Source organism: Mus musculus, chromosome 11 (assembly GCF_000001635.26).
Source record: "Mus musculus strain C57BL/6J chromosome 11, GRCm38.p6 C57BL/6J".
In the NCBI taxonomy this organism is placed as follows: Eukaryota; Metazoa; Chordata; class Mammalia; order Rodentia; family Muridae; genus Mus; species Mus musculus.
Genome location: NC_000077.6, coordinates 117976704 through 118260126, shown reverse-complemented (window position 1 = coordinate 118260126; position 283423 = coordinate 117976704). Strand labels below are relative to the sequence as shown.

Genomic DNA, 283423 nt, shown 5'->3' with positions numbered 1-283423 from the left:
GATTACGCAGTGTAAAGTCTCCTCCAGGGGCACGTAGTCCACTGCCTCTTAGGCAGTCATGATCCCCCATCTACTGTCCTGACTTCTGGCAGCGTGTGTTGCTGTCAGTGATGGCAAGTCCTTTTCTTCCTTAGAAGCCATTAGGAACAGGTCATGGGTGGAATGAGTTCTTGGTGGCGTACTGACATAAATAATTGAAGCTTTCCTAAAAGTAGTCATTTTGTTGGGTCAAATCAAATCAGTTTGAACTTTGTGCTTGGCAGTAGACATGTTTTAGGCCCATTTGCAGAGGGCCACCTCCCTGGTGTTTCTGTTCTTGCTCACCTGCCTGTTAGGGGCTGTTTCCATCCAACATCCTGTGTGGCTGCGTCTGTATGTGTGCAGGAATCCCCGTACTCTTCCACTTCCTCTTCAGGGGTCCCCAGATATTGCCAAGATCTTGGTGCAATAAAGTAATGCATTTTTTTTTTGTGATACCTTTCTGTGTCTGCCTTGTCTCTTCGTTTTTAAGAAGGCGCGTGGCCAGGCCGCAGCCCCAGGTCAGGCGGATGCTTCCATGCTGCTCTTGGGTGACCGTCCACAGCTGAGACGGGAGCGCCACCGCTCGAGCCCAGGCAGGAAGGGCCATCTTGGACAAAGAGATCTATTTAAGTTTATCCCAAAGCTGTATTTGTGTAGATTTAAGAGTGAAGACACTCACTGGTTCGGTAAACCTTGGGAGTGGTTGTAAGTGAATAGTGGAGAGCACAAACAAAGCAGCGTCCACCAGGGCTCTGTTGTGCATTGGAAGTGACGTCATTCCAACACTGCTCTCTTGTGAGATTATGTGGCAGTAGGGCGGGATGAGGATTTGGATCTGAGTGCGACCCTATGGCACCGGCGGAGAATGTTGTTACCAACTGATGTGGGACACTACAGAGACGTAAGCAAGGACTGATGACAGACTATCGAACAGCTCCACTGGAGTCCTGCTGTGGGGCCCAGTTAACTTACTGTGTTTCTCTACAGAACATGAGAGACTCACAGGCAGCCACACCACAGGCATGGGTGATGACTTCCCACCCTTCTGGCAACCCTCTACAGTGTATAGACAGCCATAACTCCCAAGCAAAATTCCAGCCGCCTGGGAGGAGCAGCAGGGAGTGAGGGAGTAGACGAGGGTCCAGCGAGTCCTCCCAACACTTCCTTCTGTGCAGACCCCAGCTCTCAGCTGTAAGTTGCCCCAGCTCTTGACAGCGACTTATGTTCCAGCGATAGTGTTGTGCAATGCCATATGGCTCAATAGCGTAGGCCCACCTGACCAAGTGGCCCAGTGTTGGGGGCCTGGTGAGAAGATACTTGTGTGTTGTGTGGACTGGGGTTTCTTCATTGGCACAGGACTTTGTCACGTGTGCATGGAAATGGCTGTACTCAATTTCCATCCCAGCCTCACTGGTTTGGCCCATCAGAGAATCTGTCCTGAAAGTTGGGGTCAGACGTGTCCCTCCCAGAGTGCCTATGAGCAGGAAGGTCCCAGTTAGGAAAGTCACCCTCTGAACTCATGGCTCAGGTCTGAACAGGTACTGAGCAGAAGTGGCTTCTTGTTTAGTGACTTCGCTCCAAGTGCCACTCAGGTGTCCATCTTGACATGGTACCCCTGTACCCCCTTCTTTAGGAGCTTCTAGAAGCTTCTGGTCTACCAGACACAGGGAATTTGGTCTTTGGCTTAGGCTTCTCAGCTGTTTAGCCAGACAAGATGAGAGAGAAAAGTAATTGTGCGTGAGATGAGGCCACTGTTGGCCACAAACCGGAGGAGCACACAGTACCTGCCCTCAGCAACCACACTGCCCACCCAGGTGCGGTCAGCAGCCCGACCCTGCGGGGTCACCGTGGTGACGGTGCCAAGGACACCCTTTTATTGCCACTTTTCCAAACCCCAGTGTCCCTGGTACAAATGAGAATCCAAGCGGATGACTTGCTGGCAGCAGAGGATCCCACAGACAGGGCTGAGGGCTCTCTTGTAGGATGAGTGCTTTCAGGACACAGAACCACAGGGATGGAGAAAGGTGTGGCCTTGGGAGGGCAATGTGAGAGTGCTGACATGGGGTCAGCCTGGGCTCCTAGGAGAAACCTAGGCAGAGATAAAGGTGACCTAGGTAGGTGGGACTGGCTAACCTGGTCTGACTGGCCTCTTAGACTCCTGTGCTGACCTGGAAAGGGGTGGAGTGTGGAGGATACAAGTAAGGGTGACGGGGCCTGCGGAGGGCCAAGAAGGCTTCCAGTCCAGAGCTCACGTTATATCCATTACCTCTCTTGTGACAAAGAGCCAACAAAAGCAACTTAAGGAAGGTATTGTGGCTCACTGTTTGAGCTTACAGTCAGCCCAGCCTGACAGGAAAATCATGATGGCTAGAGTATGAGGCAGCTGATCCTATTGCCTCTCCACTCTGGAGGCAGAGATAAGCACAGGTGCTCGACTTGCTTCCTTTTATGCAATCCCAGGCCTCAGCCTAGGGAATGGCGCCACCCAGAGTGGATCTTCCCACCTCAATAAACCCAACTAGAAACTTCATCACTGGCCTGTGCAGAGATGTGGCTCCTAGGTGACCTTAGATTCTTGTCAAGCTGGCACAGTTGACTGGGTGAACCAATGCTGTAGACACTGCTCTCCATCCTCTCTCGAAGCCTGCTGTGGCCTGCAGCCACAGGAACAGGTACCTCTCTGGGCTGATTTGGACGCCCAGTTTGTCTTCCATTCAGATGGACGTGCTCCCTTGTCCTGCCTGCTTCCTGGGTCTGGCTGTGTCTCCACTACGTTCCCTGTCATAGCGCATCACACTCACCCTGCACACAGCTTTCTTGCTTCAGCTTCTGGCTGTCTGCTTTCCCTTTCCGTTGCCCTCGGCACTCCATTCATGGCCCCATTCAGTTCCCATGGATGATACGTGTTTGCCTCAGGCTTCTGAGGATCACCTGTCATTGCTCCTGCCTAGGGTTTCTCTCATCCACCACTCAGAGTGAGAGAGGGGGCATTCAAGCATGCATTTCACACAGGTCAAGTGGCTCTTTGGGGGGACACCCTGCTTGCAGGTTTTTGGGCTGCCCCTTTGATCTGTTTGCTCCTGTAGTTGGCCACAGTCCCTGACTTCAGCCAGGAGCTCCTCCCATATGTGCTTACATCTGCACACATCTGCCACGAACACCTGATCTAACTGCCTACTGCATGAAGTGCCTTCCCTCTACCAGACCTCCTGGAATGCTCTCATTCCCCTGACTTGCTGTCCTAACCAGCTCTCCAATTTCTCTGTCTCCCAAATCAGGAACCCCTAGCCTGAAGAGTGGGACAGACAAGTAGGTGCCTGTGAGAGAGTTCAGTCAGATGATGTACCCTTGCTCCTAGCCAAGACATCCCTGAGGCCCCAGTGACCTTGGAGATCCTATCTGGGAGGTCCATCTCTACCAGGTGCCTTAGGTCGGGGACCCGCTTCTTCCTAGCTGACCAACTGGAGGCAGGCACAACCGGAGTTGTGTGGCTCAATGCTTTGTCAAGGACAGCTGCTTGCCTGGTTCCAGCTTTGTCATGGTCAAGGTCAAGGTCAGATTTGACCGAGGTTTTCTTTGTTTTCTCTGTGGAGCCCAGGAACTTGCCCTGTGGACCAGGCTGGCCCAGGAACTCAGAGATCCTCCACCTGCCTCTGCCTCCCTAGTGCTAGGTTATAGGCATGTACCACCACCGCCCGGCTGGGCTGAGGTTTTCAATCATGACTTGCTATCGGAAGAAGGACAGGAGTCCAGATCCAGGGGTTACAGAGTCTCACAGGAGTCAGCGCCACAATTACATCGCCTGTGTTCTGCTCCCCTAAAAGGCTGGGGTGAAGCCACAGGACTGTGGCTCTGGGATATCATTGTCCCCCTAGGTCTTGTATGCTTATTGACTGTGCTTTCCCCCATCCTTAGGAGGACAGTCTCTGCAGCCAGTAGAAACATCGTGTGTATGAGAAGCCAGGCTCTGGGTGTCAGCATGGCTTCTATGACCTGGTGTCTCTTAAGGACGTCTAGCTACATAACAAATACTGGCAAAATATTGGCATAACAATACTGTGAAATGCATGATATTTTTCTTTCTTTCTTTCTTTCTTTCTTTCTTTCTTTCTTTCTTTCTTTCTCTCTCTCTCTCTCTCTCTCTCTCTCCCTCCCTCCCTCCCTCCCTCCCTCCCTCCCTCCCTCCCTCCCTTCCTTCCTTCCTTCTTTTGTTTTGTTTTGTTTTGTTTTTGTTTTTCGAGACAGGGTTTCTCTGTGTAGCCCTGGCTGTCCTGGAACTCACTCTGTAGACCAGGCTAGCCTCGAACTCAGAAATCTGCCTGCCTCTGCCTCCCGAGTGCTAGGATTAAAGGTGTGCACTACCACGCCTGGCTTGCATGATATTTTCTTAGCTATACATCTTTGTTTTTGTTTGTTTATTTATTTGAGATAGGGTTACCCTGGCTGGCTTGGAACTCAGAGGCCAGAAGTAGGTATCAGATTCCCCCAGAAATGGAGTTACCAGGAGTTGTGAGCCTCCATAAACGTGCTAGGGATTAAACCCAGATCCTCTGCAAGAGTAGCCAGTGCTCTTAGCTGCTACGCTATCTCTCCAGCCTCTTTTTTTTTTTTTTTTTCTTTTCTTTTTCAAGACAGGGTTTCTCTGTATAGCCCTGGCTGTCCTGGAACTCACTCTGTAGACCAGGCTGGCCTCAGAAATCTGCTTGCCTCTGCCTCCTGAGTGCTGGGATTAAAGGTGTGCACCACCACTGCTCGTCTCTCTCCAGCCTCTTAAGGCTGTATTGTCAAATGAATCTAAACCTTAATCACCCCCTGCCAAGAGTGGACATTGTTAAACTATACCTTACATGATTTAGTTTTCATTTTTAAATGAAACATATTTTGCGGGGTGCACATATAAAGGTCGGAGGACCAAGTGTGAGAGTCAGTTCTCTCCTATCATAGTTCTGGGGATGGAACTCAGAGCCATCTCATGTGATCCTTTTGTTTTTATGCTATCAGAAGCAACCCCTCTAAGTATATCCCCCCATGTACACTTTGACGTATTATTCTGATGTTTTCTGTCATATGTGGTTATAGCTAAATAGTTCCCACTGTCAGGGACCAGGGTCCCACTGTAGCCAGAGCTGAGCTGGTAATAATTGTTGAGCTAGGGAACTGGGAGAGCTAGTGTGAGAAGCAAAGCATGACTGGGACCCTTGTTTACACTGCTCAGGAGGCAGGCAGCCCCTTCCCCAGCATGCACGTGCGCACACACACACAGAGCCAGGGCTCAAACTCCTCCTTCGCCCATTTGGCTTTCCTGTGCCTTCTGAACGCCCCACCCGCCCCTTTGTCTTTTTCCTACTTGAAAATATTTTGGTGAAGTCGAGCTGGAACCAGAGCGGTAATTCCTTTATTTGAAGTGAACGCCCCAACGTGGCACATGGCCAGCTGCCTTCTGGGTGGCACAGGAACAGTTTGGTGGCAGCTGGATACAATCAAGTTCCATTACAAACACATTTTAAGTGCCATTTACACGCACAAGAAACTGCACGCTTTAGCAAAATAAAATCTGGGGATCTTCAAAGCAAGACAATCCCCCATCTGAGCCTATGCAGCCTTCTCTTTAGTAAGCACCATCTTCAGAGCCTCCGAGGTCTCCAAGGCCCACAGCAGGCAAGTGCAGGCCACAGTGGCTCCTGACTGAGCGCTGGGGTCTCTAGACCTGAATCAAAGGCGTGACCACACAGTCCCTCTTGGTGGGAGGAGCCTGTTCTGCCTCAGCTCATTTGCTTCCTCTTTTGAGTCACAGGGATCATGGAGCATCCTGACAAGGCCAGACACCGCACTTGTTCATCTGAGCATGAAGCAGGTGTCTCCATCTATTTTTCAGGCCTTGCTAATCCTCTCCCAAACCTCTGGCAGTCTACCTTGGGCTGCTGCCCAGTAGGCATTGGTTGGTCAGACTGTGTGAACACAGCCATCTGGCTTCCTTGGCTGGCCTCCACTGGCACTTGCACTTACAGGCATATACCTCCACAGGCACGCACATAATTTAAAAGATGTATGTATTCTCTTGTGTGCATTATGAGTATGCCCATGGGAGTTCATGTACCACGTGTGTACAGGAACCCGTGTCAGTCACGGGAACTAGAGTTACGGGCAGTTAAGAAGAGCCCAGTGTGGATGCTGGGCTTGACCCCTCTGGATGGAAGAGCAGCAAGTGCTCTTAATCACTCAGCCAGGTTTCCAGCTCCCAAATAAATTGTAAAACAACAGAAACACACAGGGAGCATGACCAAAAGTGGGTGCCTTAAAACAATAGGAACATATTCTCAGGTTCTGGAAGGCAGGTGTGGGCCTGCAGGGCTGTGCTCCCTCCACAGCGGCCTGGGGAGGATCCTTCCTGCCTCTTCCAGTTGTTCCAGGTGTGGGCTGGCATCCCTCCAGCCACTGTGCCTCTTCACATGCTTCTCTTGGCTGCCTCTGTCCCACAGTCCCACAGGACTAGAGTCCATTCTAATGACCCTCTCTTGATCACATCTACAAGGACATTGTTTCCAAATATGGTCGTGTTCTCAGGCAATGGGGTTTGGAGAGAGACACAACTCAAGCTGTGACCACATAGAAAGGCTCTACTAGGGAACTCACAGGGCAGGGTTTACCAGACCCTCTGCTGATGTCCAGCTGTGTCCCCATCATGAGCCTAGAAAGCGCCTACGTGGAATGACTGGATACACAAGGACAACCAAATGTGACTGAGCATTCTATTAACGAATGTCTGAACGCTGTTCCGTTTTTTAATTAATCTTTATTTTTATGTATGTGAGTACACTGTCATGGTGTCTTCAGACACACCAGAAGAGGGCATCGGATCCCATTACAGATGGTTGTGAGCTACCATGTGGTTGCTGGGAGTTGAACTCAGGACCTTCGGAACAGCAGTCAGTGCTCTTACCCACTGAGCCATCTCTCCAGCACCCTCAATGTTCTGTTTTTATTGTTTCCACTTCCTACAGCTGAGGAATCATCTTGTATCAGCCTCAATTTTTTTTAAACGAAAACATGATAAAGCCACTTAGTGTTCTTACTCTTTAAAAAAAATCATGTTTATTTATTTAATGTGCATATATGTGCATCTGAGTGTATGTCTGTACACCAGTGCATACAGGTGTCAAAGGAGGGTGTCAGATCCCCTGAATCTGGAGTACCATGCAGCTGTGGTTGCCTGCTGTGGGTGCTGGGAGCTGAGTCTGGTTCCTCTTCATGAGCAGCAAGTGCTCTTGACCACTAAGCCATCCCTTTAAAACTCTTGATCTTAGGGTTTCACTGCTGTGAACAGACACCACGACCAAGGCAACTGTTAAAAGGACAACATCTAATTGGGGCTGGCTTACAGGTTCAGAGGTTCAGTCCATTATCATCAAGGCAGGAATATGGCAGCATCTAGGCCAGCATAGTCCAGGAGGAGCTGAGAGTTCTACATCTTCATCTGAAGGCTGCTAGCAGAATACTGACTTCCTGGCAGCTAGGATGAAAATCGTAAAGCCCACATCCACAGTGATACACCTACTTAACACCTCCTAACAGTGCCACTCCCTGGGCCGAGCATATACAAACCATCCCACTCTTTCTTATTCCAGGGTGGTTGCTAGTGTTCGTGTGGAAGTCAGAGGACAGCTTGGGAGTTGTTTCTTCCCTTCCGTCCCCGGGGTCCCTGGGATAGAAGTTGGGTGGGCAGAATGGGCAGCTGGCACCTTTACCCACTGGGCCATTCGATTGACTCTGTCCTTAAAGCCTTTCCGGTGCAGGTGCAAAGCAACCACTGTGTATTCCACCTGTCCCCTGTGATTGTCTCAGATGCTTAATATCACAAAGGTCTTCTGGGTTATTCTTGTTAAAAAAAATTATTTCTCAACTCTAATTTTCGAAATTATAATGGAAGGCAGGGATAATTATCAGTTGGTAGCTTCGAACCTTCAGGTATGAATATTTAACCTGGAGTCCGCAGAAACCAGGGAAGTAAAAGGAGGTAATTGTGGGGTGGAGGGGGAAGGGAGAAATAGGGTACTCGTGGGGTACTTGTGGCATGAAGGGGAAATCGAAAAATGGGGTTCTAGTTAGGGGTGTTAGGGAAATGAATAGAGAAGGAAGGAGGAGGGTAGCCTAATAGTGAAGACTGATAGGACAACTACTATTAACTGCCTAACAATACATGTATGTCAGTGTACAAATAGTTTCAATGAAAACTTCCCATCTGGGCTGACAATTCTCCCCCCAAGAGCCACAGACCAACAAAAACGCCGACATCAGGCATGAGAACCTGTCTCTTGAGTTGTCAAGGTTGTCCAAACGACTCCCAGAACATGATAGGCAATTACTCTTAGTTAGCTCTCCTCCAAAATAGTCCCTATTGCTGAAGAAACCATGTCCTTCAGACACGGGGCCCAGAGGCCCAAGAGCTGGTACTGACTTCAGATCACCTTGGGAATTAGCTTTCATGGTATCAGAAGGCGCCATGCAAGCTTCCAAAGGACGCGAGGAAGCAACAGACCTGCCTACCTATGACACCTGTGAGCCCAGCATGGCGGCTAAACTAGGGGTGTGGTGGTCACACGCATACGTTGGTGGTGACCAAAAGCTCTCTAGTTAGATGTGCGACAGGAGGGGAATCCTGCCTGATACTGCAAACCAGTTACCCAATGCTTGTGAAGTCATGCATCTTAGAGGAGAGCCTGTAGCCATCACTTTACTAAACCAGTAGCATCCCTAACTACAGTCTAAATAGTTGTCCTTACCCCACAGATCAGTGCATCTCTCCCTCCTAAGCAAGGAAATGGTTTTTGCATCAGGTGGAGACTATTTCAGAAAACCACCACTAATCAAGGTGCAGAGTTGTGTAGCCCGGTCCCACCTGCTACATCTATACCACAACTCTTGCATGTAAGGCTCAGGGAAGAGCTGGTGCAAAGATTGTAGAGCCAGAATATTGGGAAGGTTGCTGTGAGACTGTGTCTCCTACAAAAGTCAGAATTAAATCCACAAGACCTCACCACCATCACTGTCTAAACACGGCCCAATCAAGGGCAACACCAATAGACCTGCTAACACGGGAGCAGGAAGGCACAGATGGACTCAACCCTAGCCAAAGAAAGCCAAAAGTGGGAGGAGTCATCTTCCTGGCGAAGAGCACACTATCTGGTTATCCAATACCGAATGGTCAGCCGTGAAAACTTCATACAAGTAGCTTTATATAGACAGAGCAGGTTGTGTTCATATATCTAGGAACACACACAGACACTTAACAAAAAGATCACGGAGTTCAAGGAGAGCAATGGGGAAACACATGAGTGGGTTTGGAGGGAGGAAAGGGAGATAGAAAATGATGTAATAATATTCTTGTCTCAAAAGAAGGTTTTTAAAGAGTGACATTCCCAGAGTGGGCTCTGTGGCTCAGGATGTATACAGAAACAATGGAAACAATGGTCAAGTGAGATGGGTAAATTTTGTTTTATGAGACAGGGTCTCTATAGCCCTTGCTGTCCTGGAACTTACTATGTAGACCAGGCTGACCTCAAACTCACAGAGATCTTTCAGCCTCTGCCTCTGCCTCTGCCTCTGCCTCTGCCTCTGCCTCTGCCTCTGCCTCTGCCTCTGCCTCTGCCTCTGCCTCTGCCTCTGCCTCTTGTGTGCTGAACTTAAAGGTGTGTGCCACCCCCCCCCAACCTACCCCTATTCCCACCCCCAGCAAGATGCATAAATTCCTTAATATAATGTTTTTGGCTGCTTCTGCTTCTGCTTCTTCTTCTTCTTCTTCTTCTTCTTCTTCTTCTTCTTCTTCTTCTTCTTCTTCTTCTTCTCTTTCTCCTCCTCCTCCTCCTCCTTCTTCTCCTCCTCTTCCTCTTCCTCCTTCTCCTCTTTCTCCTCCTCCTCCTCCTTCTTCTCCTCCTCCTCTTCCTCCTTCTCCTCTTTCTCCTCCTCCTCCTCTTCCTCCTCCTCATCCATTTCCTCCTCCCCCCACACACAAAATGTTAACATCTTTAAAGAAAAAATAAGTCCCACTTTCTCCACCTCCCCTTTCATTTCTGTCAATTTTCCTCATATATCTTTCTCAGAAAATATGCATATACCCACTGCAGCATGTCTGCCACAGGACACAGGTATAAGGTGGCACACTGGGGAATTTAAATTTATTTAAGTTGTACAGAGATTTTGAGCAATTACAGACTAAGGCTGTTGGCCATGGGGGAGAAAGGATTGCTGCAGCCCATCCAGCGAAGAGAAGGACCCACAAGGAAAGACCTGACTCTCCTTCCTCCCCATGTGGTTGGCCTGGCCCCTTCATGCCCTGCAGAAGCCCAGAGATTCCCACAACCCTCTACAGGCAGTGATTTGCAGAGAGAGGGAGCTGTGGGGGTAGAAGGCTGGTTCTGGGGCTGCATGGGGGATTTCAAGTCTTTGTTTCAATCAGGAAGACCCGTCCCAAAACTTCCCAGTGTCTCTTTTGCTGTATTTGTAGGTTTTTGTTTTGTTTTGTTTTGTTTTGTTTTTGAGGTGGAGTTTCACTATATTGTCCTCCTGCCTCAGTTTCCTGGGACGCTAGACTAACAACAGGTATGCCACAGGCAAGCACCACTACCCCAGGCCTTTCTGGGGTAAGAAGGGTTTGTGCATGCTGTGGTGGAGGACATCCTGGACAGGGACCTACCACCCAGAGATGCCCCAGCCCATATAAGACCCTCTGAGTCTGGGAATTAGTTTTCTCCTTTCCCCTGGTCTCTGGGATGCAATCTAGGGTCTCTCACATTGCTAGGCAAGTGCTCTGTCATTGAGCTGCAATGCACTCCCTGCTGGTCACTTGGCTAGAGTTCACAGGACAGGGTGTTCCCTAAGGGCCTTTTCAGATCATTGGTTGGTGCTTCCACTGATTAATTCTGCAGAGACCTCCTACCGCATAAATGCTCTCACCTCCACAGAAGCAGCCCCTGGCCACAACTGCAAAGGGGGATCAACCGGTCCTCCCGAAGAAAGCAGCAGAGCCTGTAAATTGAGGCTACTAATTTGGAAGTTATGTCCTCCTGTGCAACTTGGCGCCGGTAGGAAGTATAAGTAACGAACACAGATGAGTTTAGGTAATTTCCTCCTCGACGTGTTGGTGTCCGAGGCGGATACAGCTAGGGCCACCTTACCCTTCGGGTTATACCCGTGACCTTGAGTATGTTTAACCAGCCGAGTGGCTGGACGCTGGCCCTGGCTAGTAAACCACGCCCGCGGCCTACGCACGCTTGTGAAACTTGAAACCCGAAACTGCCCTGCCCCGAGGAGAGGGGGCGGTACCTAAGGAGAGAGGGCGTGACTTGGGGGCGGAGTCATAGATAGGCAGAGCCTAGGTGCCGCGCTTGCGTAAACGCAAACTAAAGAGGTCCTCAAGGGGACGGGGCCTAGAGGGCGTTCACGCACGCGCGTTTTGGCTGTGGGCGGGACCTTGTGCCGGGGGCGGTGCCTCGGGCGGCGCGTGCGCAGGCGCGTGCTGGGCAGTGCGGGCGCGGTGCGGGGGGCGGGGCTCCGCGGCTCGGAGCTGGCCTGTGGCGAGCTGGTGTCTGGCAGGACGCGGGCTGCGGGAGGTCAGTGGCGGTCGCGGGCCGGAGCCGGTCGCCAGCACCATGGAGGACGATGACAGCTATGGTGAGTGGGGCCGGTCCGCTGCCCCTTCGTGAGCTTCCGCCTGCGCCGGTGTCCCTGGGACGGGACGCGGAGCGCCGGGTGGCGGCAGTGCGAGGGCCCGGGGGTGACTGCCCAGACGCTCGAGGGCCTGAGGGTCGCCGGGGCTGAGGGTCGCCTGGACCTTTGGGTCGCCGTGAACTGAGAGTCACCCGGGCCTGAGGGTCGCTGGGAACTGAGTGTCACTCGAGCCTGAGGGTTGCCGGGGCTGTGGGTCACCCAGGCCTGGAGGGTCACGGCAGGGGTCGCCCGAACCTGAGGGCGCCGACGGAGACGGGTGTAAAACCGGGAATTGCTTTCGGGCTCCAGGACCGAGGTTACTCGGGCCTGGGGGTCGCTGGGGCTGAGGTTTGCGAGTCTAGGGGCCCCGGAAGGGGAGTCGCCGGGGTTAGAGGGTCTCCGCGGCGGGGGTTAACCGGAGCGCTGAGGGTCATGAGGATGCTGAGGAGCCCCGGGGTGCCGAGGGGAGTCAGGGCCAGGTGACCGGGGTCGTAGTCTTTAAGACGAGTCGCCTGCTGCTTGTCACCGGGGTGGCAGACGCCGCGAGCGGCCGCGGGACTAACACGCCCGGCCGGCCTGTGTTCCCTAGTAGTTTCCGGCTCTCAGGGGTGTTAGAAGTTATGTGCCCCATCCAGCTCTTTGTTCTGAGATGAACACAAGTGGCCTGACCGGGGCCTCTGAGCCGGGGACGTCGGTCAGGTTCGTGCTACCGTCGCATTGTGAATTAGCTCCTGGTCCCCTGGTCTGTCAGTCAGGGCCTGACCACACCGGGCAAGGGGATCAAGTTTGAGCTGTTGCCTGAAGGTAGCCGGGTAATGACACCAGTCCACATCCTCCACCAGGGCAGAAGCGATTTAGACTCTCCTGGCTAACCTTGCTGCTTGTTGGCGAACAGCCAGGGCTCTGGTCCCTCCGAGGGTGTGCAGTCTCTGGAGTTGTAGAAGGTTATTTGAAATGCTTTACGTGGTTGTTAGCATTGTTTCCAGGAGGAATGGAAGAAGGAATGGCAGGTAGGGCGAGTGGTGACCTTTTACTGGTTTGGCAGGGAAGTATGGCTCAGGAACTTAACAAGCTTATACGGCTTAGTGGAGCCAAACTCCGGTGTGTTGCCTCACAGGTAACTTTGCCTCCTCACACTCTGGTGAGGAATATTAAAGTACCAAGAGGGAAGAGTGTTAGGGCTTTGCAGGGGAGCCCTTAGAGAACCCTGACCCGGTGAAGCCATGAGGATTATGGCTAACAACTCCCAGAGCTTCAGATGTGTGAACACTGACTGTTTCCTTGAATGTTAGAGGTCTGTGCCTTCCTGTTCAGTGGAAGAAGCCGGCTTTTGCTACCTTCCAGGTAAACATGGTGTGTGCCTTCCTTTGTGATAGAAAAGCAGTCACCTGCAGGCAGGCCCCGAGGGATTGCTCGGCCCCCTTGGACCCTCAGGGTTTTTTTCTTCGGTTGGAAACCTTCACTGGCTTTCCCCACTGCTCTTTTCTCTCCCCCTTGTCCTTTGTTGTCCCCTGGGTGCCAGGGTTCTGCCAAGCTTTGTTCTTACCCTCCCCTGGTTATTGCCCGCTGGGTGAGGCAAGAGCTGCTGTTCTGGTTGGTTTAATAGTGACTTCTTTGACTCAGGCATGACTTGTACTAGGGAAGGAAAAATGGAAGGCTTTGGTTCCTGTTACTGCCAGGAATAGAGGGACTCAAACCCAAATTTACTCTGTAGATCTGGAGGTGAGAGTCCAAATTAGGTCACACTGGGCTGATACCAAGATTTTGTTAGGGTAGTGTTCCTGCCAGAGACTGGAGGGAAAAGTCGGCCTCCTTTCCTTTCCTAGCTCCAGAGGATGCTTCGCTTCCCTTGGAATCCATCCTTAAAGCCAGTGGATAGCATCTCTCCACTTTGTCTAATTGCTGCCCTTTCACAGGACACTTGTGTGTCACACCTACCTAGATAACTCAGGATAAGGATCGTAGTAGCCATCCACAAACCCAGCTTCCCTTTTGCCATGTGAGTAAACACTTTTAAAGACTTGAGGATTGTGATGTTCACATCTTTAACTTTTTAAAATTTTATTTATTTATTTATTTATTTATTTATTGCGCGTGGAGGTTATGAGACAGGAGTGGGTTCTCTGCTTCCACTCTGCCAGTCCTGGGATGAAACTTAGGTTGCTAGACTTAACACCAAGCGCTTTTGAACCCACTGGGACATCTCATCATCCCAGATGTGGGCATTCGTGCAAGCTTTCAAGAGAGCGGCATGGGAGGATGAAAAGGAAGCTCATTGCCCCCTTTATACACTTTTACGTCTTTTTACTTGGGAGGATCTAGAGGGGTTAAATACAAGAGAACTCCTCGAGTATCATATAGTATAAAATGGCCATGTGGAGACTGAGACCAGCTTTCCTTCTCTTTCTCCCTCTCTCCTTCCCTCTTTCCTTCTTTCCTTCCTTCCCTTCTTCTCCTTGTCTCCTCTCTTCTCCCCCTTCTCTTGATCTCCTCTTTCCATTTTGAGTTAGGGGAGCATCTCCCTATGATTCCATGGGTCTGGCCTCAAACTGGTAGGTTTAAGTGATCTTCCTGCCTCGGCCTTCTGAGTAGCTGGCACTGTGTTGATTCTGTGTCTGACTGAGCCTCCCAGTTTGAGTATCAGACTATAGAGAGAATGTACTTGTTCCAGTCTCCACATGTTAAGAGGACACGTGTGCTGGGGATTTGTGAAGCACGCAGGCATGCTCAGAGCGTCCAGTATTTTCTTCCAGATGAACTTCATAAGCTGTAATATTTGGTTTTTAAAATAATAAGGAACTGTTTCTTGTGGCTTTGAAATTTTTACATACGAACATTTTAGCCAGGTTTGTTCAGAATTTGCTCCTGTCTGCCTGCCTTTGTGTTGGCCTTGGACCTTTATCACTGTTCTGTGGGGAAATACATTTGTATCACAGAACTATCAGTTCGGTATTAAAAATAAGATCTTTGGCGCACAGCTCATGTATAGCTTGCTGAAGCAGAACACATGTCTTGGAGGTTTGCTATTCAACTAAAGGGACTTTCAGAAGCAAACAGTGAGGCCTGCCTCCTCTGCAGGCCTCTTTAGTATTTACCAGGCAGAGATCATGTGATAACTACACCTATGCAGGCTGTGGCTTTGCTGGCTCTAGAAAGAACTCTGATGGCACTGTGGTGTTCTGCCAGACATTACTGTCAGCTTATATGATCAACTGTTTGTTCAGAAAGAAAAAAAAAAGTGTAAACTTAGATCTTGTATATATCTTGTTTAGGACACAGACACTGGGCCTGACTGGAATCGAGGTAGGGTCCTATGTAATACTGCACAGGGTTGTGAACACAGATCCATGCGAGGGCCTCCTCAGAGTGGATCTTCATGGCTGGGGCTCATTCCTAGATTCATTTGTTAACTTTTTTTTTTTTTAATTGAGACAAGGTGTCAGGTAGGCTGTGCTTGCCACAAACTCAATATGTCACTTAGGATACCCTTGGACTCCTGATGTTCCTGCTACCGTGTCCTAAGTGCTGGGTTACAGATGTGCACCATACCCAGTTAACCTCTTCTCTAAGGATCATGTCCATCCAAATTTAATTTTGTTTTTATTTTATGAGTGTTTTGTCTTCAGGTACGGTCAGATCCCCTGGAACTGGAGTTACCGAGGGTTATAAGCTGCCACGTGTGTGCTAAGAATCAGACCTGGGGTCCCCAGAAGAACAGCCAGTGCTCTTGCTCTTCACCACTGAGCTAGCTCTTCAGCTATCTTTTTTTTTTGAAATCAGTTTTACTCTATAGCTCTGGCTAGCCTAGAACTTGCTACGTAGACCAGGCTGGCCTTGAAATACAAATTCTATCTGTCTCTGCTTCTCCAGCATTGAGATTAAAGGTGTGTACCACCATGCCTGTCTTCCCCACATAAAAATTTTTAAAAAGTACCCTCGGAATGTACCCTTCCTCATAGCAAAGGCGTTCTGGACACCTTGTTTCTGCTCCTTTTCGATGACATAGGCAAACTGAATTGATCGTTAGGTTTAGGAAAGCTTTCAAGTGAACTGGAAAGTTCTCTCACAGAAAAGACCTGCCAGAGCTCCTGTACCCACCTTGCTCCTGAAATGCTTGTGACGTAACCTTCACATTGAGCTCCTGGATCCTGTGCAAGCAAAGTAGAAGCAGTTTTAATTAGATTATCAGTATTTAAGAAGGGTTGAGAAAATCTAGGTTTCAGTTTCTTGGTAAACTGTGAGCAGTGAGGTACGACACACAGGAAAATAGTTGATTTGCATAGCATGTGGGGACTACTGAAGCCCAGCTGCACGCTTGGTGTCGTCTCATGAGGGAAGTGTACGGAGGATTCTCAGGGCCAGGGTGGTGAGATAAAAACAGACGTAGCACCCAAGGCCTTCAGGACCACCTCTCATCTGTCTCCTGTCAAAATGGTCACTGAAAACTGCCAGGATCTGACCTGGTTTCTGTGCATGGTTAGGTGTGGTAGCCGAAGCACTGGAGTACCCCAGGAGAAGAACTCTGTGGTCTGTGGACACAGAGCTGTCCTGAATTGTGGTTACTGTGGGAGTCTTGCCACAGACAACACATGGGTGAGAAGGGCAGGTGTAGAGGATGCAGGTGGTAGTCTGTTGGTGACAGCAGGGCCTCTGGCCAGTTGCAACCTAATTTTATGAACCCATAAAATTATTATTATTATTTAGGGCTCTTGCAGGTACTTTAGAGAATGGACTAAAAAGAGAATTGTCTCTGGTTTTGGTGAGAAAGGGTTGTTGAGTAGAAATAATCACTATTCACAACACAATGGAATCCATGTGTTGTACTACAGCCAGAAGGAGGGTCTATATCAGAGAGAGGACAAACTGTGTGCACAGTGAGCCACAGGGATCCAGGTGTATGGGTATCAAGAAGACTGAAAAAGTAATATATATATATATATATATATATATATATTTGGTTTTTCCAAGACAGGGTTTCTCTGTGTAGCCCTGGCTGTCCTGGAACTCACTTTGTAGACCAGGCTGGCCTCGAACTCAGAAATCTGCCTGCCTCTGCCTCCCGAGTGCTGGAATTAAAGGCATGCACCACTACACCCGGCATAATTTATATTTTTTAAATTTAGTTTTGAATGTGTTAGTGTTTTGCCTGAGTGTGTTTATGTGTACCACATGAGAGCCTCGTGTACCTGGAGGCTAGAAAGAGCATTGTGGCCTCTGGAACTGGAGTGACAGAGGACTGTGAGTCAACATGTGATTGCTGGGAAATCAAACCCAGGTCCTCTACAAAAGCAGCAAGTGCTCTCAACCACCGAGCCATCTCTCCAGTCTCAACAATAGTTTTCAAGTTGGGACTTTAAAGTTTTAAAGGTCAGCTTTAAGAGAGACAGGATTAGTGATCCTGACAGAATGCTGATGTTTCAAGCACAGCATTCATGATTCTCAGCACCGGTTGGTCTCCCAGTCTCTGCCCACGCAGGTGATGGGCTCTCTCTCCGTTGAGGCTTCTTCTTTACTGATCAGTGTATGTCCTACTTCCCAGTTCTTGGCTTTGAGAGCAAGGGTCATTTCTACACAGCACATCCTACACAAGAGAGGACTGACTTGGGGATCTTGTTTCTTCTCGACTTCTTACCTCAAGCCTTGTAACCTGATTTCCTGTGCCCTGGGTTGTTCACAGGGGGTTGGCCTCTTGCCAGAATTGGGAACTCTCTGAATTGAGACTGTATGGGTTTTGCCAGGATCTTAGCTAATTCGGGATTACTCCATACTCCTCTTTCGATAAGCTTTGAGGAGTGACAGGGCCATCCAAGGTGACTTCCCAGTAGTGATGATTTTGCATCGGAGCCCTGGCAGGATGAGCCCCTTCTATGGCTGCTTTTCAGGACCAGAGTGGAATTCCTGCTACCATCACTGGGAGCAGCTCTTGCTGGAGCTGTTTCTCATTGGCTTAAGACTTTTCTTTCTTCCCACGAGAGGGAAGAAATGGACCTTAGAACGTTGATTTGGGAGTGAGCGGGTGGAGATGGGGTCTTCATGGCTTGCCTTTGCTCTCTTCAGAGAGCAAAGTGTATGCAGTGTTCTGGACAAGACAGGGAGAATGGCACTTGGAAGAGAGCTGCTTTTTAAATTTTTGGGCATCTCGAGCAGGCTGTGGGGCCTAGGGTCACATACAGGCTGTAGCCTAGCAGTCACGGAGATCGAGTTTGCTTTCCTTCTCCATCCCCAGCAGGAGTGCGGGCTCTCTTGGGCATATTTAACATATAGAGAGCCACTTCTCTTTGTTCTTCTGTGATCTGGATGACTTTGATTGTTTTCACATTTAGTTACACACTTAATGACTCGGCTTGAAAAGAACACACTTATGGAACTGAGGGCTGCCTTAGAGGCATATGCTTGCCATAGTTATATCCTAGGTGATGTTAGCATGTTGGGGACTAGGTACAAGTACACATAAGTGCAAAGAAGCCTGGTGGGAGGGTTAGCAGCTAAGAGCTTTTCAATAGGAACTGATGTCCTGGTCATCAAAGGATACCTCAGTAAATCTGTTGGTTCCTAGACAGATTGGAAATCTTTGTCTTGCATACCTGTTTATCATGGGCTGGCTATAGGATGGTGGTGCCTTAACCGCGATGAACCCTTTTAATGGCCTCTGTCAAATCAACTGATTTACGCAGTTTGCTCATTCTGATATTTTAAGCATAGAGAAAGTAGGTGTCAGTTTTGATGAGAGCTTGAGTCAGATTTTGGTCAATTTTAGTTGCATTGAACCTGTCACTGATTTCACTCCTAAAATTAAAAGTTTTCTGCTTTATGTTATTCTGTAAAAAAGTTAAGGATCTTTCCTTTAGAGCAGTGGTTCTCAACCTGTGGGTCACAACCCTTTTGTGATTTGACCAATCCTTTCATGGAATTATTCCATTCATCTTTTTTGTTCATCAGAAAACACAGATATTTATATTACAGTTCATAACAGTAGCAAAATTACAGTTATGAAGTAGCAACAAGAATAATTTCTTTTAAAAGATTTATTTATTTATGATATATAAGTGCACAGTAGCTGTCTTCAGACACACCAGAAGAGGGCATCAGCTCTCATTACAGATGGTTGTGAGCCACTATGTGGTTGCTGGGATTTGAACTCAGAAAGTCTGGAAAAACAGTCAGTGCTCTAACTGCTGAGCCATCTCTTAAGCTCCACGAGAACAATTTTATGTTTGGGGGCTACCACAACACAAGTTGAGACCTGCTCTAGAGGAAACACTGCAGGCTGAATGGGCAGTTAGTCTGGCTTGTGCTGACAGACGCCCTGTGTGGGTTTGCAGGCACTGCGCTCTCCTTTCTGAATGTTGCATGTGTCAGAGGAGACCCTTTGGTTAGACAGAGTTTTGTCTTCTCTGTTCGAAGCACCCATGACCAGTATGATACTTAGCTCTCTGGTATAAACCAGATGGTTGCCTTTCTGTCTCAAGGGTACAGAACCAGATTAGAGGTCACTTAGAGGTAGGGCATCCCTGACCAGCACGCTCAGAGGCTGGAGAACCTGAGCTGAAGGTCCTTGCTGACAGATCTCTGCCTGTGCCCCTGACCAGGCTACCTGCCACACCCAGGTCCCAAGATGAAAGTCCTTCAGAGTGGGCTTCCAAAGGAAAGCTCTTGCCTGAACCTGTCTGTACTTCATCCCCAGCCACGGCCTGGTTGTCTGTCTAATTATTGTTGCTTAGTTTCAGTTGCAATAATAGAGGCCTGGAGGAGGTGGAGAAACATTTAGAAATATTCAAGAAGTGAATCCCACATCCTTTCAAACGGCTGCTGATGGGGTTTTTGCTTCTTTTGCCCCAGGAGTTGGGGGTGGGGTGGAGATTTTACTAGGTTATTGTTCAGGGAGGGTGATGCCAGTTTTTCTGCTATCGTTGACTGGGACTTGTAGCATGGGTTGGGACAGCACCTTTTTGCTTGCTGTGCACTAGAATGTACCTACCCCTTTTTCTTAGGGGTGGTCTGTAAGGCCCCGTTGTCCTTGGTGCTGTTGCTGTGAAGGATGCCCTGAGAACCTTTCCTGGCGACATCACTGGCCTAGTTTCCAGGAGCTAGTCCCAACTACTTTCTCGACCAGCAAGTAGCAGTCACTGCTCTGCATCATATAGCATAGGTGTCAGGAGAGGTTTGGACTTCAGAGGACATGGACATGAAGGCAGGCCATGAAGGAGCATGCCAGAGTAGCTGTGCAGGCAGCGCAATGGGGAGGGGAACCGTCATGGAGGAGCTGGTGCTGGGACTGCTTTGGGGAGGTCAGGGGGGTTAGGTTAAGTCAGTGAACGTAGCAAGTGCACTGCAGATAGAGGGAGAGCTAGGCCAGGAGGCTGAAGCTGTCTGTGTCGTGGCCTTGGCAAGGGTGGAGGGAGGAGGCCTAAGTGGCTAAGAAGCACTCTGTGTAGTGGACATACTGCAGGAGTCTTTGGGACTTTAGAGAGATGAGTGGAGCTGAGACTGAGTACGTGATGGGAGGTGATGCCAGGAGCTGACTGAGAAAAGGGCCAACAGTGGTATCTTGGCACAGGCTTGCTGAAGGGCTGGAGAGAGCAGAGGTCGGAAAGGAGGCTGAGGAAAAGGCACATCACTCTTCAAGCAGGTAGAGAGAGAGTAAGCGTGAGGGAAAGGGCACCCGGAGCATGCTCAGTAAGCGGGAGGTGGAGCAGAAAGGAAAACATGTTCTGCTTTTAATTCGTAGTCCGGGTGGCCTTGAAGCCCCTCTGTAGCCTCAGCCTCTATGTCCTAAGTGCTAGAATTACAGGGGAGTACCACTCCACCTGGTCTATGTGGTACAGGGATGGAACCTTGGGCTTTGTGTACGCCAGGCAAGCACTAGCAACTGAGCCACAGCCCCCACCCATAATAGAATTAAAAATACTCACTTGCTAGTTATTCCAGGCCGGTCTTGAGTTAGTTAAACAGTGTCCCTTTGTGCTGGGCAGTGACCCTCCTGTAGGAGTGGGCTCAGATTTCATGTCTCCTCCTGTGCCCTGTGTGCGGCAGCTGCAGACTGCATGTGCTTTAGGGATCTGTTCAGCATAAGTTACTCCCTTTTGAGTGCTGAGACCCTGAAACATAATCTCCAACAGCCCTGACGACTGCAAGTAGGAGCACATGTTGAGTTTTAGTGAATTCTGGTGGTTTCAGCCCTGAGCAGACACCCTTGTCATCTAAAGTCATCATGGTAGCTCACGCCTCTCCGTCCTGGAGTCCCTCACACACACGAACAACTTTCCTTTTGTCGTTCTTCATTGACCATCCCAGGTATTCAGGCTTGAAACCATGAGATCCTCATTATCTCTCTCTCTCTCTCCCTCCCTCTCTCTTTCTCTCTCTCTCTCTCTCTCTCTCTCTCTCTCTCTTTCTTTCTTCCTTTCTCTTTTCCTCTCTCCCCTTTTCTCTCTTTCTCTGTCTTTCTCTCCCCCCCGCCCCTTTCTGGTGTCATCTTCAGGGTGAAGTCCTTTGAGTTAGACTGGTCTCTCACTGGTCTGGAGCTCACCGAGTAGGCTAGGCTGGCCGGCCAGTAAGCCCGAGATTTGCCTGCCTCTGCCTCTCAGCACTTGGGATTACAACAAGTGCATATTCCCAGAATTTTTATGTGGGGTCTGTGGATCAAACTGAGGCTCTCATGCTTCAAGACAAGCACTCATGACAGAACTGTTTCCAACCCCCTCTCTCAGTTTTTGTTCATTTGTTTTGTTTTTTTGTTTTTTGAGACAGGGTTTCTCTGTGTAGCCCTGGCTGTCCTGGAACTCACTCTGTAGACCACACTGGCCTTGAACTCACAGAGATCCACCTGCCTCTGCCTCCTGAAAATTAATATATTATTGTTATTATCTATGTATGGTGTTTTGTGTACATGTGTGTGCAGGCCAGAAGGAGACAGATCTCCTGGCCGTTTATCCAGGTCCTTTGAGATAGACTGGTCTCTCACTGGAGTTACAGATGGCTGTGCAGGTGCTGAACCCAGGTGCTTTAGAAGCCAGTGCTCTTGCTATCCACTTGTATAGTCAACTTAAACAAGCAGATCCCTCTTCTCTGCCTAGAGTACTTGTTTTGAGAACTTAACAACACAGGTTCTACTTTCATAAAGCTCACAGCAGAGGCGTTTGGTGAGTCGGATGTTTTCGGGACTATTGGAGTGCTGTGATGGCAGCAGGGCAAAACTGGGACCTAAGCTCTAGGTTAAGGTGGAACATCCCAATCAGGGGTCACCCTGTTGAGTTGCTTCCACCTTGGTAAACTGCTAGCACTTTGCACTTGCTGTTTAACCCCTACTGTGAGGGATGGGTTGTTGTCAGTGAAGAGAGGGCCCCCCTCCTCCTCTATTTCCTTCTCCTCCATTTCCTTCTCCTCCCCACTCTTCCTCCTCCTCCTTCCCACCTTTCTTCCTCTTCCCAGAGCTCCCCCTGCTTCCCCTCTCTCCCCCCCTGCCAGCTCTCCTTTCCCTCCTGGCATCCTCAGGACCTTGCTTTCTCCAACTTGAGCTGCTCTTCCAGCAGATTAGCTATGTCCTCGGCTCCTTCTTATTGCCCCCACCCATTAGTACACATCTTATGCATTGTCCTATGCTATACATACTTGTTATCCACATTTTAAACTTTTTATCTTTACCTCATAGCTGGACATAGTTCCACGTCTCTGCGTGGCCTGTGTTGCAGGTTACTGAATCATTTATATTGAAAGAGTTGTTGAGACTCTTAGGGTTGTGGTGTTTCTGGGGATCCTGGGTAAAAGTAGTTTCTGTCTCTTAAGCTTGCTGGGTGGTAGTAATTTGGTCAAGCCCGTGTCCTCTCAGGGCCTCTGGCAAACAGCTTGGCTGGTAGCACCAGGGTCATGCAGCCTGGTCTTTGATTCCCTGGAGTCCAGACACTCCAGGTTGGTGGTTGTGCAGCCAGAACATAGGAGAGATGCAGCTGCCTAGGTCTGCATTGGTGAGCCTGCCTCTAGCATGTCTGAATGCACTGTCTCACAGCCACCTAGAGCCTCGTCAAGGCTGAAGACAAAGGCTCCCCATTCAGTGGAGGAACAGAACAGAGCCAGGTCTGTGTCCCTGACTGATGGCTCTCCAGAGGAGGAGCAGGTTTCGGTCAGGGTGGTCCACAGGCCAGAGAGCTCAAGCATTGCAGGTTAAGAGTGAACGTGGGGCTCAGGTTCAGGACCTACGGAAGAATGCTGACTGTCTTTGAGGGAAGGGCACCTGGCATCCTAAGTGCAGGCTGTGGGTCTCAGGAGCACATCTAGGTGCCTTGGAAACGCTGATGGCATCCTGTTCTGATGCCTCCTGGTGGACTGCTGCTCTGGTGAAGATGACTACCAGACAACTGGACTGAGTGGGCGGAGCTTCGGAGACCCTCTGGTGCTGTAACAGCTACCTTCTGCTACATGATTTCCTTTTTCTGTGGTTTCTAACCACCACCCAGATATTTACAGGTTCTCTCTCTGCTCAGATTTCAGTCACAAAGAGTGGAGGAGGTGTGATTCCTCGAGGATTGATGGCTACGCTTAGGCTGGGGAGGTTTTATAAGGACTCTGGCCTCCCATCCCAGTCTCTTCCTCCAGAGGAAGCAGCGCTTTAGGAGTGTACTACAGGGCAGCAGGAAGGCTCCTCTGTGTCTGGGATGTCTCACAGAGGCCCAGGGGTTCCTGCTGCAGTGACTTCTGACCCTGTTAGTCCCACTCAATAGACAGGACTTCCTCTCTTGTTATCTGATTCAACCTACATGCTTACCAAGGCTCTGTACATTGGCTCTAAGTTTGTTGACTGAATCCTGGATTTCTGATTCAACATAGGAGCTAAAGTCATAGGATTGGTCATAGCAGTTGTTAATCCCACTTGGAAGCAGAGCCCTTGTAGCTCATGTGGCTTGCTTTCCTGTTCTGTAGGTTTGTGGCCTGTTTGGAGGTCTGGTTCCTGATGTAGCTGCTATGGAGTAAACATTTGAACCTGTCACTGTTGGACTGTTTGGAAAGTGAGGAGACATTTTATGCCTTTGATTATTTTTTTCTTTTCTTTTCTTTCTTTCTTTTTTTTTTTTTTGTTTTTGTTTTTGTTTTTGTTTTTGTTTTTGTTTTTCGAGACCGGGTTTCTCTGTGTAGCCCTGGCTGTCCTGGAACTCACTCTGTAGACCAGGCTGGCCTCGAACTCAGAAATCCCCCTGCCTCTCCCTCCCGAGTGCTGGGATTAAAGGCATGCACCACCACACCCGGCTGATTTTTTCCTTTTCTTTTTTTCTTTTTCTTTCTCTTTCTCTTTCTCTTTCTCTTTCTCTTTTTCTTTTTCTTTTTCTTTTTCTTTTTCTTTTTCTTTTTCTTCTTCTTCTTCTTTTACAGGCTCTAACACTGTAGCCTTTGCTTGGCCTGAAAGTTGCAATGTAGACCAGGGATGGTCTTGAACTCACAGAGATCTGACTTCCTTTGCCTTCTGAGTGCTGAGATTAAAGGTGTGTGTCCCTAGATCACTTTGTGTCTTTGATATTTCAGTACAATTTATTTTTAAAATGGACATTTGCTTGGAAAGATATAATTATTCTATACTATAAAGATGAGGGTACCAATATATTATTTTAAAGGGGCTAATGTAACCTATAGGAAGATGAATTAATTAAGGAAACATCAAGTGTTTAATCCCTTAAGGATTAAAAATTGATAGTTGAGTTTTTTTGTGTTTGATTTTTAAAACCGGAAGAACACAGCTAGGGAGACAGACCTCTGGTGGAATACTACTTTACCTTGGGGGTCTTTAGGATATATAGAAAGAAAAAGAAGACACTCCATGAGTTAGCTTCTTGCTGCTGCTGTCAAAAGTGATGACAGTGACCTGCCACCTTATGGCTTTGGAGGTAGAAGTCTAGTCAAATGGGATGAAATAGCAGCCAGTGGGCTGGAGAGGTGGCTCAGTGGTTAAGAGCACTGGCTGCTCTTCCAGAGGTCCTGAGTTCAATTCCCAGCAACCACATGGTGGCTCACAACCATCTGTAATGGGATCTGATGCCCTTTTCTGGTGTGTCTGAAGACAGCTATAGTGTACTCATATAAATAAAAATAAATAAATCTTTTTTAAAAGGAAGGAAGGAAGGAAGGAAGGAAGGAAGGAAGGAAGGAAGGAAGGAAGAGCGAGCCGTCCAGCATGTCCCAGTGTTTGCTCCTCCAAGAGGCCAGTAGCTTGTAAAAGGCTGCAGCACTCTGGCTCTTAGCCCCTCCTCCCCACTTCAGAGCCTGCAGTGGCCAGTGGAATCTCCCTCACATCCCACAATGACATGACAGTGAAGAGACTCTTCTTCGTCTCTTCCCCTTTTATGAGACTTGTGTCCACCTAGATGACTGGAGGTCACTTCGCTCTCCTGTGAGCAATGTCAAGTCTCCCGCTGCCTTTGTGGGCTCCGGGGATTAGGATGCAGGCACCCGTGGGGCTTATTCTGTCTGCCTATATGTCCTGGTGTTTTTGTCCTGGGTGTCACCTGAGGACAGGAAGCACCACAGGGACACTGAGTGTTGTTGGGACTGATCTTGTCTAATTTCTAGTTAGACATGTCTCCTTTTAGAAACACGCTCCCAGTTCAAGAGGAAGGGCAGCTGTGATCCTTACAGCCTGCACTCTGCTCTCGGCTCATCAGAGTACAGGGTCAGAGGCTGTGTTGTTGCTGCTGCTTCCAGAATACAGTTAGTTCTCTTACGTTTTCAGGTAGCGGAAGCGTGTCTGAACAATGGGCTTGATAGGAAAGGAGTTCCTTCTTCTGGAAGGAACTATTGGTAGGACATTGTTTGCTGATTGTTTCCTCAGATGTCTGTCCCCACATCACGTGGGCACATTGGAAAGTAGGCAGGGCAGTGCTGTTGGTCTTTCATGGGTTGTGTTAAAGGCTCACTGGGTTTAATTTATGCTCTGAATATATTTTTTTAAAAAAGAATCATTTATTTATTTTATGTATATGAGTACACTGTCGCTGTCTTCAGACACACCAGAAGAGGGCATCAGATCCCATTACAGATGGTTGTGAGCCACCATGTGGTTGCTGGGAATTGAACTCAGGACCTCTGGAAGAGCAGTCAGTGCTCTTAACCACTGGAGCCATCTCTCCAGCCCCACTCTGAATAGATTTAAGGCCAAGTTTCTGGCTAGATACTATTGTCCTTCCTTTTCTGGCCACGTGTTAGCCTTCCATTTTCTTAAGTATACAAACTTATGTGCATAGCATTGTACTAAGGGGAGTTTAAACATGTGCCTTTGAAAGGTTTGTAACAAACCTTCAGAAGTCAACAGAGAAAAATGTGGTTTACAGCAGTGTGGTTCTGAAAGGGCATTAGTCGGTTTGAGTGAGTCACAGTGATTTTAGTTTCTTGTGTTATCATATTTCTAGGTTAGCTGATTTCCACACTAAAACAGGTCAGGAAGGGCAGAAGGAAAAGGAGCAGATCCCAGGAGAACTTGTCTCCCTCGAAGAAAACAGTGATCTCAGTAGTTTGGATTCAAAAGTAGGAGGTGCTCAGACATTCTGAGATCTATACCTGGAATGGCCATCCAAGGTTAGCTCAGGTAACGCTGGAAAGTGTTAGGCCTGCCTGCCCTGCATTCTGCAGCATGTGTTGCTTCGTGGAAAGCAATCCATTGTGGAAATGACCATATCCACTCATACTCATGTCATGCGTTCCAACGTTCCTCTTCTTTAAAATATACTAGGGTGTGGCATTGCACACTTTACTCCCAGCACGTGGGAAGCAGAAGCAGGTGCATCTCTGTGAGTTCAAGGCCAGCTTGTTCTTTAATCTATAATGTGAATTCTGGGACAGCCAAGGGCTATATCACAGAGTTTCTCTGTCTTGAAAAACAAACAAAACACCACACACACACACACATACATGTCAATCAGAGTATATCACTCATAAAAACAAAAATTAGCCAGGTGTGGCGGCACATGCTTTTAATCCCAGCATGTGGGAAACAGGATTGTGGATGTCCCTGAGTTCCAGAACAGTCTAGTATATATGGCAAGTTGCAGGACAATCATGGCTGCATAGAGAGAACCTGCCTCGAAAAACAAAATCAGGGGAGGGGAGCCGTGTAGGTGCTGCAGAGTCAGCTCAATGATCAAAAGCACATACTGCTTTTGCAGAGGACCCAAGTTTGGTGCCCAGTACCTACATCTGGCAGGTCACAACTCCCTGTAACTCCAGCTCTAGTGGGCACCATAGCTTCTTCTGGCCTCCTTGGGCACCTATGCTCATGTATACATAGCCATACACAAGTATACTCATACACATAATTAAAAATAAAATAAATATATATTTTTTTAAAAACCAATTCATCCTGGCTTTCCAATCTACTCATATCTAATGAACCAAGTTACCACAGGCTGAGACCTAGGAATGACTGAACACACAAATACACATGGATATAAATACATGTGTATAGTTACTTATTTTTAAGACTTGAAATTTTGGGGACTCTGAAGGTAGACCACCCAGCCCTCAGAGTATTCTCTGCAAGGTCCTGTGGCAAGCTGCACGGGCTGGTGATGGTGTGGGCTGGCCAGCAGGGTAGTTGCCTTCACTGCTCACATAATGCATTGAATGAAGGCAGGAGGGCTTTTGTACCCATCGAGGTTGCACAGGGCGGATGTTGCACGATGCTGGCTGCTCTTCTCCAGCTGTAAACTCTCCAGTCTGATTTCTGTGGTTTTGCTCTGGGCCATTCAAAATTCCCCGTAGAGAGCTTTAAGTTTTCAGAGGTTCTTAAGAAGAGATTCAGCAGATCAAAGAAGTAAAAAAATACCCAAGCCTGGCTGCCTTTACTCCATTATTACAATTACCAAGTTTAACTGCCTACCTCCTTTAGCTTCCTGAGTGGCTCTGTGTGGTTTTCTGTTTGGTCTCTTTGAAGAGATAGCCTCCCCATATGTGACTGCCGTTTCTGGGCAGCCCCTGCATCAGTGCCAGCTATGCTAGGCAAGGACCTTGTCTGTCCAGCAGAGGGCACGTGCCCCCAGTACCTCTCTACTTGTCCTACCGGGTAAGGGAAGGACTTAATACTGGTGCCAGACCCAGGAGACCCTCAGAAGATTGAGGCCAGGTAGTTGGCCCCGGGGGTCTTCTGGGGGCCCTTTGTCTTTCTGTGGGGTTAGTCACATGGTAGGCCTTACTCGGCAACAGTTGTGCCCTTTTACTTTCTTTTCTGTAACACTTGGGGAAGTTTTGAAAAGTTATTATAGAAATAGCCAAACATAAGCAAAAATAGAAGTGTGTGACCTCTGCAGCTGTCTCAGTTTGCATTGTGTATGTCACCTTTTAGGTTTTCTCTTGTGCACATTCCTACCTGTTCACTCGCTTCTTTTCTAGAAAATATGGACTTTTTTGTGACTTGCTCTTTAAATAAATACATATTGTTTATATGTATTGTGTAATAAACTTGTGTTCTTTGGAAGAACAGTGCTCTTAACCTGAGTCTATGCCCCAGCACCCCTTTTTAAATATAATATTTATTTGTTATAAGAATTACCTTGATGTAGCTCTTAAAAATATTTTTTTTAAATCTCAGTGTTGGTGGGGATTAACTTTGTTCTATAAATCTCGCATTGTGTCTGTATCAGTCAAAATTATAGCTTTTCTTTCCCAAGTTGTATGTGTCTGTGTGATGTGTCTGTGTGAATGCAAGAACATGTGTGTGTGTGTGATGTGTATGTGTGAGTGCAAGAGTGTGCGTGTGTATGTGATGTGTATGTGTGAATGCAAAAGTATGTGTGATGTGTGTAAATGAAAGAGTGTGTGTGTGTGATGGGTGTGTGAATGCAAGAGTGTGTGTATGTGATATGTATGTGAATGCAAGTGTTTGTGTGTGTGTGTGTGTGTATGTGTGTGTGTGTGTGTGTGTGTGGAGGTCAGAGGTTGATGTTTGATGTCTTTCCTTCTTTTTTCTCTACCTCTGTTGTTGTTGTTGTTATGAGACAGGGTCTCTCACTCTGTGGCCCTAGCTGGCTTTGGAACTTGTTATTTAAATGAGATATGAGAATGGCATCAAAGAGTTCCATCTGCCTCAGGCTTCCAAGTGCTGGGCTTGACATTATCAGCCACCATTCCCAGTTTCACCTCATCTTTCGAGACAGGGTCTTTCACTGAACCTGGCCAGCCAGTCTAACCCAAACAGTGAACTCCAGGAGTCAGCTGTCCCCTCCCAGCGCTCCATACTGCTGTGCTGGCTTTTACATCCTAACCCAGGTCCTCGTACTTGAGCGGCAAGCATGTTGCTGACTGAGCCATTTCCCTAGCCGTACCAGGTCATTTTTCAGTTCACTCGCCAAACATATCTCTTAGACACCTTGTTACTGGAACCCTTTCCCTGAGGTGACTTAATCAAAGGTCTACCTCCTCCTTATAGGGCACAGGTGATAAACCAAAGCACAAATCCACCAAAATTCAACCTAGAGAGCCTATGAGTTTACAGAGCAAACATTCATGACCCATAAGTGGCCACAGCACTCAGAAAGTCTTACCCAGTGTGGACAACCTCCCCATGCCTACCTAGGGAGTCCTCCCTTTAGTTAATGGCCTTCCCTCAGTGAGGGAACATCAGTGTCTGCAAGCCAATCTTGGTGTCTCTTGTAAGGAGTCACAGATGCTAAGGTGAAGGTGAAAGCTCTTCTGCTCAGAGGACCGTGCTTCATGGGCTTCAGACTGGAAGTGTTTAGAGAGGCTGACCTCTAGTCCGAGAAAAGAACAGGATTTGAGCAACCAGGGAAACAAGAGGATGAAGAAAAGACAAATGCACAAGCACAGAAAAGCTGGGCTCCCTGATGGAAAAGCCTATCTCTATAGATGCTCAGCGTATTTATAATACACAGTTGAGCAAGGAGGTGGGGCTATTGTGTACAGCTGAACAGGGAGCCAGGTTTAGCTAGGCAGGAAGAGACTTTAGGCTATGAACATCTGGAGAGGAGAGCACTACAGTGGACATTTTGTTGGACAACAGTTGGACACACTGTCAACATTTGCACTTGGACTGGGAGAGAAGACTTTGCCATTTCATATGACCAGCTCACACCAACTACACACACATCCACTCAGAACTTGAAACACTCAGGGTTTCTGGGTTCCCCATGACAAAGAAAGCCTGCTGATTCCATAGAGGGAATGTTTCCACAGCAGCATATGGAGTTGTTGAGTTCACATGGGAGTTTCTTAATAGTTAAAACCACGGTGACATGATGTCTGTCTGCCTTTCTATCCTGTGACTAGTCCTCGTCTGCGTTTTGCGGGTTTGTTGAGCCTGTGGTTGAATTTTCCTACTTTCTCAGCATTCTTATATCCCGTTGTGACTGACAAGGCATCTTTTGTAGAGGCCTCTATGCCCCCAGATAAGTTAAAGACTTTTGAAAGTGAATCTACTAAAATAATTCTTTTATGTTTGGTAAGGAAAACATGGCCTGTTTAGATACAGCCAGTTGAGAGAAGCTCGGGTAGCCGGGATTGTAGCCTAGTGGTAGAGCACTTGCCTGATACACATGGAGACCTGGGTATCATCTTCAGCTTCATGAAAATAAATGACATCTTTGTGGTAGTTATGTGTCCATGACAGTTATGACACAACTCAGCATAGCTTCTGATGGCCACTTGACTTTTCCTTTCCTTATACCTAAGGAATATAGGATCCCCTCCTATCATTGGAAAGCCGTGTCCACCTACAGATCACACACAGTTACCACTCAGGCATTACTCTTTAAAAGTGTGTGTGTGTGTGTGTGTGTGTGTGTTTATGTGTATGGTTCTGGGGATAGAACCTGGGGTCTCAAGCATGCCAGGCAATTGCTGTTAACACAGCTCTGCCCCAGCCCTAGAGGGGTTCTTTCTAAAACTCATTTGAGAACAGCTCTATTATTTAGGGGATTATTTAGTGTTAGAACTGCCAGGTAGATGGATGATCTGCTTTGGAACTAAGTTTTTAATTATAGGTTATTCTGAGAGTGATTTGTGTCCCTGATGAATTGGATGGCAATAATTATATTTAAGTAATTATACTAATTTAAAATGTGGAGAAATTGGTCCTTTAATAACTGCAGTATGGCAGATTATCATTATGTAATGTTTTCTGTTCTAATTGTTATTACTGCTTAATTGATGTGATTTGTTAGATTTCCCAACGTCAGTCTGTAAGCTCTGTGGTGCTTAGCTAGGAGTGCTAGTAGCCATCCGACCCCTCATTTGGGGTCCATCAGCTTCATTGTCATGTTCTTGATGGCTCCTAGTGTCCTCTGTTTCAAATACATAGTTAAAGCTCTAGGAAGCAGAATGCGGTGACACATACCTCTAGTTCCAGCACTAGAGAGGTCAAGGCAGGAGGATCTTGAGTATGAGGCCAGCCTGAGCTACATAGTAAAACTGGGTTTCAAACAAAGAGGGCATGGGTTATGGCTCAGTGGCAGAACACTTGTCTATCATGCGTAAGGCCCTGCCTGGGTCCTCACTTCAGCACTCAAACACTAGGATACTTCCCTTCATAGCAAGAGAGAACAAGAGTTCCCTCCCAAGTTCTGAATTTCCTGGAAACCTAGAACAAGGACTCAGACAATGGCAATCAAACCATCAGCCCTAAAAACAAGAAGCAAAAACCATCAGCCTTTTGATTGTGAGGAAGGGAAAACTCATTCCGCCTAGTTTCAGGCATTTGGGAAATAAGCTGTACATTTGCAAATTTCTTCCTGCTTTTCCCCAAGAGATAATCTTTGCTCAGTGGGTAAACATGCTAGCTGCTGAGACCCACCACTGAGTTCAGTCCTCAGAACCCAAGTGGTGGAATGAGAAAAGAATGTTCCCCAAGTTGTCTTCTGATCTGTGCATGGTCACCATGACATGCACTTAGTCACACTCGGATACACACGCATGTACACACATGCACACACAAATGCACACAAAGTTTTTCCAATGTGATGTAGGGTGAAGTAGGCTCCTGCAGCCGTTCCTGGATGGACACGGAGAAGTGAAGAAGCAAGATGGCAGAGTTCAGCTGTCACCCCTGTTCTTTATGTACCCCGATAGAATCACATTTTTTGACATTTTTGTAGATGTTTAAGTGGCTTGCCAACGAGTGCTAAAATGCTCTAGAGCCACGTGCTAGAGCACAGCACTGATGAGACAATACATGGACAGTGCTTGTTGCTTTGGCCAACTGTTGTGTTTCCGATGGTCTTCTAACCTGGGGAGGATATTCTTGGAGCTAGAAGGCTTTTGTTCCTGCTCTCTGCTGTTTATTTTAAACAAGCATTTAAACCTCAGCCTAAGTAGAATGTTGGAGAACTTTGTGAGTAGTCATTTAAATAATAGATTTAGAGGTGTTTAATTTTTATTCTTGAACCAACCGTGACTCTCATCTCTGTTTAACGTCTATGACCAGTGTCAAGGAGCTGTTGGCCTTCTTGACCTCAGTGGAACTGACAGGAGCTCTGGGTCACAGGCACAGCTCCACTGGCCCTCTGCTTGCCAGCTGACTAGGAGGATGGGTGGGGTGCATCATTTTGTAACACTGATCTTGTGGTTTTACAACGAAGGGGCTGTGTGATTAGACTGAAGAAAGGGGAGGAAACAAGAAGGAGATGTGTGCTGCTCGAGTCGGAAGCGGCACAACAGAGACCCCACCCACCCACTCACCCATCCTGCTTTGAGCTGCCAGCAAACCACGGTTCATAAATGAACTTAAATTTTGCACTATGTTTGGCTTTTTGGTAAAAGCTAAAAATTTTGTCTTAAAACTCTTAATTGAATTTGGTTTAGACATGCAGAGAAAAATAAGTAATTTAATAATCTCCCAATCCCCCTTTTTACATCCTGTGGTTTCCAGCTGGAAAGATCATTGAAGGAGCTAGAAACTATACTTTTAAAATGCACAGCAAGTGCCAGGCAGTGGAGGCGCATGTCTTTAATCCCAGCACTTGGGAGGCAGAGGCAGGTAGATTTCTGAGTTCGAGGCCAGCCTGGTTTACAGAGTGAGTTCCAGGACAGCCAGGGCTACACAGAGAAACCCTGTCTCACACCCCCCCCCCCAAATAAGCACAGCAGGTCTTACAATGGAGTACTTTAATCTAGCTGCAGAGCAGATTTTCCTGCGTCCTGATCATAAGCATCCCTGTAGCATCTGCCGTGTTGAAGCATCTGCTCATTCCCTGGTGGGAAGGTCAGCACTTACATACACACCGAGCTGATGGTACAGCTTGCTGGGTGCCACCTAAGCCACAGCCGCTGTTCAGAAGACATGTTTAGTGGAGAACAGTGCTTGTAGGTCATAAAATCAGAGTGTGTAGAGGGGAACTCAGAAGTCTGCCCCAGCACTCTGTTTCCTTTGTGTGGTCACAGTTGACAGATAGCTGAGAGAGGCTCTGGAGTCAACTTTGAAAGATGGTAGGATCTGGAAAAGCAGAAAACACCGATCAGAGCACTAGACGCTGTCGTTTAGGAAGATGAACCACACGGAGACATTGAGTGCTCACGGCAGCACCAGTCAGAAGAGCCAAAGTCACATAGCCTGGATGTCCCTCAGCAGGTCAGAGGGAAGCCGAGAGAGGTGGTCCATCTAGTGAACATTACTGAGCCCTTAAAGGGGTGAATGACTCTAGAGTAGCTGAGCCTTGACAACTGGGTACAAAAGGCCACGTTACATGGCAGGCCCAGACAGACAGAAAGGGCAGTTGGTGGTTTCCATAGCTGGGGTGGCAGGAGTGTGCATGGGGCTTTCTTTTAGGGGAATTTGATGTTGGGGACCAAACCTGGTCCTCTGTAGGAGCAGCTGGTGTGCTAAGGGCTGAGCCATCCCCAGTCCTTCAGTTTTAAATGTTACTCCCAGGGTGCTCAACACTGATACAGTTCTTAGGTTAAGGTCATTTTCAAAACACTGTTAAATCTTTGCATAAGGGTACAGTATTCATTTCAGAATTCCTCCCCCTCTCCAAATACAATAGGAGGTGACCAGAACCACATAGTCTCTGTCTGTCCTCTAAAGCCTTTCCTAGAAGTACTGATTACATCAGTTTGACATTTCCTTGGTTTTCTTTGAAAATATCAGGTTTGGTGTCTGTCTGTCTGTTTGTGTTCACCTCCTGGACACCTTCTCTACCCAGCTGCAGTATCTCCTGCCTGCCCCCCACCCCCAGGCAGCAGGCAGTTCTTCTGGGTGATCCTATGGCCTTTCTTCTCAGGACTGACTGTACTGGGGACTTTTGTGTTCTGACTTCCCTCCTGACTTGTCCTGGAAGCACCATGCCACCCTTTGCTGTGGGATCACCTTTAGCAGCTGAAAACCCTGTCTTTGCAGTGTTGCCTGTCAGTGGTGTTCTCAGAACTCTTCTAGAAGTTCCTCAGCAAAGGCCGTGTGGGAGGTGTGCTCAAGTTTCCAGGTTAGAAAATGCCTTTGAGACTCTGTGGTTGTTTTGTATTTAGTAAGAATTCTTCTCTTTTGAAGGTGTGTGTGTGTGTGTGTGTGTGTGTGTGTGTGTGTGTGTGTGTGTGTGTGTGTGATGTTCAGGAGGCTTTTTATGCTGTGTTTTTGTTTGTTAATATGTAATAACATACCACAATTTAGAAACCTCGGCTGTCCTTTTGATGGGCATTTAGAGCTTCCAGTGTTGTTGTGACTGCTCCGTGACTGTTCCCACTCCTGTCTGGGTGTGCGTGTGACACTGCGTCCCGGCAGTGTTTGGGCACACAGATCCCTTTGCCTCCGCTCATACACCGGTGCCATCACCTGTTAAGAGTTTTCTCTGGAGAGAGATGTCTGAGCTCCATGTTCTGTGCCAGCACTGTGACGCCCTGAACCCCTAAGTCACTGAGTAACAGCTGTGGGTGACGGCTTGCAGTAGCACTGAGCCTGGAGTTCACTGAGGGAACTGACTCTTCAGTGTGCTGAGTCCTTCTATGGGAGTCCTCTCAGCTTCTTTACAAAGTCTTTCAATAAAATTTTAGATCTTTTTCTTTGTAAAAGTTTTTCTCATTGTGGTAAGTTCGGTTCTGGGCACTTGAGTTGGCTAGTGTGTGGATTTATAGTGAGCAGTCTCATTAATCTCTGTAGTGAGTCTAACAGTTCATGGCTAGATTCTCTCGCCTTGTGTGGACACTGAAACAACTGCCCCAGGCCTCACACTGGGCAGATAAATAGAACTCCTGTTCTATTTAATTGGCTGCTACATGAGAACTTAATCCTTTCAGGGATTTCTGCTAGAGGAAAATTAGGGTAGAAAATTAAGTCATTGATGGTGTGCAGCCTCCATTTTTTAAAAGAAAGATTTATTTATTTATTTATTTATTTATTTATTTATTCACGTCTATGGGTGTTTTGCCTGCATGTGCATTACACGAGGGCCTCAGATCCAATGGGACTACAGGAGGTGCTGGGAGTTGAACTCAGGAACTCAGAAGAGCATCCAGTACTCTTAGCCACTGAGCCATCTCTCTAGTCTCCATTTTCTTTAGTCTTAAATAAAGAGAAAGTTTGTTCCAGTATCCTACAATAATATATATACATATACATCTATATGTATATTATACATATATTATACATACATATGTATATATACACACAAACTTTATTTTAGTAATAAACCCTGGGTTTTGGCTTTCCAAGAGATTTTTCTCAAGAATAGACAGACATTCAGCTTTTTAAATACTTTTCCACCTATACATATGTGATATATCAAAAAAATATATAGTTAAACTGGTGAGATAGTCTGGTGTACCCTTTTTTGTGTGACAGATATATATATATACACACACACATATATGCTTTATACATATGCAAAATACTGTAATAATTTTTATATTGGTTACATGTTGAAGTGCTGTTTCAGCTATATTTGGTTAAATAAAGTATAATCTTAAAATTAATATAGCCTATCATCTGCTTTCCCTTCCTCCCTCCTTCTTCCCTCTTCTTCCTTTTCTTGCTTCACAAACCTTCTCTACATAGCCCAGGTCCTCAAATTCAGGACACTCCTACCTTAGCTAGAATTACAGGCATGGACCACATACCTGTGAAGAATAAAAATATGTTTTCTAGATGAGAAAATTCTCATCTGGAGAGAGCAGGTGACTTCTGTCCAGCCCAGGCCCAGGCAGCTGGCTCCTGGGAGTTTTGGATCCTGGTGACATTTCTACAGATGTTGATGACAGTTAACTATCCATTCAGAGAGAAATTTAGATCCATTTGTTGTTTTATATTTTAATCAACTGCAGATGAATGAGTTTAGATTAAAGACAGACAGACAGACAGACAGACATAAATTTGGTGATAATTTTAGTTTTATTGGGAACACTAACTCCTAAGTCACCCTCCTTTAAACCCAGAAGTCATAAAGACTAGTTTGACAGACTAGACTATAGATAGATGAACTTTGTGGAGCAAAAGCCCTGACGAAGAAAGTTAAGAGTGGCAGTGGAGTAGCACATAGATCCAGAGGATCACTGTCCGGGCTCCATGTAGAGCATCTACCACCAGCAATGAGAACTCAGCCAACAGAGCATGGCGCGTGTGTGCTTGGCACCCCTGGGGTCACCCAGTGGGACGGAGAGAGAGTGGTGAGTGCCTCTTCCTGCAGGTGTTGGAGCAGCTTCACAGCTACAGCTGTTCATTCAGTGCACCCAAGAACCCTGGTCTTGGTTTCCAAATACCATCTACATTCAAAAGGTTCCACAGTCCTTGGCAAGATAGTGATGCCATGGCCTGATGTGACAAATCACGAAATGAGCCAGCCTGGAAGATCCTGTGATGGCAGAAAGCAGTGGAGTTTAGAAATGCTGAGCCACCGTGAGGACACTGGCAGTGGGATTACCACTCAGAAGCAGATGCTGAGGAGCAGGAGTCCCCCAGTGAGACACTAGTCTAGGGGTTGGAGTGCGGTTACAGGTAGCCTCACAGAAGCCCGCCTTACTCTCCTTCATCCAGTGTTCAGGGTCATCGATGCTGACAAAAAGATTGGTTGCCTCCACATACCTCTGACCCAGAGGCGACCTCATTTTACGTGTTATTCTTATCTAATCGCGTGACCTCCGTGTAGTCCGAAGCTGACAGATGGAGGCTGAGGGACTGATGAGCTGCTGCTCAGGTGTCAAGCCCTGAAACCTGGAGTGACTGCTGAGGGACCGCCGTGGGCTGAAAGTGACTGAAGAGACTTGCCAGTTAAATGTAGTGGGAACCTCTGGTGGTGTGCGCCTGTAGTCCTAGCATGTGGGTGGTAGAGGAGAGTCAGGAGTTCAAAGTCATCCTCAGTTACGTAGGGAGGTGAGGCTCATCTGCATTACAGACAGCCTGTCTTAACAAAGGATGACAAAGAACAATATTTACATTTTTAGAAATGAAATAGGTGAGGTATTCTGAGGTTTGAGCAGAAGGCATTTACATGGAAGGTGTACCATCTGAGTAAGCTCATTGCATTCACAGTTCCTGGCAGTAGTCACATAAGATGGTTCATGGAAACCTCATCGCCTCTTCTGCCCATTCAGAAATGTTCAGAGAACACTAAAGAGCTGTTTCCGTTAACTGGAACTCAGCTCTGAATACCTCACAATTCCCACGGGTCCTGGCAGCAGACGGATGGTGGAGAATGCTCTCTGTTCAAACACAGTCTCTGTGGAACGCACCCTTGGTTAGAGCCTGAGGTACAGCCTCGTGCCATGACACCTCATAGAACGTGCTGTTAGTCTGCTGCATACCACCCTCCCCACAGGGCAGCCATGTGGGTGTTTGGTGAACTCAGAGAAAATGGCCTGGAGACCATTGTCAAGGCTGGATGGAGGTTTCCTGTTGGGCTGTGAGTGGGCCCCAGATTGTTACTTCTGTGTTTTATCCACTGTGCTTGCCCTGCTTCCACAGAAGTACAGTCATCACACATTCCTATGCAGTTTCAACCAGGAGGAAGGAAGAGCAGGAAGGCATGCTGTCAGTGAGTATTGTTTATAAGACAACTCAGGCTGCTTATGCAATGTCTGCTTTATTTAATAGCAGGTTGGTTTTTTGGTTTTTTGTCTGTTTTGGACTGGCATTTCACATCTCAGAAAACTTCTTGTTGTCCATGAAGGTTTGTTTTATTGTTGCTGCTGCTGTTGTTGTTTTGTGGGTTTTTTGTTTTTGTTTTTGTTTTTTTTTGTTTTGTTTTGAGACAGGGTTTCTCTGTGTAGCCCTGGCTGTCCTGGGCTTGCTTTGTAGACCAGGCTGACCTCAAACTCACAGAGATCCACCCGTCTTTGCCCGAGTACTGGAATTAAAGGCCACCACTGCTAGCCTGTGAAGCTTTGGTAGCAAGGAGCTGCCATTTAGGAGTTTCAGAGTTTAGGCAAACTGTTCCTATGTGGTACCATGGGATGAGGTACAAGAGAGAGCATGGTGGGAGGGGTGAGGTACAGGGGGAGTATGTGGGAGGGGTGAGGTGCAGAGGAGAGCAAGGTGGGAGGGTGCTCAAAGAAGGGCCAGGGCAGATGGCTGTCACCTCCTTCACCCCTAAGCATACTTCATCTTGAATTAGAGATGATGATGGTGAGGATGAGATGACTAGAGAATGCCTATTCTGCCTCAGTCAAATAGCTCAGAGAGATCAAGTAGTCCTGCAGAAATATCTCTCTATTACTTTGCGAACTCATCCATGTATTTAAATTTCACTGGGTGGATTCTCAAGACTGAAGGCTCTGGTCTCTTAGCTAACAGATCTTGCCAGACCATCCGGCAGTGTGATGGATCAGTTTCCTGATAGGACTCCTGTTTGCCTTTTCTCCATCCCTGCTTCTTGTAGTCCACTCTCTGGAGTAGGTTCCTTGCCTGGGAAGAGAATGAGCTTTGGTGTGACTGGGCACACAGTTGTTTTCAAAGAGTGGAGTAACGAGGAGAGTGGGAGTAGGAGCCAGGCGTGCTGGCTCTTGAGGGGACTCCTGTGCTGCGCAGCTCTGTCTGAAACTGTCCTCCATCTCAGATGGGGCTTCCTCACCCCAAAGGTTATATCTTTTGAGATGGTGACTTCTGTGTAGCATTTGTTATTTCTAGGTCACCTCTAAAGTAAATGCCAGACGATGCCACCAAGTTCTTGGTTTTCTCAAAAGGCATTTTTCTTTCCTTCTCCAATTTCTCCACTATTCCCACGGGGGAATTTTTTTTTATTCTTCCTCTGAGCTTGGAGTTCTTCAGCCTCAGAACTCCGTTCTTAGCTGCTTTGTGGTCATCTGTTCCAGCTGCCACCCTGTGTCCTTCAGTAAACCCCATACTTAACACTTGGGGACAAAGTGCCAGACAGAATGGCTCATAAAGGTTCCGCAGTGTTGGCCAAATCTGAGCGGAGCATTCAGTACACACTTGACTGTAGTTACCCTGGGCAAGGGAAGGCTTGCTGGACAGAGGGATGCTGGCATAGTGGTGTAAGCCTGTGCCAGCATTGGAAGGCAGAGGTCTACATAATGAATGTGAGACAATCCAAGACTACAAAGTGAGTTCCAGTCTCAAAGCATCAAGAGGGAAGAAAAACCCTAAGGGAGAGTGAAGCTGAAAGTTGCCACATAATCACAAAATGTATTTCCTACATTAGGGTTGCACCAAACACACTTTCAAAGGTAACTTAACAGCCATGGCGAGCAACAGTGTATTCATTTAGCCAGCAGAGGGCAGCATAGACCAGTCTCCGGATACAAGCGGGTTTTTTTTTTTTTTTAAGTTTATTTTTTAAACTTTTTCGTTAATTAATTAAAGTAAATTTTTTGTTCTCTTCACTCAAAAGATATTTAAAGGTGCTACAGTAGCCACATTGAAGTGTGCTGTGAAGATTGATTCAGCATTAGCTTTATCATTCCTCCCTGTGGATCATACTGTGTGTTCTCTGCCGTGGAGGAAAGTGTCTCCCTGGCATCAGTAACATGTCAATGAAGATGCAAGATGTACATTCTAACAGCTCTGGGCTGAGGTCGACTGGGCCTTATGTCATTGCCTCCAGAGAGTCGCTTTAGCTGTGAGACTTCTCAATGCTAAGACACCACTGCACTCCAGGAGGACAGTGGGTCTTCTCTGAGAGCATTGTGGCAGGGAACCTGAGCCATACCGTGCTCACTCTGGGACACTTGATGGCACTGATACTAGATTTTCTTAACAAAGGAATAAGATCAATCTTTGTTGGTTTTACAACATTATACCTTTTCTGTGTCTTCATTTTTCCTGCAAATGTCAGTTTCCCTTCTTAGAAAAAATAAAATAAGACAAGAGATATCATGGTGACACACCCTTGTAATCCTAACACTTAGGAATTGAACTTCCTCGGTTGCAAGTTCAAAGCCAGCCTAGACAAGTAAGAACCTGAAGAAGGGGGGGTGGGGGGACGGGACAGGCAACATATAACATTGTCAAAGGCATGCATTAGGCTGTGTTTGTTTTGACAACTTGTTAATGTTGACTCTTCATTTTGATAATAAAAGTGTTATAATTCTACCTCATGCACGCTTGTTCTGGCCAGCCATGAGAACCCCATGGGTGTCCAGGTGCCAGAGAGGCTTGTCAAGGGGACAGGAGCAGGCTTTAGGGTCTCAGCAATATCTCCTCCTCTGTCCTGGAGTCTTCTTCTCTGGAAGGCACCTTTGAACACAGTGCTTGGTACACTTGACCCTGTTGGTACTGTTTTATGCTGTGGTAGAATTTGACAATTAATCAGTGACAGACATAAGACAGGAAAAAGTGACCCTTAGTGCCACTGTGCTAATTTCATTTGTAGCATATTCCATAGGCAATATTTATTTATTTTTATTTTTGGTTGTGAGCTTAGCCCTTAATGGCTGAGCCATCTCTCCAACTCATTTATTCATTTTTAAATGCTAAGTAGTGGTTTCATCAAAAATATATGTGTAATTTTACTTGGTGGGTAGACATGTGGAAAAGCTAAGCTATAACATCTGAACCAGGCAGGAAGTGCTCTAGAGTTGGAGAGTAAGCATGGTAGTGAAGCACAGAATATCATAGAAATAGTCATGTCATCCAGTGTCATGGCAAGTCAGCCATCTTTGTATGTTCTCACCTTACCCATTACTGGTGGGTGGGAGTAAAGGATTAAATATGTTTATGTGTCTGGACCCGTCAGCTAAGCAGTGTGCTGTGCTGGGGGCCATGGAGGAAGAGTAAAGCCGGTGTTCCTGCCATGGAACACAAGAGTAAGTACAGACATGACAGGTGTGCTAATTTGCCCTGCATGTCTTCCAGAACATTATGTTGTACACCTTAAATATGCACAATAAAATTTATTTTAAAAACAAAATCACAGAGGAACAGCATGACATGTGATTTGAATATGCGTATGTCTTCTTCCGCTTGGTTGGGTCTCCCTCAGCTCCTATGACGCTCCACAGTATCTGAAGCACTGTTCTGAGCCTGGTCTGCTTTTGTTATTTCAAATGTCCATGGGAACTTCCTAGCAGTTCCCATTCAGGTAAGTGCATCGTGACCTTTCTAGGAGACTCCATTTGGCACTGGCTATGGATGTGCCTAGTGTGCGAGATGCTTATATATTCCAGTGTTCTGCATAGTCCTGTTTATGTTAACTAGATGCTGTAAACTAGGGATTTTTTGGTTTTGTTTATTTTATTTTATTTTATTTTAGTTTAGTTTATTTGCTTTTGAGGCAATGTCTCAATATGCAGCCTTAATTCCTCAGAACTCACTGTGTAGACTGGGCTGGCCTTGAACTCATAGAGATCTACTTGACTCTGCCTCCTGAGTGCTGGGATTGAAGATGTGCACTACCACAGTCAGCTAGGATGCTGGAACTCTTAATATTGCCAGCTTTCAAGTTCTTAGCCCCAATTTGTAAGCTAAAGCAAGAGGAATGAATGTTCTTTCACTGATCTACGTCCTGCTTAGGTAGAGTCCTGATAAGTTGCTTAGCCTGGCCTTGAATATGCTTTGTAGCATGGGAGTTAGACTTGAATTTGTAGCCCTCTGCCTCAGCCTTTTAAGTAGTTACGATTACAGGCCTGTGCCTAGGACCCTGGATGTTGATGTTTAGCCTTTGAGACGGATGCTCTTGCTCTATAGTTCAGGTGGGCCTCTAGCTCGTGATTCCCCCACCCCAGGATCCTGAGTGTTGGGATTACTGGGGTACACCACATGCCTTGCCTAGTAAGGATGATAATTATCTAGTTACTCTTCTCTGAGTCAAACATGGTACTTTGGGACTTATAACAGGTTTCTTTATTCCTGTTTTAGTTAACAGAGTTAGTGCTGCGCTAGCTTTAGGAAGCAGAAATCAAGCAGAAGGCATTGTGACATGGTCAGGGGGGTTTGTTGCATTCCAGTTTGTAGGGCAGCTTTTCAGCTTGGGCTCACAGAAGCTAGGACTCAGGCCTGTCCCCTGGATTGCCATGAAGTCTCGTGATTAGCCCAGTAGGGCTGCTGTATGAGCTACTATGATTCTTCCTTTCTTCCTTTCTTTCTTTCTTTCTTTCTTTCTTTCTTTCTTTCTTTCTTTCTTATACATGAGCATGTTGCTGACACACCAGAAGAGGGCATCAGATCCCATTACAGATGGTTGTGAGCATCATGTGGTTGCTGGGAATTGAACTCATGACCTCTGGAAGAACAGCCAGTGCTCTTAACCACTGAACCATCTCTCTAGCCCTTGATCACTTTTTTGAGAATTATACTAAGAATGGTTTATTGAATTATGGAGGTGAGATTTGTGAAGGCCCAAAGCCAGGGACTGATGGACAGGGCTTTGAGGAGCTGTAGTCGGGGACTGGAGGACAGGGCTGTGAAGTCCTGATTTGCAGAGGATATGAATCAAAGGTACCCAAGGGATAAAGCTGTGAGATCCTGAGAAGTGGGGGTGTAAGGGTTCATGGGGGTCGAGGGAAAGGACTGGGGAGCAGAAGCTGTGGGGCCAACCTGTGGCCTGTGCTCAGAAGATGGAGTTCATATTTTTAACCTTCTCAGGCCTTGACTCTTCATGCCTCATTTGAAGTGCATCAGTAGGCCCTGGCACTACCTTAGACATAAATAGAGTAGGTATTTGAGCCTTTTATTGCTTAGCTGCCCATCTCTCATAGCAGCTTCTCAGGTCATATGGCATCTGCCCTGGTTACCCGCACCCAGGGTGGTATGTCACAAAGGAAGACAGGTGTCTCTGATCTGCCTAGAACGTGGACATTCATCTCACCCAGAACAGAAACTGCTGTCCTTGAAACAGCCCAAGGCCTCCAACAGCCCTCCAAAGGCCTCTGCCCTCTAACCCCCTCCTTATAGTCCTTCTAGCTCCCCACTGAGTCCCATACTCTTCAGACCCCCAGAGCACATGTCCAAGAGTGGCCCAGAGTCTGCCTCAGCCCACACAGGGGAAACACTATGTCCTTTTAGTCCTTGATGTCTCTGCAGTCCACATCCACTGTGCTCAGGGACCATTATTGGGGGAAATGGTAGAAAGGAAAGATTATAGGTTTGATTGTTTTTTAAAAAGATGTGTAAAACCGAAGGTAGAATTGGAGTTAAAAATAAGTTGCAGATTGCATTACATGTTTTAAATAGTCTGTTCAGTTCTACAAACCAGTAGGAAGGATGGCAGTCAGTAGGAAAACAACCCCCAAGGTGTGGACAGTAGCTCATGAACAGAAGTGCTCTCGTGCTTCTGGAAAGGCAGCCTTGATGGCAGTGAGGCCAGTGCAGAGATCAGTCCTGGGAATGTCCCCACCCGTCAGTGCAGTTCATTGTGGACCGGGCTGGACACATCAAACTCTAGGAATCCAGACACGTACTGTCCCACTGCCAGGAGATAAGAAACAGGAGTGACCTGTCCTTCCCGAGTCAAGATCATCTGGGAATCAGATCTAATGCCAGAGGTAGAGATGGGGTTTGGATCACTAGACGGGTTTTGAATGCAGCTGAGTGCATTGATACAGGATTCTTCAAGGGCAAAAGTTGAGGAAGACACTCTCCCCACAGAGGGTTTCAGGACAAGACAAGGCAGGCCACAGCAGCGAGGCACAGAGAGCAGACTTAGTGAAAGCCACCAGTACTGCCTAGATTTAACTGTCAACCCGACACAAGTACAGTCATCTGGGAAGGGAGTGAATTGAGAACTTGCTAGATCATACTGGCCTCTGGGCATGTCTGTGGGGATTCCTTGGTTGGCTGTTGATTGATGTAAGAGTTCATAGACCACTGTGAGCTCACCATTTCATGGGCTGGGCCCTAAAGCTAACTAAGACAAACTAAGTAAGCAGACGGCATGGGTATACTCATTTCTCTCAGTTTTTGACTGTGACTCACTGCTTAAAGCTCCTGCCTTGGTTGCCCTGCATTGAAGGACTGTGTCCTGGAATTTTAAGCCAAACAAACCCGTTCTCCCCAGAGTTGTATTTAACCAGGGCATTTGTCACATTAACAGAAATGAAACTAGGACACCACCCAGTGATGTCATGGTATTACTTGTATTGTTACCGACAGCTTGCTAAGGAGCCTCACAGTCCACTCCAGGAACACAGGGAAGCTTTTCTGGATCAAGCAAGTCTTCTTGTAAGAGAGTTGGGGAGAACTAGAGCTGAGTGCTGAGCATGTGCACAGGGCCCTGAGACTGGACCCTGCTTCAAAGTTACAGGCTGTGAGCAGTGAAAACACATGACACCCTTTATAGTGCCGGAGAAAATCAGGCTAGGGGATGGATCAACTGGTAAAGTGTCATATAAACATGACACTCTGAGTCCCATCCCCACTCCCCTGTAAAAGTCGGATGTGTAATTCCATTGCTGGAGGAGGTGGAGACAGGAGGGTTCCAGGGGCTTTCTGGCCAGCAAGTCTAGCTGAATGATCTCCAACTGAGAAACCCACTCCCAAAAATCAGGTGAAGAACTGGGCATGGTAGCACACACCCTTAGTGCCAGCACTTGGGAGGCAGAGGCAGGCAGATTTCTGTGAGTTCGAGGCCAGCCTAGTCTACAGAGTTAGTTCCAAGACAGCCAGAACTATGTAGAGAGATCCTGTCTCCAAGATAGATAGAGGAGAGAAAGGGGGGGGGGCAACTGAGGAAATACTTGATGCATATACCTGTGAATACACCTGTAAATACACACACTTGCAAATACACACAAAGTAAAAATGAAGTGTTTATAAACGGAATGCAAAAAGTTACTAACGTTGTAGTGTGTATACATATATGTGTGTGGCATGAAAGACACATATAATATAACGTACATTGCATGCAGAAGAAGCCAGACCAAACCCATACCACCCTCAGTGGTTGTCACTGGGCAGGATCAGATTGCCTGCTACTGTTCTCTACTTTCATCTGTGAATGTGTCTCATAAGCAGCATCAAAAATATGCAGAAAAGAACATCTTGATGTGCTGCATCAGAAACCAGGAAGGGGACACTACCCAGTGCAGTGTGCAGCTTCACTGTGGCCACCATCAGAAAGAATAGCCGGGGCTGATGTCCTCCAGAATCCTTGAGCAAGGCTGAGCAACCTGGCACAGTGTTCAGGGTGGCAGATGACCAGTTGGTAAACTCAGGCAATAGACCACTTTGAGCTTGTCTTCCTTGGGAGCAATTTACTCTAGTTTTATATTAGTGTTGCTTGTGACAATGCAGGATTAGGAATAAATGTAGATCAAACAACAGTGCCCTTTACACACAGGAACACAAATTCCCACAAAGTCCACAATGACCATTGTAATCCTGAGCGGATGAGCACTGCTGGAGGGTGTGGGCATCCACACCTGGTGTCAGCACACACTACAGGGCAGCAGCAGCAGCCCACACAGTGGATGTTGTCACACAGGAACCGAAGCACAAGTAGGAACCCAGAAGTCACATAGCTGCAACCAACTGACTGAACAAAAATACCAGTGTTGGTGCCAGAGAAACTAGGTGCTCACATATGAAAGAATGAAACCCGACCCTTCTCTCCATCATAAACAGTCAACTCCAGATGACCAAAGACCTGAATAAGAATAAAAAATACAAAACTAATAGAAAACGTAGGGCAGCACTGTAAGATGTTATAGATAACGATACTGTGGCTAGGAGCCCCAAACAAAGGCAAAAACAGACCTGTGCAATTTATCAAACTAAAAAACTTTTGAGAAAAATATGTAAGCTGTGTAGAATATAATATCCAATGTACAAGGAGCCACATAGAAGAAACCTAATTAATTTCTGCATCTTAGAACTTGGGAGGTGACGCAGGAAGATGAGAAGTGAGGTCATCTCCAGCTATGCAGGGAGTTTGAGACCAGCTTAGACTACATGAGGCTATCTAAAACAGATGTAGAGACAACGGAAGAACAGAGAGCAGGAGATTGAAATAGAGCTTGAAAGAAGCAATACAAATAGCCACAGATGCACTGGGCATGCGTTAGGCCTGTATGTAATTCTAGCACTTCACAAAGCTTAGGTAAGGGCATCGTGAGTTCAAGGCTAGTCTGGCCTATAAGGCAAGGCTCTGTCTCAAGCAACCAAAAAAACAAAAAAACCACAAAGCCTGGCAACAAAAATGACCAAAGTATTTAAAATGCTCGGTACCATTCGATCATTGGGGATGTTGATCATAGGGGATGATGCCAGAAGAAAGCCCTGAGGACACAGGTACGTAGTGTGGCATTACTGCAGATACTGTGGCGGCTCCTTAAAGACCAAGGCAGCCTTGTATATCAAGCACTTTACCTGGGAAACTATCTGGATGGCCTGGTTTATTATTACTTACTTAGGTTTTTCAAGGCAAGATTTCTCTGTGTGGCCCTGGCTGTTCTGGAACTTCCTCATAGCACAGGCTGGCCTTGAACTCAGAGATCTAACTGCCTCTATTTTCCAAGTGCTGGCATGCACCATCACACCTGGCTTCCTGATTTTTTATTATTACTGTTAGTACTATTATTTACATGTATGTATTTATTGTGCTGAGGTGAGGGGTTTGTGCATGGGAGTGTGGTGGAAGACACTTGTGGAAGTAGGGTTGTCTCCTTCCACCTTCACATGCATTCTTGGGGGTCAAACTCTACCACTGAACCATCTTGCCAACCCTACAGTTTATGATGAGAAGACTTGGCAGTTTTCCATACACATTGAAGGACAAGGAAATACATCACTCCCCTAATTTTGGAGCTAAACATTGTGTATATGGAATTATCGGGTAGACCCTCATAAGCGTGCAGTTATGTATGTGTTAAAAGTACAGAAGTCCCAAAGGGGTTGAAACCGACCTCGTGTGGACTGGGAGAGTGGTCATTGCTTTCTCATCCACGGCCTTGTGCTTGTAGCTGGGGCTGGATAGCGCACTGTGGTGGCCACTGTCTTGTCGTTGTCTGCGGATGGTGATGTGCAGCTTTCTAGCTGGGAGATGACCTGGGAAGACTGAGGAAGTGAGGCAGAAAGAAGCAGCTGCTGCATCCTTGCTTGGGTGAGGGAAAACGGGGTGGGCCCACCGCTGAGCTGGCGAGATGACTCAGTGCTGTTTAACATGCTAGAAGGTGCCTGAGCTTGACCTGGGAACTGGGTGGTGACAGAGGCTGCAGTGGGCTAATTGGTCCCTGTGCCACTAGCCCTTCCTCTGGTAGTCCAGAAGCAGTTCTGAGCTGTCCTAGTGGCTGGACTGTTTCCCCGTAGGTGTTTCCAGCTCCACCCAACCACAGCCCAGGAAACTGCTCTGGGTACTGTGCTGAGTGAGTTACCAGTTCTCCTTCGTGGCCAAGCCCTGCCAGCCTGTCCTGTCCTGAGAAGTCAAACAATGGTTCTTAAAGAAGAAGGGGAGGATGGTGAGTCCCAGCCCCAGATTGGACCCAGGTGCCCGAGGTGGCTGGGGTGGAATTCTGGGGATCTCTTTGGACCCGGGCACAGTCGGAGTATAGTTTTTATCCTGTTCCTTTCAGAAGATCTTTGAGCTGCAGTGTGCTGAGTAAATAAGATTCTAGGGTGTGTGTGTGTGTGTGTGTGTGTGTGTGTGTGTGTGTGTGTGTGTGTGTGAAGGCAAGAGAGTGAATAAATACAAGATTCTAACGATAATCACCCAGGCTTCTCCCAACCTCGGCTTTCCCTTGAGCTCTGTGTGAAACAGTAGATGTTCTTGGTAGCATGCAGCCTTCTGCTTGTTGACTATCTGAGGAGCAGATGGGCCACAGCTCTCAGAACTGTGTACCACAGTGAAGCTGGGCTGGGAAATAAAGACACCCACTGGGTTATGCAGACTAGGTTCGGCATCAACAGTTCTTGCTTTTCTTAAATGAAGTGTAGGCAAAGTAGAGGCTTCCTCTTTCTCGGCTGGGTGAAGACGAAGTCTCCTGGCCTCTGTTGCACTTCCCTCAACTGCCCTCCCACAGGTCGGGGAACAGTGGAGCTGTGATCAGGAGACTCTGGGCAGTCTCCTGCTGTGCCTGGCTTGGCTGCACTGCAGTGTTTCAGCCCTGAGGCAACAAAGGGCAAGTGTCTGTCCAGCTGCAGCCAGTGTGGGTACAAGAGTAAACCTAGGAGATGAGGCCATGCGTCAGAGGACATCTGGCTGTCCCTTTCACTTCCCTCTCCTGGCTTACTGAGCACACACTTGGCTAGAGAGCTCACCCTGGGCAAATCCCCTGAGTGAGAAGGCTGTGCCATCTGTGTTGTAGTACCTTTGCCTTCAAAGAGGGGAATGATAATAGAGGCTGCCACTATGCTGGGGTGAGCTGCCTATTGGGAGCTTTTGTTTCTGAAGGACGAGTCCACATTAGCTCAGGTATTGAGCTCCAAGGGGAACAGTTTTGAGTACAGAGGAGGACACAGAATAAAATGTTAGACTAATCAGAGTGAGACTGCATGGCCAGGCCAGTAGTGCCACATCTTCATGGTTACTGGCTGCTAGTTCCCCATCCAGCTACACACCCAGGTAGGAAGTGTGGTATAGGAGTCATTTGCCCAGAGTGTGGGTACATACCTAAATCCAGGGCTGGGGTGATAGGCCCGGGGTAGGGCCTTCAGTCAGAGCTTTAGGGCTTGAGGGATCAGCTCAGCTCTGCTTTGAATGAACAACACTGAAGGCCACTGCCTCAATTCCCAGCCCCTCCTAGTGCTTCCTACTTGTGACAAGGGAAGGAGCCTTTCGGCCACTGCTAACAAAGATTCTTAAGATGTAGCCACAGAGCAGGGTGGCATTGAGGGTGGTGTAAGGGGAAGGAAAGGAACAGGTGGAGTTTCCTGTGCATAGTCCCAGAGGTCTCCAAGGAGGGCAGTGGGTGCTTCTCATGAAGCCACCTCCCCCAGAATCGCTGTCCCAAGCTGTGCCTGCTCAGTGACGAGGACTTTGGTCAGATGTTCAGAAGGCAGGGCCTTCCGGTACACACGTCAGCCTTGCCCCTTTCACCTTCTTTTAAAACATTGTCTGTCTGTGTGCATGAATGTTTTGCCTGCATGTATGTACATGCACCACATGTGTGCCTGGTATCCTGGGATGACAGAAGAGGGTATTGGATCCCCTAGAGCTGGAATTATAAATGGTCATGAGTCACCATGAGTGCTGGGGGTCAAACTAAGTCCTCTGCTAGAGCAGCAAGTGTCTAAACTGCTGAGCTATCTCCAGCCCTTTACCTCCTTTCTTGCCTGTATCAATCCGTTGCTCTCCAGCACTGCTTGTTTATTTGCCTATGTGAGAATTACTAATATAATTAACTGGGCACTGTTTTCTTAAGTGCCATAGGCTTGCTTCTAGATTAGCTATTTGAGCTGATCTGTTTATATGTAGTCCCATTAATTTGCCACTGAGCCTTCCCTTTAGGATGGAATCAAGACTCCTTAATGTGAGCCCATATTCCTCCCCTCCACGGGATGCAGTAAGGGCGCTCCCTGGGGCTCTCTGGTCTCACTGTGCCCCAGGCCTTGACTTTTGGTGAGCCCACCATCCTTAAGGCTTTTTACCTCATTGGGAGTCATTGCCCTGCCTCTCCATTTGGGAGTTGTCATTAAGTCCTGGATCCAGCTGGCCCCTCTGCAGCATCTCAGCATGTCCTTGGCATGCACAGATGCTGTGCCAGGTTGCTGCTGCCACAGGCTTGCCCGCCTCTCCCCTCTGGCAAGGCTGGGTCTGGAGCTATTTAAGTCCCAGCTCCAAGCACAGGCTGCGCCTGTGGCAGATGCTCAGCAAATGCTCAGATAAGTGAATCTGTAGGCTTCAATAGGAGAGTAAACTGCTAAGGACCGGTCAGGGACCAGGAGTGTGAACCTGGCTGTGGGCGTTGGACCTGTGCCTCATTCATGAACTCTGAGGAGCAGTTTACCAGCAGGGAGCAGTTCAGTCCTGAGCTGTCAAGTTTTTTTTTTTTTTTTTTTAAGTTTCAAAAATATCTGAAGCTATAAAAGGTACTCCAAGGGTATATAAAATCGTATTTATAGGAAAGCACACCAAGTAGAGTTGCATATAGCATCTCCCCAGTGGAACACTAGGCTAAACAGTTCACCTTAATGTTAACGTGGCCTCTGTCCTGGCCCTGCTCAGTTGCTTGCTGCATCTCCGGTGACCTGTTTCCTGGCTTTGGACAAGCAACTTGCTATGTGTTATAAGGAAGACTTCAGGTGCTGGTGCTGTGGACAAATACCTCAGATACTTCTCAGAGTGGCATGTGCGTCCATCTGATGGAACATGTTTGACTTTGTACAAAGCACGCATCAAAGCGTGAAGCTCATGCCAACCATCTACAGTGGCAGTGTTGAAGGGCTTTGCTGTGGTTTGAGCTTCACAGACCTCCCTGCTGAGCACAGCAGGGTCGACAGCACACAGCAGCCATGCACATTTTTCTTCTTAGTGAAGACACCAGTAGAAGCAAGGCCTCCGACCCTGTCTCTGAAGACAGTCAGCCTGGCCCACTGCCTGAGGCTGTCTGCCACCTGCCACCCTTCTTTGGGTGGGGTATGAAAGCCAGGCTAGCTGCAGATGCCCAGGACCCACAGGCCAGTTAGAAAGGAGACTTGGGAGGCAGAGAGTGGAATTAGATTCTAAGAGTCCAGAATTGTGGGAAGAAAGGCAGGCTTGGGTCTGGGGTATCAGGAGCCCTGTTAGCTTGCAGAGTGGTCAGCAAGGACGAAGCTGAAAACTGCAGACGAGTGATCAGGGTAGCTTGGAGGCAGTATGTATGCTCCAGTGTTCAGCCAATGTTCACATGGTTCACAAAACTTGCTGAAATGGGGAGGGAGGCTGCGTACAATTTGCTGTTGGCTACATCAGAAAAGGAGAGTTAGACCTGGAGATATCTGGGCATTTCCACCTTTCATTTTCCCTCTGGACCATGCCAATCTTCCAAAGGCACCTTTACTGAACACAGTGTTCTGGTGTCTGCTCTCCCATCTGTTTCCGGCTCAGCTCTGCTTTCCTCTTAGAATGACTCTAGTGAATGTTGCTTCTGCCCGACTGCCGGGGTCTGCAGCCTCCAGGAGTTTGTGTGATTCCAGCACAGAGCCAGGAATCAGTAGCAGCTTTACAGTCAGTTGTCTGGATCCAGGAAGAGCCTTTGCAGCTACCCAGCCAATCCCTGCTCAGCTCTACAACAGCCATTGCCACGCCCCTAGCCCTAAGAGCGGGTCTCTAATCATTGAGCACCTCACAGCCTAAGTTAACCTAAGCTGGCCTGCTGCTGCTGCTGCTGCTGCGACCCTCTCCTGGCCGTGGAGGTGGTTATCAGCTACCTCTTTGTTTCTCTGCCTATGTATGGCAGGGAGTTATGGGGGCAGGAAATCAAGTCCTGCTACCCTGCAGGTGGGCTGGTGTGGAATGACCCACCCAGCACATTCCTTCCTTTCCTGGGAAAACAAGGAAGTCATATTTTGCCTTAGCCCTGTTTTCTTCACACTTTACAGAGGACTCATGGAAGCTCAACTTACAACCTCAGAGAGAGCTGTAAGTTTCTCTCCAGAGTCAGTGGCTGCTCTGACCCCCTTCTTCTTGGTGCTTGAGCCTGTTTCTCTTTCTTCCTCTGAATCAGGATTCTAAGCAGTGTGTCCATATGAAAAGCCACCGGTGCCACCACAGCAGTGTCACCAAGCAGGAGTTTCCCTAATCATGAACAGTGCTCAAGAATGTCTCTAACACAGAAGAAGGGCTCAGACTCTGGGCAAACGAGCTGGTGGCGTTTCTGCATTTTTTCCTGAGAAACCCCAGCAGGGAAGATTGCATTTCCTGTGGATCCAACTTATAGAGCAGTAGGAAGGGAGGAGTTGTAGCATGCCCCTTCCCCATGAGCCCCTTTAAATGGTGGCTGCTGATGGTGGGAGCCTCACATGTGTACACCAAGCACACACAGTGCATAAGGAGGAATGTGACAGCGCTGCCTGGTGCCATCGTGTCTCCCTGCTGGCCTCTACAGAGCACCTCACTCTCTAGTCACCATGTTCAGTACCAAAAGACTTTCAATTTTTACAATTTTGATGCTGTAGCCATTGGGAGAATTTTTACACACAAATTAAGAATCCAAATTTTCTTCAAGAAGCAGACTCAGATTTTCTGATGGAAAGACCTGTGTTTGACATGGTAGAGAAAGCTTCTGGGAGCGTGTGTGGGAAGGCAAGCCGTTGGTGCTTTTGTTCCCACTTGTAGGGTAATTGAGCTTGAGCGGTCCTTTTGTGTTTGGTTTATTGTGCTCCTACTTGAATCTGCCTTTTATATCTACCTTGGGTCTCAGAGCCACAAGACCTTGCTTCTTCCTGTCCCTCCATCCCCCATCCCAGTTCTCTTGGGCCTCTCTTGCTACATGCAGTTCCTTTCCTGCCAAGCTGCCTCCTCTGCATTGTGCAGGAGGTAGGGCCCATCTAAGAGTTGCCTGAGACCTTTGCTGAGTAGGGTAGAGGTAGAACATGCCCCCTTCACTCACCTCTACCCTGCAGTAGAAGCCAGAGGCCTGGGCCTCTGTGGGTAGCCCCAGTCTTGGCCTACTGTGAAACAGCAGTGACTGCCACAGGGCCAGAAGTTGAACTGCTCTGGACTCCACCCAGTGGCTTCAGTTGTTCCTGGGCTCTTTTCAGATTTCAGTGTTGCCACTGGGACTAAGGACAACTCTACGGAGTGGCTGTCTGGCACTCTACTGGGATGTACTACTTAGTTTTTGTCACCTTGACACAAGCTAGCTCATCAGGGAATAAAGAACCTCAACTGAGAAAGACTGGCTGATAGGCAAGTCTGTGGGACATTTTCTTGATTAATGATAGATGGTGGGAGGGCCCATGAGGGTGGTGCCATCCCTGCACATGTGGCTCTGGGGTATATAAGAAAGTAAACTCTGCACCCCTGGCAGCAAACTAGTAAGCACCATTTCCTCCATGGCCTGTGCATCCTGCCTTAAGTTCCTGATGGGCTTCCCTTCAAGATAGACTATAAACTACAGGTTGAAATAAACCTCTTTCTCCCTGAGTTACTTTTGCTCATGGTGTTTATCACAGCAATAGAAACCTAACTAAGACACGTGAGGTAGAAAAAGCCCCTCTCAGCTTTCAGACCCTTATTGAGCAAGAATAGATGGCAGTTGGTGGCTTCTTTGAAAAAGCCTCTCCAAGCCTGGAAAGATGGCTCAGCTGTTAGGAGCACTGACTGCTCTTCCAGAGGTCCTGAGTTCAATTCCCAGCAACCACATGGTGGCTCACAACTACCTTGGATCTGACGCCCTCTTTTGGTGTGTCTGAAGACAGCTACAGTGTACTCATGCATATAAAACAAATAAACCTAAAAAACAGAAGAAAAGAACAAGCACCTCATTGTTTCTGTTTTACTAAAGCATTACAAGGCATTTTATGTATAAAGAATTTCAGAATCTCCAGTACCAGGAGATGAGGGTCATGACTGGGTAGAGACTTTGTGTCCCTTGTGGCTCTGTAGTGCCTTGTGTGTAGAGAGAGCCTGAGGGTTCCACCGTGGTATTTAGATCTGTGCCTTCCCGTCAGAAGTTACCACATAAATCAAGATGGCACCCATTCACCTTGCACTTTTTTTTTTTTTTTTTTTTTTTTTTGGAGGCCATCCAAGCTATTTACATCCAAGCTAAGTTCCTCCCCTCCAATGTTTATTAGGTATAAAGAGGGAGAAGCTACTTACAAACCTGACCCCTGACCCTGGGTGATGGCTGCTGCTAAGCCCAGAGCTCACTCTTGTCCAAGGCTTCTCTGCTCCAGCAGACCGTGTGCCTGACAGGAGAGAGGGATGGGGTTAGCAGGTGAGTTTGGAGTGTTAGTATTCACTTCACTGGAGTTTTAACATCAGTCCCTGTCCTCCACTCCTCAAACTGGAAGGCCTGCAGGCCCTTCCCGTAGGCACCTCCTTGCTGCTTTTTCTTTTCTAGAGTGTTTCTCTCTTTATCTCAGCTCAGCAACAGTGGAACCAACTGTTTGAGTCAGAGTCAAAGACACCAGCTCCACTTCATCTTGCCCTCCAGACTTTTCCCATTTGGGCCACTCTTCTGCCTTTGTTCTCCCCTCCCAGCTGGGGCATTCCTTCCTTCCTGGTGACTCCTACAGCTCAAAATCAATCTTGGCTCTTGTGTAGACTCAGTTTAGACGAATGTGTGCCACTGTTGTCTGTCGTCCGGCCCATCGCCCTTCCTAGTGCACTGTGTACTGTCTGTTCTTACTGTAAGAGAAGTGGCGATGGCTGAGCTGTTTGAGGGTGGAACCCATCTCATCAGCTCTGTGTCTTTCAGGGTCACGCATAGGTCTCTGATTGATGTGTTGAATTATTAGTCTAAGAAAGGAATTTCTAAAAACTTCCATTTTCTCTGTTGGAATTCCTGTTCTGCAAGCAGGTTTTTCCCCTTTGGTTTTTTCCTGACCACCATGTCTTCATAAACTTGGTTGTACATTGATTTGTTTTAGCATCTTTTTTTCTTTAGGTATGGGAGGGACTTGGTTTGCAGCCTTTCTCCCTAACTTCTGGTCTGCTGGTTCCCTGTACTTTACTGTTTATGCCTAGAGTTGTGTTCACACAGGCTTTTGCTACCAGCTTCCTTTCACATGGGTTTCAGCTGAAGGTGACCAGTTCATGTGCAGACGATCCACTCAGCATGCACATTGTAAGTGGCCACATCTGGGAGACTCATGGCCAACATTGCACATTATGTGTATGATCGCTAGGGTATGTGGAAGGGATACATAGGTCAGGGTTCACCTGCCAGGGTCTTTCAGTCTCTTGAGTGTGTGTATACGTAAGAGTCAGCACTGTCACAGCGTGGCAGCCATCTTCCAGTAACTCACCAAAATAGAACACAGAGAGATAGAGAAAGAGAGAGAGGAGAAAGGCACTCAGTATACGCTCTCTAGGCCTTCTGGGAAACATGGCATTGTTCCTTTGGCCACATACATTCGAATCTACAAGAAGGGTGATATTGTAGACATTAAGGGAAGGGACGCTGTTCAAAAAGGAATGCCCCGTAAGTGTTACTACAGCAAAATAGGAAGAGTCCACAGTGTCGCCCAGCGTGCCATGGGCATTGTAAACAAGCGAGTTGCCCAGCATGCCATGGGCATTGTAAACAAGCGAGTCGAAGGCAAGATTCTGGCTAAGAGGATCAGTGTGTGGATTGAGCGCATCACACACTCAAAGGCAGAGGCAGCTTCCTGAGGCGGGTGAAGGAGAGCGATCAGAAGGAAAAGGAAGCCAAGGAGAAGGGCCTCTGGGTCCAGCTGAAGTGCCAACCTGCGCCACAGAGAGGAGCCTGAGCTGCCAGAGCCCATTCCATATGAACTCATGGCCTGATGTACAGAAAGAAATAAAGGACCTGGACAGGAAAAAAAAAAGATTCCGCACTGTCACCTCAACAAGAAGGATGTCACCCTTAGGACTATGACAAGAACTCCAGATATGTTCAGTGTGAGGTACCACCTGAAGGTGAACGTGTGAGAGACTACCTTGTGTGATACACACAGACCTGCAAACACTGAGCTGAGCTGCTAATATACATGGACTAGCAAGGAGGTGGCTCAGGTAATCAGGGAGTCTCCAGGAAGAAGTGGACACCACAGTGTGGGGATGAGCCTCCAAACAAGGAAACCAGGAAGCCTGTACCCATCAGATGTGGCAGAGCAGAAAGGGTAGAGTCTACAGACATGAAGAGGCAGGGAGACAGGAGACCGATTAATGCATCCAGCAGGATTCTCTGCACTCATTTCATTGAAAACTTGAAGGTTTTTGCAGCTTAAGGCAGGAATTTTGTAAGTGATTTTTTTTTTTTTCGTTTTTCGAGACAGGGTTTCTCTGTATAGCCCTGGCTGTCCTGGAACTCCCTTTGTAGACCAGGCTGTCTTGGAACTCACTCTGTAGACCAGACTGTCCTGGAACTCAGAAATCCGCCTGCTTCTGCCTCCCAAGTGCTGGGACTAAAGGCGTGCGCCACCACTGCCCGGCATGATTTTAGGATTCTTTTAAACAAGTACTACCTTCTTGTCACTAGCTGGACATGTTGTCATGCTGTTTTTAGAAGACATGGGCTGGAATGGCGAGCACGGTGTGTGAGTGCAGTCTGGAGACACTGCCATGATGATGAGGGTGTCTGTCAACATTCTGACCACATTCTCCAGCTGGGCTGGACCCTGAAACTGGAGATCACAGGTAGAGGACACCTGTGAAGAGAAGGGTGACCTCAACGGTGGTTCCCTAATGCAATGGGCTACAACGAAGAGAGGCCTGGGCTGGGGATCCCCTTTGTCATGTATCTGGAGTCATGGTTAGTAAGCAGGGTTGTTTCAGGGACTCTCGGTGATGTCTAGAGCCATTTTGGTAGTCACATCTGCTGAGAGAGGCTGGCTGTGGCACCCAGTGGGAAGAAGGTGCCTGCTCTTGCTCTTGGTTTCAGTCTCCTCCGGTTGCACCCCAGAAGCGCACAGGATGCGTCCCCAGCACTGCCACAGCTGTCACTCAGAAAGAGGAGCTCTGGCTTAGTTCAGCAACACATTCTCTGCTTTCTCTCCTTGCTCATGTGGTGCTTGTCTAAAGAGCCACCTCTTCCTTTCATAGCCTCAAGCAGTGCTGCTTGGTGTGTCAGCACTCAGTCACTTTGTAGCCCTTCGATATCAGACCTGGGCCTGTGGGATCTATGTCCTGGGTCCTGGGATCCCAGTTAGCTTGCCTGATAGGTATCCTTGTAGCTCATGCAGTCCTTGAAGAATCAGAGACACTGCTTCTGCCTAGGATGTAGCTGTGTCTCTGGTCACTAGCCATCTTGCACAGTCACCTCCAGAAGTTGTCTGCCCAGCCCTGCCCTGCTACCCAGAGCACTTAGCAAGCATGGTTCACCTCTGGTGAAGAACACCTGGGTACCAGCATACATGCACAACAGAAGATTAAAAAGACTGCAGTATCCCATGAGGAGGCGGAGAGAGGAGATTCTCTGGGGGTGGGTCTTGTAGGATGCTGCCTCCCAAGACCCTCCCAGACGGTGTGTATGGGAGAGCAGGCTGGTTGACATAGGGCTGGCACAGGGACTGAGGTTATGCCGACGCAGGTAATATGTTTGACCCCTGATCTAGTCTCTAGTTTGAGAAGACATCTTAAGTAAGGGTTACCCTCTTCCTGGAGAGAGCAACCATCCAGCTTTGCTTCTAAGGGGAAGAAGAAAGCAAGCACAGCCTATGAGCAAATGCTAGCAATGCCTCCCCTCCCCCAGGAGGCCAGGAAGAGGGTAGTAGGAGGGGCGGTGTGATTACATTCATGGAAATGAGCCTGCTAGGAGAGGAGCGGCGCACACCGAGTGTCAGCTGCTGCTGCAGCTCCGTGCATCGTCCCCATCCCCGCGGCTGGGCCAGCCTTCCCCACCAGGCTCTGCTCACTCCCGCCCGCTGTTTGGCCATTCGGCTTTTGTCTCCTCTGGACGCCTCCTCCCCTGCCCTTGTGTGCTGGCACACAAATGCTGTCCTGGCTCCAGCTCTCCCTGCACCCAGAGCTGGGAGAGCTCCGGGGAGCCTGGGCCTGTGGGATTGCTGTACAGATCCACCATGGCCTCTGACGTGGAGAACTGCGGATCAGCTGAGGCTTTGATGTTGCTGCCCAGAGCTTGACAGGACACTGGGGCCACAGGAGAGGGGACACGCCGGCCGCCGGTAAGAGCCTGGTGGATGGCGCATGGAGCGGGACTGCAGCCCCCCCTTGTTCTGCCTAGATGCAGCCTCTCCCACCCTGCACCCCAGATCCTGCAGCAGGCAGCAGGAGCTGACATGCTCCGCTGAGTCTGCATATCTGTCCTTGGGTTTCCAGCCTTTGCTCTGTCCTCTCAGGGATTTTCCACAGTGCTTCTGGATAGGTACCCAGGCATTTGTTGTTTCTTCTTGTCCTGAGACTGAAGAGCAAGCCAATAACCAATTCCCAGTTCTGGCTTTGGCTAGGTTAAAAATAGGGTAGCAGAAAGCCAAGGGCAGATTTACAGCCAGGCTCTCCCCTCTAAATCTGCCGACCACTGGGGTTTCTGCTGACTCTGGGCCTTTGGACCTTCCTGGTCAGGGGCAGCTAGCACCAAGGTTCTAGCAGTACACACAAAGACGAGCAAGGTCCTTTCCAGGTGCTAGACAGAAGGAAGGTTTAAGTGTGCAGAAAAATTCAATGTATGTAAAGAGTTGTTGTGCAAAGGATCTTTAGGAAGGAGATAAAGTGATAGAGAAGTGACTTCTGAAACCCCCCTCTCTGCTTCTGTTTGGGATGCAAGGGGGTGTGGTGGCCCAGCTGTGCAGTGTGCCAGTGACTGCAGCTGGCAGGCACCAGAATGGCACTGCTTCACCCAAAAGACTCAGTGTCCTCTGACCCCCAGAGGAGGGTGAGCTGAATGACCAGGGTTTCTGGCATAGGGAACTCTCCACCGACCCAAGAGCTAAGGCCCCAGTGCTGTCTCTCACGAGGGGTCCCAGCTTTGTCCTGCATAGAGAATGCTGGGAGCTTGGTGCTGAGGAGAAGCTGCTGTGCCTCCTGGCTGTGTCGCTCGCCCTGCCAGGTGTTCAGAAAGGGTAAGGGTCTCTCAGCTGTGAGGACAGTCCCTGCTTGTTTTAATAAAACCAGATGAAATTTGATGACTCAGTTCCTCTTACTGTGCTGAACTTTGACCTCATTTCTCTTTACTGGGCTGCTTAAATTGTAGCAAACTCAGCTTTGAGTTCTAGAATTTGTTCAATAAATTGTGTTGATTCTTTCCTCTAAATGATAGTAAAATACGTTCTTGAAGCTTTTAAAGTCACACTCGTGTGTACATGTGAGGAAACGGGGTGGGGGTGGGGCAAGGAAAAGTCAGTGAGGTCCTGGCTGGTCCTGGGCATCCTCCCCACCCCCTCCTGTCCCTGGGCAGGTGTTCATCAGAGGACCTGTCCCTGTGCCTTGAGAACAGGAGCAGTCTTCCCTCCGAATCCAAGGTCTTTAATGGATTTACTTGTAGCAGAGGCCTGGCCTGGGCGGATTTGTCTGGAAGAATGTAAACTAGAGTATATAAATCTCCACTTTGGCAGTTTGCCCACCACATCTGTGTGGAGGATCACTCGTGCTTGCTGCATGAGAATCTATCAGGCTTTCGTCCAGTGAGTTTGTGGATTTCTTTAAAACTCTTATGCTGCAGGAGGGTGGTGAGACAAAGTACTTTTTCAAGGGCCAGATCATAGTAAAAAGGACCTGAAGTGGAATCAAGAGGTTAGAATATTGCCAGTAAATTTTCTGTTTATTTTTAATTATGGCAAAATCCACATAACATAAAACTTACTATCTTCGCCATTTGCACCATTTGAAGTATACTACCGTTAAAGGTGTCGAACATATTTAAATAGTGATATCTCTCTCTCTCTCTCTCTCTCTCTCTCTCTCTCTCTCTCTCTCAGTGTGACCCAAGAACCCTTGAGTAAGGGGAACTCCACAGTGTTCATCCTGTCACTGGCCATTTCACTGAGCATCTAGAGGGTTCATCCAGGGCTGTAGTGGCATCAAAACCTCCTTCTTCATAAACCCCTGTCAGTGTATGAGATTCTAGGAAGGACTTCGAAGGCTTTGACTCAATAGGAAGGAAGTGGTATTGGTTCTCCAAAGGTGACAGATTCTGTAATGGTGTGCTGGGAATGTGGCATACTGCTGGCGGCAAGCTTGTCACTAGGTCTCTGACTGTGGCCACACCCCTTCCTGTGTCCACCTTCCCTCATCCTGGATTCTGATTGCTATCCTGAAGACTGGAAACAACTTCTGGCTTGGTGTGTGGCCTGAAGCGTCAAGCTTTGGGTTTTTCATCCTTTGCTCTTATCTGAAAGATACTTGGAAGGGAGGTTGCATCCTTAGGCCTTCTGAATGACTCAGTCCCATCGCTTGTGAATGGAGAGCTCTAAGTGAGGGAAAACACTCTCCTAGCCAGTGAAGCAGCGATCAGTAAGAACTTGGTCCTGCCTTTGAATCTACAGTTGCTTGCTTCTATGCCAGCCTCTCCTGTCCTGACACCCTTCCCTACAGTTTCTGACTTAACACAAGGTGCAAGCCCTGGGGCTCTCACTTTCCCCTCTATAATATAAGAGCCATGCTCCACTTCAGAGTGTTCTTTCTGGAAGCAGCCTGCCGGCTTATTGTTCATAGAGGGGCATACGCTGATGAGATAGCTTACCCAGGGTTCCACAGCTGGTAAGCATGGACTGTAGGTGATTGTAACCCAGCATCCCTGGCCAGTCCCAGGTGGGTACAGTATCTCATAGACATGGCCCCCATTAACATGCACTCCTAAAGTTGTTCATGGCCCCCAGGTCTCCTCTGGGACTGCTGCACATCTGTTCGGAGGCAGCAGTGGCTATAGGGTGGGTGAGCATCTGTGCTGGGTAGGCAGGAGAGGAGGAGAGTGAGCTGGATCTGCAGGTGAAGGGATGTGGCTCAGGACACTGAGCAAGCTGCCTGTCTCCTTTCCTACGTGTGAGGAACAGGGGAAGTTCCATCTTACAGAGAGGTAACAGCCGCTGCGCAACGGTGTGGCTGCAAACACCCAAGTTCTTTCTAATAGTTTAAAGTTTTTCAAAGTGTAAGTACTGGGATTTCCTGGAAGACAATCAGGAAGTTGTAATACAGGTCCCTGGAGGGGACAGACCCTGGCCTTGTTGCTAAGGTTACATTGGGCAGGTTCACAGTTGATGGGTTGGTGCCTGGCACTGTGGCCTTCAGGGCTCTTCACACTGTCTCTGTGCTCTTGGAACAAGGACAGTCAGTGTCCTCTCAGACTGCTCTGAGAGGGAAGCTTGGCTTCATCTTACCTCCTCTGCAATTCTGGGCTGTGCTAGGTTTACCTGAGGTGAGCCAGAGGTGGGGAAAAGGGTGGAAGGAGAGAGAGGAAATATCCACATGCATGCTCAGTGTTCAGGAAACTGTCCAGGTCCAGGGTAGGAAAGGGTGTCTTTGGTTTTTCAAGACAGGGTTTCTCTGTGTAGCCCTGGCTGTCTTGGAACTCACTCTGTAGACCAGGCTGGCCTCGAACTCAGAAGTCCACCTGCCTCTGCCTCCCGGGTGCTGGGATTAAAGGCGTGCACCACCACGCCCGGTTCAGGAAAGGGTGTCTTAACAGGAGGGCTGTGTTTATAGATGTGGAGGAGCCCTTAGGCCTGCCTGGAGCTCTCCCCATGGTGGTTGCACTTTGTATGTTTACCTGCTTCACAGGGAGGAGAAGATGCACTTGTCACTCTTAAATACCCACTGTAGTGCTGCATTAAACATAGACCCTCATCACTGAGAGGCTGGAGCTAGGGGGATATTGGTTAATAGTTAAGGTAGGAAAACAACAAGGCTGGCAGTGTATTCTCAAGCCAGGCAGGGCTGGTTTTTTGTTTGTTTGTTTGTTTGTTTGTTTGGTGGGGGGAGGGAGCAAGATGACCTTAGAAAGCAAGAAGGTCATCTGAGTTCCAAAGCATGGCTGGACCCCTCTGGTTCACAGCGTGCACTAGGGTTGGGTGAATGCCATGCATTTGAGCAGTGGCTGCTGAATAGAACCTGATGTCACAGGGGTTGTGTCTGCAATGGGACCTCAGGGCAGCTGTCATGGGACAGAGCAGGGGCTGCAGGCTTTAGACTGCTGCCTGCCATCCTGTGCACATTTTCTGCTCCTTGGCTTGAGAAGAAGGCACCGTCCCTTTAAGACAGTCCTCCTTTGTATGTGCTGGCTGGGCCATGTTTCAGCTCTAGGTTTCTGCCTACAGTGAAATCTGCAAGCGACATTTAAGTAAATAAATGAAAGCTTCCCTTGTGTGGCTTCTGTATTTATAACTGGGCACAATGGCCCCTTGTTGTTTGGCCACTTTAATCCCCTTCGTTAAATTGGAACCTGGGAAAGGATGGTGAGGAGACCAGTGCTGGGCTGTCCCTGCTGCCTGCCGGCTGGACGCCTTATGCATTAACCTTAGAGCATGGGTTCCTGCCCTCCGGCATAGGCACCGTGCAGCAGAAGGGCTCCTCTCACCTGGCTCCATTGTGCTCAGACTCACTAGACAACCTGCTGCCCTGCTCCGTGGCCTTTCTTTTAGAGAAAGGGGTTTAGCTGCCTCCTGGCACAGAAGCGTGGCTGTAGCACGTGGCAGTGGGGGAGGGGGAGTTGTTTGTTGTTCTGCCATCTGGCCTGTCAGAGAATGTTCTTGTGCAGTTTAGCCCTGGTTGTCCACTGGGTTTGATAGCCTTCTGAGCTGGTGCCCTCTAGGTCCAGTAGACCAGGTTACCCAGTGCCGAGTCCTTCTGTCTCTTTTTCCCATCGTGGCTCTGCTATTCATAGTATCTGTGTCATCAGCCCAGTCTGAGGAGCCTTCCCATCTCCAGCACCCTGGCGGTCATTTAGGTTCTTTGGATTAAATGAAGCAGCTATCAAGGTTTGTTTTTTCTCTGCCACAAAGGCTTTCACTAAAGATTTGGTGCTGCGTTTGGTAAGGCTTGGTGTTATGTTGGTTGAGTTTCTGTAGAGGAAAGTACTCATTAAAATGTTAGATTTCCCTCATCATAGAGCAAAATTTCAGGAGAATAAAAAGAGATTGAGATGGTTTTGGGGTCTCCTAAATTCTTAATTCTTCTTTGAACCAAAATAGAAAAAGTGTTGATTTTAGGTTAAGTATTTCAAAAGTAACTTAGAGATCATATAGTTAGTGTCAAGAGACTGGATCGAAATAAATGACAACAAATGTCACGGTATTTTTGTGTGTGTGTTTTATTTTTAACATCTTTATTAAAGCTGCAAACTGGCTAGAAGCCATGTGTGTCTGGCTGCAAGGACGCAGAGGCCTTTTCCCTGGAGGCCCTGGGTTAGTGTGTCAGACATGTGACACGTGAATATTCATGGTAACCCCATCACTCCATTCCCGGACCTGCTCCCCAAGACAGTCACAGCCGTGAGCTCCTCAGTGTGGCGCCTGGGTCTTCAGTGGCTGCCTACTGTGTCAGAGCCAGGAAGGAACCGCTGCCTTCCTCGGTAATGGACAGAGACTTCAGCTTGCCTCCTCTTCTGCTGAGGGGTTGGCTATGCCTTTTAGTTCTTTTGTTTTTACCTTGCAAGTCCTGTGATCGTGTCTACACTGTGGACTTCTCCCTGGGCTGTTCTCAGGCCCTGGCTTCCTTTGACCTGCCTCTGCAGTGGGGACCTTGCCTATTGGGTGACCCCATCCTGACTCCTCTATGATACTATTATCACCCATAACTGTTCTTCATCCTTGGTGAGCATTTTATGCTATGCAAGCAGGCTGATTCTGAAAGCCAACAAGCCTCAAGTGGTTCAGGTCAGGACTGCAAACAGTGAGTGAGCTGCACAGTGCACTGTACCCAGGCCTCTCACTCACTGCCTCCCAGGAGTTCTTTGAGATGAGATGTGTTTGTTTGTTTGTTTGTTCATTTTGCAAGAACTTGCCATTTTGTTAAGAGAAGGTGAAGTGGTGCCTTCCCATTTTCACAGTTCCCAGTGTCCCCAAGAGAGTCTTGCTGGCCTCAAGCTCAGGCTGCCCCTGCCTCGGCCTCAAGAGTGTTGGGATTATAGAGTGTGTTGCACACCCTATTCTTTTACTTGCAGTCTTTGTTCTTTGGGGTACCCTTCCTATAGTCCACAGTTTGCATGTTCCACATGCTCTCTGCCCCACCCCAGCTAGTTGTTTGCCATCCTCACGCTCCTGAGTTGGCCCTGTCCCCTATCCTAGAGTGCTCCTCTTGAAGTCACTTTAAAACATGTGGCCAGAAGACTGGTTCTCTGCTACTTGGCCATCTGGTGACTCTGACTTGTTCCCCACTTGTCTGGGGTCATTTTCATTTAGAATCTTGAAGGCCTTCACAGTGGTCACTGGAGAGTGTGGAGCTCCTCAACTGTGGCTGATGAACCCCTGACCCCCAACCCCTGTCATGCAGAGGTCTTTGCTTCTGTTGACTTCTCTGTAGGATTATAATTTTCACTGTGCGATGAGCTGATGGCTGCTCAAGTTCAGGTCTTTGTCTGCTGTCCCTTTTACTGCTCATTTTGTCCTCTAGTCCTTTTTGTGTGTTTATTTTACATGTTTGTGTGTTTAGCCTACATATATGTCAGTGTGCCGTATGCATAGTTAACAAAAGGTTGTAATCTAGCATGTGGGTACTGGGAACCAAACCTGGGTGCCTTGGAAGATCATCTTCACCTCCAAGGCATCTCTCCAGCCCTAGTCCTTTTTTGACATTTTGTATTTAGATAGGAGAATTGAAGGGGTGGAGGTTAATTTCCAAGAGTGTGATTTTTTTTTCTGTAAACCCCCCCCCCCAAGGGTCTAAGTCTTGTGAAGAGCAGTTTTTCTTGTTTTTCTTTGCTCTCTAGTATCTGTTTGCTGCAGGGTGTGTTTGTTTGGGTCTTACTCTTTTCCCTGTAGGTGTCAGTGTGAAAGAGAAGCTTGATGGGCAAGCAGAAGGCTCTGAGCTGGCAGGACGTCCCCAAGGGTTCCCATGCCGCCTGGGTCAGCTCCTCACTAGGTAGCTTGCTCACCGATGCTAGTCCACTCTCATTTCCTTGCTTAGGGATAAGTATATGTTCTCATTCTCCAGTACACAGAACCCAGTGGCTAGGCTGCAGAGATCCAGTGGCACCCAAGGGTCCCAAGAAGGCCTGTGCTCTCGTCAGCTCCTCCTGCTTCCCACTTTCTCTGTCTCTTCAGTGGTAAAGGTCAACAGTCTGAAGACAAGGCTGTTGTTTGTGTTTCCATCAGCTTTGTAGTACGGCCCTGGAATCTCGTCTTCTCTCTGCTCTGCTCAAATGAGATTCATTGATGATCTGATTAACCAGCCCTGTAAGCATCAGATCAAAATTTGATATCCTCAGCTATTTTTAAAGTGAACTTCTGCCTCCAAGTCTCAAAGCCATGCCATGTCAAAATGAGTGTGCTTTCTGGATCCTCAGTGTGTGTCCATCTGTGCTGTAAACAGAGGCACATTCCTCCTCTGTGGGTCGTTCTAGTGTGCCACCAGTGTCAGGTGTGAATGCCGCCCTGCCCCGCCCCGCCCCGCCCCGCCCCGCCCCGCCGAGGGAGGGCTCAGTGTCAAACCTTGATTCAAGAACAGAAGAAAGTTGCCTGTCCTTGTTGAGGATGTTGGTGGCCTACACCGTCCTGTGCAGGGAGGGACAGGAGCCAACACTGCCCACTAAACACCAGGCACAGTTTAGGCACCTCAGTTATAACCATTGCCCACCGTTACCTGCAGCCAAACTACTAAATGGAAAATTCCAGAAATGAACAATTCATAAGCCTTCACTTACATGCCACCTGAGTAACAGGATTAATTCTGTCCTGCTCTACCCTTCTCTGTCTGTGACCCGTTACAACGCTGTAACGCTAACAAAATCTTAACACATTTTGCTGCTGTTCTTCAGGCTGCCAAAGGTTTGGCTATGGTGTACAATTGTGCCTGGGCCAGACAGAAAAGTCATCTAATGTGCGTATAGAGACAGCCATTCTATCTGTGGGTCTAGAACTCTGCAGGGGTTCTTGGAATATGTCCCCTAAGATAAGGGGACACACTTCTGTTCCACTTTCTCCTCATGACGTTGGACAGCATGTGGCTGAGTGGGGTATTGTAGTGAGTATGTCTAGAGTCGTGGGGACTTGGGACCTGCAGGGGGATGGGGACTGGAGTCATGGGGACAGGGACACTTTGCTGATTCTAGTGTTTGTTATTCCTGTGGCCACTTGCTTCTGACAGAGTGCTCAAATAAGAAGACGGTCATGTGGGCCTGTGGCAGTGTTTGTGATAAGCATGGTTTGATGGTGAGAGCACACTATGAACATTCAAACCAAGCTGAAAAGACTCTCAATCCCAGCTCCTAGACTTAATGCTGCTTTCAGTTTGCTGTGTGTCTTTCTAGATTTTCTTCTCTGTATGCGAGGAATTCTCACTCACTTGTCTCCAAATGGCACAGAGGTACTCATGTTGCTTTGCAGCTCACCGGAGACAGCTCCTGAGGATGTAGTTCCACTTTGACCAGCAGGGAGCTGAGGCCTGTCCTTGCCCAGCTGGAAGGCAGGAGAATGGTGGGGCGGATGGTGACTAGGCCTGTCACTCTCCTCATCTGTGGTGGTTCACCTGGTGGCATCTCCCTCCTGTTCTCTGTTTGTGGCTGTCCTTGCTCAGCTGGTCTAAGAGCTGCAGGTCCTGCCGCCCGCTCTTCATAACCCTGCCCGAGTGGTTCCCAGCAGGCCATCATTTCCAAATCGGCTTCTGGCTTCTTTTGGTCACCTTTTACTTGTGAGTCTTTAGGATTTTGTTATTTTGTGGGAGGAATGCTTTTGTGACATTTCTGTCTTTGCAGTCCCCAGTGACCTGACTGCAGAAGAGCGTCAAGAACTGGAGAACATCCGGCGGAGGAAGCAGGAGCTGCTGGCTGACATCCAGGTTGGAGGGCGCTTTGGAAGCTGACTAACAGGAATGCTTGGGGTGTGGCTGAGTGCCTGTGTTACAGGGTGCGCTTATAGCTAGTGCTTGCCACAGCGCTGACCAGAGTACAGGCATTAGTGGTTCCTTTTGGTTTCCCAGAAAGTAGAGGCTCAGAACCACTCTCCCTACTGCCGTTTATCAGAGCTAAAGTGACTCTGAACTAAGCTTTCCCAGCTGACACACCACAGAAGGCAGCCTCAGGTTTGCTGGTACCTTCTGTAGGTCCTGACTCCACTACCTTCCAGCTGAGGGCATGGGATACGGCTCTAGTTTGTTTGTTTGTTTGTTTGCTTTGATTGTTAACTTCTGTTCTTCTGGTCATGGGATGGAACAACAGCACCTTCACAAGTTCCTGTGAGGCCGGACGCATGTTTGCAGGGCATGTCCCTAGAGACCAGACTATCTCTTCAAGTTTCTTTTCATAGCTGCAGGCTCTCTTGGGAGGAAGGAGCCATGCAGTGGGTTATTCTCACTTAGAGCAGTTGGATGTTGCTCTTCTAAAACCCTGTGTAAGATTCAAGGCAGAGAAAAGCATGGTCCAAACCTCACGGGACAGTAAAAGGACAAGCAGACTTGCCATTGGCGAGCTGGAATCATTCCGATCCCTGATTCTCTGGTAACTGTTAGGAACGTGGAGAAACTTTTACCCCATCCTCTCTGCCTGCACATCAGAAGAAGGCACCAGACCTCACTGTAGATGGTTGTGAGCCACCATGTGGTTGCTGGGAATTGAACTCAGGACCTTTGGAAGAGCAGCCAGTGCTCTTAACCTCTGAGCCATCTCTCCAGCCCCCACGACTACACCTTTTTAATACAGTACAAGTACAAAAAAAACAAAAACAAACCAAAACAAACAAACAAACAAAAACAAACCTTCTTCCCTAGCCCAGGAGCTGTGGGCCAAGTAGCTAACTCCACCTTGGAGGTTCACTGTCTGGGGGCCTAGTAGGTGTCCTGGAGTAGACATACTCTTCTTGCTGACCTGGTAGGTTTGTGCCTGTTTAGTTGTTCTCTTCTGTTCTGGGGTTGGCTTGGAGGGAGTTGTGTGAAGGGCTTTAGAAGTATCACTCTTGTCTGCAGCTCTCCTTCTGGTAACTCCTTCTGTTTACAGAGGCTAAAGGAAGAGATAGCAGAAGTTGCTAATGAAATTGAAAGCCTGGGATCCACAGAGGAAAGGTGAGTTTTTCTTGCGGCTGGGTAGGCCTCCTGGGGCTAGCTCCCAGTGCACCCATCCTAGCATCCTAGCTTCCCCACATGCCCTGGCACATTCAAGCAAGCTTTCTGCCTTATAGTCCCAGCAGGCACACGAACACCTTCCTGTCCTGCCTCTGAGCCCTCACTGCAAGGATCTGGACATAGGAAACTTTTTTTGAGACATAGTCTTTCTACATATCTCTGGCTGTCCTGGAACTCACTATATAGAACAGGCTGACCTTGAGCACAGAGATCCACCAGCCTCTGCCTCCCGAGTGCTGGGATTAAAGGTATGCACCAACATGCTGACCAATAGGAAACCTTTTATGAGTACAAAACTGAGCCAGAAAGTTCAAAGACACCAGAAAAATCTTAAGTCAGTGGTTCTCAGCCTTTGGGCCATGACCTCTTTGGGGGTCAAAAGACTTTTTCACAAGGGTCCCATATCAGATATCCTGCATGTCAGATATTTACAATTTATAACAGTAGCAAAATCACAGTTATGAAGAGGCAACAATACAGTTTTACGGCTGGGGTCACGGCAACATGAGGAACTTCATTGAAGGGCCGCAGCAGTAGGGAGGTTGAGGCCCACTGGCCCAAGTGCCCAGCAGTCTCGGGGATTATTGTATTCTCCTCTATGCTGTCCACTCTGTATACATTTTAAAAATTTCTATCTTACTTTTATTCAGTGGAAAAGCTTAGTGAGCACTGCTAATGTGATTTCCCAAGGCTGGTGTGCCCACCTATGTCTGCCGCAGTGTCAGCCAAGGCTGGTGTGCCCACCTATGTCTGCCGCAGTGTCAACCAAGGCTGGTGTGCCCACCTATGTCTGCCGCAGTGTCAACCAAGGCTGGTGTGCTCACCTATGTCTGGTGCAGTGTCAACCAAGGCTGGTGTGCCCACCTATGTCTGCCGCAGTGTCAGCCAAGGCTGGTGTGCCCACCTATGTCTGGTGCAGTGTCAACCAAGGCTGGTGTGCCCACCTATGTCTGGTGCAGTGTCAACCAAGGCTGGTGTGCCCACCTATGTCTGGTGCAGTGTCAGCCAAGGCTGGTGTGCCCACCTATGTCTGGTGCAGTGTCAGCCAAGGCTGGTGTGCCCACCTACGTCTGCCGCAGTGTCAACCAAGGCTGGTGTGCCCACCTATGTCTGGTGCAGTGTCAACCAAGGCTGGTGTGCCCACCTATGTCTGGTGCAGTGTCAACCAAGGCTGGTGTGCCCACCTATGTCTGGTGCAGTGTCAACCAAGGCTGGTGTGCCCACCTATGTCTGGTGCAGTGTCAAATTCATTTGTTCCTCCTTATGCTCGAGGGAGAAGAATGTAGAAACCATCCCAGTGTAAAATGATAAGACGTCAGTGACTTTGGAGGGAATTCCTAGGTCTTTTCTAACTGCCTCCCTTGATAAATGATCTGCGTTCAGTTCCCTGTGTCTGTGTTTGTCTAAGCCTAAGCCTCCCTGTCTGGCTTCATAAGGCCCTTTGGTTTGTTATTTTAAACTTGTGTGAGCAGTGCCATTAGGGATGAAGGGGCTACATCCTCCACAGAGAGCAGCCAGTTAGACACTGCCAGCCTCTGGTTGTCATTTAGAGTTACAGCTTTCTCACTTTCTATTAATTTTTTTTTAGACTTTAAAATTTTATGTATATGAATGCTTTGCCTACAAGTGCGTCTGTGCACTGAATGAATGTCTGGAGTCCATGCAAGTTCGTCTGTGTACTTACTGTGCCCATGGACGTCAAAAGAGCGCACCAGATCCTTTGGAACTAACTCTGGATGGTGTGAGCCAGAGGGTCAGGTGTTCCTAACTGCTGAGCCATCCCTGCAGCTCCTTGCCTTCTGTCTAAAAGAAACATGGAAATCAATAGTTTGAGGTCATCTAGATTTAAAACCTCTGCTCTTAGAAAAGATAACAGGCCAGGCATGGTTGTGCACACCTTTAATTCCAGCACTTACAAGGCAGAGGCAGGTGAATCTCTGTGAGTTTGAGGCCAGCCTGGTCTACACAGAGAGTTCCAGGACAGCCAGAGCTACATAGCTATACCGCATCTCAAACAACAACAACAATAATAACAAACCCATAATAAAATAAAGCAAACAAAAAAGGCTAGGGATGTGATTCAGTCCAGTAATTCCCAGAATATGTGAGGCCCCAGATTCAGCACCCAGCAGCAGCCCTCCCTCCATGACAAGTAGGTAACTGCTGAACGAATAGGCACAACACAGAGTAGGAGAAAATAGCTGCAATGTGTATCTGAGAAAGACCTTGTCCAGAATAGGCTGCAGAACATGGAGACAGCTCACATACATGGACAGAAATGCTGAGCAGACCCTTCATGCAAGAGGCGGCGTTCCCTGTGAGTGTGAACAATGTAAACCTAGTGTGCATGCAGCCTCACATACCCAGGCTAGAACCAAAGGCTGCTGGGACCTAGTGCTGAGCATGTGTCAGCATGCAAGAAAACACTTGTCAGGTCTTTAAGACATTAGATATGTGTCCAGGGCTGGTACTCAGCACACAGGCATTTACTCAGGAGAATGGAAATATGTCCACAAAAACCTTTACCAAGGGTATTTACAGCATTCTTTTTTTTTGTTTTTGTTTTTGTTTTTGTTTTTTCGAGACAGGGTTTCTCTGTGTAGCTCTGGCTGTCCTGGAACTCACTCTGTAGACCAGGCTTGCCACGAACTCAGAAATCCACCTGTCTCTGCCCCCCAAGTGCTGGGATTAAAGGCGTGCGCCACCACCACCCAGCTATTTACAGCATTCTTACTAAAATCGACTGATCTAGAACTTGCACAACTGTCCAGCAATAAGTGAATGGTAAGGAGGCTGGAACAGTTGACCATTATTCAGTAGTGTCAGAGGAGCACACTGATCCAGTGCAGTAGCATGTGCAGGCCCTACAAACATAGAATAGAGAAGACCACATGGACATACTTCTGTCATGAAGCTCTGAGACATACCATCAGGAATAGCAGTGCCTGCTGACAGGTTTCAGACAGAGACCTGACCAGAACCTAGCAGTGGGATGGGAACACCAGGCCTCGTCTGAGTGGTAGGTCCCAGGGCATGCATACGTGTCAGAACTGCGATTGCGGCACTTAGGGTGCGAACATCACACTGAGTGAAAATTATCCCTGCATTAAAAAGCAAATCAGTGCTCCTTTCCTGGCTCTAAGTGGATTGTTGTATTTTAAGAATTAATTTTATTTATTTATTTATGGCAGGCACACATACCACAGCACAACATGTGGAAGTCAGAGGACAACTGTCTGGAGCTAGTTCTGTCCTACCATGTGGGTCCAGGGGATTCAATTTAGATCATCAGCTTGGCTACAAGTTCCTTTATGCATTGAGCCACCTCAGTATCCAGGAATATATGTTTATTGCAGTAAATTGGTAAAAGACAGAAAAGCATGAAAGAAAAAAACCCCAGGTTTTCCATTATCTCCAGAGAGAACCATGATTAATATTAGAGTGTACTCTTCTCTGTGTCTTCTGGCGCCTGCACACATACTTGGAACTCAGGGTACTGTTTGCTGAGTGTCTATGCATTATCATGGTCCAGCAAACTGAAGAGGCCAGCAGTATCAGCAGCCAGACACTGAGAACACTCAGTGGTGAATTTAAGAAAAACAACTTTCTGGATACCAGGGTTTAGTTCTTGCCATGGTGTCCTGATCTGCCCATCATGAGCTAGAGAATCGGGACTGGTCTGGAGAAGTGCTGTCTAAATAGACAACAGGATACCTACCATGGTGTTGACTAAACAAGCGACACCGTCATCTGGTGAAACTTAAAACATGAAGAACCCCCTTAGAGAAACATCGAAGGGCTGACAGGCAGCTCAGCGTGGATAGGAGCCTGCCTGGCAAGCCTGTTATCGGAGTTCAATCTCTGGAACCTGTGCAAAGGTGGACATAGAGAACTGACTCCACAAGCTGTCTTTGACCTCCACACCCATGTTGTAGGTATATACACACAATATCAAGGAACAAAAATTTTCCAGGTAATAGTGACACACACCTTTAATTCCAGCACTTGAGAGGCAGAGCAGGTGGATCTCAGTGAATTTAAGGCCAACCTGGTCTACAGAGTTGAGTTTCAGGATAACCAGGACTACATAGAGAGACCTGGCCTTGAAAAACCTACATACATACATACATACATACATACATACATACATACATACATACATATTTGAAAAAGAGAACATCAAGGAAAATAGACCAACTTTCATCAGTGTTTCTGGTGCGTCTGAGCACAAAAGCCATACATACATCAGTTATTGATGGTTTTTAACCCCTGGAGTTTAAGCTGGTATTCCAGAATTGAAGATTCTGAACGGTGAGCTGTTCTAACATAGGTGGGTGCTCATGTGTGTAATCAAAAGCCTGATCTAGCGTTCTGTAACAACCCCAAACATTGTGGAAGAAGCAAAGACAGCATAGTGATATGGGACTTAAAGCTTCCTCAAGGTGACCCAGGTGACACGGCTGGTGTGCAAGGGAGACTGCCGAAGTTGGAACAGGAGCTGACCCAAAAAGCTCTGTATGATGACTATCCCAACAGTCATAGACAGAAGGCTAGACAGGTAGAGACAGGAGCTGACTCATGGAGACCTGAGAACTTTAGCTAGCTGAGTATGCCTGGCAGTTGTAAGCTACAGCACTGGATGACTTTGGGTAGGAGCTGCTTTATGAGAAATCAGTGAAGTTAGCCGGCCACCTGTGAGCACCCAGGGCCTTCAGAAGCAGCGACAGCTGACAGAGATCTGGAAGTGTACTATTGCAGTCTGGGCTCTGGGTTCTGGGCTTGCCAGAGGCAGAGGAAGCTTCAGTAAGGGACTAAACCAAGGCAAAAGATGCTGAGAGTCCTTGTCATCATCATGTGCCTTCCATTGTAGGGCCTCGCATAGGAAGCTGCCCTGCAGCTAGCTTTTTGTTTGGTTGGTTTTAGGGTTTGGGTTTTTGACTTATTTTCAAGACAGGGTTTCTCTGTGTAGCCCTGGCTGTCCTGGAACTCACTCTGTAGAGCAGGCTGTCCTGGAACTCAGAGATCTGCCTGCCTCTGCCTCCCAAGTGCTGGGATTAAAGGTGTACACCACTACCTCCCGGCTCACCCAGCAGCTTTTTCTTGTTTTTTGTTTTTTGTTTTTTGTTTTTTTTTTGGGAATATGGATAAAAGTAATATTCCTGGATTTGGGGAAAATGTGGTTAGATAACCTGAGACTTATACCAGTCCCAAATCTCAAGTCAGCCTGGCCAACCATGGTGGGCTCATATCTGTAATTTCGGAGGTGAAGGCAGGAGGATTGTTTTGAGTTTCAGGCCAGCCTGGCCTACATAGTGAGTTTTAGTCCAGCCTGAGCTACAGAGTGAACCCATGTCTCAACCTGGGAAAAAAAGGAAAATATAAAAAGAATAAGAAAAGGACTTTGTACCTTTGGGGTTTGGCCAGTGCAGATGAGGTCCTGAAGGCAGTATTGCTCAGAAACTGTAAAGTGACAGGCAGTGGGCGTGGTTTCCAAATGTCTGCCAGACTCACAGGAGGTTTAAAAAGTGTCACCTAGACTCTACCCCTAAACTTTGCTCAGTGGCCCAGAACCTGTAATTCTGTTTGATTGTGGGCCAGAAGAGTCCTGAGCCCTTCACAGGCACACTGGGTGAGCATTTGCCCTAGCAGGGCCCAGGGGCTTGTCCGGAGTGGGAGCTGGCATTCTTCATGTGTAACTCCCTCCCTCAGCTGCGTGTGAACCACACGATCTGTGCCTGCGTTTGTTTGGTTGGATGGATGCACACTTAAGAAAGCTGCTGCTTGTTTATACGGCATTTTAAAAAGCTAAAGCTAAAACGCTCCATGACCTGTCTAGATACAACATTGACCCTTCTGCCCAAAAGAAAGGAAAGCCTGTGCACATAAGGTGCGTGTGCTGGCAGCACGAGTATGTGATGAGCCCTGCATGGAGGCAGACATAGAGGGACATTGCTGAGCAATTTCAGCAATAGAAAGAAGTGTTGTGCTGATAGAGCTTGAAGACAGTGTGCTAAGCGAAAGCATCCTGGAACACAAGCCCAGCAAGTCCATGGTTCTGTGTGTGTGAGACGTCCAGAATCTGGCAGATGTGTGCACAGAAGGTAGGCCAAGAGTTCCCCAGAGTTGAAAGAGGAATGTGGGGGAACTAGAAATGGGTGTGGGGAATTTTGTTGAACTGATAAGAGTTTTCTAAAACTAGTTATGGTAATGGTTGCACAATTTGGTAAGCTTACTAAAAGCCATTCAGGTTTACATTCAAAATGGGTAGATTCTACAATATGTAGACAACAAAGTTTAAGGAAAAAAAAATTCTAAGAGAAACCATGAATCTAGAGAGAAGGAGGCAAGTGAGCCTGACCGAGGCTTCGGCTGACCTTGCCTAGCGGGCCAGATTGCTTCCTTATTCTTTTAGAGCAATCTTCCCACAGTGTCGGTGCTGCACATGAAGGCTGCGCCAGCCTCCCAGAACTTCCTGCTGCCAGAGCACTAATGGCCACACTTGTCTTTCAGGAAAAACATGCAGAGGAACAAACAGGTAGCCATGGGCAGAAAGAAATTTAACATGGATCCTAAAAAGGTAAGCAGAAAATGAAGTGACAGTGGCCGGAGTATTAAGTGGGGGTGGAGCAGTGGGGACCAGGACTCTAAGTTGCTGTTCTCTGGAGTAAGTGTCAGGTGGTTACCCTCATGCTCTTGAGTCTGGGGCTCTGATTTCTAACTTAAGTCCCCCCATCCCTATGTTCACTGGTGGGGGTTTACTGGCTCAGGCTCCAGGTCTGCACTCATTTTTCCAGCCTCCACAGGCCAGCATCACTGCTCTTTCTGACCTTTGTGCAGGGGATCCAGTTCTTAATCGAGAATGGCCTGCTGAAGAACACTTGTGAGGACATCGCCCAGTTCCTGTATAAAGGGGAGGGGCTCAACAAGACAGCCATCGGCGACTACCTTGGGGAGAGGTGAGGCCCTTAGAGCTGGGTCAGAGCCAGTGGAAGAAGTAAGCTCCCTGCTGCCTAAGTCCATGGGGTGGGTGACTGTGGTACCAGGGCAGCCAGAGCCACAATGGCGCTGAGTGGAGGGATTACCTTACTTGTCCAGGGGCGTAGAGGTGCCTTGCTTGTTTAGTTAGCAAACAGAGCCAGGCCAACAGCCTCGTGACTGTGCATGGCCAGGCTGAGAGGTCTGATGGGCTGGGACTCTGGGGATGCCATCTGCTTGGGCTCAGGATGGGTCTTGGTCAGTGTCAGGGTCCGACGTGTGCTCCTCACTCTTGTCTGTCTCCTGTAGGGATGAGTTCAGCATCCAGGTCCTGCATGCGTTTGTGGAACTGCACGAGTTCACCGACCTGAACCTCGTCCAGGCCTTGCGGTGGGTGTCGTCAACCGGGCACCGTAGGGCAGGGTGGTTGTGACTGTCCTGAAGTAGTTTTCAGGAAGGCCATGTACATGCCTGCGTGGAATAGCATTCACTAGGACTGCTTCTTGGTCTTGGGAGTGGACAGACTGATCTGTCCTTAAATACTGAAATTATTTCTACTCTTCACAATAGAAAACCCTTTCATTTCTTACCCTAAACTAGGTAGCTGTGTATTTCGTTAAAGAAAAGAAAAGGAAAGGAAAAAATCAACTATCATTTTTCCCCTTGGAGACAGGGTTTTTCTTTGTAGCTTTGGCTGTCCAGGAACTCTATACACCAGGCTGGCCACAAACTCAAGATATCCTCCTGCTTCTGCTTCCCAAGTGCACCACCACCACATGGCTCAACTTCAGCTTTTTTGTTTGTTTATTTTGTTTTGTATTCCAGACAGGGTTTCTCTGTGTATCCCTGGCTGTCCTGGAACTCACTTTGTAGACCAGGCTGGCCTCGAACTCAGAAATCCGCCTGTCTCGGCCTCCCAAGTGCTGGGATTAAAGGCATGTACCACCACTGGCTTCAGCTTCAGCTTTTAAACCAAGCTTGTTTTGTGCCCTTTAAAGCCATTTTTTTTCTGCCGTGGATATAAATCCTAAGATTTTTTTTTTTTTGAACTCTGATTTTTTAATGATGCAGTGTTGCAGAACTAACCTTGTGGCTGTGGTCCCATATGATTTACAGGGTTCCATAGTGACTGCCCTGAATGAATTCTTCCTTTAGAGTTCATTTTAAATGATTAAGATCTGTATTTCACTTTTGTGTGTTGCTCTAAAGTGGGGCTGTTCTTCTTGGCTTCTCAGTTCATTTAAGGCCACAGTGGTTACATTTGCTTCTGTTCAGTTTCTGAAGCCCCCACTTCCTTCCCCATGTGTTATTAACTGCCACACTAGCAGCAAAACTGGTCAAAACAATGCTCCTGTCTTCACCCTCAGGCAGTTCCTGTGGAGCTTCCGGCTCCCTGGAGAGGCCCAGAAGATTGACCGGATGATGGAGGCCTTTGCCCAGCGGTACTGTCAGTGCAATACTGGGGTGTTCCAGTCTACAGGTGAGGGAGGGAGCCTCTGTGTGAGTCGGGGAGGGAGAGCTAGGACAAGAGGCTGAGTCCATTCCAAGAACAGTTACTTACTGGTGTGTACAACCTGGAAAGACTGAACGTATCCAGAAGACCAGCACTACACCTGGTGTGCTTAGTGGAGGAGTGCTTGCCTCATGTGTGTGCAGCACTGGGTTCAGAATTACAAAGCATATAACTATTAAAGATGTCTTAACACTGGGCAGTGGTAGCCTTTGATCCCAGCACTCAAGAGGCAGATCTCTGAGTTTGTGGCTAGCCTGGTCTTCAGGACAAGTACCAGGACAGCTAGGGCTACACAGAGAAACTCTGTCTCAAAAGCAAATTTATGAATATAGCTAGCTAGGCTACTTAAGCAAGACCTTGCCTTAAAAAGAAAGAAATATTATGTTCTTATGAAGATATTGGCATGGGAAAATGATAAGATTAACAAAAAAGCATATATATGTGTGTGTAATGTATATACCTATCCCCTGTGTATGTATCTATCTCATACATATGCTCGGGTGATAGTGCATTATAGTGTCTGTAAAGTGATTTTATAGGCACATTTATACAGAAGAAATAAAGCAGACCAAATTATTACTAAATAGAATTGCAGTTAATTTTTTCTTTTTGATACATTGTATTGGTCTGAGATTTTGTTGTATAGCCCTAGCTGGCCTTTTATAGACCAGGCTGTACTGGAACTCACAGAAATATGCCTTTTGAGTATGGAGGCTAACGTCATGCTCCACTACTCCCAGCCGTTTTATTGTTTTCCTGTTCTTTTATATCTGAAAAATAGAATGAGTGTCTTTAGTGAGGTCATGTGCCTTGCCCCTTCCAGGAACATAAGCCTGGGAACATATGTACACTTGGCTCATCTGCTCTTCCTGCCAGTGTCTCCTGTCCTGGGTAGCTGTCTCCTCTGCTCTCACAGCCTGGTCTCCTCTTTCTAGACACCTGCTATGTCCTGTCCTTCGCAATCATAATGCTGAACACCAGCCTACACAACCCCAATGTCAAAGACAAGCCTACGGTGGAGAGATTCATCGCCATGAACCGAGGCATCAACGACGGAGGAGACCTGCCGGAGGAGCTGCTCCGGGTGAGCAGGGCCAGAGCCACTTCATGTCAGCTGGCAAAGCATGCACTCGAACGGGATCCGGATCATAGGAGAGGAGACAGAAGGATAACTTGCTGAGTGCCTGATCACTTAATTCATTTAAATATGTGAATTTCACAAAGGCCAGCTGAGAATCAGGATGGGAGGTGGCTTCTAAATCTGAAACTGAAAATTAAAGGCTCAAGTAGGCTCCAGGCTGAGAGGCCTGAGTAGGCTCCAGGCAGCTATTTCTTTTTTCCTTAATTATCCACCAGGCATCTTATTTTTGTCCCTGTGAGCTGCTAGAAAGCAGAGAATGGCCATGTTCTTTTCTAGTCTCTGTGCCTTACAGAGACTACCTGTGGACTGAGTAGAGAGGAAGGGAGGAAGGACAGGCACTTCTCGAATCAGACATGCAGTGTGGTCTTTTATCCAGAATCTCTATGAGAGCATCAAAAACGAGCCCTTTAAAATCCCCGAAGATGATGGGAATGACCTCACACACACTTTCTTCAATCCAGACCGAGAGGGCTGGCTGCTCAAGCTCGGTAAGTCCCTCCCCCAGCTGGGCCTGCAACAGAGCCTAGGAGGAAAGGCTATGTGCACACAGGGCTGGGGGGTGGGGAAGCGGGCAGGTCACAGCAGTCCACCTCCATACCATTCTGGAGCTGTTGACAAGCAGTCACCACAGAACAGACTCCTGGACACAGACTCTGCCCTTACAAACATTGTCCTTATGTATCTGGGCACTGTGTGACCAGTCCCAAGTAGGCAGCCATACTCCCTGAGGCACTTTCCAGGGACCTGGACCCTTGGGTGGGTAAGCAGCCATATCCATCTCTCTATTCCCATTCCAGATTTACCCTGGCACTCCTGCCCACCCAGTGCATCATCACTTCCCTCTGCATCTGGCTCCCACAGGCAGTGTGCATGGCAAACCTAGAGCCCTTGGCTGCAGCACAATCCACAGCACTCTTCCTCATGCTCTGGCCCCTCGCAGTCCCAATCAACCACCAACCAGTCACAGTAATGATTGTGTCATTCAAAGAGCTGCAGTGCGCTTCTCTTCCCTCTGCCAGAAGTGAGCCTGTATTGTTAAGATTTATGGTCATGCCTTGCTAGGAAGGTGACAAAGTAGCCAAATAGCAATCAGTGGGTTCTCATGCACGCACATGTCCACCTCTGTCTGCTTTATTAATCGTCAGACATAGACAGGTCACTGAGCTCTCTGCACATGAAAGTGTGGAGGCTTTTTGACCACTAGAGAGCGTGTTCCAGTACCCTTCTGCCTTGGCCTTCCCGTATCAGGAGGGCAGATGTTGTAAGAGACCCGCTCCTCTTCCATTTGGTTACTCGACCTGTGATAAGTAGTCCTCCCACTCTTGGCCATGACTGACAGCATCCAGTAGAGCTACTGACACACCCTCTGTTGCTAACTCATCCAGATAGCAGAGGATTGACATTTCCTTTAAAAGGCCCAAAACTGTGTTGTTACATGACAGTTCTCTTTAAGACCGCTTCAACGATTACAGAGCCTTGCAGTGTCTGGACGTGGCCGGTAGCAGAAGGTCTGAAGCAAAGGCTCTGAAATGGTTACCCCACAGGCAGCCTTCTGCTCCACAGTATTCTTCCCTGACCAATAAAGAGGAATGTGCTGGAAAGTTTAAAAGTGTCCGAGTTTAGGTTTACTTCCCCCTCCAGGGAAGTTTGTCTCCCTGCGAGTGCTAAGTGTTAGCTTTGACAGCTGAGATACTAAAATTAGAGCAGAGATTATCTTGGTTCTTGTACCAGGATGGCATGTAAATTCATGAGATATCCTATATTTTTAAAACTCAAGAATTTCAGCTGAGTGAAATGATGCACACCTGTAGTCCCAGACACACAGGGGACAGAGCAGGAGAATCCCTGGGGCCCAAGAAACTGAGGTGCCAGCTTTTGCTGGTAGAGCAAGACCCCAAAGAATAAAAGTTTAACAGTGTGGGACTCATTCATCGTGAGGTCGTGGCTTCATGTTTCTAACCTCTCGATAAGGTGTTTCCATGTGACACACTGAGACTCAGCCGTGTGTCTGTGTGCTGTACAGGGCAGGACTTCGTGCCATCTGTAGTTGTCTGTATATGTCCCTGTATGCACAGAACCATAAGCATGTGTATTCTTGTGTACACACATATGTACATGTATATCCATGGGTGTACATGTGTGCATCCTTGCACACATTTTGAAAAGTGTTGAGTATCTTAAGAAAGACACTTCTCTCAGAGTGCATATCATTCACTTTGCTCTGGTTTGTCAGGAGTCTGGCAAACACTGGCCTTAGAAAAATGGATTCATGACACTGTTAGCCACGTGGGGAATACCCCACGTCTTGCCACACGGCACGGGTAGTCACTTCCTGTCGGTGTCTGCAGGCTGACCTCCCTCTCCAGGCATACATAGATGGGACTGGTACGCTGCACTTTAAGATTAAAAAGTCGGGTTTGATTTCTTTGTTTTAATTTTCTTTTCTCCCTCATTTATATGTTTCCATGATTTTGGCTCTCCTTTTCCTTGCCCCAAACTCCAGGAGGTATGTAACCCTGCACCTGCTCGCTCTCTCTGCCAGGCCACTGTCATTGCTGCAGCGTTTTGTTTTTTTTTAATTTTGTTATTTTTGGTTATTTTGTTTTTTAATTGCTGGTAGTGTTAATGCTGCTTCTAACTTACTGTACAGTCCCTAGGGAACTGGCCAGGATCAGGGGTTTGGGGCAGTGTTCACAGAAGCAGTACTGCAGCTGCCCGGTCAGAGCTCTAAGAACTAACCGCGAGTAGTCAACAATGCTAGCCCAGAGCCAGCCAAGGAAGGCAGAGGGAGACGTCAGCTGTGTGCTCATGGCAATTGCTGGATTCAAATTCCCATCCGTGCATCAGCCTGATTTCTGGAGTGAGGGAGCAAAGCAGAGGGTGTTATCTTGTAACTTCCCAAAGTCACATGCTTCTGCCACCGTGGTTGACAAAGTTAGGAAAAGATTGAACAGTTGACAATATTGGGCCATTTGCCTTTCCACGAAAAAGACAAGTATTGTCTTCTAAACTCACAAGTGGATATTTTTAAAACCTCAAAACCAGAAACCCCTACCTATAGCCCTTTAATTCCATTTCTTGGGTATCAGGGAAGGACTCACAGCCTGGATCCTCTGTCTGTGTCTCCTCCGGTGTAAACCGTCCTCTGTTACAAAGAGTCATCCTCAAAACCCAGGTCGGCCTCTGCTTGCCGACGTAGCACAGCCAGAGTGGAGCAAGCAGAGCGCAAACACCGCGTGCTCCTTCAGTGCTGGGACCAGGCGGCTGGACTGCTGGGACAGTGTCGGCCCTCTGTGTAAGGGAGGCCTGAGAAGCCCTGCAGGGGAGGGGTCCTGTGAGTTCCACAGGGACTGTCCTACGCGCACATTGATCTGTCTGCTTGTCCCATGTCTGTTTTTCTTTCCACGTGGAAGTGTTCCCCGTGGGCCCGCAGCGATGCTTTGTGGTAGAGGGCTCTGTGGTGCAGCCAACCGTCCAGGGGACGTAAGGAAGCTTTGACAGACAGAACTTCCGGGCTTCGCTTTTTCTCCTCCATTCCTGCCACCTTGTTTCTTTTGGTATCTAACTCACTCTCTTCATCATTTCCTGAGTTCATTGTCACCTGGGGTAGTCCTGTGACAGAATGCATGGGAGGTCAGCATGGGTGGACCGTCCTTGTGTATCAAAGCCTGGGTGGGAAATGGTCTCCCCAAGAGACTAGAAGACAGTTACGCTCAGACTCAGAAGTGAGAAAGGATCTGCCCTAAGACACATTGCCTTCAGATTTGAACACATTTGTGTAACTCCGCCCAGCCCTCCCTGGTATCAACATGCATGTCATGTTGTTCCTATGGCTTTCCCATTCACGCCACTTAACCATGAAACTTACAGAATCCCTCACTACCATAACCACACACATGCCACAGCACATGATTGCTTGTGGCATAGTCCATCTGGGAACCTCGGTCTCAGTCATGTAGAATCATGTAGTTAACGATGGCTGCTTACATCTACTTCCCCACCCCTCTAGCTCAGACACCCAGGCAGAGAAGTCCAGGCCCTAACCTGCTCTGCTGGGTTTCCTCCTTCACAGTTCAGAGATGAGCCTGCAGGCAGATGCTGGCATTGGAAAGAGTCTCTGTAAAGATGCCTGGCCCTGCATGGCTGTCAGCAACAGGGCAGAGGAGTAGGCATGGCAGGTGTGCCACTCCCCTGCCTTCCACAGAAACTAGAGAAAAGGTGTTCTCCATAGTTGGGGCCTAGAAAAGGGGAAGTGCTAAGGAACAGGGACAGAGTGTGTGTGTGTAACTCCACGTGTGTATCAGCATGGGAAGGAAGAGGGACAGAGTATGTGTGTGAGTGTACAATGCCACATGTGTACCAGCATGGGAAGGAACAGGGACAGAGCGTGTGTGCAACGCCATGTGTGTATCAGCACGGGAAGGCCCTGGATAACTCTGAGTAGTTCATGTCAAGACAGTCTTCCTCGACCTGAGGTAAGTGGAGACCATGGGGATCCTGAGCATGATGCAAGTGAGGATGTAGCTTCCTTCAAAGTGGGCCCAGTTAAGCCCCACCACCACCCTTGTCCCCGTACCAATGCAGAACAGCATAGAGGGCCTCACGCTCGCTACTTCCTAGCATGGAGGAGTACTGAGAAAGGCTCTGAGCAGCAGCTAGTCACCACCTCCTTGATGCCAGAGCTGCCTCTAGTCACTTAGTTTTAAAGAGTCATGTGAGTCCACAGAAGGAACAGCTCCTGAGCCCCCCTCTTGGACAAGCCATTCCTTTCCTGGTGAAGGAATCCTGCTTTGATTCATACCCACAATTCTGGGACATGACTTTCAGGACACTAACTGAGGGGGCTAGAGTCAGTGTGGAACTTCACTATAGGCAGGTGGGTGATGGGAAGCCACAGGTTTGGTTTTAAAGGGCTCACAGTGCCTCACTTTCTGTATCTTTTCTCCTGTCATTTCCATGGAACCCCTGAGGTGCCCATGCCTCCTGCGTCAGGGTGCTGACCCCTCCTTTCTCCTTTCTTAGCCTGTCTTTGTCACAGGCTGTGGCTGGCTTCTCCAGCCTCAGGTACATCTCTGTCACAGGCTGTGGCTGGCTTCTCCAGCCTTGGGTACATTTGCTTTGCACCATTGTCACCCTGGGCCTCCTCCCCAGCCCGTGCTCTCATCTTGCTGTCCAGGACATCTCACGGTGTCACCCAGACACGCTTGCTCTGCTCATACCATAGACTTTCACTTTGTGAAAGATGCTTCTGTCTTGGCTGTGTCTTGTCACTGATGTAAATTTTGCCATGGTCTAAATGTTCTCCTGATACCCTGCCCCACCCGACACCCTCCCTGGGAAGAAAGCTTTGTGTGTGTAGCATGCACCTACTTAGGTGTCTTTTGTCAGGAGTGTCTCCTTTTTGCTCTCAGGTGGCAGGGTAAAGACCTGGAAGAGGCGCTGGTTCATTCTGACTGACAACTGCCTTTACTACTTTGAATACACCACGGTGAGCATCTACTGGGGCAGAATGGGCCAATCCTCCACTTCCAAACCATTCTCCCCAAACACAGCCAGAGGGGGCCCTAGGGAGACGGTCAGATCTGTCCTACTTCCGTGGGGGTTAGGGAGGAACTAAATCTCAGAGTGGAACATCCCAACAGGATGTAGAGGCTGTCCAGGAGGCTGTAGACCAGAGCCAGCACCTAGTTCTAGACACACAGGAGGCACAAGTCCCAAAACTGAGAGAGAGCCATGGACACCATGCTTGTTCAGAGCTGGAAACATGGAACTGGAGTCAGTTGCCAAAAACCTAGTGAAGGGGATAATTGTTGTGATTTGGTGAACTCAGATTTTCTGTGGTCTCAGAAATGCTGAAGGGTTTGATTCAGAACACACAGTCTCAGTGTGAGAGATGCAACAGAGGAAGAGGAGCAAGACGAAACGGAGGGAGCGGCTCATGTGAGGAAATCAGAGGGCTGGGGGTGACACTTCCTAATACCATGGAAGTTCACTAGGATAAGATCTTCCGGCAGGAGCCTGTCACTTGCAGGCGCCCTTTGTAGCTGTAGGAATAAAAAGTACACAGTAAAATGCCTCCAGGCTTCCTATGGAAGATCACTCAAAGCCACAGGTTGTTGGTCTCGGGCCATGCCTCCACACTGGTGACATGGCACCCTGGTGTTCTGACATCTTCCTGGGCACCTGCAAGCACAGTGGTGGTTCTTCTTGTATGCATGTTGGACTTTGGTCTCCAACTGGGTCAGGAAAGCTAACTTGGCTGAATCTTCACTGAGTAAAAGTCATTGATCCCACTGAGGAGCTAGAGCTGAAGGAAGCCTCCTCCATGGTAAAGGTGGAACAATCAATAAGATGATTGCCGTAAGTGTGAGGGCAGCCTGGGCTACATAGTGAACTCCAGGCTAGCCTCCTAGAGTTAGAGGTTAATTCTGTCATTCATGCTGATGATGTGCTGAGGACATGACAGCAAACTGTTTCGAGGCCCTTCCTTCTCCCCAGGACCCCACTTGTGCCACCTAAGTGCTGCAGCTGGTGTTGCTCCTCCGCATTTAATCTTCTCCAACCCTAAGGATTCTCTGACACATCAAAATCGTCAGAAGGTGCCCCCCGTTTCCTTCCCAGGGTACTGTGGACAAAGGCTCAGTAGGTTTCCCTCTAGACATGCCACCCACCCTCCCAAACCCTCCTTATTTATAGTCTAGGCAGCAAGAAGAGTTTTCCTAGCAAGGGCTAAGAAACACTGACAGAATAACCCTAGTGAACCTGTGGTGGGGGTGGGGGTGGCGGGGGTGATGAGTACAGCCAGACAGGAAGGGGCATAGCAGCTGGGTTTGCCACCTAGCTCTCTGCAGTGGGAAAGACATTGCAGCCAGTTACAGAATGGCTCTCCTGCAGCCTGCGCATGAGGTCAGCCTACTCCGCCCTTGGCCTGAAGGAAGACGCAGGCTGGTATGAGTGAAGCAGAGTTGTAAGAGGAGTTAAGTCTGCTGTGGGTGGAAAGGGTGTGAGGAAGTGAGCGGTGGGAGGCCAGGCCGGAGGGTAATCCATTCACTGGCATCTGTGAGCCAGCAGGTAGAGCCAGCCCCCAGTTCTCCTCGGGCACTGTGCAAAGTCTAGAATGTCAAACACCTGGGCCACAGAGACTCCAGGAAGATAGTGTAGAGTCACTTAAATAATGACCAGCGTGACCTAGAAGACAGAACAGGACTTCAGCTCATAAGAGACAAAGCTGTGTCTTTCTGAATCACTGTAGGGTTGTGGGGTTGTTGCTCATTCTTTAGCAAGACTGCGTAGACTTTAAGGAGTGGGACACATTAACTTATGATGCCCTCACTGCCTGCACAGAAGAGCTAACAGATGCTGGGGACAGGAGACGATTTTAGTGCCACAGCAGTTGATACCTGCAAAGTCAAAAGTTTTGATGTATTGAGGGGGTTGCTCCCCGGATGTAGAGGGTGGGGGTGGGGGATGCTGACTTCTTTCCCTTCAATCTGGAACAGAAGTGCCGAGCTTAGCAAGCCAAGTGTGCTGACAGAGGACCAGTGCTGAAGTGTACAGACGGGAGACCTGGCCAGGCATCGGGCGCTGAGCTATGCAACCGTAAACAAGATGACCAAAATGTGGGCTTGTGCTGAGGCTGCTGCCAGCCACACCAAAAAGCAGGACCAGTGCTGACATGCTTTTAAACAAGACTCATGAGATACTCAGACAGAGCCGGAACTCAGGCACACTGGCTGTAGAGCTCATGCTAAAACACCCCAAGTATGCAAGCAGTCTGGAGATACAGGGTGGACAGTGAGCCGTGCCAAGACCAGGAATGGACTCACTCCAGGACTAAGTAGCTGGGCCCTGTGGCTGTAGGACAGGCTGGGAGCATTAGGAACTTGGAAAGTGTCAAGAAGTCCGGGACAACAGGGATCAAGCAGTAGGAAGAATACTGCATCTTTCAAACTGTTAAAGCTGAACCACGTGATACTTTTCCAAACAAAATGACTGAACACTAGACTCTTTTTTAGATTTATTTATTTATTATATGTGAGTACACTGTAGCTGACTTCAGACACTCCAGAAAAGGGCATCGGGTCTCATTACAGGTAGTTGTGAGCCACCATGTGGTTACTGGGGATTTGAACTCAGGACCTTCGGAAGGGTAGTCAGTGCTCTTAACTGCTGAGCCATCTCACCAGCCCTAGACATTTTTTAATAAGGCTGCTTTAAAATGGGCTTTTATGGTAAGAGACATTTACCTTGAGGTTCCACATTTTTTTCATCTTCTGCCTCACTTTTCTCTTTTTCTGTTTTTCTTTGTACCTTTATGTATTTATGTATGTATGTATGTATGTATGTATGTATTTATTTCTATTTGTTTGTTTGTTTTGGGACAGGGTTTTTCTGTAGCCCTGGCTGTCCTGAAACCTACTCTGTAAACCAGGTTGGCCTCTAACTCATAGATCCATTTGCCTCTGCCTCCCGAGTGCTGGGATTAATGGCGTGTGCCATTATGGCCAGCTTCAACTTTTTTTCTTAGTAGGACATCTTTTATGAAAATACTACATGAAATAGCCCATCCTCACAGAGCTGACCCTGTCTGTCCACACCACATTAGCACTCTTAGCTCTTGCCGGGTGATCATCATTTGTGACCTGATTTGCAGTGGTTTTAAACTTTTCCTTGATTCCTTTCTGCATTATTTTAAGCCCTTTAAAATGAGCAGGTCATATTTTTGCAAAGATAGTGGCATTTGCTTTAAGAAATCATACAGGCCAGAGGCATCAGTGCTGACTATTTCTGTCCTTGTGGAGGGTACAGATGATTAGGGGCATAGATGAGTGGTGAGGTGCACCAGGCTCTGTTCCTGAACTTAGGAGAGAATTCTTTGCTTATTTAATTTTTTGGTGCTGGGGACAGGACCCAGCTCCTCCAACTGAGCTGCTCTTTGAGCCTCTGGACGTCCACATAGAGACACAGAATGCGAATGTGAGGCCTGTGCAGGGACCATTTCATACTTCGGACTTGAATTCAGTTGTTGGGAAGCACAGTTCTCGTGCACTGCACCTTCTGTGCAATGTGCATAGTGAGTGTCTTGGCTTACTTCAGCCACTACCAGCCTGCGGAACCCCAGGGGAGATCAGCAGAGGCCCAGGGGTCTCCCTGGGCTGGTCACAAGGGCCTTCATAGCTGGTCCTCACTCCTGGGCAGAAGATGGCGTTAGCCCTAGCTGCATATCCAGAGCACGGCTCGTGTACCTCCTGCCCCTGAGTCTAGAGAGTGAAGAAGCTATGGCTTCACGGGGGTCTGCATTAGGATGACTTGACTCAGCCCACTTCGGCATCAGAATTCTTAAGAGGTTTGGCACCGTGTGGCTTGGAAAGGAGAGTGGAGAGGAAAGAAAGGAATGGGGAAGTAGGCCAGGAATTATTGAGGAAGCCCAGTGGCTGTCCTCCCTGCTGCAGCCTGGGAGGAATACTGCAAGTCTCTGGACCAGGGGATCCCCTTAGCACTGTTAAGGGTGGGGCATTACATGTGCATAGAAGGATTAGGGGAACTGTGGGTAATGCATCGTCTTCCCTCGTAGTGGCCATTGTGAGTGGCCGATGCCCCAGAGAGGGCTGCAAGGATCTCAGGCAGACTCAGTGGTCAGCCTGACAGGAGCCTCGTGAGAAGAGAGCCTGTAACCCACAGCTTACTCAGCTTAGTCCACCACTCTGCAAATGACACAGTTGGCAGGTCCAGATGGCTAAGAAGGCAGCTGGAGGCTAAAGCCACTCACTCACAGTTGGGGAAGGGCTGCTTGCTAGTGCTCTCTGAGGCTGGCCCACTGCAGTTGGGAGCCAGGAACAGGGACACGGTGAGCCCAGGAACAGGCACACAGACATGTCCTTGAGAAGAAAGTGTGCCAGTCATAAAGCTGTAGGAAGGCTGGAAGGAAACAAGTTTCTCAGAAAGAATACAAGGCCAAAGGAAATGATACAGAAGGCTAGACGACAGCCATGAGATGCTAACAATAGCTTCAGACCATCCCCAAGTGGAAAATGTGCTTCCAGGCTTACCTTGCATAACGGCTGAAAAGAGGTTCTTACCAAGCCCCTTTCCTTCCTGAGTCTCAGTACCTGCAGGACAAAGAGAAAAGCTCCAGCCAGCAGAAAACTTAGTGTAGAATAGCTCTGAAAACTGCAGGGGCCATGTGGCCATGTGGCCATGTGGCCATGTGTCACAGTTTGCGAGGGGAGGGGGGAAATCTTTCCCCCTACATGTAGACCTAGCCAAGCTCTCAAACAGGTAAGACCTTCCTGACCATGGGGGATTTTAACAGGGTTCTCTGCCTTTTGTGCCCTCCCTCAGAATGCTGTGGAGAGCAAGCCTCAGGCGGTGCTGTAGTGGAGAGCTACAAACTTGGGGGTGATCTGTCCCCAGGCTTAGAGGCCCCACCCCACCCCACTCACCCCCTCTCTCCAAGTGTTCCCAGCCAGTCTCCCAGTCTCTTTCCTCTTCTCTTTCTCTCTCTCCTTCACAGTCCTCTCATTTTCTGCCTCTATTCTTTTCTCAACTCCCCTTCCCATGCCCCCAAATAAACTGTATTCTATACTATACCCATCATATGGTTGGTACGCCCGCTGAGGTACCCCCTCCCACTGCACTATCCCATGCTCTATAAAAGATATCATTGGCATTATAAAACACATTAATGCTATTGTGATAGAAAAGTAAGTACTAGATGTGACCCAGAGCACCCAGTTAGAAGGTGGGCTTTGAGTGGGGGAAGGAGAGCGAAGGTGAAGTAGGTTACCTGCTGCAGTTAGCTCTGAGTGGCATAGCCTGAGGAGCCCGATGGTGCTGAGGAGAGCCCAGCATTCCCTAGCTCAGTTATTGAGACATGGGCAGGAGGAGCTGTGTCTCCTGTAGGTGTCCTCTCACACTGCAGGCGCAGAGGAGCAGCTCGGATCAGGTGTCCTGAGGCCAGCACTAAAATGCTTGGCAGGAAGAGGATAACTTCCCACGGGGTTTAGGGAACTATCAGAAAGACGTATTTGTTTGTTTTTCTTTTATACAATTATAGAACTGGATTTGGTTGGTTGGTTGGTTGGTTGGTGGGATTGCTTGTTATTGTCATATTGTGCCTGTGTCACTCTAATCAGTATGCTTGAGAAGCAACAGGTTTTGACCAAGGTTAGCTGGCTGGTAGGGGTAGAAGTCTGTCCATGGTAAGGGCCCTGGCTGATGAGATGCACAGTCCCAGAGAGGGCCAGTTGAGGTGGAGGGAGGGGTGAGATCTGTCTGTCTGGACCTGAGCTCCAGCACCAATATGGATCTTGGGGCCGCTGTCCAAAGGACAGTGTTTCCCTAAGGACACACATCTGGGTGATGGGCAGTGGGCAGGAGGCAATGGGAAGTTCAGTTGCAGTTCCTCCATCAGGCACGGGCAGGAGTACCTGGGCCTAGGCTGGGAAAGGCTCCCAGAAGCTAGTGGCACAGAACCAGGAGGAGGAAAAGGAAAAGGAAAGCCTGGCAAAGACATGGAGGAGGGGGAAGGCCCTTTCTTAGGGAAAATGGGCCAAAGTGTTCCTGCTTGAGACTCGTGGGTCATTCATTGTCAGGCATACTTTGATGGCACCTGCTGAGCCCTCTGGCCTTGTTATCTGTAAAAAGCTTTGGATTTTCCAGCCACACCACACACTCATGACCCTATTGTTAGAACCCAAGCATGGCCTGAACCAACCTAGGAGCTTCAGGGAGGAGTCAGGATGGGCCTAGGGAGGAAAACAGGTGTTTCCTCCACAGAGAGTAAAGCCTTTCTCTTGCACCTGTCCCAGGACAAAGAGCCCCGCGGGATTATCCCCCTGGAGAACCTGAGTATCCGAGAAGTGGAGGACTCCAAAAAGCCGGTGAGTGTCTTGCTCCTGTGCCCAGAGTGGGGAAACAGCTGGGATTATGACCTGGAGAACCTGAGACTCAAAGCCTTCACCTTTACCACCTCCACCATCTCTTCTGATTGTCCTTACTTTGCAAGTCTGTCTGCTTCGGTGCCACATGCTGACTTTGAACCAAGATCTAGGAACTGTCTCACAGCTGTGAGCACCCATAGCTTGGTGCCAGTTTTATAATTCCGATGCACTATATGGCTTGAAAGCAGCTCACCTGCAGCCCTGCACATGCTCCTATCTGTCAGGAGCGGAGCCAGCTGGTGTCAGGCCAGCCTTTCAGCCAGCGGGCCTGGAAACATAGTTGAAGTGTTCTATTCTAAGCTGCTTTTTTCCATAGGAAGAAATCGTGTCTATGTGCCCATGTGTGCATGTGGTGAACTTCATTGTCACTCTTCATTGTCACTGTCCACCTCATTTTCTGAGTCAGGGTCTCAGGCTGGGGAGATGGGTGGGTGGGGAAAACATGAGACAAGAGCTGGCAACACAAGAACCTGAGTTCAGACCCCAGAGAAGCTGGGTGTGATCATGTGTGTCTGTGACTTCCACAAGCCACGGGCTTGCTCACCTAGTGTGCAGTAGGAAAACAGCAAGGAGGCCCATCTCAAACAAGGTAGAAGACAAGGGCTGACACTGGAACTTAGTCCTCTTCATTCCATCCCCATACAGTACACTGCATTACACACACACATGCACACATACAAGACACACACACACACACAGTGAATATGTATGTAATTTTGTTTTTTGAGACTGCAGTCCTGGCTGTCCTAGAACTCTCTCTGTAGATAAGGCTGGCTTCAAACTCATAAATCTTCGTGCCTCTGCCTCCTTGAATCTGGGATTAAAAGCATGTACCACCATGCCTTGCTTCTTTTTTTGGCTTTTTAAAAAACAAATCCTTAAAAAGAGAGTCCCTGGAAGCTTGTAGGCCGAATAGCCTGATAAACATAACAGCCAGATCAAGAGATCTGCCTCATATAAGATGGAGGGTGACTTTGCTTGTCTTCTGACCACCACACTTGTCATGGCATGTGTTTGCCCACATTTACATACATGCACACACACACACCAACAGTGTATCTTACTGGGAACTGGGTTTTTCTGCTGGCCTGGCTGGCCAGCCCTAGAGTCCCAGCAGGCTCACAGCTTCCTCCTCCCATTGTTGGCATTGCAAGTCTATGTGTATGCCACACCTGGCTTGCTATTATATATTTATTTTTATTTATATGTTTGTTTGTTTAGTTTTGGTTTTCAAGTCAGGGTTTCTCTATGTAGCCCTGGCTGTCCTAGAACTGAGTTTGTAGACCAGGATGGCCTTGAACTGAGATCTACCTGACTCAGCCTCTCGAGTGCCAGGATTAAAGGTGTGCATCACCACACTCGGTCTACGCCTGGCTTTGTCGATTCAGGATCAAACTCAGCTCCTCGGCCTTCTATAGCAAGCACTTTACTAGCTGCCTTATGTCCGGTGGTCTCAGAAAGTGCATGCTCTGAAAGTGCTCTCTGACACATCTCTCTCGAGAGTAAAGACAAAGAGTCTTTTGGGAAATGAATAACATTTTCTTTGATCAGCAGCTTCCTGAAATCTTACTGCCACTTTCTCGTGTTCTCCTCAGAACTGCTTTGAGCTTTATATCCCTGACAATAAAGACCAGGTGATTAAGGCCTGTAAGACAGAGGCGGACGGGCGAGTGGTGGAAGGGAACCACACTGTGTACCGCATCTCAGCCCCAACTCCGGAAGAGAAGGAAGACTGGATCAAATGCATCAAGTAGGTGGCTCCCTCCCAGGCAAGCCGCTTACCCACTCACCTCATGAGGTCCTCTCCGCTGCACTTCCTGTCCTGCCAGCCCTGAAAGGCTGCAGGGAGGTTCCCAGCTTGCTTCCCAGCAGGCCTTTGGATTCCTGCCTGTTGGAAAATTAGTAAGCCCTGTCTCTAGCCTAGGTACCCAGACAGTCAAAGACCCAGAGCGGGGATGAGTGCCACTCACCCCCATTGTGAGAGGCATCTCTTCCTGTGGCAGCTCAGTGTGACGAGCACTGGGCTTTATTAGACCTCTCATCCAGTGAGACCATTCTCCAGTTTGAGACACAGAAACTGAGGCCCACAGGTTTTGAGAGTTATGAAAGGTTCCAGAGCCTTGATGCAAGGCCGTAAAGCAGAGCTCCAGCCCCTCCCATATGCTGTGAGAACACAGGCGCCTGAGTGAAGGGAGCCACTTAAAGTCCACCATTAATCACAGTCCCATGGGTGAGGTTTACCTCAGGGACAGGCCTGCCCAGGGTGGCATGTAACTGGAAACAGGCTTTGCAAAGCCCATTGGTAGCTTCGTCAGCCTTGTTCCCTAGGATTCATGTGAAGCCTGGGCTGACAGGCATCTTTCTCCTATCCCCAGGAAGACAGCCATTGAGCACTCTGGCTTCTCCACCCTCTTGGCAATTATTTCTCCCAGTAATGTATACCTAATCACAGTCCTGGTACTGTGGCCGTCAGGTGTTTTCCTCAGAGAGCTTTCCTTGTTATCTGGGCTTCGATGACCTAGGAAGTGAGGAGGGCGCGCCATCAGGCCACAGGCTATCTCAGTGCTCTCAGACATGAGAGTCTGATTTAGTGTAGTATTTTGGTCAAGATTAGGCAGAAAGTAAGTAAGTTCTGGATGTGGTGACAGTGTACCAGTTGGGAAGAGTTGATGCTTGACTCTGTAAAGATGCTGATCAAAATTCCTAGAGAAAGGAAGCAGCTGGGTGGGGTGTGGACTCAGGTCACCAGTGGAGTCTTGCGGTCTTGCGGCACACTGCCCTTCTCTCTTAATTCCAAACTACAAGAGCTATTCTGAGGACTAAGTTAGAATGCCTAGGCTGATGGCTCAAACACGCTGCCTTCAGCTAGGTATCTCTCCCACGTGACAGCCATTGCACCCATCCTAATCCACAGATAGGGGCCAGGCTGGCTCTTTGCCACGAATCACATACAAGGAGGGGGCTCAGAACAGCCAGTCATCTGAGCATTAGCTGTGTGTCTGGGAAAGACCTGAGACCAGGGAACAGAGAGTACAGTGCATGTCCCGTGCCCTGCATGTCAGTTGTTAGGAGTTGATTCTTGCTAGTGGTCTAGCGTGAGAGTTGGAACTGTTGTCTCAGTGTGGTAGCTGTCTGTCTGTCTGACACTGACTCCCAGGGCTTCCCTGGACGATACCACATTCTGCATGGCCCTAGGCTGCCCGGTGTAGACTGCTGTTTCCCATGTGAACACACACTGTTTCTGTTAGTAGAATGCGCTTTGGCAAAGGCTCCTTCCCTCAATGCTCTTTCCAAAGAATTTTGGCTAGTTTTGTACATTTTGCGTCTCATTTAAGTTTTTGCTGCTATAGTCAGAAAAATGGAGTGTTCTTTAAAGTCCTTGTGGATGCTAGACCTCAGCTTCTGTGGAGGATGTGCGAATGCTGGAAGAAACCCTACATGCCCATTCCAGTGGGGTAGCCCAGAGGGTGGCAAGCCCCATACCATAGATGAGGAACTGAGATACAGCAAGGCTAAGCATGGAGTGGTAGGCTAGGCTCCGGCCTGTATGGTGACCCATGGAATGCTGTGCTCAGCATGGATATTGATGCCTCTCCTGTGCTCCAGGTTGAGATGAGAAGTGGGAAGTATATGTCAGGGTGTCGCAGAGGCCCAGACACACCTTCCCGTGGTAGCTGCTCCTTCTCGGGTTCCCAGCGGCCTGAGGAAGTCTGTCTTCACACTGGGTCCACAGAGCTCAGGCTGCAAGCAGACACTCGGAAGGCCAGGGATGCTCACTGTCAGCCATGAGTCTGCCCGACAGGTGTAGAGAGCTGTAGTTTCCAGTTCCAGAAATGTTAACAGGAGTTAATCATGGCACGGCATATTTTCATCTAGGCCCTATGAGTACTGCTGTACAAGGACAAGCACCCTACCAGAAAGGGCTGGCCACACCCAAAAGCCACGGGAGAATCACCTACCCCCGAAATGAATAACCTGACTAGCCTTGCTCCTCTGCAAACTGAGTCCTTGTGGTGGTGAGACTCAGGTTGCTCAGCAGATCTGGGGCAAAGACTATGACTACAGCTCAGACAGCACCCCCTGCCCCTCCCCCACACACAGACACACACATAAAGAAAGAGTGGGGAGGAGAAAGAGAGAAAGAAGAGAAGACTTGAAAGTATGTGCTGTGGAGGCTCCAGGTCACAGTGGCCCACCAGAAATAACCAAACCCAAGTCCTGCTTCCCTAGAAGACCAAGCGGCAGCTCTGTGACCCTACCCACAGCCACTGTCTAGTGCAGGCAAGTGCACCCTCCCTCACCAGGCTGGAGAGGCAGCAGGGCCCCAGCAGCAGCCGTAGGCTCCCAGAAGTCCCTGTGCAGTCCACGGCAGCCTCTTGAACACCATGTGTGGAATGACTTGTGGCATGTGTTACAGTACAGCACTCAGGGCTGCGGAAGACAGTCACAGCTGAGGAACACACAGTGGTTCTACTCTCAAGTGTTAAGTCGTGTTAGTGGGAAGAAGGCAGAAACCCCAGTTACTTTGTTACATGTCCCCATGTGTCACCTGAAGCTGTCCTGTAGACAGAGTGAGGGTGGGTGTTCCTGGTGAAAGCTGGCAGCACAGACTCCTGGGGTGGCACCGGCTGACCTGCCCTCATGCCTGCTCTCTCCTTCTCTGTGCTCCAGGGCTGCCATCAGCAGAGACCCTTTCTACGAGATGCTTGCAGCACGGAAAAAGAAGGTCTCCTCCACAAAGAGACACTGAGGGGGCACCAGGGCATGGCCAGCCCATGAGGCTGTGGCCCTTTCTCCTGCCTCCCCTGAGGGCGCTGTGGAGCCAAGCAGAGGAGAGCAGAGGGCTTCTCTGCCAGTTCCTGCCGTTCCGCTCCTAGAGACTTGCTTCAGCTTTTGCAGTTTTCTAAGTGGGAGAAGGGTGGGCGGCGAGGGATAGGCTGGAGACTGCGGCTGCCCTCATGGCTCTGGAGTCGCTCTCAGAGCCAGCAGCTGCCAGCAGCTGGTTCACAGCCTCAGCTCAGCAGGGCTGAGGCACCACAGGGAGCTCGCTCTTTACCTCTCAGTGTTCCTGGCCAAGGGCCTTCGCCTCTGCTCCGAGAATGCCTGTAAGGATGTACTCTGTGTACTAAGGAGAGAGGGGGAAAGGAAGAGAAGCCACGCACTATAAAGATTTATTTTTGTTTTTTTTAAAGCAAAAGTGAACGTAGCACTGTACTCTGCCCTCCTGTGCCCTGCTTCCCCTAAAAAGGGGGGCCCTGGGGCTGCGGGCACCCCAGGGGCTGCGGGCACTCCAGGGGCCGCTGCCTCATGACTGTGTGGGCAAGACGGGCAGAAGCAGGACTGCTGGCAGGGCCTAGCAGACACAGGAGGCCTCAGGGCCCCAGCAGGGCAGCAGGCAGGCAGTATGGGCAGCTCCCACCCAGTGCCTGGGGGACAGAGTGAAGGTGGTTAATCCCTTGCTGGCCCTCAGTGCCCAGGCCCACTGCTCTTTAAAGTGGAAAGTCTGCATTTTCCTAATAACCAAAACTGTGAGGAGCTCACCCATGGTGCTGGGTGGCGACTGTTTCATAGCTGGTTTTTCTTTCTCCTCCCCAAGAGCTCCACTCCTCGTTCTAGAGGAAGGAGCAGGTCTTACCTGATCCCCTTGGGGCTTCAGCCTTTTCTGCCTCAAAAGCCGCCCCTATTCTGGACTATTCTGGTGCACTCTGTGGTAGCCTCCAGGAGCAGGGGCCTTTCTCAGCAGGTTGCAGTGCAGTCAGGCAAGGGTAAGGTGGCCTTTTTGTCCCCTGCCCTCTATGGCATGGCATACCACAGCACACATGTGAGTGAACCCTGGCCTCCTAACTCAGTGAGAAGGGAGCCATGAAACGCAGCATCTCCTGCCGTTCTCTCAGGGACTCTCAAGGGCAGCTCCTGTTCCTTGGCCAGGGCTAGCATGCCAGTCTAGGCAGAGCAGGTGGCAGGCGGTGTCTTGGCACACTCCTCCACGTGGCCAAGGCCTTGGTGGCAGAATGCTGCCTCCAGGCAGGTGGAGGAGCCATGGGTCCCCGCTGGGCTGTGTGAGCTCAGCCTCTCTGATCTCAGAAGGAGGTCAACATCTCTGGAAATAGCTTTGCAGAGAAGGGTGGGTGTAGGGGGCGGCACTCGCCCCTCCTGGGGATACAGCAGGATCCGGCCTCAAGAGGCTTCAGGTGCTTGACACTCGAGTGTGAAGGTGACAGTGACTGCTAAGGGTCCAGGCTGGAAACCTGAGCCTCCTGCCGCAGAACCAGTCAATGCCTGCCCAGGTTGTGTGGGGAGTCAGGCAAGTGCAGAGCCCTCCCTTCACACCGGTTCTCACAGGTGTGTCCTGGGCAGGCCAGCACCTGGCTCAGTGTCAGTCTATTTATCAGAGGTGTAAATAATCCACACATAGTTTTTCTCCTTTTAGATTATTTTGTATTTGTTTAAAAAATATTTGTCAAAATACAAAGAAATGACTGAAACTTGTTGACAGGGTTTTTAAAAATATTATTATTATTATTATTGTTTTGTTTTTGCCTTGTAAACTAGCTCCAAGGAACTGCAGCAAATAAACTCCAAATCTGCCCACATCACTTCATGTTCTGCTCTGCTGTGGGGTCATCTCTTGTCAAGCCTGGGACTGGGGGCTGGAGCATCCCGTGGCATGGGTGTGCCCCAAACTCAGTGGGGCTGTGATTAAAACCAGGGGTTGGGTAGGGGCTATTTTCTGCCACGGATGGCATAACAAGGAAAGAGGGGCTTAACCCTTACCTCTCTTTCTGAGGAAGAAACTCAGCCTCAAGGAGCAAAAATTGTCCACGCGAGCAGCCTCCTGCAGTGTGGCACTACATATCCTTGTGAGGCAACTGAGCAGGACCAGGAAACGGAAGGTTGCTGGGCACACAGTTAATGGAGCAGAAGTTGGCCTCTGTGCTTTTCTTGCTTCCTTCTTTTTTCATTGACTGATTTTTGGAGACAGTATCTCACGTCTCTCAAGCTGGCCTTAAGCTCCTTGTGCAGCTGAAGATGGCCCTGAACATTTGGTCTGCCTCTGCCTCCCTCGAGTGCTGGGATTACAGGTATGTACCATGCCCAGTTTATGCAGTGTGCTAGGGCTTGCCCCCAAGGTTTCCTGCATGCGAGATAAGCACTCTACCAGCTGAGCTTCACCCAGGCCTGAGAATCAGCTGTTCTTAGTACATCATTGATGAACAACATAGAACAGGAGGTCAAGGAGACAACTTAGGGGCTGGGGGGTGGGTGGTTCAGTGGTTACAATCACTGGGTACTCTGAAAGTTTCAAAGGACCCGGTTTAGGTTGCCAATATCCACATGGTGGCTTACAACCACCAGTAACCCCAGTTCCAGATGTCCCAACAGCTTCTTCTGGCCTTTAGGGTCACTGTACAGACACGTGCACAGGCACACATGTAGACTAAATAACACACACACACACAAATAAAACTTTAAAAAAAGAAAACAATTCTATTTATTGCCAGAAAGAATAGAGTACTTACGTGTTTTCAAAGTGCAAGAGATACATATACTTATAAAACATTGAAAAGCACCATAGAAGACCTAAACAAAAATCTCATGTTTGGAGAGCAAAATTTAATAGTGAGATGATCCAGCGAGGAGTAGTGGTGTATACCTTTAATCCCAGTGCTAGGGAGGCAGAGGCAGGCTGATGTCTCTGAGTTCCAGGACAGCCAGGGCTACACAGGGAGACCTTGTCAAGGAAGGAGGAAGGATGTCCACAACTTGAACTTAGGAAGTTTGCTCCCTACCACATGGCAGTTAATGTTTAGAAGTATGAGATGCTGCTGTGAATTCAGCTCTTATCCCTCTAAGACTCAGGCTGAAACAGGGTCACCTGCTGCTGGTTGTAGAGGCAGGCTCAGTGAACAGTGTTTAATGTCCCAACGTTGGGTGAGAAGTAGGCTTTGCCCTGCCTGCCTTTTCTCTAGTGTTTCCTAACCTGGCTCTGAGGTTTGCTTATAAAGCATTCCTGGGGAGCTCATGGAGGTACTGGGGCTTGGAAGGCTATTTTGAAAGGTTCTAGAGTCTTTGAGAGGTGAGTCCTTGAGGAAGTAGGCCACAGAGGACCTAGTTCCTGAGACTGTCTTGTCCTCTCTCTGCCTCCTGTGTGCCATGAGGTGAGCGGCCTCCTCCACATGGTCCTGCTGCCGTGATGCTCCGCCTCACCGTATCAGGATCATCAGATCCAGGAACCGCGGATGAAACCTCTGAGGCTCTGAGCCAATGAGCAGCACTGAGGCTCTGAGCCAGTGAGCAGCATCCCTTTAGGTCCCAGGCATTCAGCTCACATCCGGGGAGAGCTCACAGAGACAGACCACTGAGCTGTGACTTCCATCAGAGCTGACAGCGTGAAGATCAAAGGTGGTGTGCACTCAGCGTCAGAACCCGTGTCCTGCCAGACAGGATGCAGGCATGGGCAGGATCAGCCCCAGCAGAGACACTGTTCTTGTCTCCTTTAATCCAGGCCTCTGCATCTTGTTCCTTGACATTTCACGACATTTACTTACCTCCCCGTGGCTTAAATTTTTGTGCATATTTGATCAAACCGAATCCGCCGATGTGTTCCACTTGGCTCTTGCTGTTTACATGGCTGTATCTCGTTCATAAGCATGAAGTCAGGATGACATACAGAACCCCTGAGCCCTGGGTTCTTGCCTTCTGCTGCTCACATTTAACCCTCTCTGCTCCGTTAGGTGGACTCAAGCCCTGTTCTGAGCCTTGGTCCTTGGCCTGAGCCGAGTCACAGCATCTTGTGCTGCAGTTGGTCAAACATGCTCTGTCCCAGAGCTCTTACCTTCTTAGAGTGGTTGCATTAGGGTTGCTCTTGCCACTCCTAACCCACTTCTTCATTCACTCATGCATTCATTCAACAAACACTGCCTGGGGCCTACTATGTCCATGAACTGAATCTGAAAGCTTGTTTACTGCTGTTCCACCTGAGGCTCCCCTGTAGCAGAAATAGAGCAACCTCAGGATAGCACTGCCACTGGGCTGGGGGCAGGGCGGGGACCACAAGACTGTAGAGTTTAGGGCAGCTGTGACAGGCAAGTATGCTCCCCTCTTCCTGAGTATTTATTACATTGAGCACTGGTGCCTGTCAGAGAGCATCCTGGAGGAGTAGATTATGGACAGAGAGCAAATAGCTACGTTTCTTTTTCGTGTTACCCATAGGCTGCGATGCACAGTGTCCTAAGCAGAAACAATGCTTTGGGAAGCTAGGTGGCACAGGCTATCTCACTACCCCCTGTGCTGTGCTGGTCACAGGAAGTGACCTCATCACTGCTGGCCAGGATAGTGCCCTGTCTCCGGACCCCTTCCTAGGCCCCAGCCAGCTGACCTTGGGCTGTGTACTCCCCCACCCCCAAACCCCGCATGGCTTGTTTGTCAGTTCTGAGCCTCTCTCCACAGCACTGTGAATGTGACCCTGAACACGACAGCTGTACTCAGCAATGCAAGCTCTCTGGGCCCAGTGGAAGGTAAATGCGAAAAGTCTGCTCTTCTCTGAAACTAGGCAGAGTGAGAGGATGCCCAGGGAGGGCCAGGCTTGGGCCCAGCTCAGGTCCCACCTGTGGTTCTGGTCTTCTTGTTAGAGAAGGAATCCCAGTCCTGGAGAAACAAAGTTGATCTTCCCAGTATCCGATGCTTAGCAACCCAGGGCCAAGTGCCATCCCTCTTAGCCTGAGTCTAAGGCTGAGACCTGTCTCAGGCTGGAGCAGGAGTGGGTATTGGGAGTACAGGAGCAGAGGCTCACTGGCCCCGTCTCCATGCCAAGTTGCCTCATCACATCAGAATGTGGCACAGACCTCTCAAGTATGTGTGTGGGAACTTGGCAGGACTAACAGGACAAGTCACAGATATGTCATTGCTTATTCTATAGTTCTGTGCATCCATGTGTGTGTGTGTGTGTGTGTGTCTGTCTGTCTGTCTGTCTGTCTGCTCATACCAAAGCTCAGCTTGTTTGGCTTTGTTTTGTTTTTGTGTGTTTGGTTCTGATTTTAGTTTTGGTTTTGTCCTTTAAGACAGTCTTACTGTGTCGCCCTTCCATGTAAACCAGGCTGACCTCAGACCTGAGCAGAACAGTCCTTCTGCCTCCTAACTCCCAAATGCCGGGACAATAAGCCTGTGCCACTATACTCAGCCTCCGGTCCCGTCTATAGGCTTTTTGCTAATTAAGAATCTCACTTTAAGGAGTCAGAAGAGAATCATCTCTGAGTTATCAAACCAGAAGGAAGCCCATTGCTAGAGAGCCTGAGGCTGGGATATACCTGTGGCCTAGCTGGTCAGGGGTAGTAAGTTAAAGGACGGAGGCAACAGCCTTAATAACTAGACACAGTCACACCCCGGCGGAGTAAGAACACAGTGCCACCAGGGTTTCCCATCCAGGTGAGTAAGAACACGGGTGATAGAGATGGAGGTAAGGGTGTTGACAGACTGCTAGCCCAAAGCTGTAAGCAGACAGCCTTGTGGGGAGAGGGCAAGAGGGAGAAGGATGGTGTGGGCTGCCAGGTGGATGCCCCATGGGAGGGTATCAGAGGGAAGAGACGGCAGGAAGTACTAAGGTGAAGACCCGCAGAGACCTGCAGCACATAGCTCTTTCCAAGGTCATATCACCCATGTATGTACAAGAAGGGCCTGACCAAGGGCAAGGCCAACCTCTCCAGGAATGGGTTCATTTCACCAAGGGCCAAAGCAGCCCAGCGTGGACAGGATTAGCATGACTAGCCAAATCCCTGGGACTTCTAATAACATAATAACACCTGGGCATGGCTTAGCTGTGGTCATACCAAACTGTGATATAAATCCACCCCCCACCCCACCCCCCGGCAGACCTCAGCGGAGTCTCAGACACACATGCCCCCATGGACTCTGTCAGAGGACAGGAGTGTAAGCACGCAGCATTCTGCCGTCAGTGAGCAGCTGGGGCCGAGCCTGGGCTCCATTCAGGTGAGCACCTGGGGCCAGGGTGCTGCAGGGGTGCCCAAGTCATTCATTTACTTTTATTTGTAGGTTTTTGTTTGTGGCAGGCTCTCACTCTTTAGCCCAGAAACTGTTGCCTGGGATTCACTGTAGCCCAGGTTAGCCTCAGACACACGGCTGTCTTCCTTCTCCAACCCTGTAAGTGCTGAAATTATAGCTTGCGCTCCCATGTCCGACCTGAGTGGTCCATATTGTAGTGCCACAGTGGGAATGTCGAATGGATGCTTAGGAGAAGTCCCACTGAGACACCTGCCTGTGCATTTTAATGAGTGAACTGTGGGAAATTAGAAGCCAGGTATTTCCCAAGCAGTCAGAAGATAACCTGATGTCAGATCCTGACAGAGTGACCTCTGAAGAGCTGCTGAGAGATGGTAGGCAAAGGATCCGAGGTTTCCCCAATCCCAGGAAGCCGCTGGCCAGGGCAGTTAGAAGCTGCATCTCAGACACTGAGCGTTGGGCTGTAAAGGAGTCGGTGTTTTAGGTTCCTGCCATTGGCTCCTTGTGGAACCATTGACTCAATAAATTCTGCATGCTTATAAGTCGGTACAGGTCCACAGAGGACAGTGAGTGCTTTTCCTCTGTTAGATGAGGCACACTGCATAATTATCTAAGCAAGGAAAATTGTGAAAAAATTGGTCTGGCTGACCAAGTCCAGGAAGGAAGTATCTTTCCAATAAAGGAGGGGTTTTTTTAAAAATTATGTTTATGTTATACGTCTGAGTGTTTTGCATGTGTAGATGTGTATACCACGTGTGCCTGGTGTCCATGGAGACCAGAAGAGGGTGTTAGATCCTCTGATGCTGGAGCTACAGACAGTTGTGAGCTGCTACATGGGTGCTGGCAATTGAATAACTCCGCAAGAGCAGCCCGTGCTCTGAACTGCTGGGCCATCTCTCCAGCCCCAGGACTTTGTTTGAAAAAAAAGTTATGTATGATGCACATGTGAATATTACCATGCAGATAAAATTGACCTAAGATTAGAGACCTAGAATGTTCTCAGACCTCCACAAACCCTTTCTCTCTTTCTTAAAAATTATTTTTTGTTATCTTATGTATATGGTTCTGTGTCTAGGTACCAAATATATGCCTGGTGTCCATGGAGACCAGAAGATAGTATCAGATCCCTTAGAAGTGGAGTTACAGATGATTGTGAGCCATCATATGGGTGCTGGGGGTTGACCCTGGATCCTCTGGAAGAGAGCCAGTGCTCAGAACCACTGAGCCATCTCTCCAGCCTCACACAAATTCTTTCTTGACTTAGGATGAGAGGAGGTTGTTTGAGAGCTTGCAATTGGAGCCCAGACAAGGCACAGGCATCCTTTCTCCTCCAACCACAAGAGAATAATTGGTACAGGCTTGACTTTCAGGAGGTGGGGTAGCGGGCTGAGATAAATGGTACCAGGTGCTAGACAATGTAACAGCTGTGGTTCCGAGAGTAGGCAAGCCCTGAGGTGATAGGCACGGAGGCATTTTTGTGAAGCCTGAGAGAGGGGTGTTCTTGACAGGATGGAGTGGGAGCATCCGGTGTCTTGTTCTATCACAGTGACTGATGTTTTCAATCTGGATCATAGAGAAAAGGTCTGGAAGCCTGGAAGCATCCTTGCTGTAGGTTTTTGTTTGAGGTCTGAGCTATGAGCTATGCAGGGACTAGCAGGGGTATCCGAGTCCTGGGAAGCAAGTGTGCTGTTAGAAGTCTAGCTATTCCAGAGGAGGCAGGCTGCTCAGCTGTCCACCATCTATCTGTCCAGGCCCAGTGGAGAGGTGCATCAGGTGTGGCCCCAGAAATATGCATCAGAACTTTTCCCCAAGACCATTTTCAAGCCCAAAATAGAGCTCCTAAATAAAGAATTGAGGAAACCCAATGAGATCACACCTCAACTCTTAACAGGAAAACAGCCTAGCCTAGAGCCTCTCATGATGTCCACACTGCTTGCCACATTAAAACTAGTGAGACATGTACAGAGCTAGGAAGGACCACACAACTGAAGGGCAAGCAAAACAGCAAACAAAAACAGACCCCATGGTAAGCTAATGATGAAATCTTATCACTTAGTGCCCAATAAAGTCACCAAGGCAATTCAGTGGGGACAGCAATGCCTTCTCAACAAGCAGCCTGGGAACCAACTGCAGGAATCCAAAATATTCCAAGATGGAGCATGGCAGTCTCCAACATAAAACTGAGACTCTCCTAAATGAAAACATAAAAGCATATACTTATGACCACACAGTCAGCAATGGCTTCTTCAAGGTGGAGTTTAGAAGATCCTGGACCACTTTTGGACATTAGTGAGTGCTGTGGTGGGGTTTTGGCCAGCCCCCTTCATGGGTTCTGGAACCTGGTGCTTCCTGTAAAGAGGACAGCCACAGCACCTTCCCAGGGAGACACACATATTTAATCCTGCTTCTACTACCTACTGTGGGCATTAACTTCAAGTGGTGCTGGAGATATGTGCAAGAGAGCCTGGTTCCAGACAAGACAGTTTCTTGCAAGCCAGTACAACACAGACATGAGTAAGAAAAGCTGCCGTCTGCCACTTCCTCGGGACAAGTTAGAACTCCTTACATGAGACTAAATAATGGATGCTGAGACCCATTCAAAACAAAACTCATTCCATGAGAAATACTGAGCAAAGAACCTTGAGACCTGTTTTTACAAGCCTGGAAGTGGAGGACAATTAAGGGGACCCTAGGTCTCTCCAACTAGTGCAGTAAAATAGGCCTGTTGAAATAACTTGCCTTGTGTTACAAGAATCGTTTGAGAAACACAATGTATATTTATGAAACCCAGGGGGATTTAGAACTAGACTAAATGGTGAGCTCAGTGCTCCCGCTCACGAGGAATGAGGAGGCTGAGACCTCGGAGGTGAAGGTCCCTGTACCAGGTCCCCTGGCAGCCTGATCCAGCCTTAGGAAGCATAGACTCTGCTGGGAAAGCTTTCCCTAGAGTTCTGTGCTGAGCTGAGAGACGCCTGCTGAGGTCAGTGTTTTTGTTTTGCTGGCTGAATTATGCAGACGTAAGTGAGATTGTTTGTGGTTACATGCCTTACTTTAGCAACAAATTATTCTAAAACTAATGACGCATGTGGCTTCCCGCTACAGTAGTTTTGCTTTCCTTCCTCCATCTCAAATTAGTGAGAGGTGTCTTTTCCCTTGAGAGCACAGGGGTCCCTCTGGGATGCTGTGGCCCTTGTTTAACCCCTCCTGCTGGGGTTCTCAGAAACCATCTTCTCTTAGTTTGCTACAATTGGCTACATTAGAAACAAGGATGTATAGCAGGGCAACAGTGTGCTACTCATGTTGGTGTTCCAGGGCTTCAGGGCCCTGCCAACCTGCCAACACTGGTTCTTTCTCCTCTTTGTCAGTCTGTCTGTCTGTCTGTCTCATGCCAAGCTCTTCTCTCACCCTCATGTTCCTGGTCCCATCACTGTAACCTTGACTTTGCTTTTGACCCTAAAGCCCATCCTCACTGTAGCATGATACAGCTTGTAGTTTCCACAGTGGGCTCATCACCACCACCCCCCATCTACAGAGTGCCTGCTACCACATCAGCATACTGGCAATACTATAAGAATGTGGTGTTGATTTAATCCCAGGTGTGGAATGTGGGCTGCTCAAACTGTCCACAGCAGCTGATTGTGATTTGCCTCATGCTCTAGTAGAGGCATGGTTTTGCCAACTGCAGATAGTTTCTGAGATTGTGTGCCCTTTGGAATTCTGGGAACTTTTTGGAGGGTATATAAATGCTAGAGTCCCAATAGGTGGGATCAGTGGTTGTTGGTCATTCAAGGGCATTGGTTGTGGTTTATTAGTAGCCATGCTCAAAGAAGAAACAAAAAGGAAAGAAATTAGATTCAGGGATCTCTATATCTCTCTTGCCTCTATCCTTCTTTCTATCCTATCTAGTAATAGGCAGTAAAATGGGGAGGGGGCTGGGGAGTGATAAAGGGTGGGAAAAAGAACCCACAAAGTAGCAAAGACCAGCTACATCAGCACTGGTTGGTGTCTCCTAGACTAGAGCCTTAAGCGTGGCTCATCCCCTCTGTACTTGTGCAACTGCTTGCTAAAATATATGTCTTAGCCCATTCTTGCTACTGTAACAAAAAAAAAAACAAAAAAACAAAAAAAAACGAGAGCCTGGATGATCAGAAATGACAGAAATGTATTGCTCACAATTATTGCCCGAGCTTTTGTCCCCACGGGCAAGAACACACTCGGGACAACCGGAATCTTCTGCGGCAAAAGCTTTATTGCTTACTTCTCAGGAAGACCCCGAACCCAGAAAATGGCGCTGCTTATATAGCCCGCAGCGTGACGTTTCAGCACCTGATGTGGCGTGACAGCTCCTGATTCGTTGCTAGCCCATCATCACCCCATTACTATGCCCCGAGATGGGCAGTGGCTAGGCGTGAGTTCACTCTTGCACTTGCGCATAAGGCTTGTTTACTAGTTAGGCGCAGTGGAAGCCAGCGCCATCTTATAATGGCGATTGCTCACGGCATGCATGGCTCTCCACAGCGATTGCTCGCGGCACGGCTCTCCACACACAATTCCACAATTCTAGAGTCTGGGGCTCAAAGATCAAGGCCAGCACTGCCGTTGCTGAGGGCTCAGTCCCCATGTTTTAGATGCCACTTTGCTGCTATGCCCTTCTGTGTTGTAAAGTCATCGAGTCCTCTACACCTTCATCTCATTTGAAAGAGTCCCCCTTACCAACCTGCTCACCTCAAAAAGAGCCCAGCTCTTTACACTATCACCCGAAGGATTACGATCCAACAAATTTTATAGAGATACCAACTTAGACCATAACAACCTGAGTGGTAGGCTGAGACAAGCACACTCTTACATACATAGAAACCCATGGTTTCTCTTCCTAGCCTGCATAGAAAGTCATGACAGTAGATTGAGAGATACCGGGACCCAAGTCAAGAAAGACTGAACAGCTCAGAAGGGGGACCAACCACAGCTGGATGGGTTCTCAGGCAGCAGCCACAGGTCCTGGGATGCCAAAGAAAGGAAGCCAGGTCTGCTGGGTCAAAAAACAGAAACTTCACAGATGGGCTCCCACTCCAGTTACATCACAGAGACAGACAGAATCCCAGGTCAGTATGAAGTGCCGCTCTAGTGCATCTTGAAGAAGAGAAAAGAGATACAAGAAATTGGGAAAAGCTGACTTTTTCTTTCTATTGATACCTTGCTGTATGTTCAGCTGGTTGCACTTCTTTGCATTGAGCGTAGTCCTTTATCACGGTTCCAGAATCAAGCTGGCTGAAGTACACAGAGCTGGGACTGGGGAGATGGCTCTGTGGGTAAAGTGCTTGCATCTCAGGCATGAGGACCTGAGTTCAGTTCCCTGGACCCCACATAAAGCCAGATACAATATTGCACATCTGCAAGGGGTGGAGGCCGAACACCTCCACCTGGAAGGAGGAAGAATGGAAGCTCGTGAGCCAGCTAGCCTGAAGCACAGCATAGCGAGTAAGAAAACATGTTGTCTCCAAGGAGATGGAAGGCTGCTGCCCTCTGACTGTCACACAAGTCCCATGGTGCATTGGCACCTACACCACCACCCCACACAGAGCATCTTTTAAAGTTCATGGGTGTGAAAGAGCTAAGGAGAACTTCATGTGGCAGGAAAGTGGACAGCTTCCTGTTCACCCTCACAGCCCTTCCCTGCCCTGCATGCCGGTGGATGGAGGGGTCCTAAACACCCGCTTGCTCTCACCCAGCACCTGTCTGTAGCAGCTGTGGTAAAGCCTCTAGTGATTGTCCTTGAGGCTCTACGTGTGCCTGTCTGTCTCTCCCCTTTAGATAGCATTAAATGGACCCAGTGTGACCTGGAGCAGAGGACCATTCATGGTGTTCTCAACAGACTGCAGTCCAACACACATTTGACCTAACTCCGCCCATCTCACCCTCAGATGTGTGCCTTGGGCCTGTACATAATCAGTTTAATTTTCCATGGCTGAGAGCTTTGTGGGGGCAAAGCATGAGCTAAGGGTATTGCCAGCCAGTTCCTACTGGTCTATGAGTCAAATCTGGTCATGTCATGTACTGTGTGGAATTCATCCTAAAATGTAGTCAAGCAAAAATAAATAAATACCAAGCATAAAAATACAAATGAATAGAATTCATTGCACTCTGCAGCCAGGCTGTTGAAATGACCATTGGCCACTGAACTGTCCTTGAACTCCAAAAGGAACTCAGTGGGGCACAGCATCAGTTTTGAAGCAGATGAGTTCTGCCCCTAGCTGTGAGGAGTCTAGGGTCTTGAGTCTCCTCAGGGCCCCCAGGCCCTTACTTCCCATCCTGCTCTTACGCAGGCTTTGTCATGCACTAAATTTACCACTTGGCCTACAAGTGTGCCCTGCTTAGATCCTGTGTGCTATCCTAAAGACATGGACATTGCTTGTGCCCAGGAGGTTTGTCAGAACCTGTAGGGTGACCTGGAATTCTGGAGGCCCTAAGTCAGAGTAAGGCCTCTGCTGGGTGTCTCCTCTGGGGCTCCTGACTGCTGATGTGGCTGTTGCTTCTGTTGCCTAAGCCCTGCATATTCATGTGCTGTTCTGTGTATGACCTCATTTCCCTTTGCGTAAAGACGCCAGTCATGTTGGATCTGGGCCCACCAACTCCAACATGACCTCATCTTAACCACCACAGTATTGATGCTAGCCATAGATAGATATGGAGATGTGGTCGCCTGCTAGCACTTCAGTCTGTGCGTGTGGAGAGGCAGGGACACAGTTAAACTAAGTTAAACACAGTTAAACACAAAGGGGTACCCTTTGTGATGTCTCATTTCTCCTAGGATGGCTGGTTGCTTCCCATTCCCTGCCTTCCTGAGGCTCATTGTCTTTGCCTGTGTCCCCATGGTTATCTGTGTCCTGTGGTCTGACAGTGCTCAATGTCAGGGTGGACAAGAATCCAGGAAGAGCTTGTAATAGATGTGAGGGCCAAGAGGAGATGGAGTTCTGCATCTCTGGATGAGCACATGGGTGGGAAATCCCATTTGGAGATCCTATAGAATAAGCAGTTATTTCTGAGAAAAGTCTATGCAGATCTATACTATATATTCTGCATAGTTATAATCAAGTTTATATTCTTGTTTGTTTGGTCGGTTTTTGTTGTTTTTTGTTTGTTTGTTTGTTTGTTTGTTTGTTTGTTTGTTTTGGGGGGGTTGCTGTTGTTGTTTTTTTGTTTTTGTTTTTTTTGTTTTTGTTTTTTGTTTTTTTGAGACAGGGTTTCTCTGTGTAGCCCTGGCCATCCTAGAACTCACTTTGTAGACCAGGCTGGCCTCGAACTCAGAAATCCGCCTGCCTCTGCCTCCCAAGTGCTAGGATTAAAGGCGTGCGCCACCACCGACCTGCACAAATTTATATTCTTGATCCTAATTAGTATTTTTAAATTTTTATCTTGACTAATATTTTTAGCCAGTTGTTTGTTTTGTTGATTTTTGTTTGTTTTCTTGTCTTTTTTTGAGACCAGGTCTTACCCCAGGCTGGCCTAAAAGTCAAGATCCAACCTGCTTCTAGCACCTGAGTCCTGGGTTTACAGACACATACCACTATGCCCAGCTTGCTAATCTTGTATTTTCTTTTAAGTGTTATTTATTTTTAAGTGTGTGTGTGTGTGTGTGTGTGTGTGTGTGTGTGTGTGTGTGTGTGAGAGAGAGAGAGAGAGAGAGAGAGAGAGAGAGAGAGAGAGAGAGAGAGAATGTACACCACGTGAGTGCAGTGCCCACAGAGGTCAGTAGAGGGCACCAGATTTCCCAGAACTGTAGTTACAGGCAGTTATGAGTTGCCTAACTGGAGTTCTAGAAACCAAACGTGGGTCCTCTGAAAGAGATGGTGTGTGCTATTAACTTCTGAGCCATTTCTTCAGTCCCATTGATCTTTCAAATGGCTGGATTCTGTTTGTTTCTGATGTGACTTGTGTTGTCCTTGTCCTTGGGATCAGGAGGGGTGGTCCATGGTTGCTGCCTCTTTAGCTGCAGCCCTGGCGTCCCTGGGGTGCAGTTGGTTAAGGTTCTGCTGTAGCACAGGTTTAACATGTGTGCTGCATCTCTCTGACTTGGGGGTGTATGAATCCACCTTTCCCAGTCAGCCGTGTGCAAACGCCAAGTTCTATTTTTACACCTCCTCAGCTCCTTTGACAGTGCCTCTCTCTCCTGCTTAGCAACAAGAAAACCAAATTTAACTTCACCTGTAAACAAGTCTGTCAGGCATTTTCCCCCACTTATAACCAACTGATTTAACTTTGTTGCTCTCAGATAAACATCAGCCCCTGTTCAGTACTAGGCACTGGCTGGTCAGGAGCACAGCTGTTCTGGTGGTTGTCTGTCCCCTCCTAAGCAGCCACGCCCTCAGGCTGGCTGTTAGGGCTATGGAAAGGGATGTAGTGGGGAGGTGGTAGTGGTCGCTCTGGTGGCATCAGGTTGTGGCACACTGGGAAGTTTGACATCTCCTCCTTTACTGGTCTCCCAGTGTTGGGCGCCATCAGAGACATGGGGGTTCATTGACTCTTATTCCTAGGTCAAGTAGCCGTGTCAGTCCACTGTGCCCTGGAAGACAGTCTTGTGTCTGCCTTCTGTGGCCTCTCTCTGAGAAGAACTTAATGAATTGTTGATCACTCGCTTGAGCAAGTAGAGGGGATCCTGCTGAATGGCCACAAAATGGCAGCAAAGCTGAAAGTCTTATTTGGCTTTTATTTGCATATCTATTATAGACGGGGTCTAAGAACTCCGATCTGCTCAGGGTAGGGAGACAGAAAGGGACAGAAAGGGACAGAAAGGAAACAAATGGGGATGGTTGTGCTGGCTCCAGCTCTCACTTGCCTATGAATAGCTGTCTTTGGTCAGAGCCAGTGGTAGATTGCCTGAGGTAGATTGGCTGCTTAGCTCAGAAGTGCAGTCCTACTTGGGCTTTCTGCAGGTGTGCATGCTACCTTAGGGTGCAGTTCCTCACACAAGGACCCCTGGGCAGGAGCATACTTAGGCAATGTGTGTCAAACCTGCACTCTACACATGATTTACTCTGTAGCATTCGGTGGTCTGGCGGCCCCTGGCTTGGACCCTCTGTGTAACCTATTTCTTCTGTTCTGCTGTTTTCCTCCACTCCCTCCACTTACCCAGCCTGTAGCTGGTTTTAGCATCTGACGCTTCTCTTTGGAGTTGAAGGATGGCAGTTGGCTCTCTTCCAGGCGTTCCCCAAGCGTGTTTTATGCTAACAAATGAGGTATAAGCATCTAACGCAGAGTCATGGGCTGGCTGCAGCGGGGCAAAGCCAGGTTTCACTGTCTTTCTGGTGCACTGCCAGGCTTACACAGTACCTTAGTTCCTGCAGAATGCACACATTCCTTGTGGGCGTTCTGGCCTTTATCAAGTTCTCAAGTAAGGGGAGTGCTGTGGCTGCCTGCGCTGCCTGCTCAAATGGTCCCCACAGTTGCACCTTCTGTACCATCAGGAGCCTTGTGCATGCTTGCTGTTGCCACAAGGACTCACAGGCCGTGAAGGAGGAGTGTGCCTAGCTGGGACCCATTCCTGCCTCACACTGGTCTAGCAAAGTCCAGAAGGAGGTAGCAAGAACTGATGGCATTTTGGGTCTCCACACCACTGAGAACTCAGAGCTCACAAGTCCAAAGTCCTCAGCAGCCTGTAGGTGTTGATTTGGCGGCTGTGTTACTTCAAGGTTCATATGTTGAAAGGTGGTGGTGTAAGGAGCTGTTTTCTGGGAGGGGTGATTAGGCCTAAGACTCTGGCCTCACAGTGGAGGACATGAAGAGAGCCGTTAGGGAGGAGGGTGAGGAGGACATCCTGCTGCCTTTGGTGCTCCCATCTCTCCCACACTACGGACAAGATGTCTGTACTTTCTGCTCCTTTCTCCTTCTGCCATGCGAGGCTCCAGGAGGAACTCTCACCAGCCACTGTTGGCTAATACGTTAGTCTTGCACTTCTTACCTCCAGAACTGTCTGGATAGTCTAAAGCCTAGAATTGGGTGTTCCCCTTTGTGAGCACTCCGGTCCCCTCAGCAGGATATTTGTCCCTTGTGTCCTTCTGGTCCTTGCTGCCATGTGAGCCAGGTCTTGTCACCTTTCAGATGTCTATGTAGATTCTTCTTAGAACAGGTTGCTTTAGAGTCCCTGAGATCAGCCACATGTTTAGAGATGATCTGCTGGGGGAACTCATAGCTAAGGCCTGTTATAATGAGTCAGATGCCCAAAGAGTGCCCAAAGAGGCAAGGAAGAGAGAAATCCACATGTGGGCCAGAAAAATTCACGCACAGCCCTCCCCGCACCTAGAAGGGGGGACCAGCTTCATCCTCAGTGAGAAGTCAAGACCATGCATGACATGAGGCAGAGACCAGTGGATCTACAGCCCTGCCACACAGAAACTGTTACTTGGACAGCTCACGTGGTCCACAGAAGCCTCCCCGTGTGCGTCCACCTGGCTGAGACTCTCCAAAATGCTTCTGTGTAGCTCATATTTCTTGTCTAGTCCCTGTACCTTCCAACATGCCACCAAAGAGAGGAAGGCAATGTGGACTGGTTTGTTCATGGGGGCTTTCTGTTCTTGGGTATGATCAGAATGTGTCCCTGGGGTTTGTGTATTGAGTGCTAGGTCCCCAGTGTGCTGTGTTGTGTTGTGTTGGTGGGCCCTTTAAGAGACAAGGGCCCTCAGACCTTTGAGATGGCTCAGCAGGCAAAGATGCTTGCCACTAAGCATGATGGCCTGCGTTTGAACCCTGGAACTCACATGGTAGGAAAGAAACAGCACCCAAAGATTATCCTCTGACCTCCACATACACACTGTGGTATGTGTACCCTTTCCACACATACACATAAATGAGAGGTCATTGGGTCTCTGGGGTGCTACCCTCAGAGGGGATTAAGTATTCCTCAGTTCTCACAGGGGTAACAGTGAGCCAGGACCCTCCCCACTCACAGCTTCCTGTTGTCACTCTGTGTGTTCACTCTCAAATGTGCTCCCCCATGATGTTACTCATAACCTTGATCTTGTGATCCTCCTGCCTCAACCTTCCAGGGGGAATAGCCTGCGCTGGCACTGTATTATCAGTGCCTCACACTGCAGAACTCTTCCTTCTAAAGAGTCCATCCTTAAGTTCCTGGTGATCTCCGTGGAAGAGACTCATAGAGGGTCTCCTATCTAGGAGGAAGGTACTCCACCTGCTGAGCATGATTTAGAAGCAGACTTTCAGAGGCTACTAGGCCACCCAAGACGTAAATCCTAAATTTGCTTCTTTCCTTGACAAACAGGAAAAGGCCAGATAGGCCTAAGAACATTAGGCAAGATACATTGTGAAATTGTGAAATGTGTTTGCTACTGTTGCTAAATCAGAGGCATCTCTGCCTTTGTGATGCAGGGGGGGTGGGGGGGTGGAGTCTCATCGGGGAGTCTGGCCTGCAGGTGGACTTGCCTGCAGGTGGACTTTTCACTATTTTGTGGGTTCTTCTCTACCCTCTTTCCCACGCTTTCAGCTCCCTAACACTAGAGAGGAGAGAATAAAGGCTAGAGGATGACTACTTCTTGCTGACTAGGGACACTGAGTTCCTTGGGGGACGTTTGATCTTCACCAGCAGGATATCTAATTTCTTCTTCTTTCTTCTTTGCACATGACTACTTAACAAACCACCAGTGGCAGCTAAGCAACAACAGCCCCACCCCTCCCGGCCCTAGCATTTATATACTCTCTCAAAAGTCCCCAGAATTCCAAAGGTCACACACACTTGCAGAAACTGCCCTGGCAAACCCATGCCCCGGCTAAAGCACACGGCGAGTAATAATAGTCAGCTTCTGTGGACAACCTGAGGCAGCTCCCTGTCCCACACCTGGCATTAAAATGAAAACACTCCTATACGATTCTGTGGTCCTCAAAGAAACCAAAATTCTCATTACACTTGCCCATTATTGTTTCTAAACCACACAGTATCCCTCCCCACCCCTCCCCCCATATGTATCTCTGGCTGCCCTCAAACTTACTCTGTAGACCAGTCTGGCCTCGAACTCAGAGATCCACCTCCCTCTGCCTCCCAAGTGTGGGTATTAAAGGCGTGTGACACCACACCCAGGTACACACAGCAGAACTGGAGAGTCCAGGCCCTGACAGCACAGTAGACTGCTTCTGGCACATGCCACTCTTTTCTCTGCCTCATGGGAAAGCCGCCCTTAGCGGGGGCTGCATCACAGAATCCAAACTGAGGATTGAGGTCTAGCGCTGCTTAGACCTGAGTCACTGAAACCACCTCATGTAGCGTGTACCGTTCCGGTATAGCAGCATCACTTGGTCTGTCTCCAAGACAGTTGGTACAGCTCCAGCACGTCCTTCTTCGGGGCTGCATAATGTTCCGTGTGTGTGTGTGTGTGTGTGTGTGTGTGCGCGCGCGTGTGTGTGTGTGTGTGTGCTGACTCTGCACACTAGTGTTCTCATGGTTATTATTACTTCAAGTGCTTCTTCCCTGTTTAAACAGAAGTTTGGGACTATATCATATATATGCACAGTATACAGAATATATGAGATAGAGGAAGGGCATGGATTTACTTTATTTTTCCTCTTTTCTTTCTTTCTTTCTTTCTTTCTTTTTTTTTTTTTTTTTTTCTGAGACAGGGTTTCTCTGTGTAGCCCTGGCTGCCCTGGAAGTCTGTAGACCAGGCTGGCCTTGAACTCAGAGATCCCCCTGCTTCTGCCTCCTCCGTAGTACTAGGCTTAAAGGTGTACACCACCACCTAGTCTTTTGCTTTTTGTTTTTTAAGATAGGGTCTCATGTAGCCCAGGGTATCCCTGAACTCACTCTGCAGCTTAGGCTAGACCCTTCTGATCCCTGATGCTCATGCTCCCACCTTGCAAGCACTGGGAATGCAGGTGACCCCAAGCCTATCTGGAGTCACTGGCCTTGTACACACGGTGTCCTCGGGAGAATCTGAGGGCCCCCGGGACTGTAGCTTGGGTCACACAGTCATACCAGGCATGCCTGCCGTCTCACCGGTCTCCAGCCTCTCAGCACAGGACTCTCAGGTGAGACAGGATGGAACCAAGCACTGTGGAGGGAAGTCAGAGGCTAGACCCTGAGTCCAGCATCACTTCCTCTGCATCTTGTTGTCCACAGCAAATCACAAGGCCAAGTTACATGCAAGGGACGTAGGCGCCCACCTCCTGTTGGAAGGCACCGCAGGTCTCGTGGTCGAGGTGCCTGCATCTTAACTTCTACTGTGGATCTCCTGCTTCTTGTTTTCCACTGGGAAGTTTGAGTCTCTTCTGCTTCTCAGACATGAGGCAGCTCCAAGTCTCTGATGTGCCAATGTTTCTTGGTGCCACCCCTCCCTGCTGTGTTCCCCAGGCCCCATTTATTCCTTGATCACATGGACACCCATGTGTGTGGGAGCCCAGGCTATCTCAGTAACGCCCAAAGCTCCATGCCCGCTGTCAGTCCTGAGGCCCTACCAGCTGCCCTGCCTTTCTCCTCCTTCCTGCTGTGTGCAGTCCCCCCACCCGTGTTCTGAAGGCTGCCCTCCAGCTACCTCCCTCCACTCCTCCTCCGGCACTCTGCCGTCTGTCCGCTGTGTATGCTAGCTTTCAGTTTGATGTTTGCTTCCTGTGAGAGCCTCTGTCACTTGCCCAGGAGCCTCAGTTTGGTGAGCTTGACATGGCAAACTCACATGGCCACGGCTAGGCAGATGTGCCCGGAGCAAAGCTGAAGGGATGGTGAAAGAGGCCAGAGCCTGTGGCGTGTAATCCATTGGTGTGTGCGTCACTCGGGATTTACTGAGCTGCGCTCCTGTGGAAACAGGAAAGAGATCTCAGTGTCACAGGGACACCACCTTCCTTGTGGTGCGTGCTGACGGAAGAGGAAGGGCGTTGCAGTGAGTCAGGCACAGCCACACGCCCAGTCATGTGTCACTGGTCCAGAAAATTACAGCAGCATAACAGCTCAGAGGATGAAGTGCTGTGGTCTTTACTCCCAGTAGGGAGCCCGGGTCTTTGCTGCTTCATTATTCTTTGTTTTGTGTGTGTGTGTGTGTGTGCACACGCATGCGTGTGCATGTGTATGTGTGCATGCACGCACATAGGTATACATGTGTGTGCATGGGTCTACATGTGTGTATATATGTGTATGCACAGTCTACATATGTGTATATGGGTATGCATGTGTGTGCATGGGTATACATGTGTGTTTGTGTGTGCATAGGTATATGTATGTGTACATAGGTATACATGGGTATGCATGGGTATACCTATGTAAGAACAACTTACAGTAGTCCATTTTCTCCACCATGTGGGTCCCAGAGATCAAATTCAGGTCATCAGGCTTAGTAGCAAGTGTCTATACCCATTGAACCACATCTCTGGTCGGTGGTCCGTTGTTACCCTTCTGAGACCATGCCTCCCATAGCCAGCTTCAAACTCACTGTGTGGTTGCGGATGACTCCTCCCTTCTGATCCCCTTTCCTCTTCCTCCCAAGGGATGGCTAGCCCTGTGGATGGGCTGCTAGGATGATGATAGTCACATACAAATAGCCCAGTGGATGGGCTGCTAGGATGATGATAGTCACGTACAGATAGCCCAGTGGATGGGCTGCTAGGATGATGATAGTCACATACAGATAGCCCAGTGGATGAGCTGCTGGGATGATGATAGTCATATACAGATAGCCCTGTGGATGGGCTGCTAGGATGATGATAGTCACATACAAATAGCCCAGTGGATGGGCTGCTGGGTGATAGTCACGTACAGATAGCCCAGTGGATGGGCTGCTGGGATGATGATAGTCACGTACAGATAGCCCAGTGGATGGGCTGCTGGGTGATAGTCACGTACAGATAGCCTAGTGGATGGGCTGCTGAGGCTAACAAGGCCAGAGCACATTTGAGTACTTTGCAAGCACTGTGTACTACACTGTCCTTAGAAATGCACTCTCAGAGAACGGCTGGTGACTGTCACCCTGACAAGCCTGCCTTCCAGCGTGTCTTCATTCATTGGTTCTTGAGGTGGCCACCTTGCCTCACATGTGGGGCACTTGTACAGCTAACACACTGGGTTGGTTAAGGAAGGAAGGGTGCTTTATCTGCCTCATGTTGGAGGGCACAGTCCACCTTGATGGGGAGGACATGAGGCAGCTGGTCACAGTGCAGCTGCAGGCAGGACGCATAGAGTGCTGGCAATCATCAGCTCAGTTTATTGAGTGCAAGCCCCCATCGCAGGGGATGGTACGGCCCACAGTCAGCATGGGTCTTCCCTTCCTTCCCTTCCTCTCCACATCTGATCTTACCCAGCAGGCTGAGCTGCAGTAGTTAAACCTCCCTAGAAACACGCTAGGAGACAGCCAGAGCTGTTTTTCCAGAATGAATCTAAGTCCAGTGAAGTTGATGTTGAAGATTGGCCACCATAGTGCCTCTCAGCAAGATCCTTGGAGAACTGGATTAGAGTCAGAGAAAGCAGCCTCTATGCTAGGCTTGGCTGCTTGCTGTGTGACCTCCATTGGATGATGACACTCTCTGAGAGCTAGCTCCCTTACAGGGGTGGGAGTGTTTAGATGCCTCCCTGGAAGGTCATTGGAAGATTATCAATTGTTCTTGTGTTTTTGAGTCAACGTGACACAAGCTAGAGTTATTTTGTAACAGGCACCCCAGACCTTAGCACAACTGACTCCATGATGCAAGGACCATTCAGGCCCTAAAACTCAGCACCGCCAAAACAAAAACAAAGACCCAATCCATCAAAGTCCTCTCTAAAAGTACTAACCTTGCTTTTTTAGCTTCTTGGTTCTACTTCTACCTAGCTGTTCTTGCTAACTGAAGAAGTCTGTCACGCAGGATGTGGTTTTTGTGCTTAAAAGTTTACCCCGCTAAAGGCTCGGGGCTACACTGAGATCTCAAACACCCAGTGTAGTCACTGGCTAGCTAATAACAACTTTCTATTGCAGTGGTCCTCAGCCTTCCTAATGGTGGACCCTTTAATACAGTTCCTCAGGCTGTGGTGACCCCCAACCATGAAATTATTTTCATTGCTACTTCATAACTGTGATTTTGCTACCATTATGAATCATAATGTAAATATCTGCTATGCAGGATATCAGATATTCGACCTCTGTGAAAGGGGGGTCGAGACCCACAGGTTGATAATCACCTTTCTATTGGCTTAAACCCGTGTCTGAGTGGTTTTCTCTGGTGGATACCCCACATCATCTCTGGAACAAGTTCTCCCAATTGAGAAATGTTTCTATAAAAATGGCTTACAGGGCTGGTGAGATGGCTCAGTGGGTAAGAGCACCCGACTGCTCTTCCGAAGGTCCAGAGTTCAAATCCCAGCAACCACATGGTGGCTCACAACCATCCGTAAAGAGATCTGACTCCCTCTTCTGGAGTGTCTGAAGACAGCTACAGTGTACTTACATATAATCAATAAATAAATCTTTTTAAAAAAATGGCTTACAGCCAAATCTGTTGAGCATTTTTTTTTGATTAATGATTAATGTGGTAGGGACCCTCGCCCTGTAGATGGTACCCACCTGGGCTGATGGTCCTGGGCTCTATAAGAAAGCAGGTTGGGCAAGCCACAAGAAGCAAGCCATTAAGCCTGGTTACTCCTCAGCCTCTACTTCAGCTCCTGCCCCAAGGCTCCTGGCTTGAACCCCTTCCCTCATTGGCAGTGCTGATAAGGTGACTTGATTGTTGAAAGCTGAAACAAACACCACCTCTGTCTGAGTTAGGGTTTCTATAGCTGTAATGAAACACTGTAACCAAAAGCCACTCGGGTCTGCTGCTCAGCCTGCCTTTTAAGGACTAAAGAGGGAAAGAAAGGCAGGCACAGCTGCTTTATCAACGGATGGCTTTGATTTTAATAGAACGTTCTCATCAATAAACAAAAAACCACCCAGGACAATGAGCCGTGGGGAACAGGGGAGCACAGGGCTCCTTCGAAGGCAGAGGGGGAGGGAGATCAGGAGGCAGAGACAAAAGAAGTTATATAAAGCAGCTCTCTGCCACCCATGGAGCTCAGCTAGTGGGGAGGAAAGGTTCTATGTTAGCCTGGCAAGGGCAGAGAAGGAGGCCCCAGAGTCCCGTCAACCTAATGGTGCGGACAAAATGGTGGTGGGGTGGGGGTCATTAATCTTACTGCAATTAGTTCTCCAGCAATGATAATGGGTCCTCCACCTCAGCTGGTAGCTAGGGCTGACCTGTGAAGGGGACACTGCAGAAGCAGGAACACAGCGCTGCCTTCCGCTAGGCCCTTCAAGGCTACTGAGCAATATGTGAAATGGAGCCGGGGTCGTGGTGGACACTGGTGTGATCACTATTCTAGCTGAACCACAGCCTGCTGTAAGCCGTTCTAATAAATCCCCTTCGTGTGTGCGTGCGTGTGTGTGTGTGTGTGTGTGTGTGTGTGTGTGTGTGTGTGCACTAATACACTAAATGTATGTGTGCACACTAATACACTAATGCAGCCATATCCAGGAATACGGACCCATAGATCCAGGTTGCCTCTGGAGGAGATGGAGGGAGGGAGGCCATTCAGTCACCTTAGCCTGACTCTAACATCTACCTCTAGCTGAGTCTCCAGGCAGAACCAAGGGCTGTCCCTAGATTAGGACAGAGCTCAGGCACTACAGCTAATGGTCATTTCATTAAGCTGAGCTTAGAACCTTCTAGATCACAAATTTTGCCAGCTGCCAATGCTTTCTCTGTACATCCCCCAACCACATCCGTCTTGCCCTGCGTTTTCTGAGCGAGACCCCCGTCCCCTGTCCCCCGTCCCCTCACCCCCGCCTGCACCTGCAGCACAAAGGGACAGTGGCTTGGCTTCCCCTCTCAGATGTCCTTCTCTCCAGCACGGGGAAGACTCCGCAGGCTTGAAACGTTGGAGGCTAGGCAGAGTCAGAATTACGGACTCCGGGTTCTCCCTTTCCTTCCAGGTTCTAGTATGGGCCCTCAGAAAATGTTAACCCCTTCCTCATGTCAAACTTGGATATTGTACCTGGGACACAGCACACACCTGTGACTACAGTACTCATGAGGCTGAGTCAGGAAGATCACGGCCGGCTGAAGTCTAGCCTGGTCTACAGGGTTCCTGGCTGGCTGGGGCTAGACAAGAAGACCCCGCCTCAAAATTTTAAAAGATGAACATGGACACTGTGATGTCAGCAGCAACTTTGATTTTTCTTCAGATACCACACGCATTAAAATATGACTTATGTCAACACGGGGCTTTGCAAGGCCATAAAGTCAACTCCCTCATTTGTGCTGCCTGGCCTTTATTACTCTTACTAAAAGCTTTAATTCTTTTATGTTTGAGACAAGGTCTCGCTATGCAGTTCATGCTGGCCTCTGACTTACTAAGTACACCAGGTTGCCCTTGAACTCCTGACCCTCCTGCCTCAGACTTCCCTGTGCTGGATGACAAGCATATACCACCACATATACCACCGTGGCTCTGCACAATTATTCATTGTTCTAAGAACTTCACTGGGGACTCAAGCCCAAACCCACACCAGTACTGACCATGTGAAGAGCATGGTGTCCCTTTGCAACCTTACACCTGAGGTTCTGTTCTGACTTCATCTTCTTGGTCCCGAGAGGGAACTAGATCTACATCTTCTGTTTTCCATGTGCAGACTTTAGTTGGACAGCACAAGGCAGGATGGGGAAGGGGCGGGCACATTCCTCTGGACCCCTTGAGGCAGGCTGTCTGTCCCTGAAGATGGAAGGGTGTGTCTGTCTCAGGTGCTTCCTCTGTCAGGGAAACAATAGGCAGAACCAGCCGGCAAGGTCGTTTATGGATCGTGAGACAGGTAGTCTCCAGGGTCCACACATTCTTGCTTTTTATAAACATAATCAGTGCTTTGGAAACAAGTTGCTGAAGCCCGCAGCCTAGGACCTCACACTGTGCCCCCCACCTCCCAGTATGCTGAAGAAACTGAGGAATGAAGACAGCTGCAGAATTAACCATCTGTCTTGCAAATCTAGCAAACCCTTGCTGACAGCCATTTCTGCCACCCGCCCTTCCAGGGAGGCCCGCCTGCTATCCGCAGGTCTAAGTTTGCGCCTGTCCGTGCTTTGCCTTGCTTGGAAGTAGATGGAGAAAGAGACGCCTCTGGCACCGAGGCTGGTCAAGATCTGAAGCTTCCCTCCCCATGCCTGCAGCCTTCCTCTACCTGTCTGCCCTGTCAGCGGCGTCCCCTGGGTCTGGCTCTGGGGCTTCCTCGCCAGTGTCTCTCAGTCAGCGTCTTTAGAAGGTCCCCAGGTCTAAATCATAGCCCTACCTTTCATAAGCGTCTTCCTGTTGCCTAGCTCTCCTCGCCTTACTCAGGCCTGGCTGTGTGACAGGTTATCCCCGTGGACAAAATAAGCCAATATAAAGTATATAAAGGCAGGTTTCTTGGGTGCAGTTTTGAAGTGGGTTCACTTATTTCATAGGAGGTAAGGGAAGTTGCTCTGCAGCCGGGGAGACAGAAAGGGGCAGGGGGTGGAGAGAGAGGGACAGAGAGAAAGAGAGAGAGAGAGAAAGAGGGAGAGAGAGAGAGAAAGGGAGGGAGGGGGAGAGAGAAAGAGAGAGAGAGAGAGAGAGAGAGAGAGAGAGAGAGAGAGAGAGAGAGAGAGAGACTGTATGAACACCTTGGATGATGGAACCACTATCCTGGTTACAAGCAGCCCTCCTTCCCATCACTAATGTCCATCTTGCCCTGTCTGTCCCTTGTCCCCTGCCCCCTCTTTGTCTGTGTTCTATCTGTGGTTCTCTCCATGGCTATGCTTCTTGTCTCTTTGCAGATACTCTTAATTTTATTTTACATGTATGGGTGTTTTGCCTGAGCATGTGTGTGTGTGTGTGTGTGTGTGTGTATGTACCATGTATGCACACCACCATCTGAGTTCCTTGCCTGTTTCCTGCCTAAACAGAGAAAGTTCTCCCTTCCCCCAGGAGAACCAGGGCCTCAGATAAAATCAACCCCATCACGTGGCATGAGTGTCCTGTAGTCCATCTGGGGACAGACAGGTGCGAGTCAAACCACAGGTAGGGATTCTCTTCTCCAGACCTCATTCAAATCTGTTCTTTCTGACCCATTTTGTTCATTCAAGTCATGGTCAATTTAGCAAATGGAGGAGAGGGCCTGACAGCCAGAGGTCCTGCCCACAAGTCACAGGGCCTTGCTTTCTGAACCCTGAAGTTCAGAGCTAGACTTGAGCCCTCCCCAACCTAGCAAGGCCATAGGGGGTTGTAGGCATAATTTTTTTGCAATCTAATTTTTTTTTGTTTTTTGTTTGTTTGTTTTTTCAAGACAGGGTTTCTCTGTATGGCCCCGGCTGTTCTGGAACTCACTCTGTAGACCAGGCTGGCCTCAAACTCAGAAATCTGCCTGCCTCTGCCTCCCAAGTGCTGGGATTAAAGGCATGAACCACAACTGCCTGACTGCAACCTACTTTTAATAAGCATTTAATCTCTCTTCTAGTCTACCCTTCACCAGAGGTAGTGGAAGAGAAAAGTTATTAGGATATGGGGGAAGTGGACCTGTTCAGTAATAGTTCTTTGGGGGTGAGCTAGATCTTCTTTCTCAGCAGTTCAGTCCTGTAGCAAACACCAAATATGACTCAGCAGCTGCAGACCAGCCCTCTAGGCAGGCAAACACCATGCACGAACCAGCAGCTGTAGTTCAATCCTGGAAAAACCACAAGGCTGGCCAACCAACCCGAGGCATTGGCAAGCTGCTGCAGAAACCTCACAAACAGTTCTTTGGTGAGGTTCTTTCAATGTTGGAGTTACCGCAAGCTGAGCTCAACAACACTATGTAAGGCGAACCAATACATGCGTGGAGTTAGTGAAGAGTAGCAAGGCTGAGCAAACCAAACCAAGGCTCAGTGCTCGTCTCCCTCTGTCTGAGGGGTCATATTTATATTCCTTCATCAAGAGTCCTTTCACGTGTCTCCTCCAGCAAAACATCCTCTCACCTGTGTCTGCTTCAGGGAAACATTTCTTCATGGCTCTGTTCCAGCATGGCATCCTTTTACCTGTGTGCCCCAGCAAACCATCATTTGACATAACCGGCTTTCCAAACTAACCAGAAGTTTCCACGGTGTGGTGGAGGCCTGGATCAGTCTCTTAAGTAGGCCATCAGTGACCTAACTGTGCTGGAGTAAACCATACAATAGGCATGTCCTCCTTCCAGAAACCCCAGAGCTAACCATATGGCCTACACTGGAGTTGGCAGGGCCCAGCGGGACCTTCTCTGGGAGGCCTTCAGGCTTCGCCCAAGCTCTGTCTCCTTAGAGACATGGTAGTCACACAGAAACCCTACTACAGAGCTGGGAGACAGGCACTCTGGCATCCAAGACCCCCAGAGTCATTGTGTGTGAGCCCAGCTGCCCGCTGCAGGCTTTCGGCTCCAGCTCAGGTAGATCCCAGTTTCTAATTTGCTTTATTATCAGTTTTCTACCCAAAGGGCCAAAACTCAACCCTGTAGGCCTTGACTCCTAGGCCAGAATGTCCTCCCTATTCACCTGACTCACACCCCGAGGGAAAGAAGATAATAAATTCAAGAGGCTAATGCAAACGCAGCAGTTTTGAATATACCACTCTACAGAAAGGGATGCTGGCACAGACAAGAAGCAAAAACGGCTGCAGTACTGATTTGATGCGTCTTGCGCACGCCCGACTGGCCAGGAAGAACGATGCTGCAACAAGATCCTTCCGCACACGTTTATTGGGAGAGCTTGATTGCAGAGGCGAAGAGACCCCAAGCCCAGAACTGGTGCTGCTTATATAGGCCTAGGAGAGGCGTCCTCTCTCATCTGATTGGTTAACTTGTCTCTCATCTGATTGGTTAACTTGTCTCTCATCTGATTGGTTAACTTGTCTCTCATCTGATTGGTTAACTTTGGTTAATTCTCAAAAACTCATCTTGGCAAAAGAACCTTTACTGCCTATATATGTGTGGTGGCCAGCAGTAGCCAACTGCCACTCTGCAACTACCACTCTGTAACTGCCACTCTGTAACTGCCACTCTGCAACGGCTTCCCACAGATGCGAGACAGTGGTTTCTATAGTTACGGGATCCTGAGAGATTCCTGTTACATTTTCCATAGGTCAGGACTTGCCCCTCTGGAAACTCCTCATTCTATTGATTCATGAGACAGTGATCTTGCCTCTCAGAGCCCCTATCCGGCTCCTATCAGGCCAGCTGCAAAGTTCTCCATGTGTCTAGCCTTGCTCCTTCAACCCTAAGGTCAGTTTTCATCCTAGCATTTGTGAGCCCCTTTCCCTCACTACCTATGGCAAGCCAGCTCCTGTGTTAACCCACACCAAAGTTTCAAAAGGCTTTGCTTTTGCCTATCTAACCCTTGTCTTAGTTTGGGTTTTACTGCTGTGAACAGACACCATGACCAAGGCAACTCTTATAAAGGACAACATTTAATTGGGGCTGGCTTACAGATTCAGAGGTTCAGTCTATTATCATCAAAGCAGGAACACGGCAACATCCAGGCAGGCATGGTACAAGAAGAGCTGAGAGTTCTACATCTTCTTCTGAAGGCTGCTAATGGAAGACTGACTTCCAGGCAGCTAGGGTGAGAGTCTTAAAGCCCATGCCCACAGTGACACACCTATTCCAACAAGGCTACGCCTCCAAATAGTGCCACTCCCTGGGCCAAGCATATTCAAACCATGATAGAGTCCTTGATCTACGTTCTAGCCTCGGCAAATCAATGGAAACTATAAAATATCTTCTCTTTCATCAAAACAGATGGCAGGCACCATGGTTCTTGGGCCAGGCAAGGAGAAAAGTGAGAGTGTGTGAGTGGGGGGAGGAGCCAGCCTTGGGCCTCCGCTGGGGAACTGTTACTGAGCTGGAGATTTCATCGAGTATGAGGGCTTCACCCATCAACCACTGGTTCCCACAGACAGATAGGGAGGTGACAAGACAGTGACAACCATGTCTCCAGTCCCAGGGCCCCAGTACAGGGGGCCCTCATGGACTTGAAGGTGCTAATGCTAGCCCTGCTGAGGGACATCACCCTTTGCCCAATCCCTGGGGACAACCCTTCCTGCCCCTCAAGTTCAGACTTCCATTGTAAGACAGTTGACAAAGGCTTTCATCCGCTAACCTGCTGTAGCTATGTCCCCTCCAGGGCTGGGGAAGAGGCCAGAATGGCATGTACAAAGCTGCACCCTCTCTTGCCTAACTGGAAATGGACGGGATCTTTGTGCCAGGCCACCAGCTGAGGAATCTGTCCTCCTCCTTCCGTGTGGGATGGAGGCCATGGGAGCTGAAAGGCTCTGCTTGTGGTCTGACACCTTCTCCCTCCCAAAGGGAATTAGGAAGGCGGCTTTATAAAAGATTTACCCACCATTAACTCAGATTGCAGAGCCTTGCTCCGTGGGGGATGCTGTGGTGCAGAGGAAGCCTGGGGCCAAGACTGCAGGGGCTGGGAACTGGGGAGTGACCATCTGGGTCTGTCAGGCTCCCCTGCATCTGTGTTGGCCTGGTGACATGTCCTCACGCTGAGGACAGGAAGTGCAGAGTTGTCACCCTGCCTGAGGTGTCCTGCCCCAGTATTGAGCAGAAAGACAGAGCCACACTCTAAGCAGCTAGGCAGCCTAGTGGGCAGGACAGAGTGATCCGAGGGAGGCCTCTACTCTGGCAGGTGCCCCCACCACAGCCTGCTGTGGGTCTGCAGTCTTGTGGACCTTCCCTCATTTGGGGTCCCTACAGACTTGAGGTAAGGCTTCCTCCAATAGGGAGGTGTGTTGATCGCAAGCCACCCAATCAGAAGAAAGTATGAGGATCTTGCCCGGCCTACCCTGCAGAGAGGGGAACCATGGCAGGTGACACGTATATCCAGGAATGTCACTGTCCATTCTGAGTGAAGATTTTCCGGTATGGTTGCTTTGGGTTGCTCAAGCTCCTGTCAGGCACCACTTGCCCGAGCTCCATGGTAAAGTTCAGTTAGCTCGTTGGTTGAGCAGACTGTGGTGAGACTTAGGAGGAGGGGGCATTGCCAGTTGAAAGTTGAGGTATTTGCTAAAGCTAACCTAACAGGGTTCCAGACAAAGCAGGCTAAAGCCTTAGACCTGAAGGAAAGGAGGATGGGTAGGGGTGGGTCTGCAGTAATTACTTTTCCAGTTGCTTTGATCAAAAATCAGATAAGAGATACTTAAAGGAAGAAGGAATTATGGGTGCTCCCAGCTTGAGGAGAAGGAAGGCATGGCAGCCGGCACGAGGTGGCCAGTCACAGAGCAGCTGCAGTCGGGAAGCTGAGACCAGGCAAGGGGCGGGGCTGCTACACTGTAAACCTTCAAGGCTGCCCCCATGACCCACTTCCCCAAGAGGATCTGTCTCCTTAAGGCTCCACGGCCTTCTAAAATAGCACCACCAGACAGTGACTGGGTTTCAAATACAGAAGCCTACAAGGGACATTTTGAACACGGTGGACCAGGGATGATGCCAGCCTGTGTGAGGCAGGCAGCATGTATGTATGAAGGCCCATGGCCCCCGTTCGCTCTCAGGTGTGGCACAGGAGTAGGAAGGCAAACTCTGTGCCGTCCTGAGTCAGAGCCCTGGTGCTATCGATCAAAGGCCCGTTGTGTCTCCAGCGAAGATCCTCTGGCCTCTTTCATTCTTCATTTGTATATGGATATGGCCTGCCTTAATTAGAACTTTACTGCTGTGAACAGACACCATGACCAAGGCAACTCTTATACGGACAGCATTTAACTGGGGCTGGCTTACACATTCAGAGGTTCAGTCCGTTACCATCAAGGAGGGAGCATGGCAGCATCCAGGCAGGCATGGTGCAGGAGGAGCTGAGAGTTCTACATCTTCATCTGAAGGCTGCTAGCAGAATACTGGCTTCCAGGCAGCTAGGATGAGGGCTTTAAGACCCACACCCACAGTGACACACCTACTCCAACAAGGCCACACCTTCTAATAGTGCCACTCCCTGGGCTGAGCATAGACAAACCAAAACATGGCACCACACTGTTGCCAGAGCAGCAGAAGAGCCACCTTACAAAGGAATCATCAGAGCTGGGCTATGGATGGACACAAAAAGGGAGGCTGGGGACCCTCATCCCGCGTATGCACCCACTCGTCCATGGGCTCAGGATCTGGGAAGGAACAGTTGGGGGACGAGCAGGCAAAAGAGGCAGCTGTCTGTGCTGCTGTGCAAAAGCCATTGTTCATTCCAGTCTGGTTGCTTTGGGGTTGCTCAAGCTCCTGTCAGGCACCACTTGACCGTGCTCCGTGGTAAATTCGGTAAGCTCATTGGTTGTGTAGACTGTGGTGAGACTGGGGGGGGGGGGGGGACATTGCCGACATTGTGAAGGAGAATGTTTTTGCAGCTGTGGGTGGAGAGTGTCTGCTGTGTGTATGCCCAGGTTGGTCAGAGGATATCATGAGGTATTTATTGTCTTCAGTGGCTCTCCACCTGCCTTTTGAGTTAGGGCTTCTCACTGAACCTGGAGACTGGCCAGGGAGCCCAGCACCCCTCCTGTCTCGGCCTCCACTACATTAGAATGGTAAGTGTTTGTAACCATGCTCTGGCTCGTTCCCTGGGTGCCGGGGATCAAACTCTGGTCTTTGTGCCTACACACAAGTATTTAATCAGCTGAGCCATCTCTCCAGCCCCATCTGGCTTTTGCAACCTGGAGGTGCCCCAGGGAAGCAGGATTTGGGCAGAAATTGATCCGACTGAAAGTTCGGTCTATGGTTCCCAGCAGCTCCAGGATCAGTGAGTTTGGGGGATGCTGGGTAGGCTGAGGGTTGACAGCTGCCTTTACAGCAGGATGTCTCAGAGCCTTGTCCTCTCAGGGCCTGCTCTGGGCCAGGCTCAGTGCCAGACCCTGTTTATCACCAGGAATCCAGGAGGCTGATTGCAAAGCTGACTAATTGCAGCACTGGAAGGGCTGCAGTAAAAAGCCCAGGAAGCTGATAATGCGTGGGCGGGGCTAGGGGTGGGAGCTGCAGAGGCCTGGTGAGAGTCAGCTGTGGTCCTGAGGATGGGGGGGGCGGGGCAGCTTCATCCTAAAAGCAGGAAGCTGGTGATGGTTCTTAAGGGGTGTTGCCATGACAGCTACTTTACAGATGCTGGTGGAGTGGGCTCCTATAAGACAAGACTAGATGGGAGGAACCAAGTGAGGCCTTCCCTGGGCCCAGGAGAGGGGCTTGAATGAAGAGGGCCGTGGACTGAATTGGGTAACGCTGGAGGCTCAGCGGTGAGCCAGGGATGCGTGGGATGTTGAGCCGACAGAGGTAGGTCCCGGACACACTGAGTTTCAAAGCTTTCACAGTATAGCCTTGAGCTCTAAGGAGAGATCTAGACCAGTGTGGGAGAAATCAGCATCTCATCCACGGGATCCCCTCCGTCTATCTCCTCAGGAACACAAGTCCAAGGGGTCACATGGAGGCCAGCTGGAAACTACATCTCCCAGCTTCCCCTGCAGCAGTGGTGGCCATGTAAGTAGCCATGGCTAAAGGCAGTGGGACCAGAGTGGCATGATGGGTACCTTCTGGACTAAGTCATCAAACTGTCACACACACACACACACACACACACACACACACACACACACACACACACACAAGGTCACTTGTCTCTCTTCCCAGGGACAGTGAGGAAGCCTAATGTCTTAGTTAAACAGTTTCCATTGCTGTGAAGAGACACCATGATCAAGGCAACTCTTATAAGGGACAACATTTAGTTGAGGCTGGCTTACAGGTTCAGAGGTTCAGTCCATTAACATCATGGCAGGAAGCAAAGGCAGAGTCCAGGCACAGTGCTATAGGAGGAACTGGGAGTTCTGCATCTTGATCTGACTGCAGCCAGGAGAGACTGTCTCCCAGACATCTAGGAGGAGGCCACCCCTGCAGTGACACACTTTCTCCAACAAGGCCACACCTACTCCAACAAGGCCATAACTCCTAATAGTGCCACTCCCTGGGCCAAGCATATTCAAACCACTACCAGATAAGAATTGTTTTCTGAATTCACCATCATGGTGTCCGTTGCTAGCGTATACAAACAGTGGGCTTTTAGACATCAGTCCTGAATCTAGCTGGCCGTGGCGGCACATGCTCTCAGCTCCCAGCAACTTAGGATCCATTGGGCACAGGAGCTGGAGGCCAGCCTGCACAAACTAGCAACGCAAGCACATGAAGTCTGAAGTACATAAAATAAGATAAAATAAAATCCTCCATTCCAGTGGCTTGCTGACCTCTGCCCAGCTTTGTTAGCTCAGGGCTTCATGGGATTTTCCACAGGCAGGATGCTGCTCTGAGGGAAGGTGGGGGCGGTGGGGGGGGGGTTCCTTCTTTCTGATTTGAATTCTCTTGTTTCCTTTCTTGCTTGGCTCGTGGCCGGCGGCTCTCGTGCCACAGAGCAGTGGTGACAGCCAGCACCCTGGTGTTGCTCCTGATTCCGGGGGACTCTGAGTGCCAGGAATGGCCTTCAGGAAATGAACCTGGTCCTGCCTTCACTATGCCACTGACACATCTTCCAGAAGATACCACAAGAGGGAGAAATTGACCGATGGAGGAGGAGGCGCAGAGGTGCAGGAAGCAAGCAGAAAATGGCCTTGGAGTGGGCAGCTGATGATGATTTAGAGAAACACAAGCTACCTGGCCATGGCATTAAGACAATACAATGCAACTGCTATGGATTTGATAAAAACTGATTAAATTTTAATTTGGTTAAATTAAAATTTTAATTTGATTAAAATTAAATTTTAATTAAATACAATTTAATGTGTTGGAATTGGCCTTAATTTCATGTGTTGGAATGGCCCAGTACCACAGCATTACAGAGCAGTAAGAAGGCCCCGGGCAGATTCAGATGCCAGACTGAGAGTCCAGCCTCCAGGTCAGCGAGATGAAATACACCTCTCTACTTTTTAAGAATTAAGAATGTTACTGTTACTATGTGTATACATGCTGGGTGTGTGTGTGTGTGTGTGTGTGTGTGTGGCTTATGTGTCACAGCAAGTGTGCTCAGCAGACAGCCTTGTGTTGTTGCTTCTATCCTTATGTGAGTCAAGGGCTCAAACTCAGGGGGTCGGGCTTGTGAGGCAGGTGTTTTTACCTGCTGAGACATTTTACTGGCCCAAACCTCTGTTCTTTATAATTTAGCCAACCTGTGGTATTCCGTTATAGTAGCAGAAAACAGTAAGAACTCGGGGTTGGGGGGAGGGGACACGCACAGGTGAGAGTCCCCAGTCAAAGTGCCCAGCATGCTCAGAATCTTCTGATTGGTTTAGAGAAGCAAGCACGTATGAAAAACCACACCAATTCCATTCGAGGGCTATGAGCTCCTAAAACAGTTTAACCCTCCAGAGGAGGGAGAGTCCATTTTCTTTAAGGAAGTGGCTGGGGTAGGTCAACCACATCGTGTTCTGGGAGTGGACAGCCCTGCCTCAGGGGATGTGGGCAACGCAGCCTGGACTCTGGGTTGTTTTAAAACAAAGAAATTGGAAATTGGAAGGGAGGAAGAGTGGATCTAGGAAGAACTAGGAGAAGAAGTAGGCAGAGAATATGATCAAAATACATAGCATGAAATTTAAAAGTGGATAAAATATTAAGTATAAAGTACTATATAAGTGGTCCAATCTGGAAGAATAGAAGGTTTTGAGAAAATAGATGTAAGCCGAGCAGTAAGGAAGCACACACCTTTAATCCCAGCACTTGGGAGGCAGAGGCAGGCGGATTTCTGAGTTCGAGGCCAGCCTGGTCTACAAAGTGAGTTCCAGGACAGCCAGGGCTACACAGAGAAACCCTGTCTCGAAAAACCAAAAAAGAAAAGAAAAAGAAAGAAAGAAACAAACAAACAAACAGAGAGAGAGAGAAAGTAGATGAAAGCCCCATGGAGTAGTCGTTCGAGAGTAAAATTCTGTGGAGGGCCCTGTTCTGAGAGGGTGAGTGCCTTCTGCTGTCTGCAGGCTCAGAGCCCAGACTTTCCTGTTTCTGAATGGTGAACAGCACCCATCACCTGCCCCGCTACCTAAGTAGCCAGGAGAATGTTCTAGAAGTTCCAGGTACCTTGAGGACACTCCGAAAGTTCTGTGGCAGTTGGAGCCTCTGGAGGAACAGAAGCCATTTCCTTTGGCCGCTGGGAAAGGGCTCACCCACTCTTGACAGAAGCACACACTGGTCCGGTGAGCCACTGTGAAGCAGCTTAGGGGATTGGGGAAGAGCTGAGGGGCGTTAGCACACAGGGTAGGAGCCCAGGTCCTAGCTGGCAACAGACTCATGACTTGCCACGCACTGTCCCTGATCTATGCTCAGAGCTGGCCAGAAGGAGTTCAGGCCAGCAAGCTGACTGCCATGGCCCCACCCCTTCCTCTTTGGGTCTTCCAGGTACCCTCCCTATAGCTGCCCTTGAGCCAGCCATCCCCAAGCCTGACAGTCTAAGGGGCTGGTGGGCCTGAGAAGCACTCGTGGGACAGTTTTGTAAACCTCCATCTCCTGGCCTGCACCCCAGGAAATAGTGCCTCGGTTAACTAGAGGGTTCAACCTCCGCAGTACCACAGACTTTGCAAGCCTTGGAGGAGGGCCCCCTTAAACACTCACATTCCAGTGTCTACATGTAGTAATGACATGGTACTGGGAGGGGTTAGCTGCAGTAGCACCCATGAGTCATGTGTGCTCCACAGACATTGCTGCATGGCTCCTCCTGTGTGATGGAGGTGCTGCTGTAGCTCCCCTAGTCCATATCAGACAGGCTCAGGGACCACTCTCAGTTTCTCTCTCTCCCCTCTCCACCCCTCCTACTTCCTCTCTGTTTCACTTTCTATATCTATCTTGCAACCTATCACAGAGAAACCCTAAGCTCTAGGAAAGCCCTGGGTCCCTGAACACCACACAGCACCTTCCCATTCATACGGGGCTGGGACTGAGCCCCTGTTCTGGTGTGGGATGGCACTTTGAGGACCCGGGTGTGGTAGCATCACAAAATCTTTGAGCCTTAGTCAAAGGTTAGGATCTGAGTGCTTCCGATGTGGCCTCCAAAAGCTGACATTGGCAATAGCCAATTCTGGAACAGGCTGACACCCACCCATAGGCCTGAGGAGCTGAATAGCCCAGGTTTTGTATGTGTGCAGATGCCAGAGGTTGGTTGATCTCAGGAATCCTCCCTTGGTTTCTTCTCAGCTGCTCCCCTCCCCCCCTCCCCTTCCCCCTCCCCCCTCCCCTCCCCCCTTCCCGTCCCCTCCCCCCTCCCCTCCCCTTTTTGTGCCCCACCCCCACACTGATACAGCCATTTCCTTTTCTCTTTTCCCTGTGTCCACCTATCTTCTTTCCCAGCTCACTTACTTTTGTGGTCATAACAACCCAGGGGTACCCTGTTTACCTGATGACCCTGCACCAGGGCAGGAAAACGCCCTTGTCACCAGCGCAACCACAGATAAAAACAGAAAGGCCCATGAGCCCCTTTCACCAGTGTGGTTTGGAAGGAGGGTCTGTGTAGTTCTAAAGGCCCAGAAGCCAGCTGTAATCTGCTTGTTCATTCCACAGAGGACGGTGGTGTAAGGAAAGGTGACAAGCATGCCAGACCTCAGAATCGATTATCTGGAGACAGTGTCTTCTGTCCTCCTCAAGTTCAAGGCAGACAAGTGGGGCAAACTGATTGGAGCAGAGGAGAACATGGCCCTGCTCACCGAATTCTTCGACAAAATAGATAACCCTGTCCTGGTGCTGACGCTCAATGCTGCTGGTATGATCATTCCTTGCCTGGGCTTCCCAGAGTCCCTCAAGTCCAAAGGAGTTTACTTCATCAAGATGAAGCCGGAGAACATCACCAAGGACAACTACAAGACCCACCTCATCTACGGGGACATCAGCCCCACCACCGTGGACCAGTTGATTGCAGTAGTGGAGGAGGTGTGCCTGGGCTGGGAGGGTGGGACCAGGTGGGAGTGGGGTGGGAGCTGGAACAGCAAAGCTTGAGAAGGACTCTGAAGAGCCTAAGACCTTGCTGTTCCAATGGAATGCATCTCCCAGTGGCTCACCTAAGAGCTGGTTGGAAATACAGACAGTCCCACTCCAGGTGATGCGGCAGGAGTCCAATAGGCTGGCCCTCTTCCCTGCATTAAAGTTGCCCTCTCTTCTCTGCCATCTTCTGTCACTCCAGGTGTAGGCCATCTGAGAACCATTGGGTGATTCCCCTGTCTCTGGGTCTTTGAGCTAGGAAGGATCTTTTCTATTCCTCGGTATTTGCCGCTATTATACGTCATACTTACCCTTGGCAGTGCAGTGGGGTGAGGATAGCCTCTAGTGGGCCACACTAACAGCCTATGTATCCTCCCAGTCACCATAGAACAGGACCCAGGACTCTGCCTGTGCTTGTTCAAAGAGGAATGTGAAGGCAGGAGGTCACTCCGCAGGGCCTGCAAGCCGAGACTGGGAAGCCTGGCAGGCCACAGCCAAATCAGCGGCATCTCTAGTGCCAGGTGCTCTTGAAGCTGGAAGCCCAAGGCCCAGGGGTCAGCTGGCCCTCTCCTGTTACCCCTCTGTCCTGGGCTTAGATGGCCACCTTTCCCAGTTCCCCTACCGGATAGATTTTTGTGTCCTGATCTCTTCATATAAGGTCCCAAGTCCTACTAGTTAGGGCTCAGCTGCTGTCCTAACTTACCTCATTGCCTCTTCAAAGGCTGTATTAGCCCGAGGAGAGATGGCTCAGAGGACACAGGGCTTACTGCACAAACAGAAGAGCTTGGGTTCCCAGCTCCAACACCACATTAAAAGCTAGGTGTGGCCATGGCATCTTGTAATGACAGCCCTTGGGGACAGAGACGGAAGAGCCCATTGACATGCTAGCCATCTAGTCCAGTTGGTAAATGTTCTAGGTCCAATGAGAGACCTTGCTCCAAAACAAGGTAGAAGACACACTGACCTCTGACCTCTATGCCGGTTTATGTGTGTATGTTACACACACATATACATGCATACATACACACACTCACACATACACATACATACACATACACACAAACATACATGCACGCACACACACACATACATGTATACATACACACATACATGCATACATAGATATATACACTTACACATATATACACATATTCACACATATACACACACATACATACACACATACATTCAAACATACACACACTCGCACATAAAAACACATACTCACATACATATATACACACATACATAATACACACTCTCACACATACACACATACATACATGCATACACACACTCACACATACATACACTCACACACACACACACACACACACACACACGTCTCCCCATGCGGTCACATATTAAGGCACAGGTGGTAGAACTGTGTGTATGAACATAGAGACATAACCCAGCCTACCTTAGTCCTTAAACTTCCTGCAAGGAGTGTGTGCTACAGTTGTGAGGCATGGAGAGCTGATGGCAGCGCCCTGTCTCCTTTCAGGTCCTCTACTCGCTGCTAAACCAGAGTGAGAACATGGATGGCTGGCCCCGGGTGGTGTCAGAAGACATTGTGAAGCAGGTCCACAGGCTGAAGAACGAGATGTTTGTGATGGGAGGCAAGATCAAAGGGAAAACCCTGCTGCCTATCCCCGAGCACCTGGGCAGCCTGGACGGCACGCTGGACTCCATGGAGAGGTGGGTGGCAGCTGGGGGTGGTGGGGGTGCGGGATCCAAGCCATGACCGTGAGCCACGGGCTAAATGCAGACTGACTATGATCGACAGTCATGAGCCGCTCAAGTGTAGGCTAGCACAGCGGCAAAATGCAACCACTCAGCAGTATCTACACCAGGGGTTGGGGGGACCCACCTGTATCTCCCTCTCCATTTACACACATGTGTAATCACTGCACGGCTCAGACGGTAATCCCACGAGCTGGCTCTGAAATGCCTCGCCGAGGGGCTCGTGGCAGGGATGCTTGGCAGGAAGGTACAAGTCAAATAGAGGGCTGAGGCGTCTGGAGCCACAGGAACCTGGGGCTCCCCGGCATCTAAAGCACCCTGGTATGTGAAACTCTAGAACTTACCCGGGTGAACTTGTCCACACAACGCCTACTGGATGATGGCTCCTCAGTCTCATTCTGACTGGTCCTCCAGGGACTGGCCATGAAGCCCCCAACATTGCCCTGTGGTGTGTGGGGCATGGTGGTGGTGGTGGTGGTGGTGGTGGTGGTGGTGGTGGTGGTGGTGGTGATGGTGGTGGTAGTGACAGTGGTGGTGGTGACAGCAGTGGCTGTGGTGGCTTCAGGATTTTGTTACTTGTAGGCTGCTGGTGGGAGGCAGGGGGTAGGTAGATTCCCTCTCATTAGCAAGGGAATCCGTGTGTGAGTGTGTGTGTGTGTGTGTGTGTGTGTGTGGCCACAAGAGCATCATCCCGACCTTGCCCTCCACAGGATCCCCTCCTCCATGGACAACTCGCTCCTGCACTCCATCGAGACCATCATCATCGACTGGTCCCATCAAATCCGGGACGTGCTGAGCAAGGACTCAGCTCAGGCCCTGCTGGACGGCCTGCACCCCCTGCCCCGGGTGGAATTTGAGTTCTGGGACGCCCGGCTCATGAACCTGCAGTGCATCCACGAGCAGGTAGGGCCTCACTCCACCCGGCAGCCGAGTCCTCGCTGGCCCACTGGGGAACCGGTCAGCCCAGTGTTGCCCTCCCAGGGACCCCAAGATACATTACTGGTCCCTTCCTTGGCCCTGGCAGCCCCCCACCCCCGGCCGGGCTCCCTCGCCTGAGGGTTGGACTGAGGGTTCTTGTTCTTTGGCCCTCAGCTAAACAGGCCCAAGGTGAACAAGATAGTTGAGATCCTGGAAAAAGCCAAAAGCTGCTACTGGCCAGCCCTACAAAACGTCTACATGAATGTCACCCAAGGTGAGCCAGATACCGCAATCCACAAAGCCATTGGACGTTCAAGGAATGGCTGTGTGGTCTGTCTGTCACTAACCCCAGGGAGTTATGTCACCTACTGAGCAGTTCCTCAGCCCACTCCTGGGATGACTCTGAAACCCCTACAGCTCCCCCATTTCTCAGTGACTCCCCCTTCAAGACCGTCCCTTGTCCCTTTATGCCAGGGCTGAAGGAAGCAAATGGCATCGTCTTATACCTGAAGCCCCTGCGCATCCTGTTGGAGGAGATGGAGCAGGCAGACTTCACCATGGTGTGTTGATAAGGGAAAGCCAACTGGGTGGGTGTGGGAGGCGGGCACAAGGCACTGTAGAGTCCTTGGCTTCTGCCCAGCACAGATCCCCCACCTCCCTACCCCCCTTGAGAATCCTCTTCTGGAGGCCCAGGGCTAGCTGTGGGAAGAGTCAGTTGGGGACACAGCGACCGAGGCCCACCCCCTGCAGCAATCTGGGCTGTCTCTCCCAGCTCCCCAGCTTCATCGTCAAGGTGCTAAGCACCATCTGCTTCATCTGGGCCACCTCTGAGCACTACAACACACCCTCCAGGGTCATCGTCATCCTCCGGGAGTTCTGCAACCAGATCATCGAGATGGTGACCCATAGCCCCAGCCTGCTCTTCTCCCCACCCTCACGCGCCACTCCCCTTAGGTCTGGGCATTCTCAGACCTCAACCCAGAGTCAAGCCTGGGGTGGGCTCGCATAGATTTTTTTTCTCCAGGGTGCCTTGCTAGCTAGTACCCTGTCAGGAGCAAGGAGGAAAGGAGAGGGAGGAGGACGGTTGCCCTGGGAACCCCCCAGTAACCCAGCACTCAGCCAGATACTTTCAGGGGCTAAAGACATGGCTCAGCGGTTAGGAGCACTGACTGTTCTTCCAGAGGTCCTGAGTTCAAATCCCAGCAACCACATGGTGGCTCACAACCATCTGCAATGGGATCTGGTGCCCTTTTCTGGCCTTCAGACAAACATGCAGGCCAGATGCTGTATATATATAATAAATAAATCTTTAAAAAAAAAATTACGGCAGGGCAGTCGCCAGCACAAGCAGAAGGACCTTAAGCCAGGCCTCCAAAGCATATTAAAATCCTGCTTGTAGGGGCTGGGGAGATGGCTCAGTGGTTAAGAGCACTGACTGCTTTTCCAGAGGTCCTGAGTTCAAATCCCAGCAACCACATGGTGGCTCACAACCATCCATAATGAGATCTGACACCCTCTTCTGGTGTGTCTGAAAACAACTACAGTGTACTTACATATAATAAATAAATCTAAAAAAAAAAAATCCTGCTTGTAGCCTATCCATAGGAGCAAGAAAACACCATATGTCTCCCATGTCTGATGACCCCTAGTCTGCTGTAGCCTGAACAGGAGAGGAGTCTTGGGAGGACAGGCCTTCTTCCAGTACTCGCTGTGTCCAGATCACTCCAGGAGGGATGGCCGCCAGATGCCGCTGTCAGGGACGTCTTAGGTTGCCCGTCTTTCCCTCTGTGTAGACTAGAACCTACCTGAGCCCGGACGAGGTGCTGAAGGGCCTGCAGGGGGAGATCGAGGAGGTCCTGGGCAACATCTCCCTGTCGGTGAGCGTCCTCAAGGGGCTCTTCCAAGCCTACGACTTCTGCTGTGCCAACATGAAGCTTTTCTTTAAGGTACCTGTGGGCTCGTGGAGCCTGGGCCTCTCAGCAACCGTGGCCGCCTCTAGCCACTCACCCTCCTCTCTTCCTCTCCCTTCTAAAAGGACAGGCCGCCCGTGCCGTGGGAATTCCCTTCATCCCTCGCCTTCTCCCGAATGAATTCCTTCTTTCACCGCGTGCAGACCATTGAGGTAAAACTTGAATCCCACTCCTTCTCGCCTCCAAGTCCCTCAGAAGAGGCTCCCAGGGCTGGGTTCGGTGGTACTGTCAACCTCATAACTGGGAAGAAAACAAAATCCACAGTCGTCTCCTAGTTACAAAAATCTAAGTGAATGGTAAACTCTGTCCTTGAGGTTACCCTCTGTATCTAAGCCTGGCAGCTGCTTCTCCCTCCGTTCTAGTGTTGTCACAAGACAATACAGTGACCATTGTCAGCAAGCCAGTATCCAAAGGCAGCGTTTATGCACAAAATCAGTAGGACGGAAGACTTTGGATGGCTCTGTGAGCATTGTCTGTGTGAGTGTCGTGTGTGTGTGTGTGTGTGTGTGTGTGTGTGTGTGTGTGTGTGTGTGTGTGTGTTGGGTGTGTGAGCATCGTGTGTGACACATGTCAAGTGGAAGTCCAAGAAAGCATCAAGATGGTTTCCCTGTGGAGGAGCAGGGGAGGGCTCCAGATGAGTAAGACAAGGGACCCTCGGTGTAATTTTCATATGTTCGTGGTGAACACACACGTGTGAGCAGGCGCATGCACTCCTATGCCGGGGTACAGACCAGAAGAAGACATTGGTGTCCTGCTCTACCACGTTCTGCCTTATCCACTTGAGGCATGGTCTCTCCCAACTGGGAGGAAGGTTGGCGGCCAGCAAGCCCCGGCCATCCTCCATCTCCTCCCTCACAGTGCTGGGGTTCTGAGCGTGTGATGTATTTTATATGTATGACCATCTTTGCCTGCATGTATGCGTATGCACCGTGTACACCAGCTGCCCACAGAGCCAGAGGACATCAGATTCCCCCTGGGACTGGCGTTAATGATGGCTCCGAGCTGCTAGCTCTGTGGGTGCTGGGAATCAAACCCAGGTCCTTTGTAAAGGGCAGCAAGCATTCCTGACCCCTGAGTCATCTCTCAAGCGCCATCACACACACATGCCCAGACTGGTATGTAGGTGCTGGGGGTTTGACCTCAAGTCTTAACATTCGCAAGGCAAACACATCCACCAACTGAGCCCTCTCCTCACCCCACCTCACCTTGCTTTTGTGCTTAGAATCTTGCACGAGGTGACAACTAGTTTTTAACCTCATGGGTGAAGCCTTCAATGCATTAAAAGAAGGACAAGTGGGGCTGTGGCTCAGTGGTTAGGTTGCTTGCCTCTCCGGCATCTCCAGCAACATTGAATAGAGGGAGGCACCTGTAACTCCAGCATGTGGGGAGCAGAGGGAGGGGGACAGAAGTTCAAGATGAACTCATCTATCGACATACAGTGGTCAACATGAAAAACTCAGCTATGTAGTGAGTTTGAGGCCAGTTTGAGCCGAGACCCTGGCTCAAGACGATGACGGGGTGGAGGAAGAGGGTGAAGTACAGATGTGGTGATGCCCACTGTCCTCAGGGCTGGGGACCCTGTTGGGGAAACAAGAATATCTCGCACACCAGTATCAGTTGAGTGAATGGAGTCGAGACTGTGATCTGTGACCTTGAGGTGTTTATCTTCAGGGAAGGAGTGTCCATGGACTGACAGCTGGGGAAAGCTAGGCAGTGGGGTTCCTCATCAAACTTCCCCGACATGGGGTGCCAGCATCCACCATGGAACCAGATTCTCCCAGTGTGGACTGCTTTCCAGGGGACAGAGAACCTGAGGCTCAGCCAGAGCATGAGAAACCCTGGTACCACTCTAGCCCCTTCCAGACCTGAGGAGGTGGAGGTCAGAGCATCTAGAGGGCCTCTTTGGCCAGCGTGGGGCCTGAACCAGATTATCAGGCTTCATTCCCTCTGTCTCCCCCTCCATCCCCCTCCCCGGCCTCCCTCTGCCCTCCAGCAGAGGTGATTCCTGAAGAAGTTGCCCCTCCCCCACCCCAATCCTTTCGGTCCTTGTTCTAGAAACTGCTGTGAAGGGTACGGGCACTGAAGAACGCACCCCACACATGCCCCTTGCATGCCTCCCGTGCACTCCATGGTGGCATCCTTGAGGGCTCTCCTTGATAATTTATAAGGTCCCCGGACCCTTGACGTCGTCCCTGCGGACGAATGGGCTGAGCTGGTGATTCTTGCCCCTTCCTGTCCCGCGCTAGGACCTTTACAAGACGGCCATTGAGTTTCTGAAGCTGGAGAAGATCGAGCTGGGGGGGGTGTGGGGCAACATCCTGGGGAACCTGGTGACCCAGATCTACGACGAGGTCTTCGAACTGGTCAAGGTCTTTGCTGAGTGCAAATATGACCCTCTGGACCCTGGAGACTCTGTAAGTCTGGGCAGGGAGTGGGGTGATGGTGGGCGGGGTGAGTGACAGGTAGTCCCGGGGAGCTAAGAACTTTAATAGGTTGCCACTGAACGTGTAGAAGCTCCAGGCCCTGTGCTGATGTGTGGACAGGATCTGAGGTTAGGGATGGGGAGGTGGCAGTTTCGGGGATCCCAACCCTAGGTCCACAACCCACCACTGAGCTGTGCGGCTGGCCCCATCAACACTTGGCTTAGCGCGGGGGGCCTCCCAGCCTGGTGACAGTTTACTACAGCTCCCTGTCCCGCCTCCTCTCCTGTCAGAGTTTTGATGATGATTACAGTGACTTTGAGACTAAGATTCAAGACCTGGACAGGAGGCTGGCCACCATCTTCTGCCAAGCCTTTGACGACTGCAACTGTATGGAGTCTTCCGCAAAGGTAGGCGAACAACGAACAACATCGCCCATCACTGCGGGGCCAGCGAGCCTATCTGTCAGCTCCCTGACTGTCCATATATCAGTTAGTAGGGAACACCTCCCAGAGAAGGCGGTGGGGGGGGGGGGCACCCCAGGGCAATAGACACCTTTCCGTTGTCAGAGCTGGGTTTCCTGACCTCTGCTGGAGACTCAGAACGTTCTGGCACCGGAGCACCAAGATCTCTCTCCAGCAGAGAGCTGGGTGCAACCTCTGTTCCTGTCTGTGTGAATGTAGAGGCATTGGGAGCCCTTGGGATGCAGCTGCAGGGATGGGTGACATTTGGGATTAGCTTGGGTCTTGAGGTGAAGTTGTAATATACGCAAATTATATGCAAATTAATGCCATGTCTCCACCCTCCAAGTTTATTGAGTGACACTTGATGAAGCAGGAAGGGAGCTTCATCTGGCGTTGCAGTGCAAGGGGAGACACTCTGCTATCTCCCCCACTGCCATGGGTTCCACTGCCGAGTCAGCCCAAGCAAGTGGGAGCCACTGTTGGGGGAACAGGTGTAACCGGTGCCTAGGTATGACTAAGTACAGCACCGGTCTCTGGAAGGGTCAGGTGTCTCTACCCACATCATCCCCTCACACACACCCGGGCAGGGAGTTAGTTCATGGTCAAGTTGATAACCAAAGTTAGTGGTTACATACACCTCAGGGAAAACAGACTCAGAAAAACGCAGAAGTATCTGGTCCGCCACTGAACAAGGCGTGAAGAAACACCATACACACCCTCAGTCTCTCGGGCCCCAAACAGGAGCTCACAAGGATCACACTGGAGGGAGCTGAGACCCCCACGCTCATGAGGAGGGCCCATGTGTCTTGGGCTCTTTTTCTGTGAGAGGCAGATGGGCCATTGAGGGGTGAAGCCTTATCATCCGGGAATGATAGCCCTGGCCTATCCCAGGACTGCTCCCTCACGAGACTCACTTCCTTTCTCAGTTACTTTCCAAATTCTCACTTTACAATAATCCTACTTTACAAAAATGTAGGGTGGGGAGACCCTTGGGAATCCCCTCCAGCCATCCCTGTGTGACAAGTGAGGCTATCCTGACATTCTAGGTCTCCCTGTCAGCCATCATCAAACAGGACCTGAAAGGTTTTGAAGCATTGTTCATGTGACCACCCACTTGCAGAAGATAAAAGTTAGTTTCCGCCGGGCAGTGGTGGCGCACGCCTTTAATCCTGGCACTTGGGAGGCAGAGGCAGGCGGATCTCTGAGTTCGAGGCCAGCCTGGTCTACAGAGTGAGTTCCAGGACAGCCAGGGCTACACAGGGAAACCCTGTCTCGAAAAACAAAACAAAAAACAAAACAGAACAAAAAATTAGTTTCCTTCCCTAAAACCAGATACAAAAAAAAAAAAAAAAAAAAAAAAAAAGGCTTATGTCTCTTCAGTCCTGAAGTTTGAAGTTTGGCCCTGCTCATTTTGTCAAATCACCCCCATCTTGGGGCCACTGCCAGGGACAGGGCTGGAAGCAGCTGGGACTGGCGATGGCACACCTCCCCCCATGTCTCTGCAGCTCCTGTACATGTGTGGGGGCCTCCTGGAACGACCCCTAATCCTTGTCGAGGTGGTACCCAGATACTCGGTCATGCTGGAGATGTTCAATACGGAGCTTGACAACGCCAAACTCATGTACGATGCCCAGATGGCGGCCTCTGCAGATGGCCAGATACCGCCCATCCACAAAAACATGTCTCCCGTGTCTGGGCAGCTCAAGTGGAGCCTGGAGCTGCAGGAGAGGCTTGAGGTGTCCATGAAGTACCTGAAACACATCGAGCACCCGTGAGTGCCAGGCCAGGCTGGGAAGAGCCCCCCAGGCAGCCCAGGCAGCCTTGGAGCTGGGAGGGAGTTGGCCCGGCTTGTGTCTTCCATCTTCTAGCCTCATAGAAATAACCCAAGTCCATCTGATTGGGAGCAAAGAGGCTACCCACCACGCTTGCTAGAGAGAAGGAGTCACTAGACACGCATTTGGCAGGATGTCCGAGGCATGCTGTGGAGGAGGGGGGAGGACACTGCAGCAAATTCAGCAAACTCAGGGATGCTGCGGGCGTGCCCAGACGGGGGCTATCGCTGGGGAAGCGGGCATCCTGTGGGACCCAGGGATCACGATGACTTTACAAAAGTCTAGTCGTCCCCAAGTTGGAAAGGAAGCTGTGACTTCCAAACAGCTATGGTTATTTGGGGTTACTGCAATGTGTCCTCCTAGGGTCTTTCCTTCAGTTCACGGGGCTGTACTGGCAGGCTAAGAACTCAGATACCACAGTTTCACATGTGGCCCACGTCGGATAGCATACTCACTCTGTCATCCTGGAAGGTAGCTGAGAGCCTGCTTCAGCACCCTGTGGTCTGGCAGCAGCCGATGGGAACATTAAACAGACCTGGCACGCCATTGCTCTGCCCCCCTCTGTTCCAGGGTCATGTCCAGCATGGAGGCCAAGCTTATCTATGACAAGTACGACGAGATGATGGGGTTGCTGCAAAGCTGCCGGATGAAGAAATACCAGCAGTGGGTAGAGGGTGTGGACCAGGACTGCCACTTCAACCTGGGGCAGCCACTCATCCAGCGTGACCCATTCACCAGCCTCATCCAAGTCAACTTCAGCAAGGCGGTGTGTCCCCGTCAGGGTCTGGTGGGGGTGAGCTGGGGGAGGGGGGGAAGCCCCGGCTCACCGTGCTGACTCCACCACCAAAAGTGAGCATTTTCGGGGGTTGCTCTGTGTACCTGTGTGTGTGCGCGTATGCACACATGTGCGTGCATGTGCATGTATGTGCTTGAGTGTGCATGTGCACAGGTGTGTGTATGTGTACATGTGTGTATATGCACACATGTTTGTGAGTGTGCTCGAGTATGTGTGTGTGCATGTGTATGCGCATGTGTGTCTACGTGTGTGTACTTGTATGTGCGCGTGTGTGTTACAGGCACCTACAAGTTTGTTGACTATTTTTAAGTGGTTAAGGTATAGGCGAAACAGTAGCATGCTTGAAACATCTTCAAGGCTGGAGTCTAGCTCAAGGGTAGAGTCCTTGTCAGCAACACAAGAGGCCCTTTGGTCCATGATCCCGACCAGGGGGACGGGCTTTAAGACAGTCTTTATTTTCATAGATTTGATCTGACCAAATCCAGGACCTTACACATACCAGGCACATGCGCTACCACCGAGTTACACACCCAGACCTTTTACTTATTGTGAGACAGAGTCTGGCTCACCCCGCCTCGGATAGATCTCCGAGCAGCTGGGGTTGCAGGCTTCTGCTGTCTTTTTGGAGCTCTGTCTGCATTTCCCATGATCCCAAATGAAAGCATAAATTTGCAGATTAAAGTCTCTACATGAGCCAGAGAGACGGGCTGGGTAGCCAGGGTGGAACATTCCAGGGCTAAACCCAGACGGTTCCGATGTAAATGTAAGATGGTGCCCTGTCTTCCATGACCCTATCCAGTCCAGCCATGTGACACCAGGAAGGCAGGGAGGGGACCGCAGGACGGTTTGTTAAAACCTTTTCTTTTCTCAAAACCCACTCCTCCCTTCAGAACATACAGGCTGGTCATTGCTATGCATGTGTGCGCTTGTCACACACTGCTGAGGTCAGTCCAGGCTCCGTCCTACCCTCCTGGCGCTTCCCCGATAAGGGGGTGGGGTCGGGGGTACAGAGACAATAACCAGTTGGTAAGGCAAAAAGGTGATGCCAGGTGCCCCTGGCAAAGGAATGAGGAGGGAAGATGATGAGGGAGTCACCACGGGGCCGGGGGAACAGGGCAGATGGAATTTTCAGACCTGGGCCAAGCCTTGCAAGAAGGCACCAAAGTCTTGATGAGAATAGCTTTGGGGACAGCACTGTTGGCTGCCTCGTCAATCCCCTGGGTCAGACAAAGTGTGAGGGAAGAGAGAAAGAAGAAGAAAGAGGGGAAGCGCCTGAGAAAACCGCTCAAGGGTCCAGGGGGGGGGATGGAGATAAGAGACGGTTGACATCACCGGCCCACGATGATGACGATGACAAGCTCTCCCTGGCTCAGATCCATCTCATAGGGTGAAGAAGCCACCCAGAGCCCACCAGCAAGCACCGCATCCCATCCACCCACCCACCTTGAAGTTCTTTGACAGCGAGAAGCCAGGGGCAGCGGGGACCCACAGTTGAGGTCACCTTCTGATGGGCTCCCCGCTCTTTCTTTAGTTAGTGGCAGTCCTGAGAGAAGTGAAATATTTGAACTTCCAGCAGCAGAAAGAGATTCCAGAGAGCGCGGAGAAGCTCTTCTCGGAGAACGAAACCTTCCGGAAGTTTGTAGGCAACCTGGAGCTCATTGTCGGCTGGTACAATGAGGTGAGCCGGAGCGGTCGAAGGCAGGGACGTGTGCTGCGTACTCAAACGTGCCTCAAGCTGCTCCCGAGTGTCAGAGGCTGTGAGATGGTGATGGCCCAAAGCGCCGCCACTGGAGGCACCATCTTGGTTGGGCTCTGGCTAATACTCCACAAGCTTTGGGGTAGTATTGGTGTCACCCCACATCGCTTCCATTGCTTTGTGAAACCCGGGGAGGTGCACCTTCTGGAACCCAGATGGGAATGGCAAGTTGCCCAGCTGGTGCGGAGGAAGCTGTGTGTGGGGCTGGAGAGAGACCACCACCTTCAGCTGTTGGTTCAAGAATCCCTTGACTCTCTGGCCCCTCAGACCTGGAGGCCTGACACAGCTGCCACGTACTGATTAGAGTCCCGGGCACTGATTAGCCTCAAGGACATTTTGCCCTGGCAGCAGAAATGGCCTCTAAGTCAACAGTAGGCATGGGGTACCTCTGGCAGCTCCTGTGCCTGCCCCACTCTCAGGTTCAACCTGCAGACAGGGAAAGGCAGTATTAGAGTTTGGCAGTCTGGGGGGCTGTTAGATGGTATGGCACCATCAGGAGGGAGACCTATTGAAGGGAGTTAGAACACTGGTGACACAGAAGACAATACCTGGCCCCACCTCCTCCCCTCTTGGTCCTCTGATCACCACGAGGTGACCTCTGCTTCACGTTCCTACCCAAATGACGTCTGCCTTACCACAGGCCCCAAAACACTTACACCCACCTCAAAATGAAACTTTGGAAGCCATGAGCTAAAGCTCTCAAGTTGGTTTTTTTCTGGTATCTTATGTGTCTGAAACAAGCAATCCCAAGTACCAGGGTCCCCCAGACATAGACAGTGCGCCAGGTCAGGTGCTGACAGGCTCACCGCCACTTCTGCCCACCATGACCTAGCGCCACACTCCAAGCATCCCAGGACACCACAGACCTATGCCTTCCAGTTCTCGAGGTCAGAAGTGTGTAACCTGTTCTCTGCAGAGGTGGAGGTGCTGGCTGAGGTACGGGGACACTGTGGGGTAGGATCTGCTTACTAGGCCTCTCCAACTTCTGAAGGCCACTGATATCCTCAGCTAACGGCTCAGGTGTTGTCAGGGCTCTCAGGGGAAGTGGGGTCAGGAAGAGACGGTGGCCTATGTGGACATTAATGACAAGGAATTGGCCTGTCCAGTTATGGAGAATGGAAGGCCCACAGTGCACCTACCTTGGAGCTGATGACCCAGGAAGGGACCGTGTCGTAATTTAGATAGTCCAGACCCTGAGAACCCGGGGGATCCAACAGTGTAAATACAAAACCAATGCCGGGAGAGGGGAGCAGTTGCCCCAGGCAGTGAGCCAGGGAAAGGGGGAAAAATTCCTCCCATTTCGACTTCCATTCCACTGGTGAGGCCCACCCACATTGGAAGGGCCCCACTGGGTCCACCTGATTCTTCCCCTTGTTAAGTCCTGCCGGAGATAGCACCAAGTAGCAAAAATGAGAAAAGTGGCGAGTGGGACAAGCTGCCCCCGCAGTAGCTCCTCTGCAGCAGGAAATCCACGTGTGAGCCACCACACATGGGTGCTGGGAACTGAACTCAGGACCTTCCAGAAGAGGGATATACGCCCTTGACCACTGAGCCACCTCTGCAGCACCAGGAATGCAACTCCCAGATAAACAGTATTGACCACAGCTGGGTTAGTAGTGTCTGTAAATGGGTCCTCAACGCTGTTAAATTCTAAGCAGTTAAAAAAAAATAAATCAAGATTTGGGACCCAAACCGTTAACTCCACGCCATTTCTCCTGCAGATAAAGACGACGGTGAAGGATGTGGAGTTCCCGCTGATCAAGTCAGAACTGGAAGCGATTGACGTGAAGCTGCTGAGCGCAGAGACCACATTGTTCTGGAATGGCGAAAGTACCTAGGCCTCCTTTGTTTTGAGGGTCTGACCTAGGCAGCACCTGCCCTCTGGGGTAGCTAGGTTTGCCTTCAGGCTCCAGAGAGTTGTGTGAACTGCTGTCATCCAACTTCTTAGCCATGTCACTCACAGACCTGGGCAAGGATACCCCAGGGGCCCAGCCATTTCCTGACAGGGCCCCTGGAGGCCCGGCCTTCCTCGTGTCTAGCACTTGCACACCCAGTCAGTAGAGAAGACGTATGGTCTCTGCTGCTCAAGACAAGATAGATGCGGGGGGGGGGTGGGGGTGGATAACAGGAAATGGCGGGCTCCTCCCCTCCCCCTCCATCCCACCAGCAAACAAGGCAACTTCTGCCACCCTGTGTGCACTTCTACTTTCTTCCCCCTGAGACCTTTGCCGCGACTTTAGCCACCCTTCCAGCATGCAGGTCCCCCAACTTTCCCTGCAGAAAGAGGCTCCATTCTCTTCCCTCACCCTCCTTCACAGGGCACAGCTCTTTCCCAGTGAGGCCCTGGCAGCATCGTGCCAGGTGCCCCGCTGCCTCCTCCTCCTCCTCCTCCTCCTCCTCCTCCTCATTCATTCATAGTTGGGAGGGGGCTTAATCTCAGGAGCCTGAGGTGAGGCAGGATCCACACCCTGAGCAGCCAAGGAGACCTCCCACCACCATAGTGGCCAATTGTGGACAAGTATCACTGCTTCTCTCCAGAGAAGTCACAATAGTGACGTCTGCTCCCAGTGGTAGACCGAGTAGAACCCTTTGCAGGAGCCGCCCCAGCACATGGAGCACTGGGTTCCTTGGGTCAGATTGCTTTCCTTTGCATTGCAGATGTGATGGAGTACATCCAGGAGATGCGGGAGATGCTATACAACCTGCAGAACCGGATCCAGAAAGCCAAGCAAAACGTAGAAGGGATCACCCAGGCCATGCAGGTGAGAGGGCTGCCAGGGGCAAGGGGCCGGGGGCCATGGTGCCGGGGGCCGTGCAGAGGCCTCCAGCGGGGGCTCCTGTGTGATTGGTGGCCAGAGAACCCCTCCACTCAATGCTCTGTGTGACGTCAGTGTGCTCCCAGAGCAGGAAGAGCCTTGTCACTTGGTAGAACCCACTCCACTCCATCCTGTTACAGTCAGCAGACTGCACGGGCCCTGGCTGTTCCGGGCTTGGTGTTAGGAATAAGTTGGGGCAAGAGATGGGCAGAGCAAAGCTGATGAGAGAAGAGTCAGCCTTTGGAGGGTAAAAGACCTCAAATTTCCAGAAAGCCAAGGGACATTTCTCTAGCCTCCATCCTGGGTTTCAGTAGCCTTAATTTATAAAATACTTGTGACTGACATTGTGTTCAAAAGGAAGTTGTATGTGTGTGCGCGCACACGTGTGTGTGTGTGTGGGGGGGTGCATGCGAGTGTTTATCTCTGTGTGCATGCACATCTGGAGAACAGAGGTTAATAGCAGGTGTGTTCCTCAGTAGCATTCCATCTTATCTTTTTGAGACAGGGTCTCCTGAACCTGACTCTCACCAGTTGACTAGACTGACTGAGTCCAGCTGTTCCTACCTCCAGCCCCCGGCCCCACATTGGGCTTAGAGACAGACGCCAGAGCACCCAGCTTTTATGTGGGTGCTGGGGTTGAGGACCTCATGTTTACACAGCAAGCATTTTACCCTTCCCAGGCTAGAAAGCATTTTTTTTTAAATATCTTCCAGCCTGGTCTACAGAGTGAGTTCCAGGACAGCCAGGGCTACACAGAGAAACCCTGTCTCGGAAAGCAAACAAACAAACAAACAAACAAACAAAAACACTTTCCTCCCATAAACTCTCAGTTATATAACTTTATTATATGCTTAAAGCAATCGTGCAGATGGACATGTGTGGTGGGGGAAGGTGGCTATGAGCTACTGTATTAACCCTGCAGTGCTCAGGAAACTGAAGTAGGGGACCCCGAGGTTGAGACTTATGTGGGGGGTGTACCGGAAGGCCCCTGCCTTAAAGAAAACAGCGACAATGAGAACAAACTAACCAGGAGGCTGCAAAGATGGTGCCTCAGAGAAGAGCAAGCGCTACCCCTGCAGGGACCTGGGTTCTGTCCCCAGCACACACACTGGGTGGCTCCCAGCTGCCTCTAATTCCAGTCCCAGCCAGAGTCCAACAACACTCTCTTCTGTTCTGTGGGCACTTTGTACATGTGGTACACACACAGACAAGCCGGCATGAACACATCGCCTATACATAAAAAAACAAAATTTAAAAACACGAGAGGGAGAGCAAAGCCACTGCTTGCCGCTGTCTTGTGTTTTGAATTCAGTTTTCCCTTGACTGGCACACTCACGCCCCCAAGAACTCCCCTCAGGGAGCTCTGCACAGGTGCTCACAGATCCCAGGTACCGGAGACACAGGAAGGCTCCCTCCCAAGAGAGCATGGTGGAGGGGCCAGACTGAGTGTGCCATCCCTGAAAGGGCTGTGGTTTCCCTCCAGGAGTGGTCAGCCAACCCCCTGTTTGAAAGGAAGGACAACAAGAAGGAAGCCCTGTTGGACCTGGACGGCAGGGTGGCCAACCTGAACAAGCGGTACGCTGCGGTCAAGGAAGCTGGTGTGAGAATCCAAGCCATGGTTGTGGTAAGGAGACCCCCCCAGGGGGTCTTTTGGAAGCTGCTTGCTTTTTATAGAGGGGAAGAGAAAAGAGGAGTAGCCAAGCATTTTATTAAGATGACCAATCAGAAGTGTTCTGATGACCACAGAGTCTGTTAGATTTCATCTAAGACAGCCTGACCCAAGAGCAGCTTCAAAGCCCGGTTCCTGTTGTTACACACCTGTGCTCTATCTAAAGGTGGCCAGAGCACCACCAACCCCTGCCTTAAAGTCCGTATGTGCCGGTGACATCTCACCCTAAGCCAACAGGGACAGGCTGCTGCAAGCTTACATGTATCCTTCACGGGTTCCCCTCCTGTGAGTGTGGACACGGACACGTGAGACCTGAGGAGCCCTCACATGTATGCATGTGGCATATCACAGCCAGCATATGTCTGTCTGTGTGCAGAGGGATATGAACCTGCTTAACTGTATAGAAAGTGGGTGTCTTTGATAGAAGTTAGCAGAGGGAGCAAAGCTAGGGGTGGGGGGAGAAGCCAGAGCCAAGGAGAGCAGCCTCCCTCCCTCGTTCTGGCTTTAGTGAGACCACGCTGCCTGGGTAGCCAGCTTCAGTAAGACAGAGTTGTCAGAGCACCTGGCTTTGTTAACATGTCCACCCACGGCTGTGACGGCCACTTGAACCATTTCTTTCTGCCCCACACTAAAGTTACCTGGGATTCTGACTTCTGTCTCCTTTGCCTGAGAATACATCCATCTTCATGTTCACCTATAGCACTCAGTGTCTTCCAGAGTCATCCATTTGTCCTTCTCCCAACCTTTACATACTTCTCCATCTATCCATCCATCCTTCCTTCCCTTCATCTACCTCTTTATTCATCCCTGACATCCACTCAATGTATTCATCAACCCACCCTTTCATTGTCCATCTACCCATCCACCCACTCATGCACCCACCAATCCACCCACCCAAAAACCTACCCACTCATCTATCCACCTACCCATTCATCCACCCACCCATCCATCCACCCATCCACCCATCTATCTATCCACCTACCCATCTACCCACCCACCCATCCACCCACCAATCCACCCACCCAAAAACCTACCCACCCATCCATTCACCTACCCATTCATCCATCCATCCATCCATTCATCCATCTATCCATCCATCCATCCATCCAACCATCCATCCATCCACCCATCTATCCACCTACCCATCTACCCATCTATCCATCCACCTACCTATCCATCTACCCACCCACCCATCCATCCAACCATCCATCCACCCACCTACCCATCCATCCATCTACCCACCCATCCATCCATTCATCCATCCATTCACCCACCATCAGTCCACCCACCCATCCACCAACCCACTCGTCCATTCAACAATTTGTTGACCCATTCATCAACCCCTCTGTGCATCTGCTCATCCCCAGTGCATTGAGCCCTTTACCACTTCTGTCCCAGATACTGTCCCGGGCGTGTCAGAGTCCAATTGCAGAAAGGATGATCTAAGCTCTTTGTCACAAATATGGTCATCAAAGGAAGGAAAAGACCAAAGACAAGATGAGGGTTGACACTTGTACTGCCATGGCATAAACAGCAGGCTACTAAAGAAAATGTGGGTGGGAGCAGGGATAGGAATCTCTACCCATGACCAATAGTGGGTTTTCGGGTGACACCTGAGCTGAGAGCTAAAAGATTAGAAGTGTTGTCTTCCAGGAATGGCAGAAAGCCCTGTGCACGCAGCTTTCTACGGGAAAGAGCCCAACATATTCAAGAGGCTTAAAACATCTGCTTTGAGTGTCTGTAAATCAAGAGGACAAAGGCACAGGGATGAAGCAGCCTGTCACTCACGGGCTAGGTTAAACAGAGAGCTAAGTGGTGTACCAGTGCAATCACAGCCAATGGTGTGCTTCTGTGTGCAGGAAAATGCAGAACTGTTCAGAGCAGATACAACCAGCCAGTCCTGGAAGGATTATGTCAACTATATTGACACCGTGGTCTTAGATGAATTTGATCGCTTCATCCGCAAATCTCTAAATTACTTAATGGACAACATGACTATGGATGTAAGTTACCATGTATGTGTATTTGTGTGTGTGGATGTGCACGCACACGAGTGTGTGTGTGTGTGTGTGTGTGTGTGTGTGTGTGTTTAAAAGCAAGATCTGTGCTGGAATCTACACTTCAGATTTGCCTGATAGAAGAGCGGGGCTATTTTATGGATTAACAGATTTAATTAAAGTCTGTTTGTGGTAGGTAGCTTACCTTGGTTTTTAAAACTAAAGGTCCTGCCATGCCAGAGAACAGGCAATCCCAGGCCCCCAGGACAGCCAATCACCTGAGATCTGCCATAACCCCAGTGCCCTGTAGAGTACCTAAGCAGATCTGAGGAAATGCTCTCACCTTGCTGTCAGGTGATACTAGGCACCCCAGACCTCTTCCTGTGATGATGGCAGAGGGGAATCTTGCCAGAAATGCCAGCAGCTAAGCTTCACTTCTCTGTATACAAGGTGGGCTGGGGAGTCCTGCTGAGTTGTGTTCTCCAAGGGAAGGATGCCCTCCCTACCCACACCGTGTTACAATGTCTACCAGTCAGCCCCAGAGCCTTGTTACAATGTCTACCAGTCAGCACTCCTTGCTATGACAAAACACCTGAAAAGCAACTTCAAAGATTTCCCTCATGGTTTCAAAGACTCCAGCGCATTACTCCTGGGCTGTGGTGAGAAAAGCCCCATAGCAGGGAGCCAGGAATGGAGCAAGGTCACTCACCCTGGCAGCCAGATAATAAGGGGACGCTCTCCTTTGTAACAACGCCCTTTCCCCCCAAACTCTCGAAGCTATAAATCCATCAACAGATTGGTCCACTAATGAGGTCAGAGTTCGCTAGACCCCATCATCTCCAAACACTACTACACTGGGGGCATACCAGTTCTACACTGTAATATAACAGTTTCCAAATGGTGTTAGTAAGAGAAGGCAAGGACCCACCTAGCCAGTGAAGGACAGCATGGTGGCATTAGGAGGGCCTCCCACAGCCACAGAAGGCAGATGGGTCATGAGTGAACCTGTCACACATCTCCATTACTGGTCTGTAATTATCTTTAGTATGTTTCTGGCTGCTATACCTGAATAGCAGAATACCTGAGTCTCCATGAGTTACAGACAACAGAAGTCTGTGCAGCTCATGGTCTAAGTTCAATGAGGGGCCCTTCTGGAGCAGGTCTTTATGTTGCAGCATTCCGTGGAAGAAAAAGAAAAGGCAAAAAAGTACAAAGCCTCAAGTCCATTGTAGTCAGAGTCCACCCCCATGACCAGAAGTCTGCCCATCATATGGGCTCATTGGGAGATTCGAATCAACCACAGCCATGACAAAGTTGCAGGCTTTGCAAATTCTGCTGGTGCAGGCAGGCATTGCTCCCAACCATACACTCACAAGGCAACCCCACACTATTGCTAAATGTCTGTGGTAAGAAGTGACAGCAGCAGAGAAGGGGAATGGCCATCAACACCATAAAGGTGTTGACACTGTCAGAGAATTCCCAGCAGCCCCTTGGCAGGAGGCAACCTCCGGGTTAGTGTTCAGAAAAGCATGACCATCTGTTGTGATGACTGACAATCTATAAACCCTGTAGGACCTCTCAATACCAGTAAATAGCTCTCCTCATCATAGAGAACTTGGGATGCCCAGAGTCTGTTAGCCACAGCTATGATGGGACCTGAGTCTGAGGTGGTCAAAGAAAGGACAGTCTAGCCAGTTGCAGGCCATAGCTCATAACCGGAGAGGCAACTGGTATAGTGGGAAGAGCTCCAGAGTAAATCTTGATAGCATCTCCTGACAGATGGAGTTGGTATCCTGTAGCTTTGCAGCCTCACCAGAGGCATTAAGACATGGACTGGCTGCAGCCATGTAGGGATACAAGGGCTTGTTGAGCAAGTCGTGATGGCAGCCATTGTCTCACCTTCTGAAAGGGTGACCCTGGTTTTATGTGAAGTGGCTCTACGGTGATTGGCCGCACAACGCTCAGTGATCTGCCTGCTCCAACCCCTGCTTTTCCCCCAGCCAACTCCTGGCTGGCCTTGGGCCCATGACTGTGCATCTGGCTGAAGTGGTCTGAACTGCTGGTGTGCACCAGCTCCAGCTGGAAATAGCTACATATTAGCCAGATCCTAGAGTGGGCAACCCAAGCATCACTCAGTATCAGCTGAGGTGCTAAGCCCCCAGGAACTTGTTTTCAGGAGAGCATCGCTCCCCTATTTGAGATCCGCATGGAGCTGGATAAAGACGGTCTGACCTACAACCCATCTCTGGAGATGGGCGACGAGGCTGGCTTCCTGTCGCTGATCGAGGGCTTGATCAATGACCTCTACAATGTGGCCAGGCTCATCCCTCGCCTGGCCAAGGGCAGATTGAACTACAAGGTCAGTCTTGATCTCTTACCATCCTTTGGCATTTCCCTTCTTGGGCGCTGGCTCTGTTGGCCTAGCTCTGCAGAGCGTGATGATGACAGTTCAGAATGTGACAGTCTGTGGTTGCTGTTCCCTTGAGTCCCCAGGCCCAAGGGCCTGATCCCTGCCCCCCCCCCCCCACACACACACACACGAATCTGGCCTTCCAAATGTCCTCTCTTCTGGAGTCTTGGCAAGTGTTCCAGGTGAGTTCTTTTTCTCACTGCTGGGACAGAGCACCCAAGAAAAGCAACTGTAAAGAGGAGGGGTTCATTGTAGCTCACAGTCTGAGCTCACAGTTTGGTTGACCATGGTGGGAATGACTTGGTAATAAGAGTGTGAGGTGGCTAGTCACGGTGTATCTGCTGTCAGGAAGCAGAGAGCAGTGAATGCTGGGACTCAGTGGGCTTTCTCCCTGATGCTCAGTCTGGGAATGGTACTGAGTCTGACATGGTACCTAGTGCTCAGGGTCAGACATCTGGGCCATGGGCTACTTCCCAAAGGCTCCAGCTCCACACACAGCCATAGCAGCTGAGAATCTGAGAGCTGCACCCATTGGGATACTGGTAGATCAGTCCAGAGGAACTAGGAACCAAAAAAAAAAAAAAAAAAAAAGGAGGGGCCAGATAATGTGACATTATCAGAGCAGAGGATACAGTGTGACCCAGGGCACCTGTCTAAAACCATATGAACCTAGGGAACTGGGTGACCTTGCAGGAAAACTCCAGGAAAGAAGCGCTAGGCAGTGGTCCACCCTATGCAGGCCAGACAGAAAGTCCCTCTGCTCAGTCCACTCTGACTCTGCCATGGAAGTCAAATAGAGAACTCTGACCTCAGTAGCCTCCTGGAACTGATCACATGTCAAGACCAGAAGTGCTGGTGTTAGCTTGAAATACCAGCCAAGCAAAAGGCTTTATACCAGCTTGCTGGAACCACATCCCCGGTGCGTCCATTCCTCACGGCTCACTTTAGAAGGGTCTGGACCAACAAACTACAGGCTCACACAGGCCTGTCTGCCCTCTGTGGCTGTGGGAGGCCCTCCTGATGCCACTACACTGTCCTTCACTGACTGGCTGGGCCTTCCTCCCTGTCCTCTCAGCACCCTCAGAGCCAACCCGTGGGATACGCAGCCTGCAGCTCACATGGCCACCTTGGGGCTGGTGCCTGCTTTAGGTATAATATTATGGTTCCTCTTCTCTGCCAATCAAAGAAAAGGCAGGAAAAAAAGTGTTGCCTAAAATCTTGGGGAGCCCCAATGTCCCTTCTTAGGGCTCTTAGGGCTCATAACAAAGGAATTTAAGAACAACACAAACAGAAGCTCAGGGGCAACAGAAAGACTCAGGCAGACTCTGAGACAAGATACTGTGTGGGGGTCAGAAGGGAAAACCTCAGGGCAGGCAACCCAGGACTTGTGCAGCTGTCTGGAGACCAGAGAAGGAAAAGAAAACAGCCATGAACCTTGAAATGACGTGGCTGGGGGTAGGGGTAACACCAGACTACAGCTGGCGTGGAGTGTCTTTAGAAAAAGGGGAAAGACCCCCAAAGTTTTAGCATGGGGTTTAGGCCTACTTTAGCTCAAATCTCCCTTTGAAAGGAAAAGAAGAAAAAGAGACAATTAAACCTCTCGAAGCAGGAACCCAAAAGGTGGGCAGACCTAGTCCAGCCTTATGGTGGGTCAGCTCATGGAGCCTGCACAAGAAAGGCAGGAATTCTAGAGGCGGGGATGGTATATGATCTACCTTCCTAGACAGGGGTGGTCCCCAGCCAGGTCCCTAACCTGCCTCCCCCCCCCCCATTGGATTATCTATTAAAAAGGGCAGGTCTCCTCCAAAAGATGGATTCCATTCTTTACAAGATGGAGCAAACCTGGGCAGAGCCACTCCCATCTGTTCTGTACCCACGAGTCTGTGGTGTGCAGAGATGCCTGAGCCTTGGCATAGAGGAGCAGGTGGCATGTCAACCTTGGAACCAAGATACACTGCACATGAGCATACAGGGGCTCTGAGAAGGACACAGGGGCAAGTGAAATCTCAGCCTTGCCAGGAGCCTTCCTGTAGTGTGGGTTTGGGTTCTGTGGTGGGACAGAGAGACACACCACACCCAAACCCACACATAAATGAAAAATAATTTTTAAAAAATGTAATAAAGCAGGCTGGTGAGATGGCTCAGCGGGTAAGAGCACTGACTGCTCTTCTGAAGGTCCTGAGTTCAAATCCCAGCAACCACATGGTGGCTCACAACCATCTGTAATGAGATCTGACGCCCTCTTCTGGTGTGTCTGAAGACAGTGACAGTGTACTTATGTATAATAATAAATAATTAAATTATTGGGCCAGAGTAAGCAGGGGCTGAGCGAGCAGGGCCAACTGGGGCGAGCGGGGTTGACCAGAGTGAACGGGGGGTCCTAAAAATTCAATTCCCAACCACCACATGAAGGCTCAGAACCATCTGTACAGCTACAGTGTGCTCACATACATAAAATAAATAAATCTTTAAAAAACTAAAGAAAGAATAGTTAACAACAAAAACAAAAATTTAATAAAGCAAAACAAAATAAAAACTCTTGCTAGCATGAAGGAGTCTGCCCCTCTTAGAGTGCCACCAAGCTCAACAGGACAGCCAAGGGCTCAGCCAAAGTCACCCTCTCCCTGACGGACTGACCCATCCGAATCCGTGCTCCTTAGCCACCTCCGTCAAATCAATGCCTGGACTCCGTGGCTGCTCCCCTCTCCCTCGTTTTTATTAGAAGATTAAATGTGTACAATGAGAGCTAATGAAGGGGGAAAGGCATCAGGATCAAAATAAAGGCATAAGTCACCAGCAACGGGGAAACATGTAAAAATGCCCTGTAACAGAATGTTGCCTCCTGTGGCATTGCCAGCCAGGAGCAGGAGGGCGTCTGGAAGTGAGTTTGAACGGCAGATCTGAACAGAATATACTGAGGAATTTTAAAGGCCTCGGAAGTGACCAGGTGTACATTCAATCGATTTGTACATACCATAGATAGCATGCATGCAGAGATTTAACTAGAGGGTAGTTTTCTGGGTTTGTTATTTTAAAAATGTCCATACATACCCCCTCCCCCAACAGTCCATGTGAGTCGCTCGCTCTGTGTCCCCTTTGTCCATACCAGCACATTGCACACAACCAAGGTCTGTGCAAATACAGAATGGATGAACTGACACCCACGTCACCCTGGGATCAGACAGCTCAGAGCCACCCTTAGCAAATCTTCTTTCAGGGGTGGGGTAGGGGCGCTGCACACTGACAGACACCCCCTGCTTCCATTCAGGACTCTCAGCAGCACCCACAGAAGGATGCTCTTCCAGGTCTGGGGGAAAATCTGTCTCTCATGAAGGCAAATGACCCAATCTTTGTCCCCACTCCCACCCCGGCAGTCTGACCTAGAGGATATCACAGACCTCATAGAGATGCGGGAGGAAGTGTCCAGCCTGGTCATTGGAGCCATGAAGGTGGCTGAGGAGTACCAGGACTCCTTTGAGAGGTACTCCTACCTTTGGGTGGATGACCTTCAAGAATTTATGAAGAACTTCCTCATCTTCGGGCACGCGCCCACCCCTGAGGAGCTGGACACCAAGACGGACGACACCATCCCCAAGACACCACCTACCCTGGCTCAGTTCCAGCAGCAGGTGTGTATGGTCCTGTTGTCCTCCTGTGTCACCTCCCACATCCTCGGGTAGACGACCCCCTCCCCACCCCCCACAGGCCTGATTTGAAAGTTGGGTGGCCTGATTGCTATGTAGGTTTTAAATTTGCTCCTGGTGAGGCCAGGAGAGAGAGCATGCCTTACCGCACTATGCCACACGGGGGAGCACCACTGTCACAGGAGGAATAGCATGCCTTACTACACCACGCCACATGGGGGGGAGCACCACTGTACCAGAGAGGCAGCCAGGGAGAGAGAAGAGGCCTCAGCAGGATCTACCAGGCTTGTAGTGTGAATGACTTCAGTTAGGTCAGGTGAGGGCACTATGCTGAGCTGGCTGGTGTCCCATCCTGTGGCAAGTAGGACAGAGGACTGATCCCTGAGAATAAGAGTCCCTAAGAGCCAGATAAGAGGTGGCTGGGAGCACTACACTCAGGCCAGCTCCAGGTGAGGTCTGCAGTCTAAGAATCGGCCTTCAGGGTCAGCAAGAGCTCAGGTGTCAGAATTGGGAATCTAGAAAGTGAAGCAATCCAGTCCTGAGGTTGGTCTTGGGCACAATGAGAAAGCCCTCTCCTCCCCCACACCAGTGAGAAGAAAGATGGGATGGCTCAAAGTCTGCAGGTGCTCCCATGAGTTAAGGGGTGCCCTTTGGGAGTCCCCTCCTGCTCCAGAAGCCTTACTGTAGTCACCCAATCCCATCCTCTTCTGTCTATCTGTCCCCTCCTAGAGGTGGGGCAGAAGGAGCTCTGAGGTGTTGGGACAGGGCAAACAGGTAGCAGTGGTCTCAGCCTCTCTTAAGCTGCACCCTGGGCCACCTGGCTGCCCTTCACAGCCAGACAGGAAGCGGCGATGGCTAGTGGGGGACACACAGCCATGGCTGATGGAATCCACGGCTGTGTTGGGCAGATTGACTCGTATGAGAAGCTGTATGAGGAGGTGTCCAGCTGTGAGAACACCAAGGTCTTCCATGGCTGGCTGCAGTGTGACTGCCGCCCCTTCAAGCAGACCTTGCTCAACACCATCAAGCGCTGGAGTTTTCTGTTCAAGCGATACCTGAACAACCACGTCATCAACAGGTGAGGCCATGGCCCGCTGCTGCAAATCTGAGACTTCCCCGGACCCCCCCCCCCCCGACAGCCTGGGAGAGGCACCACGGACTTAGTAAGTGGCTCAGTGGCCTGATCTGAAAGTTGGGTGGCCTGATTGTGATATAGGCTTTACATTTATTTGCTCCTGGTGAGGCCAGGAGGAACAGCATGCCTTACCACACCATGCCACACGGGGGAGCACCACTGTCACAGGAGGAACAGCATGCCTTACCACACCATGCCACATGGGGGAGCACCACTGTCACAGGAGGTGGTGCATGTGGTTCCTTGCTGTGACCAGTGCAGGGCAGGTAGAAGAGTGAAGTACCTGTCAGGCTCTGTGTTGAAGCCTTGAGCCTGGCAGGAAGGCTGGGACAGCCCAGTCATTGCACAGGAAGGTCACCGACAGCAGCATAAGCATTCTCTCTAACTGAGCCCATCTGGGCGGCTGGCTGCTCTCAGCTGTGGCTTTAAGATAGCGCTCAAGGATCAGCCTGGGCTACGCTAATACTTTTGTGACATCTAGGCCGAGGGGGACCACATGGGGGGGCAGTGGCTGCCCCTCTCCAGGTGGTGCCTTGCATGGCAGTCGAGTGTCCCTGCTAAGGGGACATTGAGGTGGTGGCCGAGGAGGATGAGCCCCTCACCTGAGTCCCCCTGTCCTGCAGCCTCGCTGATCTGGAAAGCTTCATGAACATCACCCGAACAGCCCTGAAGAAGCCACTTAAGGAGGGAGACTACGACGGGCTGGTAGAGGTCATGGGGCACCTGATGAAAGTCAAGGAGAGGCAGGTGGCCACCGATAGCATGTTTGAGCCCCTGAAGCAAACCATCGAACTGCTCAAGAGCTATGGGGAGGAGATGCCGGAGGAGATCTACTTGAAGCTGCAGGTGGGTTCCAACAGTGCTGTGCTGGAGTACTGTGGCAGGTCGCTGCAGGCTAGACACTTACGAGACTCCAGATCCCCAGGGGTATGGAGGCCAGAGACAGAATCTTCCCGGAGAAGAGGGCCCAAGTGGTCACCGCTGAGGCTGGTGAGAGCCTCCTAGTAGTTTTGTGGGGTTAAAGCCATCTCCACGGCCTCTCATCTCCCTGAATGTGGAGGTCACTCACTCCCGATGGGTGTGAACGCTGATGGAGACGGGAGCAGAGAGAGGCTGCCTGTGCCCTGCCATCCACTGCCCACATGACAGCCATTGTCACACTGACTGGGCTATGGCTGAGCAGGGTGGGGGATGTCCCTCTGGAGGGCCTCCAAGGAGCCACCCCCTCCCCAGCTGTGCCTGGCTCCTCGGTTTCCCATCTCTTCCCAAGCCTATCAGCTTCCCTCCCTCCCTCCCTCCTCACTTCCCCCTTACCCTCTGTCACCTACACAGACACAGCCATGCACACACACACACGCACACACACATACTCATATGCACACGCGCGTCCATATTCCCGGATGCACATACATGCACACGTGTGCACATCTGCACCATCACATGAATCTGTGCACAATGCACACACGTGCATGGGTTCAAGCTGATGAACACTATGAAAGGTAGAGAAAGTTCTGATTGGCACAGCACTGGGCTTCCCGCTCTGCCGTTCTGGGGCCGGCTGGGGACATCGTGAGCACTTTGTGCTACTTTAAAAGTCTCTCCCGAGCCTTCAGTTTTGACATGGCAGAGAGCTTTAAAAGGGGAGAGACAGAGGCTCAGGGAGACACCTTGCTACCCAGCACCCACGTGGCAGCTCACAGCTGTCTGTAATTCCGTTTCTAGGGGCTCCGGCATCCTCCTCTGACCCCTCTGGGCACTGCATGCATGCAAACACTCAGACATATTAAATACTTTAAAAAAAAAACAAACCCAAGTAACTCCAATGGGAAAACGGAGGCAGATGACAACCCCCACCCATGCTCTGCCTTCGCCTCCCACAGGAGCTGCCAGAGCAGTGGACCAACACCAAGAAACTGGCCATTCAGGTGAAGCAGAATGTGGCGCCCCTCCAGGCCAACGAGGTTAACATCCTGAGACGAAAGTGCCAACAGTTTGAGGTAGCCTGGGCCCGAGCAGGGTAGTGGAGGCCAGGGCTGGGAGCATGCGGGAGGGTGTGGCATGCTGGGATGCTCAGAGCCAGCCATGACGTGACATCCCTCCCCGACCCCCCACCCCCACCCCCACCCCACTCTCTCACCAGCTCAAGCAGCACGAATTCAGAGAGAAGTTCCGACGTGATGCCCCCTTCTCCTTCAGTGACCCCGAGCCCTACAAGTCCCTGAATAAGGTACTTATGCACCGTGGCGAGGTCCCTGTGGCAGCTCCGGGAACCCCTTTGGAGTGCTGGTCTTTTCTTAAGCCTTTACTCTCGCAAACGGAAAAACCGAATAAATGGGACTGCCCGCAAGGCCAAGCCTGTGCGTGCACGGGACTCGCTCGTGTGCGGGTGCGTGCGGACATCCATGTGGACATGCAGACTCAGGCATCCTCCTCCCTGGCACACAGCCTCCACTGTGCCACACTGTGCTTAGGGAGCTATTCCAGAACAACCACCACCCATGCCCACATGAGCATCCTGCAAGCCTCATGGGCTGCTGTTTCCCTTCAGGCTGGTTTCCTCAGCCTATGAAAAGTTTCCTGTCACCTGGATTTAACTCTCATCCCTCCCTCTCTCCCATCCAACCAGCCACCAGGTTTTGGACGTACACACACACACACACACACATACACACACACATACACACACACACACACACACACACTTTGTTCTCTCTGCCCAAGGGTTAGAGTCAGCGTAGGATGCTCAGGTCCACCCACGGCCATGGCCCCACCATCTTGCCAAGCCAGCGTAGGTCCTCCCAGGGCAGGCGTAGAGGTTCTCAGAGCTCGGGTCAGCTCTGAACTCAACAGACCTCTTGCACTGACCCTGAGGCCAGCCCCCCGGGGACCTCAGGTCACACAGACGTGAACCCCACAAGCTCCTCCTGCAAGTCACCTCACCTCTCTCTACTCTGAACTCCCATTCTTAAAGTCAGGGCTCTCCCTCTCCCTTTCCTCATGGCCATTTCACACCACTCTCCCTGAGCCACAATCTCGACACCACTTTTTCCCCCTCTCCTTTTTTTTTTTTAAGATTTACTTATTATATGTAAGTACAAATCTCACTACGATGGTTTTGAGCCACTATGTGGTTGCTGAGAATTGAACTTAGGACCTTTGGAAGAGCAGTCAGCGCTCTTAACGGCTGAACCTTCTCTCCAGCCCACTTTTTTCTCTCCTTAAAGCAACCCCATGCTGCTTTTTTCTCCTCATTTCTAGTAAGTTAGACATCTGGTATGGAAGCAATGGGTGTTGGGAGATTAACCCAGCAGGGACTGAGGTATGCAAACCCAGCAGGCTGTGGCGGTACACATCAGTTATCTCAGCTCCTGGGATATATAGGCAGGATGGTCAGGTGTTCAAGGGCAGCCTCAGCTTCAGCTTCAACTTTGTAGAAAGTTTTAGGTCATCCTGGCCTACTTGAGACCCAATCTCAAAAACAAACAAATGAATAAAAATCAGCCTAGATATGCCGCAGCCTAGGGAGTGACCTAACTGGGGCTTCCGGGGATGAAGAACAGACCTGTACATAGAAAAGGTGGTGTCGGGTGGACTGTGCACCCTGGTGATGCACAACAGCCCAGAAACTCAATACATTTATTGTATATGCCTGAGTCCTCGACGCAGGTTCATTGTATACAGCCGAATGAGATGGGTTTAAGCTCATCACCATAGAGGGTCTCTGTAGGTGAGCAGTCTAGGCTGTGAACATCCAGGAGCTGGGAGGAGGGAGGACGGAGGAGGGGAGGAGGGAGAGGAGACAAGGGAGGAGGGAGGAGGGGAGGAAGCAGGAGGAAGAGGAGCTGAGGGGAAGAGTTGGGGGGGGGGGAGAAGGGAGAAGTGAAGAGCGAGGGGAGGAGAGATGGGAGGAGGTAGAAGAGGAGGGAGGGGAGGAGGGGACTGTGGTTGGTATTTTCTGCACATATTGTCAACATCCTACATGGACCAGGGGAAGCATGACCTGACCTGAGCCTGACCTGAAGAAAGGCCTTGTCATGCCCCTGGGTCTGAGGCAATGGGGTTCTTGCCATAGCTGTGCCCATAACAACACAAATTCAATTCTTTTTTTGGGGTTTTTTTTTTTTTTTTTTTTTTGGCTTTTCAAGACAGGGTTTCTCTGTGTAGCTCTGGCTGTCCTGGAACTCACTCTGTAGACCAGGCTGGCCTTGAACTCAGAAATCCACCTGCCTCTGCCTCCCAAGTGCTGGGATTAAAGGCGTGTGCCACCACCGCCCGGCTACAAATTCAATTCTTCATCTAATGAGTCTCCTCTTACTTATATCCAGAGTGAGGGGCATCGTGGAGGGCGGCTGCCATCTTGGCTGGAGCATTGGTCTCCGTCAGGCAGGGATCAGGTGGACTGTACTCCCTGGGGGGGGGGGGGCAGCAAGCTGCTGCTAGAGGACAGAGAAGATTTACTGGGGCACGTTGGGGATAAGAGACCAAGAAGGCAGGAATGGGGGCAGGGCAAGGCACTCAGATTTGGGGACACCCAGGCCAAGGCAGCCATTGATGTCCTCTCCCCTCCCATCCCAGCAACAAAAGAGCATCTCGGCCATGGAGGGCGTGATGGAGGCGCTGTGCAAGTCTGCCAGCCTGTTCGAGGTCACGGTGCCAGACTACAAGCAGCTGAAGGCCTGCCACAGGGAGGTCCGCCTGCTGAAGGAGCTCTGGGACATGATTGTCATGGTGAGTCAGGCCAGGCCTTGTGGCTGGGGACTCTGCAGGTGGCTCTAACAGAGAGGGTCTCTGGATATAAGAGTGCAGTGGCAGCTCTGTGCACCCTCACCTCCCTCCTACTGACCTGCCTACTTCCCCTGTTTCCTCTACCTGTCATTTTTCTCTTAACATCTCTCCTATTTTAAAATGTATTTATCTCCTCCTATTCCTCCTAGTCCCCCAAGACTCCCTCTGACATTCTTCGCAGTAAACCCCCTCTTACTTCCATGCCTTTTTTTTTTTAATTTGGGGGGTGGCTTACTCTAGCAAGGGCAATTCACCAGTGACCATACCATTGAGAAATATGACTCCCCTCCCCTCACAACCCATGATGGATTATTGAAAGGCCAAGTCTCCTGTGGTCCTTGTGGGCCGTGAGTTGTTCCTAAGTGGAGTAGCTATCTCATGTCTGGGAGGAATGTACCAGTTGTGGTGCCACATCCCACAATCCCAGCTCCAGGGAAGGCAAATGGTAGGAAGTTCAAGGCAGGGTCAGCCTGGGCGACAAAGCAAGTTCCAAGCCAGCCTAAGCTACCCAGGAGCCCATTAGTCTGGAGACCCAGCAATGGTGCTTCTTAGGGGTCAGACCCAGGGACTCCAAAATTCAGGCAAACTTTGGCAGCAAATGAGAGCAGCATGCCCCTTGACAGAAACCTCTAAAGAGAGCCTCACCCAGGGCGTGTCATGTGCGTGAGCAGGCAGGGTGGCTCAGGAAAAGGCATGGACAGCGAACCAGCCAGGACACTGTAAGATGAGGCAGAGTCATCTCAGATCTGCCAGTGAGGCAGGACCATTGAGTCCTGTGCAGGCGAAGGCATCAGGTCTCCAAGATGTTTTTGAACAACAGCACTTATTTGTCATGCTCTTGTTCCAGGCAGATGCGTATCAAAGGTAAGCTCACTAGTCCAGGCTATGTATCAGCATGAGTGATGAGGCGGACAAAGAACACAGTGAGCCTGCCCGGCAGTGGTGGCGCACGCCTTTAATCCCAGCACTTGGGAGGCAGAGGCAGGCGGATTTCTGAGTTTGAGACCAGCCTGATCTACAGAGTGAGTTCCAGGACAGCCAGGGCTACACAGAGAAACCCTGTCTCAAAACAAAACAAAACAAAACAAAACAGACCGCAATGAGCCAAGTATTGGCAATCCGAGCTCCTACCTGGAAGTCTGGGCCTAGCTCACATGTCCTGGCCCGAGGCAAGATATATGGTCATTCCCAAAAGGAGAGCAAGCCAAATTGTGCCAAGCACTAGCAAGGCTCAGCATGGGCTTTACCAACCGACATCTTATCTGTTCACCTTTAACTGAAGCTTTCATGGCGCAGCTCCTGGATCAGTCCATTTACGTCAGATTTCAGTTCCAACCGTCCGTCCCACCACTGGGCACATCTCCCTGTAAGAAATGGGTCTGGGGTCTCAAAAAACCCAACAACCACACAGTCCAAATTATTTCAGCCAGGCAAAGTATTGAAGCATGTCAGCTCTATCAGGGGAGAGCAAGGTCAGGTCCCGAGGACAGCCTTTATCCCAGGGGGAGGGGTCCCAGCTTCCCTTGGAGAGGTCAGAGCTCCGCTTCCTGTTCTTCCAGAGTTGATTCAAAGTGGCACAGTTGCTAAGGAGATTGCAAGCCTAAGTTCAGGAAGTACTAATCTAGAGGAATTTGATTTCTGCCCAGCAGCTTTTTTATTTTTTGATGGAGTTTGTCTTAATGTAACACTTTGAGTTTAAAAATAACTACATTGTATCTTGTATCCCCATTAATAAGTACATTGTATCTCGTATCCCCACATCCTCCAGTAGCAGGTGGAACCCCACAGTGCTGAGAGGGTGGGAGGTGACAGAGCAGCATGCTCTCCTGCTCTCGCTGCAGGTCAACACCAGCATCGACGACTGGAAGACCACCAAGTGGAAGGACATCAATGTGGAGCAGATGGACATTGACTGTAAGAAGTTTGCCAAGGACGTGAGGTCTTTGGACAAGGAGATGAAACCCTGGGATGCCTTCGTGGGACTGGACAACACCGTGAAAAACATGATCACGTCCCTGCGTGCTGTGAGCGAGCTGCAGAACCCCGCCATCCGTGACCGCCACTGGCAACAGCTCATGCAGGCCACTCAGGTACCTCCAAGTGACGTGGGGGTAGAGGGAGGGAAGGCTGCTGGCAGGCAGGCAGCCAGCCCTGAGTTGGGCTAGCCTGAGCTGCCCAAATGGTGGAGGTAGGGCTCAAATCCTGTCCAAACACAGTTGGTTACTTTGTAGCAATCATGCGGCTGTTGCCTAGCGGACACATCTGGTCTGGCAGGTTGATATTTGCTAAGGATAGTCTTCACAGGCCCTGTGTGTTCTTTTCACACCAGGCCCCGGAAGTTCCATCCCATCCCGTTGTGATTGTAACTGAGTGTGCATATGGCATAGGAAGGCTGGAGACGATGAACTTGCCCCTCTGACCTCCCTTTGCATCCCAGCTCAACTCCTAGCACCCCCAAATCTCCAAGGATATTCCCTAGGCACCCATCCTGGCATGATGAACTGTACTAAAGGGTCGCAGCATTAGGAAGGCCATGCCTGGTTTTTCCCTAGGTGAAGTTTGAAATGTCAGAAGAGACTACCCTGGCAGATCTGCTACAGCTGAACCTCCACAAGTATGAGGACGAGGTCCGCAACATTGTAGACAAGGCCGTAAAGGAGTCCGGGATGGAGAAGGTAGGAGCCCGTTGCTGTCACGTGGTTCTTCTCCCCCAGAGGATCCTAGGACCGGCTGATGGAATCGGTGGCTGTGAGGAGCTGACCTCAGACAGCCTCTGACTTGCTGACTTGGGGGGGGGGGTGCACCTAGCAGCCTTCCTTTGCCAGTTCAGGACGGAAAAAATCATCTAATACCTGCAGAACTCAGTATCGCCAAATTACCCTGATCCCAGCTATTTTCTCCCCAGCACGCAAGAGTAGGGCACCTTTTGCAGAGCCTAGCAACTGTGTCTGCAGCGTGGCATAGGGACTCCTGTGTTCCCCGTAGACCCATCTGTCTATCTGCCTACCTGTGGATAAGCCTTTAGGCTGCTTGCTACCTCTTGGCTCCTGAGCAGTGTGGGCGTGAGCACCCCAGTCTTGAGTCCCAGGAGCACTGAGCCCTCCCAGAGCCCACCACCCCAGATGTTCCCCGCTTTCTTACTTCAGGGACAAAATACCTGAGGAGCAATTTAAAGATGGCAGAATGGGTTGTTCTGGCTTGCCTGAGGGGGGCACAGTGGCCCACAGCGGAAGGCTTGTCAGCAGGAGTAGGAAGCTGCTGGTCACAGTGAATCCACAGTGAACGGGAAGTGGGGCAGTTCCATACACAGCCTCAAGTGATCCACTTCCTCCAGCTCCTAAGCCTTCCCGAAGTGCAGCACGAGGTAGCAGCCAAGCGCACAGGCACAGGAGCCGGTGGGTGCCGTCTTACACTCAGAACACTCCCTGTGTCCGTTCCCCTGAAAGGTGCTGAAGACCCTGGACATCACCTGGACTACCATGGAATTTGAGCACGAGTTACATCCACGGACAGGCACCATGATGCTCAAGTCTGACGAAGTGCTGGTGGAGACGCTGGAGGACAACCAGGTGCAGCTGCAGAACCTGATGATGTCCAAGTACCTGTCACACTTCCTGAAGGAGGTGACCAGCTGGCAGCAGAAGCTGTCCACCGCAGACTCGGTCATCTCCATCTGGTTTGAGGTCCAAAGAACCTGGAGCCACCTGGAGAGCATCTTCATCGGCTCAGAAGACATCAGAGCCCAGCTACCAGAGGATTCTAAGCGCTTCGACGCCATTGACCAGGAATTCAAAGTGAGCTGGGACACTGGGTGTTCCCAGAGACGGCTGCTATGGGTGGCATAGACTTCAATCCTTCTGTCCTCCCTTCTCCCCCACCCCCAGGCTTTGATGGAGGATGCTGTGAAGACACCAAACGTGGTGGAAGCCACAAACAAACCGGATCTCTATAACAAACTGGAGAACCTGAAGATGAGGTGGGTCTCCATCCCATATGTCCAGTTGAGGTGTTGATGGGACAGGTCATGTGCCACCTGCTGTGCAAAGGCACAGGTCACAGGCTAATAATATTCCATCCCTGAGATGGATTAGGACACACACTGTGTGATCAGAGCTGGTGGAGGACAGGGGCATCTGGAGACGAATAGGGTCTGTGGAGAAAAACTAGATGCTTTCAGTAAGCCAAGGGCATGGGCTGGCCAAGAGCCCTACAGTAAAGGACCCACCAGTCCCTTCCCTCCCTTCCTCTCCTTCCCCTTAGCTTGGCTGTGTGTGAAAAGGCGCTGGCTGAATATCTGGAGACCAAGAGGCTGGCGTTCCCACGGTTCTATTTTGTCTCCTCCGCCGATCTGCTTGATATTCTCTCCAACGGAAACGACCCCGTGGAGGTAGGCAGGAATGCAATGGTGTAAACCCCTGCACCTAGGAGCCCTGGCTGGAGGACAAGCTCACAATGTATCCCGTGACTTTGGGCAAGTCACCTGACTCCACCCTGCTTGCCTCCTTCTATGGGATGGGTAAGAAGTTGGGGGGGGGGGGCTCTGTGAACATCTGAAAGATACACTGACTGGTTCTCTGTGTGGCCTTCATGACCTTTGCCCTGACACACACACCCTGGGATCTAGGAAGACGCGTCCCCAGAGCTCCTAGGAAAGAGAGGCCAGTTCTCCCCCCCCCCCAGCCTGTGGCTGCCTCCATTAACATCAGTCAAAGAAGACAAGGAACAAATATTCCAAAGACAAAAGAAAAAGGATGGGGGTGGGGCTTAAGTAGCCCAGAGCTCCCAGCAACTCTAGGGTCCTTCCCCCAGGTGAGCCGCCACCTGTCCAAGCTCTTCGACAGCCTGTGTAAGCTCAAGTTCCGCCTTGACGCTAGTGGAAAGCCACTCAAGTTTGGGCTGGGGATGTACAGCAAGGAGGACGAGTTTGTGGACTTTGATAAGGAGTGTGACCTCTCCGGGCAGGTGAGCCTTGGAGGGGCGGGGTTGGCTGCATGCTGCCATGTGGTCATCCATCTGTCAAGGAGATGCTTGGGGGCCTCTTTTTATCTGATGTACCAGTGGAGGTCAGAGGACAACTTTCGGGAGTCGGTTCTCTCCTTCCACTGTGTGGGCCCCAGGGATAGAGCTCATGTTTGCCAGGCTTGGCAGCAAGCACCTTTACCTGCTGAGCCATCTCACCGGCTCCAACTTTGTTATAGAATCTATAGCACACAGCCTTCCCGTAGTGTGTGGTAAAGGAAGGGGCAAAGGAAGGAAGAAGAGGTAGGCTTGACCCATCTCTGAATTGTCACAGCTGGTGCAGAAGGGGGCTGTGCCACCTGAACAGGTTCTGAGCCCCTGTGCACAGGAAGTGGGCATGACGATTGAGTGGCTTCAGAGAAGCAATCGTGTGGCCCTGGTCCTCCTTCCAGCAAGCATGTCACCTACACTCGGTTTACCGGATCCTACCTAACGACAGCAAACTTCTCACTGGCCCTTCCCCGACCTCGCTGCCTGACCTCTGACCCAGCCACAGAGATGATATGGCCATTAGCCTGAAGGAAAATGCGTAGGGGCAAACCAGAACCTCTCACTAGAGTCTGGGCACTAGGGAGGTCAGAGGGGCTAGATGGGGCTTAGCCTCCCATTGCTCCTCTCAGAGGGACTCTGAGCAGCAGCAAGGTCCTTTCAGGGGAGTGACCGCTAGAAAAGACAGCCTGCTCCCCGACCCAGGTGCAGCAGGGAGAGCTGGGCTTGATCAGCTGTGGTGCTGGAGATGAGCCCAGCACCCCATGAGAGCAAGGTAGACAGTCTCCCACTGAGATAGACTTCTCTGCATGGCTGCCTGCTCCCTTCTCCGACTTAGGGATAACTGTATACTCCGCAAGCTTTTGCCAGGTGTCCCTGGCTTACTAAAGCGGCCTTTAGGTGGGGTCAGCTTTGGGGGCTTTTTAAAAACTTTATCCTAGCCGGACGTTGGTGCCGCATGCCTTTAATCCCAGCACTTGGGAGGCACAGGCAGGCAGATCTCTGAGTTCAAGGCCAGCCTGGTCTACAGAGTGAGTTCCAGGACAGCCAGGCCTATACAGAGAAACCCTGTCTGGGGGGGGGAGGGGGGACACGGACTTTATCCTAGTGTGTGTGTGGGGGGGAGACACTCACATGGAGGTTAGAGGACAATTTTGTGGACATGATTCTCTCCTTCCATTTTATGGGGATTCTGTGTATCGAACCTAGGTCGTCAGTCTCACACTACAAATGCCTTTACCAACTGAGGCATCTCATTGGCTCGGGTGGGTCGTCTTCTACTGCTCTATGGGTAACATTAGCATCTCTGTCCCTGACGCTGGAGGGAGCTTCCAAGTTCTTGGCATCTTGTTTAAAGAGTTGAAGCTCACACACAAGTGATAAAAACAGCGGGCGGGCAGAGGAGAGACTATTTAGAGACAAAGCAAAGGAATAGAGCAGACACACAGGGGCAGTGGGCACTAAAATAAGTGGCTCAGAGTTCTGGCTGGGTGCCAACACTGTTTCTGTGGATCCAGGTGGAGGAGGAGTTGGTTGTTAATCCTGGACTTGGAACATGTGCGTGCCCGATCGTGCAAACCCATGAGATGGCTAACAGGGGATTTTCCTGAAGAGTTGACTTGGGATCCATTCTGCCTCTCTCCCCATGTACCCCAAAACTGGTCCACACTGGGCTGGCTCACTGCTTCTGGATCTGGGATGCTTGCTTGGTCCCCGGAAGGAAGCTATTGAGTAGCCATAGATCAGAGCGATGGTGGCTTTGTTTAGAGAGGGGTGTGGGTGAAGCTCAGTGCAGGTGGAGATCCCAGGTGGCCAACTTCTTTGTTGGGAAAGGACTGGGCAGAGGTCAGGACAGGCAGGGTGGCTCCGCCTGCCCGCCAAGCTCACCTGCTTCGGGCGTACCAGTCACTGTGATGAGATATGCCTGTGAGGTCAGAGTGAGGTCTTTCCCCAGGTGGAAGTGTGGCTGAATCGCGTGCTGGACCGAATGCGCGCCACGTTGCGCCACGAAATTCCAGAAGCCGTGGTGACTTACGAGGAGAAACCGAGGGAACAATGGATCTTTGACTACCCGGCCCAGGTCTGGAATGGATGCGGGCCCACTGCAGTGTGGCTCTGGGCCCTGGGTCATGCTCTTGTCTGTTGGGAATGGGGTTAACTGTATAATGCAAGCTCATTTAAAAGAAATTTCCCTTTATTTTATGTGTATGGGTGTTTTGCCTGTGTGTATATATGTGTACCACGTGTGCAATGCCCACAGTGCCCACTAGAGGGCGAAAGATCCCCAGGAACTGAAATTAAAGATGGTTGTGCGCATCCACGAGGGTAGAGTAGGATGGGGTGGGGGGAAGTAAACCCATGTCCTCTGGAAAAGCAGCCAGTGCTCTTAACCACAGAGCTGTCTGTCCAGCCTCGTGGCCTTGTCTTTTCTTTTTTCTGGGGGTGTAGATGAAAGTGGGGGTTCAAGACGGTTTCTCTGTGTAGCCCTGGCTTTCCCAGAACTCGTTCAGTAGACCAGGCTGGCCTCAAACTAAAGAGATCCACCTGCCTCTGCCTCCTGAGTGCTGGGATTAAAGGTGTGTGCCACCACACCTGGCTATGACCTCGTCTTACTGTCCATAAAGAACAGTTTCTTCTGGGTGGTTTCCAGGTGGCGCTGACATGCACGCAGATCTGGTGGACGACGGAGGTGGGCCTGGCGTTCGCAAGGCTGGAGGAAGGCTACGAAAACGCCATCAAAGACTACAACAAAAAGCAGGTTTGGAGGCTCTGGGCCCCACACTACCAGGCAGTAGCCAGAAGCCCCACCCCCATCCCACCCCCAACCCCCTGTCTTGATGAGAGTGCCTATTGCTGAGATAAAAACTACATGACCTAAAGCAACTTGGAGAGGAAAGGGTTTATTACAGGCGCAGCTCACAACTGTAGTCCGTCGTCCAGGAAGTCAGGACAGGAACCTGGAGGCAGGAACTGAAGCAGAGGCCACAGAGGATCGGAGGATCATTGCTTACTGGCTCGATCCTCAAGGCTTGCTCAGCCTGTTTTCTTTTGCAGCCCAGCATCCTCAGCCCAGGCTAGGCCCCACCCACAGCAGCCCGAGCCTTCTCCCATCAATCGCTAATTAAGGGAATGAACCACAGGCTTGCCCACAGGCTGATCTGGTGGGGGCATTTTCTCAGTTGAGGCTCTCTCTCTGAAACGACTGTAACTTGTGTCAAACTGACCTAGAAGCAGGCAGTTCAGGTCCCCCTCTCCAAGGTGAAGCTGTATTCACTGTCTGTGTGGGTCATAAGCTGTCCCGTAACAGTACAAGTGTCATCGTCACCAATACATTACTCCTTCTACAGTAAACAACTTGCTGGGGTCAAGCCTCAGAACCCTTCTACAGTGTGTCCCCAGAAATCAGACGCCAATCTACAGTGTGTCCCCAGAAATCAGACGCCAATCTACAGTGTGTCCCCAGAAATCAGACGCCAATCTACAGTGTGTCCCCAGAAATCAGACGCCAATCTACAGTGTGTCCCCAGAAATCAGACGCTAATCTACAATGTGTCCCCAGAAATCAGACACCAATCTACAGTGTGTCCCCAGAAATCAGACGCCAAAACTATTCTTTTTTTTTACAATCCCCACCCCCTCTGTCTCTTTGTGTGTGTATACATGTGCATCTCGTGTGCATGAGATCAGAAGACAACCTGTGTGTGTGTGTGGGGGGGGGGATCAATTCTTTGCTTCCCGTGAATGGAACTGGGGTTGTTGGGCTGGACGGCAGGCACCTCCATCCTCTGAGTACTTTCTTTCCCTTGAGTCTCTTGGTTAAATCTTAGAAGATGCGTGTGTGAGTTTGTGAGTGTGTGTCCGTGCACATGAACCTTGGGTGGTTTCTCAGGAAACTTAGTTTGAGGTCAGGGTCTGAAGCTTTCCCATTAGGCCAGGTTAGCCCCCGGGAGCCCTAGAGATCCTCCTGTGTCTGCCCCCCGAGGGGTGTTGGGATTACAAGCAAGATGCCTCCTTACTTACACGGGATCGAAGCCAGGTCCTTGTGCTTACAAAGACAGCACTCCACTGGCTATGCCATCGCTCGGGGCCGATTGTCTCCTGTAGCTTCAGAGCCTTCCTGCACATGTGGCCTGATTACAGGCAGCTGTTTTTACTGAAGGACAGGCTTGCTCTTCTAAGGGCTCCATAGTGTACCCACCTGGGAGGAGAGGAACTTTTCTGGAGGCTTTTTTTTTCCATCGTGGTAAACAAGGGCTGTGATCTTGCGTGCACACACACAGGCGCACGCACAAGCGTCATTCCCTGTGGGCCATGACAGCCTGGGCGTCCGGCCCAGTGAGCTCTGCCCCAGCACAGGCACACTTCTCTCTCTCTCTCACTCTCTCTCTGCAGATCAGCCAGCTGAATGCGCTCATCACTCTGCTCATTGGAAATCTCACCGCCGGTGACAGGATGAAGATCATGACCATCTGCACCATCGATGTGCACGCCCGAGACGTGGTGGCCAAGATGATCACCGCTAAGGCAGGAGCACCCAGCCGTGCCCCAGGCGCTGGGGAGGCGGGAGCACCCGGGATGGTGGGAAGAGCTGGGAACCCAAACACTCAAGAACTCCAGTGTTGACAACCTCCTCTTCCCAGGGTGGTGACTGAGGGTTAGGGCTGTCCTCTACACACACACACACACACACACACACACACAAAATCCATGGGGGTCAGATGAGTGGACTGCTAGAAGTTTCCATTCTTGTGTGTGTGTTCTTCTTATGTGCGCAGGCACATGTGCACGTATGTGTGCATACATGTGGCAGCCCGAGGATGACCTTAAATGTGGCCCCTCAGGTGCCATCCACCTTCCTTTTTGGAGACAGGCTCTCATATTGGCCTGGAACTCAGGCCCAGCCCCCACACTCCACACCCCACACTCCACACCCCACTCCCACCTCATCTTCACTTCCTCAGCCCTGGAATTGCAAGCACCTGCTGTCACTGGATGACTGTCACACCACATGGGTTCTGAAGATTGAACTCAACAAGTTGTTTGCTGCCTGGGCCAGCCCCCAACCCTGGAAGCCCCTATCTGTAGCAGGCTGCGGCCAGGGGTATTGAAAGAGTCATGTACCCGACTGAGGGGAGAGCCCCCGGGACCGGCCTGGAGCCAAGACCCCTGGGTTTCTGCTGCAGGTGGAGAGTTCGCAGGCCTTCACCTGGCAGTCGCAGCTTCGACACCGCTGGGACGAGGAAAAGAAGCACTGCTTCGCCAACATCTGTGACGCTCAGATCAAATACTCCTACGAGTACCTGGGCAACACACCTCGGCTGGTCATCACCCCACTCACAGATAGGTGGGGACCACCTACAGCCCGATGCCCTACCCCCTCCCCCACAGACCCCCCTCCCACTCCACCCCCCACCCTGGCTCTGCAGCTAGAAAAGCCCACGTTCATTTGGTGGGGAGGTCCTGTGTTGTAGAAGTTTGTAATCCTGACCTGGAGTTTCTACCCTGCTTTTGACCATTTAGTTCCCGGATAAAAGACACATATGACCGACCTTTATATTTACAATAAGCCTTAAACAGCACAAGAGCTGGGCAGATACCTACCCTCTATGCTGTTAGAATCTACTTTCCTATGGATAACCCTGAGTTGTTACATAGTAATGTTTCATCTGGGCTGTTCTTAACTCCAATTGGTCAGCCCTCAGGGCCACCTTTTTTATGGTTCACCTAACCCATAGTGGCCTCAGCCGCTGCCGCCTCCTCCTCCTCTTCCTCCTCCTCCCTCCCCCTCCCTCTCCCTCCCTCCTCCTCCTCCTATTCATCTACTCTGACCCCCAAACCTGGAAAACCTAAACCCCACCTATGTCTCTTCTACCCAGCTATTGGCTGTTGGCATCTTTATTTACCAATCAGAAATAACTTGGGGCCAGGTCACAGATCTACATGCAGACTTCAGGTCTTGGGGGCCAGGCAGGAGCCCTGCTTTAGGCTGAGCTCTTGGTCCTTCACTGGCTGTGTCCCCAAGGAGTGGCTTCACCTCCCTGAGGTCTGCAGAACAGGGAGAGAGCTACAGGAGCCCTCATGAGTGTGCAGGGACTGAATCAATTACAAGATAATAAAACCACTCAGCCCAGAGGCTGCCCAAGACACCCTCAGCATGTGTCTGACGAGTCCCCAGAGTCCGTCCCCCAAACCCACAGGAGGGCCATGTCTTGCACCCACCCCTGTCCCTCAGCACAGTGACCACCCCCCCCCACCCACACACACACATGCACACATACACACCAGCTCTGACTTTGGTCTCTGGGCCCAAGTGAGTACAGCGGCCCCACAGTAAGCCGAGCAGAGCACAGTGGGGTGTGGGTCACAGGGTCACAGTGCCCCAGGTCAATCAAGGTCCTCTGTAGGTGCTACATCACGCTCACGCAGTCCCTCCACCTGATCATGGGCGGAGCCCCTGCAGGCCCTGCTGGCACGGGCAAGACGGAGACAACCAAGGACCTGGGCAGAGCCCTGGGCACCATGGTGTATGTCTTCAACTGCTCAGAGCAGATGGACTACAAGGTATGTGGCCAGGGCTGCGGGTCCCCACCCAAGAGCATGTACACCCAGAGTACCCACTAGCACTTGTGGAGGTAGAGGTCCCGGCAGTTCCATGACTGTCCCCTATGAATAGAGACACACACACAGGTAGGAGTACCTGATTGGCGTTCAGTGTGGGGTTAGGGTGAAAGTAGTGGCCACCGGGTGAACTCTGAAGGGGACAAGGACAGGTCCATCAGCTGCAGGGTCATGTCTTCTCAGAGGACTAAACAGGAGGGGAGGGACTCTGACAGTAACAGTCCCAGCATAAAAGGGAGGAGTTGGGGCGCCCTCCCGTTGGACGAGCCCCACAGCCTAGTGGTCCCATCCTGAGACTGAGGACAGTGGCCAAGACCCCTGCTGACTGAAGGTCATACCAGCGTGTCCCCCTCAGGGGCCCTAGAAAAGTGAAGTCTATTGATCCTAGAAGGACTTCTGTGTGAACTCCATGGGTGTGTTGCTGACCCTGCAGGGGACAAAATGGCATAGTCACACGAAAAGATCTTCCTGGAGCCCCAGCCCACCTCAGAGGATCCCTTCCTCCATGTGCATAAAATGAGAAGACAGGGGTAGGGATTGGGGGATTTCTTAACTTGATGTTCGCTTAGAAAAAACGCTGGGACCCTGCGGGTCAGGTGTACAAGGGCGCTGTCTCCAGACACCTGCTTCCTGCAGGCCTCTGGGGGCCACTCCCTCTCTCTGATCTGACTTTCCCTTTGTAGTCCTGTGGAAACATCTACAAGGGCCTGGCACAGACGGGAGCCTGGGGTTGCTTTGATGAGTTTAACCGGATCTCGGTGGAGGTCTTGTCTGTGATTGCTGTACAGGTAGGGCCCTTCTGCTTAGTCTCTGGGTCAGTGGGGGACCCGGAGTTGTGCCCAGTTTTCCTGGCATCTCAGTCACCAGAGACCCTCCTGTCTGACCACCCCAACAGCCAAGCACTGGGCAGGGAGGTGACACAGTGAGGCCTCAGATGCCCTGCCCTGGCTCCCAGGGGCCCTTACACACAGAGGGGACAGTAAGGGTCCCATACAGGGAGGTATAACTGATTCGGCCTGGGGATGCTAACGTAGAGAGCTACTTTGGGTGTGGTAGCTCATGCCTATAACTCCTGCCACTTTGTGATATGAACCCAGGAGGATTGCCACAAGTTCAAGGCCAGCCTGGTCTATAGAACAACCTCTAGGTTAGTCAGGACTATAGATTAAGACTTTGTTTTGTAAGACAGAGAAGGGGAGAGAGAGAATATTTGATAACCCTTAGTTGGCTTTGAGATTGTACTGTTTGGCAGCAAACTAGACCAAAATGGTACAGAATGTCCAACGACCCTCCCTCTGCCTGCCACCCACACACACACACACCCACACCCACACCCACACACCCACACCCCCACACCCCCACACCCACACCCACCCCCACCCACCCCCCAGCAGGCTGTATTTATAGTCTCAAGGAAAGGAAGTGCAGAATACAGACAGCTGGATTGATCACAGCTGCTCTGCCTTATCTGAACATGGTTTGAACAGTTGGCTGCCTGCAACCGGCTGGAACTCAGCTGTGGGCTTCAAGAACTAAGTTACAATATCTCCATGCATCGGTTGGCGTTCACTAGATAATCCATGTAGGGAGAAACCCTTCCCCAAGCTGGAGCTCTGTGCAGAGGTGGCCTCAGGCCAGTCAGGTGAACTTGACAGAAGAGAATGAAGCACTCTGGGCTTTGAAGAACACGGCAGTATCTCAGTATAAACTAACCAGCCAGAGCGGATGGGGAAGGAGTGGTTGTGTGTCCAGGGAATTCCCTAACCCGGCACAGAACAGCAATGGGGAATCCAAGGCAAAGGGGGTACAGGGTGGGGGCCATGTCAACACCCCAAGCTTTTAAACTCACCCGCAGGGCTCTGTGTTTCAAACAGGAGCCCCAGCAGTCCTGGTGCCCGACAGACTGGATAGACAACGGGCTCTGAGGTCCTCCAAGGCTGGCCTCCAATCTCAGATCAGCTTGAGACCCCACCTGCAGAGCCCTAGGCCAAGGCCCGACTTTGGAGGTCCTCACGAACCAGGCCTAGCCGCTTGCCCCAAACCCAGACAGTAAAAAAAAGGAATGATGGATAATGGGGAAAGGAAGATGGTACGGGTCAGGGGAGTGTTAGCAAGAGTTCCAAGGCTACACAGGAAGGGTGCTGGGTACACACACCTAAGCACTAGTGCGCAGTGATGTTCCTAGCATAGAAGTGACCACCAAAGAGAGTCTAAGAAAGGTTGAGGTGACCAGTTCTCAATCTGCTGTCCCTTACCGACCTGTTCACCCAGAGCTAAGTCAGTACATTGTAGCGGAAGCAACATTGTAGCAGAAACAGCTGCTACTCTTGCTAGAATTTCAGTAGGAAAAACCAGTAGGGGTGGGGGTGAGGGCAGGGCTCCTGAACACCCAGGTGGTGAGGAGATACAGGGGTGAGAGGACCCACAGGCTGGGGAAACCTCACCTCTAGAGCTCTCATCAGCCCCCCTCCCACTCCCCAATCTGAGAAGGGCCAACTGAGTTTGCCAAGGTGATAGCCACGCCTCCACCCTATCCTCCCAGGGTCAGTCACACACCTCTGACTCTCTGACTCAGTATTCACTCCCAAGTCATGGGACGAACCCTAGGATGTTCCACGGCACCTGTTTGATGATCTGAATATTTGTGGACACAAAAGAACAGGGACCAAAATGCTAGGAAGGTCCTAGCAGCAGGAGATGCTCCCAAATTCTTGCCCTCTAGTCCTGCCCAGGTGTGAGCCCTGTGGGCTAGAGACTGGGCGGAAAACCCAGCATCACCCAGAGTCACCTACCAAGTCCAGGCGAGCAAGATTTGGGCTAGGGGGAAAAAAAAAATCCCATGGCTGAGAGATTTCAGTCACGAGCCTGGAGCGCCCCCCAGTGGTGATCTTACAGTTTGCCGCTACCTTCCTTTGGTTCCTCTAAAATCCCAAGCAGAGACCAGATTTCTCCGTCCTGGTAAGCAGGAGATGGCCCCAGAGACTCTTGGATGCAGAGTGGCTACTAATAGGACTCTTATGGGTTCTTGTCAGAGAGTTGACAGAATTTAGCCAGGGTCACGGCCAGAGGACACTCCTGAGACAAAAGCCCAGCTGAGGTCGGCTGTATAACACCACGAACAACAAGATCACAGCGGTGGAGGGCAGAAGTCAAGGGCAATGACAGAGTGAAGGCCACTGCTAATTCACAGCCACCACACTCTGTAACTGGCGCGGGGGCTTGGGGGTGGGCCGACAACCCAGCCAATAAAATGCTTACCACACAAACCCACCGGCCTGAGCTCAGCTCCTAAAACCCAAATAAAAAGCCAGATGTGGGCACTGGAGAGATGGCTTTGGGGTTAAGGGCACCAGTTTCTTTCTGAGGACCTGAGTTTGCTTCCTGACACCCATGCCAGGTGGCTCCCAGCTCCAGGGGATTCCGCAGCCTCTGTGGCCTCATCAGGCAGCCAAACACACGGGCATACAGACACAAGCACACACATAAATCTTTTCCTTAAGGGGGGGGGAGCCAGATGCTGCCAGGTCTTTAATCCCAGAACTCAGAAGGCAGGGGCAGATGAGTCTCTGTGAACTCAAGACCAGCCAGGACTACATAGTGAGGGCCTGTTTCAAAACACAAAGCCAGATGCCAGATGTGTAATTCCAGCACCGTGGAGGGGGAGACAGAAGGATCCCTGGGGCGCTCTGACCAGCCAGTCAGTTGGTGAGTTCCGAATTCAACGAGAGACCCTGTCTCAAAAAAGTGTAGAGCAATAGAGGAAGACACTGTTGCTGTCTGGATTTCGCATATGTTCATACCCACACATATGTGCACACATTTGCACACACAAATGGTTACATTTTAATGTGTGTGTGTGTACCAACTGTCTAGGTAAAGTGTGTCCAAGATGCAATTCGGGCCAAGAAAAAGAAGTTTAACTTCCTGGGAGAGATAATAAGCCTTGTCCCCACCGTGGGCATCTTTATCACCATGAATCCTGGCTACGCAGGGCGCACGGAGCTGCCGGAGAACTTGAAGGCCCTATTCAGGTGACAGAGGAGGGATCCGGCAGTGTCCCAGGCTGAGGAGTTAGTGGAGGAGGTGGAAGACCCCAAGGCTAGCAGCTCCCAAGATGGAGTAGGGGTAACAGGACAGCAGGCAGGTCCTGGGGCTCCCCAAGTGGGGGAGGGGGGCGCGGTCCACAGCCGAGACACTGGCTATTCTGCTTAAGGAGTCTCAGAGGAGTCGGAGCAGGCGTGGGGCCTGGAGCTTCCTGAGCTGGGTGTGTGGATGGATGGGGGAGGCTGGAACCCGGCTTCATGTACCCTGAAGGTTGACTGGCAGGGACACGTGGCCCAGGGGAAGAGGGGCGGCTGGCTGATGAGGAGCCAGGGAGGTGAAAGCGGGAGAGACAGCTGCTCGGTCACCTCTCAGGCCCTGTGCCATGGTGGTCCCTGACTTCGAGTTGATTTGTGAGATCATGCTTGTGGCCGAGGGCTTCCTGGATGCTCGCCTCCTGGCCCGGAAGTTCATCACCCTCTACACCCTGTGCAAAGAGCTGCTCTCTAAGCAGGTGTGGTGTGTTCTCCCAGCCCCTAGGGCTCTTGGTCCAACCTCGGCTGGGGGCGGGGGGGGGGCGGGGGGTGGTGATCCATACTTATGTCTCTGCCCCTCCCTAGCCCCGAGATGAACTCTGAGCCTGACAGTGCCAGATGACCACAGTCAGACGACAAGTTCACATCCGAGTTCCCACTCCCCGCAGGACCATTATGACTGGGGCCTTCGGGCCATCAAGTCTGTGCTGGTGGTAGCCGGCTCCTTGAAGAGGGGAGACCCCACCCGGGCAGAGGACCAGGTGCTCATGAGGGCCCTGAGAGACTTCAACATCCCCAAGATCGTGACTGATGACCTGCCCGTGTTCATGGGGCTGATCGGCGACCTCTTCCCAGCTCTGGACGTGCCCCGGAAGCGAGACCTGAATTTTGAGAAGGTAATTCTCTCCCCTCCCCGACGTACACCTCCGTATCCATCCTGAGAAACTTGCCCTTGAGTGCTGCAAGAATCGGGGGCAGGGGGGAAGAAAGTTGCTTCCTGCTCCCCAGCCAGCCCCAGGCTTCAGAACTGATGGCCACAGAGATCTGGAGTCGGGGTTCCAGGGCCGTGTGAGTTCTGGGTGAGATTAGGGGCACAGCTTGGCAGCTCAGCCACAGAAAAGGTTGCCTTCCCGTGCCCTCTTAACCCTGCCACTACTGTGTCTCCCAGATCATCAAACAGAGCATCGTGGAGCTCAAGCTTCAGGCAGAAGACAGCTTTGTGCTGAAAGTCGTCCAGCTGGAAGAGCTGCTTCAAGTCCGACACTCGGTCTTCGTCATTGGGAACGCGGGCAGCGGCAAATCGCAGGCACGTCACCAGCACTAGTCGGTAACACACACACACACACACACACACACACACACGCACGCACGCACGCACACATCACCTGCCTCCCGGAGGCCTGCCACTCACACACTCCTGTTCCCCAGCAAGGCCTGGAGCCATGGTGAACACCTGGGGGTAGCAGCCAACATCACCAGTGCTAGCAATAGGAAGCCAGCCAAGTGTCTGTCTGAACGCCCTCAGGCAGGATCCTTACCCTCTTATGAAACCCATTCCCTAAAACACAAGAACTAGGGGATAGAGAAACTGGGTGTGGTGGTGCACACCTTAATTCTGGCGCTCAGGAGGCAGAAGCAGGTGGATCTCTGTGATCTGTGAGTTCAAGGCCAGCCTGACCTACATAGAAAGTTCTAAGTCAGCTGGGCTGCAGGACAGTGTCTAAGAAAATGGCAAGTCACAAGGGAAACTGTGCATGGCGTCTTAAAAAGAAATTTGTGCACACATGTACACACACACACACACACAAAATATCCTCAGGTGTCCTTAAAATCAGTCTCTCTGAGTGAAAACCGTCCAGAGCTGCACAGAGGGCTGCCCCGTGCAGACCGTCCCCATACAGGACATTGAGCCAGTGGATGCTCCTCACCCGCAGGTCCTCAAATCCCTCAACAAGACCTACCAGAACCTGAAGAGGAAGCCCGTGGCGGTGGACCTGGACCCGAAGGCTGTCACCTGTGATGAGCTGTTTGGCATTATCAACCCGGCGACCAGGGAGTGGAAAGATGGTTGGTGCGGTGCGGTGGGGTGTGGAGCGTTACCTGCAGTGGGGCTCTGAGACCCCGCCACGTCCCTGAGCAGGCTCCCTGAGACCTGTGCGGGTTCTGGTCTGGTCCTGATCACTGCAAAAGGGCTGATGGAGCCCTTGCTGGTGCACTCAGAGCGCAGAACACCTGTACCACCAGGCAGGAAGAGGGAGCTGAGGCTGACCCAGAAGCCCAAGTAGAGGCCCCTCTCACCTCAAGAAGGGACCCCGAAGCTGAGCCCTGCTACACTGACAGCCTCCTGTAGAGCACTCCACAGGGAGTGAAGGGCGGGCCCCTGTCCACCGGTTCGGGGATAGAGGCTTCTTCTGGTTGAGGCTCCATTGGGTTTGCCTCATGAGAAAACTGAGAACTGGGCCAGGGAAAGAGGGGGCTGGGGTGTCGACCATGTAAGCACCTCCTGACTGGAAGCAAAGAGCAGGCCCCGCTCCCCTGCTCCCTGAGGGAGGTGGCACCCCGGCCCCTCTTTCTTTCTCTTTGTGCTTTTCCCACCCACCTCCTGTATACACATTTCTACACGGGTATCGCATCGTGTCTCTCCCCTCGTGGGAGGACAAGCTCCGAGAGGGTGATGGGGCTTTGGTCAAAGCTTTCCCCCCTCCCACTTTTCCGTGCTCGGTACAGGGAGAAAGCGTGGGGTGTGTGCGTGTGAGCGAGTGAGCGGGGTGTCAAGCATGGCCCTGTGACCCTCCACAGGAGGCTGCTGAACCTTGAAGAGCCTCTGAAGGGGCGGGGCGTTCAGTGGTGGGAAAGGGGTGGGGCTGAGGGGTCAGGAGGAGGCAAGAGCAGAGGCTAGCACAGGTACTGAGGAAGGGCAAGAAGCCCCCCACCCCCCCGATGTCCCTTTAAGGGCGGGACTTGCTACCTCTGAGAAACTGAGTGGGCCTAAGGTCAGGCCCACCTAGGCATGACAGAGTGACGGCCACAGAGTGCCTGGCCTGTTATGTAGACCCCTCAGATGGGGCCGTGAGTGTCACCAGCCTGTCTCCCTCCAGGCCTGTTCTCAACCATCATGCGGGACCTGGCCAACCTCACGCACGAGGGTCCCAAGTGGATTGTCCTGGACGGGGACATAGATCCCATGTGGATTGAGTCCCTTAACACAGTCATGGACGACAACAAGGTACAAAACCCCTGGATTCACAGCCAAGCCCCGCCACCACCACAGTATGAGAGAGCTTTACAGGTCATGGGCAGTGCACACACACAGTGGGGGGTGCAGAGTGGGCAAGGTGGCCGGGAGTCTGTCAAGAGCCCCACACAGAAAGTCAGGGACCGCAGACAGCACCTGCCACAATAGACGCTCTCCCGAACCTGCCTGGGCTTCTGCTTCTGCGTGGGCAAGAGTAAAGCTCGAGGTTCAGTCTCCAGCTCACCCACGGTCATGCTGGTGAAACACTTCCATACAACAACTGAGCAGGGCGCTGGGCTGAGGGGAGGCCTGTCCTGCCTGTGAGTGCTGCTGTCCCAGAGGACTGACTTCAAAGCTGCCACCCGAGAGTAGAGGCAACATTCGGGAAGTACAGGGCCTGGGTCAGTGTCCCTCGTGAGGACTGGAACTCACGGGGAGGCCCTGGGCTGGGTGGATAGTGAAGGCTGACAGCATAGAAATGACACTTGACAAGGCACAAATGGCCTCCTAGAAGCAGCTTAAGAAGATGACTCTTCCCAGCACTGGGGAGGGCGGGCAAGACGGGAGGATCATGAGTTCAAGGCCTGCTTGGGCTGCACAGCATGACCCTGTCTCAAAAACAGGGCTACTCAGTTGGATAGAAAGAGAGACAGAAGGATCCAATCCATAGAGGAGAGGATTGTGGCTTTGGAGGGATGCCTGTGTTGGCTACGCACACAGGGAGCTGGAGGCAAGGAGAGCATACAGGTTCATTGTGGTCACGTGTGCCACTGGCTCAGTGGCTCCTCCTTTGGGGGCTGCCATTGACCAATGGGCTCGCTTTGTCCTCCCTAGGTCCTCACCCTGGCCAGCAACGAGCGAATTCCCTTGAATCGCACCATGAGGCTGGTGTTTGAGATCAGCCACCTGAGGACAGCCACCCCAGCCACCGTCTCTAGGGCCGGCATACTCTATATCAACCCTGCGGATCTAGGGTGGAACCCGTGAGTAGGGCTGGGGCTCTCTCATCCCAAACTGCAGCAGAGAAAGCAGTCAGTAGACTGTCTGTCATGGTGACATATGCTTGCGTGCGCCCATCAAAAGTACTGTGTGCCATCTTGCCTGACGTTCAGTGGGCTGTGTCAGAGCCCCGCACGCTTGTGTGTAGCATACTGGCTCCCTTCCCCCGAACTTTTACCTCAGTGACGGTAAAAGTTTTAGGCGTGGGACAGAAGCTCACAGTGACAGCATAGGGCAGCAGCTGGTGAAACACTTCCATACAACAACTGAGCAGGGCGCTGGGCTGAGGGGAGGCCTGTCCTGCCTGTGGGTGCTGCTGTCCCAGAGGACTGACTTCAAAGCTGCCACCCGAGAGTAGAGGCAACATTCGGGAAGTACAGGGCCTGGGTCAGTGTCCCTCGTGAGGACTGGAACTCACGGGGAGGCCCTGGGCTGGGTGGATAGTGAAGGCTGAGGGTCAGGAAGAAAGAACAGTTTGTGACATGGGGAGCTGCTCCTGCCTCTCCTGTGGCAACAGGGCGGGGATGGGGGAAGGCATGTGCCTGAGAGCAGCTTGAGTCTTGAGGTACAGAAGACTTGCTATTGAGATCTCCCTGCTTGGACCTGTGGCCAGTGATTGGCAGAATAGTGAGATTTCAGGGGACACAGAAAGGACAGCTTGGAGCCAATGTTCTTAGTCAGCTGGGATAGAAATCCATGGTGTGTTCTAGGAACCGCAGGCTCAGGATGAGTACCTGAGCTGAAGACGAGCATCTACTCATCAGTCCTTCTCCCCACCCATCCTCCCATCCATCCTCCCATCCATCCACCCATCCATTCTCCCATCTACTTATCTATCCTCCCACCCACCCATCCATCCTCCCACCCATCCTCCCAACTGTCCTCCCACCCACCTATCTGTCCTCCCACCCTCCTTCTACTCACCCATCCACCCACCCATCCATCCATCCACCCATCCATCCATCCACCCATCCACCCATCCACCCATCCATCCATCCATCCTCCCACCCATCTATCCATCCTCCCATCTGTCCTCCAACCCACCTATCTATCCTCCCACCTACTCACCCATCCTCCCACCCATCTATCCATCCAACCTACACTCAGCAGTCCATCTCCCTACCCACTTATCTATCTGTCCATCCATTTTCCACCCAGTCATCAACTCATCTACCCTTCCATTCATCCATCCATTCACCCTCCCCCCATCTACCCAATTGACCCTTTCTGCACACTGTCTGCGTCTGTTGGACCCTAAGCATTCCATGTTGGGGAAGTTGATTTTCCAGGAAAAATATGGGTCGTGATGACAGAAGATAATTTTACTAACAAAACTCACACGGTTTTGGGAACAAAGAGAATCATATACCCCAAAAGCAATTCCAGAAGAGACACATGGGGCAGTGGTGAGCTACACAGACACTCTGAGGGGAAACTGGAAGGAGCAGGAAGCTGCCTGGACCACACCTAAGAGACAAGCAGGCTGGAGGAAGGAAGTTGGCCCTGACCTGGCAGACAGGTGCCCATCAATAACTCAAGAGAGATCCGTGGAAGAAAGGGGCTGAAGCCAGGCACCAGGCACAGAGGAGGCCCTGGAGGCGAAGAGCCGTGGGTGCTTCAGCAAGGGAAGGGAAATTTATTTGCTAAGCTAAGAGACAGTCTTGAGCACAAAAAGCAGGCCTGAGGTGTGCGTGTATGAGCCACTGTGGTAGAGAGAAAGAAATGAGAGGTCAGACTTCGTCCCTTTCCCTTCTTCAGTGGGAGGCGATATGTCTGCTGGGGGCAGCCAGCAGGATGAGACCAGGCCTCCACAGGGCACTGAGGAAGATGGCCCTGCAGAGACAGATAGGGAGCCAAGCCAGACACCCTGGGTGGGAAGTGGAGCGGGGGTGGTCTGAGAGCTGCTGAGAGGGGACATTAGCCTGGCAGCATTTGGAGGAAGAGCTGCATGCCAGGCAGCCACTAACAGGAGTCCATCCTCTGAGGGCCGAAGCCAGGAGCCCGAGGTCAGGATGGTGGCATACTGGGCCTTTGAAGGATATAGGGCAAATTGGTCCCAACTTCTATTGGCTATTGGTGGTCTGTGACCACCCATGGATGTCTCCACACAGCCCTCTGAGGGGCGTCAGATTCCGGGTCCACTGTAACCCAGGATGGCGACATCTTGAGATCTGCATCTTGATTATGCCCACAGGAGCTCCTGTCCTATGTGAGGCCACATTGGGGCGGGGGGGGGGGGCGGGGGGCGTGATTGAGGCAGCTCTTCTGTCCTCCAGCAGCTTGGGTTTCCAGGGAGAGCAGGGGGCAGGGCAGGAACCGAAATGAAGCCTGGGTAGAAGATGAGACACGGAAGAAGGAAGGCAAGTCATGGGCACACCACAAGATGGGAGGCATCAGATCATAGACCACGCTAGGATACAGGAGATGGGATCATGGCAACAGCTGTAGGAACAGCAAGGAGGGAGGGAGCCAGAGGGGAGACTGGCAAGGGAAGAGGAAAGGATTGGACACTCCTGGGGTGTCCAGGGGAATGGGAAGGCGACGAGCTCTGCTGAGGGAGAGGCAGGTGAAGCACCCTCTCCAGATGGAGGAGAGGCAGGCACAGAGTCCCATCCCCACCTCCGATGGAGCATCAGTGACATGCCCCAGCTGCCTCTGGGAGTGAAGCAGGAAGTGCCTGGACCTGTCAGGAAGGCTGACCTGTGTCTCCAGGTATGTCTGCCTGAGTCTGTGTTCAGATGAAAGCCAGCATGCCCTGTACATGACCTCACCAAAACAATGTTTGTTACAATGTGACACCAAGGCAATGTTACAATATGGCACAGGAACCCTCAGCTCAAAGTGGGAAACAGCAGCCTTAGTCCATATCTGCATGTCAGCCCACCCTCCAGACGGCCACCTGCAAATGCATCCTGCTCGGAGATATAGGTGGTAAAGGGTTCTCTACCACACTGGGATACAGGTGTTGGGGCCCAAGGCTTCAGCCTCCTATCCTATGTCCCAGCAGCAGAGCAGGAAGCAACAGAGCTTCCATTACGCTCGTGGAGAGGCCCGTGGGTCCTGGCTGTGGACAGTTGCCTCATGTTTCATAACATGAGCTTCCTGCTTATGCCTCCGGCATCCTGAAAATGACGCACGCCCTCAGCTCGCTGACCCTCCAGGGAGCCCTGCACTATTTATGCTTTTAGCAGACAAACCTCTGGCACTCACCTTGGACCAGGCTCCCCTCTGTGAGCTTTAAAAAAAGCATTCTGCATGGTCCCCTGGAGTGGAGCTGATGTAAACATCACCGGGATGTAGATGAGAATCTGGAACCCGGAGCTGCGGAGTGACTTGCTTCCGACCACAGCTGGCTGTGGTCCACCGTGCAAGCCCGGGCAGCCAGCCACAGCTTCCCTACCCCTCATAACGGTGTTGGGGCATGAAGTCGTGCCACGCAATCTGGAGTGGTTCCCATGGGGCCATCTAGCGTATGGACTTGGACTCTTCCAGTGATGGTGTCAAGTTCAGCTTGAGTTCACTGAAGCAAAATCTCTGTCTACATATGCATGTATGTATGCATGCACATATGTGGATTCTAGCCAGGCATGGCTGGATGCAGAGGTCCAGATGATGTCACGAGGGTCCCAGCGTCCCTCCTCTCTCCATCCTTAGCTGTTTCCTCCCCACAGGCGACCTCACGAGCTCTTCTGTTCCCCTCATCCCCAGCCTCTCGGTATTAGCTTCAGCTGGGGGAAAAGATGCTTCCTGAGTAGCAACGGGAGACTGGGGCTGTAGTTCATCGGGGTGAGCACTTGCTTAGCACACAGGAAGCCCTGGGTTCAACCTGGAGCACCACACAATCTGGGCCTGGTCACTGTGCACCTGTGGTCCCAGCACTTGAGAAAGATGGAGGGTGGGAGGACCCGGGAGTTCAAGGTCATCCTTGGCTACATAGTTTGAGAACAATTTGGGATTCAAGAGATACTGGGGGAGGGGAGAAAAGGAAAGAAGGAGGGGACTGCAAGAAGTGGGCAGAAGGGTGAAGGGGTGGGTGAGGCGGGTGTTTTTCCGAGCAGGGAGCCCCAAGGCGGACTGACCGTCGGCCATCCCTCCCTCCAGGGTTGTGAGCAGCTGGATTGAGAGGCGCAAGGTGCAGTCAGAGAAAGCCAACCTGATCATCCTCTTCGACAAGTACCTGCCCACGTGCCTGGACAAGCTGCGCATCGGCTTCAAGAGGATCACCCCCGTGCCCGAGATTACGGTCATCCAGACCATCCTGTACCTGCTGGAGTGCCTGCTCACGGAGAAAAACGCCCCGCCCGACTCCCCCAAGGAGCTGTACGAGCTCTACTTCGTGTTCGCCTGCTTCTGGGCCTTTGGGGGCGCCATGTTCCAGGATCAGGTGACAGGCACCCTGGGGACCTGGCTATCCAGACTGAGCCACCCTGCCGCTCCCTCACCAAGCCTTTGGTCCTACCCTCCTCCCTCCTCCTCTTAACAGCTCATTGATTATCGAGTGGAGTTCAGCAAGTGGTGGATCAATGAATTTAAAACAATCAAGTTACCCTCGCAGGGGACCATTTTTGACTACTACATTGACCCTGAAACAAAAAAATTCCTGCCTTGGACAGATAAAGTGCCTAACTTTGAGCTGGATCCCGACATCCCACTACAGGTAACCTTTGCCAGAGCTGTGGCCGGGAAGAGAGCTCGGTGTCCCCTCCTACCTGAGTTACAGCAGGGCCCTTTAGTGACCCCGGGGACTTAGACCTGCAGGCCAGCTGGAACCACCTCTGCTGTGTGACACCCATGCCCTCTTCCATCCTGCTACGGCCCCCAGGCCTCTCTAGTCCACACCACAGAAACCATCCGCATCCGGTACTTCATAGACCTGCTCATGGAGAAGGCATGGCCCGTGATGCTGGTGGGCAACGCGGGCACTGGCAAGTCGGTGCTGATGGGTGACAAGCTGGAGAACCTCAGCACCGACGACTACCTGGTGCAGGCCGTGCCTTTCAACTTCTACACGACCTCAGCCATGCTGCAGGGTGAGAGGGCCTGGCCCCACCCTCCCACCTGCCCCTCCCACACCACGCCCCCTCCCACACCCCTCTGTGGGCCCAGGGGACTATGGACTACAAGTCTTGTTTCCATGGAGGCTCCCCAGCGGTGTCCTGGGCAGATGCTATAGTTGTGGTCAATGAGGGGCACTGAGGGTCGGAAAGGCAGCCAGGTCACGGATTAGAGGTTCAGCCAAGGTTGAGACAGATCTCGGATCCTGCCGCCTCCACCTCTGACTGGTGTTTTAATACAGAGGTTACATTGAGTGGCAGATGGTGGACCGTGGTGGATCCCTGCTGCGCGCGCGCGCGCACACACACACACACACACACACACACACACACGCACGTACCACAAGGGTATTTTTCTAGGCACACCCTGCGATTCTGATCCCTGGCCTTCAATTTCCTTCTCCTCATGGGAGGGAGTCTGTCCCCACCCTATCTAACAGGCACCAGCTCAGAGCAATAGATAACATTCTGTCCTTCTCAGGGGTGCTGGAGAAGCCTCTGGAAAAGAAGTCAGGGAGGAACTACGGCCCCCCAGGCACTAAGAAGCTGATCTACTTCATCGATGACATGAACATGCCAGAGGTGGACAAGTATGGCACGGTGGCCCCACACACCCTCATCCGCCAGCACATGGACCACAGGCACTGGTGAGGGCCTGATGAGCCTGGGAGCACGGCCATGACTCTGTGAGGGCAGGGTGGGTGTGGCCATGACTCTATGAGGGCTGGAATAGGGCTGGGCAGTCATGGATAGGAATAGAGAAGGTGGCAGGAAGCTGGGCTGGTCAGGGGCTGGCAATGAGACCATGGGGTCATGGGGCAGGGCCGTGGCTGTGGAAGGACCATTCATGTTCTATGATATTGCTACAAACATGTCAGTAACTATAGCCAAGACCCCCCCCCCCATAAGGGGTGGAGATAGGTCTGTGCAAGACCTGCGGAGAGCTCTGAGGAAAACCTCAAGGTCTATCACAGAGAAGTCCCTGATGGGTCAAAGATGCCCCTTGGAGAGCTGTAGGGTGGCTGGGAGCCAGACACTGTCAGATTGCTCTGGAGGTACAGCAGCCTGGGCTGAAAGAAGCCACGTGCAAAGGCCCTGCCGCAGGAGGGAATATGGCCCAAGGATGAACTAAGAAAGGAAGAAGGGAGGGGTGCACATGGTTGCTTCAGTCTGACACAGGAAACTCTGTCCCAGTGGCACTGGGACACCCAGGTGGCACACTGAGGAATAATCAGGCTGTTCTGGTCATTTACCTCTTGAGGAAGCAGCCCAGGCCAGAGCTGGGACTAGCTAGGATCAAAAGAACTCCAGAAGCCAGTCAGTGGGTCCCCGTCCCACCCCTACCAGCCAAGGACTGCCAGGAGCATGCTCAGGGGACCAGACTGCCTGTGCAAGGGCATAGTCCCAACACTGACCCCACAGGCAACACTGACCCATGGGACCCAGGCCACCCCGAGCTGTGGGAACAGCCAGAACCTCAGAGGTGACAACACAGTTTGGGGAAGGAAAGGGGCTACACACAATGACCCTCAAGAAGGAAGTGGGAGAGTGAGTGTCATGAACACAGGAGATGGTGGCAAGGTGATGGGGTTCCACCCCACACCGTGGCTTTCCTGGGGAGGCTGCTGGACACTCATCCCCCCTCCACACCCCACAGGCCCCTATTGAACTCCCCATCTGGCTTCACAGCATCAAACATTCCAGGAGGTTCCTCTGGTCTCTGGTGCCCTCTCCCCTCAAGAGGCCCTCTTGCTGGTTAGATTCCAGCTGCCTCAGCTCAGCCCTAGCCTGCCTGCCTGTCATTATTATCCCGAGAAACTCGAGGAAGGAGAGGGGTGGCTAGATTTGAATTTTCGGAAGATTCCTTGGATCTTCTTAAACCAGCAAGGATGGCTCCACAGAGCTTGCCCCCAAGGCTAACAACCAGAGATTGATCCCTGGGAGCCACCTGGGGAAAGGGAAAAGCAAACTGTCCCCTGCCACCCTCACATAATGTTCGCAATGTAAAGTCAGTCCCGGAAGCTGCAAAGTTGGGAGGGGGCAGGGAGGTGCTTCTCAGACAAAACTTTGTAAAGCACAGCTGGACAAAGTAACAAAGCCGCAACAAAGCCGCAACCAAGCGGCTCCTGTGGTTACTTCAGAGTCGTGGGGGTTCCTTCACCAAGAGCCTAGGGTAGGCTGACAGCAGAAAACAGACAGGACTCCCATACCTCTCCCACCACACACCCTCCCTCGACATTGTACTCAGTCAATGGAGTCTTCATCTTGGGCAACACCAGCATCACCAAGGCCAAGTGGGAAACACACAGAGAGGTACAGTCAGGACAATGACACAACTGAGCAGGAAAGGTGGGGACATGGCTCACTGGGTAACGAACCGGCTTAACCTTTGCACGCAAGAGACCCCGGGATCAGTCCCCAGCACTGTATAGACCAGGCCTAGTGGTGTACACTTGTAATTCCAGCCCCTGGGAGGTGGAAGCAGGAAGATGCCAAGTTTGGGGGTCATCCTTGGCTGCCTGGGGAGTCAGAGGTCAGTCTAGGATGCAGGAGACTCTTACTCATAGAGCAGGAAGCTGTTCTGGTGTGCCTCCCTCGCGGCAGGTGCCCTTACAGGCAGACCTGCGAGAACTCTGGCTTCCACATCCTATAATGCTGAGCAAAGGCAGGAGCATCGAGGTACCAGGCAGTGAGTTATCCAGGCCAGCATGGCTGACCACCGCCCCACAAGAGCTGGACTGGAGCCCACAGCTGTGCTCAGAGGGGCTTCTGCCTCCCGTCAAAGCTCCACTCGGCACAGCACACAGCTGGCTCTATCATGCCCGCCAGTCTGCTCAGGTTGTCTTCCTCATAGGCACATACCAGGTGACTTACAGGAGGGGTTTTTCCCTGCGGCGTGTGGTGGGACGCTCACAACGTTCCCGCCCGACACAGGTATGACCGGCAGAAACTGACCCTGAAGGACGTGCACAACTGTCAGTATGTGGCTTGCATGAACCCTACTTCTGGCTCCTTCACCATTGACCCCAGACTACAGGTAAGCAGAGGCCAACCACTCCCGTCAGCTGCTCCAGGTCGAGGCAGCTCTGGCCCTGGCTTGGGGGTGTTAGAGCTTGGGCTGCTGTGCTCCAGAAGCCCCCCTAGTCTTTCGCTGTTAGGAAATTGAGGGGAGCAGGAAGGGCGGGAGGCCAGACCATCCTCCCCATGACCCCGGAAGGCTGCCAGATACAACAGGTGTGGTGCACACGGAAGCAACAGGATCGTGAGTTGGAGGCCAACATGGGCTACGATGCAGGCCCTGTCCCAGAACATGAAAGGTTGGGGTTGTAGCTCTGTAGAACACGTCTGGCATGCACGAGGTGCTGGTCTTGGTCTCCAGCAGATGCCCGGCTGCAACCAAATTTCAGATAATTCCCAATACTTTTTAGTATAAGCATTTCCCATATGACACTGGAGACAGACTTGAACTCCAAGATGCACCGCTGGCTATATGGAGTTCAGTTTTGTATCTGCAACCATGCCAGGCTGGTGTCTCCAGTCACCAAAGCCACAGGGACCTGGGCTCTCTGTGCCACACTGTGCCTCTGGGAAAAAATTTTCAGGACTGTGTGTGTGTGATGGCTTGTATATGCTCAGCCCAGGGAGTGGCACTATTAGAGGGGGTGGCCTTGTTGGAGTAGGTGTGGCCATGTCCCTGCCTTGATGATACTGTACAGAACCTCTGGAAGCCAGCCCCAATTAAATGTTGTCCTTTATAAGAGTTGCCTTGGTCATGGTGTCTGTCCACAGCAGTAAAACCCTGAGACCGTATGCATGGCTGCTGCTTCACACAGGATGGGTGTTTTCATCGTATCCTGGCTCTGACCCCCAATACGTTAGTCAATGGCGACGGGGTCTGCTCTCCCCAGAGGGTTAGCCATGACTGTAGGAACGGCCTGATGGGAGCTCCCGATTGTTTGCAGCGCCACTTCTGCGTGTTTGCTGTGAGCTTCCCCGGCCAGGAGGCCCTCACCTCCATCTACAACACGATCCTGGCACAACACTTGTCGTTTCGTTCAGCCCCTCTGGTGATCCAGCGGCTGAGCAGCCACCTGGTGACTGCAGCCCTGGGTAAGCCAAGACCGCTTCCCTTCCAGCCAGGCAGTGAAACCTGCTGCTTATGGGCTGGCAGGGCTTCCTATTTTCCCCCTGGTAAATATTTCATCTATTCTTCAGAATCGAGATATATACATATCGAATTTTTTTTAATGGTGCTCTGCTGCAGCCTGGAGAGACGTGAAATCCAATGGCTTGTGGGGGTTGGAGAGAGGAGGGGTGATTTACAGCAGCAGCAGCAGCGAGGGCCCACCCTCCTCAGAGAGCCTCGGAGATTTCTCTGTTAAATTGTCACTATTTCATAGTCCATTTGCTTAGGAACTTTAAGCCCTGCACTTCCTGGGGCCATTAAGAGCCCGTAAGAATCAATATGCCTCTCTCCTGTAACAGCCTTGCACCAGAAAGTCTCAGCGACGTTCCTTCCCACAGCCATTAAGTTTCATTACATCTTCAACCTCAGGGACCTCTCCAATATATTCCAGGTACTGCTGTAGCTCTCGGTCACGCTGCCCGTGGCCAAGTCCCTGACCTGCGGGGGCCGCCGCCGCCTCCTCTGCAGTGCTCGGGAGGAAACAGAAAATGAGTGTGGGATGAGGGTGGTGACGGGGGTAATGGGGACTTGTAAGGGTGGTGCTGATGTGATGATAGTGGTGATGGTGGTGGTGTTGGTGATGGTGAAAGTGGTGGCAGTGGTGATGGTGGTGGTGGTGGTGATGGTGGTGGTGGTGGTGGTGATGGCGGTGGTGATGGTGAAGGTGGTGGCAGTGGTGATGGTGGTGGTGGTAGTGGTGGTGATGGTAGTGGAGGTGGTGAAGGTGGTGGTGGTGATGGTGAAGGTAGTAGAGGTGGTGAAGGTGGTGGCAGTGGTGATGGTGGTGGAGGTGGTGAAGGTGGTGGAGGTAGTAGATGTCGTGGTGGTGGTAGTGGTGACAGGTTAAAGATTATGAATATGATGGCGGCCATTACATCCCTTCCTGTTTAATGGCTGCTTATTCCGAGCCAGGCATTGGGTTTAGCAGTGTATACAACCGTTGTCTCCTCCCAACAGCACACAAAATCAGAGCTCCTGTCCTCCACTTAACATGGGAAATCTAAAACTCAAAGTTAAACTTATGTGGGCCCCTTCCCACTCCCAACCATCAGCTCAAATGTCATATCCTTGCAAAGGCCTCCACACGTCCCATGTCGGTCAGCCCACTCTCCTCTCTCATGCCACTCACAGAACCTGCTGCTGGTTGCATCTCCCCATAGAGCACAAGCTCCGAACATACAGAGTCCACCCCACTACCGCAATGGTCCCAGGGCTTTTCTACTCTTAGACACCTGCTAAGCCTGAGTGGGCTTAGCCAGGACCCAACCCTCCCCAGGCTGGACCCACACGGCCTGCTGTGGAGCCTGAGCCTCTGTCACTGACCATGTCACCCAGTCACAACTCGCCTCCCTGTCCCTCCTCTACTATGACCCTCTTAGAAAATGGATCCCTTAACCCTGCCCTTGGAGGAAACTCCCCAGCCTCTGAAGGCACAGACACACCCTCTCAGCTGGGTGTGACCTCTGCAGTCAGTGACTTCTGGTCCCAAGCAGAAGCCTCACAGCAGCTTACATGGCTCCCTAGGGAAGTGCTCACCTGCACACCCCAGACCTCGATGCTCAGCTTGGCTTGGCTTGCCTCACTGAGCAGGCAGAGCCACTGACGCACACTGTGTGTTGGGGGGCGGGGGCAGGGCATCTTATTCTCCACAGCAGAGATTCTGAAAACCCCGCTGGACCTCGTCCGCCTTTGGCTGCATGAGGCTGAGCGAGTGTATGGGGACAAGATGGTTGATGAGAAAGACCAGGAGACGCTGCACAGGGTCACCATAGCATCTGTCAAGAAATTCTTTGACGTAAGTTTAAGCTGTCAGGTTCCCCTGCTGTGCCCACAGAGGGTTCAGCGGTTAGGGCCAGGGATGCCCACGGCCTCTGGGAAGGTCCTTTGTTGGGTACAGGGAGGCCCAAGTGATGGCTCCAGCATGTAGCAGTGTGAGTAGTGAAAGAGAATTAGCCGTTCTGAGAGCGTGACCTCGTGTTCTCCACCTGAAAGGGGCACAGCTGCCTCAGTCCTTGTCACCTGTTGCCACATCCCCAGTGCTCTCAGACCATGCAGTCGGTCATCCCACATCGTGGATCACCCTATGGGAAGGGAGTGTCCAATGAGAGTAAGGGCTAGCACAGTGACAGTCTGGGTCATTGGTGTCATGACCCAGCCTAAAGGCCTCATGGGATCCCCTTGGAAGGCGTGGTGACCACGGGCAGGGGTCTGCTTGGTAGCACGGAAGCAAAGCATCTTGTCTTGGCCCAGGATCTTGGGGAGGAGAATCTCTTTGCCAAACCCAACATCTTCTGCCACTTTACGCAAGGAATCGGTGACCCCAAGTACTTCCCCGTCACGGATGTGGCACAACTGAACAAGCTGCTGAAGGACGTCCTGGACAGTTACAACGAGGTTAACGCAGTCATGAACCTGGTGAGGAGCTCTGGAGCCCGTCCGTGGCCCGCACAAGTGGCCAGGACACAGATCTCCTTCCACGTCACCGAGCCACAGTGTCCCCTATCCACACAGACACCTTCCACGGCCCCTGGTGGGCACCCCTGTGTTTCCTTCACGCATATCTGCTATAAGTGTAATCTATAAGCAAAACCACATTTGAGACCACAGCTCAGTGGGACCATGTGTCACTGGCACCTTCCAGGAATCAGCCAAGGCCTGTGCTCTCTACCGTGTTGGCCCACACAGGCGATGACCTCTGAGCATAAGTGACTGGTCATGTGATCTTGATGAGCACCTGGGTCACCCCAGGGGTGACCCCTTGACCTTGGCAAGCAAGGGTCTGCGCCCTCCAGAGGGGTAGCACCAATGACCCCTCTGATCTCCCCAGGTGCTGTTTGAGGATGCGGTGGCTCACATCTGCAAGATCAACCGTATCCTGGAGTCTCCTCGGGGAAATGCCCTGTTGGTGGGCGTGGGTGGCAGTGGGAAGCAGAGCCTCTCGCGCCTAGCCGCCTACATCAGTGCCCTGGACGTCTTCCAGATCACACTCAAGAAAGGCTACGCAATCCCAGACCTCAAGGTGAGGGGGCTCCAAGGGAGGCAGAGAAAAGGCCCACCACACCCCTCCCCAAAGAGAGGCCAATCAGGAAAGACACCAGATGTCACCGGTGCCCTCCAAAAAGGGCCAGGATACAGGGTGACAAGAGCAAAGCAGCGTGTCTTAATTACCCAATGTTTGGCCTCAGCAGAAGAGGGCAGAGCGGAGACCACGCAGGGAAGTGTAGAGGCCCGAGGGAGAGCCTTGAGATTCCTGCCTTGGTCACTGGGTATACACGGTTGCCCCCAGTTCTCTGAATTAAAGAATTCAGAGCCACTTTTAGCCTCATGCCGGGTCTGGTCATCCTGAATTGACTGAGTCCACCACGGTGGAGCAGATCTGCTGTGCCCCAGGCCCGCCGCTGAGCCCTCCCATTGATTCCTCCTTCCCGAAAGTTGGTCTCACAGGGAGCATGTGCCAGTCAAGCACTATTAAGCCGGAGCAAGTTGTCAGAGTGCAGGCAAAGAGACCTGAAATTGATCAGGGCACACTACACAGTCGTATCTGTCTATGTCCGTGCTGGAGCTGCCTCTGCAGGGCCTGGGTGATGCCCGAGCAGCCCGGGAAGGCCCTAGAGGATGCTCCCCACAGCAGATACAGCAATCCCCTCGCTCTATCAGAGGGAAAGCTTGGAAAGCTTGGTGTCTCGGATGCGGGGTGCAGATGAGGCTCTGAAGGGGACAGGAAGCACTGGTGGGGGCTGCAGGGATCAGGAGTGTGGACCAGGAACCACAACCTTTGAACCATTCCCCGTACATTCTGGTGGCTTCCATTCTGCGTATAGCATGACTAGTCAACTCTGCCTTCAAACTCTAGTGTGAAGGGGCAGGGCCTCCCACTTGAAGCTTTCTGCACCGTTCCCTCTCTCACGTGTTTGTCTTCCGTGATGTTACCACGCCAACTCAAGAGCTGTCTAAACCGCGTCCCCAAGAGCCAATGTTTTCTAAGATTCTGCCTATCTACCCACCAGCTTGTACTCCTTCCCTATGGGGACTTTACTGCCAGGTCTTTGCTTTACAGCCAATAGCGGGCATCCAGTCCTTTACTAGTGGACATCAGCCACAGTAGCACTGTAACTGTGGTCTGGAAACCTGTCACCCCACACCCGCGTGGGGCTAGCTTCCTCCCTCTGCAGACCCAAAGCTAAGAGTGGAGAAAAAGCTGGGGAGGAGACCCCATGCCTTAGGAGGGGAGCGGTTAATCTGTCTTACAGTGGTGGCGTGGTGCAGAGTTGACCAGGTGCCCTAGTGTTCCTGGTGTCGTGCCGCTGTTCTTTAAGGTGACTCCTGGAAGTGGCAGGTACCCACCAGAGACTAAAGATAGGCGAGGTGAAGATTTGGAAGTTTACTTGGAAGCACTCAGGGCACCACATGGGAACCACTGGCCTCTGTCCCAAGAAAGATGCATGAGCAAAGAGAGGGCAGGTCTGACCTGTTTTAGAAAAAGAGTCATGGAAGAAACAGGGATATTGATGCCGGCCTGTGGGGGAAGTGTGGCAGGCCCACGGGAGATGGCCCGTAAACATGGCCCACATAAGATCAGGAAGTGCCACAGAGTGGGAGAGCCAGGTGGAGACTGTGAGGGGGGAAAAGTGTAGTAATGGTGGCCCAGAGGAAGGACAGACTTCATGCATGTCCAGCATGCCAGACGTGCAGGCCAAGACACTGGACAGAGCACCAATCAGCAGAGATGAGGGACAGGGTCAGGCTTTAGGTCAGTGTAGCGGGCTACATGGTCAAAGATGAAGTGGTTCTGGGCAGGCATCAGTGAGGGTAAAAATGCCCTGTGGTCTTGATTGTGGTGGGTTCTCCAGGAGCACCTGGCAGACAGAATTCCCAAAAGGATGCAGGTAAAGAGGTTTCTCTCAGGAGGGAGCTGCCTGGCAGCGGCGTCCCCAGACTTCCGTGGCCCAACACCTTTCTCAGAATCTGCCATCTTGGCCGTAGCACTCAGTGGGCAGGGCCCTGGCTTTTGCCAGTCACCCAAATTCAAAGCCCCTCACTTGCCAGAAACTCATCTCAGCTGGCCGGCCTGTGGACTGCGGGGGCTGCCCTGCTAGCAGCTGCTTCCGGAGCGTCGCCTGGAAACGGTTACTGTCCTTCCTGCTTTGGGGAGTGAATGCTGGATTCGGACACTCATCACTGAGCCACAGGGCTGGGTGCTCTGAAAGATGAAACCTGTGTCCCGGATCCGGCCCTCACCCTGAGGCTGGTCTCGAGGTCACCACTGTGGAGAACGTCCCGGCAGCCTTGGCTTTTCCAAACTCAGAGCTTTTTCTCTTACTTTCAAAAATGATTAGCTTCTGACCACCAATTGGCCCCCAACGACGAAGCCCTTGAAGCTTCTCTAGCCCCGGAGAGTTCAGCGACTTGGGTTCCTACGCAGTGGGCGAGCTAGCCACTCGGGGCCAAGACCTAGTGGAGAATTACAGGGCCTGGTGGGGCTTGCTAACAAGAAACCGGGCCTGGTGTGGCGGCCTGTCCCTGTAATCCCAACACTTAGAAGGCAAGATGCTACTGTGGGCTTTCCCACCCACATACAAGTTCCCCAAGACTGCCACCCTGAGACTTTGTTTATACAAATGCTTAGGCCAATAACCTAGGCTCTGTTCTTCAACAAGCTCATATCTCAATAATCCAGTTTATTCTGTTCTCTGAATGCCACATGGCTGGTTACCGTCTCAGTTCTGTGAGTCTGTCTCCAGCATTCGAGGTCAGTCTCCCGTGCCTGAGTATTTCCCAGAATTCCTCTCCCTCCTCCTCTCTCCTCTTCCTCCTCCCTCTTCCTTCTCCCTCCTCCTTCCCCACCCCCAATTCCCACCTCATATTTCCTGCCTCAGGTCATTGGCCATAGGCTTGGGAGGAGGGGGGACAGGTAAATGCTTTTACACAGTGCACAAGAGATTCTCTCTATAGCAAGAGACAAAAGTCCTGAGGGTTCCAGGTTGTAGTGAGACCCAATCTAAAAAAACCAAACAACAACAACAAACAACCCTTGCCTGTAGCTTAGTGTACAACACAACACAAGGTCTCTGGTTCCAAGCCAAGCACTATAAGGAAGAGAGAAAAATGTTCAGTCAGGTTGGCCTGCGGTGGATGTTCTTGGTTGCTGATTGATGCAGGAGGGCCCAGCTCCCCATGAGGGGGCGGAGTCTCCCTGCTACGGTGGATCTGGGCGCGATTCACCTGCCTCTGCCTCCCAAGTGCTGGGACTAAAGGTGTGTGCCAAGCTGCTTTTGCTCAAGGGGTTTTAGCACAGCAATAGAAACCTTAAACACCAGTCTGGCAGTTCCTCAGAAAACTGGACATAGTACTACCACAGGATCCCGCAATACCTCTCCTGGGCATATACCCAGAAGATGTTCCAACCGGTAAGAAGGACACATGCTCCACTATGTTCATAGCAGCCCTATTTATAATAGCCAGAAGCTGGAAAGAACCCAGATGCCCCTCAACAGAGGAATGGATACAGAAAATGTGGTACATTTACACAATGGAGTACTACTCAGCTATTAAAAAGAATGAATTTATGAAATTCTTGGGCAAATGGATGTATCTGGAGGATATCGTCCTGAGTGAGGTAACCCAATCACAAAAGAAGTCACTTGATATGTACTCACTGATAAGTGGATATTAGCCCAGAAACCTAGAATACCCAAGATATAACTTCCAAAACACAAGAAAATCAAGAAGGAAGACCAACATGTGGATGCTTCATTCCTCCCTAGAATAGGGAATAAAATATCCATGGAAGGAGTTACAGAGACAAAGTTTGGAGCTAAGACGAAAGGATGGACCATCCAGAGACTGCCCCACCTGGGGGTCCATCCCATAACCAGCCACCAAACGCAGATACTATTGCATATTCCAGCAAGATTTTGCTGAAGGGACCCTGTCTCCTTTGAGGCTTTGCCAGTGCCTGGCAAATACAGAAGTGCATGCTCACAGTCATCTATTGGATGGAACACAGGGCCCCCAATATAGGAGCTAAAGAAAGTATCCAAGAGCTGAAGGGGTCTGCCACCCTATAGGTGGAACAACAATATGAACTAACCAGTACCCCCAGAGCTCGTGTCTCTAGCTGCATATGTAGCAGACGATGGCCTAGTCGGCCATCACTGGGAAGAGAGGCCCCTTGGTCTAGCAAACTTTATATGCCCCAGTACAGGGGAACGCCAGAGCCAAGAAGTGGGAGTGAGTGGGTAGGGGAGCAGGAAGGGGGGGGGGGGTATAGAGGACTTTTAGGATAGCATTTGAAATGTAAATGAAGAGAATATCTAATAAAAAAAATGTTGGGGAAAAAAAGAAACCTTAAACACAGAAGCTGGTACCAGGCTGTGGGGTATCCACTGCGACAGGCCTGTGTGTTTGGTACCAGGCTGTGGGGTATCCACTGCGACAGGCCTGTGTGTTTGGTACCAGGCTGTGGGGTATCCACTGTGACAGGCCTGTGTGTTTGGTACCAGGCTGGGGGGTATTCCTGCAACAGACCTGTGTGGTTTTGGTGAGGATTGGGGTGCCATTTGAACTTTGGGCTGGAAAGGTCACTGAATGCCCAGAGATCAGTGAGCTGATCTGTGGGATCTTGGAAGGTCGGAGTGCTAAGACGGTGAGGCCCGACTTGTGACGTTTCAGCAGGAAGTTTGATTAAAGACTTTACCAGGGCCATGTGTGTGTGATATTTTGAGCTGAGAGCCTGTCACCTGGCAGTGAAGAATTGGCTACGATTCACAAGAGAACAGCGCCTCTGCAGCTAAACCTCTGTGGGGACAATCGGTACTGGTCTGCAGAGGCTGGAGAACTGGCTGTAATTAAGGCCAGCATTACTGAGGTGAAGGCTTCTCGGGGTAACTCCTGAGCCACACAAGCTTCAGAGTGGGCCACGGCTGCATCTCACGCTGGCAGCCAAACTCAGTTAACGGCTAAGAGCCACCCAGGTGGTGCTGGTTTTGAAGGCACGAAGGGGGTCGTGGAGGCAGGGCTGGAGTTCCCAAAGAGAGCCGTGAGGGGTCACTGGTGAAGGCACAGTTACTTCATTAAACCCTCCCAGGTGTATGGAAGGAGAATGCCATGGTCAGGCCACTCTGGGGACTGGTCACTCCTCCCAGGGCTAGGTCCTGAGACCCGAGTGGGAATATGTTTCATTTATTTCCACATCAGAGTCTTCCCTTGACCCCTGTCTTGTGTGTGTCTGTGTCTCTGTCAGCCAACCGTCTGTCTCCAGAAGCCTCGTGGTCTTAAAAAGCTAAGCCACCTGCAACCCCAGCACTTGGGAAGGGGAGGTTGGAAAATCGAGAGTTCAAGATCAACCTCAGCTACACAAGCCTCACCAAGCTCAGGGATGCATGATACCCTACATTACAACCCACATGGCAGGAGAGATGGCCCAGTGCTCCTAAGTTCGATCCTGGGGCCCCACGTGGTAGAGAGAGGTGATTCCCACAAGCTGTGCTCTGACCCTCCACTCATGTGCTGTGGCAAATACACACAAACACACACACACTTTAAAACGTAATAAAATAACAACAACAAAAAAACCTTGAAGTTGAGCCTCCCCCTCCCCTTCCTCAGCCCTGGCACCTGCCTCTCCCTTCCCCCTTCTTCTCTATGGCTGTGACGGCTTTAGAACCTCAAGCAAGCAGACTCTCCGATTCTGTCCTGTAGTGAGTGACTGAAGTGTGATGTCCTCAGGTTTGTGCCCATACCACAAGCCTGCCTTCTTTCCTTCCTGAGGACCAACCCTACACCCAGGACAGGCTCATCTGACCATCACCAGGCAGCCGGGCTGTTGGCTGCCAGGAGTGTGGCTGTGTTCCCCTCGAGGTCTCGGGCCTCTTCCATAGACCAGTGTGGCTCACATTGTGTCCTTGTTAAGTGAATATGGAGAATGCCCCCCCCAAAGGAGGACATTGACTCCACTGTCCTTGTTGGATCCAGATGGACCTGGCTACCCAGTACATCAAGTCTGCGGTGAAGAACGTGCCCTCGGTGTTCCTGATGACGGACTCCCAGGTGGCCGAGGAGCAGTTCCTGGTGCTGATCAATGACTTGCTGGCCTCCGGGGAAATCCCAGGCTTGTTTGGGGACGAAGACCTTGAAAACATCATCTCCTCCATGCGGCCACAGGTGAAGTCCCTCGGTATAGCCGACACTCGAGAGGCATGCTGGAAATTCTTCATCGAGAAAGTACGCAGGCAGCTCAAGGTAGGATTCCACCTTGCACGGGTGCTCCGGGGCTCGGCTCCCTTCCTCCAGTAGCCTGGGTCTGTCTCTGTAGGGTTGAGACTATTTGTGCCCAGATGAGGAGAGGATGGTGACAATGGGGAGCAGCTGAGGAGCAGGGGCCTGGAGTTCTTTCCATAGGGGATGCCAGAGGTACCTCAGGCTGGAGGAAGCCTTGTGTAGATGAACACTTCAAGTGTAAACAGATTGAATACCGAGAGAGGGAGGGTGAGAGGGAAGGAGAGAGAGAGAGAAAGGGGGAGAGAGAGGGAGGGAGGGAGAGGGGGAGAGAGAGAGAGGAAGGGAGGGTGAGAGGGAAGGAGAGAAAGAGAGAGGGAGGGAGGGCTGAGAGGGAAGGAGAGAGAGAGGGAGAAAGGGGGAGAGAGAGAGAGAGAGCGCGAGCGAGCACTGGCCCTTCTTCTAGAAGACTTGAGTTACATTCCTATCACCCACATCAGGTAGCTCACAACCACCATAACTCCAGCTCCAGGGCACCCACACCAAACCAAAACTTTCTTCTGGCTCTGGAGGTACCCGTACTCACATTCATAATCATTCAATCAATCAATCTCTCTCTCTCTCTCCCTCTCTCTCTCTCCCTCCCTCCCTTTCTCCCTTCCTCCCTCCCTCTCTCCCTCCCCCCTCCTTTTCTCCCTCCCCCCCCTCTCTGTGTGTGTCTCATAATCTCTTGCAAATAATAACTTTTATAAATGACAGAGCACACCTTGGGACAGCGATGGCTAGGGTAGGTAAAACCCACTTGCCACGTGAGCCTGATGGCCTGAGTTCAATTCTCAGGACCCACATGAAGTCGGAAGGAGGGGACCCGCTCTGCAAAGCTGTCCTTTGGTAGCTCACGCATCACATACAAACATGCATAAGAAGCTCTTGTCCTGTGGAAAAGCAGGCAAAGCTTCCTAAGACTGGCTTCAGGCAGAGGGAGCCAACCCCTCTGCCATTCAGAGATTCTGTGGTCACGTGTTCCCTGCTGATTCCATAAGACAACGGTTCCCTCTTCAACGTCCCTCTCTGGCTCACACAGATGAGCTCCTGATGGCTACTGCCTGTTCCCACTGCCCGTAAGGCCCTGGCCACCAAGGGTCGCCGATGCCATATCTCTAGAGAGAGGGGGAAGCCAAGCCATTCTGCTGATCCACACAGCGCAGCCCCTTCTACCCAGCCAGACACTGCGTGCCCTGAAAGAAAGGGCCAGAGCAAGCAAGGGGAGGCTGAGTCTATGAGAAGCAATGTCCCCACCCATCAGGAGAGCCCAGGAAGCCAGTGCCCTGTCTGGAGATCCGTCTTCTGGGCCTAAAGGAGATGCTCCATGCCCAGCTAAAATCCCAGCCCCCAGTTGTCAAACCTCATCTGCCGGGTGCAGACCCATTCCCCACCCTGCCCTCAGCCAGCCAGGTGTGGGGCCAGCCGGCACTTCACGGCACTAGTTAGAACTGTGGAGCTGTACCCGGCCATGCCTCGCACCCCTCTGCAGAGGTGCCCCTCCCCCAGTGGACACTGAGGCCTGGAGAGCAGTGAGCAGGAACGACAGACCTAACCTCTGCACCCCGCACAGACTTTGCTTTCTCCCACACCCAGGTGATTCTGTGTTTCTCCCCCGTGGGCTCTGTCCTGCGTGTGCGAGCCCGGAAGTTCCCTGCTGTGGTCAACTGCACAGCCATCAACTGGTTCCACGAGTGGCCAGAAGACGCTTTGGTATCTGTCAGTGCTCGCTTCCTGGAGGAAACAGAGGGCATTGAGGTGAGGCAGTGCGAGCCCAGATCGGGGCTTCAGTCCCTCGCACAGGCATCCTTCTAAGCGGGAATGGCCAAGGGTGCTGACCAGGGCTACAGCATGAGTGAGCACAGTAGCAAACCAACGGAGATTGAAACGGGGTGCTTGGACCACTTGGGGGCCAAAAGCTCCAAGGGCTTGTCCCCAGGGAGAATGGCAGATGTCAGAGAGTCGCCAAGCCCAGGGATCCAGCAGAGGAAATGCCCGGCAATGCCTCTGATGCAGCTGGCATAAGAAAGCATGCTCTCTAGTGAGATGGAGATAGGGTGGCCAGTCCAGGGGCCAGCCTTAGCCTGGCAACAAGTCTGAGGCCAGGCTGGGCTACACGAGACAGTGTCTCAAACACCACCACCACCACCAAAACCAAACCTTCCCAGTATTCAAGCATGGGAATGTGTGCACACATGTGTCAGACGATAGGCTCTGCTGGGTCCCAGGCACCAGAATAAAATCTGTAGTGACTCAAAGTCACCTGACACTCTGCCCAGCTTAAGGGGTGTTGCTCCCCCTTATATCTTTTTAGTTCTTTCTCCTTAAAAAAATTGCTGTGTGCGTATGTATATGTGTATGTTGGGGGTGGCACACACATGCCACACTGCAGGTGATGGAGGTCAGAGGAAACTTGAGGGTGGGCCCCAAGGGATTGAATTCAGGTCTTTAGGCTTGATAGCAAGTTGCTTTACCCACTGAGACATCTTTGATAGCCTCTGAAGGTGGGTGTGTGTGTGTATACACACACATGTGTAAGCCAGAGGATTCCCTGGGTACCATCTTCAGAAACATAATGCACTTCCTTGGAGAAAAGGTTTCTCTCTGCCCTGGAACATGCTGACTCTGTAGAGACTGGCTGGATAGCCAGCTCCAGGGATGTCTCCAGCTCCCCAGTCCTGGGATGGTACACACACACCACCACATTGGACATTTTTTCCATGGATTCTGGGATCGAACTCAGCCCCTCACATGTGCAATGCACTTTACCGACCGAGCCGTCTGCTTGGCCCCTCTCCCGCACCTGACATTTGAGACAAGGCAGGCCTTGGTTGAACTCGAACCCAGGGTTTGAGTGAGTCTGCTAGGGCCCACAATGGCTGGCTCCTCTCCTCCTGGGCCCTCCACGGTGTGTTGTGCAGGCCCAGGGATGACCAGCCCAGCCTGTGCCATCTCTCCTGCTTTCAGCCTGAGGTGAAGACCTCCATCAGCCTCTTCATGGCCTACGTGCACACCACCGTCAACGAGATGTCCAAGATATACCTGACGATTGAGAGGCGCTACAACTACACCACGCCCAAGACCTTTCTAGAGCAGATCAAACTCTATCAGAACCTGCTGGCCAAGAAGAGGATGGAGCTGGTCGCCAAGATTGAGCGGCTGGAGAACGGCCTCATGAAGCTGCAGAGCACGGCCTCTCAGGTAGGAGCCCTGGGGCTCAAGCCCCTGCCGTAGAACCTTCTCACTGGAGCAGGCCTTCCATGGGGGGGGGGGGGGTTGGGGGGGGGCAGTCACACTGTGGGCACAGTCATCCCACGCAGCAAGATGAGCCTGACTCCAATATTTGGAGGACTGGGGTGTGCCATCAAAGCCACAGGTGCGAAGCGCTCTGATGACATCAGCACTAAAATGGGCACACGTGAGGGCGCCGCACCCATGTCCAGGGCAGCCCAGGAAAATGCATGTGATGCTGCACACTGTTCACACTGGGCGCCTGCTTACAGGCTGCGTGCAGGCCTCCCTGTCATGCCACATTGATCATCAAGGTTCCTGCATGGCTTGAAACACCCTCTCTGCGGAGTCCGGCTACTGCACCGCCACAGCCCCCCTGCCTCCTCCTTCCTGCCTAGGTTGGGCCAAGATGGGCCTCACCAGCTCTCAGGAGTTTTTGGCCCCCAGTCTCAGCTTCTCTCCCACTTCAACCAACACGCAGGACTTTAATCACCCTCCCCCACCCGCACCCCAGGACAATCTCTCAACTTACAACTTTTATTAAGGGGTCACACTTTTTTTCATAGTCCTGTCTGGCCTGGAACTCGCCATATAGACCAGGCTAACCTTGAACTTTGGTCTTCCTGCCTCTGCCCCCCAAGTGCTTGGATCACACCCTTATGCACCCCTGTCCCCCAATCCCAAGTTAAGTTGACATTTTTGAATCTGGTCACCTTGACTCCTAGCATACCAGGACTATGTCTTAGATATATGTAGTTCCCTGTAAACACTTTCCTCGATATAAGATTTCCTTCGATATATTGAAAAGACTCCAGAGAGTCCCTGGGAGTTGGGGGCACCACGGCTGCTCTCCTGAGTCTAAGGGCAAGCAGCACACGGGCCAGCCTCGCTAGGCAGCCTCCTGGCTCCTCCCTCCCTAGGTGGACGACCTAAAGGCCAAGCTGGCCGTGCAGGAGACTGAGCTGAAGCAGAAGAATGAGAATGCAGACAAGCTGATCCAGGTGGTGGGTGTGGAGACGGAGAAGGTCAGCAAGGAGAAAGCCATTGCGGACGAGGAGGAGATGAAGGTGGAGGTCATCAACAAGGTGGGTCTTGTGTGTCTGCCTCCCTGAGGGCTCAGGTGCCGTCCACAGACAGGATTCCGGCTGAGACAGTCATACAAGGACAAACTGCCCAACCCGGGGAACCCCAGGAAAGAAGGCCCTACCCGACCTCAGGCTGGATTCTAAGAGGGTACTTAGAGAATGCCCACAGACAGCCAGGCTCTGTGGGAGCCCCTCACGGGGAGCCCCTCCACTGCACTATCTCCATTGCAGCCCGGCCTGGCCCCGGCACCTCACCCGATTCGTCTTCATCTTTGCTGTGTTGTTGCTTTGTGTGTTGTTCTGGTTTGGGGGGAGGGGCACTGGAGACTGAGCCGAGGACGTCACACACGCAAAGTGCTGGCTGAACCATGGAATCGCATCCCTAACCCTCTTCTGACACAGAATCTCACCAAGTTGCCCTTGCTGGCCTCGAACTGGCAACCCTCCCTCGTGCCTCAGCATCTCAAGAGGTGGGGAGTACAGATCTGTGTCACCAGGCCTGGCTTCCCTTTGCATCTGAATGGGGTACTTGGTTCTGCGAGTGTGTGAGGGTCGAGGGGACACCACCTAATCACCAGTCCTTATGCTGTGACTTCTGCTCCAGCCTCCACCACAAGGGCAAACCTCCCTGTTATAGACATTGGGTTCAGGGGAACGTCCTCAGGTCCATATCTGAACCGTGGACAAATCAAGTCCCCACAGTTACTGTCCCTTTTGTCTGGAGATGGCAGCTGGCACCCATGCAGCAAGCAGACCTTCACACTCTGGGCACACTCTAGTGAGCCAGCCAGGTAGGTAGGGCCTGAGTAGCTCCCACCTAGAGCTGAGCAGGGAGGAGGTCCAGGCTTAGATGGCCAGGAGCTGGGTCCCCATCCCCCTTTTAACCTGCAGAACCAAAAGTCCACCAGGTAGATAGAGAAACTGAGGCTCAGGGTGGGCCATAAAATTTTCCAGGGTCTTAAGCTAGCAGGTGACATAGGATCCAAGGTTTAGACACAGGATCCACGGCTAAACAAAAACCTTGTGCCCGCTTCCTGATGACAGCAATGGAATGTGTTAACGTCCCGCACTTTTCCCTCCCTAGCCCTCATCTAGGTAGGGTGCTTCTGGGATTATCCCACCACCTCTGCTGAGCTTTGCTCTCTATGTCCCCTCCACTTAGCTATGCCCATGGGTGTCCCTAAAGGATCCTCAGGGAGAAAAGACTGTCCTCTCCCCCCCCCCAGGGCCCAGCAACACACTTGGGGCCTGGTGACCTCTGCCCCACTCTCCTGTCACCCAGATGCCGCTCCTGTGCAAAGACACCCAGTCACCCTTAGCAAGAAGGCTAAGGGTCCTTTCCAACCAAGCACACTAAGGGATGCCCCCATGAGTGAGCGAGTGAGCAAGCGAGCAAGTGAATGTTCCTGCTCACGAGTGAATGAGCACCGGTGTGCTCCCATGAGGGACCGAATGCTCACTGATGTGAATGGCAGGGATGGGGGACGTGTTCTGAAATGCTCTCGTTTTGAAAGGATCTTTCAATGTGATCTCAAAGTGAAGAGGGAGAGAGAAGAGCTGGAGTGTCCCTTCAGTCCCGGGAGCTGCAGCTGATAGAGGGACCCAATCCCACCTGAGCACCCCAAGTCCCTTAGCACATGGTCGGTCTCACCTGAGAGCAAGAGGCAAGGGCCAAGTAGACAAGGCAAGGGAGGCTGGTCTCGTGAGTGAGCACACCACAGACACTCGTGATTGGGGTATCCAGCGAAGACAACATGGTAACCCGTGGGAGGAACGCAGGAGCAATGGGGCACGGCTGTAGCCAGGAGGGGGGTTCAGGTCATTCACCCCATCCTCCTGACTGCCCTTCTTGGATGGATAGGTAGGTAGATGAATAGATAGGTGGGGGATGGGTGGGTAGGTAGATGAATAGATAGGTGGGGGATGGGTGGGTAGGTAGATGAATAGATAGGTAGGTGGGGGATGGATGGGTAGGTAGATGAATAGATAGGTAGGTGGGGGATGGGTAGGTAGGTAGATGAATAGATAGGTAGGTGGGGGATGGGTGGGTAGGTAGATGAATAGATAGGTGGGGGATGGGTGGGTAGGTAGATGAATAGATAGGTGGGGGATGGGTGGGTAGGTAGATGAATAGATAGGTAGGTGGGGGATGGGTAGGTAGGTAGATGAATAGATAGGTAGGTGGGGGATGGGTGGGTAGGTAGATGAATAGATAGGTGGGGGATGGGTGGGTAGGTAGATGAATAGATAGGTAGGTGGGGGATGGGTGGGTAGGTAGATGAATAGATAGGTAGGTGGGGGATGGGTGGGTAGGTAGATGAATAGATAGGTAGGTGGGCAGATGGACGAGTGGGCAGATGAGTGGGTAGAGGATGGGTGGGTGGATGGGCGGGTAGGTAGATGAATAGATAGGTAGGTGGGGGATGGGTGGGTAGGTAGATGAATAGATAGGTAGGTAGGCGGATGGACAAGTGGGCAGATGAGTGGGTGAATGGATGAATGGGTAGATGGATGGGTAGAGGATGGGTGGGTGGATGGGCGGGTGTGTGGATGTGTGGGTGGGTGAATGGATGGATGAATAGATAGGTGGGTGGATGGGAGGGTGGAGGATGGGTGCATAGGTGGGTGGGTGGGTGGATGGATGGATATGTGCATGGATGTTTAGACAGGCCTACACTGAACTTTCCCCGTTTATCTCCCTTCTAGAATGTTACTGAGAAACAGAAAGCCTGTGAAACAGACCTGGCCAAGGCCGAGCCAGCGCTCTTGGCAGCACAAGAGGCCCTGGACACCCTGAACAAGGTGACACGGGAAGTGGAAAGAAAAGGGGCTGGGGTGGTCATGTGGTGTTCAGGGGTGACGGTCATGTGCTTGTCTCTGCAGAACAACCTGACCGAGCTGAAGTCCTTCGGATCCCCGCCAGACGCTGTGGTCAACGTCACAGCTGCTGTCATGATCCTGACAGCGCCTGGGGGCAAGATCCCCAAGGACAAGAGCTGGAAGGCTGCGAAGATCATGATGGGCAAGGTGGACACATTCCTGGACTCGCTGAAGAAGTTCGACAAGGAACACATCCCCGAGGCCTGCCTAAAGGCCTTCAAGTACGCGGTGGGGCGGGGCTCGGCTGCCTCTCCCCCTGGAGCTGCAGCAGGACGGTCAAGCAAAGGATGGCCTCAGTCCAGGGAGCCCTGTCACCTCTGTCCCCCACTGGAAGGGAGCTGGGACAGACAGACCTACAACTGCTCATTTAAACCACAGCTTCCCCCACATACAGCCAACAACCTGAACAGGGGACAACCAAGGGCCACAGGACCAGGGAGAGGTCAGCCCTTCCCAAAGAGCGGCTGGCCACACACCACACCACACACACACACACACACACACACACACACACACACACACACACACACGGCACACATGAACACAACGGCAAGGTTGCAGGGTTTTGGGTCCCATGTCTGCTCTGCCACAGGGCACAGCCACTTGGCGAGGAGGGACGCAGGAAGTTGACTGCACTTACCCCACACTGTCACCAGGGCAGGTGCGGGCTGTAGGGAAGCCCCAGGACACTGCTCTGAGGGTGAGGAAGCGCAGTCTGAGGTGAGGGACATCCGGAGCGGGCTCAGGGGTCCCCAGGCCTGTGAAGAGGCTGGGGCCGTGGGCTTCCCAGGCTCTTGGACACCCAGGCACTGCTGGAAGTCTCGGAAGAGCTGCGAACAGAATCTGGGACAGTGGGCTGGATCTAGCCCGTGGCCCGAGAGAAAAGGGGGAAGCTCCAGCTGGTCCAATGGGGAGAGTCATTGGCTTGATTATAAGCTTCGGCTTGGTTGCAGTCATGGCTAGGAGTGCAGAGAGGCCTTCTACAGAAGATTAGACAGCAGCGCTGTAGGCAAAGGTCGCCTCCATGGCTCCCCACGGCAAATCCCGATGGTAGGCCTGAGGTTAAATACTTTGGCAGGGAGGAATGTCCTGGAAGGAAAGTTTATGGGCTATGCCCTCCAGGCCTCTACATACCTCATCAGCATGGAGATCTGTCTTGAGCCTACATGACCACAGGTCACATCCTCTACTTGTGGAAGGGTTTGGGGTGTTGCCCTTATGTTGACTGATGGCCACAAATCTATGGGGGGCTGCGGCTAGTGACAGGGGCCTGGCTCTCAGGAGCAGGCAAAACTCCTACCATCCCTCAGGGTCTCCGGGGCTTCAAGCCTTAGCTCAACCTGGGACCATGCTACCTTTCAGTCCCACACAGGGTGTACCAGCGCATGTCACCATCATGCACATAGGCACGGGCTCACCACACCTTGAGTGTTCTCTAGGGTTCTGCCGTGTGTGATCCCGCCGTGAGGGCCTCTCTGGGGAATAGCACTGAAACTTGAGAAGGTATCTTGGGGACCCCCACTGACATTTGCCAGGTACCCCCATTTTTGTGAACGCTCCAGGATACGTGTCCTTGTCTCTTGCTCTCTGGTGACCCTACTTGCCCCTCTGGTGGCCCTTCTTCGGGTGCCACTTGTCCCTGGCTAGGAAAGAAGGCCACCCTGTGACCTCAGCATCTCCAACCGCCGTGTGTGAAGGAGACAGTTCAGACACTAAAACTATTTGGCTACCGTGGAATAATGTAAGGCGCAGAGAGAGTGTGGTGTAGGTGAGATGGCTCAGTAGGTAAGGTGCTTGATCCCACACCTGACCACATGAGTTCTGCCTCCAGGACTCACATGCTATCAAGGGAGAGAAAAGACTCTCTCAGCTTGTTCTCTATCCCCTGGGGACACTGAGGGAATACACACAAAGAACATGTGATGCCGTTTCAAAGCTGGGCATGGCGGTGCACACCTTTAATCCCAGAAGCAGGCAGATCTGAGTCTGAAGCCAGCCTGGTCTACAGAGAGGGTTCCATGATGGGAAGGACTACACAGGGAAATCCTGTCTCAACACACACACAAAGAATATACCCACACAAACACACTCACCACAAATATTAAAAAGAAAGAAGAGGGCTGGAGAGATGGCTCAGTGGTTAAGAGCACTGACTGCTCTTCCAGAGGTCCTGAGTTCAATTCCCAGCAACCACATGGTGGCTCACAACCATCTGTAATGGGATCCGATGCCCTCTTCTGGTGTGTCTGAAGGCAGTGACAGTGTACTCACATACATCAAAATAAATATAAATAAAAAGAAATAGTATCTCCCAGTGCTGCTGCCATTACCGTAACTAGGGTAGCCAAAGGTACAGAACCAGCTACAAGGCTCAGGGACCAGGGCGTGTGTCCTGCCATGGCTCTGCTCCGCACCAATGCTTTCCTTCCTCCCAGGCCGTACCAAGGCAACCCCACCTTTGACCCTGAGTTCATTCGCTCTAAGTCCACGGCCGCGGCAGGCCTGTGCTCCTGGTGTATCAACATTGTGCGCTTCTATGAGGTCTACTGCGACGTGGCGCCCAAGAGGCAGGCCCTGGAGGAAGCCAACGCCGAGCTGGCTGAGGCACAGGAGAAACTGTCCCGGATCAAAAACAAGATTGCAGTAAGTGCTTGCCTGCCAGCCGGGAGGCCCTGTGAGACGCCACTCCCTGCCAGTCAAGATTTCTACTTTAAAACGCATTGGCACATAGGAAAGCACCACAGAGCAAGCCAGGGGACTATGGGAGTGGGGGCGATGCTGGGCCTCGAGGCCCTGAACTTCTGGGAGCTGGGAACATCCCCCAACTTGTTGGTGTGTTTTTGTTTTTGTTTTTGTTTTTGTTTTCAGGAACTCAATGCCAACCTGAGCAACCTTACCTCGGCATTTGAAAAAGCAACAGCTGAGAAAATCAAGTGTCAGCAGGAGGCAGATGCCACCAATAGGGTGATCTCATTGGCTAACAGGTAGGCGGGCCCTCACCATGACCACGCCCCCAACAGGGTGATGTCACTGGCTAACAGGTAGCCGGCCACTCACCACGGCCACGCCTCCTGTTTCCCAGACCCCAAAGGGGCCAAACTCTCAGAAGGAAGCAGACTTCCCCGGAACCCAGGCCTGTCCAGAGTCACCTGCTCTCAGGCAGCATGTGTCCCAATGTCCTCAGGCAGTGATGTCTTTGTGGAGGAAGCGCCAGAATCCAACTCAGTAGAATTAGCGTCCAGGCCGTAACTATGCAGGGAGGAGCACAAAAAGCTGAAGTGGACAGTCTCTGCACACGCTGTCATTATTCACACTTGCCCCTCCGCCTCTGAGGAGAGCTTCCCCAAGGCTCACTCAGAGCCTCACCGGGGAAAGCATTGCCACTCCCGAGGGGCTAGGGCATTCATTAGTCAGTGGCACGGCTGTGAACATGTTAACACATGAAGCCAGGACTTTCCTAGCCCGTCCCCAGTAAGTAGGTGTTGATGTGTGTGGTCCGGAACCTGCTGTGCTCAGGAACAGGCACGATGTTTCTTCCAGACAGGCATTCTGGCTGTTTTACTATCACTTGGAGTCTGTGCACGCTAAAATTTGAGTGCTGTTGTCCCCTGCCATGGATTTGGATTGCAGGGTAATGCTGGTCCCAGGAATCAAATACAGCCCACGTCTGTGCTTTGCACACGGGCAGCCCCACTGCAAAGTGGTGTAAGAGAAATTGCTTTTATGCCCGTATCTAAACCGTTATCACACCCACATGTGCTCAGTGGAGAACCACCACCAAGCTGCCTTGTGGCTCCAAGCCCTGGAAACCCAGCATGGTTCTGCTGTTGTTGAGATGGTGTCTCATGTAGCCCAGGCTAGCCTCAAACTTCCTATGTATCAGAGAATGGCTGTGGACTTCTGATCCCCCTGCCTCCACTCCCCAAGCGCGGGTGTTACATAGGCAGGTATCACCATACTTGATTTACACAGTGCTGGGGATCGAACCCATGGCCTTGTGTGGGCTAGGCCACCTTCCCACTGACTGAGGCCCAACCACAGCTCTGTTGTTTTGGTCTTTGAGACAGTCTCACTATGGAGCCAAGGCTAGCCTTGAACTTGCAGTGATCCTCCTGACCCTTCTTCCTGAATGCTGGGATTACAGGTATGGTATGTGCCCACCACCCAGGGTCTCAGTGTGTATTTTATAACAAAATGCACCTGTACACCTGTACAGGCCTGCCACCCACAAGTCGCACACAGGGTTCACAGTCTCCATGGTGGGACAACACAGATCTGGAGTTTGGCTATACCACATTATGCTCCCAGCATATGACACATGCTTTTAGCCACCTGCCCAGGAACTCTTTGGATCCTTGAATGAAACACACACACACACACACACACACACACACACACACACACAAGCTTATTTTTGAAATGCCTTGGCTACTCAAAGGCTGGGCAGTTCTAAGCCTTCCTTGGCTAGCATACTTTTCCCTCCGGTACTCCTGGCTCAACACCATCTGAATCTACTTTTAATTTTGCTGTCCTGTTACCTTCTGTGAGGCCCACTGGTCTTTGCCACCCCAGATGCTCCTAGGCAGCCCTGCCGGGGGCCACTCCCCTTTCACCTACATTTTGGACGCTCTTCCTCTGCAGCTCTTCCTCTGATCCATCTCTCCCCCCACCCCCAGTCATGGCGAGTCTCTCTTCTCCCCCCTGTGACCTAGCCCTCAAAACTCTAAGGGTCCTGCCCTGTTTCCCTTTGCCCAGCCATTGGCTCCTGGCATCTTTATTGATCCATCAAAAATCAGTTGGGGACAAGGACCTTCAGGGTTTGGACACGCAGATCCCCAACTGAGTCAAAGCATTAGAACCAATTTCTGGATTCCAGTGGCAGAGTCCATTCTACGAACGCCTGTTTTCTTACTGTCTCCCAACCTTGGGGGCCGACAGCCGTTGATTTACTCTGTGGTCGGCATGATTCAGGTTCTCTGGGAAGGTCCCAGGCCACCTTAGCTTGTGGTACAGGTATAACCCAACCACCCATCTGAGAGAGGTGACCTCATCAGTTGAGAAAACCAGAGCCACCTCTGGGCCACTGGGAAGCAAGGCCGCCGGGTACGGCACCTACACGCAGTACTGACCAGGGTCAGCACTTTCAGACCCGCTGGGTACCAGTTAGGACTGGGTACCAGTCTTCCAGTTGGTGGCCAGCAGCCCCATGATGCTCCACTGTCCTACAAATGCCCCTGCCTGCCAGCTGAGCATGTCAGTGGATCACAGTGAAGGAACATAGGCACATGTGACCCGGCCAGGGGGTGGGGGCAGATGCAGCACCCCCAAGTGTACTCACACGTGCCATCTTTTGTTTCCTATAAATTCCCTCCAAAGCTTGGCTACTACTAAGCCACCAAGTCAGGCAAGCATTTGGTGACCCGGTACGGGTGCCAGGGCTCCCTGGGTCACCTTGCTGCCCACACAAGTCCACGTGACAGTTTGTCTGTCACGTTAGATGGGCCCACCAGCCAGCTCTCAGCCCTGTCCCTATGCTATCTAGCTCACCCAGGCACGCCCCCTGTTCCTTGTCCTCTGGCAGACTTGTGGGAGGACTGGCTTCAGAAAATGTACGCTGGGCTGAGTCGGTGGAGAACTTCAAGAGCCAGGGCGTTACCCTGTGTGGGGATGTGCTGCTCATCTCGGCCTTCGTCTCCTATGTGGGCTACTTCACCAAGAAGTACCGAAACGAGCTGATGGAGAAGTTCTGGATCCCTTACATCAATAAGTTAAAGGTAAGAGGCACTGCGGTGGCTATGACTCAGGGAGACATGAAGCCACACTGCCACACTGGGGCTCCGTCAGCCTTATTTGCTGGGATTGACGTCATCTATGGCACATCTAAAAGCTGCTCCTCCAAGCATCAGGAGGGAGGCCTCCTCCGCTAGCTGGATCGGCAGCTTACATGGCCAGGACCAACTTCAGGACCTGGACACAGAGTGAGCGGTGGGGACATGGCTCAGTCTGTAAACTGTACGTCTCGGAGACGGCAGGGCCTGAGTCTGGATCCCAACCCACCACTGGGTTAAAAAAAAGCCAGCCGTTTGCACCTGTAACCCCAGGCACTGGGGTACAAGGGGGAAGGCAGGTTTTCTGGCCATCCAGACTCACCAGGTGAGTGAGCTCTGGGTTCAATGAGAGTCCCTGTCTCACAGCAGAAGCCAGAGTGCACCTGGAGAGACGGCTCCACGGTTAAGAGCACTGGCTGCTCTTGCAGAGGACCTGGGTTTGGTTCCCAGCACCCACATGGACACCCATGACCACCCAATAACTCCAATTCCAGAAAATCTGATGCCCTCTTCTGTCCTCCAAGGGCACACGTGCACACAGACAAGCAGGCAAAGCACCCTACACATAAAGAAAATGAAATTAAGAAAAGAATAAGGCAGGGGGTTGGCAAAATGGCTTAGTGGGTAAGGCAAGTTGCTGCCAAGCTAAAAATCTAGGTCTGATCCCCAGGACACACGCACACACACACACACACACACACAGGGAGAGAGACAGAGACAGAGATAGAGACACAGATGGACAAACACAGAAAGGTTCCCTCCCTCGCAGGTCCCGATCCCCATCACAGAGGGCCTGGATCCCTTGACTCTGCTGACTGATGACGCAGACGTGGCCACCTGGAACAACCAGGGTCTGCCCAGCGACCGCATGTCCACAGAGAATGCCACCATCCTGTGCAACACAGAGCGCTGGCCGCTGATTGTGGATGCCCAGCTCCAAGGCATCAAGTGGATCAAAAACAAATACGGCAGTGATCTGCAGGCCATTCGCCTAGGGCAGAAGAGGTGAGGCTGCGCCGGGCGAGGAGGTGGGGAGGTGGTGGGGCTATCCGGGTGTCTGGGTACACGTGTGTCTCAGGCCCCGTGAGTGAGGTAGATGGCTGTGCCTTGGGCCTTCTGTGTTTATTAGACAGCTGGGGGTCCAGGGCACAGCCAGCACTGACCAGTGCTGTGTGTACGCATGTACCTACCCCTGAAGGTGAGAGTGTGGGGGCAGGCAGGAAGCAGCTCTCCCACACGTGTTGAGTCCTGAGCTGACTAGTGAATGCTGGCCCAGCAGCAAAGAATCAAGCCAGCCTTCTTTCTCCGCTCCACAGGGAAGGGCAACTAGACCTAGGCTCTTAGGCCGTTGTCCCACTGTGGGGCTCTAGGCTGGTCTCTAATCTTGTGTGGGATTTGCATTGTGCTCCCACAAGAGAAACAAGAGCCATCAGTGCCTGGAAGACAGGGGCTGCCAGACGGCTTCCTGGTGCCCTAGAGAACCCCTCCCACCCTTGCCTCCCACTGTCACCTAGGCTCCTACCCAAAGGCCCCAACCCCCAGCCTGTAAGCCCACAGATGACTGGAGAAGGAGAAATTGGTCCCAGGACACATCCTTCCACGGGGCTAGGGCTGCCTCTTGGGGCTTGCCTTGCTTCCCAGGGTCCCCAAGCCACGCCCTGTCTCCGTTCTGTGCCCAGCTACCTAGACATCATCGAGCAGGCCATCTCAGCAGGTGACACCTTACTCATCGAGAACATTGGTGAAACTGTAGACCCCGTGCTCGACCCACTGCTGGGCAGGAACACCATCAAAAAGGGGAGGTGAGAAAGCCATGCCCACCCCCACTCTAAATGAACCCCTCCCAGAGCAGCCCCAGCTAGGGGTCGGGCAGAGCAGTGAAGGGCCTCCCTTCACTAAATGCTGAGAAGGCGGAAGGGACCTAAGTGCTCCAGGGGACTAGAAAGGCCAGCTCCACCTCAGGACCCCATGTGGGGTCCATCATAGCACCTGACCTCTCTCTAGGCTTTTTGTTTGTTTTTGTTTTTCAAGACAGGGTTTCTCTGTATAGGCCTGGCTGTCCTGGAACTCACTTTGTAGACCAGGCTGGCCTTGAACTCTGCCTGCCTCTGCCTCCCAAGTTCTGGGATTAAAGGCATGTGCCACCACCACCCGGCTCTCCATGCATTTCAAAGTCTTGAGACTTATAGTTCTTTTTTAAAAATCCTTTACAACGCATATTCCCCATCTTGTCCCATCTTGTCCCACTCCCTATGAACTGCTTTTCCATCACACACACACACACACACACACACACACACACACACACACACATGTCTGTGCACCATGTTTGTGCCTAGTACCTGTAAAGGCCAGAAGAGGGCAAATAGGCCCCCTGGAACTGAAGTCACAGACATTTCTGAGCCACCCTGTGGATGCTGGGAACTGAACCCAGGTCCTCTGGAAAAACACAAGTGCTTTTAACTGCTGAGCCGCTTCTCCAGCCCTACTGTACGCCCTTTGTTTTAACGGCCCACTGAGTTTAATTAGGGCTGCTTGCTTGAGCACAGGTCATTAACTGGAGCATGGGCAGCTGAGCAGTGACCAAGACACTGAAGAAAATGACACCTCTTCCCACCCCCCCCCAAGCCCACCCTGTTCCCCGAGTAGCCATTAGCTGCCAACAGCTCTGGGGAGGGGTGTGGCCTCCCTTTTCAGTTTTTCAAAACATTTTTGCACGCAACTATTCACATGGTTTGTGGGTTTGTGTACACGTGCGTGCCACAGGACCGTAGGTCAAAGGTCAGCATATGGGTGTTGGTTGTCTTCTCCTACCATGTGAGTCCCAGGGACTGAATTCAGGGTGCCAAGCTTGGCAGAAAGCCCCTTTACCCACTGAGCCTTCTTTTGCCCCCCACTCCATTTTAAGTGTAAGGAACACTACAGTAAAGTGGCGTTTCAGTGGCTGTCAGCACATCTGCCGTGCTGTATAACCCCGACCTCTGTCTTGTCCCCAGTTTTAATCATCCCACAGGAAAGCCCCACACTGACTAAGCATGCTTCTGACTCTGTGGCTTTGCTGGCTGCAGACGCTGATGGCACATTGTTTCGTGTCTGGATCTTTGTATTTAGCCTCACATTAGCAGGGGTCCTCCACACCCACACCCTAGTATCTCTCAGTACGACGGACGTTCCTTTTTTCACCTGAGTAACCTTCCGTTGCCTGGACCTTCCAGTGACTAGACCTACCTCGTTTAGTTGTTTTTATAATACAGAGGGAGTAAATCAACTTTTAGAGCAGATAGGAGCCACCTGCCGGAGCTGGGGCTACACAGAAGCCCAGGACCAGGGTGATGTTCCGTATAAACATCCTGATGTCTTGGACTCTGACAAACCCCCCCTCCCCCCATGAATGCTGATTCTCAAGACTGAAGGGGGTTGGAGGTCAGGGGAGAGAGGTGAACTCAACCAGGACAGAAGGGGATTGGAGCCTGGGAGGAGTGGCCCACAGGCAGCTGCAGGGCTGCTTGGCAGATGGCCATCATCGGCACACACTGGTGCTTGGCACCGACGGTAGGAGGAGCTGGAGCTAGCAGTGCCTCCATCCAGGCACGTGAACGCCCCTGGGCAGACAAAGTAGCCACCAGAGGAAAGGACAGGCACGGCCTCCGGGGGGGGCCACTTGCTCTCCCCATCCCACCCCCCAGAGCTCTTTGTCAGTCAAGGAGGTTACAGGAGGCAGGCATGGGTGAACCACCAAGCTGGGCTGCAGTGGCCCTGTGGCTAAGCTTTGCCCGCCTCTCCTCCTCACCCGCCAGGTTCATTAAGATCGGCGACAAGGAGGTGGAGTACCACCCCAGTTTCCGCCTGATCCTACACACCAAGTACTTCAACCCGCACTACAAGCCCGAGATGCAGGCCCAGTGCACGCTCATCAACTTCCTGGTCACCAGAGACGGGCTGGAGGACCAGCTCCTGGCCGCTGTGGTGGCCAAAGAGCGTCCGGATCTGGAACAACTCAAGGTGACTGCCTCTGACAGACACAAGAAATGGGCCAGGTGGGACCTCAGCCAAGGACACCAGTCCTTCCTCCTGCCCCAAACTCAGTTCTAAACCAGCAGCCCTTACATTTATGCCAGGGGCTCAGTGCCCTCAGATGGCCCAGAAGATCAAAGATGGTCCCCAGAGCGGCTTTATGCCTGGCTGGCTGGGACTCTGTAGCAGAGCCTTTGTCTAGCACATTAAAACTCTTGTTTCAACCCTTGGCAGCACAAAAAAACATAGGGTTCTGGGCTGAGGACATAGCTCACACAATAATATGCTTGAGGCATAGTCTGAGGACTGAGTGTGACCCCTCACCCCTGAACCCAGAAAAGGCTGTCATGTACTTGCAGTCCCAGGGTTGGGGCGCTCAAGCTGTGGACTCAGGAGGGCCTCTGGGACTTGCCGGCCAGACAGTCTAGCCTAATGAGTGAACAAGGCGAACTGAGTCTGATGCTCTGCCCTTCGCACATAGACATGCACACATGCATGGCTGCAAGCATGAACACACATGCACACACAAAGTGTGGCCAACTGTACCGGCCACTTCCTCAGCTCTGCCTCAGTCACACACACAATGGCTCTCAGTCTCCACAGCATGAGGCCTGGCAGCCTGGCGTGGAGGTTGGCACCACCGTGGGCACCCTACATGCTGGGTGTCATTTCTCCTGCTGCAGGGCTGACCTGGCAGCAGAGGTTAGACTGGGGCCCAGCTGACTGTTGCTCTGGTCCCTGGGGGCCCCCCACTGCTCCTTGTAGGCAAACCTCACCAAATCTCAGAATGAGTTCAAGATTGTGCTAAAGGAGCTAGAAGATTCTCTGCTGGCTCGGCTATCCGCTGCGTCGGGGAACTTTCTGGGAGATACTGCCTTGGTGGAAAACCTGGAGACCACCAAGCACACAGCCAATGAAATTGAGGAGAAGGTAGGCCCGTCCCCATAGGGACACACAGAAGGCTTGACAGCCAGCTGCACGAGTACACCAGGGTGCCTGTGACAGTTTTTGTGAGTTTCAACAAAGTCATAATGAGGAATTAAGTAGTTCAGGTTGTCCCATGGGTATGTCTGTGGGGGACAATCTTGATTGTTAAATGATGTGGGAAGACCCACCCCACTGTGGGTGGCACCATTCCCTAGGCAGGCAGTCCCAGAGAGTATGAATAAGAAGGAGGCTGGCTGAGTTGCTCTTAATTTTGGATGTGATACTCCTAAGCTCTGCCTTGACTTCCCCACAATAGGCTGTCACCTGGAACTGTTAGCCAATCCAACCCCTTCCTCTGGCCAAGTCACTTTGCCACATTTTATTACAGCAACAGACAGAGGGAGCTAGCATCCTGCTACCTGAAAGGCCTTCTAGGGAACTTGGGAGGAATGAAGGCCTGGGACAGAGTGGGGTCTTGATGTGAGTGGCTTGTCTCCCTGGTGGTTCCCTCCAAGCCCCCTTTGTCTGTCTCGAGGTCCAAGAGGCCAAAATCACAGAAGTAAAGATCAATGAGGCACGAGAGAACTACCGCCCAGCCGCAGAAAGGGCCTCCCTTCTCTACTTTATCCTGAACGACCTCAACAAGATCAACCCCATCTACCAGTTCTCGCTCAAGGTCAGACACACACAGACACACACAGACACACACACACAGACACACACACAGGGCACAAGGCCAGGGGTCCGAGTCCGTAGGTCTCGACTACACATCAGGGAGCACAGGAGACGGCAGGAGCCAGAGGGTGGTGCTGTGGGAGTGGGTCTCTCCGCCCTACCTTTCCCCCAGCACCCCAGTCAGAATTAACCAGAGGCTACTGGGGATGGGGTTGCAGCTGCAGCATCCCCATGTTCACACTGGCCGTTCCCCAGGCCTTCAACGTGGTGTTTGAGAAAGCCATCCAGAAGACGGCGCCAGCCGACGAGGTGAAGCAGCGCGTGATAAATCTGACGGACGAGATCACCTACTCTGTGTACATGTACACGGCACGCGGGCTCTTCGAGCGGGACAAGCTCATCTTCTTGGCTCAAGTCACCTTCCAGGTACCCAAACAGCAGCCTGTACACCTGCACTGGCGACCCCTCCCCCCAGTTTGTGTTGGGGGCACAGACTCGCAGGACCCCTAAGCAGGTCTGCTGAATACACACTAGCTCAACACTGCTAGGCAGCCTGCGAGGACTCGTGTGCCCATGCGCCCGTGGGCCGACACTCCGGCTGAAGTACTGGAAGGCCCGCATTCTGGTCAGTTGGCTAAATGGCCAGCCTCAGCTGGGACATTGTGACGTGAGCGCAGAGACAAGGCGGTTAGGAGGCTGAGCCAGGAGGAACACTGAACCCAGGAGGCCAACATCAGATAGCTAGGCCCTCCTGGGAAGGAAAGGGGGGACAGATAGACAGATGGACAATGGCCTCAGTCCCTTTTGAAAGGACTACCCAAGGTGACAGAGTTATGTGGCCTGGTTCTGGAGACTGGAAGGACCAAGGTCTAACGACATCTGGTACCGGACATCCTGCCGCCATGAGAGAGGAGGATGGGATGGACTCCCGTTGACAAACCATCTCTTCCCCAGCAACCACTGACCTGGGGACCAGGATCCCAGGATAGGCCAGTCAGAATGGTGCACCCTTACATTCCAGCACCTAGGAGGCAGGAGCAGGCTGAGCTCTGTGAGTTCACGGCTATATGATCTCCAGGTCAGCCAGGGCTACATCGGGGCACGGTGTCTCACTACACGCCCACGCCCAAAGATCCCAATGCAGGCTGCTTGTGGGAGACATCTCACGGCCACCTACAATACATATTGGTGCAGCCTGCAACCTCCTTAGTAGACAGGGGTTGGTAGGAATGTTCTGGAACTAAATTGTGGCTGCAAACCCTTGTGGGTGTACCGATGACACTGGGCTGTGTGCTGTAGTGTAAGGCGTGTTTTACGTTTGTTTCACCCTGATTTAAAAACACAAAACCAAAAGGCACTTGCCCCGCCCCGCCCCGCCCCCAGGTCCTTTCCATGAAGAAGGAGCTGAATCCGGTGGAACTAGACTTTCTCTTGCGGTTCCCCTTCAAGGCAGGCGTGGTGTCACCTGTGGACTTCCTGCAGCACCAGAGCTGGGGCGGGATCAAGGTGCGTCCTCACACTCAGTACCGAACCCCTTCCAACCAGTGCTGGGGATGCCTGCACCCCATTACGGGTAGAAGCCAGGATGACTGCAGCGCACAGGCAGCCCTGCACCTGCGTTGCTGGAGCATCACTGATCTCCACTGACCTGCTCAAGTCCAGAGGAGTCTCCTCCACAGGGACCTGCAGCCAGTCTCAGGCTGCCCTGTGCCAGCGTCCCTCAGCCTTACCCTGTTCCAAGTCTGGTCACTCCTCAGGTTCCCAGATTCATTGTCAAGAGCCCTCAGGTCCCAGGTCTCAAGTTGTAATCCAAATTGACCAGAGGAAGGCAGGGGGCCCAGGCGAGATACGCTGCTGGATATTTAATCACCTGTGAACCCCAAGATTGTGTTAGTTACTGAAAAAACCTGTTTCTAGTTGTGGTGTGGCTCAGTCCTTACACACCTTTAATCCCAAACAATGAAGTGTGTAGAAGGAAGCACCCATGTTTGAAAGTGATGTCTAATTGAGTGGCAGACAAAGTGACAAATCAGAGAAAAATTGACAGAACAGGAATGTGCCCACAAGAAGGGAGAGGGATTAGTGTAGAGAGAGAGAGAAAGAGAGAAAGAGAGAAGGAGAGAGAGAGAGAGGGGAGAGAGGGGAGAGGAGAGGAGAGAGGAGAGGGGAGGGGAAGAAGGGGAGAGGGGAGGGCAGAGGAGGGGAGAGGGGAAGGTAGAGGGGAGGGGAGAGGGGAGGAAGAGGAGAAGAGGAAGAGGAGGGGAAGAGAGGAAGAGGAGGGGAAGAGAGGAAGAGGAGGGGAAGAGGAGAGGAAAAGGAGAGGAAGAGGAAGAGGAGAGGAAGAGAAGAGGAGAAAGAGAAAGAGAGAGAAAGAAGAAAGAAAAAGAGAGAAGAGAAAGAGAAAGGAGGAGGAGGCAGCAGTTTTACTTGGAGAGTTGTACAGAGACAGACAGGTTGAAGAGAGAACAAGCCAGACACAGGGAAGACAGAATGAACCATCGAAGGAGAAGAAACCAGAAGACTGGAACAGATTGCCATAGTTAGTATGAGGCCAAGCAGAGCATTTCAAGAGAAGCAGTGAGAGAGAAGCCAGATTGACTCAGGCAGCTTGGAGAGGAGTTTAATTGTGCTGTGTTGACCAGCCAGCCAGAGTTCAGAAAGAGCCAGAAAGGGTGAGCTTTTTCAGCAGTCTCAGAGGCTGAAAACATTCTAGGCCTAGATAAGATTGTACAGAAGCTAGAAGCTTCCAGGGCTAGGCTAAGGTTAGCAGATAGATGCAGTGAACCTTCGAGACAACAATTACATCAGGTAAATAGAAGCTACTTTTACAGAGCTATCCCTGACAACACCCTCCTTGGAGAGGGGCTGACATGAGTCCCCAGGCCACATGCCCCAGAAGCTTGGCCTGCAGTCGATGGGAAGGATAGACAGGGTGATCTTAGTGACAGGTCACTCTGTCACCCTCCCCAGCGCCCACTAAGGGCCATCTGGGGAAGGTGCCCAGTGACTCGGGGTGTGCACGTGGTCACTGCTCTGCCCACATCTGCTTTCCACATCTGCCTTAGGCCCTGTCGGAGATGGATGAGTTCAAGAACTTGGACAGTGACATTGAGGGCTCGGCCAAGAGGTGGAAAAAGCTGGTGGAGTCGGAAGCGCCCGAGAAAGAGATCTTCCCCAAAGAATGGAAGAACAAGACCGCCCTGCAGAAGCTGTGCATGGTGCGCTGCATGAGGCCGGACCGCATGACCTATGCTGTCAAGTGAGCAGGCCTCAGCCCCACCCACCCCCACCCTACCCAGGAGGGCAGGAGTCCCTAGTCCAGGCATCCCAGAAACATGACCGGCTTAGGCTTAATTCCTCTAATACCTCAAAGGACAGAGCTAAGTGGGGCCCGTTTGCTAGCACAGCCATCGGGTGGTGGACTCAGACCTTGAGATCTAAGTCCCTTTTTTACATTGTAGATGTGGTCCCCAGCAGCCCTGGCTCACCCTAAACTCGAACTCATTACGTAGCCAAGGACCCTAGACTTCTGTTCCTCCTGTGTCTGCCTCCAGGGTGCTAGATCTACATGCATGCTCTAGATTTACATGCGTGCATTAGATCTACATGCGTGCATGGCCATGCCCAGGCTGAAGCCCAGGCCTTGCGCATGCTTGGCAATTATTGGCTGAACCTTTACCAACCGTGCCTCAGCCCCGATCCTGGATGCTTGCAGACGCTCAGGGTGTGATGAGCAGGACCTCTGGCCCTCCTGGCCTGTATAGAGGGATGCTCTGAACATGGCATGGTGAAGCAGAGTTTCCCACATTAGGCTCTAAGATTGAAAGCAAAATCCTCCCTTGTCATATATACGGGGTTTCTTACATTTGGGGGAGGAAAAAGAAGGGCACAGGAGAACCCTCTACGCCTAAAGTTAGTGTCAGTTAGGTGCCAATCACAAATGAAGAGTTGTAATTTTAAGACCGAGTCCTCCCATGTGTGGTGGGGGTGGGGTGGGGTGGAGCTTAGCACAGAGGAAGATTCTAGAGCCCAGGCGCAGAGGCAAGGGGCTGGCTTCTGTCCATTCCATCTTTCCATGCAGCCTACACATAAGCCAGGTTTTCTCAAAGCCACTCACATCCCCACAGAAACCCCCTCGGACAAAGATGGGCCCTGACACAAGTGGCCTCGCTCTCCGAGGACTTTTTCTGTTTGTTTTCCTCAGATGGAAAGGGACAAGGCCAGGGTCGGTTGGGGACCGAGAAAGGAATAAACATCCATAGAGCTGAGCTGGGGGGGGGGGGGGGAGTGGGAGGAGGATCCTGAATTAGTGAGGGAGGGGCGTTGGGCAAGCAAAGGTGCCTGACTACCTCGGAGGGGCAGTAAACCCTCAAAGCTGGGTTGGAAAGCTGGAGCCTAGCTGCTCTGGGGTAGCCGCTCTAGGGTAGCCTTCTGGGTGGAGCTTGCTCCTCCCCTCATCGCCCCACATGGACCCTAGAGGCCTCTCAGATCAAGGGCAGCATCCTTCATTCCATTCCCTGAGCCTCCGGGATGGAAGGAGGAGCAATTCCCTGGGTGCCCAGCACAGATGAAGGCAAGGTGGGTATTCGGCTTTCCTGGTAGAGCGCTTACCTAGCGTGCACAAAGCTCTGGGTTCAGTCCCCAGCATGGTGTGGTGACACACAGGAACCTGAAATCCCATCACTTGAAAAGCTGAGGTAGGAGGGGTTCATAGCTGCATGGCAAATACCAAGTCAGCCTAGGCTACTAGACTACCCCAGACCGCCTCTCAAAACAGTAATTAATTAGTTAAAATTTGAAAGGCAAGATGCCACTTCCCTCAAGGAAGTCCACCCAGAATGGTCCACCTACCTGGGCTGAAGTCACCCACATATGCCCAAGCAGGGCCCAGCTGCCTGTGGTCCCACAGAGCCTGTGTTCCCCTCAGGAATTTTGTGGAAGAGAAGATGGGCAGTAAGTTCGTTGAAGGCCGGAGCGTGGAGTTCTCCAAGTCCTACAAAGAGAGCAGCCCTTCCACACCAATCTTCTTCATCCTTTCCCCCGGGGTTGACCCCCTCAAAGACGTGGAGGCCCTCGGTAGGCAGAAATGGGCCCCATGGAAAGACAATTCAAAACCACACAGAGGGACCCGGGACTCCCTAGAGATCAAGGTCAAAACCAGCAACTAGCAAGGGGATGCTGGGGTGGAGAAACAAGCCTGGCAGTGGGAAGGGGGTGCGGGGGGACGGGGTAGAGGGGAAGACATGCCATACTCAGAGCCACCACGGCACCTTCCAGTCCAAGGCTGGGTCTGTCCCTAAAGGCTTAATAGTCAGGTCCACCACCAAGCCTCTGTGCTGGCTACGTTTATGTCAAATTGACACAAGCTGAAGTCATTTGGGAAGAGAGAACCTCAATTGGGAAAGTGTCCCCAGCCAGTGGTGGCGCACACCTTTAATCCCAGCACTCAGGAGGCAGAGGCAGGTGGATTTCTGAGTTTGAGGCCAGCCTGGTCTACAAAATGAGTTCCAGGACAGCCAGGGCTATACAAAGAAACCCTGTCTCAAAAAACTAGATAGATAGATAGATAGATAGATAGATAGATAGATAGATAGATAGATAGATAGATAGATAGATAGATAGATAGATAGATAGATAGATAGATAGATAGATAGTGCCCCCACCAGACCAGCACGTGGATAAGCTGTTGTAGCATTTTCTTGGTTGGTGGTTGAGAGGGCAGGGGGGGTGGGGGGTGTCTAGTCCACTGTGGCAGTGCCACCTTAAGCTGGCGGTCTGGCTGCTGTAAGAAAGCAAAGTGAGCAAGCTGGAGAGCAGCATGCAGCACCCTTCCACAGCCTCCGCCTCCGGGTTCTTGTGACTTCCTTCGTGATGGACTGTGACTGAGACGGAAGCCAAACAAACCCTTTCCTCCCCAGGATGCTTTTCATCATGGTGTGACAAAGAGCAAGAGACCCTGACTAAGACATCTTCCTGCCTGTTCCCTCCCTTCTAGAAACAGCCCCGACTAGGTTACTTTTATCACAGCTCAGGGGCAAGACACTGCAAAAGGAAACCTGGGAAAGGGTTGTCTGGGTACAGTTTGAGGGGAACATCGGGCGGCTGGTCACACCACACCTACAGGCGGGCGGGCCTTCAGCTCAGTTCTCCTTGCTCAGCAGCTCTCAACCTTGCTAACTCTGTGACCTTTTAATACAGCCCCTCAGGCTGTGGCCACACCCAACCGTAAAACATTATTTTCATTGCTACTTCCGAGAATTGTAATGGAAACGTTGTGTCTCAGGTAACCCCTGTGGAAAGGTGGTTCTGTGACCAAAGGGACGCAACTCACAGGCTGAGAAGCACTCTTTGTTTCTCAGCCTTGCTAGGACAACAGAGCCTAGGGGCAGTCCCACTCACACTGAGGTGCCCCCCCACCTTCTTTTTTGAAAAACCCTCATGGACCTATCTAGAACGGAGTTTTCCATGGTGAAGCTATACCTGGTCATGCTGGCAATGAACATTACCCATCATAAATCTGAAGGAAAAAAAAAAAGCTTAAGCCGCTAGAGCCAGAGCTTGTTATGGGCTGTTACCCCATCGGCCCAGTCCAAGCTTCTTCCCTGACCAAAGTGGAGAGCTCAGAGCTCACAAAAACACAGTGGTGAGGGTCTCAGCGAGGGGTGAGGGTCTCAGCGAGGGCAGCCCCATTTCCATGAAATGCCTGTAATGGGCTGACGCACAGGGGCGGAAAGCAGACAGCACTGCCAGGCAAGGGGAGCAGAGAGGGAGTTCAAGGTCACAAGGCGTTGACACATTCTGGGGGTGGTGATGGTGGTACCAGAGAGACAGCTGCACAGCAGGGCCAGTTTCCCGAATGTCCCTGGGCCACACCTTTCCAGATGGCCGAAGCATGGTCGTGTTACGGGATATGTGTTTCCACCCCACAATAAACAAGATGGGAGGCGTGCAGTGTTCCCGGTTGTGGAATGCAGTGCCCGAACCACGGTTCTGAATCACCCCTGTACTTTTCCTGTTTTCCCTCTTTTTAGGGAAAAAACTGGGATTTACCATAGACAATGGGAAACTCCACAACGTGTCCCTGGGGCAAGGACAAGAGGTGGTAGCTGAGAACGCGCTGGATGTGGCTGCCGAAAAGGGACACTGGGTCATTCTGCAGGTGAGGGCTCTTCTGCCATCATGGTCACGTCCCTGGGGATGGGATAGAACCTCCCATTGCTGGGGCACCACTCTACGGCTCCCCAGCACAGAGCCCCTCCATACCCCCTTACAGCTCCTAAAAGGGTGCTGGGGACCACGCTGTCTATGCTTTGAGCCTGGGGGGGGGGGGAAGCAAACAAGGTGGATCCTAAGGCTGTTACCAGGAACACTCCACACCAGTTAGGGTTGACAGGGTTGGCCCTGTGGGGTCCACTCAGGCCTGAGGCAGGGCTCCTTGCCACAGAACATTCACCTGGTGGCGAGATGGCTGGGTATCCTGGACAAGAAGGTAGAACGCTACAGCTCGGGCAGCCATGAGGACTACCGAGTGTTCATCAGTGCTGAGCCTGCTCCCACGGCTGAGACGCACATCATCCCCCAGGGCATCCTGGAAAATGCCATCAAAATCACCAATGAGCCTCCCACGGGCATGTATGCCAACCTGCACAAGGCGCTGGATCTTTTCACGCAGGTAGGGAGGGTGACACTGGGTGGGTCCACCCACGCGTGGCCAGGCAAAGGAGACACAGGCCCAGCAAGCTGAGATGTCCCTCTTGAGTCCCAGAGACTCCTCCATGCTGGCTTCCCACCCACACGAGCATACCAGCACACTAATGTCACATCAGAATATGTCCCTGAAAGGGCAAACTCACCTACCTCTTGCCAGCATCACTGCCCTGTCAGTTGGCAGGGGTGCCTGTCATTACTGTGGAAGCCCTGTACCATCCTGGGTCACAGCACTCCCTGACACCGCCCCTCCACCCCGGAGGTATGAAGCTTACTTGGGCCACCAAAGCTTGCTGCTAGGGACAATGGATGACAGACAGGTGGTGATGCTGTCCCCACCCTCCAGCTCCATAACCACGTCCTCTGATACCACCCTGAACAAGGCAGTCATGTGATCAGGCCCTTCTCCCGCGATGGCTTCTTGTTCCCTCCATAGAGGAAGGTGGGTGCAGGGGCTTGCCCAGTACCCTAGAGCTTCAGGGAGCACCAGGCCTGCTTGGCTGGGTTTCTACCTCCACACAGAGCTCCCTGACCTTGCCTCTCAGTCCCCAAGTCAGCTTTACAGCCCTCCCACCTTGTCATCCCCATGGCCACTGTCCCTGCCAGCCCCCTTGCTCTCATCAGCCTCCGCCATAACCTGTGGGCACACACTGCTTCTTCAGGCTGCAGCCTATGCCTGAGGCTTTGGAATCCTGTGTCCTTACCACACACATCTACCTAGACAGGACGGCATCTGAGAAACATGGAACTTCCATACCTCACATAATACATGAACTATGAATCTACCACAGACCATTCAATCTGCTCTTAAAGAGCACACCACTGTCACACGAGAAGGAGAGAGGAGAGAGAAGGTGGAGGCTACCCTCCTGGGTACATAGGGTAGTGGTGAACACTGCATGCTTGACCCCCACAGGACACCCTGGAGATGTGCACCAAGGAGATCGAGTTCAAGTGCATCCTCTTCGCCCTGTGCTACTTCCACGCTGTAGTAGCCGAGAGGCGCAAGTTTGGCGCCCAGGGCTGGAATCGATCATACCCCTTCAACAATGGGGACCTCACCATCTCCATCAATGTGCTCTACAATTACCTGGAAGCCAACTCCAAGGTGAGGGGTGCAGGGTGCTAAGCGTCCCCAACTAGCTGGTGTGGGACACGGCTGCTCCATCCTTCCATTCCTGGGGGTCAGTCACTGTCTAGACCGGGTATCTCTGGGTTCTTGGTGTCATATACAGAGAATTGGAAAAAACTGCACACAGATGGGAAAGCGAGTGGCAAAGGTGGTTTATTCAGAAGCGAAGGTAGCTGTGGTGCACATCAGACACCACCAAGGCCCTTCAGCATTGTGACCCCACCACCAACCACCCCTGCGGCTGCTGTTATTAACCAACACATACACACACACACACACACACACACAAACACACACAAGGCTCTTCTTTGTGTTCTTTCAACTAATGGAAATCAACCCACCAAGCATGCTGCCAGGGTCTGCAGATGTCAGCTGCATATTGATTTCAGGTAGGTGTGGAGGTGCACAGCCACACCCATAGGGTTGAGGCAGGAGGATCTCCAGTTTGAGAATAGATAACATGGGCAACTTCATCTTTAAAAATGAAAGAGCGAGGGGTATGGCTGGGAAGTGTTTGACCGACACAAATAGAACCCTAGATGTCCACATCTAGGATCTCGACTCTGGCCGGCAGATGCAGGAGTCTGGCTGCACACCAACAGGGGCTACTTGTGAGCTGGTTCAGGACGAGAGTGTGGAGTCAGAATGCTCTGCTGCCCGCGGAAGTGGAAACTTAAGGGTTCTTTGGAAAGTCAGTTGTGTCGGATGGTGTTTTGCAAACATGTGAAGGAGTCTTTTCCTGAAGCAGACATGGATGAAAGGCTAAGGCAGACTTGTGAGAGAATGTTTAGCTGCCGCAGACACAGGAGAGAGGCTGTTTTGCTGAGGCAAGCACATGCGTGACAGGACAAGTGATGAAACATTCTTCGTTAATGACCTGTGTGTACTGGTCTGCCTTACACTGCGGTAGTTGTGCTGATTTTGCCGGGACTCCATAGAGAAAAACAACCAAAAAAACTTCCGGTGGAGTGCTGCGGTTTCTTGCCCCTACAGCGGACTGATTGGCAGCGTGATGTCATCTAAGACAGATGCACATGCTGAGGCAAAACGGACATGTGACTTGGAGGGTATAAACACTCAATGGACAGTGATGGAGGCTGAGCTAGGCTTGCTTATAGAGCTGGCTATGCAATGTTGGTCTTCGCTGATCTTCGCTTCACTGAGAGAGGCACAGCCCGGAACTTTTCCTGGCGTTCCTGGTGGCCCTGGTCCCTCCTGGCTGAGGCCTGGCTGTGTTTACTAGATAAAGACACCGCTGCTGATTCCTGTTTGCTAAGCTGACTCGACCGAACTGGACTGCTGATATTTCTATGAAATGTTTACAAATGGATTGAGCTGCCGCAGCTAACCTGTGAACTAAACTGCCAATTTCCAGACAACACAGGCAGGAATTGCTCCAAAGAACCTTTCTGAACAGCTCCACTTCCCCCATATCCTTCTCTTTTTCCTATCACTGTAGGTGGTGGGCTAGAAGGGGGTTAAAGTGTTTAAGAAGCATCATTAAGAGCTGGAGAGATGGCTCAGGGGTTAAGAACACTGACTGCTGCTCTTCCTAAGGTCCTGAGTTCAATTCCCAGCACCCACATGGTGGCTCACATCCATCTGTAATGGGACCCAATGCCCTCTTCTGGTGTTTCTGAAGATAGCTACAGGGTACTCATATACATGAAATAAATAAACCTTTAAAAAAAAAAAGAACCATCATTAAAAATAGGATTTGAAAAATTTAAAGTTACAGTCCACTGGATAGAAGCCCCTCTGTGAGCGGCAGTCACACATGTCTGGACGTTCATAAGCTACATCTGACTGCAGTCCCCACCTCCCATGGATACCAGTACCTGCCACCCCCGAAGAGGGCTCAGACCCAGCATTCTCTCCAGAAAAGACCAGAGGGCCGCACACACCAACACCTGGGCTTCTCTACTTCATTCTTGGTGACCCCGATTCAACGGCAACAGAGACTGTGGGTCCCCAAAAGACAGAGCCCGGACTTCTCCCAGGACAAGGGACAAGGGCACAGAGCCATGCACCATATGTATTTGGCAACAAGTGAACTTGACCTGCAGAGAATGTGACAGGGAGGCCAGAACCCAGCACTGCTCCAGGGTAACAATTGGTGCCAAGCTGGTGGGGAGTGGGTCTGGATCTATGAGTACAGACTGGGATATCTCAGGCAAGCCGCTCAGCCTCGGACAGAACAGGACTTCCAAGAACAGGACAGCCAAGCTTCTAGGGGGCATGAGGACAAGGGGAAGTCAGCCGGGACCAGATGTGTCTCAGGAGCCCTGTCGTCCTTACCATCCTCTCACAGAAAGCTCAACAGAGTGCATGGCAGTGCACGGCTGTCACCCTGGCACTAGGGAGGCACAAGGAGCAGGAGTGCAAGGTCAGCCTGGATGCATTTGAGAGAGGGAGGCTCAAAGGCAAGTGGTCAGAAGAAAAGGTCCCTCCCTGTGGGCAACCAAAGGATGTTCTGGCCTGAGGCTCAGGGGCCCCTGACTCTCCCTCAGTGCACAGGCCATGCCTGATACTCAGCAATCGCTGACATTGGCGGTCACCATCCAATACAGCTGTCCTCCCAGAATCTTTGCTGGTGTCCCTTTGAGGACCATTTGAGTGATTCTGCAGGCAGATGGGAGTGCTCACTCCATCTCCCCTGCCTAGAGCCTCCATGATGAAGACTAGGCAAGAAGACGCTGCCTGGACCACGCATGATTCATTGTTCTGGTAACACAGCCAGCCCAACTGGAGCAGGAAGCCAGCACTGCCTGCAGGGACACAGTCCCCATCTGTGGTGATGAGGTGGTCCCTGGCTACACATCACCTGTGGCACCTCCAAGCAAATGCAAACAGAGCAGATGCCAACAGAGGCCTCTAGAGAGAGAACACAAGGGGTGGTCTTGCCAGAATCGTGTGAAAACCTTTCCTCCACCACAGGAACACACACAGGTTCCAGGCTTCTGAGAATATCACTCCCACAGTGACAGGCAAGTCCCAACAAGCCTGGTGTTCCACCCTGCCTGCGCTGGCTGATGTTCCTCCATCAGAGCTCTAGGTTTGGCGGATCCTGAGCACTCTCCCAATACACAGCTCATGCCCGATGCTAAGCAACTGCTGGTAGCGATGTCTCCAGTGGACAAGTTCAACGCTTGTGCCTAGCCTCTGAGAACTGCCCCAGGGCTGTGCAGCAGCTGGGGGAACCCACCCTGTCTCTGGTGACTAATCCCTGAGCCCAACTGCTTAGAAAAGAAAGCTCTGGTGAGGGCTGAAGACAGCAGAAGCCAAGAGCGCCTCTTGCAGAGCATCAGAGTTCAATCCCAGAAGCCAGGAGATGGCTCACAACTTAACTCCAGTTCCAGAGGATCTGATGCCCTCTTCTGGCCTACACAGGCACCAGGCACACATATGGTGCATAGACTTACATTAAGTTAGAACAGCACCCACCCACACATATTTTTAAAATACATTTTAAAACCAAACAAAAAAAGTTGAAGTTAAAAAAATGACAACTCAAGACTGGGGAGATGGTTTTGCGTGTGTATGTGTAAAGCTCTGAATGTCCAGTCTGACAACCCGAGTTCGGATCCCCAGCACCCACATAAAGCCACAGTGGCACATACCTGTAACGTTGGCACTCCTACAGAGACAGATCACCACCAGAAATTCAAGTCAGTTAGCCTGGGGCACACAACAGTAAAGAGATTTTTTTGGGGGGGTGTTTTTGAGACAGGGTTTCTCTTTATAGCCCTGGCTGTCCTGGAACTCACTTTGTAGAGCAGGCTGGCCTCGAACTCAGAAATCCGCCTGCCTCTGCCTCCCAAAAGCTGGGATTAAAGGAGTGCGCCACCACGGCCGGCTTAGTAAAGAGATCTTAGATCAAAGAAGGTGGTGGATGAGGACCAATCCTCTGACCTCCACATACGTGCCACAGCAAGTGCTGGCCCCCACCCAGGCTTTTACACACACACACATACACATACACACGCACACGCACACGCACACGCACACACACACACACACAACCTCTCACACACTAAGATGAGAACTCAAGAGTACCCTGATATTTTGAGCGAAAGGTCACAAGACTAAATCAGATAAGTGGTTCACCAGCCGACTTCACCATCAAAAGCTCTCAGGCAGGGCACTGTTGTGGCAAAAATGCCGACCACCATCTTGGGGGCAAGGCACGTGTCCAAGCTGCTAAGCATACACAGGGGGCACAGTCCTGCGGCAGGGCTGCCCACGGCAGCTCTGAGCACTGGTGCACAGGTGCCGGGTCTACAGGCTCAACCAGTGTGCCTCGGGAACAAGACTTGCGTGTCAAAGGTCAGGGAGCCTCTGATTTTTCCTAAAGTGGCAGCCAGAAAGTGAGGCTGTGCAGACATGGCCCCCTCTCCCTCAGGCTGCTGTGGGCAGCAGGAACAGGGCCACCACAAGACACAGGCCACAGCTCCTGGCTTTGTGGATAAAGGGACACATGAAGAAGGCTTTGAAAGACTGTGTGTGTCTGAGGCAGTGACCCTGGGCAGAGGATGGGCTGAAGTGCAAGGAGAGAGGGTGGAAAATCCACATAACCCAGTGAGAGCTGGTGCCAGGCTGTGCACATCTGTTCTGGAAGCCCCAGAAGCCAAGGTTCTGGCTGGACCTGCTGAGTCCCAACTCCCACAGAGACCTGCAAGGCTCTATGAGGAAGAGCTATTAGTATAGTGTATGTGTGCGCACCTATGTATGTATATATAATGTATAATTAATTGTGAATAAGCAAAGCCACCAAGGCAGACAGAGCCCAGGAAACCAAGAAGGGACAAGTAGCCCCTGACACCCCGGCATCAGCAGAAAGGCTGACGCCCTACGGAGATGTCCCTATGGAGGGGAAGACAAGAGGCTGAAGCCTGAGAAGCCGGACACGGAGGAGCAGGAATGGAGAGAGATGCTCCTCCGTAACTAGGCAGTCAGTCACAGGCGGCCCTGAGAGCAGCCTGGGTGCAGGTCCTGCTGAGCTACCCAGCCTCCCAGGCTTGGGAGCTGGGGGTAGGGCACTGCTCACGCTTCCCGGCCTTCTCAGGTGCCCTGGGATGACCTCCGCTACCTCTTTGGTGAGATCATGTATGGAGGCCACATCACTGATGACTGGGACCGCCGGCTGTGCAGGACCTACCTGGCAGAGTACATCCGCGTGGAGATGCTGGAAGGGGAGGTGCTGCTGGCCCCCGGGTTTCAGATCCCCCCAAACCTGGACTATAAGGTAGGGAGAGGCGCCCCTACTTGGGGACTCACATGACTGACTCCTCCCTGAGGGGCCCGCACCACAGAAGCCCTACAGATGCTGGGGGTAGAGAGAGGTAATGTGTGAAGACCTGGGTTCCACCTCCCAGTACTGAGTAAGACCAGTCATGGTGGCCCACAGCTATAATCCCAGCACTGGGGAGGGCTGACCTAGGAGCACAAAAAAAAAAAAACAAAAAAAACAAAAAAACCCTGTCTCAAAAACAATGAAAATGGCTTTCAGTGACCAAGCAAGAATCTGAGCAACTCAAAATGAGGAGCAGCAGGTGTGGCCCTGGTAGTGAGGTGGGAATTCCTACACATCTGGGGAAGTGGGCAGACAGCAAGCGGGACTCCAGTGGGACAGACCTCATAGGAAGCACGGTTGAGAACCGCCCAGAAGACAGCGGGGGCCCCAATAGCTTGCTCATAAGCCGCCCTTTCCCAGGGCTACCACGAATACATCGATGAGAACCTGCCCCCCGAGAGTCCTTACCTGTACGGCCTGCACCCCAACGCAGAGATCGGCTTCCTGACTGTCACCTCAGAGAAGCTGTTCCGAACCGTCCTAGAAATGCAGCCCAAAGAGACAGACTCGGGAGCAGGCACGGGGGTGTCACGGGAGGAAAAGGTAGGGGCTGTCCCCGTCCCTGGTAACGGGTGGGAGGTGGCCTAAGCAGTGGGAGGCACAATGCAGCCCTGGCTGAAGACAGCACCTGGGCAGCTTGTGAGGCAGCTCCGTCCTGTCTTGGGAACTAAATTCTGGAATCAGGGTGTGGTCTACAACTGGCCCCAGGCATCACTGGGCTAATACTCACACTGGGCACAGAACTCACAGAACTTTGGTGCAACAGGACGGCTCCTCCAGTACAAGGAGCTCAGAGGGTAGCCTGGGCTCAGAGGGTAGCCTGGGCACAATCGGTCAGGTGGCTGCATCTCAGAGCACTGTGAGGCGGCGCCTCTGCCCAGTGTGCCTCTGCACCCACTTTCTTACATTGTGGGAAAGATCTGTCATACATCAGTTAAGCATGGAGCTAAATAACAAACATGTTAGAACAGGAGTCCAAAGTCCCTCCTTGCTATTCGGGGGTCTGGAACTTTTATTGACCTATTATTTGAAACCAGAAATCTGCTAGCCAGGTGAACTGCACACACCTATAATCCCAGCACTCCAGAAGCTGAGGCAGGAGGATCTCAAGTTCAGGGCCAGACTGGACAGCATGGCATGGTGTGCCAGGTCAGACTGAGATGTACGGATGGACGGTGGCGGGTGGCCACTGTGTGCTTTTGTGTGTGAGGGGATGGTGGTGACAGTACAGTTCCCACAGAGGTAAATCAGCTCTGTGCCCACGAGAGCACCCAGCAGGGCACCTCGCACCAGGCTACCAGGCCCGAGGCACTCGGCTCTGGTCACATGTGGCTGCTCCCCCAGGCCCTGTGTTTCTGACTCCCCATCCCTCTGGCCCCTTCCCCCTCTGAGACTCAGGCAGGACTCCTCCCCGATTCTGCTGGGGTGCTGCCTCGGCTGGTGACGTCACAGGCTTGCCCGGCACTGGTTGCCTTGGCTGGTGACGTCACAGGCTTGCCCGGCACTGGTTTCCAGGTGAAGGCTGTGCTGGATGACATCCTGGAGAAGATCCCAGAGACCTTCAACATGGCTGAGATCATGGCCAAGGCTGCTGAGAAGACCCCCTATGTGGTGGTCGCCTTTCAAGAATGTGAGAGGATGAACATCCTCACCAATGAGATGCGGCGCTCACTGAAGGAGCTGAACCTGGGACTGAAGGTAAAGCTGCAGTGCCTGGCACGGGCATGGGCATGGGCATGGGCAATAGGCTGGTCTGCAGAGGGCCTGCCACACAGGTCTCCAGTCTGGCTTTTGGAGACTGGTATGTGACTGGCTGACCCTTATCAGAGCCCTTCCCTCCCTGGTCTCCAGTCCTGTGACCTCCAGTACAGGCCACAGAGGTTAGCTACTGCTTGTCCGTGGTCTTGGGAGGTGGGCTCTCCCCCATGCTAACCACACCCATCCTCCAAAATGTGACTGTGTCCCTTAGGGTGAGCTGACCATCACAACCGACATGGAAGACTTGTCCACTGCTCTGTTCTATGACACTGTGCCTGACACCTGGGTGGCCCGGGCCTACCCCTCCATGATGGGCCTGGCAGCTTGGTATGCCGATCTGCTGCAACGTATCAGGGTAAGTCACGGGACCCTGGAACCTCCAGCAGCCTACGTGCCATGGCCCCAGGGTCCCTACCAACCACCACTGCTGAAGCGGGTGGGAAGGCCGGGCCCAGCCCCCAGCCCCTGATGTCTGATCAGGCAGGCAGGCGTGACTTCCCAAGGAGAGAGAAGGCATCAGACAAGTGAGCACAGAAAGCCCAGGGGAGCCCCTGGGAGTCCCTTCTCTATACAGCAAAGACAGGAGCACGAGCGGCTTCTGGGCCAGGCTCCCCTCAGCAGCTCACGTTTTCTTCCAGGAGCTTGAATCCTGGACCACAGACTTCGCCCTGCCCACCACTGTGTGGCTAGCTGGCTTCTTCAACCCACAGTCCTTTCTCACTGCTATTATGCAGTCCATGGCCAGGAAAAATGAGTGGCCCCTGGATAAGATGTGTCTGTCTGTGGAAGTGACCAAGAAGAATCGGGAGGACATGACCGCTCCTCCCCGAGAGGGCTCCTACGTGTACGGGCTCTTCATGGAAGGTAACTTGTCTGTCCAAGAAGCCTCCAGAATCACGTCCACTCAGCTGTAAATGAGACAGGGCGGGCACAGTCCCGGGCAGGGGTGGGCTTGGAGCCACACTGAGCCCTAGAGGGGACTGAGGTGTGGAGGCCTGGAGGATTGCTAGGATTTCATGGGCAGTAGGAAGATCCCATCTCAGAAATAGAGACAACACTCATTCCAGCCAGCTCTAGCCCAGACAGGAGCATCTGTGTGCAGAAAACTTAAACCACTCAGTCGTGATGAGGAATGCGGCCTCTAACCTCAAACTGGAGCTTTGCTGAGTCTGGGGCTCAGGGCATGTGGGCTGATCCCCAGCTAGTGGTGGGGGGGTCACCTCTGCCAGCATTCCTACTGAGGTTCCCCTAAGTAAAGGCTTCAAGGAGGAAGACTGTCCAGGCCACCCACCAAGCCAGGACAGCAGGAGGGAGATCACTAGGGCACCCATTAGAATCTACTCTGCAGCCAGAAGGCTGTTTTCTTGGAATCACAGTTCCATCAATGCTGTGTCAGGACCAGGCCACCCAAGGGTCACGCACCCACATCACTTGAGCAACACAACAGCCATTCTCCATGTTTATTGTGATTCCAATGCCACGCAGGACACAAACACCATTGGCTAGGATAAGAGACAACAGCAGTCTGGCTAAGGGCAGATAGTGTTTATATGTGCATCTATATATAACTTATTCCCTATGTACACAGAGAGTAGACATTACACAGGAGGGATCAGGAAGGAACATTGCTGGGATCTGAGCTGCGGTCAGTTTTCTCTGCCACTGACATTGAGAAGGCTGAGATGAAGCTCTGAGAAGATGCAGCCTCAGAGCCATTACGGCATGCAGAGTCACCTCGGAGTCCTTGGTTCACACTCCTCCATGTTTGGCACTCTCAGACCCTGGCACCTGGCCTGAACGCTTCATGGCTCCCAGTCACTGGCCTGTCTCTGAAAAGAGTGGGGAGGTTGGAGGCCAGGCCTCTCTCCCTACCGTGCCTCCCTTTTTCACGGTCAGCATCCAAACAGTGGGTTCTGCCTCCCCTAGGGCACCCAGACCCTCAGCTCCATTGTCCCCACAGGAGCTCGCTGGGACACCCAGACCGGAGTCATTGCTGAAGCCCGGTTGAAGGATCTGACCCCAGTCATGCCCGTCATCTTCATCAAGGCCATTCCTGTGGACCGAATGGAGACCAAGAACATCTATGAATGCCCCGTATACAAGACGCGTATCCGAGGACCCACCTATGTCTGGACTTTTAACCTGAAGACCAAAGAGAAGGCAGCCAAGTGGATCCTGGCAGCTGTGGCGCTGCTCCTGCAGGTGTAGCCCTACCTACAGTGTGACTAGGCCGGTACCGATCCTGCCTGGTTCTAACCAGAAAACAGACACATTTTACCACTTTTGACTTCTTACAAACCCAGTGCTCCTGGGCTATGGAGCAGGCGTGGGGGTGTCAGGGGCGGGGTGTATGTGTACAGATTAAAATGCTTGCAATCATTGTGCCCGTCTGATGCACTCAGTTCCCAATGCCACACACAGCAGTGAAGCCTGATTCCCAGCAGCTAAGGAGCCAGCATCCTGGGAAACAAACCCTGAATCTGACTTTCAGGAGCCCAGGAACTTGGCTCGCGCAAGCAGGAGGTGGGGTCAGGGTACAGCACACAAAGTGCCACAGCCAGGGCATCAGGTGCTCCCTGCACACAGCAGCATCTACACTGAGCTCAAGAATAAACAAGAGCCTGCAGTAATCCCCATGCCTGCCTTCCCAACTGCTGTCCCAGAACTGAAAAAGCCAGCCGTGACAGACAGGTGCCATGCAGCCACCCTTCCCACAGAGTAAGGACAGCAGGAGCTGTCACCACATGCTGTGCTCTGGGGTCCCGGGTTTCTCCTGCCTGCAGTAGGGCAGCAGCAGTACAGACTAGGGCCCTCCCCACCTCGTACTTGTGCCGGTCCCACCCCACCTAGTCACACACACCCTGCAAATGCTCCAGACCCAGCTGTGGGGTGGCTGTGTGGACCTTGGTTCTCCACCTAACATGCACACAGGCATGCACAGACACCCCTCGGAGACACAGCAGACTGCAACCCCTTTCAACAGCCCTCCCTCTTCAGTAGGTACCCGCCCCTAGTGATGATGGGCAGACAGGTGGGCTGAGGCCCCGCTGACTGACTGAATCTATCAGAACCATCAGCAGGAAAGAGAAAAAAGCCAAGCCTCAGAGACAGACAGTACTGATGCCAAGCTAACACACAGCAAGGCACCCAGGCTACAAACAGGCGGCAGGACATTGGGAGATAGGCAAGAGGACACCAGGGGTGATGGGAAACAGCCAGCAAAGCCTCTAGCTCCAGTAAGGGGGGGGGGGGGCTCCCTGTAGGGCAGGATATCACTTTCTGGGTTTCTAAGCCTTCAAAGTTGCAAAGCAAAGCTCAGCTCCTTGGGCACTGCCCCACCCCAGCCTGTCTGATCTGGGACCAGGCGCCTGAAGGACAGTCACCTAAGGGAAGAGGCCCTGGTATCTGAGCCCCAACCAGGGACAGAGGGACTCTAACCTCCTTGGGGAACCCTAGCTGCTGTGCACTGCCTCTGCTGGCCAGGAGGGGTCACTGTAGCTCCCTCATGTGGCACAGCCAGCAGGCTCCAGGCAACTTGTTCCAATCCTTGGTAATAACACAAAGTGAATTTTTCTAATTTTGCCTTTGAAGCCTAAAATAAAGCAGTAATTTATTCCACACATACAAATTGTGAGTTGACAAAATTATCTCCAAACTTTCCAAAGGCCAAGCTACCTGCAGGTATCTGGAACAAAGTGCTGGATTCAGACTAAAGAGCCCGGACTGCAGAGAGGAGGAGTCCCAAAAGGCCTGAGAGTCACCAGGGGCACAGAGCAGAGGAGGGTCACTCTGCCCAGTGCTGCTCATTCGAATGCCAGTGCCCTATACGCCCAGCCCCCTGCAGTTCCTGTGCTGGTATCAGTTATGCCTGGGTCGCACACAATGCTGAGCGCTGCTGCCCAGGACAGCACTGCCCCACCTTGTAACTCCAAGCAGCAGCCGTCCTGGCTATGTCTGGGTGTTTCTGACTCTGCAGGGCCCCCTGCTACAGCCAGTCACTGGTGGCAAGGCCAGCCAGCCACAGCTTGTTGATCTCAACAGAGGCAGCATCACTGCTGTGGGGTCCCTATGGTTGTTCCCTGCACAGCAGGCTGTGCTGTAGCGAAACTCAAGTTTCCAGCCTCCCAGACACCCTGGAGAGGAATGGACAAGAGAGCAGGCTTCTCAAAGTGCACTGGAGGGGACCTGCTGTGAGGAGGGACACAACATTTGAACCGGCTTATCTATCATAAGCTGGAACCTAACTAGATGGTGGTAGTGCACGCCTTTAACCCCAGCACTCGGGAGGCAGAGGCAGGCAGATCTCTGAGTTCGAGGCCAGCCTGGTCTACAGAGTGAGTTCCAGGACAGCCAGGGCTACACAGAGAAACCCTGTCTCGAAACCATCCCCCACCCCCAAAAAGCAACAGCAATAGTAACTTCAGATCTCATGTCAAACCAAGAACACTACAATGAGCCGGGTTCAGTGGTACATGCAAGTGGTCCTAACACTTGAGGGATCGAGGCAGGAGGATTGCCATGAACTTGAGGCCAGCCCAGTCTTATTTCTCCAGGCTTACGCACATTGTCTGGTTAGGAATTCATCTGTATAGAGTGTGATGGAAACGGTAGGCACTGGGTTTAGAGACATATGGACATGTGTCACCAGCCTGGCAGAGTGGCTGCTGGAGGGAGGCTGGCCCTCAGGTACATCTCATTCTACTTTCGTATAATATTTAAGAATGACTGAAAAATAACTAAAATAGTGATTAAAGGTTATTTTGTTTTTCCAGACAGGGTTTCTCTGTATAGTCCTGGCTGTGTTAGAACTCATACTGGAGACCACACTGGCCTTGAATTCACAGACATCCTCCTGCCTCTGCCTCCTGAGTGTCGTGATGTATAATCACTGTCCCTGACTGATAAAAGATTTTTTTATTTTAAATGGAAGTATTGCTAGGCCTGGTGGTCCATGCCTTTAATCCTAGCACTTGAGAGGCAGAGACAGGTAAATTTCTGTGAGCTCCATGCCAGCCAGGGCTAACGAGACCTTGTCTCCAAGTAAATACAGTAAAAATGAAGGCATGAGAAAGAAAGGCAGGAGCAGAGAAGCAAAGGTCCCCAGGCAAACCCCTCTACCCTCCAGGATGCATCGGGTCCTGAGAGCCCATGGCTTGCGCATGGTAGCCAGCTCTGCACAGCAAAGCAGCTCAAGTAAGGCCATGCTCCCACCTGTCCAACCACATCCCCTACTGCCCAGGCTACTACATGAGCAATGGGAGCATCAAGCTGCCTCCCTGCTATCACAGTAACCTGCTGCGGATCAGGGAAGACAGGCTGTCTGTCATGCTTTGTCCCATCCCATCACCTGTGTGCCCGAGCACACACCACACGCAAGCTTAGCTCTCTAGAACAGCTCCTCCATCTTTAAGCACTGTCTGTCACAGGGCCACACCACACTGCCTAGAGCAGGGAATGGAAGAAGCCCCGCTATGGCCCTTGCCCCAGAACCCTGTGCAGGGAGAGCAGGAGGAGATAGGTGAAGCTGGCCTCACCACAGGTGGTCCCAGCCCAGGACGGGAGGAGGGAGGAGCAAAGTCCAGCGCTTACTTTAAAACTGCCATCCAAAACCACTCAATATTGCTGTATCAAATAAAGGGAGCAGTGGACAGACAGACAAGGCTGCACGCTCCCTCAAGGATCCCGTCAGGACACTCCTGGCCTACTTTGAATTCCCAGCACCTGCCTGTTCTCAGAAGAAGTTCTTGATTAGCGGGGTCACCATCTTCACCCACAGCTTGACCTGCCGCCCTGGCTGCTCAAAGGTTGCGGAGGTCACCACACCAGACCGCAGGTAGAGCTGCTCTTGCTCCTGAGGAGAGAAAGGACAGTCAGGCACTAGATGTGGGTCACTCTGTGGTTCCTAGACACCTGGTACAGCAGAGCTAGCTGTCTGTCCACAAGACCGGCCAGAGGCGCCAGCCACACAGCCTCCTGAGGACCCCAGCCAAGAGGCTCTGCCTCTGTATATCGCTGATTTAGCTCAACAGTTAGAGCTGGTGGGAAAACTATTTTAGATGTTTACCCCTCGTGAAATAAATTAGTGTGAGTTAAGTAAGATAAGAAACAGGGGTCTGGGGTAGGTGTCAATCAGTAGTAGCAGTATTCCTAGCTCATCATGTGTAACATAGAAAAGAAATGTCTAACACATGGCAGGTTCCCTTCCACCAACTGCAGGTCACTGTGCAGTATCAGCCACCACTGCTGAAGGGAAGTGACACTCGCCAGAGGTTGTCCCAAGAAAGCAACTATGATCTCACCCCCACAGTAAGATCTTTACAGACACTTGTGCAGCCACATTTACAGTGGAGAAAGGCTGGAAACCACCTAAATATCCAGTATTCACTTATAAATTAACCCAGATGACACACCAGTGTCAGGACTGACGTTAAGAGGAAAGTAAAGAAAAGTAACAGAAACCAGACATAGACACACAACATACAGCTGAACGCATGCCCACCAGACACCACAGAAACCAGACATGAGACACACAACATAAACATATAGCTGGTCCCAGAGAACACATGACCGCCAGACATCAAACCCTTCAGACACTCAAGCCCTGAATCCAACAGCGGCGTGTACATGCTCACACAGGCACGCTTTTATCCCGTTTCAGCGTTGGCAATTGGGCCTAGAGCCTCGTGCCTGCTAGGTGAGCAGGGTGCTCCACCACCCAGCTACAGCTCCAGTTGCCCACTTTTTAAAAAACTCTAAGATAGGATCTTACTAAATTACCTAGGCTAACCTTGAACTTACAGTCCTTCTGTGTCAGCTTCCAGAGCTGCTGAGATTGCAGCCCTGAACCACCCGGCCTGCCTCTCACATAGACATTTTATGTGTATCTGCAAATAGATGAGTGTATACATGCAGTTCCCACAGAGGCCAGAAGAGGGCATCATATTCCCTGGAGCTGAAGTTACAGGCAGTTGTGAGCCTCCCAATGGGCGCTGGGTCCTCAACAAGAGCTGGATAGACTCTGATCTCCAGCCAGGTCTCAAGACTTTTCAACACCATGTTATTTAAAATATCTAACACAACTGTAAGTATAAGATGTAATATCATCAATGTCATGTATCGTATGACGTTCTACTGCACTCTTCAGAGAAACAAGACAAAGCCTGAGCATATCCAAGTCAGAGCAAACCTCCTTACGCATTTCCCATCCACAGTGGTTGGCTCCTTGGACTTGGTACATACAGGAGTGGAAGGCTGAGAGTCGGAATGAAGACAGAGTGATCCAAGTGAGTCCCATGAAGACACAGTTTCTTCTGTCCCAAGCAATGTTTAAACTTTTACCTTTAAAACCAAGTTTTAAAAGATACATGCAGACTGATTGGTAAAGGCACTGCCTCCAAGCCTGACAATTCCTACGGTAGGAGAGAAGTGACTCCTTTAACTTGTCCACACCATGTTGTGGCACCAGTGTGTGTGAGTGTGTGCGTGCGTGCGCGCGTACGTAAGTGTGTGTGTGTGTGTGTGTGTGTGTGTGTGTGTGTGTGTACAGAAGGGATGGTAATAAAAGAAAACTAACATATACATGTTTGTCTCCAATCATATTAGGTTTGTGGAGCTGGGTCTGTGGAGACTTCTGCAAACCAGCCCCTCCCCCAGACCAGAGCTGGCTCCTCCACGGACCACAGCCCATAAAACCGGACAGCAGTATTCATGGTGTACTGGCTGGTTTTGTGTGTCAACTTGACACAAGCTGGAGTTATCACAGAGAAAGGAGCCTCCCTCGAGGAAATGCCTCCATGAGATCCAGCTGTAAAGCATTTTCTCAATTAGTGATCAAGGTGAGAGGGCCTACTGGGCTGGAGGTCCTGGGTTCTATAAGAGAGTAGGCTGAGCAAGCCAGGGGAAGCAAGCCAGTAAGCAGCATCCCTCCATGGCCTCTGCATCAGCTCCTGCTTCCTGACCTATTTGAGTTCCAGTCCTGACTTCCTTTGGTGATGAACAGCCATGTGGAAGTGTAAGCTGAATAAACCCTTTCCTCTTGAATCAACTTGCTTCTTGATTATGATGTTTGTGCAGGAACAGAAACCCTAAGACACAAGGCATGTGGGAACTGTCACAATGGGGAAGCCAGCTGTGGGGACATTTGTATGGACACTCTACACATGCTGTCCTCATGTTCTGGCAGATGCATTCCTGAGCATTTGGGCCACACCTACACCCATTCTGAGGGTCACAGCTTTATGACCATCAGCATACACAGGAGGTCCTGACAGAGCCTTGCAGGGCCAGCATCATCCGAAAGAGGAGCCAGGGGAGGAGGAGGAGGAGGAAGAGGAGGAGGAGGAGGAGGAGGAGGAGGAGGAGGAGGAGGAGAAGGAGGAGCAGCAGCAGCAGCAGCAAGAGGAGCAGGAGGAGCAGCAGCAATCCCAAGTATGTCATTTGAGAAAGTGGCGCACACCTTTAGTCCCAGCACTTGGGAGGCAGAGGCAGGCGGATTTCTGAGTTTGAGGCCAGCCTGGTCTGCAGACTGAGTTCCAGGAGAGCCAAAGCCATACAGAGAAACCCTGTCTCGAAAAAACCGAGAAGAGATCAGCTCAGGAGGGACAGACTCATCAGCAGTCCCTCCAGTCAGCAGAGTTGAGAGGACACCTCACCGAAGTCTCTGAGGCACTGCCCACAGAGGTAGAGACCCAGGGCCCAGCTCCACATCCCCTGTACTTGCTTCAAACTTGTGACTGTCGCAGAGGCAGCATCCTGAAGCCAATGCCCATGCCAAACTTTCAAACTCTGTCCTCACAGCTGGCTTTCCCATCATGGCAGTCCCCACACGCCATGAATACCAGCCTCAGGTTCTATGGGCTGTTTCTGTGGAGGAGCCAGCTTGGGACTGGTTTGTAGAAGTCTCCACAGACTCAGCTCCAGTTCTGCTCTTTAGTAAACACCCAGCCAAGATCTCAATTAAATTACCAGAAACGCTTCTGCGTCCTCACAGCGGCCGCAGCAGGGATGGAGGAGGAAGTCAGCTGGTGGGGTCACAGTGCTGTGCGAGGAGCCTCTCAGGTCAGGTGGGAAGCTAAGCTCTGAACCAAACCAGGACGCTTTCAGTTCTTACTGTTCGCTCTACTAGGGAGGGACTCGGGGCTCTGGTAAAAATATCTTCCATTTTCAAGGCTCCATACACAGACAGGGCCCTTCCCTGGGTCCCAAGAGAACTGCAGCAGACTTCTGAGTGTGGGGCCACAGGCCAAGGGCTGGGCACTCGAGGCTGCACACAGCACTCAGCAACCAGACACTGAAGGTCAGGAGGCCAGCTGCAGGCCTCAAAGCACACTGCAGCAAATGGAGCCATCTAGAAACTCATCTCTACTTCACAGACCCTGAATCAATACACTGTAGAGAATGGAAGCGCTACAGCAGCTTGAGCTGCCACCTTCCCACCATCCAAAGCCCCTGGGAGGCAGGTTTGGGAAGAAACTATCCCAAGTATGTCATTTGAGAAATCAGCTCAGACCACAACCAGGCTGCTTTCTCAAAATCCAGGATGTGGGTTTAAGTCCCCATCTCAGGAAGTGGGGTCTTGTCAGTACTAGGACCTGGGGCACAAGCCTGGGCACTTGCTTCCCCAAATCTCCCAGAATTCATTCTTGCCTAGGCCAGAAGCATTAGCAGCTCTTTCTGGGGAGGCATCTGCGCACAGAGCTCTCTGCACCAGCAAGAACAATCCGGCAGACCCACTGTCCAGAGCCACAGGCTCGCCCCTTCCTCACAGTCAGGCTCCGAGGCTAACAGTTACCCTGTTATGGGAAGCCCTTAGCTTGAGAGCTTCCTCAGTCAGCTGAAGGAAATCTGCTAGCACACCCAATCACCCGCTGGCTATAGGGCATGGCTGTTGTCACTTCCCCTTGCCCTGTCACAGAACCTTACTGGCACCTGGCCCTTGGTGACAAGGTTCCAGACACAGTAGCAGGTCCAGAGAACAAAGCAGTAAGAGCCACTTCCCCACCCACTCACCAGCAAAGCTGTGAACAGCCATTCCCAAACACCGCAGCCTGATGTCAGTGTGCAGGCTAGCGGGAGGGCTCAGCACAGAAGGAGCCTGGCCTACAAGCCCGAGACGCAAATACCTTAAGAGAGCCCATTTGCATAAATGGACCTCTACCTTTCACACAGGTGTCGTGGCACACGCACATCACACTCACCTCATACACACATGATAGACTTAAATAACCAAAATAAAAACCACCAAGCACGGCTCTGGAGGTCTGCCTGGGAGCAAGAGTCCTATATCCAAGACTCCAATAGGAATCTTGTTCCAACCCACACAGGGGCTCCTGCAAAGCAAAGCTGTTAGGTCCTTCCAAGACCAAAGCGCAGGGCTCTGCTGCAGGAGAATTCACAGGACAGCATGTCTGAGTCCTGAGCTGTCTGTTGCCTGCTCCACAGGGAGGGCCACAGCCACACAGCCACAGCCAACCCTGGGATTCACCCTCCCTTTTAGAAACGACTGGGCCCCATGCCCCAGTGAGGAAATGGTGGTCTCTCCAGCATGGAAGGAGGGAATGGCCTTGGCAAGATTCAAGCCTACCCTGGCAGTGCAATCAATAGTCAAAGGTCTAGCCTTGCAGGGTTTCTCTTAGACTTGAGAGACACACAGTCTCACTTCCTGTCTTTACTGACAAAGGCACGAGCCGCCTGTGAGGACAACCATGTACCCAAGAACCCTACCGCTCCAACCAACCTGATGAAGCTGCTGCTGCAGGGACCGGCTCTCCGTCACGATGGCAATCTGGGCTTCCAGGTCCCGGTGAACTGACCTGTACCCAAAATTAGGAGAGCCAATCAGCGTGAGGCAGGGCAGGCTGCTCCCTGCCAGGTACAGCCAGAGGCCTGCGGGAAAAGGAAGTGCAGACAGGAAGTGAGCTCAACACCTGCCAGGTCTCTGCCACACACCGTCCTCTCAACCTAGGAGGGAAGCAGCCACAGGGCAGCATCAGGGCGCACTGAACCAGGCTCCCTCCTGCCTGCTACTGCCATGGTGCTCCACACCACTGAGTGCAGGGCCATTTGTCTCTCTGCTACTTCGGCTGTGGCTCACGCCCCTAGCAGGGAGAGCTGGCTTCTCTGAATGAACTTTGTCAATGATGTCCTTGGGGTCTTCCCCTCCCCCTAACTGCTCTCCAGAGACCACTAGCCCCAGCTCTTTCAACTGCCTGAAGCACCTGTTGGCAAAGTGCAGCTCAAGACGGAGCTCACCAGAGCCTCCATCCCTTCTGGGAGCCCAGAACAAACAGGCAAGTAGGCTCTACCCTACCTAACAGCAGAGGTGGCTGTCACATGGTGTTTGAGGCATTTGGTAGGACCAGGCCTGCCTACATACAGCTGCCCACCTTTTCTACCTCAGGACACCTAGGAGTTTGCTCGTGTCTCTAGTTACCACCTGCACCACATAAAGAAGTGTGCTGCCAGTGGGTCCCACAGAAGCTGCTCTGTCACAGTACACATGGGGACACTGCTGTTCTAGCAGGATCTTAAGTACTACTAGATGCCTATGGCAGGTCCCATTCTGCACTCTCTTCTATGATCTCAAGCTCCAAGGCTTCAGAGCCAAGCCCCACAGAGCTAGTCCTGAGCATCTGTCCTCCCCAGGCTAGCCTAGCAGCCTCTACCCTTCTTCCCCTTACTAGCCTGAGGAAGTTTATCCAAGAAAGCCAGCCAGCTCCCCTGGTCTGCACCAGGCCAGCTCCCTGTGGCCCTCCCATCACAGATCCTCCATCAACGAAATCCACAGAGAGCCCACACACATGCTGAGACATCACAGACACATGGCCTGTATGTAACACACATGCTGCTACAGCAGAAAACTGCTTCCTAATGTCCATGCAGAGCAGAGTTTCAAGAACTGCTTGGGCAACAGCTGACAGGGCTGCTGCTCACTTCTGTGGCTGGTGTCCTGCCCTTGAAGGCCTCAGCAAAGCCACCTGCCGGCTTCAGCAATAAGACAAGAGGCCAGAGGATGGTGTCCCTCCCACCCCCTGGCCAGCAGCTCTGCTCCAGGCAGCTCTCCCTATCCAGGGATCCAGGCCATGTCTACTCTTGCACACCTCAAGTTTTTCATGTGTTTAAGTTTCCCTGTCCCCACCTCAGATTTCCCATAGCATGGAACCAGGGCAAAGAATCCTCGGGACAGGAATCCTTCCTTCCCACTGCACCCAGACTGGGTCTGCTTGGTACAACTTGCCAACCACCTTCTGATCTTGCTCAAAGAAAGGAGGGGGACACCCTCCATGGGTCAGGCTGCTTCCCACATATGAAAAGCAAGATTTTCCTCTAACACCAAACCCTGAGACTCTATGACCCTGGGGGTAAGGTTGTAACGCTGCCTCCTCACAAGCCTAGGCTGACCTCCACACGGCCTCTTTAGAGACATGTGTGTAACTACTGTCAAGCTCCAGCCCCTCACCCCAGAGCCTCACCCTGGCCCCTAATGTGTCTACCATTCCAGGAGCCAGCAAGAAAAAGACAAGTCTGGGGAGAAAAAGGTGATTGTGGGAGTAGACCAGGGTGGGGCTAGTTCTAGCCCAGAGAAATTCCAAAGCACTGAGTACCAGAGAAATCCACTGCAGCTACAAACAGCTTGGCATTCACTACAAACCTGTAGCTAGCATGACACAATGACAGTGACTCAGAGCCCAGAGACCCTTGCGGCCTGAGGCCTCCTGAGGATGCCCTGCCCAGTGCCCTACAGTCTTGTCCCTGGAAGTCTGGGGTGTGGCTCAGTTAGTTGACAGAATGCTGGCCTAGCATGCACACAGAGCCCTGGGATGGATCTCAGCACATAGCCCAGCACTCAGAGGTGGAGGCCCAAGATCAGAGTGTCAGAGTCATCCTGACTCTGGGATGCACATGCCAGAGAGCACACATGGAGCTCAGAGAACGGCTGGACAAAGCTGGTCCTCCCCTCCCACCTTCACATGGTTCTGGGGACAGCGCTCAAGCTGTCAGGCTTGCACAGCAAGCATCTCTGGCTTCTGAGCCACCTTACCAATGCCTACAAATCAAGTTTAGTAGCACTGCGTGCTCCCTGTGGTTCTCTGCAAGTAAAGCGTGCTAAGATACTCAAAAAAGTCAATGAGCAGCTGGTCATGTTGGCTTATACCTGTAACCCCAGCACTCAAGAAGCAGTATTTCATGTTTGAGACCATTTTGAGCTAAAGATTCAAGTTCCAGGTCAGCTGGGGCTAGCTAGACCTAATAGGAACAGATGTTCAAGGTCAGATTCCCTCAACTACATCAAGAGCTCAAGGCCAGCCTAGGCTATACAAGACAATGTGCTCGTTCGAGCTCTGTCTGTCTCCCCACCCCCACACACGCTCGTACACACACAGACTAGCACACCTTTGGGAGAACCCAAAGAGAGACAGATGGAGCACTGCCCATGTTATAGGCCATGATACTGCCCAGACAGATACACTGCCCATGTTATGGACCATGGTCACTGGTGCTGAGCCCCAGGGAGGCCTGTGAGGCCAGCACACTAGGAGCCTCCCCATCTAGGTTCCAAGTCAGGTGCTTGAAGCATTGGCTGGTATACTGAGGATTCATCTCCCTTCCTTGGTTGGGCCCAGCTGTGCCCAGCAGCTCCCCCTACACACTCCCCATCCTGTACACAGGAGGCTCTAAGGACAGAGGAGGAAACACATTTCCAACACAGGGGTTGTAAACCAATCATCAAGCTCTAATTCCTCACCCCAAAGCCTGACCTTTGTGCCCAACATATCCTCAATTCCAGGAATTAATGGCTTAGGGAAGGCAAAAGCACTTTGGGGAGTGGATGGAGGGTGGTTCGCAGCCAAGGGAAACTCAGTAGCCATGAGCACCAGGGAGAGTGGGGAAGTCACTGCAGCTACTGCCATGGCTGCAACACTAGGTGGTGGTCTGTACTCAGAGGCCAAGGTCCCCTGCTGTCTACTGACTCTGGTCTCTTTAAAAAAAAAAGTCACCTTCCTGGGAGTGGTGGCTCACACATGTAATCCTAGTACTCAAAAGGCTGGGGAAGGAAGGATTCTTATGAATTCAAGGCTGGTCTGGGCTATAGAATGAGACCCAGTGTCAAAACAGCAAATGAAGTCCTTTTCTAGGCACCTTTACACAACAGAAGTCTCCAGTACTTTCAAACAGGCCCTGGCCACCCTTTGCTCTGCCCGGGCATAGACTGCACTCCCAATGCACGAGGAGGCCAGGGCTGGGGCTGCATTGTCCTATCTGTACTGGGCAGGATGCTGTGTCCCACTCCCTCTGCTCTTTGCACAGAGAGACCCTTCCTGACCCGGACTCCTTTCTAGTTTGGATCCCTTCTGCTCAGGGCTTTTGCCTGCCATGATCTAAACAGGTCCCTCTGATAGTGACGTGCTTCTGAGACAGAAGTCCCAAAAGAGCAGGAGACACAACCCCCAGTGCCTTCCATGATCCATGCAAGGCACATAGGTGCCATGTTAATATCTGAACAAAATCACAGAGGTGTAGCTTCCCAAACAAGTAGATTAAATGCTTAAAAATAAGACAGACATCTAGGCTGGAGAGACGCTCAGTGGTCAAGAGTGCAGCTGCTCTTCCAGAGGACCTAGGCTTGGATCCCAGCATCTACGCAACTCTTAACTCCAGTTCCAGGAGATGCAGTGTGCTCTTCTGATCTCTGGAAGCACCAGGCACACACAGACACATGCAGGCAGAACCCCACACATGTAAGATAAAATAAATAAACCTAAACAAGAAAATCAGGAGTTCTGCACATGTAGGCCAGAGTCTTCTCTGAGGACTTCTCCAGACAGATGAACTTCTATGGCCTCCCATAGCCCCACACTGTTGTGAGCTCCAGAGTCTCAGATCCCTGTGAAATCAGGAGAGCGAAGACATCACAGCTCTGCTCTGCTCTCCCACAGATGAGCACCAGTCCTTGATTCTGGTGTCAGAGGGACTAAGAAACTCCTGAGGCCTTGGGGCTGGAGTCTGTCACCTGAGGTGGTCATATGCATGGTGACAACCACCCCACATGGAGCCCAGGTGAACAGGGTGGGTCTGCCAAGCTGCCTCACCAGCTCACCTTTGGGCAAGATGCCAACCAGCCTGTCGGGAAGACAATAAAAATAATGGCATCCTGTCAGTCATTAACAGATTCTCTCTGTACAGCCAGAAGTCTCTAATCCAAAGATCCCTGACCACACAGAGGGCTTTGTTAATCCAGAACTCTTCATCCAGAAGAAACCAAGTCAATATGCTCAGTCCTTTGTGATCCCCCAAAACGGGGGTGGGGGGGTGGGGGGGGTTGCACTGAGCCTGTGGCCTGGCAGATGGACAAAGCAGCTTACTGTACAGTGAGCATGGGTGTGGTCCCTGCCTAACAGGGCTGCAGGCTCCCAGGACACAGCAGGGACAAGTCTTGCTCAGGGCAAGAAGTCAAAGTGATGATGGCCTGATTAAAGCCGCTGGCTTCCCCACTGGGCAGGGCTGAGACACAGCTGACTTCACACTCTTAGGTTCTGCTAAAGCTGCCCCTCAGGCACCAAGTTAAGCATGCTGGAGCTTAACAGACTCCTCTGGGCTAACACCGTGCCTTAACACGCAGGCTTCGCACTCCACCAGGACCAGATGGGACCCTAGTGAACCCACAGCACCTACTCAAAGAGGCTGACCGTCTGAGATGCAGTCAGCAGACTACCCCAGCCCCTAGACTGTTCCTGTCCTACTCTCCCTACAGCCAGGCCAGAGACTAGCAAGCCATCAGTGAGCAGCACAGCTGCAGTGACCCAGCTGTGCCCCCCTGCCTGCTCCCGCTGCTGCCTGCTCCCGAGGACTCTCCTTCACAGCCAGACACAGCAACCAAGCTACAGACACACAGCTTAAAACGACCCACCTAGGAGTTCACCAGTGCTTGGCCTTCCTGGTGGTGGGAAAGCAGGATACACTGAGTAGCTGGGGAGGGTGGGAGGCTCTGCAGAGCTGAGGACGGAGCCTACACATCTGAATGTAGGCAAATGCCCGGCACCAAGCTCTACCCCAAGCCTCTCAGTTTCCACTTGTGAGCATGGACTCCTCCATGCTGGTGACGGCGGCAGCTCACAGCACTGAGACGGTAAGAGGAATGCTCAGCAATCTACAGAGACCACCCACCCAGCAAGGGCCACACTACTCATGCCTAACACTCCACCAAGACCAGGGAGTGGGGGGACCCTGGTGAACCCAGTCAGTCATCCACTCTCTCTCAGAGCCTCCTCCCAGGGAGCGCTCCCTGGTTGTGGGCTGCCGCTCTCACCAGGCAGCACTACATCATCACCCCATTCTACCGGAGCTACTGTCGAAGTTCTGTGAACTAAGCTCTAGGAGCCACTTCTAAAAATTCCAAATGAGAACTCAGCAGACAAGCCACATTGCAGAAGTGCCCAAAGCATGCACTGTACACACTGCGTGCTCCCTGTGGTTCTCTGCAAGTAAAGCGTGCTAAGACATCGGCCTGTAGATGACATGAGTTCCACAGCAGGCTGCTTCAGCCACCAACTGCCATGTGATGAGCTTCCCTAACACGGCAGCAACAAGCAACCCAGGGTCTCACCATCCACTCAGGCTGTCCCTGATCCTTACCTCTGCCCACACTGAGAGGGTCACAAAGCTACACCCAGCTTCCCAGCAAATACCTCAGAGCAAACAAACCCTGGCCTCCTAAACCTCTGCAAGAAAGCTGCAAGGGAACCCTGTGTGACTGCTGTCCTTCACCAGGGGCTTTTTGCAGCAGGAAGAGCTGAGACCAGCCCAAGCCTGTCCTGTAGAGGCCTGGGCAAAAGAACCCTGGTATCAGCTGCATGGTAATCATGCATTTTCCAGGGACCCAAAATAGACACAACCAACCAGGCCCCAGTCCTGTACCCAGCACAGGCCCTGCAGGAAATGACTGACTACCCCAACCATCAGAACGCACAGGCACCCTGTGCACTGCCTGCTCATCCCATACTCATACAGGCTCCTAAAACTATCAGCGGGTGTCCCAAAAAAGACTCTGACCCACCGAAGACAGCAGCCACTAAGCAGGAAAGGTACTGGCCTTTCACCCTGACAGTAACCTCTGCCCTCTGATTCCTGGCTCTAGGGCAAGGACTCTTACTCAGAACAAAGTGCTTCAGAGCAGCTGTAATCCCAACACCAAGGAGAATTAGAAGGTCAAGGCCATCCTCAGTGACACAGCAATTAGCTCAGGTCACATAAAAGACCTTATGTCAGAACCAAATCTCAGCGACGTCTACCCCCACTCAGCTCTGCCCTCTCTTCCTCTCCCACTTCTTACACACAAATTCTAAGGTCCAGATATGAGACCCTCCATGCGCAGCCTCCCTACTAATCCAACACTCACAGATGGCAGGCCCCACCCACACTAGGGCAGGAGTGGGGGGAGGGGTGAGCTGGGGTAAGAGCACACAGTCCGGGAAAGGGCGGGCCAGACACACAGGAAAAGCCAGGTGGGTGTAACTGGGGAATCACCACACACACACACACACACACAAGCGTGCACATTTATCAGTGCAGTGTCAGGGGAACACCTGAAGCAGAGGCCAGACCTGAGACCAGAGCCTCTCCAGCTGCAATGCTGGGGCTCAGGCCTGAGGTCACATCATGTACCTGGAGCAGCAAGCGTCTGGCCTGCCTATAGCTATACAGGGACCTGTGAACTACACCTCCCCAACACTCTGGCCTCACTCAGCTGCTTGGCTCTTCCCTCCATGCCCCACCCTGGGGCTCTTGTCATTCCCAGAAGGAACTGGGCCAACCTGAAAGTCTTTCCACACACACCCTCTGGCCAGCTCTACCTGCCCTGACCACAAGCTTCATTCAGCCCACAAGTTAGGATGAGACCAACAATGGGACAGTCATTCCCACACAAACGACGCTATCTGCCTGGGCAAGAATGAGGGCTTCCAGCACAAGGAGGGAGGGCGACTGGACAGGCAAGTCACTCCACCATTCATCGGAAAGCATGGGTCTTAAGGTGAGGAGCCAATGTCTTTGAGGTGTTCTGTCCTGTTTGGGGCTGATGGAGCTGGGGGGGGGGGGGGGGGGGGGAACCTGACACACGTACACTGGAACACTCTGCACTGGAACGCATCCCAGCACCACAGATTCAAACAAAACAAAACAAAACAAAACAAAGCATTTTGCTTGACGGCCTTCACTTGGTAGGAGGAGACTCAACCCCACAGCGGCCTATAATCTTTATAAGCAGGCCATGGCACATGCACGCTCCACCAACACACAAATATTTTTTAAAAATAAGTCAAATAAAAATACGTTAAATTCCACACAGAAATTGGAGCCAGCTCTAGAACAGCAAGGTACTTCAGTATTTCTTAAAATATACCTCCCACTAGCCAAGCATGCTACCATGTCTTTAACCCCAGGACTCGGGAAGAGAAGTCAGGTGAGCTCTATGATTTCCAGGATAGCCTGGTCTACACACAGAGCTGCAGACCAGTCAGGGGGACACAGTGACCCTGTCTCAAGCAACAACAATAACAAAGTATCCCCTACTGAAAATGCTGGTTTCAGAGAGTGAAAAAAGTCCCATTTGAGGAGTCAGAGGGCCAGACACTACCTGGAGAAGCCAGAAATAAGAACCCAGGACTCCCAGACACTGTCCATACCTCCGCAGATAGAGAACCAGTACTGGGGTAAGGTGACTCTTCATCAGTCACCCTGAAGTGGGCACGCTCAGCAAGGGTGCACGGGGCAAACTGGTGCCAGGCACAAGGTTTTCACCATGTTTCATCCATATGTCAGAGAGGTACACCTGAGAGCCTGCCTCCCCTGGCTGCTCTTCTTAAAAACTACATACCCAACGTAGACGCTACCATGTCTACCACAGGGCTGCATGTGGACGGTCCAGGGCACTGGCTGAATACACAGCACAGCTCAGTGGAGGCACCTGCCTAGCATGTGCAAAGCCCTGGGCCCAACGCAGAACCACAGAGGAAAAAATGAAAGTTTGTGTGACTTCCTTCCACTGTGGAAGGTAAGGGCTATACACTGAGCATGCCGCTTCCATCCTCTCTGGGGAAAAAAGGCAGAAACTGGCAAACAGAAAGGGAATCCATCGATATGAGGTAAGGGCAGAAGCCCTGGGTATTCTCGACAAATCAGCAGTCTGCACAACAGGCAGGTGTGAGCCTGGCCGCAGAAGCCAGCCTTCCACAGCTCCTCGGGGTCCTCTCAGCAGCTATCACAGGAACATGCTCCTCAACAGCTACCAAAGGACTGAGGGTTTCATTTAATTTACAGCAATGGCAAAGTAGACGTCCTCAGCTTGGTCCCCAGAACCAGAGGGAACAAAAATCCATTTTTAAAGTTTTGTTCACACAAAGGGGAAGTATTCTGCACAACTAAAACCCCTAGACAGGACCTAGGACAAGCAGCAAGCCCTGCGAGGGCTGCTCTAAGGCTCCACATGTAGATGAAACCCCCCAGACCACTGCGAACCAAGCACGGAGAGCATCCCCAGGGCATGGGGCCCTCTGACCAGTCACCACATACCTTTGGCATGAAAGGTCCAACCCCTGCGCCAGTATTCCTGGAGCTGGACCCGATCCTGCTGCCCCAGGCTACACACCTCACTGTAGAACTGTCGCTCAATGTGCACATAGGCGGCTGGGATGGCGCCCGCCACGCCCTTAGCCCCAAAGAAGCCATTCACCTCCGGTGAGGCTAGAAGGATCTGATACTCAGCTCGAGTGCCTAGCACCAGGTCCATGTAGGCCTGGGTCAGGTTGAAGTAGCCAGTGGTGAGGAAGACCTTAGCTCCGCGCTCAGCCTCCGTCAGCAGCGTCTCCGTGACTATCTCATCAATCTGAATCTCAAAGGGCTTCATCTGGATCAGTGGGTAAATCCAGGTGTCGGGCGCTGGCCTCCGGTCCCCGGCAGCTGCAGCCTCTTCCTGGCTCAGCAGAGAATCACTGTGAAAGGTCTGTGCGTGCAGCATCTGCTGCCGGGCCCTGGCCGAGTGGATGACGTCCATGACCCGCTTGTTCGCTGCTCTGCAGTACGCAGCCCGGTCACCTGCAGGAGACACGAGGAGGAGTGGTGGTGCACTGCAATCCCAGTCCTCGGGAGGAGGAGGTGGAGGCAGGAGGGCCAGGTCAGACTCAGCCTGGGCTACACTAGCCCATCTAAAAAAACCATCAAGCCTCTGTTGGCTCACGGCATGCACCATCTAATAAGTGCAAGTGCCACAAGTTCTCACGGGCAGAACACAGACGACGCTCAGGGAGCAAAAGAGGCAGCAGACTGTAAGGCCTGCCCACAGGACCCGTGCATGGAAGCATGGCAGGGGGTGACACAGTTAATTCCAGATACAAAAAACCTGAAATCAGGGAGAGGATGGTGGGGTGGCAAACAGCAGGGCAATCGATGGTGGCTGTCTGGTTGCACTCTGTGTACTTCAGTAAGAAAGCTTATTTGCTTGAATAAAAGACAGTGCCAGGGACAGGTGTGGTGGCACCTGATTCTACGGTCAAGGCCAACCTGAGCTGTAGGAGACCCTGTCCCAAAGGAGATTAAAAAAGAAAGAAAATAAAGATGAATTAAGGAAAAAGACATGATCATACACAGAGAACAAAGAAAAGGCATACAGCACAGGATGCACGAGGCAGCGAAGCGGCCACCACGCGCAGAAAGCCTGAGGGCGGGGCGGGCGCTGGGCTCTGCAGGAACACATATGGAAGTCACATGCTGCAGACACAGACACATGGGGAAAGACACAACAACTTCAGGTATCACTAGACAAAAAAAAAAAAAAAAAAAGCTGAGAACGGACAGCTTCTGAAGCATTGCTAAGCATAATGAAGGTGACAGTCCAGACGCAGGTCAACACAGAGATGCAGGAGACAGCAAGTCTTTGGCAAGAGTGGTCAGAAAGACGAGCAGCGCAAAGCAGAGGCCACGCTTGGTCACCCCCACCCCCACACAGTCTGCACTGAGGTCAGGGATGGACTCTTGGCTTCCACTTAGGGCTGGGCTACAAACAGAAAAAAATCCAACTGTGCAAATGTCCCTGTCCCTGCCCTAAGCATGACATGTCTCAGCTGTCCCTAAATACAGCCCTTCCCTACTAGTCACGCCTGGCCTGACACAGTTCACCAGGACTTATGCATTCTTCAAGGCTCAGATAGCCTATACTTTAATCTTGGAGACCAAAAAACAAATCTAAGGATACCCACAGGGAAAGAAATTTTCCACAAAATGTGAAACTGAGACACTTCACTGCCCAGTGGTGACAACTAAACATTCCCTGGGGCAGACCACAGCCTATCTGGGCAGTCATAGCTCCCTGGCACTCAGCAGAGTCGCCATCAGAAAGACCACGGGATACGAGGAGTTTTCTATTAAGGGCCAGGTTCTACCCCTTCCCCAAGTTGTCCCTAAGCTGTGGACTGTTGCACACTCAGCAGCATCCTGTGAGGCCAGAAGCCACAGCCACAGGAATCACAGGAATGCAAGTGCCAGAACTGCTGCACAAGGGCTTGCCTGCAACAGAGCTAACATCTCCCATTTCACTGTCCAGGCAGGCGGCCACTGACCTCAATGGGGCCGCTGTGATAGGAGATTTTGGAAAGAGGCCAAGTTGGGAAGGTGGTCACTAGGCAGGCTGCTTCCTGTAAGAACAGGGCAGTCTCCCAGCCCATCCACCCAATGTGCAGGACCCAAAACCAAACTCCCACCTTCCCAGGCTGGCTCTTAATTACAGAGCATGTAAGAGCCAGTAAGTCACATCTATCTGGCCTTAGAGATAAATGAACGCTTCAATATGCTCCTACAACTGGGACTGGGACAGGGACAGGGACCAAAGGAGTGTTTGTTCCTCTGGCCTTCAGTGCACAGCAGGCAGCAGAGACTTCATGGGGTCCTACCTTTGTAAGGGTGCACCATCCCATCCACAACCTCCACTGTGTCGTCGCCCTGCAACTGCAAGGATACATCCCCCACGGCGTCCACCAGCTCTGTGAAGAAGTCGGCAATCTCAGCGCAGTCCTGCAAGAACACGTAGCGGTCCTGGCGGTTGGTGAAGTATGAGTCACTCAGGTTTGCACTAAAAAGAAAAAAAAATCAGATGAGGGCGCAGCCAAGACTGGACAAGGCCAAGCCTCGGGGTTAAGTGGGTGAGGAATGACAATTTCATGATGAGATGAAACCAGAGCAACCACTGAGCACGCGCAGGGCATCAGCCGGGGTCACACTGTGACTGGTAGAACAGAGATGGCTCCCACACAGGGAGCCAACCCAGGTGGAAAACAGGTCCTGCAGTCCACACAACTGTCCCAGTGAAGTCACAACCCACAGCCCTGGGCTGCTGCTACCCAGCTCAGTTTGTGACTCCTGAGCTCGGCCTGGCAGTTGTGTGTCCTCTCTATCTATCTCTTTGCCTGCAATGAGCATAGTCACAGAGTCACATGAAAAACAGTGAAATGGGGCTGGTGAGATGGCTCAGTGGGTAAGAGCACCCGACTGCTCTTCCGAAGGTCAGGAGTTCAAATCCCAGCAACCACATGGTGGCTCACAACCATCCGTAAGGAGATCTGACTCTCTCTTCTGGAGTGTCTGAAGACAGCTACAGTGTACTTACATATAATAAATAAATAAATTAAAAAAAAAAAAAAGTTTAAAAAAAAAAAACAGTGAAATGGTACGGAGACTAGGCACAGAGGCTCAGCACAGCAGTCAGTGCCAGTACTGAACAGCGCCTGGTCCTCCAGCCTTCCAGAGGAGGGGCTGCTGAAGAGGCGAAAATGCCATTTACAAACAGCCCAGCATCTTCTCTAAGGACTTAGGGGACAGAGTAGCCTTGCTCCTTGAACTGGACTCCCTGCTAGAACACCACAAAGTGCTCACCCACTCAGGATGACGTTGTTGTCAAAGAGGTACACCTTGATGTGCTGGAGGCCGATGGTCTCATTGAAGCGCTCAGGGATAAGGAGTCGGAGGAGTCCTCGGAGGTTTGGTGTGTGGAAGAGGGAGACGCGCACGCGCTCTGGAAACCTCTGCAGGAGTGGGAGCAGCATAGTGCGAGAGTTCTTCCTACCTGAGTGTGACGGCAGAGGAAACACCTGTAACTCATTCCTACCAGGAAAGACAGGTATCCTGACTGCCGCCAGACAGACCAATCCCCAGGAGCCTCACTTTACCTGGGACATGGTCTAACCAGCCACATCAAGGTGCTGCTTCTGAGGAGCCAATCACGCTTAAGGAAGGAGTGCTAGCTGCTCAAGCACGCTAGCTGCCCCACTCCTGGCAACTCTATCAACTGCTTCCTGGGGGCTACCCCCGCTCTGTGCCATCAGACGAGCCAAACTGACTTAGATCTAGCCCACAGCCTACAGCAGTCATTTAGACACTCTGGCCTGAGTCTCTGGGAGGGAGGCAAACTGCCTTCCAAGAAACAGGTAACCTTGGAACTTGGCTTCAGGCACTAGGGACCCCCCACACAAAGCCTTAAAATAAAGCAAGGCCTAAGGAAGCTGGGCCAGGAGACAGACCCCGAGTAGCCGCGGACTCAGGAAAGCTCTTTTTCTGCCCACACTGTTCCAAGTTGGACTCCAGACAAGCGACTGCTGCAGAAGGAATGAGGACTGGGACAAGCAGGCAGCCCTGGGCAGCCCTGGTCCTAGGATGTCCTCAAACCAATGAGTAGAGAGAGAGGAAGTGCGGAGCGCCTACCTCTTGAGCCTCTGGTGAAGTCCAGGAGAATGGAGACCTTGAGGTCGGAAGGAAACTTCGCTTGGAGTGACTTTTCTAGAGAACTTTCCAGACAATCCACCTGCAAGGAAAAGAATCAAAAGGACATGTGTGAAACCAGAGAGCTGCGTGTACACCTAGGAAATCAATCAGCTCACCACCCTCTCTGGAAACACCAGAACCACTCTACATGAGCTGTTAGCTACCACCAAACTCCTTCTCCAGCCTGGACACCAGCAGGGCAGAGGTGTACTGTGCTCGACAACCTGGGTCTCACGGCTCTAAATCCAACTGCCGAGTCTCCACAAACATTCTCCTCCAGATACGCCAGTGTCCTCCTCCCCTCTGGGGTACTAGGTGAGAATCTGCTGAAGGGCACAGCCTGCCCGCTGGCCTCCCCTGTGGTTTGGACACTGCATCCCTCTCCTGTGAGAGAGACGAGCTTCCCAAGCTGGCGGCAGACAGGATGGCTGGGACAGAGAGGGACTCATGGAGCATGCTCATGCCTCCATCCTTCGCCAGTGTCTACACGCCAGTGTCTACACTCCATCCATAAAGAACAATCACCACAGGCATCCACAGGCATACGCATCCATCCCTCCATGAAAAGAGCGCCCAAAGATAGGACAGATTAGCCATGTTCACAAGACTCAACTCCACCCACACTGCCTGCCATGGTCCTCTACAGCCAGAGAGCATCCTGGATACAGCATGTGGCTTCCACTTCCCCAGCTATGGCATGCCAGTCAGCTCAGGCAGAACAAGGCTGGCCAAGCCCTGGCACCCAATGCCAGCCTCAGCAAACCCAGCAGCAGCCAGCCAACCCTAACTGCATTTGGGCTCCTCTGCCTAGGGCACAGTCAAAAAACCTTTTTTCTAAAAAGGCCATGGGCTAAATATTTTCAGTTTTGTGAGCCAGAAATGGTCTCTATCAGGATGACTCAGCTGTGTGGCTGTCACAGGAGAAGATATGTGTGGCCACGCCCACCACAACTGTGACAGGAGGGTGAACGTGGCCACGCCCACTACACTACAACAGTCTTGACAGGTAAACATCATGCACCTCACATGGCTCATATCCTTTACTTTTCTTCCAATTTCTTGGAAATGCAGGTGCCATTCTTCAGAGACTGAACAAAAGCAGGCTGTGGACCTGCTCTGGCCCCTGGGTTATGGCCAGGTAGAGCAGCCCAGAGTGTCCTGTAAGGGTGGGGGAGGTACTGGCTAGCACCTAATTGGGCCTCCTACATTGTCTACACACACACACACACACACACACACACACACACACACACACACACACACACACACACACACACCTGACACACCTACACCTGGAGGCCAGAAAGGCATTTGGAGTCAGTTGTGACATGGTGAGGCTGGCTCCAGCTGCTGCTGGGACCATCTGCCCTAAGCCTTACCAGTTCCTGTTCCAAAGGTCCTGTCCCCAAGTAGAGGGATGCCATCACAACTCGCCTCTTGGCTATTTTTATCTGCCCCTGGAAAGAGGAGAAACAACTCTTAAGTCAGAGTCATTGTTTTTGTCCCTCCACTGGGAGGCAAATCACACTGCAAACTGAATGGCTCTACACACTCACAGCAGCCCAGCACACACAGCAACTTCTCAAAGGCAGATCCACAACCCTAACTCAAAACACTCATTCTGCAAGGCAAGGTACAGTATGACTGGACAACAAAATGCAATGTAAGCACGAACGGGTAAAGCAGAGTGAGTGAGTGAGTGAGTGAGTGAGTGTGTGTGTGTGTGTGTGTGTGTGTGTAGTTTGTATGTATGCACATGCATGTTTGTATAAGTGCTGGCCACATAAACGTGTGTAGACATGCATATGGAAGTATAGAACTACCTTGGGTTGTTCCACTGTATGTCTTGTTTACTTTTGAGAGGGTGTCACCAGCCTGGAACTCATCAAACAGGCTGGCTGGCTAGCACACCCTAGGAGTCTGCCAGCCCCTGCACCCAGCACTGGATTGAAAAGTGCACATGACCTGGCCCAGCCTTTTCCAAGCAGAGCTGGGATGGGACTCAGAGACTCCTGCTTGTGAGGCAAGCACTTTACCTACAGCTGAGCACCCTCTCCAGCCCCAGGATGAACGAGGTCTCTGGACCCTGAGGAGAAGTCACCCTACAACGTCCCGCTAAGAGAGCATACACACAGCCTCACCTACACAGACGCATGTATGCTCATCCAGGTCCAAAGGAGCAGGAAGACTCCACCCAGAGGTACTGACCTCTGAGACACAGGACTGCCAGGAAGGGGAGTGTGTATGCTGCACCCGTACCTGACCAGCTGTACATAATCAAGCATGGGTGTGTACACACACACACACACACACACACACACACACACACACACACATCCCAAGTTGTCTCAAGAGCTAGTATCCCTAGGCTCTGTTCCCATCCAGGAGAATAAAGGTCCCTGTATCTCTAAAGCCCTAGGCAGCCCACATCCCAGAGATGGATGGCAGCAAGCATACAGAGAACAGCCATGCACACATATCACACCAGCTCTGGGGAGACAAGACTAGATCAGTTCATAGTGAGTTAGGGGCCAGACAGGGCAAAATAAGACTCAGTTTCCAAAAAACCACAAAGTTAACTCCAAAGGACACAGGAGACCATAGTTAAAAGGAGGGATCCAAGCTACACAGCTCATACCTGCAACTTAAGAAGGGGTATCAGCCCAGCTAGATTCCACACAGGAAGTTGGGCATCTGGACTAGACATATGCAAGAGCACAGCCCTAGGAAATGCCTAGGCACAGGAGAAGAGACAACACCACGGCCCACTGCCTCCTTTCTTTCATTGTCTATCTACAGACATGATAGTGAAGGAAAAAACAACAGGCAGAGCCATCGGTTGGGCCCCAGCCGCCAAAGTATACACAGCTGCTCACTGCAGGACCCCAGTCAACCCCTGCATAAGGAAGGCATGGATGGGGCCAGCCAGAGGTCACTGGGGCAAGTAACCATCACAGGAAGACACACAGTGCCTCAGGTGGAGAACCTGCCCTGTTCTCAGCCCAGAACTGGGCCCCTGCTGCTTCCCCAATGTGGGCAGGTGCAGAGCATGGCCTGGCCTGGCCTCCTGACCAGAAGAGCACCATGTGATAGCAGAGTATGCCAGTCACCCACTACCTGGAATAACCTGTTTCTCCAAGTCACACTACAGGACTGTCCTCACAATAAGGAAGAGGACAGAAAAGCAGGGTGTGAGTAGAGCAAAGGCCCCATGGGCACTGGCCCACACACGGCCCGAACCGAGCTTAGCCTACCCGTGGGCACACACAGAAAGAATGAACCAGGCAGAAATGGATCAACACAGGCAGAGGATGAGAGGACAGAGACAGTAGGCTTCTCCACTTTCTACAGAGGAACCTCCACCTGTGTCCGCTACTGTTTCCTAGTACCCTGCTGGCCACCCTACTCAGATCTCCATTCTAAAACCATTGCTAATATAAATTCAAAGTTCACATAGTTAAGACTAGTTAGTGCTGCCGGGCGTGGTGGCGCACGCCTTTAATCCCAGCACTTGGGAGGCAGAGGCAGGCGGATTTCTGAGTTCGAGGCCAGCCTGGTCTACAGAGTGAGTTTCAGGACAGCCAGGGCTACACAGAGAAACCCTGTCTCGAAAAACCAAAAAAAAAAAAAAAAAAAAAAAAAGATTAATTAGTGCTGAATTACTTCATTCTGATTCAGGTACTATGAACCTGAGTACTATGGAGAGCAAGCACTAGATGCCAAGGGACACCACTCAAGAAAAGGGAAGCACACACATACCACAGACAGACACCAGGACCCAGGCCACAGAGTACAAGTGTCCTGATATGAAGTCACCAAGTGGCCATGCACACACCTCAGATCCCATGTCAGATCTTCCCATGAAGCTGCCACCTGGGGAGGGGTCCTCATGCATGGCCCCACACCTTTACAGAAAAGGACCAGGCAAAGCAGAACTGCATTAGAAGCGTCTACGACAGGGTGTCAGGACCCACCAAGCCCTGAAACCCCCATCCAATCTGTCTTTGGTCTCTCAAGCAACTTACCTTCATGAGCTCGAAGAACTCTGCAGGGGAAGACAGTACCCTGACATGAGAGCTGGAGACTCCAAACTCTGGAACCAGGTTTCTGATCCACTGGAACCTGTGTACACCCTCGGGACATAGGCAGCAAGGTGGGGAGGTGACCTGAGGAACGGTTGGGGACAGCAAGGGAGCCAATAACAGCCATGGTGACCTGGTTAAGGAAACATGCAAATGAGTTACCCTTTTTCAAATATCTCTGGGGACTGACCACCTCTGCTGGGAGGGTGTTTTGGCCATTTCAGATTTTTTTTTCCATTATAATTTAAGCCCTCCTTCCTCCTAGCACCTTGAAGTGGTCAGTGCTGCACAACCAAAGTGCAACACCGATACACAAAGCCTAACCAAAGTCACTCCCAATAACTCCCAACAAGAAAGCTCACAAAAGTTCCTGCCTGGTTTAATCTGTCCTTTGACACAAATCCACCTCAAAAAAAAAAAAAAAAAAAAACACTGCTTACTGATTGATGACTTACTGACTGGTCAGATAGGCCCAGAGACCCTCAAATAACACACGCCATTATTGTTCTGTTCTTAGTTGTCCCCTACCTACTGTAGACCCTACCACTGAAGAGACAACACCTTTGGCTGTAGGGCATAGAGAAATCCACCTGGAACTTCCTGACCTTCTTCCCTCCCCGGTGGCAATGCTAAGAGGTGGTAGGTTATCTCATGGAGAGAAAACCCATCAATGATTTTACCTAGCAGTGACCCCTGCAGGTTACTATAATGGCCTGTCAGGCAAAATGTGTCCACAGTGCAACTGTGGCATGAAGGTTTTGGGGGTAACCTTCTGTTCAGATGCGAGGCCTGTTCCACAGGAAGGGAGGGAGGGAGGGAGGGAGGGAGGGAGGGAGGGAGGGAGGGAGGAAGGAATTCAAAGGCCTGGGAAGTCATAGGCCCTAAGGGAACCTATTACCAGGTTTGTTGTTGGTGTTTTGTTTGCTGCATAGACATGTTGTTAAACTGTCTTCTAAATATCGACGGTTACATCCATGGTTTGCTCTCCGCCTTGGCCAGAGAAACCAAACCATTCTGTAGTGGCCAGCATTAATGCAGAGACTTATAGCTGACCGGAGAGCTGAGAGTGACTGCCGAGTGCTCGGCCCTAACCTGGACATCTGTATCCAGCCCAGCAAGGCTGGTAGAGCATCCAGGAAGAGCACAGAAAGGATTTAAGAGCTGGTGGGTGAAAAGGAGCGCTGAAAATGCTGACTTCTGGGCATGGCAGGCGGCTGCACCCATAAACTCACAGCAGCTATGGTTACCAGCGCCAGGATCAAGCCAATAAGATCAGGCAACATTCCAGCATGCAGCACTGGGGACTCAGTGGGTTGCATTACAAAGGAAGAAAGGGGAGGAGAGGAGGTAGAGCTGAGGCCTCTGCTGCTGTAGCAGAGAGCAGAGCCTGGTTCCCAGCACATGGGGCAGCTCACAAACCACAACTCCACTTCCAGTGGACCCACACCCTCTTCTGTCCACTGCAGGCTTGTGCACAGGTAGCTCCAGTGGGAACCTCACATGCAGGCTGGGGCTGGGGGGAGGGGGAGGATAAAAATAAGGGAAGGATAAGAAGATTCTTCCAGGGAAAAGACAGGATCAAGACACCTTGAATAAAGGGAAGGAACTGCCAAAGGACAAAGAAAAGATATACTTCTTTAAAATCCTTCCAATATTACTGGTTAACAAGGTTAGCATGGAAGAAACTCATGACTCACCGACAGGGCTTCTCTTAGAGGACGTAGAAAAATGAAAGTATCTTGTGTTGATTTCTCTTTACAACTCAGAGTTGGGGAGAAAGAGCCCAGGACACATTGTGGAAGAGACCTTTCCTACGTGCTAGCCTTTACAAGAGGAGACCCTTAGCTATCAGACACACATCCTCCCAGGGTCCCACCAACAGCAGCCTGCCTGGACAAAACAGCAGCCCAGGAAACCTTAAGTCTGCCCTGCTGCCCTTGTTGCTCTCACACCCAAAACCCTACAAAAAGCACTCTAAATCCCAGGCTGCAAAGGGGAAGCCCTCAGTGTGTGTGCTCGAGTGCCCGGAGGAGGGTTCTGGGCAGCATGTCCTCAGCACCCTGGGGCTCAGCTCCATGAGGATTCCAGGAAGATGATCTCATTGCTGGTTCCATGCTCCAGCAATGAATCTCCCCAGGGCTCCAGTGCTGCAGGGATGCCAGATGCCCCACAGCTGCACTTCCCAGAAAGCCCACCAGCCTGTCATGGCCAACTCACTGTCAATGGTGGAAGGTACTGGCTCTCTGGATCCTGGGAAGGCAACAACAGGCCTTGGCCATCTATGCTGAGGTGTAAAAAATTTCCCCTCAGCAGGTACTGGCTTGCACATTAAAGTCCTTAGTGTGACCAAGAGATTGCTGCCTCAATGCCCCACACTGACCAGGCTTAGAGGGAAGAAGGAAAACCAGGAGACAACAGGAAAACCTCACAGCTGACCTGTGAGGCCCCTAGCAGGTACAGTCCAAGACGCATGCAGCAGTGCACCTCCACCTCACAGAGCATATGGAAGAGGACTAGGGGTCGGCCTGCCTCACTCGGTGCCACATTCCCACTCACACAGCCACCGTGTGGGCAAAGTGATGCCAACCAGCTCAAAGAGGAAGATGAAATAACACCCATTCACACCAGGCAATCCAGAACAGGGCCACTCAGGCCATCATATGGCCACCTGCCACCCACATTGGAAATACTCAAGAGCTGGCAGCACTTGCCTCCCCCACGTGTAAAGGCCTCACCTCCTCACATGCCTGGGACTTCAGAGATCAAAGAGGAAATGATAAAAGTGATTGGATAAATGTCAATATACACAGTCAAAGGAGAAGGCAGGTAGTGCCTGGAGCTACTGGAAGGTTTTCAGCAGCCAAGCTTGAAGAATCTTAAAAACCAGAAAATTCAAACTGCACTCAGAAGAGAAAGGGCTCTGGACAAGGTGAAACCTGAGCAATGGAAACTTCTAGAAACCAGTCTAGTGACTTGTGTGCACCCATACTCACATCCCACAAGGTATCAGGGCAGGCCTAAACAGCCACCATGGCAGGCAGTGGCTGCAGGGGTGACAACTTTGAGCAGGTCTCTCCCCTACCAGGGAGCTCTCCCCGGGAATGTTCCACAGGGCCTCAGTCCAAGAGTTCTTTAGGCTTCTCTGTACTGGCTTCCTGTTTAAACTGTGTACTGACAGGTTTATTTTTACGAGCAAGAAGGAGCCGTGAGCCGATCAGAGTTTGCCAATTCACTGTGGAGGCAGCCCAGACTTCATGTGGCTTTCACACATTCAAAGGGGAGCACACCAGCAAAGACAGTGCACGTACAGGACCCCACAATGACAGCACGGGCAGGAGACAGACCCATGGGGACTGGAAGAGCTCAAGTCCTAGAGCAAGACCACGCAAGCCTGGTCTGCTAAAGGCTAGGATCATGAATCCGACTCCTGGCTTCTCGTTAATGCAACTCCTGCAGACTGGCTCTCCCAGAAAAAAGCTTGTCCCACACCAGCCTAGCCCACTGGACAGGAATCCAGGTTCCAGGAGTCAGCCACCGGCACAAGTGATTCCCCTGAGCCAGGAGTTTTACTAAGAAACCACATGCCCTAGGTAAAGGCTCTTGCTGCCAAGCAGACAACCTGAGTTCAATGCCCTGGAACTCACATGACAGAAGGAGAAAACTGACTATAGCAAGTTGGTGGCACTCACACATAGAACAGATACACACACACACACACACACACTCTCTCTAAGAAAAGGATTTTTTTTCCTGAAAGAAAAAAATACCACATGTCCCATTGAAAACTAAGCCTGAGAGCTTCGAGGCAGAGGCTGTCGGGCTCACTTAGGGAACCAAGACAAGCTCATGCAATTTCCACATTTACAGCTAGTTCCCCTAAGTCATCTCTTTCTAGATAGCATCTAGCACCCAGTTCTGATTACAGGAGAAGGAAGTGGTGCGAACAGACAAGCAGGTCTGAAGGACCTGCCAAAGGCCTCTCTCTCCTTTCCCTCGGAATGTCCAGAGAGTACAGAGAACAGGGCCTGCAGGCCAGCGGTCCCCCCACCCGACACCCAAGGCCTGGAAGCACACATTCCGAGGCCTAGAAGCATGTGGGGCCAACAGCACAAAGGCATCCTCAGCCTGCAGCCTGCGGACCAGGACAGCATCCTCTCACAAGTGCGCAGGCCACACCCACAGGATACCTGACTCTGGGTCAAGGTTCAGCCAACAGAATTAAGGCTTCCTGGAGATGTTGCAGACAAATTCCCTGAACTCAGGAATGACTGGAAAGCCAATAGGCAGGGTCCTATGGAGGGAGCACGAGTGTGAAAGGTGGAAGTGGGTCAGGCAGAGAAATAGGCTTCTTCCCATCATCCCAACGACCTACAGACTCAACCACCCCAGCACACAGCATGTACATGCTTCTCTGGGCCCCTGAATGGATGGCGAAGTCAGCCTGGTGTACATGAGTCCCAGGTAAAACAGTTTCCCCCTCAACACTCCTCCCCAGCATCAACTGGGTTCAGAATAGCCAAACTGCCACCCCACAGAAAGCACCTTGGGTGGCGCAGCAGGACCATTCATCTCACCAAGCATTTTGAGGCTCCAAGTACCTGTGGAAAGACACTGGCTTGCCTTGCCTATGGGTGAGCCATGGTGAGACCCAGCCTAGCTCCCCTATTCTTAGCGGAGAGACAACCCCAGAAGCACAGTGTTGTCTGCAATTCACCTCTGAAGCCACAGTCCCAGTGCTGCCACCACCCTCGGGAGACAGTAGGACTAAAACTCCTTCCCAGGGTAGGCAACAACACACCAAGGCTCACTCTGGATGAGTACATGAATTTACTCATGTACTCATGAATTACATGAGTGGCTTCCTGACAGAGCACAGGGGATGGGTCAGCATATGTGCTCCCCACAAGAAGGACACACCAGAAGCAGGGAAAATGATGTCCCCAAAGCCCCCTCTCTGCAGTCTTCGCCAGCCTATATACCTTACCCCTGCTCTAGGGCCATGTGCTGTAAGCAGCAGTCTTGCATACAGCAGGTGTTAAAGAGAGAATACTTGCTCAGGTGTGGGTCTTGTGACCCTCCCAGACCATCTATGAAGGATAGATGTGAAGAGACAAGCCCAGCTTAGATCTCTTTTCAAGTCCACACAGCTGAAAGACCAAGATGACAGTTGTTTGGCTCTGGGGATACAAACTGTAGGTCAACCTGCTCAGCTTTGGACAGTGCTGTGAAGCTGAAAGACTGCCTGCCCTACCAGAGAACCCTCAATGGCCAGGAATGCTGTGTCCTGCACATCGGCCTCAGGGTTCATTCCCTCTGGGAAACACACAGAGTTCCTGGCAAAGACTGATGGGATCCCAGTCAAATCTGTCCAAAAACACCCCCTGCCCTTCCCTCCAAGTCTTTAAAAGAAACTGTGGTATTTGGTCATCCCATTTTCAGAAACTACTTTTTCAGAAGAGTCCACCCTCCACTCCCCCACATTTACATATTTACACGTAAAGGTAACTGATGAGAAGATCAACAGTCATAGCTTCCTGAGAAGTCTGTACTTCCTGCAGCCCTGGCAGCAGAGGCCCTTCCTGACTTCTGCCGTCTGAGCCCAGGAAGGGAAGTGATGCTCTCGGTTACTCAACACTGTGGCCACTGGACTCCCCAGCAAGCACCGCTCCAGCTATACACTGACCACAAGCTAAAGGGAAGTCAGTGACACTGGGGACTGAAGAGCTGCCGGCTACTGAGGCACAGCAGGAACTAAGCATGACATGGACCATACCTGCCCCCGAGGGCTCCCGTCAGGCTGTCTCCTTTACTGACTTAAGTCAGTATTTACAGAGAGGATTAGATATGGAAGGAACTGAGTGGTTTAATCCCAGGCAGCTCTCCATCTGCTTAGCAGCATGTGCCCAGCTGGGCCCCACTCACACCAGCTAAGTCACACTCAGGGAAACTCAACAGCAACTTACCAAGCTACAACTAAAAGTCAATCAGCTGAGAATTCTGAGAAACTATTCCTTGGTTCCAGATTCTCTCTGCCACCTGCTCTCACTGCCCTAAATAATAAATCAGGAGGCGACTGAGGACTGAGGACTAGCTCAGTGGCAAAGTGCTTGTTCAGCATATGTAAGCGTCCTGTGTTCAAACCCAGGACAACCAGAAAACGTTGACAAACTCAGGGAAGCAGAGCACAGTGAATAGTACTTGAAATAAGAAGCACTTGAAGGCAAGTGGATCAGCTGTTCGCGTTTGAAGCTAGCCTGGGCTACATAAGACGATGTGTCAAAAACTAAAATAAGCCAAAGGACAGAGCTCTAATGAGTTGGGAAGGCCGAGCCCCCACATTAGAAATGGTCAAAGGAGAGTAACCCTGCAGTGGGAAAATTCCTCAGTAGAAGTTTCTCAGGATGTCCACTAACCCTCCAAAGTCACACCGTTCAAAGACCCTTCCCTCTATGGTTACTTGGTTCCCTCTCACAAGCCAGGAATTGGACCAGTGTCTCTGTCTCGCCGCCCCTCCCCCACAAAATAAGATTTTGTTATACATAGTTAATAAATAAATATTGCTTTAAAGGAAAGTCTACAGGCCACAAGAGGATACTTTCTTGTATGGCAAACAAATTCAAGATGAGGACAGAACCCCCTCTTTATACACTTCCCACTAAGTCTCACCTGCTCCAGTAAGGAGCCCATTTTGTGCATCACTAGGCGTGGGCTTCTGAGCACTGGGCACCTCCACCTGGCTGCAGCTCACAGGCCACAAATGACCTCATCATCATTCCCCAAACCTGTGGCTTTTACTCCGGTTCAGTCACCCGACGCCCTACCTCAGCAGCATCCCCAGTGCAGGACTAACTCTTCCCTCCCATTGCCCTGACATCACAGGAGCACCTCCACCACCAATCTCAGGCCTGCGCCATTCACAAACGAAATCACACAAGGACCTAGCGTTTGCCTCCAAGGTCTCTGGCCCAGGACACTGACTTGCTCCTAGCTCCTCTCCTACTTAGCAACACTCCATCAGCTGCTAGAAATGGTTCAAGCACTGCCCCCCCCCCACGCCTGCTCACATCACCCCCCCTTAAATGCCCACTCCCCCTTCTTCACTTTGCTTCATTCCAAACAGCTCTGGGCTCTGCCACTGGGAGCCTTCCATAATCTCAGAAGCCTCTCCTGGGTGTCACTATGACCTTCCACCCTACTTTCCTGGAACTGTCTGCTCATAGGCTGAAACACTTTAAAGGCAGGGCTGTGCCTTTATCTCGCCTAGAAGAGCAATGACCCATCCACACGAGGAATAAATGAACTGTCTAGTTCTCTCAATGACAGTGAGTCAGACACTTGCTTCAGAGAAAGCAACAGTATTTCAAGATCACTAATAAGAAACGATTTTCTCATTTAAGTCTCTATGGGCACCTCCTAGCCTGAGAGGAAACCACGCGGTGAAGAACCGCTCCTCCTGCTGGCCGCAAGGATTCACCAAGTCCCCGATGACTGAGTCAGACTGGCAAGCCAGAATCTAAAATAAGTTAAGCTCATGACTACACAGAGCTATTATCAATGAATCAGTGATCAGAGAATTACAAGAAACCACACCATTCGGGGAATGAGGAATTGGGAGGTGCAGTGGAACAATGGAGAAGAATCGAAAGCCAGCAGCTGACAGTCAGTGGCCACAACTGACATAAATAATGCCAAACACCAAGGCCCCGGAGAACCAGAAAAAGCTGCCAGCCAAACAAGGCAGAGGTGGGGGACAAGACCCGCAGGGTCACCCATTGGTGGAAACACCAACCCCAGCCCCTACCCTGAGAACTGTAAAACAAAGAGCTTCTGAACACACAGCAAAGAACTCGAGTCCTAGACTGACTGTCACAAGTCTGTCACTCAACCCCCAGCCCCACTCAACTGTAGACTTAATCCTTCGGTTTAGAAATACGGAGCCATGAGTACTGCAAAGATTTTGGGGAAGCTGAGCTGCGTGTGGTAGCACATGCTGGCAGTTTCAGAGCTCAGGGGATGGCAGGAAGATCAGGAGTTCAAGGCCACCCCAAGAGAATGAAATCCTGTCTCAAAGAAACATGAGTCACGTAAGAAGTCTACAGAGACTACCCTCACTGCCACACCACACCTGCCATCCCCCATCCAGGAGCTAAGGCCACCCTTAACAACATAGCGGGCCTGAGTCAGGCTGGGCTACATTCAACCCTGCCTCAGAAAAATTAAAAAAAAAAAAAGAAAGAAAAATTAAAGATACAACTTGATCTACGTAGAAGTTCTAGGACAGCCAGGGACACAGACTGAGATCCTGTCTCAAAGGAACATTCATGGGCTGGAGAGGGCTCGGGGGTTACGAGTGTCCACTGCTCCTGCAGAAGACTTAAGTCTGATTCCTACAAGTGCATTTAACTTTAGCACCAGGGACTCCAATGTCCTCGTCTGACCCCCAAGGGTTCCTGCATCATACGCACCTACACATGGAAGCACACATAACTGCAAATAAAAATAAAATCTTGGGCTGAGTGTGGTGGCCACACCTTTAATCCCAGCACTCCATGGCATAAACCAGTAGGTCTCTATGAGTTTGAGGCCGGCCTGGTCTACATAAAGAGTCAAGCCAGCCAGCTATAAAGTAAGAACCTGTCTCAATCAAACTAACAAAATCTTTTTTTTTTAATTTTTTAAAGGGAACAATGAAATACTTCAACAAGTAAAGTTGCCTGCAACCAAGCCCAAAGACTTGTGTTCAATAATTAGGATGCACATATGGGCACACAACAAAGCTTTTCATTTAAAAAAAAAAAAAAGATAAAGCAGGAGTTGAAAAGCAAGGTGCACTCCTGTCATCCCTGTGCTCGGGAGACTAAGGAAGGAGGACCCAGTGCGCCAGGCTAACCTGGGCTACAAAGCACACACACTAGGGCAGAGGGTGGGGGGAGGGTAGCCCAGTTGGTAAAGTTATCTAACTGCCTAGCATACACAAGGCCCTGGAAATGTCCCCTATCTAGCCCATGAAATTGGGCACAGTGACACATGCTGGTAAGACTAGCACTTGTAGACAAATGGGCCATTAATTCATAACCATCAGCTACAAAGGATATTCGAAAGTAACCTGAGGTGAGGCCCTGTCAGGCCTAGGGGCACAGCTCCATGTAGAGTGCTTGCCTATCCAGAATTTGATACCCAGTGGTATAGGGGATATAGTTCATGTAGGTTGCCTGAGCCCCCTTCAGAGATCAGCACCAAAGCTGAACAATGAATACTGAGGTTTACAAACCAAAAGGAAATCAACAAAGCTTCCTAAACTGCTCCTCTTTCAGGCAGAACTTTTGAAACCTAACATTTTTCAGTGGTCTGGTGCCCTGATGTAATAAGCGTCACCTGATTCTACCGTCCAATCGAATGGCTGGGGGAAAGAGCCATTCTGATCAGCAGGCAACCTGAGATAAGACTGCCTGTCTGCCTTGATTCTGTCATTCAGTAGGTCCTCTAAGTCTAATTTGTGCTTGGGTTGGCAAGCTCCCTGTTACTCTGTAAATCAATGACCCACATCTAGAACCAACGCAGGTGACTGCACCTCAAGCCATCTAGAGACAAGATCTTACCCACAGATCTTACTCACAGAACCAGAATGGGCCATTACAGCTCACACCTGGGAGTCAGCATTGGACATGAGGCAGGAGAATCAGGAGTATTAGGCTAACCTGAGTTACTCAATTTAAGGCCAGTATAGATACATGAAACTGTGTCTCTAAAAGAACTGGGGGTCCAGCGAGTTTGCTGCCAAGCCTGATGATCCGATTTCAATCACTTCAACTCACGTGGTAAAAGAGAACCGACTTCCCCTACCACCACCTGAGCACACAGTCATTATTTTAATTGTTTTATTTATTTTAAAGAGAGAGAGGAGGAGCTGAGATGTGGCTCAGTGGTAAAGCACCTGCCTTGTGTGCATGGAGTTCTGGGTTTGGGCCCCAGCATTTGAAGAAAAAGAAAACGAAGTCTCTAAACATATCCACACGAGAGAATATCACACACAAACACACAATCTCAATATCTATCTCGCGCGCTCCTGAAAATTAGCAATAGCATCAGGCCTCTTGGTTGAGCCTGTTCTTGGCAAATGTTTCCTTTAAAGGACCACTGCCTGAACAAACTGCTTCAAAGCTTCCCTCACCGCTTACACAACCCACTTCAGTACTTTTCCAGAAACAAGCCTTTCGAACGCGCGCAGAAAGAGTTTCGAGTGTTTCCTCTTCACGGGCCTGAGTACCGATTGAGTCAGGATTGAGAAATGTCTCCGGCAGGATGTGAGGAAGCCAGCCTGCACCGGGTCCCCGCAGGGCTGATTCACTCCGGCCAACTCACCGCTCTAACCCCGACTGCCACACTCACGCCCCGAGCCCGGAGCACAGCAGCCTTGGCCCCAGGGCCGGGCCGCAGCCCCGAGCTCGCCCCGGGTGGCTCCTGCACGGTGCACGCCCACGGGGCTCCTGGCTGAGCCGCCGGCACGCGGGGAGACAGCGAGTCCCCCACCCCCCGCCCGGCCCTCTCGAGCGCTCTCACCTCCGGCGCCGGCGCTCCCGGCTCCTGCCCAGACGGTCGGAGAGGCGGCCCAGGAGCGCGGCCAGCCCGGGCCTGCCAGGCAGCAGGCCCAGCAGCCGCCTCCAGAACACCGGGCCCGCTGCCGGCGCCGCCATGGAGACCCGCCGCTTCCGCTTCCGGCGCGCGAGAACTTTATTGACAGTGCGAGCGCGAACAGGGAGCCAGCGCGCAGGCGCGGTAGCGGCAGTGACAGCTGCATAGGCTGTATTCCCTTGTCTTTGCCTCTCTGTATCCTTTCTGGGGCACCGCGTCGCGCCAGACAGGGAGCTCAAGGGCGGGAGGCATGGACTACAGTCCTAAGTTCACCTGATGGTCCAGGAGGGAGAATGCTGGTGACAGCTCAGCACCCCGAATCCTGTCAGATTAGCAGCTGCTGCCCTGCACTTTATGCTCATCTGCCTTGCTGTAAGAGGAGGGATGCTCAGCGACCAGACTACCTGTCAGACTTCCAGCTGCTACCCTGCGCTCACATAAAGGTCCAGGAGGATTAATAACAGCTCAGCGCCCGGAGTCCTGTCAGACTGATAGCTGCTGCCCTGCGACCTATGATCATCTGCCTTGTTCCAAGAAGAAGGAAGGATGCTCAGCGCAGACTTTCAGCTGCTACCCTGCGCTCACATATGAGAGTCCAGGAGGGAGAATAGCTAGTAACTGCTCAGCGCCTCAATCCTGTCCGTTTGACAGCTGCTGCCATGCACTCACATGAGGGAGCAAGGAGGAGGATGTCAGTGGCATCTTAGCACCTGTCACACTGACAGCTGCCGCCATGCGCATTAAACTCACCTGCATTGCTCCAGGAGAGAGGAAGCTAGTGATCATTCAGAGTCCTGACACCTGTCAGATTGATAACTTCCTGAGCCCTACGCCCTCAACTCACCTGCCTGGCTCCAAGAGGAAGGATTCTTGCAATAGCTCAGTGCCCAACACCTGTCAGATAGCCAGCCCCTGCTTTGTGCCCGCACTCGTGTGCATCATCACTCAGTTCAGCACCCTGAGGCCTGACCCTCCTCTGCCCCTGTCTGACTTTCATGCCCTTAATTCCTTCCCTGGCTCACATGCTCTGGGACTTAGAAGCTAGAAACATTGTAAAACAGTCATAATTCTCTTTACCCCAGAGATGATGGAGTTAAAGCTGTAACACTTGAACTAACATTCTGAATTTCACCTCCACCAAACTATTTCAGGAAAGTGAATGACACATTTCAAAAGAATATTTATCTCAGTCTTTCTCCCATTATTGAAAAGTGTGGAAACAGCCGGTGGTGGTGGTGGTGGTGGTGGTGCACGCCTTTAATCCCAGCACTGTGGAGACAGAGGTAAATGGATCTCTGTGAGTTCAAGACCAGTATGGTCTACAGAATGAGTTCCAAGATAACCAAGGCTACACAATGAAACCCTATCTTGAAAAACAAACAAAAAATCTCAGTGAAGGAGTTGGCTAGATACACTGTGGTGTATCAATACAATGGATGGCCATAGCTCCATGAGAATATGATACCCTAGAATAATATTTCATGGCATCACTTATAAAATTTACCAGGGGCAGGCAAAATGGCTCAGTAGATAAAGGTGCTTGCTGCCAAAGCTGACAACCAGAGTTTCAACTTCAAAACATATATAGTAGGAAAGAGACTCAATTTGTCCCCTGACCTCCACATGTGCGCCATAGCATCTGTGTGCCTGCTGCTCCCACAAAATAAATGAGCATTCAGAAATTTAAATAAAAATAAAATTAAAAAGGAAAGTCCAGCCAGATGGTTCAATGGATAAAGGAGATTGCTGAGGAAATTGTCCTCTGGCCTCCACACATGTGCCCACTCCAGAGCATACATATACACACAATAACAATAAATAATATACTAGTTTTTTAAAAGATTTATTTATTTATTATATGTAAGTACACTGTAGCTGTCTTCAGATACCCCAGAAGAGGGCATCAGATCTCATTATGGATGGTTGTGAGCCACCATGTGGTTGCTGGGATTTGAACTCGGGACCTTCGGAAGAGCTAGTCAGTGCTCTTAACCCCTGAGCCATCTCTCCAGCCCCGATATACTAGTTTTTAAGACAATGAAAAAATATTATCAAAGAGTGGTAAAAAGACAATCTCAAGCAGGCATGGTAGCCCACATTGTAATCCTGGTCCTTACCAGCCCTCAGGAGACAAAAGCATTAGTATCTAAGAAAGAAGGAAAGAAGGAAGGAAGGAAGGAAGGAAGGAAGGAAGAAAGAAAGAAAGAAAGAAAGAAAGCGAGCCGGGCGTGGTGGCACACGCCTTTAATCCCAGCACTTGGGAGGCAGAGGCAGGTGGATTTCTGAGTTCAAGGCCAGCCTGGTCTACAAAGTGAGTTCCAGGACAGCCAGGGCTATACAGAGAAACCCCGTCTCAAAAAACAAAACAAAAAAAAAAAGAAAGAAAGAGGGAGAAAGAAAGAAGGAAAGGAAGCAGGTCCTAGAACTTGGGAGACAGGGGCAGGAAGATAAGGGGTTAAGCAGCATTTGTTACAACAAAGTGAGTTCAAGACCAGCGAGTGCTGCATGAGTCTCTGCCTAAAAACAGAGAGAGAGAGAGAGAGAGAGAGAGAGAGAGAGAGAGAAAGTCAGTCAGTCACAGGGCAATGGTGGCACATGCCTTTAGTCCTAGCACTAGCACTTGGGAGGCAGAGGTGGGCAGATCTCTGTGAGTTTGAGGCCAGCCTGGCCTACACGGTAAGTTCCAGGACAGCAGCCAGAGCTATATAATACGACTTTGTCTCAAGAAACAAACAAATAAATACCAAAAAGACAAAAACAAAACTTATCACATTTTGCAAAAGGTGAGGAGGAGAACACAGAGGTACCACCTGGGGTGTTCTCCTGAACCAGCTGGGAGTGTTCAGAACTCCAGTTCACTTACAGGCAGTGAGTATTTCAAATCACCTTTAGTTTTTAAGCACACACACAGTTTTACAAATACTAGGCAGAATCCGATTTAGCGCTTCCAAGTGAGGAAAGATGACTCATCAGATTTCCGAACTTCCAGTAACCAGGATGAGATTCTGGTGCCTTCAGCCTATCACGGGAGGTGCTGAGCAAACAGACTGTGAGCCACCGTGCTTCACTGTCACCCTTAAGCTTGGTGGGGATCACCACTGGGGCCACAGAGCATCCTCACCATCGCATCACCATCCTGGGAAGAGACGTTCTGTTGCCCCTGTGGTTCTTGGCTATGTGAGGCAATACCTGAAACATAGGGCTAATTCACTGGGGACAGTGACACTGACTGCATGGCTAGTGCAGGCCTGAAGGTACATGCCTTTAATCCCAGCACTCAGGAGCCACAGGCAGACAGATCTCTAAGCTCGAAGCCAGCCTGGTCTACAGAGATAGAGTTCCAGGACAGCCAAAGCTGTTACACAGAGACACCCAGTCTTGAAACCCCCTCAAAAATATTTGTTTGTTTGTTTGTTTGTTTGTTTGTTTTATGTGTGCAAGTGGGTTTGTCTACACACGTATGAGCACCATTTGCACGTCTGGTGTCCATAGAGGTCAGAAGAGGGTTCGGGTCCCCTAGAACCACAGTTACAGACTGTTGGGAGCCGCCCTGTGGTGCTGGAAATCAGCATGGGTTCTTTTGCAAGAACAGAAAGTGTCCCTAACCTCTGATCCTGGCACAGTTTTTAACTGCTTAAATTTGGATGGTTACAGAAAGTGCATTCTTTGTGCCCAGAAACCTTGTTTAAGTTGGTTGGTAAGAACAACCCCAGGGCTGGGCAGTGGTAGCGCATACCTTTGATCCCAGCACTAGGGAGGCAGAGGCAGGAAGATTTCTGAGTTCAAGGTCAGCCTGGTCTACAGAGTGAGTTCCAGGACAGCCAGGGATCTACAGAGAAACCCTGTCTCAAAAAATATAAATACATACATACATACATACATACATACATACATACATACAACAACCCCAGGGAGACAAGACACCCTCAGACGACACCAGAGCCAAGATGAGTTGCCTAGGAGGGTCTCTGTACCCCAAAGCTGCTCAGAGGCTCGGGACCTGGGCCAGAGCCTACTACTGTGTGTGGGGTTTCTTGATGCATACCTAAAGGTCCCAGACATGAAGGTATCTGTCCTGGGCTAGCCTCTCACACCATGGAGACCCATCCACCAAGTCCTGCCCAGCCCCCTGCCTCCACCCACTCCCTTCTTGTTAGTCCCTTCGCTCATTCCCAAACAGGAGATGCCAGGGTGAGAAAGACAGTCAACAGGCTTGATGACAGATAGCGTGTCTTCCCAAACGGAAGAGGAAAGCCATTCACTGGAAGCAGAGTTGACGTCAGGGAGTTCTGGATGGATGATGCTCCAGAGCAGGCTGCTCTCCCAGGCAGGAAGCGCCAGGAAATCCTGAGCCAAGGACCCATGCCCCCTCTGATTCACTCCCTGCCCCAACATCCACACCAAAGCCAGAGGAAGACCATGACCTCCCAACCAGAGAAAGGTCACTCCCAGACTAGCAAGCTCAAGGATAAGGCACTGGGGTAGCTCAGCACTTGCCCCACATGCATGGGAACTAGGGGCCAATACCCAGCCCCACACAAACCAGGCTCACATCTATGATACCAGAACTTGAAAACCTAAAGCGGGTGGATCTCAGTAAGGTTAGAGTCACCCTGGTCTACATATCAAGTTCCAGACCAGTCTGGCTACACAGTAAGACGCTGTCTATGAATAAACTAAAAACAAATAGCTGGGCAGTGGTGGTGCACGCCTTTTATCCCAGCACTTGGGAGACCGAGGCAGGCGGATTTCTGAGTTTGAGGCCAGCCTGGTCTACAGAGTGAGTTCCAGAACAGCCAGGGCTACACAGAGAAACCCTCTTTCAAACAAACAAACAAACAAAAGTAAATAAATAAATAAATAAAATCATTAAAAGTATTCTAATGTCCACATTAGAAATTGTCAGCTTTGCCAAGCTGGGCATGGTGATACATGCCTTTAATCGAAACCCTCCCTGTCTTCAAAAACAAAAACAAAAAATAGCTTGCCAAAGCGAGGCATGGCTACCCACGCCTACATTCCCAGAATATAACATGCAGAATTGCTTGTTAGGAAGATTGGCACAAGTTTGAAGTCAGCCTGGGCTACAGAACAGACTCTGAGAAAGGGGGTGGGGGGAGGTCAGGCTGGTTGCTTGCCAGAGAGAAGTTGGTAATTCCATGAAAGCTTCTACCAACTTACTGACTGACTAGAACTAAGGGACTGCCGGGCGTGGTGGTGCACGCCTTTAATCCCAGCACTCGGGAGGCAGAGGGAGGCAGATTTCTGAGTTCGAGGCCAGCCTGATCTACAGAGTGAGTTCCAGGACAGCCAGGGCTACACAGAGAAACCCTGTCTCGAAAAACCAAAAAAAAAAAAAAGAACTAAGGGGCTATGGAAAATTGGAATCTTGCATTATCCAGCAACACAGCCTTGGGCTATCTCAAGCCCTGTTGCTAATCACTCATCAATCACCTCTGTGTTTGATATAACATCCTTGTGGTTATGATGTGAAAACTTTGGGGATACACTCACTTAACTGAGCCCTAATTTCCACCAATCCGAAAGCTGAATGTCCCTCAAAGCACACCTGACACCTCCAGCAGAGATTCCCCCAGTGCCGTGCCCGCATGGACCAAGTTTTCATGAGTGAACTTGCAGAATACTGTCATTTGTGGTTTTCTTCTGTTCTGTAACTGCAGAAATATCAAGAAATGGGCTGCAGGGCCGAAGAGGTGGCTCAGCAGTTAAGAGTTCTGGCCTCAACTGGTCCTCAAGACCCAGGTTCAATTCCCAGCACTCATAACTGTGGATAATCCCATCTCCAGAGGATCTGACACAGTGCAGACAAAACACTCAAACACAAAAAAAATTAAATTCAATTAAAAATAAAAAGAAATGGGCTGGGGATATCCATAGCTCCTGAGAGAGCCCCGTGGAGTAGGCATGAAGCTTTGGGTCCCATCTCCAGCAGGGAATGAAACGCTTGCTCCCACACTAGGAGCGTAGACTAAGCAAGATTAGGAATCTCAGGTCATCTTTGACTCCATAGGGAGTTTGAGGACAGCCTAAGCTCTATGAGAACTGGTCTCAAAAAAAAAATCACATTTTTTTTCTTCATTTTATTTTATTTATTTCCCCACCCCCGTTTTGTTTTGTTTGGTTTGGTTTTTCAAGACAGGGTTTCTCTGTGTAGCCCTGGAACTCACTCTGTAGACCAGGCTGGCCTCAAACTCAGAAATCCTCCCAAGTGCTGGATTAAAGGCGTGTGCCACCACTGCCTGGCTCACTTTATTTTAATGATTGTTGGATGCACGTATGTGGGATCACACAGGTCGCAGCATGTGTGTGACAGTCCGAGGACTATTTCAGAGTCGGTTCTCTCTTTCCACCTTCATGACTCAGGTCACCCTGCTTGAGCAGCATTCTCCTGTAACTGGTGAACCAAACATTTTCATCAGAACATGATATTCGGGGTAGCCTGAATGCTCCTCCCTCCCCCTCCCTCTCCTCCCCTCCTCCTCCCCTCTTCCTCCTTTTTCTCTTCCTCCTCCTCTTCTTCTTTTTTAAAGATTTATTAACTTATTTATATGAGCACACTGCAGCTGTCTTCAGACACACCAGAAGAGGGCATCAGATCCCAGCACAGATGGTTGTGAGCCACCATGTGGTTGCTGGGAATTGAACTCAGAACCTCTAGAAGAGCAAGTCAGTGCTCTTAACCACTGAGCCATCTCTACAGCTCCCCTGAATCCTCTCCTGTTTGGTTATTCATATTTGGCTCCGGAATAAACTATCTCTTGGGGCTGTTGACAGTTCATCAGGTAAAGGTCCATGCCAGCCCCAGCTACTAAGCCAGGCAACCTCGCTTGGTCCCCAGAACTCATGGGGTTGAAGGGAACAAGCTCAAGTGTCTTCTGACTTGTATCACGCACACTCGCGCGCGTGCAGACACACACGCGCACACAGAGGTCGGGTGGTGCTCTCCCACATATATAAACCATGTATCTCTCAAGAGTCCTTCTAGCCTGCAACTCCAGAACAGAGAAATTAGAGAGGCCTTCTAGAATTCTGGGACCAGGACCCATGTCCTCTGGAGCTATGGAGATGCCTGGAGAAGTCCGACCCTGAAGAATTCTTTCCCAGCATCTGCCACTTCCCTAGCTGGCTGGTCAGGCCTTTGTCCACTTATCATTTCAGCCCTTGAACATCCGAAAAATCTTGTCATCAGCAAAACAAAACATCTATTGCTCAATGGCTGCCTCACCGCAGAGCAGCCGTGGGCTCTCTGGCATTAATCAACGAGAAGTCAGGCCCAAATTTCTGGAAATGCCTCGGGGCAGAGCATCCTGCCTGTTTCGCTGTCAGTGTGAGGATAACTTCAACTGTTGGTTTCAGGGGAATCTTGGCCTCCTGTGGTGTGGCAGGCAGCCAGCACCACGGCACCTCATGACCCAGCAGCCCATGGGGGAAACACAGCCTTCTGTGGCCAGCTGTCCCAAGACCTTGCCCTCACTCAATAGCCAGGGAGATGCCTGAGGGCATCCCCTCAGAAGCCCACCCTGCCACCACATTCCCCAGCTTCACCCACCAGGCCCATGAGGTGAAGCCAAAGAGAGAGTCTGGCGGGTGGGTCCTCTCAGTACTAGTCTGGCTTGTGAGAGAGGCAGAGAAGGCCAGGCTGAGGCAGGAAGGTACCAGGAAACTTTCAGCCTGGAACACAAGGCCAGGTTGAGTGGTTGTCTGGCTCCCTGATACTCCTGACCAGAAGGAGGCTGGGAAGGGCTGGGGCTGGGGCTGGAGAGCCCAATGTCCCATTAAAGGGCCAAGGGGCCTTGCTGGAGTAGGCCTGCCTGCCATCAGAGGCCAAGCCCCAGAACATAATGGGAGGTTTTGAGATTTTTGCTGTTGCTTGATTTCCTAAGGATTTATTTAGTAAATTTATATGTATATGTAATCCAGGCTAGCTCACATTCACTGTGTAGTCAAGGATGACTCTGAACTCCTGGGATTACAGATATGTGGCACCACTCCCAGGTCTCTTTGTCTGTGTGTGTGTGTGTGTGTGTGTGTGTGTGTGTGTGTGTGTGTGCCACAACACAATAGGGAGACTGTTGGCAGGATCTACAGACCTGTTGCTGAAACAACAGCCACAATATTCCCAGAATCCACTTGGCTCACCGCCCACCTTTACCTGTGTGTTACATAATTATCCATATATATAAGGGGAGCGCCCCTCCCTCTCTCTCTCCTTTTCCCCCCTTCTCTTTCCGACGCCACCTTCCTTGCCCCTCTCTCTCCCAATAAACCTCATATGTGTGGAACTGTTTTGGCCTAGTGTGCTGTGTTCAGACACGAGCCGCTATTCTAACACTTCAGAGATCAAAGGACAATTTTGTGAAATTGGTTCTCTCTTCCACCTTTCCATGGGTGCAGGGATCAAACCCAGGCTCAGGTCACTAAGCAGCAAGCTCTCAGGCCCGCTGAGCCTTCCCACTGGTTCCCTTCCAGATTTTAAGTGTTGTCTCAAAAAATTAGTTTTCAATCCTGTATGAGCCAAGCAATGCAAGGTGCTGTGCCCTCCTGGGTTAAACCCCTGAGTGTTGCCAGAGTTCAGGAAGCAGAGGACAGAATGGGAGAACCCAGCCAGCCACGAGTTTGTGCCTTTCAAATGTAGTCCCATGAAGATGCAGTTGCAGTGGGTGGTCCTCACTCACCTCCCACGGCTACAGTAAAGTTGAAAGTTCTCATCCAAGTGAGCAGCTGCCTAGCAAGCAGACTGGTGAGCAGATGTGAGCCTGGCAGACAATGGACACTGGACAGCAGAGCTCTGGGTACCACATGTCCCTGAGTCTTCCCCTTCCCTGGGTGAGCAGAAGGTCAGGCAGGCCAGGGGAGCCAGCCTCCAGGGAAAGCCCAGGAGTTTGGGCAACAGTCTGGGCCCCTGGTATGGCCCAAGTGGGGACACTTCTCTAGGCCCCAGCTTCCTATCAGTCTATATCTGTCACTTCCTCAGGGAAACCCCTTTGGATGGTTTCTCATAATGGGAGCAACTCTGACTTTTTCCACGATGTATTGAATCTAGACTTTAGGTTCTTTTTTTTTTTTCTTTTTTCTTTTTCTTTTTTTTTTTTTTTTTTTTTTTTTTTTTTTTGGTTTTTCGAGACAGGGTTTCTCTGTATAGCCCTGGCTGTCCTGGAACTCACTTTGTAGACCAGGCTGGCCTCGAACTCAGAAATCCACCTGCCTCTGCCTCCTGAGTGCTGGGATTAACGGTCTGGCTTAGACTTTAGATTCTTGAGCCTCCCACATGCTAAGCAAGTGCTCTAACAACACACACCCCACACATTCACACACACCACTCACATACACATACTCTCATTCACACACACTCAAACACACAGTCACACTCACACACGTACTCATCGACATCACTCATATACACATACAAACACACTCATATACACACACAGCACTCACATACATAAACAAATGAACTCATTCACACACACTCAAACACACATAGTCACACACACAGAGAGACTCATCTACACACCATCACATATACAAACACACACACACACACAGCTCTTTATTTTTACTTTCCATTTTAAGACAGGGTCTCAAACTGGCCTTAAATTTTCAATCCTCCTGCCTCAGCCTCCTCAGTAGCGTGGAAGACAGACCTCAGCCACCAAGCCAGGCTTATGACGCCTTCATGGCACTTAGAAAAGTCAAATTAATCAATTCAGATATCAACTGTAGAAGAATCCTGTCCTGCCAGGAAAAACCTAAGTCCAGACCGATAAATCACCGCACCATCCCAATCCCTGACCCACACAACCACTTAAGGAGTAAGTGATTTTTTTTTTTTTTGTAAGTAGTGTGAAATAAGTAGCAAGAAGCGACTGTAAACCAGGCATGGTGGTGGCCACGCCTTTAATCCCAGCATGCAGACCAGAGAGAGACAGGCAGACCTCTGAGCCTGGAAAATTGTTTTAAAATTTGAAAATACTCGTGGGGACTAGAAAGATGATTCAGGGGCTTTAAGTTCATATTGCTTTTCCAGAGGACCTGAGTTCAGTTCCCCACGCCAAAGTTAGGCACCTCACACACAAACTCCAATTCCAGAGACCCAGGGCCCTCTTCTAGACTCCTGGAGGTGCTACAGTTCTATGCAGATGCCAAATAGACACTTGTGCATAGATACAAATAAACAATATACTAAAACTCCAAAGCAACACCCAAATGAGGCAGGG

General features: G+C 51.2%; 4 protein-coding genes, 1 long non-coding RNA gene and 1 other non-coding gene across 31 annotated transcripts in view, besides 1 other annotated feature; 4 read left to right on the top strand and 2 right to left on the bottom strand.

Annotated features, from left to right (window-relative positions):
* Positions 1–476, top strand: part of Usp36 (ubiquitin specific peptidase 36) — a 30610-nt gene extending 30134 nt beyond the window's left edge. For 4 of the 5 annotated variants that reach the window (XM_006534302.4, XM_006534303.2, XM_006534304.4 and 1 more), the window contains one exon: positions 1–476. This exon is cut by the window's left edge and continues 1421 nt beyond it. The gene's annotated coding sequence lies outside the window, so the exon portion shown is untranslated. The other variant, NM_001033528.1, reaches the window with a different exon arrangement.
* An 11034-nt stretch (positions 477–11510) lies between these two features.
* Cyth1 (cytohesin 1) lies at positions 11511–95957 on the top strand. Of its 12 annotated transcripts, none has more exons than XR_003949350.1 (14): positions 11511–11688; positions 66430–66512; positions 67666–67730; positions 74301–74367; positions 74628–74746; positions 75075–75155; positions 76133–76245; positions 77214–77362; positions 77796–77907; positions 79923–82483; positions 82831–82907; positions 89230–89301; positions 90957–91111; positions 94033–95957. XR_003949350.1 is itself a non-coding variant. In NM_011180.4 (14 exons), the coding sequence occupies exons 1-14, from the start codon at positions 11667–11669 to the stop codon at positions 94109–94111; spliced, it is 1197 nt and encodes a 398-aa protein (NP_035310.2). In that variant the 5' UTR covers positions 11569–11666; the 3' UTR covers positions 94112–95957. The 12 variants fall into 12 exon arrangements, 9 of the variants coding, with proteins under 9 accessions (NP_035310.2, NP_001106169.1, NP_001365816.1 ...); NM_011180.4 differs by having other exon boundaries at positions 11569–11688; positions 79923–79925; XR_001779921.2 differs by lacking the exon at positions 11511–11688 and adding an exon at positions 47345–47478.
* Positions 18942–21755: an enhancer, noted in NCBI's record as "VISTA enhancer mm1622". NCBI's record gives its function as "enhancer in: somite[5/7] | midbrain (mesencephalon)[4/7] | limb[5/7]" and the evidence as "EXISTENCE:transgenic organism evidence [ECO:0001131][PMID:17130149]".
* Positions 95958–122351: 26394 nt separating the features above from the next.
* Positions 122352–128112, top strand: Gm38514. Of its 5 annotated transcripts, XR_389211.3 has the most exons (4): positions 125259–125630; positions 126448–126626; positions 126753–126830; positions 127752–128112. It is a non-coding gene; the product is annotated as a predicted gene, 38514 (long non-coding RNA). The 5 variants fall into 5 exon arrangements; XR_880337.2 differs by lacking the exons at positions 125259–125630; positions 126448–126626 and adding an exon at positions 122352–122603; XR_880339.1 differs by lacking the exon at positions 126448–126626 and having other exon boundaries at positions 127752–128105.
* A 1295-nt stretch (positions 128113–129407) lies between these two features.
* Dnah17 (dynein, axonemal, heavy chain 17) lies at positions 129408–238404 on the top strand. 5 transcript variants are annotated; one of them, XM_006534150.4, is made up of 81 exons: positions 129415–129520; positions 130878–131243; positions 132796–132989; positions 133745–133937; positions 134127–134226; positions 134427–134512; positions 134725–134850; positions 135746–135898; positions 135988–136074; positions 138169–138336; positions 138636–138752; positions 140312–140577; positions 141209–141404; positions 142966–143112; positions 144912–145020; positions 145849–145952; positions 147490–147630; positions 149535–149678; positions 151849–152031; positions 155457–155711; positions 156635–156804; positions 157485–157707; positions 158742–158858; positions 159002–159088; positions 161437–161589; positions 163488–163736; positions 164199–164321; positions 165093–165440; positions 165531–165622; positions 165907–166033; positions 166456–166608; positions 168608–168733; positions 169304–169411; positions 171046–171177; positions 171837–171997; positions 173058–173214; positions 173955–174059; positions 177145–177302; positions 177688–177826; positions 178016–178243; positions 178516–178653; positions 179282–179414; positions 180446–180573; positions 181417–181565; positions 185683–185965; positions 186065–186238; positions 186404–186611; positions 187117–187282; positions 189570–189672; positions 190598–190745; positions 191121–191212; positions 192455–192616; positions 193072–193236; positions 193649–193840; positions 199795–200061; positions 201676–201837; positions 203047–203280; positions 204231–204395; positions 207102–207197; positions 207279–207496; positions 209711–209918; positions 210144–210259; positions 212857–213049; positions 213873–214108; positions 214783–214905; positions 216901–217105; positions 217883–218047; positions 218580–218720; positions 218975–219145; positions 220103–220225; positions 221785–221978; positions 223647–223795; positions 225751–225878; positions 226164–226391; positions 227343–227534; positions 232624–232803; positions 233272–233454; positions 234427–234609; positions 234881–235024; positions 235308–235533; positions 236630–237051. In XM_006534150.4, exons 2-81 carry the CDS (start codon positions 130908–130910, stop codon positions 236875–236877), a joined length of 13380 nt encoding a protein of 4459 aa, XP_006534213.1. In that variant the 5' UTR covers positions 129415–129520; positions 130878–130907; the 3' UTR covers positions 236878–237051. The 5 variants fall into 5 exon arrangements, 4 of the variants coding, with proteins under 4 accessions (XP_006534215.1, XP_006534213.1, NP_001161218.1 ...); NM_001167746.1 differs by lacking the exon at positions 129415–129520 and adding an exon at positions 159935–159949 and having other exon boundaries at positions 130908–131243; positions 161464–161589; positions 169325–169411; ... (2 more) ...; positions 226149–226391; positions 236630–238404; XR_388524.4 differs by lacking the exon at positions 223647–223795 and having other exon boundaries at positions 129414–129520.
* Pgs1 (phosphatidylglycerophosphate synthase 1) lies at positions 236116–273830 on the bottom strand. 3 transcript variants are annotated; one of them, NR_151726.1, is made up of 10 exons: positions 273114–273270; positions 262497–262686; positions 259851–259928; positions 258412–258511; positions 257587–257776; positions 256608–256786; positions 254236–254757; positions 245405–245480; positions 240395–240520; positions 236116–236722 (listed from the first exon to the last, which is right to left on the bottom strand). NR_151726.1 is itself a non-coding variant. In NM_133757.2 (10 exons), the coding sequence occupies exons 1-9, from the start codon at positions 273245–273247 to the stop codon at positions 240401–240403; spliced, it is 1662 nt and encodes a 553-aa protein (NP_598518.1). In that variant the 5' UTR covers positions 273248–273270; the 3' UTR covers positions 236116–236722; positions 240395–240400. The 3 variants fall into 3 exon arrangements, 1 of the variants encoding a protein (NP_598518.1); NM_133757.2 differs by having other exon boundaries at positions 245405–245553; XR_388542.1 differs by lacking the exon at positions 245405–245480 and having other exon boundaries at positions 273114–273830.
* Positions 257777–257857, bottom strand: Mir6933 (microRNA 6933). Its single transcript, NR_105898.1, has one exon. It is a non-coding gene; the product is annotated as a microRNA 6933 (primary transcript).
* Positions 273831–283423: the final 9593 nt, after the last annotated feature.

Bases quoted from the DNA above. Each gene is read 5' to 3' on its own strand.
- Cyth1 (NM_001112700.2), top strand. From the start codon at position 47,451: ATGGTTCTTAAAGAAGAAGGGGAGGATG. The intron at 75,156-76,132 runs GTGGGTGTCGTC...CTTCACCCTCAG, and splicing joins AACCTCGTCCAGGCCTTGCG to GCAGTTCCTGTGGAGCTTCC. The intron at 77,363-77,795 runs GTGAGCAGGGCC...TCTTTTATCCAG, and splicing joins TGCCGGAGGAGCTGCTCCGG to AATCTCTATGAGAGCATCAA.
- Pgs1 (NM_133757.2), bottom strand. From the start codon at position 273,247: ATGGCGGCGCCGGCAGCGGGCCCGGTGTTCTGGAGGCGGCTGCTGGGC. The intron at 262,687-273,113 runs GTGAGAGCGCTC...TTCCTTAACCAG, and splicing joins CGGGAGCGCCGGCGCCGGAG to GTCACCATGGCTGTTATTGG. The intron at 259,929-262,496 runs GTAAGTTGCTTG...TCCTCTTTCCAG, and splicing joins AGTTCTTCGAGCTCATGAAG to GGGCAGATAAAAATAGCCAA.
- Dnah17 (XM_006534150.4), top strand. From the start codon at position 130,908: ATGCCAGACCTCAGAATCGATTATCTGGAGACAGTGTCTTCTGTCCTC. The intron at 158,859-159,001 runs GTAGCCTGGGCC...CTCTCTCACCAG, and splicing joins GAAAGTGCCAACAGTTTGAG to CTCAAGCAGCACGAATTCAG. The intron at 235,534-236,629 runs GTAACTTGTCTG...TTGTCCCCACAG, and splicing joins GTACGGGCTCTTCATGGAAG to GAGCTCGCTGGGACACCCAG.